The following is a 205,315-nucleotide window of genomic DNA, read 5'->3' on the forward strand; positions in this document are numbered from 1 at the left end:
TCCATTTCTGTAGTGCCTGCTGTAGTTTTAGACCATTAACCAAACATGAATTATTTGACAACTTACCAACAAATATTACAACAAACCCATAAAGGAGACATGGTGTACTGTATGATATCTCACAAGCCTTGAAAATAAATAACTTTTCACTTCCTGAAGCTCCTGTTCACTTTAGGTTTGTGATTACACTACAACTCCTCCCCCTCAATGAAAACATATCAAATTGATTAAAGGTATGTTTAATTTGCTGAAAAAACATCTAATTTATTACAATGTTTAAAAGTTGTTCTGAGTTTTCTTAGGTGACTCACAGTCACATTGTCATGCTTTTTAATCTAATCAAGAGCAGATGTCACCTGCAAGGGCTTAGAGTGGTAAAAATAGAACAGAAGCAACACTGTGGTCTCTGAAGGATGTGAAAGTGAAAAAAGTAAGTAAAGTGAAAGTAGTAAGTAAAGTAAAGTAATTGTGGAGCACATAAAACACCAGGCTATCCTCTAACTGCTTTGAATATTTCTCCTTTTTATACTGTGAATGTTTTAGATATTTAAGACGTTCATAAGGTCCTCCAACCATCTCTGCAGCCTCTGCTTGGTCTTCTCCAGAAAGGCACATTTGGAGTTGGTGCCCTCGATGCAGTGGCGGTTTTGGGAACGGGCGAACTGGGCAGCCGCTCAGGGCGGCATGAAAAGGGGGGCGGCAATTTCCCAAGTGCATCAAATTAAATCAACCCTCCCTCCCGCTATCCTTGAGTTTCAAACACACTACCAGCAGAGGGCGCCAACCGCGACACGTCATATGTCTGTGTTGTGGTTTGCGCCCTTGCCGAGGGCACCAAATGTGCTAGGACCGCCACCTCCTCGATGGTCTCCTCAGCTTCCTGGAGACGCTGAGCCAGCTTCTTCCTTTTGGGGACAAAATACAATTTAAGTACTCCATAAGTAATTTGACAGTGGACAACTTGGTCAAGTTTCTCCACACAAGAAATACAAAAAATAAGGAAACTTCCTATTCAATGGTCTTATTTGACTTCCTTCAGTACCCCTGTCTTTTGGATGGCATCAGTCTCATACTTGGTTTTACTTTATATTGGTTGGTCAAAATCTGTGACAGAAGAGAAAGTGTTACAAACTAAGTCAAAGAAAATGATCCCTTTGAGGAAAAATAAAATACCAGTCCGTCTGTCTGTCCGTTGGGTGATTAATAGGATATTACCATTTTAATTTAGTTTACATTGACCTCCTCTTCAACATGCCTCTTGAGATGTTTTGTTGTCACATACCTTAGATTTATTAAATACCTTGATATTGATGGAGAGGTCATCAATCTCCATCTGGTATTCACTCTTCTCTTTCTCCAGCTTCTGTTTGACGCACTGCATGTTGTCGATCTGCTCTCCCATCTCTGCCACACTGTCAGCCTGCTTCTTCCTCAGGGCTGAGGCTGTGGCAGGGTGGACTCCTCCAGGTCACATTGCTTCACTACTCTTCAGTAGAGCCTTGAGTAGTGGATAATTGTGGTTCTGGGCTCATGGTAAAATAAAGACACTGAGAAAACCTGTCAACTCCATCTCACTTCCTCTCTAGCATCTTAAAGTACTCCTTCCTCATCTTGTATCCAGTGGTAGAACTTTTTATTGCAGATCAAGGGATTGCATGTTCAAATCCCCGCAGTACATTGCTTTGGATAAACATTATCCCTCAAAAATATGAATCACATTCTACATGTAAACTAATTCATTGTATACTACAAATAACATGTGTAATAGTCCAGTACAAATTTTTCACCCCTTATTCACAAGCGAGCTCACCTCTTTTTAATATGGTCACAGAAGAAAGCATAAGATCGCTACCAAAAATAGATATGGCAATTCATGTTTTAGGTCTTACTTTATGATTGTTCATCATATAAATGAGCCAAGCTGCTACTGGAGCAGGCTCAATGTCAGTCATGAAGAAATAGATTGTATGTTTATTTAAGTTTATATTGTGCAGTAGACGTTTTGGGGGGTAAAACATTTAGTTGAAGGTATTTTGGGGGGTATTTGTGTATTGTACTCTGCACTGTAGGCTTCATCCTCCAAGGATGTAACATGCAAGACAAAGAAGACAGCATGGTTGTTTTTACAGTGCCTTCACTTATTCACCACCATTTAGTCATGACAAGTTTTACAAAAATGCTCTATGGCACACGCATACACACACACACTCATACTGATCACAAATGCTGTGTCATGAATACAGTCTGTCAGGAAAGCTCTCGTAGAACGTTGTCTCCCAGATGCTTGAGGTGAGAGGCTCGTCGAAAAAATTGCTGGCCCCCCACGGCCCCCCCATTGCGAGTCGCATATTGTCCGTCATCCTGATTTTCTTTTTTCATGAATGGAAAACGGATTTCAAATTCACTGTATCAACCTCAAAAATAATTAAAAAACACATTTTAGCCTATAGAAACTACTTACGAGTCTTACTTCTGGCTATACTCCACGCTTCTCCAATCTCCCATCCCAGATCTGCTCCCTGCTCCTCTACATCATGACTGACCCACTTCCAATAAAAACAGTGACAGTGTTGATTCCTAAGCACCATGGATCAGTTTGAATATTAGAAATTGGGCCTTGATTCCAGAATGTGCAGGGCTGGGAAGAGAGGGAGAGCTCTGTGGGCCCATGAGCCAGTCACCTCAAATCAATATAATGCACCTGTATTTTTAAGTATTACTTGGTCAGTTGTTAATGGGTTGGTACATTTTGGGTAATGTGCAAGCAACCATAAAGGTCAGAAATTATTACAAGGAATTAGCACTGAATAGCACTTTGTTGGGTTCCAGGTCTCCTGAAATCACCACTTCTTTTTTGACACCTGCATAATAGTCATTCTACTCAGATACTATACTGTAGATCTTTTAGATGACACAAGTGTATGTGGTCAAATTAGTAGTGGCTTAGATACTCTTAGAGTTAGTGGTTTACTCTATGATTTTCTGATACTCCATGTTAGCTTCTGTTTATAAATAGCCTACCCTGACCCTGACCATAAATAGATAGGAAGAAATAGAGAGGGGGGGGGAGAGAGAGAGAGAGAGAGAGAGAGAGACAGAGAGAGAGAGAGAGAGAGAGAGAGAGAGATATTCTTAGCTGTAGTGCCATCACATGGTAACATGTAGCCTACTGTAACAAGCATGGTTCTTACTGATTAAATGAAGAACTCAAAAGTAAAAAAATATACTGACTGCTAGACATCAAAGCTATTCAAATGATTCCATTGAATTATTCAACATTTAATTAAGGAAAAAATAATACACATGCTTTTATACAAAATGTATGGAGACAAAATTGTAAAATGTCATATCACTTTGAGTGAAATAAATTGCAAGTCAGAATAAAAATGTGTTATGTACGTATTTAAACAATCCCCCATTATTACATGACCTTTAGAATGTTATGTTCTGACATGTGAGCCTGTCTTTGGGCCAATGTACTACAGTTGTTTGAGATTACATTGCCAAAGTATAAGCAAGCATAGAGAACTTGGCACACATTTGGGGCACTGGGGGATTTGGAGTTTTTTGTGCACAACCATGGGGCTTCCTGTCACTGTGGGCGTCAATGCACAGTAGTACAACCCAGAATCTTTCACTTTTGCGGAGGAGATCTCCAGGTCTACACATCTTGATTCTGGATTACGTTTGATTATAAGTCGAGGATCTAGTCCTTCAGCTCTGACATCTGACCCACTGCTGTGGAGGATGAGCAGAAGGAACTGTGGAGCTGATCCAGGAATTTGATAATACCACTGGAGGGAAGTGGCAGATGAGTAATTACATGACAGGGTAATAGTATCACCCTCTTGACTATTTACCACTTCTCTGGTTGGTGAAATGGTCTGTCCTTTACTCCCACCTGCAAATAAAACATAATGATCACAATTATAATTATTAAATATAGTTTTACAAATGTTGGAGCCTTGTTGACATGATACATGAATGCTGTTAGGGATGAATGGAAACGATGCAATTACAAATTAAATCAAGGTTCTGTACTGAAGATCACTTACAAGCAAGTGCTAAAATCAAAAACACTGTTTGAATCAGCATGGTGGCAAACTTCTCTGATCAGTATACTAAATGTTTTAAGTACGAGAACACTTCTTTAGTCAAATACCTTCTTGTATTTGACATGTTGTAAGACCCACCCCTAAACACACACATGACAAAGGGAATTTATATGGTCAGAGCATGTAACCACCACCGTTCCTTTTAGATTATTTTCCGAGCATCCATAATTTTAAGTCATTTACTAAATTCTTACAAATCAGATGTACTTGTATACAGTTGTGAAAAGTGAACAGAGAAGTCTTCTTTTTTTTTATGTGACCAGAATTTAATCACGTTTAGACGCCATTGTCTTTGTCGCCATCTACTGAATGAATGTTGTTTATTCAGTGAAAACAATACACATTCATACTTGAATGATGGGTGTGCATAATAATAATAACAACAGTATATTGTTTGTTATAGTTAGTTTTTCAACAGTATACGATGAGATTAGATAAGATTGATCTGTAGAATGTATAATTTCACAGCCGTATAAAAAAATATGTTGGTTAGGGTGAGCCTTGTTTCCAAGCATATAAAGTTCTTAACCAGGTTGAGTTACAGTTTAGGCATACAAGAGTGGATAGAGCTAGCTGAATAATAATAAAAAGATACCTTTTCTGCTGTCACTTCATGCATCACATCACTCATGTACTGTATATCTTGTGTATATATGTTTATGTTAAACATGTCTAGGTCATCAGGTCATCTGGTCATTAGTCTGAGCCAACTACTGTACATATTCCCTTGAAAACAATTAAGCATCGATCCAACCAATAAGACCAAACCAACACAAGCAAAAACAAATATTCCCGCCTCAATGCTCCCCAGTCCCGAGTGGGCAAGTGAGGAAGGACGTAGGGTGACCAGGCGCTTTCTGCAGGACTGCACAGCATTTTGATCCCTTGTCCCACATCCCACATATTGAGACACGGGCATTCCTCTAACTGTGAGTGTTACTGTGAGTGAGACATGTGACGCCCCTCCCCCCTTACTATTTCAGGGTTTTTGTACAGTGTGTCTGGGCTTCCTGTCACTGTGGGCTGCAGGGCACAGTAGTACAGAGCAGAGTCTGTCACTTCAGCAGAGGAGATCTCAAGTTCAACAAGCTTCTGATCTTTCACATTGCGGATAGTCAGTCCTGGTACTGGGTTGGTTATGCTCCCTGCATAGTCTTGTATGATGAACTGTGGTGCTGATCCAGGATACTGGCGGTACCACAACAGACCGTTGGTGAGAGAACTGCTATATTTGCAGGACAGTTTAACACTAGTGCTCTTTTTAGCTGTCACTATGTCTCTGTCAGGTGTGATTGTATCTTCAACACTCAAACCTGTGAAAACAAGATATTCCAAAGAAGATTTTATTTAGTGTATGCCAGACCTTGTAAAAATGTTTTACTACTCATAATACAATTCAAGTATGACCTTAGTTTGTTCTTACCAAATAACATGCAAAATAGAAAAACATTAAAGATCAACATTATAGTGCAGATTGTAAGACTGGGTGTTTTGCTAAGTGTGATCTTCTTTCACAACATCAGCTCCTTGAAATGAATCAGTTTCCTTCGTCAGGGTCAGAATACTCCTACTTTTGACATTGTGTAATACACTGAAGACACCACTTGATGGCACTTTTGCCAAAGGTAAGGGGAAAAACAACACAAATTCACTTTCGGGTAAACTGAGGTTTTTGTACAGTGTGCCAGGGTTTCCTGTCACTGTGGGCTGCAAAGCACAGTAGTACAGAGCAGAGTCTGTAACTGTAACAGAGGAGATTTCCAGCTCGACACAGGTCTTCTCTGTGTTCAGTTTGGCAGAGAGGCGAGAGTCCAGAGGCTCAGCTCCTGTCCCAGTGGAGTGAAGGATGAGCAGGAGGAACTGGGGAGCTGATCCTGGATACTGCTTATACCATAGAAGACTGTAGGCTGAGGAGTAGTTGCAGGACAGAGTAACATGATGACCTTCTTCTCCATAGACCTCATGTTGGTTTGAATGGATTGTTTGTCCGTAACTGAAACCTGTACATTTGAAATTGAGAATAATGATTTGTTTTCATGCCAGTACTGTTAATTACCCAATAATGAATCTGTCCAGCAGGTTAAATAATAAATGCATGTTGGTATCATCTACCTTTAAAAGCTGAAAATAAAGCAAGTAACCAGAAGACAAACATGTTTAAAGTTAGTTATCCAACGAACAACAGTGGAATATGAATGTTTGAGATTTCAGAGAAGAATTTCCACCACCTCTTTTATTTTAAGCTCCTCCCAATTGACAGTTTGCTGTATGAATATTCATGAGGGACACTAACATTCTCTCTCAAATTCATCCTTGGGCTCCAGAGAGTCCCACTACACAAAATGTGTTTTACATTGTAATGTGGATGGAAAAAAGTCTACAGGTGTGACCACATTTCTCTGATAAACCCAGAATATTTCTCATTCGTCTGAGATATCAGATTGTGGTTTGAATGATAGGTTTCTCCTGTTCATGGATCAAAGGATCTGTGGTGAAATTTTTTTTGTACAGCCTCTTCTAGACTTTGTATCACTGTGTAGTAAAGAGCACAGTAGTAGAGAGCTGTGTCTGACAGAGTCACTTTTGTGATAGTAAGTTTAGTGTTTGTCCTGGATGTTGTGGATTGATAACGTTTATCAGGGATATGGTCAGAACTACTACCTCTGGCTCCTTTATACAGTATGAACTGAGGTGCCTGATTCAGATAGTGTCTGTACCAGTAAAGCAGAATATAACCACTGCTTGTTTCATAGGAGCAGCTCAGTGTGACAGATTTCCCCTCGGTGGAGGAGACCTCAGTCTTCTCAGGGGTCAGATGATCTCCACATATGAGTCCTGCAAAAGACAACATCATTATACAGTATGACATATGTATTATTCTTTTGTTGCCAGTAAACCAGCCTGTTCATTTGAATGTAGTGATGATCCCACAGCAAATGTTTACATCATGTTTACCTGTAGTAATTATTAGAATCAGAACTCTGAGAGAGGTCTCCATCTTCACAGAGACTGCTGCATGTGTCTTTCTCTCAGGCATTCCTCTAAGTGTTACTGTGAGTGAGACATGTGAGGCCCCTCCCCCCTTACTATGTCAGAGTTCTTGTACAGTGTGTCTGGGCTTCCTGTTACTGTGGGCCTCAGCGCACAGTAGTACAGAGCAGAGTCTAACGGCTGCAGATTTTGAATCCACAAAGTAGTTGATCGTGATCTTGTATTAAGAGTGCCATTATATTTTCCTTCAAAGGCATTGTTGCCAGATCCAATTGAGAATTTGCTCAGTATAAACTCAGGAATACCATTAGCTTTCTGTTGGTACCAGAATAAATATATGTTTGTAGTACTGGCATTATATTCACAACTCAAGGTTGCAAATTGTCCTTCGACAGCAATCAATTCTCTTGTAGACTGTCGCACATTGTCGGTTTGTCCTCTGCACTCTGTGAAAAAAGAAATGGACATATTTACAGAGTAAAAGGAAAATACAAAAAAAAGTTGGCAAAACTATTTGAAATACATTTTTTTCATACCAAAGAGAGTTGCTGCCAGGACAACAAAAATGTTTAGAGCAAGATTCATGGTTTTATTGTTCATGTGTGCTATACTCAGGGAAGGTCCTTTTTCACATTGTTAGCCACTTCTGCTTTCACTGAACTGAAGGACTATATTGAAGGAGGAGCTTGCTCAGAATTACAGGTCTCAAGTGATGCAAGACATTCCACAGATCAATGTTAAGCCCATGAATACAACATCTACTGGCATTGTCTGAAGAATGCAAAATCATTTGTATGACTGGTTTAGTAATGAAAAATAAATTATATTTGGGCTTTAGGGCACAGTAATAAAGAGCAGAGTCTGTCACTTCAGCAGAGGAGATCACAAGTTCCACAAGCTTCTGATCTTTCACATTGCGGATAGTCAGTCCTGGTACTGGGTTGGTTATGCTCCCTGCATAGTCTTGTATGATGAACTGTGGTGCTGATCCAGGATACTGGCGGTACCACAACAGACCGTTGGTGAGAGAACTGCTATATGTGCAGGAGAGTTTAACACTAGTGCTCTTCTCAGCTGTCACTATGTCTCTGTCAGGTGTGATTGTATCTTCAACACTCAAACCTGTTTAAACAACAACATATTCGAAAGTAAAGTTGATTTAGCATATGTCAGACCTTGTAAAGAATATTGTACTGCTCATAATACATCAAGTATGACCTTAATTTATTCTTACCAATAAACGTGCAAAATAGCAAAATATTAAAGATCAACATTATAGTGCAGATTGTAAGACAAGGTGTTTTGCTAAGAGTGATCTTCCCTCACAACACCGACTCCCTGAAATGAATCAGTTTCCTTTGTCAGGGTCAGAATACTCCTACTTTTGACATTGTGTAATACACTGAAGACACCACTTGATGGAACTATTGCCAAAGGTAAGGGGAAAAACATCACAAATTCACTTTAAGGTAAAGTGAGGTTTTTGTACAGTGTGTCTGGGTTTCCTGTCACTGTGGGCCTCAGCGCACAGTAGTACAGAGCAGAGTCTGTCACTTTAACAGAGGAGATTTCCAGCTCGACACAGGTCTTCTCTGTGTTCAGTTTGGCAGAGAGGCGAGAGTCCAGAGGCTCAGCTCCTCTCCCAGTGGAGTGAAGGATGAGCAGGAGGAACTGGGGAGCTGATCCTGGATACTGCTTATACCATAGAAGATCGCGGGCTGAGGAGTAGTTGCAGGACAGAGTAACATGATGACCTTCTTCTCCAGAGACCTCATGTTGGTTTGGCTGGATGGTTTGTCCGTTACTGAAACCTGTAAATATGAAATTGAGAATAATTTGTTTGTTCGTTTCATGTCAGTATTGTTCATTACCCAATAATGAATCTGTCCAGCAGGTTAAATAATAAATGCATGTTGTTAGCATCTACCTTTAAAAACTGAAAATAAAGGAATTAACCAGAAAGCAAACATGTTTAAAGTTAGTTAGCCAACAAACAACAGTGGAAGCTGAACGTTTGAGTTAATTTTAAGCTCCTCCCAATATACAGTTTGCTGTATGAATATTCATGAGGGACAAATTCATCCTTGGGATCCAGAGAGTCCCACTACACAAAATGTGTTTTACATTGTAATGTGTATGGAAAAAAGTCTACAGGTGTGACCACATTTCTCTGATAACCTCAGAATATTTGTCATTCGTCGGAGATATCAGATTGTGGTTTGAATGATAGGTTTCTCCTGTTCATGGATCAAAGGATCTGTGGTAAAAATGTTTTTGTACAGCCTCTTCTAGACTTTGTATCACTGTGTAGTCAAGAGCACAGTAGTAGAGAGCTGTGTCTGACAGAGTCACTTTTGTGATAGTAAGTTTAGTGTTTGTCCTGGATGTTGTGGATTGATAACGTTTATCAGGGATATGGTCAGAACTACTACCTCTGGCTCCTTTATACAGTATGAACTGAGGTGCCTGATTCAGATAGTGTCTGTACCAGTAAAGCCAAACATCATTCCTGCTTGTTTCATAAGAGCAGCTCAGTGTGACAGATTCTCCCTCAGTGGAGGTGACCTCAGTCTTCTCAGGGGTCAGATGATCTCCACAGATGAGTCCTGTGGATAGAAACAAAAGGAGTAGCTTCTATTCCTTTCATTCTAGTGAGACTAAGAATTCCACTACAAATGTTTACCTCTTGTTTACCTGTAGTGATTATTAGAATCAGAACTCTGAGGCAGGTCTGCATCTTCACACAAGCTGCTGCATGAGTCTCTCTTCTGTCAATCCTTCCTCTGTTACTGTGACTGGGGCACGTTACTGTACCATTAGACACCCCCCACCCCCTCCCCACCAACTGCTCCCACCCCCTCCCCATCAGCACACACCCCCTACACCCTCTCCACTTCTACCACAGATGTTTTAACTGCTATCTGCACCAGAGCTTTTCTTGAAAAGTTAATATTTTAAGATTTACAGTTTTGTTGCCCTAAGGTGGGTCAAGCTTGCAACTGTCTACATCATTGATATACTGTACATTCTTAACAGGGAATTGTTTTAGAATTATATAATTTCTATACATTCTATAATTGTTCATAAATTGTTTTAAATACTTAAATACTTATGATGACAGAAATACAATATCATGTACTGTATTAATTGTAATTATATTATATCGTTTTGGTAAGCTGTTTCTTTAATTTCATCCTGTTTCAATAATTGTGATGAAATGACTGAGCACTGTTATATTCAGTCATTGGCCAGGTTTCCCAGATTCGTTAAGAGCTTCTTAACGAATCTGGGAAACCTGGCCATTGTCTTGTCCTGTGTTGTGCAGCACAGCAGGTTTTTGTATAGGAACTGTGTCTCCTGTAGTCACTGTGGGCCTCAGAGCACAGTAGTAGACAGCAGAGTCAGACAGCTGCACACTCTGGATCCTCAAAGGAACTGATCTTTCATCAAAGTTAAGTTGAGCATCAAATCTTTCTTTTTTAAAAGCTTTGGAATTGTCTCCATCTGTGTACTTGTCCCGTCTTAACATGTATGTGGGAAAGTCCTTCACCCCCATCTTGTACCAGAATAGACTGGGATTTGAATCAGTTGTGTTAAATTTACAGACAAGTCTAACTGTCTCTCCCTCAGTAGCAGTCAGAACTCCTGTTGACTGGGTGACAGTGTCTTCACCTCTGCATTCTGGGAAAAGAGACCAAAAATGTATTATTTAGTCATTTTGAGCAGACGCTCTTATCCAGAGCATCTGACTTTCAATAGACAAAATATTTAAAGCATCATATTCAGAACATGTAGTACATTTAATCACAGTTACAGGTATAGTAGTGTCATACCAAAAGATAAAGTTAGAATCACTAGTAGGTTCCTCTGCCAGTGCTCCATGTCTTTACTGAGATGGGTGGGTGGAGAGAGAGCAAACTCTCTGGTGGAGACCTACATGTATCATAAGAAGATACATTCCTTCTCATCTCCTCCTCTTTCTGAGGTTTCTTCTGAATGGACATTAGCCGTGATTCTTTGCCCGGACCTAGCTCTTGCATTTTGCAGATTCAGAAATTCACTGTGAAGACTTATTTACGTTCAGAATTTATAAACTGTTCAAACCTTTGTTCTTTACTTGAATACATATTAATACTGACTGACCCTTATCAATTATCTTGTTGTGGATTGTGGTTCCTTTAGTTAGAAATCTGATGTTTGAATTTCTATTCCTGTGCAAAAAATAATTACTCAACTTTTAACCATGATTCTCCCCTTAATCTACTGTGACACTTCCCTTTCCACATGTGTTTCTGTAGAGGAGCTGCATAACATGCAGTCACTGTGGGCCTCAGAGCACAGTAGTACACAGCAGAGTCAGACAGCTGCACATTCCCGATCCTCAGAGGAACTGTTTTTCTATCAACGTTGAGATGAGCATAAAATCTTCCTTCAAATTCCTCAGCATTCTCCCCTTTACCAAATGTGAACCTTTTCAGCATATACTCAGGGTACTTCCTCTCTTCATGCTTGTACCAGAACAGATATGGACTTCTGTCAGTGGTTTCAAATGTACAGTTAAGGGTCATTGTCTCTCCCTCTATTGCAGTCTCATCTCCAGCCATCTGAGTAACTGTGTCTTCTCCTCTGCAGTCTAATAAAGCAAAACACAAAAGTGTCAGAACAAGAACATGAAAGAACAGAAAACATAGGATTGTTGGATATTTTAATGTAATGGCACACAGTTTAAATCGATAGTTAGTTTCATACCAAGACATAATATAAGAATCAATAGGTTCTCCAGCCAGTGTTTCATGTCTAGTGGGATGGGTGTGAATAGAAAGAGAGCAAAAGCACTCTTGTTTATGTATCTTAAAATGACAATTCTTCTGTCTCCTCTTCTGTTTAAGACTTAAATCTAGTGAAGCCTATGACTTTTTCTTTTCAGATTGAATGTGCTTTATTCTCTTAAGGGAGGGACTGATTTGGCATTGACGTGTTATTTGGTAGCTAGTACTGATTGAGGTGCCTGAGGACTTTACAGTGAAATGCTGCCCCCTACTAGGTTCTTCAGAGAAATTATATTATATTGTCACAAGAAGGCCTGTAATCAATTGTTCTATTCATGAGTATTCGTATTCTAGGCCAAGCAAAGATATTTTAGTTTTTTACTTTTCTATAGGATTTTAAAATCTGATGCGTTCCTGAGAAATGTCTGTTGATAACACATGGTATATTTGACTTCAATTTCATGGTCCTTCAGTTTTATTGTGCATTGAAGTCATAATGATACATGAGCACATATTCTATACTATTGACAATGAAGGAACTTAATCATGCATAGGAAGAACAAGAACTCCTGGCCATGTTGGAGACGTTCAGTGGGCAGGGCACCATAAAAACATGAAACTAAAGTAGTTACCCCATAACCTCCTGCAGTGCCATGTAGGTATATGTTTTTTGTACGGTGTGTCTGGGTTTACATTTAGTCATTTAGCAGACGCTCTTATCCAGAGCGACTTACAGTAAGTACAGGGACATTCCCCCCGAGGCAAGCAGGGTGAAGTGCCTTGCCCAAGGACACAACGTAATTTTGCACAGCCGGGAATCGAACCGGTAACCTTCAGATCACTAGCCTGAATCCCTAACCGCTCAGCCACCTGACTACCTGTCACTGTGGGCTGCAGGGCACAGTAGTACAACATCACAAATTCACTTTAAGGTACAACACAACAAATTCACTTTAAGGTAAAGTGAGGTTTTTGTACAGTGTGTCTGGGTTTCCTGTCACTGTGGGCCTCAGCGCACAGTAGTACAGAGCAGAGTCTGTAACTGTAACAGAGGAGATTTCCAGCTCAACACAGGTCTTCTCTGTGTTCAGTTTGGCAGAGAGGCGAGAGTCCAGAGGCTCAGCTCCTGTCCCAGTGGAGTGAAGGATGAGCAGGAGGAACTGGGGAGCTGATCCTGGATACTGCTTATACCATAGAAGACTCTGGGCTGAGGAGTAGTTGCAGGACAGAGTAACAAGGTGACCTTCTTCTCCAGAGACCTCATGTTGGTTTGGCTGGATTGTCTGTCCGTAACTGAAACCTGTACATTTGAAATTGAGAATAATTAGGTTTTTTTCATGCCAGTACTCTTAATTACCCAATAATGAATCAGTCCAGCAGGTTAATTAATAAATGCAGGTTGTTATCATCTACCTTTGACAGCTGAAAATAAAGCAATTAACCAGTAAACAAACATGTTCAAGTTAGTCAGATAACCAACAACAGTGGAAGCTGAACGTTTGAGTTTTCAGAGAAGAATTTCCACCACTGCTTTAATTTTAAGCTCCTCCCAATAAACAGTTTACTGTATGAATATTCATGAGGGACACTAACATTCTCTCTCAAATTCATCCTTGGGCTCCAGAGAGTCCCACTGCACAAAATGTGTTTTACATTGTAATGTAGATGGTAAAAAGTCTACAGGTGTGACCACATTTCTCTGATAACCCCAGAACGTGTCATTTTTCTGAGATATCAGATTGTGGTTTGAATGATAGGTTTCTCCTAGTCAGGGATCAAAGGATCTGTGTTGGAAATGTTTTTTACAGCCTCTTCTAGACTTTGTATCACTGTGTAGTCAAGAGCACAGTAGTAGAGAGCTGTGTCTGACAGAGTCACTTTTGTGATAGTAAGTTTAGTGTTTGTCCTGGATGTTGTGGACTGATAACGTTTATCAGGGATATGGTCAATCCCAATCCTATCTCTGGCTCCTTTATAAAGTATGAACTGAGGTGCCTGATTCAGATGGTGTCTGTACCAGTGAAGCCAAACATCACTCCTGCTTGTTTCATAGGAGCAGCTCAGTGTGACAGATTCTCCCTCGGCGGAGGTGACCTCAGTCTTCTCAGGGGTCAGATGATCTCCACATATGAGTCCTGCTAAAAACAACATCATTATACAGTATAGAAATATATGTTCTTCTGTTGTTGCCAGCAAACCAGCCAGTTCATTTGACTGTACTGATAGTGATGATCCCACAACAAATGTTTACATCATGTTTACCTGTAGTAATTAATAGAATCAGAACTCTGAGAGAGGTCTCCATCTTCACAGAGACTGCTGCATGTGTCTTTCCTCTCAGGCATTCCTCTAAGTGTTACTGTGAGTGAGATATGTGAGGCCCCTCCCCCCTTACTATGTCAGGGTTTTTGTACAGTGTGTCTGGGCTTCCTGTCACTGTGGGCTCCAGAGCACAGTAGTACAGAGCAGAGTCTGTCACTTTAGCAGAGGAGATCTCCAGGTGAACATGTTTCTTCTCTTTCTCATGTTTTACAGAGAATCCAGGTTTGTTGTTAATGTGATCACTGGTGAGGAACTGTGGAGCTGATCTGGGATTCTGGAGATACCAGAAAAGGCTGCGGGATGTGCCATTGTAGTTACAGGAGAGAGTGACTCTGTCTCCTTCCAAAGCCAGAACAACATCAGTGAATGGGGTGATCACTTCCCCAGAACATTCCCCTGAAATTAACATGCATGATGGAACAACTTTATTTTACAACACATATATATATGTAAGCATATTTACTTTCATTTGTATTCATAATGCATGTTAGGTTTTTATGAAGTTCAACATTACTTACAAGCAATTATAGAACTACTTACCTACAAGCACTGAGAAAAGTAATAGTGAATGAAAAATCATTATACTAATGAACAAAAAGATTCAAAGTTTCATCACAAGAGCTGAATGACAGAACAATACATTCAATACACTGAAATCTCTACTGAGCAGAATGTTATATAGTAAGCAGCGCTCTGCCATGTAGCTCCCTCTACAGTCAAGAGGAGGAGCCACATATCTAATCGACCTGTTGTTGGTTAGTGCCTGGTCTGGAATTCAATAGCAGAGGACTAATATCAATTAATTTATACTGAAAATTATAATTTATCGGCTAAGTAGTGGTAATGTGACTGCATCAATGTGTTGCAATCCTGCAATCTGACAAAATGGTAATGCACTGTATAATAAAAATATATAATTGCTGATAATTAATTTCTGAATTGAAATACAAAGACTTCTGGAAAAAAAGCCTGTCTTATCTGTCAAATGTGTGAAGAATTAAAAGTGTTTTATTCTATAGATCACATATGAATCACGTATTGTGCCTTGTGTTGAGATACTGGGGTTTTTGTACAGTGTGTCTGGGTTTCCTGTCACTGTGGGCTGCAAGGCACAGTAGTACAGAGCAGAGTCTGTCACTTCAGCTGACGAGATGCTCAGATCCACACGGTTCCTCTCCTTATTGAGATATACAGATAGACGAGGGTATGGAGGAGTGGCAGGAACTACAGTCTCCTTAGAGGATCCATAGGATGTTACGAGGAGGAGGAACAGGGGAGCTGATCTGGGATATTGACGATACCATAACAGACTGCCTGTACCATCCAATGAATAATTGCAAGAAAGCTTGCCACTGTCACCAAACATCACCCTCTCCTCAAGACTATCTGAATAAATTCCATTTTCAGCCGAGCCATTTCCTGCAACAAAAAGCAATCTGTAATAAAATACAATCCACATTCATTACATTGCTCTTTAAAGTCAAAGGTTGATTTAAATCCCTTTTTTATCCAGCAAATTACGAAATAATAGCAAATGCTAAACATGTACAACATTCTATTATAATGGTACTTCACTTACCTACAAACATAGCAATGACAAAAATGAAACAACTGAACATGATCAACGTTTGAGAAACAGAATGACAACAAACAAGACTAAACTCTACTGACATACTTTTAGACACTACAATATCTAGGGTTCATATAGGTCTAAGAAATCCTTCCTGAAACTAGCTCCTCCCCTCAGTGTTGCTTAACTTGTTTCTTTGTGGAGATAACTATGAGTAGAATAGTCACAAATGATGTATTAAAGAGTTTTTTTTAAATATGGTAATTAAGTGGCATCTACTGTAACGATGAAGGCAGGAATCTCTGTGTTTCTGTCTGTGTGTGTGTGTGTGTGTGTGTCTGTCTGTGGGATGAATATTTATAGAACAAGGCTATATAAGAAGTTCAGGTGTATTGCCCAGGACCCATGGATGTGCTGAGTCGAGTCAGAAGTTGTTTGGATGAGTGGTTAGCTTCAAATATGTGTAAATGTGTTCACCACCATGTAGAGCTGCCATTAGCAATGGATACATGGATTACTGCAATACTGTCTCCTTTCACGTGGCAGTATATGCTCTGAGACCAACTCGTCAAATCACAAAAGTATTTGAGTAAGTATCCTTTTTGTGGATAGAAACGAAAAGAGTAGCTTATAGCGCTAATTCTAGTGATACTAAGGACTCCAGGACACGTTTACATCTTGTTTACCTGTCGTAATGATCAGAATCAGAACTTGAGGCAGCTCCCCATCTTCACACATGCTGCTGAATGTGTCTATGTCCTGTCAAACCTTTCTCTGAGTGTTGCTGTGGGAGGTGGAAGTCACAGTAAATGTAACTAGCCCCACCCCAATATTGCTCTGTACACTAGAACTGTGGTTGGTCTGATTTTAAGCAGAGACCCACCCCACCAAAAAAGGATGTTATAGTTGAGACTTTGGGGGGTTTATTGGACAGAGACGTTAGATGTAGACAGGAAATGTAGGGGAGGGAAAAGGGAAGACATGCAGAAATGGCCTGAGCCAGAATTGAACGCAGGCTGCTGGATTAGGACCCCAGCCCAAACAATACACACCCTGCCCAGTGAGCCACCAGGATGCCCTATATATCCCTTTACCAATAGCATTTGGACATATGTTCTTTCTTGAATGCAATTAACACTTCTGAAGTCAATATAATGTTGGCAAAACGTTGATATCAGTCTACCAAAACCATCTTTCCAATTGTGAAAAAGCCCTTTTAGGATTCCTGTTTATGCAAAACATCACATCAAGGAAGTGTTCTGTTTACTACGTTGACATTGTTTCTAAGTTCGAAGAGGTTTTTGTACAGTGTGTCTGGGCTTCCTGCAACTGTGGGCTGCAGGGCACAGTAGTACAGAGCAGAGTCTGTCACTTTAGCAGAGGAGAGCTCCAGGTGAACATGTTTCTTTTCTCTCTCTCATGTTTTACAGAGAATCCAGGGTTGTTGTCCATGTGCTCCATGGTGAGGAACTGTGGAACTGATCTGGGATTCTGGAGATACCACTGGAGGTTATTAACTGTTCCAGAGTAGTTACAGGAGAGAGTGACTCTGTCTCCCTCCAAAGCCAGGACAACATCCGTGAATGGTGTAATCACATCCTCAGAATATGCTAAAAAGGGAGTTTGTTTAATATTTAAGGACGTTAAGTAAAATACCATTCATAGAACTGGTTTAGTTATGAAAAATAAAATATGTTCACACCAATGGCTTCAAATCTCCAAATGTGTAAATTGTTGTATTTTAAATGTAGGATACTCACCAAGGTGCCATTTACAGACCAGCCAGATTAAACACAAGAACATGATTTACTTCAAAGTTTGTAGGACTGACCAAAAAATGCTAGACGGTATCTCATCTGTCCAAAAGATTGTATTCAATGTGTTCTAGCTCCTCCTCTTCACAAAGAATTGCCAGCTGGTCTTGGTGATGTTGCATCTAAAAGCTCACTGAGGTAATGGCAAGTTTTTGTACAGTGTGTCTTGTTTTTTTGCCACTGTGGGCTTCAGGGCACATTAGTACAGAGCAGAGTCTGTCACTTCAGCAGAGGAGATCTCAAGTTCCACAAGCTTCTGATCTTTGACATTGCGGATAGTCAGTCCTGGTACTGGGTTGGTTATGCTCCCTGCATAGTCTTGTATGATGAACTGTGGTGCTGATCCAGGATACTGGCGGTACCACATCAGACCGTTGGTGAGAGAACTGCTATATTTGCAGGAGAGTTTAACACTAGTGCTCTTCTCAGCTGTCACTATGTCTCTGTCAGGTGTGATTGTATCTTCAACACTCAAACCTGTGAAAACAAGATATTCCAAAGAACATTTTATTTAGTGTATGCCAGACCTTGTAAAAATGTTTTACTACTCATAACACAATTCAAGTATGACCTTAGTTTGTTCTTACCAAATAACATGCAAAATAGAAAAACATTATAGATCAACATTATAGTGCAGATTGTAAGACTAGGTGTTTTGCAGTGTGATCTTCCTTCACAACATCAGCTCCTTGAAATGAATCAGTTTCCTTCGTCAGGGTCAGAATATACTTTTGACATTGTGTAATACACTGAAGACACCACTTGATGGCACTTTTGCCAAAGGTAAGGGGAAAAACAACACAAATTCACTTTCGGGTAAAGTGAGGTTTTTGTACAGTGTGTCTGGGTTTCCTGTCACTGTGGGCCTCAGCGCACAGTAGTACAGAGCAGAGTCTGTAACTGTAACAGAGGAGATTTCCAGCTCTACACAGGTCTTCTCTGTGTTCAGTTTGGCAGAGAGGCGAGAGTCCAGAGGCTCAGCTCCTGTCCCAGAGGGGTGAAGGATGAGCAGGAGGAACTGGGGAGCTGATCCTGGATACTGCTTATACCATAGAAGACTGTAGGCTGAGGAGTAGTTGCAGGACAGAGTAACATGATGACCTTCTTCTCCAGAGACCTCATGTTGGTTTGGATGGATTGTTTGTCCGTAACTGAAACCTATTTGAAATTGAGAATAATGATTTGTTTTCATGCCAGTACTGTTAATTACCCAATAATGAATCTGTCCAGCAGGTTAAATAATAAATGCATGTTGGTATCATCTACCTTTAAAAGCTGAAAATAAAGCAAGTAACCAGAAGACAAACATGTTTAAAGTTAGTTATCCAACAAACAACAGTGGAATATGAACGTTTGAGATTTCAGAGAAGAATTTCCACCACCTCTTTTATTTTAAGCTCCTCCCAATTGACAGTTTGCTGTATGAATATTCATGGAGGACACTAACGTTCTCCCTTCAAATTCATCCTTGGGATCCAGAGAGTCCCACTACAGAAAATGTGTTTTACATTGTAATGTGGATGGAAAAAAGTCTACAGGTGTGACCACATTTCTCTGATAACCCCAGAATATTTGTCATTCGTCTGAGATATCAGATTGTGGTTTGAATGATAGGTTTCTCCTGTTCAGGGATCAAAGGATCTGTGGTGAAAATGTTTTTGTACAGCCTCTTCTAGACTTTGTATCACTGTGTAGTCAAGAGAACAGTAGTAGAGAGCTGTGTCTGACAGAGTCACTTTTGTGATAGTAAGTTTAGTGTTTGTCCTGGATGTTGTGGACTGATAACGTTTATCAGGGCTATGGTCAGAACCACTGTATGCTCTGGCTCCTTTATACAGTATGAACTGAGGTGCCTGATTCAGATAGTGTCTGTACCAGTGAAGCCAAACATCATTCCTGCTTGTTTCATAGGAGCAGCTCAGTGTGACAGATTCTCCCTCGGCGGAGGTGACCTCTGTCTTCTCAGGGGTCAGATGATCTCCACATATGAGTCCTGCAAAAGGCAACATTATTATACAGTATAGAAATATGTATTCTTCTTTTGTTGCCTGTAAACCAGCCTGTTCATTTGAATGTAGTGATAGTGATGATCCCACAACAAATGTTTACATCATGTTTACCTGCAGTAATTATTAGAATCAGAACTCTGAGAGAGATCTCCATCTTCACAGAGACTGCTGCATGTGTCTTTCCTCTCAGGCATTCCTCTAAGTGTTACTGTGAGTGAGATATGTGAGGCCCCTCCCCCCTTACTATGTCAGGGTTTTTGTACAGTGTGTCTGGGCTTCCTGTCACTGTGGGCTCCAGAGCACAGTAGTACAGAGCAGAGTCTGTCACTTTCGCAGAGGAGATCTCCAGGTGAACATATTTCTTATCTCTCTCATGTTTTACAGAGAATCCAGGTTTATTGTCCATGTGCTCCATGGTGAAGAACTGTGGAGCTGATCTGGGATTCTGGAGATACCACTGGAGGCTAGTAGCTGCTCCGGAGTAGTTACAGGAGAGAATGACTCTTTCTCCTTCAAAAGCCAGCACTTCATCCGTGAATGGTGTGATCAGATCCTCAGAATATGCTAAAAAGGGAGTTTGTTTGTTTAATAATTAAGAACGTTAAGTAAAATACCATTCATGGATGTAAAATAAAATATGTTCACACCAATGGCTTAAAATCTCCAAATGTGTAATTTGTTGTATTTTAAATGTAGAATACTCACCAATGTGCCATTTAAAGACCAGCCAGATTAGACACAAGAACATGATTTACTTCGAAGTTTGTAGGACTGACCAATAAATGCTATACAGTATCTCATCTGTCAAAAAGATTGTATTCAACAGTGGAAGCTGAACGTTTGAGCTTTCAGAGAAGAATTTCAACACCTGCTATATTTCAAGCCCCTCCCATTAGACTGTTTGCATATAAACATTTATAAGGTGACACTCACATTCTCTCTCATATTCATCCTTGGGCCCTTTGAGTCTCACTACATACAATTATTTTTATATTACAATTTGGATGGTAAAAAGTGTTAACGTGTGACCTCATTTTTCCGATAACCCCAGAACATGCCATTTTTATGAGATATTAAATTGTGCTTTGAATGATAGCTTTCCCCTGGTTGGGGATCATAGTACAGTATATATCATAAAAATGTTTTTGTATAGTCTGTTAGATACTTGTGTCACTACATGTAGTCTTCAAGAGCGCAGTAGTTGAGTGCTGTATCTGACAGAGCCCCTTGTTTTATGATAAGTTTTTTGTTTTTCATGTGTTGTGGATATTGTGGATTGATAATGTTTACTAGGGATGTGGTCAGTACCACTCTTGGATCTGGCTCCTTTATACAGTATGAACTGATGTGCTTTGTTAAGATAGTGTCTGAACCAGAAAAGCAGAACATGAGTACTGCTTGTTTCAAAGCAGCAGCTCAGTGAGATGTGAGACAGATTCTCTGTCTACAAGAGGTCAGATGATCTCCACAGATGACTCCTGTGGATAGAAACAAAAGGAATAGCTTCTATTCCTTTCATTCTAGTAAGACTAAGAATTCCAAGAAAAATGTTTACCTTGTTTACCTCTTGTTTATTAGAATCAGAACTCCGAGGCAGGTCTCCATCTTCACACAAGCTGCTGCATGAGTCTCTCTCCTGTCAGTCCTTCCTCTGTTACTGTGACTGGAGTACGTTACTGTACCAGTAGACAAATGGTGCGTGAAATTCAGTTTGATTATTTTGTTTGTTTCTTTTATTTCATCATGTGTCATTAATTGTGATGAAATGACTGAGCACTGTTATACTCAGTCATTGTCTTGTCCTGTGTTGTGCAGCACAGAAGGGGTTTTGTACATGATCTGTCTCCTGTAGTCACTGTGGACCTCAGACCACAGTAGTAGATAGCAGAGTCAGACAGCTGCACACTCTGGATCCTCAAAGGAACTGATCTTTCATTAAGGTGAGCATCAAATCTTTCTTTTGGAAATGCTTTGAAATTGTCTCCATTTGAGTGCTTGTCCCGTCTTAACATATATCTCGGAAGGTCCTTCAACTCCATCTTGTACCAGAATAGATAGGGATTTGAACTAGTTGTGTCAAAATTACAGTCAAGTGTAACTGTCTCTCCCTCAGTAGCAGTCAGAACTCCTTTTGACTGGGTGACAGTGTCTTCACCTCTGCATTCTGGGAAAGAGACAAAAACAAAATGTATGAATTATTTCATCAGCCAAAACATTTAAGGCATTATGAGGATATATTATATGGTTAATTACAGTTACAGGTATAGTAGTGTCATACCAAAAGATAAAGTTAGAATCCCTAGTAGGTTCCTCTGCCAGTGCTCCATGTCTTTACTGAGATGGGTGGGTGGAGAGAGCGCAAACTCTCTGTTGGAGATACCTACCTCAAAACGCCTGGTCACCCTACGTCCTTCCTCACTTGCCCACTCGGGACTGGGGAGCAGCTGGAAATCTGTGTAGATCTGGAAATCTCCTCTGTTACAGTGACAGACTCTGCCCTGTACTACTGTGCGCTTTTGTAATTCATTGAGGTCACCACTTGATGGCTCTATCACCAAAGGAAAGGAGAAATGACAGATCACAAATTCACTTTCAGGTTTTTGTACAGTGTGTCTGGGCTTCCTGTCACTGTGGGCTGCAGGGCACAGTAGTACAGAGCAGAATCTGTCACTTTAGCAGAGGAGATCTCAAGTTCAACAAGCTTCTGATCTTTCACATTGCGGATAGTCAGTCCTGGTACTGGGTTGGTTATGCTCCCTGCATAGTCTTGTATGATGAACTGTGGTGCTGATCCAGGATACTTGCGGTACCACAACAGACCGTTGGTGAGAGAACTGCTATATTTGCAGGACAGTTTAACACTAGTGCTCTTTTTAGCTGTCACTATGTCTCTGTCAGGTGTGATTGTATCTTCAACACTCAAACCTGTGAAAACAAGATATTCCAAAGAAGATTTTATTTAGTGTATGCCAGACCTTGTAAAAATGTTTTACTACTCATAATACAATTCAAGTATGACCTTAGTTTGTTCTTACCAAATAACATGCAAAATAGAAAAACATTAAAGATCAACATTATAGTGCAGATTGTAAGACTGGGTGTTTTGCTAAGTGTGATCTTCCTTCACAACATCAGCTCCTTGAAATGAATCAGTTTCCTTCGTCAGGGTCAGAATACTCCTACTTTTGACATTGTGTAATACACTGAAGACACCACTTGATGGCACTTTTGCCAAAGGTAAGGGGAAAAACAACACAAATTCACTTTCGGGTAAACTGAGGTTTTTGTACAGTGTGCCAGGGTTTCCTGTCACTGTGGGCTGCAAAGCACAGTAGTACAGAGCAGAGTCTGTAACTGTAACAGAGGAGATTTCCAGCTCGACACAGGTCTTCTCTGTGTTCAGTTTGGCAGAGAGGCGAGAGTCCAGAGGCTCAGCTCCTGTCCCAGTGGAGTGAAGGATGAGCAGGAGGAACTGAGGAGCTGATCCTGGATACTGCTTATACCATAGAAGACTCTGGGCTGAGGAGTAGTTGCAGGACACAGTAACATGGTGACCTTCTTCTCCAGAGACCTCATGTTGGTTTGGCTGGATTGTCTGTCCGTAACTGAAACCTGTAAATGTGAATTTGTAGAAAATTATTTTTTTCACTATGGCTGTGTACTTATTATCCAAGAATGAATTTATTTGCAGATTGTATAATAAATACAGGATTTTGTCATCTACCTTTTAGATCTGAAAATAAAACAATTAACCAGATGACAAACATATTTAAAGTTAGTTATCTAATCAACAACAGTGGAAGCTGAACGTTTGAGTTTTCAGAGAAGAATTTCCACCACTGCTTTAATTTTAAGCTCCTCCCATTAGACTGTGTTTAAACACTTATGAGGTAACAGTCACATTCTATCAAATCACATTGTTTTAGCATAAGTTCAGTTTTTTTTCATGTGTTGTGAATATATAATATTGTGTATTGATAACGTTTACCAGGGATGTGGTCAGTACCACTCTTAGATTGGCTCTTTTATACAGTATGAACTGAGGTGCTTTGTTCAGATAGTGTCTGAACCAGAAAAGCAGAACATGAGTACTGCTTGTTTCAAAGCAGCAGCTCAGTGAGATGTGAGACCGATTCTCTGTCTACAAGAGGTCAGATGATCTCCACAGATGACTCCTGTGGATAGAAACAAAAGGATTGGCTTCTATTCCTTTCATTCTCGTGAGACTAAGAATTCTAGGACAAATGTTTACCTCGTTTACCTCTTGTTTATTAGAATCAGAACTGAGGCAGGTCTCCATCTTCACACAAGCTGCTGCATGAGTCTCTCTCCTGTCAGTCCTTCCTCTGTTACTGTGACTGGAGTACGTTACTGTACCAGTAGACAAATTCAGTTTGATTATTTTGTTTGTTTCTTTTATTTCATCATGTGTCATTAATTGTGATAAAATGACTGAGCACTGTTATACTCAGTCATTGTCTTGTCCTGTGTTGTGCAGCACAGAAGGGGTTTTGTACATGATCTGTATATCCTGTAGTCACTGTGGACCTCAGACCACAGTAGTAGATAGCAGAGTCAGACAGCTGCACACTCTGGATCCTCAAAGGAACTGATTTGCCACTGAAGTTGAGATTGGCATTGAATCTTTCAGTCCATGCACCAGAGTTGTCTGTTCCTCCATAACGGTCTTTTCTTAACATATATCTGGGAAAGTCCTTCACCTCCATCTTGTACCAGAATAGATAGGGATTTGAATTAGTTGTGTCAAAATTGCAGTCAAGTGTAACTTTCTCTCCCTCAGTAGCAGTCAGAATTCCTGTTGACTGGGTGACAGTGTCTTCACCTCTGCATTCTGGGAAAGAGACAAAAACTAAATTTATAGATTTTTTCATCAACCAAAACATTTAAGGCATTATGAGGATATATTATATGGTTAAGTACAGTTACATGTGTAGTAGTGTCATACCAAAAGATAAAGTTAGAATCACTAGTAGGTTCCTCTGCCAGTGCTCCATGTCTTTACTGAGATGGGTGGGTGGAGAGAGAGCAAACTCTCTGGTGGAGACCTACATGTATCATGAGAAGATACATTCCTTCTCATCTCCTCCTCTTTCTGAGGTTTCTTCTGTATGGACAATAAATCTTGTCGTACATTTTATAGCTGAAACTTTCCTGATTCACTCTGCAGCCTGGTCTACCACCAGAATACATACATTGTAGGCTAGTCTCCATTTTGACTTCATGTTGCCTTTCCAACAGTACAGATTGATTTATATTCCTTATTAAAAATTCAAAGTTACTGGTTCAAACAGATTAAACGATCCCACTGGAACACATTGTGACACACCCAGTAGGAGTCCACAAGTTTGTGTTTCTACTCAAGATGTAAAGAATTTGTTTTATTTTGTTTGTAGAAAACGTGTCAAAACACCCAAGCTACCCCCCAGTGTTCTTGTATGACGCAATATATCCTGAAGTCACTGTGGGCCTCAGAGCACAGTAGTACACAGCAGAGTCAGACAGCTGCACGCTCTGGATCTTCAGAGGAACGGTACTGACAGCAGAAGTCAGAGGGGCATCAAATCTCCCCTTGAAGTCCTCATCAGTGTGCCCTGGTCCTATCACATCTTTTTTCAAGACGTATTTTGGGTAGTCCTCTGTGTACTTAACATACCAGAAGAGTGATGGTGCTGATGCAGTTGTCTCATATTTACAGTCCAGAGTTACACTCTCTCCTTCATGAGCTGCCAGAAGTTTATTTGGCTGACGGACACTGTCTCCTGCTGATTTGGTCTCTGCAAGAAGAAAACATTTCTATAAAAATATGACTGTTGATAATTTATGGTTATAGGAATAATACTTAGCATATCATACCCAGGACATGTGATGCAAATACAGTCAAAGTGAACAGCCAGTTCTTCACAACCATTGTAAAAAGATAGCAAGATTGTAAACAAACGACTGTTCTCTCTGGTATGGTTAGAAAATCTTTGCTGCTTGTGGTAGCAGTCATATACAGGCACTTGGAAGGTCTTTCATTAAGAAGTTTCAAAGTAAAGGACGATATTATCTTGGTTATGGTGCCCTCTGGTGGTTCAAGGTTGTTACAAACGACGCATGTTTTTGAAATAACGTGTTTACAGTTTAAAAGGCTTTATATACAAGTTTAATCACAGAGATACAGTATCATTTAATATTACATGCACATCTATTAGATTGTTTTGGGTGAAATATTGCTAATTTATCATGACTATATACAGTATATTATATTCTTATATTCAGTCATCTTGTCATGTGTTGTGCAGCACAGCAGGTTTTTGTACAGGAACTGTATAACCTGTAGTCACTGTGGACCTCAGAGCACAGTAGTAGATAGCAGACTCAGACAGCTGCACACTCTGGATCCTCAAAGGAACCAAGAAGGAGACCAGAGTAGCATCAAATCTCTCCTTGAACTCAGGGTCATTGTTCCCAGACCCATGCCTTAACCTCATCAGTACAAACTTGGGGGAGCCAAGTTTGCTGCCTGTTTGTACCAGAAAAGGTTTGTACTTGGATCTGTGGTCTCAAATGTACAGTTGAGCATAGCTGCGTCTCCCTCAACAGCTGTCACAGGTCCTGTTGGCTGGGTCACACTGTCTCCTCTGATTCCTGAAAATGAACAGGATAAAACCTTAAGGTCAGACATAAATATTCAAGCAGAAGTTGGTCAAAATAAGGAAAAGGATGATGCTGTATCGTACCACATTGGAATGCAGTGAGAATCAGTCAAATGTTCACCCAAGCATGCATTCTGACGATGAGATTGTTAGGGTGGTACAGACACACACCTCTTGAAACCAGGACTTTAAAGTAAAGTGACGTCTGTAGCTTAAACTGAGACTTGCACAGTGACGTGCGGTCCCCCGTGTCATCATTAAATGTAGAAAACAAATATATAAATATGTGTCCACTTATCTGTGATAGAAATTTAATTATTGTATGATTCCAACGATTTTTATAGTCAATATAGCTGAATTTGTGTATTTTCCTGTTCAAATACGGGGGAAAGACGCGAAAGGAGCAGCAACGAGCCGAGCCTCCACAAACTGGGCTGAGCTGCTCATTTTTTTTGCTCAACTTGTGCAATTGCTCGTGCAATTGATCTCTCTGTATGTCACCAATGTAATGTTTGTACACACTTTTATCCTCACATTCCATACTCTAGGTCATGTATTTGACATATGTGTATAACATATTAGTCTTGCTCAAGACCGGATCTACCATATGGGCAACTGAGGAGTGGGGGGGGGGGACTTCTCGCAAAAAATGAAGTATTGTCTGTTGTGTGTGTCAGTTTGATGACTGGACAGGTAATGATTGGGAACAGGCCGCAATGCACTGTAGATGATAAAGATGGGTGGGCACTGGGCATAGAGCCGGTGCTTTAATTATATTGTACTGGTTCAAGATCAGTTTTTCTGAGAACAAGTTGAGATTCATTTATAATAAAGTATCTATTTCTGGGGGGCACTACCTCATCATTTGTTTAAGGAATTTTTTCAATTTTTTCAATACTTCTAACAAGTTTCCTAAACTCTTAACACACCAACACACCTACGACGCACAATTGGCAAAACAGTTAATGTCATGCTCAAAATCACACAATGTAAACTAAACGCAAACACCAATGGTCATAACACAAAAATACACAAAACATGACACCTTGTCTACCAAAACACTAACACACGTTCTCTTTCAACAGGAACATTTAGTGAATCATAGCACAATGTCATAAAAAACACTAACATTAGATGGAATTACAGAAACTGCATTATTTTATATATGCACAGGTCTCACAGTATATGGATTATAGATTGTGTTTGCAATGCAGTTTTTTTAAGCCTCTCTACATTTTTGTTTTGTTGGGGAAAGTACAGTAAATGCATGCATTTTGTTTCTTTTGCTGCAGAAATTCAGAGCAAAAAATGAATGACCCATCTTAGAGTAGATTTATAGAATGTAAGGTTACTGTATTGAAAAAAAGAAGACTGAAACATTGCTGCAGTAAAGGCTTCATTTGCAACAGGACATTACTGCAAGAAATATGCAATATAGCTGCCATTTACAGTATTACCCTAGCTCTGGCCCTTCTCTGAGTGCCACCTCACATTACAGTATAACTCCTCTCCCTCGCCCTTGTCCCACTCCTCTCCCTTGTCCTGGTACTTGTCTTCCTCTCCCTCGTGCAGACATTACTGTACTCTTACTTTCTTCGTGTTGCTCTATATTGTTATTTTTCGCACAAGATTAGCCCAAAGAGGTCCTCTTTACTGTATATACCATATGGTCATGCTATTGAAAGAACCTCAACACCTGAGTGTTTCCTAGTTGGGAATCAGCTGTGATTTACAGTATTTGCATAACTTCAACCAGCTGTTTCTCAGTAGCAATGGAATACAGTTGTTCTCGATTGCTTAAGCACGATTTTGATCGTTTTGTTTTGTTTTTCAAAACACCTCACACAATTAGCACAATGTAATGGCATTTTTTGATATAGTTACTAAGAATGTATTTTTAATAGACTGAGGTTGTGTTTAAACAAATGGATGTTGCAGTTGGTCTTAAGGTATTTATGGTATTGGTTTATGATGCCTGATTGAGAAGCTAGGGGCACAGAGGTTGGGGGATATTTGAGTTCTGTGGCCTAAAGGGAGATGGATAGATGGATTCAGTTGATCTAGCAGCCCTGACCTTTTGGCCAAGGAGATTGTGTCCTGTGTCCTGTTTGTGTTTCATTAAGGGTATCTTTACTGTCCTCATTTAGAGAAAGAGCCGTGACATCAAAAGACTTTGGTCACCTGGGGGGAAGAGACAGTTGGTCTAGAGACAAATGTGGATTCAACTGTATTGTTATTGTGATCTGCTGCTCTGACCCTTCCTGTAGACTTGTTTGAAGTGGCCCACACAAAGGACAGTTGACCATTTGACTGGTGAACCCCTGTGGTTTTACTATCTACTGGTTTGGGGAGAGAGGCCACAATAAAGAACCGTGGGAACTTGATATGAAGTCACTGTCACTGAGCAGTGCTGACCAATCACAGAGTTCAGAATAACCATTTGATCTAAAGTTTATATAAGGCAGGGTTTTGGGGTTGTTCTGTATCACTCTGGCGAACGACCTGTGGCTAGCACCTCCTTCGTTATGACTGATCACAAAGTACTTTGTTAAATCATGATCTGTATAAGCAAAATAAATTTATTATAACCGCCATCTCTTGACTATTCAAATCTGCACAGTGCCGCTGGAATTTCTTCCATATCACACAACCACTCACCCAATGAGCAAAACACCTCAGATCCTTTGCAAAATGAAACACGCTTGCAAAAACTATACACTAATTTAACAAAACCATATTTTGTTACCATATGAAACACACACGTTGCATATGACTTAATTCTGTTTGTACCAGCTACACACTGCTGTTGCAAACCTAAAACACTTTTAGCAATTCTACTTATCAGTGATTAGAGTAGTGTAAGTGAAGTACACAGAGAAAGTGCAAATATACAATCAATTCACCACTAAATTCAAGACTACACAAGACCGATGCTGCAGACTGACTTGTCTCCATATACCCAAATTTGTCAACATGGAGAATCACAACAAAACATGTCTCAGTTTTCATAACTGCATACTGTGTAAGCTATCGGACAAACATAACATTGTATCCAGTACCAAAAAAAAAAGATCTGAAAAAAACCGAAAATACAGTACAGAAAATGCTATACATCATCTCTCCGCCTAGCTGGATCTGGCCAGAGAATTTCATCGACATCACAGGCAATATCCTCATTGGCAAGGCAACGTGGGAAGAACCGTCTGGAATGTCAAATCCATCCTTGTACTGCCGCAGCGTCGATTTGGTCACAGGCCTCCTCCATGGCCTGAATGAGGGGTACCTGAGCCTGGGGCCGGAGATCGTACACCTTCCAACGCCATGCCGAGAAAAACTCTTCGATTGGGTTAAGAAACGGAGAGTATGGTGGAAGGTAAAGATTTGTGAACTGTGGATGGTGTTGAAACCAGTTCTGGACCAGAGCAGAGCGGTGGAATGACACATTGTCCCAGACGACAATGTATTGCATCTGGTGCATGTGGTTTACTGCAGTGATGATGTTTTGCAATCGGTCCAAAAATGTGAGGATGTGAGCTGTGTTATAAGGGCCCATATTGGCATGACGGAGGAGGACCCCATTCTGGGTGATGGCAGCACAAAGGGTGATGTTACCCCCACGTTGCCCTGGGACATTGATGATAGCCCTCTGGCCAATGATATTTCTGCCTCTCCTTCTAACTTTTGTGAGGTTGAACCCTGCCTCATATATATATATATATATATACATTCCTGAGGGATTGCCTCAGCATCCATCTGTAAAACTCTCTGAAATACAGTGAAAGACAAGATTGTGTAGTTCAACATAGATATAGTATACAGTACATTTACATGTAAAAAGGTATGCAACATTAGAATGCTAAAGTGAACAATCCATACCTCCACATACTCATGCCGCAGCCGTTTGACCCTCTCTGAGTTATGCTCAAAAGGCACTCGATAAATCTGTTTCATCATAACCTGATTTTTGGTCAGGATGCGTGCCAGTGTAGAAAGAGAGACCTGATTGACATCATGGAAAATGGCATGGTCGCCAATAATGTTGGCTTGGATTTCTCTGAGCCTTATTGCATTATTGGCCAGAACCATGTTAACGATCTCTCTTTCTTGCTCTTGATTGAATATGGGCGCCCTTCCTCCTTGTCGTGCTTGACCCTCAATCCTATGTAGAACAAAATACATGTAACCTACTGTAAAATGTCACAGGAAGGGGTATCAAAAGTGCTGATATGGTGCATACAATAAGCAGCTGTAAACAGATTATTTTGTACCTGTTTTCACGTCGAAAGGTCCTAATGACAGATGCCACTGTGAATCTGCTAAGATTTGGCTGAACTCGTAGTCCAGCCTCCCTCAGCGTCAACCCATGGTTTACTACATGGTCAACAAGTGTGGCGCGAATTTCATCAGACAAATTTGGTCCTCTTCTTTGAGCCTCTCCTGCTTCAGGTCTTCCTCTTCCTCTACCTCCACCTCGGCCTCTACCTCTACCTCTGGCACGGCCTCTGGCACGGCCTCTGCCTCTTCCTCCTTCTGCTTCTCCTCCTCCTCCGTGGATTTCCCCTCTCACCCTCACTCCTCTCCCTCTGATTCCTTCCATTTTGGTTGAAGATAGGTGAACTCACCTATTGCATTTTTATAGTGCCTAAACCTGATTGGTGTGTCTACAATTAAGCAATCATGTGTTTGCGCACCTGATGGCTGTATTTAACCAATTGCCACATAGGTATGGTAATTTGACTGTCAGTGCTTTGGAATTGCAAGGAAGTGACATCTTGATATACTTCTGTGTCTAATGCATACAAGTCTGTTTAGTGTTTTGCAAATCACTTGTGTGTATTGTTTCGCAAAAAGTGTGATGTTGACATGTGCTTATAGTGGTGCAAATCTGAGCCGTTGTTTTGCTCCTTGACTGAAGGTTTTGATAATTGTGTAATACTTTTGATTTTAGTGTTTATCCAATTGTAAAAAACTGTAAAATACAAGGTATATATTTGTGTTTCAATTCACAATATGAGCAGTTTAGGAAACTTGTTAAAAGTATTGACAAAATTGTCATAGCGATTGTAAAATACTGTAATAATAGCCTTCCTAATAGTCAGTCTAATCTTACAGTAATGAATTCTATGAAAGTAGAGCAAATCAGATAACGTGAGGGATAACGCAAGTATTATACACAATGATTTATTTAAGAAAATGTCATTATAATGAACAAATACCAGAGAAGTTATGGGTTGAGTTGAACAGTATACAGTAGGGCCTAGTCTATACTATAATGAGAGCGGAATACACAATGGCTTGTGGAGAGCACGTGGGGAGGGGGAAGGGAGAGAGAGATAGGCTTCTTTAGATGGACAGTCTATGGTAACTAATCCTCACGAAAGTTAGGTTAAATCATTTGTAAACTAAATCAAACAGGCAAATTAAATCACAACATGCCAATGTCACAAGTAAGACATGTAGCAAACGCTACACGACTTTTGTCGTTTGAAGAAGAAGTGTCAATAGTTCCGTTGTTGACGTCCAACGAATAGAGCAAGGGAATCTTTCATCAAAGTTCTGGGTGGTCCAGGGAATTTGCTTAATTTGAGGAATAGGTTAGGAATGACATGTTCACTCCAGTTTAACTCCTACGAAAAACCAAGGTTTGCTTGTGCGTCAGGGTTTTATAATCCAAGCGAAAGGGGGGTCCTTTTGAAGGTGAACTCAGTTACTCCGAATGGGCGTTTCCTTGAGATTCACGTATTGGTTTGAAATGATTGGTAACTTTTGAGTTCAGTATTTCAAATGTTCATGGATTGCTTATACTTCAAAATATAACAATTCAACATTCATAAATGGTTTTGTTAGTCTGATACAATTATTTGAATAATAAAATTGACTAACGTAACTCTTTCTGAAGGGAAGTTATAATCAAACATCAATTAAACAACATTCTAAGTAAATAAGCAAAGCACACATTAACAACTGTCATTGAAATAGTGTCCATGAATGATGTAGTCCTTGGGGAATGTTCTTATAAATCCAGGAAAAGTTCGTTTTGTCAGACTCCATTGTCTGAATACTGTAGGATCATGTTGGCCATGGGTTATCATGTTCATCATCATGGCCAAGCCTGAAGATAAAAAAAGGGGAAAAAAGAAATTCTCTTCTCAGAATCAGAATGGGATTTATTCGCCATGAAAGCTTGCACAGACAAGGAATTTGCTTTGGCAGGAAGGTGCATACAATAAACATATAGGGACCTAAAATTTAAATATGTGGACTATCTATACTAAGGGTACATAAACTAGCAGTACTAAGTGGGATTAGAGTTGAATTAAATATACAATAAAATAAAATAAAATATAAGTTGCCGTAAATTACAATGTAAAAATACAAAAATACAAATATTACAAAAACTACAAATGTACAAGATACAATGTTGTAATGTAGTGCAAAAAGCAGTGTGTTTTAAGCAGGAAGTCATTAGAGGGGGTAGGAGAGGGGGTGAATGGTACTGTGGTTTGTCTGTGGCTTTGCGTTACACTGGTGGCGGTGGTCTCCGTGACGATGAGTGAGGCGGGGGGCTTGGGCAGGGCTGAAGGTAGAAAGAGAGATGTTGAGGTGCAAAAATAAAAAAATACATGTGTGACATACACCTAAGAATAGAAACAACTGTTAAATCTGTGCTGTTCTAGCGCCTTTACGGAACAGAAAGATGTGTCAATCCTGAAAACTCCACTATGTCGTCTTGTGGTGACATAGGCAATAATCACAGAGCATTTTTTATCACATAGAAACTAATACTAAAAGTATATTGTCAAAGAACATTTTGCCACTATCATTTCAAATGACGATTAGGAATTGTCCAGAGTGAGCCATCATTGACAACAGAAGAAGATTTCAGAGCTGACTTCTATTCATAGAAACTGATGAAGAGCAACAAAAAGGAGAGGCAGTCTATTGTGTCTTTAAGTCTGTCTGCATAGCAGCAGTCCATATAAATGACTGTGACATTCTCAGTATTGATCGGCTAAGTGCGAAGTGGGATCAATACAGACAACGGCAGATAACAGAGGCTGGGCAGGCAGACAGCACACACACACTCAAACAGCACACACACTCAAACAGCACACACACACATACCAGTCCAGACATCTGGTTTGGATACACACTCACAGCCAGAATAATCTTGAGTGCTCCCAAAGCCTCTCATTTTCAGCCCCAATACCCACAATTAAATTCAGAAGGTCCCTCCTCTAGCTAAATACTTCACAATCAACATTTTGAAGCATGCTTCTGAGCAAGTTTCTGATAATGCTAGCGCAAGTACTGAAGAATGGTCTGCAAATTCAAATGGGCAGGGCACAAAATGATTAAAAAGAAAACAAAAAAACATCAAATAACCGAACAACAACCCACACACACACACACACAACTTTCAGACTTTGCGACCTCTTACCTTTGACTGTGACCTGTACGGTGGCCTCGATCATGCCCAGGGAGGATATGGCCACACAGGTGTAGTTGGCTGACTCTCGGATGTTGGTGACCTCCAACACGTTGAATGGCATGGGTATCTCCTCCTCCTCGGTCAGCTCCACCTGGCCCATCATCCACTTGACGTAGGGCATGGGGGAGCCCACCGCCACGCAGGTCAGGTTGACGCTCCCGCCCGGCATCACCTCACGGTTGGTGGGGGGGATCAAGAAGCGCGGGGGCACACGGCGGCGCACTGGGGGAAAAGGAGAGGTTTACAGGTACAGACTGAATGAATGAATTAACAAAGTACTTTGTGATCAGTCATAACGAAGGAGGTGCTAGCCACAGGTCGTTCGCCAGAGTGATACAGAACAACCCTAAAACCCTGCCTTATATAAACTTTAGATCAAATGATTCCTCTGAACTCTGTTGATTGGTCAGCACTGCTCAGTGACAGTTTGACTTCATATCAAGTTCCCACAGTTCTTTAATGTGGCCTCTCTCCCCAAACCAGTAGATAGTAAAACCACAGGAGTTCACCAGTCAAATGGTCAACTGTCCTTTGTGTGGGCAACTTCAAACAAGTATTTGATTAACCCCACCCAATGCAACAGGAAGGGTCAGAGCAGCTTTATCAGTTAAACTGCTCACAATAACAATACAGTTGAATACACATTGTCTCCAGACCAGCTGTCTCCTCCTCCCCAGGTGTCAAACTGCAAATGGCATCTCTACTAAATGGAGTTGATTCTTCTTAATCAACTTTAAACACATTCCTCATATATAAAACACACACATTATAACTGTATTCCAAAATTTCCACGACAGGGCCCTTGGGCATAGAGGGGCCCTCCGAGACCGAGATCATAGGAAGTTTTTTTTTTTGGTGAGGGGGCTCTATAGAAACAGTCTACACAAGGTTTGCTTGGCCCTCGAGCTTGATAATTAACCAATCAGAATAAAATAAAATGTATTTACAAAAAATGAAGTATTGTCTGTTGTATATCAGTTTGATGACTGGACAGGTAGACTAATTATTGTGAACAGGCGCAATGTACTGTAGTTGATAAAGATGGGTGGGCATAGAGCCTGTGCTTTACATCGTACTGATTCAAGATCAGTTTTTCTGAGAAAGAGTTGAGATTAAAACAGTGGAATTCATTTGTAACTGATCCCTTGTCAGATAAGTTGTATAGGCGAGTGGAACTGTGGTAAAAAACGTCAGTGTTCGCAGCCACAGCCATGTGAGCATGATGCGTGTGTCCAGCTCGGCCTCTGCCTCGAAGCTGGATGGCTGGGCAGGAAGTGGACACACGGGTACAGAGAGACACAGGGCCATAAACCAGGGTTGTTGCCAGAGAAAGGAAAGACATTGCATAACACTGTCCTTAACAATACCTTGATTTAGAGAGGGCTGGCAGTGCAGAACTCGAGAGAATAACAATCATATTTAAGCCAGTGCACAAACACACACACTCGCAGTGTGTTTCCCTCACCTCCCTCCTGGGTCTTGACTTGCAGCACGTCGGAGGGCGGCCCGTCCCCCACAGAGGTGAAGCCCAGGACGCGCAGGCTGTAGATGATGTCCGTGGTCAGGCTGGAGATGAGGGTGTGCCTGCTGTTTCCCGTGTTGTGCTTCTGCCAGGCGCTGAGCGGGGCGTCCATGTCCGAGGTGTAGTACACCCGGTAACCCCGGATCTGGCCGTTGGGCTCCTCAGGAGGCTCCCACAGCACCAGCATGGTGCTGGCGCTCAGCATGAGGGCCTGCACGGCCAGCGGCGGCGAGGAGGGGGCCTGCTCGCCCGTGCGAGTCTCCACGGGGTCACTGGGCGGCCCGCGGCCTATGTTGTTGTAGAAACAACTGTTAGGTCTGTGCTGTTCTAGAGCCTTTACGGAACAGAAAGATGTGTCAATCCTGAAAACTTCACTATGTCGTCTTGTGGTGACAGGCAATAATCACAGAGAATTTTTTAAATCACAGAGAAACTAATACTAAAACTATATTGTCAAATAACATTTTGCCACTATCATTTCAAATGACGATTAGGAATTGTCCAGACATACTGAGCCGTCATTGACCAGCCAGAATAATCTTGAGTGCTCCCAAAGCCTCTCATTTTCAGCCCCAATACCCACAATTCAATTCAGAAGGTCCCTCCTCTAGCTAAATACTTCACAATCCACATTTTGAAGCATGCTTCTGAGCAAGTTTCTGATAATGCTAGCGCAAGTACTGAAGAATGGTCTGCAAATTCAAATAGGCAGGGCACAAAATGACTAAAAAGAAAACAAAAAAACATCAAATAACCGAACAACAACCCACACACACACACACACAACTTTCAGACCTTGCAACCTCTTACCTTTGACTGTGACCTGTACGGTGGCCTCGATCATGCCCAGGGAGGATAAGGCCACACAGGTGTAATTGGCTGACTCTCGGATGTTGGTGACCTCCAACACATTGCGTCCCACGGGCATCTCCTCCTCCTCGGTCAGCTCCACCTGGCCCATCATCCACTTGACGTAGGGCATGGGGGAGCCCACCGCCACGCAGGTCAGGTTGACGCTCCCGCCCGGCATCACCTCACGGTTGGTGGGGGTGATGGAGAAGCGCGGGGGCACATAGCGGCGCACTGGGGGAAAAGGAGAGGTTTACAGGTACAGACTATGGGTCACGCTTTCACTTGCAAAAACACTAAAACAGTCAGGAGAATTCAGTTATGTGCTGGAAATGGGTATATATTCTCAAGCATAGGCAGCATGCATTGGGGAGATGGGAGACATAGAAATCAAGATGAATCAGCCAGGCTGAGTTGGGGGCTAAACGTTCACTGTGAACATTTCCTAACTCATGGACTAACTGAGTAATGTACACTAACTGAAGTGTACATTACCTACAGAAAACAATAATTTTGAGGGAAACAGGCCATGCCTTAATGTTCTTAATGCTCACAAACACTCTCAGGGTTTCAAAAGCTTAACAATACAAAGAGCTGCCCGTCAATGGGTCTGTGTATAAGAACACTTAATGTTGTGAATAATTCAGTGTATGCGGTTAGTTTGGAGAAAAGCTGGGGAACAAATTGACTAGAGGGCAGGTAATACTGCCGCAAACTGACACATGGGGGGGGGGGGGGGTCAAGTTTAGTTTAGGTGACACGTATGTTAGGTACATTATTTTAGCTGTTATGTATTCTCCTTTTGTGTATGTGTCTGTATCTGTTCATATGGGCCAGGTGCCTGATTTAAATAAATTAAATAAAAATAAAATAGCTATCGATTCATCGGCTCATCACCTCCAGACGCTACATGCTCCAGAAGTCCTAAACAACATGGAGGAAAAAAAACAAAACCCTTCACTACAGTCAAAACAGAAACCTCTGGCATGTTTTTACTGTCAGAGGCGGAAACAGTTTCCGTGCAGCTGTTTTCACAGAGGCATCACCTGTGGGAGCTGGCAGAGAGACAGGAGGGTGAGGTTAGCCTAGTTGATGAATCTGGTATAGAAGGAGTGTCAGGGTCAGGACCGGGTGGAGGTGACATTTACACATCAATGCTGAAATTCATACTGTCAAGATAATGAAGCAGAGAGTATACACAAAGACATTCGAACGTAGAGATTGGCAGGTGCGGAGTAGCGGGTGCCGGCGCTGTTCATGGCAACACACTCGTACTTCCCCTGGTCCATCTCCTCACTGTTCTCAATCTGCAGTGCGCCTGTGGAAGAGCGGTTCACCAGGTCAGCATAAGGGTCACAGGGTGGAGTCATCATGCAATATAAGCTAGCCATGTTGAATCCTACAGTAGAGGAGAAAGCCTGAAGCCAAATATTGATTTCCATTAAAAAGAGGTTGAAGTTTCCATCTTAACAATCTCAGCTAGACTTCCATTCCCTATGACAGGGTCAACGCTACATAGCCTGTATGCAAATCATGTTATGGCAATTTTAGTGGGACTGCATAACAGAGATTTTGATTATTTTTTTGCAACAGTGGCCTTTATATTACAGCCCCTAATTCCCACCTTATTTCTTAGTCAGGTAAGAGCAGAAGTTGGGAAAGGATGTTTGCCTCGTGGGGTTCACAATGTCTGGGTTCATTTCCAGCCCAGGGCCAAAAAGTCATGAAGAAGCTAATTTACAAGACAACCCCATTGACTGCCTGGTCTAGGTCCATTTACCCAGAAACTAACATCAGGGTTGGTGATCATTTGTTTGTGAAAGGGGAGACACAGCACACAGAGCATGGGCAAGAGGACGAGGACGAGGGGGGGGGTCAGGGCCAAGTGAACGGGAATGGCGCTGGTGAGGTGGAAGGAGACTGACGTTGACAGGAGATGATGTGAGGTGAAATTTATTTTTCAGCACACTTTATCATCCTTACCTCTAATTGGTGTACCCCATATGTGAAGGTAATTTGAACGCAAACAAGTTTGGAGAAAGTAGTTAGTAAGACAGTGAAAGGATAAGGAAAACGAATGATAGTATTAACAAATTTGATATACTGAAGTGTATGTAAGAATACTAAGGGGTAGTGAAGTGGTTAGAACGCTACTGTGTACACAATGTTAAATATAAGAGTTGTTTATTGAAGATGTTATGATGATATAAAGACAAGGGTCAGCATTACATTTAGGAAACTGATAGCTGGAACTGATAACTGATTTAGGAACTTAGAGCTGTGGGAACAAATAAACAAAGAAATGTTGTTCATTCTATTTGATGTCTTGAGTAGTGGAGGCTAAATGATGTGTTTCAGGGTTCTGGGTTGATGTGAGGTCATGTGCAGATTCTCGTCCAATATATCAATAAAATATTGAGAGACAAGAGATACTGACAAGAGGTAACTAAAATGGTTATCAAGACGTGGTTATCAGCGTAGGCAGTGATTCAAGTCCAGAGTTTGCAGACTCCAGTATAAAAATGTGGACAGCAAACTTGTTCCAGTGACCCACTTTGAACTCTCAGTTCTAACAGGCATTTTCTAGATGGACTCCCATCTTTAATCTTAAACCTTGGACTTGGAGTGAAGACTTACACACTGAACTGAGGACCTGATCACTCTGACTCATGCTTTTCCATATGATCCAGGGTCAGGCTTGAGCTGTTTATCTATCAAGCGCACCAGTGTCATGAACACATACTCATCCTTGCTCATGCAGCATAGTCTGGAATTACTCTGGGCTCAGTGCATGTTTAAGAAGACCTTAAGGCTCATTTGAAGTAAAGGCCACAGAGATGATTTGCTTTCTGCACTGTGGGGGGTCACAAATTGGATGTACTTTTTTAAGCAATTCCTTTCGACATGTGTTGTATGCAAATTTGATTGGGATTTTCTCAGAACCAATATGTTATAATTTATAATGTATATATATAATATACTACATATATTGTATATTTAGCAATGTATATAACACTATACCTGAGCGAAGCTGCTTGATGCGTCCATTGCTGCTGTTTATATCCACAGGCAGGAAGTCTTTGAACCAGGAGATCTCTGGGTCAGGGTTGCCACTGGCCGCACACAGCATGATGGCTGTACGAGTCTTCTCCACCACCTTCAGCTGGGGACCCACGTCTATGGTGGGGAAACCATGAGGGGTCTGGTTCTCTGGAAAACAGAAAGGAAGACATTCTTTTAATCCCCCCACAAATCAAGCATTGTTCCAAAATAGGTATGACACTGTTATACCAAGGTATACCAGGGTGGGATATGGTGAGAAGACCAGCAAAGTATTGAGAGACCTTGAAAAGTAACCAGTAAATTCGTTTTACTTTAATCTTTAATTTACATCTGAAAACCCAAATCCCCTTAAGATGTCTGGCTATTGTCCCAGTTTAAGGTACGATAGGCTGTGCTAAACAGACATGAGGTTTATAACATAACCCACCTCCAACTGCTGAGCTCCCCAGATGCATACTTAGGTTAGGTTCAAATTCAGCTATAAAATGATTGTCTAAACATTTTTAACAACCAACGACAAGTGTTGGAATTTTAAAGCTAAACAACCCCCAGAGTCAAATTAGTTCATGAAATGATCTGCAGAACGAAGAGGTATTCCATGAAGTAGTGCAAACATGAAGTAAGACGAGAGAGGGTCTTTAAAGGGGTGATTGATAGCAAAACCGATTTTACCTTGTCATAGTTGAATAACGACAGTTCGGTGGGTAAAATGAACATACAGTGAACCTCAAAGTCCATTGACACCACTTTCCTATGCAAATCTCAAAATGAAAAAATGTGTCTGTAAAACGCTAGCTTTTCAACAAAGCCACCGGACTGACGTCAGTCCGGGGACCGCCTTTTTTGGCTCTGGTCTGTGTCTTTGTCACGCCCCAAAATTTACATCCAGACCAGCCCACTCACTGGTGTTCTTGCCCAGTTCGAGGTAGATCTCCGATGCTAGTTTTTTTCAAGGATATTGAAAATGGACCACGGTCGTAAATGCTGTGTTCCAGGCTGTACAGGGAAGGCTAACACTCATAGGCTGTTTATCAATCCACGTTTTTTTCCGTTCTTGTGTTCTTGCGAACTCGTTTGACGTCATCTTTCATTGCCCAAGTACAGTTCCAATCCAAAGAACACGAGTCACCAAGAACGCCAAAAATACCCGGAAATGTTCCTGATCCGCCCTTTTTATCAAGGATGCATTGGATGGTGAAACTGAATATCAAATTCATGATCTGCAGTTTAAAATTGTCTAAAATTCCAAGAAAAAAACAAATGTTGGTTTAGCAGAAAGAAAACCTCAAAATGAGTAATCAAAACACAGTTCCCACAGCACCATAGCTTCAGTGAGTCCATGAATTTACAAATGGGCAGATCAGAGCCAGTGGGTAGGCTACATGGCATGTGGCTTTCAATGTTTTTTTTTTCTTTCTGTGTTTCTGGATTTAATTATTTTGAACAAAATTCACACTGTGCGATGCAATCTATATGGTGTTCTAAACACGACTGAACAGAGGGGTGCTGCTTTGTGGAGATCAAGATACGTAAAAGTCCTGGTATCCACCTTCAGATTCACCAGACGTTCTCAAGGTCTACTTCTTCTCATAGACACCTGTGCTGTCACATTTCCATTTCCTAGTTCCACTAGGAACTTTGTCTGTCGTGCTCCTGCTGTGTCACCCCTCACAGCCTCGCTCGCCTGCCACCCTGGGTAGGCAACCCTTTGTTCTTGTCTTTGTAATTTGACGAGAGGGAGAAAAAAAACGGTGGCGATATTAGCTGAGAGACTGAGAAAGAAAACCATTCAGATGATGTTTGTCAAGATATCCAAGCTTCTCTCATAAAAGCCCCTTACGTGTCTGATGGTAATCATCACTGAAATGCCTCCTCAGCCTAAACTCGTGTTAGGAAACAGTAGAGACCTGCCATAAATAATGAGTCACGAAGTGACTCCATTACCAAAATGTTTATCACCTAACAACTTAAAATGCACCTCGTTGAGTCGAGTCTGCGTTGAAGAAGGGGGCAGATATTCTGTGACATTGCCAATGTCAGGAATTCTCAGGGCTCGCCAATGTATATGGTTAAATGATCAAACACATCATGTATTTGCTTTGGGTCACGTTTAAAGAGAGCCTCAACAGCAACAGCTTGTGCTGGAGAGAGGGAGAGAGATGAAGGGGTAGAGGAAGAATAGGGAGGGGGGGAAGAGAGAGAGCTGATGCAGTGTGTGTTTGTGGGAGGGAACTGAAAGGAAGATAAGGAGAGCAGGGGAAACGCAGGGTAGGAGCTGAGAGACGGGGGCAGTCTCTCACCTTCTAGCACGGTGAGTTTGGCGCTGGTGTTGATCTCCCCGGCGCTATTGGTGGCGGTGCACTCGTAGATAGCCTCGTCCCGGTGGGTGCGCAGGGGCTGGATCCGCAGCACCGAGCCAGAGCTGTCATCGAAGTCGATCACCTGACGAAGATGGAACAGGAAACTGTGTATCTCTCTAGTCTAGACAATCTATCTGATAGTCCCAGTGCTGACCCTGCTTTCTCTGCCACACACACACACAAACACACACCTGTAGATGCACACTTACATACACACACACGGTCACTCTCTCTCCCACACACGGTCTCCCAGCAGTGTGCAGTGAGATCACGGACAGGGTGTGACATCACACCCGCTGTGAGTTCCTACATAGGCTAGCACAGTATAGGTGCAAGGACAGAGGAGAGAGATGAAGAGTAGGACGTTCATACAGACTCACGAAGACAACAATAAAACCCAAAACCTAGTTGAAGCAGACTATATAGAGGCATCCAGAGAGGACGATATTAAAGACAGGGAGGGCTGAGCAGCTACACTTAGAGGAAGCTGGATCGACATATGTGTGTCGGGGTGGAGAGAGCGTCTCTCTCTCTAAAGGTGAATTTGGCTGTGCATGGGGCTTCCTCTATGCCATTATATATATGTGTGTGTGTGTGTGTGTGCGTGTGTGCACGGCATGCGTGTGAGCCGGCAAGAGCTTGACTGTTGGCGCTCACATAGTCCTGGGCTACGGGTGCACACCTCAAAGCGCTGGGAGCTGACTTTCTTCCCCTTCTTCATCCAGGTGATCCTGGGCTTGGGTTCTCCCGTCGCCTGGCACACAAACGACGCCACGCTGCCCGAGATGCCCGTCTGGTCCTCAGGGGTTTTGACGAAACTCAGCGTGCCTGAGAGTGTCACAGGGAAAGAGAGGGTGGACATTAAAAGAGAGAAAGAAAGGATGTTAGCGCCATGGTCGCACACAGCTTACCATGTAAAAAGGGTTATCTAGGATATTGTTTACTCGATAACAAAGCCGACAGTAAAAGAGTTCTCGGTTATTGTTGCTGTGAACTCCTGCGGCGGGAAGGTGGAAGTAGCTCCCAATCTCTGTGTCTTCACCCTCAGCTTTATGTACACAAAGCTGGGATGAAGGCACTCCAAAAATAAGGGTGTTACAGGCTTTATTATGTTCTCAGAAGGAAGTAGACAATCAAAGACATGGACTATCCATCCTGTACAAAGCAAGGAGCACAAACAATTAATCTCACATCATTAACCTCTGACGACCCTTTACTCCCCTCCGCCATCCTGACACTGCTGCACCAGGAACATGAAAAGCTCTCTCTCTCTCTCTCTCAGCAGTATGTTTTAAGTCTAATTAGGCAGTAAATTGCACAGCATGAGTTGATTTCTTTTAAACGTCCAAACAAACAATTAATATGCAATGCGGCTACACTCCTTTAGCCTACGCTTCTTTTATGAGGCAGCTGACAAATGAAGTGACATTATCGGCTCTGTTGCTCTTAACTCAGATACAAAGTCCTAGTCCTCGTGTCTGGCTTTGGATTTTATAGTTCCAGAGTGGTACTTACTGTCTGCATGGGAGCAGACCACCATACAGCAGAGCAGAAGCAGCATGACTGGTGCTGCCCCTCTGTGCTGGAGGGGCACTGGCGGCTGGATGTTAGGCACCATGTTCCAGGTTGGCACAGCTCCCCCTCGGTCCCCACAAGAAGACACTTCCCACTCTTGGATGATCAAAAACTAACACCTGGAAGGAAACACAGAGAGAGCAGAGATGACAAAACATTCAGATTCAAAGTGTTGCTCATTTGCATGTATTCCAATGTGCATGACAACAGACAAGTATAAGAGCCTAGTGTAAAAACCAACAAACTAGCATCTGGAGAAGTGCCTATTATGAGGCACTTTTGCAAATAAAGAGCAGTGTAGTCTATATATCAACATGATCTCTCTAAAGACATGATAACCTTATCGTCTGCATGAGCAGTTCTTCAAGTATCAACAAATACGAAGTCTAACCAAAAGTATCAAGTCTAACCAAAAGCTCATTCAGCATTACAGCGGAAAGTGAAGTGAATGTATAACAATGAGGAAATACCAGGACTCAGACCACCCCCTCTAGCCCCCTCTAGCCCCCTCTAGCCCCCCTCTAACCCAGCCTCTTACAAAAGGCAAGGCAAGTTTATTTGTATAGCACATTTCAACAACAAGGCAATTCAAAGTGCTTCACATAAAACCATTAAAAGCATCAAAACATAATGCAAAAGAAAGCAGGATTTAAAAACAATTAAGAACATTCAATAAAACATTAAAAACTGTCCAAAAGCAAGAAATAGAATAAAAGTTGCAGTGCAGTTTAAGAAATAAAATGCAGGAGTGAGATGCAGAAATAGATTGATATCATTGAATCTGGTTCCATTAAAGGCAACAGCAAACAGTAAAGTGTTCTGTTCTATGGGTTTCTCCTTCTAAACTTTGGTAAGACCCCTATTCTCCTCCCCAGATGAACATAGATATGACGGCCCAGTGTTTGAGTTACTTCAGTTCTGAGTGTTCCCAGATGTTAACCCTTGGCAAATGAACTCTTCACTGTCCTAGGGAGCCAAGCACACATAACAGTCTTCTATAACGCTGACTCACCCTGGCCCTCCTTTCTCCTTCGAGAACATTCTATCTTCCTCTGGCACCATATCTGCTGTTGTCCTTTTCTCAACCTTCCAAAACCCCTGACTAGTTCAGGACATGTTTCTCTGCAAACCTAGGCCTATTTTCCTCACCACTGACTACAACCCATGCCTGCCACCCTGCCCAATAATCAGTAACCACGACAGGAGACTGGCAGACAGCTGCATGACCAAAAAAAGGAAATGAGAAAAGTTTAGAACAAAGTCTCGGCTGATTCTTGGAAAATACTTTGACATGAATCCTGCAAAAAGCTTTTGGCGAGAGTTCGATAGAAATTGAATTGGGAAGTTTGTTAACTTCGGTCCCTTCAAACCTGGTGTCTCAGAGCTTTGTGGGTGGTCAGTCAACTTTAGTCCAGTAAGTTAACTAAGTAGAGGTGTCAGGGATACAATAACTCTAGTATTCTGAAGAGAAAAACCTTGCTTTTCTTAAGCCAGGGAAGGTGTGTTATTTGGGAGGTAGTACTGATTGAGGTGCCTGAGGACTTTACTGTGAAATGCTGCCCCCTACCAGGTTCTTCAGAGAAAGATATTCTATTGTCATAAGAAGGCCTGCAGTCGATTGTTCTAGTCATGAGTATTCGTATTGTAACTGTATTGTAACTGTAATGTCTGAAATGTCTGTTGATGACACATGTATATTTTATCTCAATTTTATGGTCCTTCAGTTTTAGTGTGCATTTAAGTCATAATGCTACATGAGCACATATTCAATACTATTGACAATGAGAGAACACATACATGCATAGGAAGAACATGAACTCCTGGCCATGTTGGAGACGTTCAGTGGTCAGGGCACCATAAAAAACATGAAACTAAAGTAGTTACCCCATAACCTCCTGCAGTGCCATGTAGGTATATGGTTTTTGTATGGTGTGTCTGGGTTTCCTCTCACTGTGGGCTGCAGGGCACAGTAGTACAGAGCAGAGTCTAGCGGCTGCAGATTTTGAATCCACAAAGTAGTTGATCGTGATCTGGTATCCAGAGTGGCATTATATTTTCCTTCAAAAGCATTGTTGCCAGATGCAAAAGAGAATTTGCTCAGTATAAACTCAGGAATGCCATTAGCCTTCTGTTGTTACCAGAATAAATATAGATTTGAAGCACTGGCATTATATTCACAACTCAAGGTTGCAAATTGTCCTTCGACAGCGATCAATTCTCTTGTAGACTGTCCACATTTTCGGTTTGTCCTCTGCACTCTGTGAAAAAAGAAATGGACATATTTACAGAGTAAAAGGAAAATACAAAAAAAGTTGGCAAAACTATTTGAAATACATTTTTTTCATACCAAAGAGAGTTGCTGCCAGGACAACAAAAATGTTTAGAGCAAGATTCATGGTTTTATTGTTCATGTGTGCTATACTCAGGGAAGGTCCTTTTTCACATTGTTAGCCACTTCTGCTTTCACTGAACTGAAAGATTGAATTGAAGGAGGAGCTTGCTCAGAATTACAGGTCTCAAGTGAGGCAAGACATTCCATAGATCAATGTTAAGCCGATGAAGAAATCATCTACTGGCATTGTGTAAAAAATGCAAAAAAATTTGTATGACTGGTTTAGTAATGAAAAATACATTATACTTGGGCTTCAGGGCACAGTAGTACAGAGCAGAGTCTGTCACTTCAGCAGAGGAGATCTCAAGTTCCACAAGCTTCTGATCTTTGACATTGTGGATAGTCAGTCCTGGTACTGGGTTGGTTATGCTCCCTGTATAGTCTTGTATGATGAACTGTGGTGCTGATCCAGGATACTGGCAGTACCACAACAGACTGTTGGTGAGAGAACTGATATATGTGCAGGAGAGTTTAACACTGGTGCTCTTCTCAGCTGTCACTATGTCTCTGTCTGGTTTGATTGTATCTTCAACACTATATGTGACCTTAATTTGGTCTTACCTATAAACATGCAAAATAGAAGAGCATTAAATATCAACATTATAGTGCAGATTGTAAGACGGGGTGTTTTGCTAACAGTGATCTTCCTTCACAACATCAACTCCCTGAAATGAATCAGTTTCCTTCGTCAGGGTCAGAATACTCCTACTTTTGACATTGTGTAATACACTGAAGACACCACTTGATGGCACTTTTGCCAAAGGTAAGGGGAAAAACAACACAAATTCACTTTCGGGTAAAGTGAGGTTTTTGTACAGTGTGTCTGGGTTTCCTGTCACTGTGGGCCTCAGCGCACAGTAGTACAGAGCAGAGTCTGTAACTGTAACAGAGGAGATTTCCAGCTCGACACAGGTCTTCTCTGTGTTCAGTTTGGCAGAGAGGCGAGAGTCCAGAGGCTCAGCTCCTGTCCCAGTGGAGTGAAGGATGAGCAGGAGGAACTGGGGAGCTGATCCTGGATACTGCTTATACCATAGAAGACTCTGGGCTGAGGAGTAGTTGCAGGACAGAGTAACATGGTGACCTTCTTCTCCAGAAACCTCATGTTGGTTTGCCTGGATTGTCTGTCCGTAACTGAAACCTGTAAATTTGAAATTGAGAATAATGATTTGTTTTCATGCCAGTACTGTTAATTACCCAATAATGAATCTGTCCAGCAGGTTACATAATAAATGCATGTTGATATAATCTACCTTTAAGAGCTGAAAATAAAGCAATGAACCAGTATACAAACATGTTTAAAGTTAGTTAGCCAACAAACAATAGTGGAAGCTGAACGTTTGAGTTTTCAGAGAAGAATTTCCACCACTGCTTTTAATTTAAGCTCCTCCCAATAAACAGTTTGCTGTATGAATATTCATGAGGGACACTAACATTCTCTCTCAAATTCATCCTTGGGCTCCAGAGTCCCACTACACAAAATGTGTTTTACATTGTAATGTGGATGGTAAAAAGTCTACAGGTGTGACCACATTTCTCTGATAACCCCAGAATATTTCTCATTCGCCTGAGATATCAGATTGTGGTTTGAACGATAGGTTTTTCCTGTTCAGGGATCAAAGGATCCGTGGTGAAAATGTTTTTGTACAGCCTCTTCTAGACTTTGTGTCACTGTGTAGTCACTAAGAGCACAGTAGTAGAGAGCTGTGTCTGACAGAGTTACTTCTGTGATTATGAGTTCAGTTGTTGTCCTGGATGTTGTGGATTGATATTGTTGATCAGGGATATAGCCATAACCACTGTTATCTCTGGCTCCTTCATAAAGTATGAACTGAGGTGCCTGATTCAGATAGTGTCTGTACCAGTGAAGCCAAACATCATTCCTGCTTGTTTCATAGGAGCAGCTCAGTGTGACAGATTCTCCCTCGGCGGAGGTGACCTCTGTCTTCTCAGGGGTCAGATGATCTCCACATATGAGTCCTGCAAAAGGCAACATTATTATACAGTATAGAAATATGTATTCTTCTTTTGTTGCCTGTAAACCAGCCTGTTCATTTGAATGTAGTGATAGTGATGATCCCACAACAAATGTTTACATCATGTTTACCTGTAGTAATTATTAGAATCAGAACTCTGAGAGAGGTCTCCATCTTCACAGAGACTGCTGCATGTGTCTTTCCTCTCAGGCATTCCTCTAAGTGTTACTGTGAGTGAGATATGTGAGGCCCCTCCCCCCTTACTATGTCAGGGTTTTTGTACAGTGTGTCTGGGCTTCCTGTCACTGTGGGCTCCAGAGCACAGTAGTACAGAGCAGAGTCTGTCACTTTAGCAGAGGAGATCTCCAGGTGAACATGCTTCTTTTCACTCTCATGTTTTACAGAGAATCCAGGTTTATTGTTCATGTACTCCATGGTGAGGAACTGTGGAGCTGATCTGGGATTCTGAAGATACCACTGGAGGCTAGTAGCTGCTCCGGAGTAGTTACAGGAGAGAGTGACTCTTTCTCCTTCAAAAGCCAGCACAACATCGTTGAATGGTGTGATCAGATCCTCAGAATATGCTAAAAAGGGAGTTTGTTTGTTTAATAATTAAGGACGTTAAGTAAAATACCATTCATGGAACTGGTTTAGTTATGAAAAATAAAATATGTTCACACCAATGGCTTAAAATCTCCAAATTGGTAAATTGTTGTATTTTAAATGTAGGATACTCACCAACGTGCCATTTACAGACCAGACAGATTAAACACAAGAACATTATTTACTTCAAAGTTTGTAGGACTGACCAAAAAATGCTAGACAGTGTCTCATCTATCAAAAAGATTGTATTCAATGTGTTCTAGCTCCTCCTCTTCACAAAGAATTGTCAGCTGGTCTTGGTGATGTTGCATCTAAAAGCTCACTGAGGTAATGCCAAGTTTTAGTACAGTGTGTCTTGGTTTTCTGCCACTGTGGGCTTCAGGGCACAGTAGTACAGAGCAGAGTCTGTCACTGTAACAGAGGAGATTTCCAGCTCTACACAGGTCTTCTCTGTGTTCAGTTTGGCAGAGAGGCGAGAGTCCAGAGGCTCAGCTCCTGTCCCAGAGGGGTGAAGGATGAGCAGGAGGAACTGGGGAGCTGATCCTGGATACTGCTTATACCATAGAAGACTCTGGGCTGAGGAGTAGTTGCAGGACACAGTAACATGGTGACCTTCTTCTCCATAGACTTCATGTTGGTTTGGCTGGATTGTCTGTCCGTAACTGAAACCTGTAAATGTGAATTTGTAGAAAATTAGTTTTTTCACTATATCTGTGTACTTATTATCCAAGAATGAATTTATTTGCAGATTGTATAATAAATACAGGATTTTGTCATCTACCTTTTAGATCTGAAAATAAAACAATTAACCAGATGACAAACATATTTAAAGTTAGTTATCTAATCAACAACAGTGGAAGCTGAACGTTTGAGTTTTCAGAGAAGAATTTCCACCACTGCTTTAATTTTAAGCTCCTCCCATTAGACTGTGTTTAAACACTTATGAGGTAACAGTCACATTCTATCAAATCACATTGTTTTAGGATAAGTTCTGTTTTTTTTCATGTGTTGTGAATATATAATATTGTGTATTGATAATGTTTACCAGGGATGTAGTCAGTACCACTCTTAGATTGGCTCTTTTATACAGTATGAACTGAGGTGCATTGTTCAGATAGTGTCTGAACCAGAAAAGCAGAACATGATTACTGCTTGTTTCAAAGCAGCAGCTCAGTGAGATGTGAGACAGATTCTCTGTCTACAAGAGGTCAGATGATCTCCACAGATGACTCCTGTGGATAGAAACAAAAGGAGTAGCTTCTATTCCTTTCATTCTCGTGAGACTAAGAATTCTAGGACAAATGTTTACCTCGTTTAGCTCTTGTTTATTAGAATCAGAACTCTGAGGCAGGTCTCCATCTTCACACAAGCTGCTGCATGAGTCTCTCTTCTGTCATACCTTCCTCTGTTACTGTGACTGGGGCACGTTACTGTACCAGTAGACAAATGGTGCGTGAATCCAATTTGATTCTTTTGTTAGTTTCTTTGATTTCATCATGTGTCAATAATTGGGATGAAATGACTGAGCACTGTTATATTCAGTCATTGTCTTGTCCTGTGTTGTGCAGCACAGCAAGTTTTTGTACATGATCTGTATATCCTGTAGTCACTGTGGGCCTCAGAGCACAGTAGTAAACAGCAGAGTCAGACAGCTGCACACTCTGGATCCTCAAAGTAACTGATTTGCCACTGAAGTTGAGATTGGCATTGAATCTTTCAGTCCATGCACCAGAGTTGTCTGTTCCTCCATAACGGTCTTTTCTTAACATATATCTGGGAAAGTCCTTCACCTCCATCTTGTACCAGAATAGATAGGGATTTGAAGATGTAGTCTCAAATGTACAGTTAAGTGTAACTGTCTCTCCCTCAGTAGCAGTCAGAACTTCTGCTGACTGGGTGACAGTGTCTTCACCTCTGCATTCTGGGGAAGAGGTACAAATGAAAATGTTGATTGTGTCTTTCATAAGTTAAAACATTTAAAGCATCATGAGGATATAGTATTATGCTATTAATCACAGTTACATGTGTCGTAATGCCATACCAAAAGATAAAGTTAAAATCACTAGTAGGTTCCTCTGCCAGTGCTCCATGTCTTTACTGAGATGGGTGGGTGGAGAGAGAGCAAACTCTCTGGTGGAGACCTACATGTATCATGAGAAGATACATTCCTTCTCATCTCCTCCTCTTTCTGAGGTTTCTTCTGTATGGACAATAAATCTTGTTGTACATTTTATAGCTGAAACTTTCCTGATTCACTCTGCAGCCTGGTCTACCACCAGAATACATACATTGTAGGCTAGTCTCCATTTTGACTTCATGTTGCCTTTCCAACAGTACAGATTGAATTATATTCCTTATTAAAAAATCAAAGTTACTGGTTCAAACAGATTAAACGATCCCACTGGAACACATTGTGACACAACCAGTAGGAGTCCACAAGTTTGTGTTTCTACTCAAGATGTAAAGAATTTGTTTTATTTTGTTTGTAGAAAACGTGTCAAAACACCCCAGCTACCCCCCAGTGTTCTTGTATGACGCAATATATCCTGAAGTCACTGTGGGCCTCAGAACACAGTAGTACACAGCAGTCAGATAGCTGCACACTCTGGATCCTCAGAGGAACGGTACTGACAGCAGAAGTCAGATGGGCGTCAAATCTCCCCTTGAAGTCCTCATCAGTGTGCCTGGGTCCTATCACATCTTTTCGCAAGACGTGTTTTGGGTAGTCCTCAGTGTACTTAACATACCAGAAGAGTGATGGTGCTGATGCAGTTGTCTCATATTTGCAGTCCAGAGTTACACTTTCTCCTTCATGAGCTGCCAGAAGTTTATTTGGCTGACGGACACTGTCTCCTGCTGATTTGGTCTCTTCGAAGGTCTTCCATTAAGAAGTTTCAAAGTAAAGGACGATATTATCTTGGTTATGGTGCCCTCTGGTGGTTCAAGGTTGTTACAAACGACGCATGTTTTTGAAATAACGTGTTTACAGTTTAAAAGGCTTTATATACAAGTTTAATCACAGAGATACAGTATCATTTAATATTACATGCACATCTATTAGATTGTTTTGGTGGAAATGTTGCTATGATATCATGACTATATACAGTATATTATATTCTTATATTCAGTAATCTTGTCATGTGTTGTGCAGCACAGCAGGTTTTTGTACAGGAACTGTATAACGTTTAGTCACTGTGGGCCTCAGAGCACAGTAGTAGATAGCAGAATCAGACAGCTGCACACTCTGGATCCTCAAAGGAACCAAGGTGGAGACCAGAGTAGCATTAAATCTCTCCTTGAACTCAGGGTCATTGTTCCCAGACCCATGCCTTAACCTCATCAGTACAAACTTGGGGTAGCCAGTTGCTTCCTGTTTGTACCAGAAAAGGTTTGGACTTGGATCTGTGGTCTCAAATGTACAGTTGAGCATAGCTGCGTCTCCCTCAACAGCTGTCACAGGTCCTGTTGGCTGGGTCACACTGTCTCCTCTGATTCCTGAAAATGAACAGGATAAAACCTTAATGTCAGACATCAATATTCAAGCAGAAGTTGGTCAAAATAAGGAGAAGGATGATGCTGTATCGTACCACATTGGAATGCAGTGAGAATCAGTAAAACGTTCAGCCAAGCATGCATTCTGACGATTGTTAGGGTGGTACAGACACACACCTCTTGAAACCAGGACTTTAAAGTAAAGTGATGTCTGTAGCTTAAACTGAGCCTTGCATGAGGAGGAGCTTATGCTTTACAGCAGCAAACTATTATGTATGAATCACAGGACAGTTGGAGCATTTTAAAAGAACAACGTGTTATAGTGCTATTCCCTGTTTTTAATAATGGCTGCTTTTTATGTGTACAGTATGGAATATTGTGCTTTTCACACTCATAAATCCTATGACAACTCTCATCCACAGAGAGAACATTTATTTATTCAAACAAATAAGTTGTCTTTGATTAAATGTAATTCTGCAGAATTCTTTGTTACTCATCTTCCACATCTGAGCATACGTCTCAGACAGTCTTTCACCTAGAGCTTGTACCAGAAAGAAATCTGGATTTGAATCAGTCACATCATTTAACTGTGATTGCTGTTGAGTAAATAAGTAAATTGGGTAAACAACAAATCAAGCTACTTACTAAAAATGTTTCCCCTTGTTAAAACACTTCCGTGCCCCTGTGCTTATTGTAAAGCAGCTGTATATCCTGAAGTCACTGTGGGCCTCAGAGAACAGTAGTACACAGCAGAGTCAGATAGCTACACACTCTGGATCCTCAGAGGAACGGTACTGACAGCAGAAGTCAGATGGGCGTCAAATCTCCCCTTGAAGTCCTCATCAGTGTGCCTGGGTCCTATCACATGTTTTTGCAAGACGTGTTTTGGGTAGTCCTCAGTGTACTTAACATACCAGAAGAGTGATGGTGCAGATGCAGTTGTCTCATATTTACAGTCCAGAGTTACACTCTCTCCTTCATGAGCTGCCAGAAATGTATTTGGCTGACGGACACAGTCTCCTGCTGATTTGGTCTCTGCGAGATGAAAACATTTCTACAAAAATATTACTCTGTTGATAATTTATGGTTATAGGAATAATACTTAGTATATCATACCAAGGACAAGTGATGAAAATACAGTCAAAGGGAACTGCCAGTTCTTCACAACTATTGTAAAAAGATAGCAAGAGTATAAACAAACGACTGTTCTCTCTGGTATGGTTAGAAAATCTTTGCTTTGTTGCTTGTGGTAACAGTCCTTTACAGGCACTTCGAAGGTCTTCCATTAAGAAGTTTCAAAGTAAAGGACGATATTATCTTGGTTATGGTGCCCTCTGGTGGTTCAAGGTTGTTACAAACGACGCATGTTTCTCAAATAACGTGTTTACAGTTTAAAAGGCTTTATAAGTTTAATCACAGAGATACAGTATCATTTCATATTACATGCACATCTATAAGATTGTTTTGGGTGAAATATTGCTAATTTATCATGACTATATACAGTATATTATATTCTTATATTCAGTAATCTTGTCATGTGTTGTGCAGCACAGCAGGTTTTTGTACAGGAACTGTATAACATTTAGTCACTGTGGACTTCAGAGCACAGTAGTAGATAGCAGAATCAGACAGCTGCACACTCTGGATCCTCAAAGGAACCAAGGTGGAGACCAGAGTCAGAGTAGCATTAAATCTCTCCTTGAACTCAGGGTCATTGTTCCCAGACCCATGCCTTAACCTCATCAGTACAAACTTGGGGGAGCAAGTTGCGTCCTGTTTGTACCAGAAAAGGTATGGATTTGGATCTGTGGTCTCAAATGTACAGTTGAGCATAGCTGCGTCTCCCTCAACAGCTGTCACAGGTCCTGTTGGCTGGGTCACACTGTCTCCTCTGATTACTGAAAATGAAAATGATCAAACCTTAAGGTCAGACATCAATATTCAAGCAGAAGTTGGTCGAAATAAGGAGAAGGATGATGCTGTATCGTACCACATTGGAATGCAGTGAGAATCAGTAAAACGTTCAGCCAAGCATGCATTCTGACGATTGTTAGGGTGGTACAGACACACACCTCTTGAAACCAGGACTTTAAAGTAAAGTGATGTCTGTAGCTTAAACTGAGCCTTGCATGAGGAGGAGCTTATGCTTTACAGCAGCAAACTATTATGTATGAATCACAGGACAGTTGGAGCATTGTAAAAGAACAACGTGTTATAGTGCTATTCCCTGTTTTTAATTATGGCTGCTTTTTATTATATTTACATTTAGTCATTTAGCAGACGCTCTTATCCAGAGCGACTTACAGTAAGTACAGGGACATTCCCCCTGAGGCAAGTAGGGTGAAGTGCCTTGCCCAAGGACACAACGTCATTTGACACGGCCAGGAATCGAACTGGCAACTATAGATTACTAGCCCGATTCCCTAACCGCTCAGCCACCTGACAACCTGACTATTTATGTGTACAGTATGGAATATTGTGCTTTTAAAACTCATAAATCCTATGACAACTCTCATCCACAGAGAGAAAATGTATTTATTAAAACAAATAAGTTGTCTTTAATTAAATGTAATTCTGCAGAATTCTTTGTTACTCATCTTCCACATCTGAGCATATGTCTCAGTCAGTCTTTCACCTACAGCTTGTACCAGAAAGAAATCTGGATTTGAATCAGTCACATCATTTTACTTTGTCTGCTGTTGAGTAAATAAGTAAATTAGGTAAACAACAAATCAAGCTACTTACTAAAAATGTTTCCCCTTGTTAAAACACTTCCCATGCCCCTGTGCTTATTGTAAGGCAGCTGTATATCCTGTAGTTACTGTGGGCCTCAGAGCACAGTGGAACACAGCAGAGTCAGACAGCTGCACACTCTGGATCCTCAGAGGAACTGATTTGCCACTGAAATTGAGATCTGCATTGAACCTTTCAGTCCATGCACCAGAGTTGTCCTTTCCTCCATAACGATCTCTTCTTGACATGTATCTGGGATATTCCTTCACCCCCATCTTGTACCAGAATAGATCGGGATTTGAAGATGTAGTCTCAAATGTACAATCAAGTGTAACTGTCTCTCCCTCAGTAGCAGTCAGAACTTCTGCTGACTGGGTGACAGTGTCTTCACCTCTGCATTCTGGGGAAGAGGTACAAATGAAAATGTTGATTGTGTCTTTCATAAGTTAAAACATTTAAAGCATCATGAGGATATAGTATTATGCTATTAATCACAGTTACATGTGTAGTAATGCCATACCAAAAGATAAAGTTAGAATCACTAGTAGGTTCCTCTGCCAGTGCTCCATGTCTTTACTGAGATGGGTGGGTGGAGAGAGTGCAAACTCTCTGGTGGAGATCTACATGTATCATGAGAAGATACATTCCTTCTGATCTCCTCCTCTTTCTGGGTTTTCGTCAGTCTGGACATCAGCTCTGATTGCATTTTGCCATTTTAGTAAATCATTGATTATTTTGTGTTCTCTCCTCTTCACTAAAAGTGAACCTCTTCAGCATATACTCAGGGTTTTTCCTCTATTCATGCTTGTACCAGAACAGATATGGATTTCTGTCAGTGGTTTCAAATGTACAGTTAAGGGTCATTGTCTCTCCCTCTATAGTAGTCACATCTCCAGCCATCTCTCTCTTCTCTAAACCTGTCAGAACAGGAACATTTTTGAAAGAACAGAAAACATAGGATTGTTTGATATTTTAATGGCACACAATTGAAACTGATCGTTTCATAACAAGACATAAATATAGACATAATGCCTAAACAACATAAATATCAGTATGTTGTTTAGGCAATGTGTCATATGAAGGATGAGTGTGAAGAGAAAGAGAACGAATGCCCTCTTCAATGTATCATGAAATTCTTCTGTCACCTCCTGTGTCTGAGACTTAAAAGGTCTTCTTTTTCAAATCTTGTAAAGTCTTTGTATTTGAAATTACATTTCAAATAGACATTTGTTTTTTATTGGACAAATATTAATTTGTTGATTTTTTGTTAGTCAGTTGGTTGTTATTATTAGTGTCCTTTTAAAACCTTTCTCTCTCCTGTGTTTTTGTACAGGGATTGATTCTACTGTAGTTATAGTGTGCCTCAGAGCACAGAAGAATACAGCAAAATCAGTCAGCTGCAGGCTTTGAACCCCTAAAGGAACTGATCACAAAGCTGAATCCAAACTGGAAAATAATCTTTCCTTTTATTCAGGGATCCATACTTATCTCTCATGAGGACACACTAAGGAGAGTGTCTGGTCAGCTGGATGTACCAGAACAGGGCAGGATTGGAGCAGCTAGTGTTGTACTGGTAGTTCAGTGTAACCTGCCCTCCTTCGAGAGCAATTACTTGTCCTCACTGTTGATCAACCACCTCTTCACCTCTGCAATCTTAAAATATAGTATTACTATCCCATTGTTTGTCGTTGTTATTTTTGTGAAACTAAATAGTTCCCAAAAAAGGATGTATGTAGACTGCAAGCAGCTCAAATCAAAAAGGACCTATTCAGAGAAAGTCCTGAACAGAGACCCATCATAGCGATGTAGCATGCAGCCAGTAGAAAGAATGTGATCTTAAGCAAATCTGAAAGACATAATTTGGGGTTTCCCAAGGGAGGAGCTGAAGTCGTATTTACATGTGAAGAGTTGGACTAAATTGGTGGCTAGTTGTGTTAAGTGCTGGAGGAATTTACAGTGAAATGCTGCCCCTCCCAGGTTCTTCAGTATATTTGTTGGTTGTCACTGTAAAGCATGGAATTACAGGTTAATACATGTTTAATGTATTCACTAAGCAGACACGTTGATCCAAAGCGACGTACAGAGATGATTTGAACATGCAACGTCCTGATTTGTAGTCAAATGCTCTAACCCATTGCTCAACCTATCCCCTATACATTTTGATTAGTTTCCTATGGATTTATTCCTGAATATAAATGATTTTATGGTTGCTAATTTCCTGGCGCTTGCTGAAGGTGTGACCACATTAAACTTCAACTACAGCATTTCAGAGAGCATTATTCTACACAGGGGCGGCGGCAGATAATTTTTAATGCAGGTGCTGAGGGGATACTAGATCATATATATATATATAATATATAAATACTATTAATACATTTGCAATATTTATTGGGGTCCTATCGGGGTGCTTTGGTCTTTCTTGGGTGTGCTGAAGCACCTGCTAACCCCTCCCTAGCGCCGCCAATGATTCTACATGACACATAAATTGAGATTTAATAAAGGCGGTGGGCAGAATGCAGGGCAATAATGAGTGATGAACTTGGGGTGGCGGGCGAGATCGTAACATTACTGCGCAGTGTGCGGCGCACAGGGTACGTTTTAGAGACTCCTCACAACACTCGGCTCTCGGACAGGGAAAGATGGACTCCTTCAGTTCAGCGGCAAATGACGGAGTTTTTCCTCGGGATCGACCGTCGTCTATCAATTCTTTTGACCAAGGATCCACACAGTCAAGTTTAATGCGTGAAGGGCCACCAGCAACATTTAGTTTTCCATCCGTATCATCGTGCGTAAAGTACGGAGATCGTTTCAACTTGAGCGCCTCAGCTGCGGAGAGCAGCGGTGGGGAGCAGAGTCAGGACGACGATAGTGATGGCATTGGCAGGAGTGACATGGTACTATTTCCCGAGGAGAGACTTTTGCTATCTATGGGTAAATGTGAGACAGGTAAAAAACACAAAGAGCAGAAGGTCCTGAGGCTAAACATTAACGCGCGCGAGAGGAGAAGGATGCACGACCTGAACGACGCACTCGATGAATTACGGTCGGTAATCCCTTATGCTCACAGCCCATCAGTACGGAAGTTATCCAAAATTGCAACCTTGCTCCTTGCAAAGAACTACATCCTCATGCAATCGCAAGCACTGGATGAAATGAGAAGACTGGTTAGCTACCTTAACCAAGGACAAGGCGTTACTCATACCACTGCAAATACGGCTGGTGGCCCCGGGTTAGGTGTCTACGAGCAACAGACACAATACCCGTTCTCTGCTGGGATTCAAGACCCTTATCGTGACAAATGTGTTGTTTTCCCATCGAGACTCTTAAAAGAATTCAACAATAAACCTTGAAAAATGCATCCCTATCTTCATGCTTCATGTGCTTAACTGAGGTTGATGACAAAGCACAATTAAACAACATGGACTGAAATGTAATTTACAAATTCTTCTAGCTTACTATTGACTTCTACTATTTAGGTATCGAAATTATCCCAACTAATATTTTTATTACCAAGGACAATTTGGTAAAAAAATTATTTATATGTCTTGATGAAGCCAATGTATGTGAAATTAATTTTACTGTTGATACTGATAGAGGATTTATGTGTTTCGTGAGATACTGAACTATGTCTCTGAATTGATTGAAATAAATGTGAACAAATAACGCAAAACCTTGAATGTGGTCAAGAAATTAATTAAACAAGAAATATGAGAAAGATATTTACTTAATTTCTATGCATTTTATCTGACACTTTCTGTGAAAATAGAAACAATCTTGGTAAATTATATCAGCACCAGGTAGCCTACAGCAGCCCCAAGAAAGAATTAAGATGCTTTTTTTTGTGTCAAATGTAACTGACTGTAATTGTAATCAAACAGATAATTTCAAGTCAAAAGCGAAAGATTCAAATCCTATGGATGTAACACCCTTCTAATGGTTTATTTTGTTTTATTTCATAATTGTGAGTAGCGTTTGAAATTTGAAAGACATTTGAATATAAAACATTGAATGGTCGATTAAGGGTCAGGCAAAAATAAACATTAAAATAATAAATAAGTCATAAGGTATTAGGACCACAATATTGAAAACAATTAGCGAGAAAAGTATTTGAGAATCTGAGACATACATTTTAAGGATGTACAGCTTCAATAGCATGGAAGAGGTTATTTAAAAAAATTAACAATTAACAGAGACAAGAAAATTGGAACTATAACAACTGTTAATCATGAAGAATTGGGTTTCAAAGACAACAGTTCTTAACTGAATCCTCAATACAATGAAATGGAATGGAATGGAATACTGTACTATAAGACAACAGCATATACCTGTGCTATACATTATGGGTCCACTCTTTGGCCCACAATTACTCCTGTGATTTTCTCTGAATATAATACGGAAGATGTACGTCCAATCCACATGTCCCGCATAGGGCTCTGCCTTCTCTAGGTACCAATAGTCCATCATTCAATCAGGCTTGGCGAGGCCTGTAGCGAAACCTTACATCGGTGGCGGGAAGCAGAATCCCCAGACCTCCTCGGCTCGGGTCCAGGGTGACCCGCTTCTGACCCTCCACCACTTCCATGTCAAAGTAAAGCAGAAGGAGAGACAGGAACTGCTTTATCTCATTTATCGCAAAGTACCTTCCAGGACACTTGGTGGAACCAGAGCCGAATGGCATGCGGTAATACTTCAGCTTCTGGCCATCCTTGTAGAAGTCGGTCTTTTCTTTACCGTCCTCAACGTACCGGTCAAACTTGAAAACCTGTTTAGAGGGAAAGGGAAAATATAGAAAAGGGATGACCTTTTTACATTTATTTTAGTCCAAAAAGAACATGTTGCAATTGACAATAATGACCTGGTAAGAGAAGGCCTCTTGTGGGTACATTGTAATAATTAATATATACTGTATATAATAACAACATAATTTTTTTATAAAACAAATAAAATTGAGGACAGAACTAGACAAACATCAAATATGTACAACATAGGCTACAGAGAAACCAGACTATCATGCTAACAAACACATCACAACAACTATATTTAGAGAGACAAATATAAGAACCTTCTTTGGCTTATTTTTCTATTTTCTTACTTTCTTTTAGGTGTAGATATTATATTCCATACTACTGATCTTGAAGAGCTTACAGTATACAGACATCAATCCATGGCTAAGGACCCCATTTCTGTGGGTCTTTTACTATGGAAAAAGAAGTATGCTACAGAGTATACTTTCACAGTATATATTGGAGAATGTAGGAGTATGTATAGGAGAATATAGTAGTTATTTTACTTATACGGCAATAAATCTACACATCTTCATTTATGGTTTGTATTTGACCAATAGTAAGGTGAGCCCCTCTCAGAACCAGATTACATTAGCATGGACAGTGCGTGCTGACCTTCTGAAGGCCAGTGAGAGGATTCAATCACTCACAGACCATGATAATGTTCATTAATCTAACCCAGAGGAAGACACACGCTCACCTAAATATGCACACACACACACACACACACACACATACAGAAATACACCCATCCACACACCCACGCTTCCCCCCCCCCAACCACTACCACACACACACACACACACACACACACAGCAGGTGGTGTAGTTTAAGGGAGCTATGCCAAACAAATACTACAGACATTAGAGAGAAAGAAGCCGATGTTTGATACAGAGCCTACAGGCCCTCTAAAACACCCACAGATTTTGTGTGAGTATGTGTGTTTGAGTGTGTGTCCAGTCTAGTTTACCTCGGGGTCTTGGTAGATCTCTGGGTCCATATGCATGCTCTGAGGGTACAGGGCGATCACGTCTCCTTTCCTCACCGCTTCCGATCGCTCCCCTACTAGCCGTAAGCTGAAGTCCTCCTGGGCCACACGAATGTTCATGGAGGCCGAAGACAACCGCAGACTCTCGTTGATGGCGCTCTCTGTGAATGCAGTCCAATTCTGTGAGTTACCATTGAGGAGCATTGGGTTTGAACCATCCGTTCTGTGTTGACCTTGAGCAATTTAAGAACTAAAACTATAATACATGATCCGGACAGAATGATTTGGCTAACCAGAGTGTTTGGATATTTGTTCGGAATACTGTTCAAACCAGTTTCAAACCAGAATTGGATTATTCACGGCTGAATAATAAGGTATTTAAAAAAAGAATCTGCATTCTACTAGACAAATAAATGCAGCAACTTCGCTACTACTTCTATCGTCATTAATGCTACAACAAACGGATTCAGAAGAGACAGATCCCTGCCACATCACCCCTCAGGAGACAGAATTCCCTGCTGTTCGCGGCAGAGCCACATCGAGCTCACACCAGAGGCATTTTTTCCCCAGGCATGCTGACATGTCACCAGCGATGAGGCTGCAGTCAGCTCAGAGTGTGTGGCGTTGTGATCTAATGTGACACATGGGGAGCCTGTAACTGTGTATCTGTTTGGACTGGCTTTGTTACTGCGATCACAGACAGGGGTTTGTTGGTTGGAGTGGGGGGGGGGGTGATTTAATGCCACAGGGGAGTGCTACTGTGGTGTTCCTACCTGATTTTAGGACAGAATCATTTTGTTTTGGTTTAACATAATATAATACAAACACACAACAACAAATATAGACAAGGCAATCTTACCCAGATAGAGAAGACCGTCCAACTGGTCCTTGGTGAAAGTGATGTCTCTATTTTTCAGCTCCTCTATTCCAGAGAGCTTCAACACACTCTGGATTTCCTTAAATACCGCTGCAAGGGCTTCTTGGTGCATTACCAGGTAATACATGGCCCAAAAGGTTGCTGGGATTGTATTGCCCACTGAGGCCCATAGGATGGCAAAATGATGAGCTTGAAGAAGAAAAGGAGGAAGTATGGGTGGTGTACAGTTAAAGGTCTGTAGTGCATTCAAATAAAAAATGGTAGAATTAAAAAGTTGTTTTTGACAGGTGTTTTCACAACACAAAGCTAGAAAAAGAATAAAGCCTTTTCTCACAAATGCTTTTGAAAAAAATAATTATAATCCAAAGCCTTGACTAAATACAATGTCAGAAGCATTTACCTGCTTTATCTACATCTCCAAGACAATCATACTGCTCAAAGACCTCAGCTCTCTTTTTGATGAACTGTGATGTGTTGGACCAGCGTGACATCCTATGTGGCAGGAAGTAGTTGATCAGCTCTTCCCGTATAGACTTGGTCCAACCCAGGAGAGAGATGGGGATCTGGGCGATTAAGAGCGGGAACATGTTGTCGAACTTAACAAATTGTTCTCTGAGCGTGCTCATTCCGCTGTGTCGACAGGCGTATTCTGGCTGGCCGTACATGGTCATGAAAGTCGCCTCAAACATGACAGAACTGCAGAACTGGTACATGCTTTCAGTCCTCCAAGCACCACCCTGATCCCTATTCTCCTCCATCTCCCTCAGGTAGTCTTGCCGAAACACAAGCATGAGGTTACCCATCATGCTCTCTGTTAAGGAAGTCAGGTTGTCACCTTGCAGGAGGCGAAAGGATCTCTGGATCTGCTCATCCATGCCGGGGAATTTGCCACTTCTGACAGGAGGGTAGCCAAAAGTTACCGGGGCAACCTGGTCGGAAAACTCGTGGAAGTCCAGCTGTTTCCCATGTTTGATGACGTTGGGATACAGCAGTGGGTTCATGATAAATGTAATGTACTTTCCTTAAATGGGAAAAAGGATGTTAAATGGAAACAGATGTGATTATACAGTACAGTAATCAACATTGAGAGACATGCTTACTCATACCGCTGTTAGAAATGACAAAATTAACAATATTAAATAACAATATTAAATCCATTATCTTTATTCAATCATGTATGCAATAGTATTTCATCAAACACACAATGATACCAACCTGCAATCAATATAGTAAATATGTCTCCATGTTTTTCCTTATGTGCTGCAAGAAACATATGAGCATTTTTTCCAAACTCCACTGCCTTCCCCAGGTAGGGAATCCAGCCTGTTATAAGTGGGGGCTCATCATCTCGTCTGCAAAAGTGAAAATAAGCTTTTAAGATCAAATGAAAGAAGTAGAGCAGCATAAATCACAAAAACGAATGTTAAAGAAACTAAACTATTAGGACAATCCACTCAAATATCAAACACCTAAACAAACACCGAGACCTGTTTGAAATATCCATGAGAAGGCATGTCTGGGATCGATTCTGGTTGGACAGGTATCAGCTTTCCCTGTGGTGTGATTGACCACAACACAGCCAACCCAACCCTAACAAAGAGGTTCTTTGTATTATACAAACATTCCAATTCAAATGTTCTCAGCGTGTTGCTCTGTTCTTTGTGTTTGAGGACAACAACTTGTTTCATCAAAACATTTTTTATCTGCAGCTGACGCAATAAGAGCCACAGCACATATAACTGCCAAAAACGGGTATTCTCATACAGAATTGGAAAGTAGCAACCTATGCCAAACTGTGATTGATTACAGATGCTTCATGACACTGAAGGGAGTATCAGGAAGGTCCCACATACTGCTTAATACAAACATCCTCTCAGGTGCACAACAACACCACTTCTGAGAGTCTGCTAAGGATCAGAAAAACTTGTCTTGTTGTTTTGACTCTTTAGGTGTTCCTTCACTCAATAGCTCCACCACCAATAAAACAGCAATGCGCCAGAACTATAACCCTTGGTTCACAAAGAACTGGACTCACTCAAGGGCTCTTAATTGTAAAGCTAATAAGAGGGGTGTGATTTTGTGTTGGTGTATTGGTCCGAATAGAAATTGCAACCCTGTCAAAAAGTGATTAGAGATAACTATTAGCCGTTACCAGGCAAAATACCCAAAATTATATCCAATAAATGTGTATGTGTGGTCACATTACATGTATGATCTGTCAAAACTATAAGATAACTAAACCAACCAACAAGCTTTGACAAATACTCCAAGCTCAAGGATACAGAAATCCAGAAACCAAAACATTGGTTCTGTCCTTAGGCCACTGAATGTCGAGATCCAAGGGCTATTAATAACTGGATTGTTGACGGGTAGGGAGAAATCACCCATGCATTCTAATTGCCCTAAAGAGATACAGGGGCACTTTTGATCCTGTCAAGAGAACTTACCACTCACATACGATGGTCCTTCACCACACATTAGGAAATGTTTACTCCACATACAAACCCTATTATTCATTCTACTTTTTCATTTGCACTCTAAGGTTGAGCAGAGTCCTGGCACACCCTCCTGCTTTTGTGATGATTTTCTAGACGGCGATCAGAAAACATATTTCATTTTCACAAATGTCACAAATCGTATTTTTTCCTTTCATCACAAAATATCCATGATGTCATGGTTTACAATCTGAAGATAAAAGGGTTTCAATTAATTTACCATCCAGATATTAGGTGAATTGTGTTAACTGAACAGTAAACATAAACAGTGTCACATCCGGCAAATCCCACTAGAGTCTTTCAAAGTATATTTGCTATAGAGGCTTTGTCAGCATGCCAAAGATTGCAACACACACTCTGATGACAGTATCCTAACATCAATGAGGAAGGACAGAACCACCTCCCTCATTTTTGTGCTGCCGCATTACAATGGGACTTACAGTAAGAATATATGTTGCTGTCATTAATATAAGTATTTGTAATCTATTTTCAATATAAGAGTAAAGGTAATGGTGTGATAGTCATGGACTGAGGAAAGAGGAATTCTTCGGTAGTAGCTATAGGGCAGACTTGGGCAAAGTGCAACAACCTTTGCACATGTTCACTCTTGTTTTTATGTGCACCAAGGTATTTCTACAGAGGGTGAAAAACAGCGGGGTGGATACAACAGCAGTAACCAGACTCAGTAAGAGCTCCTTTGGGAAGTAGTCAGCCCATTTCCTCAGAAAAGGACAAAATGTCTTCAGGGGCTGTTGGAGTTTGACCTACTTCTCACAGCAAACGGTGGCTCCCATGAGTTCTTATCCAGTCAAACACTATAGTATATAGTGTTTCAACACTATAGTGTTGAAAACATTTAAGATATTTTCAAAATTGAAAACACTTTCAGATTGGCATTGCCTCTAACAACCAAACCAAACTGTGTTGTAAAAACAACATTCAACTGCATAAAAGCTGTAACGTAGCATAATAAATGATGTTGCAGCTACTAAAGTGTGTAAAAATGAACAATACAAAAAATAAAAAAGCTTAATTGTTTTAATCCTAATTGTACTCTCTGTCAGTCGGTCTAGTGCATGTGGCTGGAAAGGGTAATGCCAAAGAATATGGGTTATTAGGTCAGGTCAAACATCGTGTCAGACAACAAGCAACCAGTCTATCGCCCATCACTTGCCAACAGTTTTTGAGATCCTCCCTTGACAAACTTGTTGGCTATTTCACGATAAGTACGACAACTGCACGTAATTAAAATCAAGGACTATTTAGTGAGAGTTGTTCCTCGATCTGTATTAAAACAATTTAAAAACAAACTAATAGGCTAAACCTAGATGACACATAATATTCATCAACTACTTGCCTTTTCCTTCCAACAAGCCTGGAGAATAAACAAAGTGAGATTAAAACAAGAAAGACAAGAGCGAGCATTTCCACTTCGGATGGTCGGACGTCCCACTACAATCCTGTTGCCACCGACAAAATGCTTGCTCCACCACCGTAACAAATTGCGGGTACCGTCCTGGTCTCGAGATTTTTCTGTTTTCTTTTCTTTTCCATTCAAATTCTAAATTACATCCCATTCATGTGCGTGAATGACCCGACAACAGCTAAGGTGATGTTTGAAATGGCAAGCTATTACAGGAAGTTGGACCAAAAAACTATTGCTCAATAAGGTCCGAGATACGATGCCGAACTGTGGCGACATGCCACGGGAACAGTTTGCAGTAACTGTAAGGCAACGGTTAGTGTAAAGACTGAAAAACAGTTGACAGGGGGAATATGGCAATAGTTTGATGTTTAGTGATATAGCCTACTGACGTCCATTGATTGTAGGGTTGCCTACATAGCCTATTCATATACATTTACATTTAGTCATTTAGCAGACGCTCTTATCCAGAGCGTCTTACAGTAAGTACATGGACATTCCCCCGAGGCAAGTAGAGTGCCTTGCCCAAGGACACAACGCCATTTGACACCTTCTGATTACTAGCCCGATTCCCTATAACCGCTCAGCCACCTGACTCCCATATAGCTTATCATTAGATTAGAACTGTTTAATTAGGCCGCAAGTAGGCCTACGGGTGAAAGCAGCATAACTAAACAAACATAACTTCGCTTCACAGCAAGGTATTGCCAATCGTCACAATAAAAATTGTAAAGCCATCATCTTGTTCAGTGGCTCTGGTGCAGCTCAATGCGTTTAGGCTTACGTTTCGAGCTCCATTGCTTAATGCAGTCACCTGTTAGACCAAGCATAAAATCTGCTAAAATATGGCATTCCGTTAGTTTCTATGTAAAGTGTTCAGCGGCGCATTGTGGCACAAAAAAGGTCAACGTCATGTTGAACTTCCGGGTCGTATCTTGCGCAGTAGTGGCTAGACGTGCTCCTCCCTTCATCGTAGGGCTGTGTCGTCTTTGGTTTTGATCCGGACAGAACCCTACTGTTTGGTCTGGCTTTATATTTATCTCTCGTGAACCGCACATGAAAACAACTTCACACCCGCATCCTTGGGTAGTGAGCAATAAACCGTCTGATTTTCGACTTCATACAATGCCTACTTCTCAAGATAATTGTTCCACAGACAACCATGCTTCACACACATATTCCCACCTTTGCAGTTAAAAGATGTCAGATATAGAGAAAATGTACAAGCGACTATGCATGTGTCCTAGGTTAGGATTCCTAATCATAACCATGTGTCGACTAGTACAGTGCTTCTTTACTTTCATTTGTATTAGTTTCCAAGAACAGTCCATTCATGTGAAACGTGGCAAATAATTTGATTTGAACACATTTACAAATCTGGACGTATAGGACTAGATTGGTGATTTTAATATTTTCACTGCCTTGTAAATTGTTTGTCTAATGTGTGTACAATAAGGTAAAATGAATAAAGAGGAATGCAGGAATGCAAAACTCAATGAGTCAGTTCTTTGGCTTGCATGCGTTTTCTACGTGCAAGAAAAGTTTGATACTTGCATATGGCTCTATCAACACAACATCACAAATTCAAATTGGGATCATTTAAATGTTTTTCTGTGTTTTATATTTCACGTTGATCACACATCCTCCACATGAGAGTTATTGTTAATGCCAGGTGCCAGTTAGAGTTTAATGAAGGTGAATTTGGTATCCTCAGCCAGGCCACGAGCAGCAGCCCTCCCATCTGTCACCTTGATTGCCTGGCATGGTCGAGTCTCTGGGGTGTCCGCTGCCACTCAGACCGACCCCCCTTCCCCCCAGTCAGACCACATGCGTAGAGCCCAGATGGTGGGCACGCTGGCTTATCATAAGTCTTTATCTCCGAGCAGGAGGAGCACAACCATTAGGAGTACACAACCCATTCCCCTTAGGTGACTTAGCCTATCCACACACACACGCAGCAAGCTGTGCTTCTTCATACACACCAACACCGCCCATGCTGTCTGTCTCACACACACATACACACACGCACACACAGCAAGCTGTTGTTCCTTGTTCCCAGATACACAGGACTCGCAAAAGCTCCCCGCCAACTGCTTCTGCAAGGAAGATGATTCACACATGATCAACTATATTTGCATAAAGGCAGCATTAAGATATTCATATAAATATCATACCAGCTGCCCATTGGCCTAATTAAAGGACAGCTCTACGCAAAGTATTTGCAATATAAGTCACAGTGGAGTCTTAATTATTTGAGTTGACAAGTATTAAACCAAAAAAATTAACCTCTATTAATGATAATAAACAGAATTTGTACAAAATAACCTACAAGAAACAAAAAAGAGAAGCGCATCTTCTTGATGAGTATTTCATCATGGAATTTTACTTATAGTAAAATATATAGTAAATGACTCAAGGCCCCAAATGGCATTTGACATTTCTAAGATAATGGGGAATCATTGGTCATGGAGTCATGGTTGTATAATGTTGATCTGAACCTAGCCAGTGTCAAATAAGTTTGTCCGATTTTCCCCAGACAATTGTTTTTATAGTTCTCAAATTATAAAACCCTTGTCAGTGGTCGATAAAAAAAACGGAGCCAATGACTTGGCTTCAACTGGGCAGGCTTGCACGGTCTTGTGGCTGGGCACACATGCATGATGTAGTTGGGTATGGCCACACATGGAGAGCCCAGCTGGGTATGGGAGCCTGGCCATATGGGCTAGGACTTGTAGTCTTTCTTGTTTCTGACTGTAGGCACCCCGACAGATGAATGCAGGCATGGGTGACTTTCAAGTACCATTGTCCATCTGTATAACCAATATATATGAACATAGCCTGAAAGGTGACTCACTAGTTTGACTAGCAGTTATGTTCACAATTTTGAATATTAACTTAACAGGTCATCTTCAACCTCAGATTGTGTCAACTTCCTGCAGTTTACCCACAGCTTCCTGTCATGACCAATGAAAACGTTCTTATTGGTTAAAGCCATTTTCCATCTTCTTCCCCTAATTGGGATCAAACACTCAAATGTACAGTCTTAATGTACCTTCTATGATGAATTGAGAAATATGTATAATGAGAGACCCTATATATTACGAAACTAAGGAGCCATTTTGTTAATAGGGATAATTACCTCAGCTAATGACTTAAATTACTGAACATCTGGGTGGATGAAACAGCACAAGATCAGCACATTTTTCCTAGTTATTATGCTGTAGAATGTGCACTCTTCTCCTAAAACTCTTTGCTTTTTGTGGTCCCTTCTCTGCGTTTATGTAATAAAATTGTACTAACCCCAGCCTTCCATTGTTTACATTTAGTCATTTAGCAGACGCTCTTATCCAGAGCGACTTACAGTAAGTACAGGGACATTCCCCCCGAGGCATGTAGGGTGAAGTGCCTTGCCCAAGGACACAACGTCATTTGACATGGCCGGGAATCGAACTGGCAACCTTCAGATTACTAGCCCGATTCCCTAACCGCTCAGCCACCTGACTCCCCATTGTGTGTTACAAGCACTGACGTGTGACTATTCACTGTACGGTGAGTGCACTTGCCAATGGGGATGCAAGACCAAAACTCATTGAGGTCACTCCCTAGTCCTGCGGCACACTATCAAACGATTGGTGAGGAGTTTATAAGCATATTGGGTATCAACATTGTTTTTTCCACAAATAGCGAAACAATAGCACAATATCAGAAAAAGAAAGAGAAAAGAAATTCTGTAGTTCTAATTTGTAGTATTCAATCTAAGTTAATTGTGTCAATGCCAGCAGTGCTCATTCAAAAATATGGCAAGCACTTAACAGAATTGTATTCTATTAAGTGTGGCCGTAGCAACCCCGTGAGGCCTCCCTCACCCCCTACCTCGCCTGTCCCTAAAAACTCTGTGAGGTGGATTGTGTGTTGCTAAGATACAGCTTTCATGAGGAGCTGACTGCTGGTGTAATCAAATTGGGTAAATAATGTATCCAACTGGTTTGTAACGATGCTTTCTGTGAAGTTAATGTTTGGATCAACACTGCCACCTTCTGTCTTTTTTCCATGTACTGCATACAGTACATTCCAATGCATAGGAGTTTGTCTCATGGATATGTGCAAGCTTTGTGCCGTAGCAATTTAAGTGAAACCAAATTATATCAAGATTATATCACAGAATAATTATTTCCCTCAAAATAATAAATCATCAATTGTATGAGTATTGTATGCCTACATAACAATTGGACACATTCTGTCAATGTAACGCTGCTTCCACAAAGCTCTGGCTGTATGACCAGAAATAGCAGTGGTGGCCATTTTTATTGTTTCCACTGGATAGATGGGGTGGGCTGAATGGAGTGTGTCTATTGTTGTAAGATAAACAAAAAGCTGGAGCTGTAGGGATGATGACAGTTGATGGATTCCAACGTGAGCCTCCATTGATACTGCAGTAGTTGGATCCTTGAATTTGCATGAATTATTTTCCAACAAACTCAAACCTCAAGTTTCAAACCACAAGTTTCTCTCTATACACATATTAATGGGGTTGTTGTCTCTCTGTTTTACAAAACAGAAATTGAAAACAAATATCTCAATGCTGTTATTATAGAGCACAATACGAGCAGGTAACAAAACCTGAGTTCACAACAATGCAACTGCAGCAGCAAGTCCGTAAAAAAGCCCCCTTAGCCGGGTTTCACAATTGCCTAATCCTGATGATCTCCTTTCGAGGGCCCCATTGGTCTCATGTGTGGGAGGTCTGGACACATGCCAAGCCCGTAAGAACTGGACTGGAGAGAGAACGCATTCAGGAGGCAAGTTTACCACAAGGCCCTTTTGTAATGTCCAGAAGACCAGACTTTCTGTTACTGTCAACATTTTGGGGGATTTTAAGCAGAGCTGATCATATTGTGGATTCATGAGACGCCAGTGGCTTTGGTTGTTTTTTGCATCCATGTGTCTTAAAACATAATTTCATGCTTCTGTTCTTACACAGTGAGAACAGTCCACACTCTAAAAACTGGAATGTCAAAGCATTCTGCAAAGCATTTATAAAATCCAGTGTCATAGCTTAAACACATTTTTGTGAAGGTGAATGAACCCTCTACCATTTCCCGAATGTATTAAACACTTTAAAAATAAATCTGATATATTGCGATTTTAATATTCATTTAATTGTTTTATGCAACTCTTGGGAATAGTAATGACATAAGACAACACAGTATTCATATACACAATGGCCCATTTACATAGACAAGACTTAAGCATTCCTTGAGATGTGCACACTCACATACCTCGAGCTCCCACTGTTTAGAGATCAAGCTCAAAAGATCAAAATATAAATAAAACTAAATGTGCAATAATAATAATCAGGAAAGATATTTCATTTAGATGGGGTGGGATATTACAATACATGGTTACCTCAAAAGAATGTATGTAGTTCATGAATAAAAAGTACTGTATGTCAAGTAAGAAGTACACAAATATGTTTAGTAAATCAAAAATTTGAGGAAAGCAGATAGGTGCTAGTGCTAAGCTAGCATGATAATCATCTTGTTGCCAGGAATGGTTAGTGTAAGCTAGGACAGTCAGTAAGGATAAAGGGCACAGATCTGGGAAAACACACAAACTATTAGTTTTCCTCACTGACAGGCAATAACAACTTTGAGAAATACTCTTGGCAAAAATTGAACTTTCTTTAATGTGGCAGTACGAGAACTTTTTAAAGGATCAACTGATCTACAACCTGCCATGCAAAGATAGACTATGAGCTCAACAGCAAACACAATGGCAATTCACACGCTGTAACATGCATTGATGGCAAAATTGTCTAGGCATGATGTTGTATAGTTGAACCCCTGAATTGTTAATATAATACATTTACCACCCTACATCCTTAACAAAGAACGATAGTATTTAGTATTATATATGTGCAAAATACATTTCAATACAGATTTTTAAAGTTATGATCCAATTGAGAATAATTTTCAGTCAAGGTTAAGCTTAGTCTGTGTATCTGAAACGACACTTAGTGGTCAATAAACAAGATGAAAGAATCATCAAAGAAAACACTTGTACATACAGCTCACCCTCCTTCCTTAGGTTTCAACCTCTTACAGGCAAGACTTACAATTTGGAACACATATCCACGAGTTCCCCATCTTTGACTGGTAAGTACATTTCCAATCAGCATACATTTCCAACATATAATGTTTAACTAGAAATTGTTCCCCATGTTTTGGGGAAAAAAGCAATGTGTGAAAAATACCTATAGTATTACTTCTGCTGATTAATATAGAATAGAATTACACCCTTCAAAGAGTGCATTTGCAACCTAAATGTACCACTGAATATGACATCCTGATATTGTTCTTTGCTGTTTAATTTTTAACAACCCATCAACCAATGCAGTGTCATAAGACTGTGCAAAAAAGTATATGTTGCGATGCCACGTTAACTTAATGGGTATCTTTTTCATAAAACAATTAAGTGTAAACAATTTTCAATCCCCAGAAATAAGTCAAAGACATGAAAGAACTGCATTTGAGCAGTAGTTGATTAGAACTGTAAGGGTTGATCTATTGATGATATTGGTTGACTATAGTACATCAAGCTCACTCCAAAATATATGACACCACAGTTTTTGACCTAAGTCCTTCACCTTGGAACACTCCACAAGATGCAGGCTTGTGGGTCAAATGTCAGAACATAAGCAGCAGAAGGAGCCATAGAAGGGTTTTTAGGCCTATGTAAACACACTGAAACTAAAGGCACAGCTAACTGGATACATGATTGACTACTGCATGTTCTAGATAAAGAGTTAAGAGGGGAAAAAAGACCCTTGACCCAAACACACTAAAAGATCCTTTAAAAAAAATGGTAAACACTGTTTATAGCAAAATTTGGGCTCCAATAGATCCAGTCACAATATCCCGGTATAAGCTCCTCACAATAAGACATTTTGGTTTAAAGTAAGATAGACCTGTTGACCTGCTTGCATGTGTAGAAAGAAAACTTCTAGTTCACTCTTAGAAAAAACATATGTTTATGAAACGATCCATTTCAGAAGCCAGTCCTTTCCAACCATCAACGTTGTGGTGCAGAGAGGGAGTGCGTTCAATGAAAGTCTGTGGGGGGGTACGTACACGTGTCACCTACACTCGGTCAGATCATTTTTTGTCACACAAAACGCATTTGGCTGTCGAGCTCTCTGGTTGTGCCAGCTGTAAGACAGATTCTGTACAAGTGTCTCAGAAAGAAATATGACTTCCTCTGGCCTGGGAGGGTCACCAGTAGAAGGAGCGGGAGAGAAAGTTGGCTGCCGTGCCTAGCCAGCCCACGCCATCTTGCCCAGTACCCACCCGAGTCACTGCCTTGTCCGGGTCCTGGGATGGGCTCTCCTCCTCTGGGAGGTAGTCTGGAAGATCCTCATTATGCTCCACCTCCACAGAACCTTCCTCTGGGAATGGGATCAACACCTGGCAACAGATAACAATCAATCAGAATTCCAAGAACCATGCACATTTCCAGATCTACTAATATCTGGATGGTGGCACAACCAGTACTCTATGGAAGAGGAGGCAAAGACTAACATTCACTCAGTTAAATAAGGAGGAACATTCAGAAATAAAGCATACCAACCTCATCCCCACTCTCTCCTTTAACAACTCGTTGAGCTTTCATCACATTGGTCAAAGCAATGGCTGATGCTAGAGCCTATAGAAGTTAATCACAGTTTAGTTTAAAGTCACAAACTTTCACCATTTTCCCAGGCATTCAGAAAATATGTTATACTGTGTAGCTCAACAGCCATGTACTCTAGATTTTATTACATTGAATTCAGACTTTCCTACACAATGACAGCAAATGATATTCCTTCATGCAACGCAAAAATATTTGAAGCATGCCAAGTGACTCACCTCTGCCTTGAGGTCGGAGCGGATTCGGACAATGCACCTCTTCACAGCCATTTGAAAGGTGAAACTGATGACCCCACGAATCTTCAGCAAGGCCTCCTCACACAGACTCCTCCGGCTCTGAGGGAGTGATAATAGGTAGTTCTTGAATGGTAGAGAGCAATCAGTGTGGATACGGTTCAACCACACTTGTAAGACAAAAATTGAACATTTTGAACACTCTTAGCAGCTTTTTACAGTATTTTATGGAAAACAAAGACGTTTACCCTCTAAGCTTTCATCGGGGTCAGGTAACTTCAGATATTGAGACTTCCAAAATCTGTCTTTGACCTAATTATACATGCTTGCATTCTAAAATGTTTAGAAATCAAGCATCTTTTTGAAAAAAAAACAACTATCCTTAAAAAAAGGTACAAATGTTGATGTCGGGTTAGTGACACATTTGACACATTTTTCAAACAAACTCACAGAGTCATCCAGACCATCTATGTGCAGGACCACAGTTTTGGCCCGTTTGTTAGTGGAACCTAGGAAAAACTGGGCTTTGCGTCTGCAGGTGGCAGCCTCCTCTGCCTGCTCGGAGTCTGAACTGCTGGAGGCCTGCAAGAGCTCGTAGATCTCAGAGGCCAGCAGTTTGGTTTCTCCTGGGGTGGTGGTTCTGAAAGGGAAAATGGGGGATTTGGTTATCAAAAATAGGTCACACTCATGTAAAAGATTTTCATTACAGCATACTTCTGTGTATAACTAGTGATATTTGGAAGGGAGACCACAATACTAAAATTGTTGCAGGGAGTACATTGAGTAAGCCACTGACTTCTGCATGACGTTCTGTAGACTTAACATCATCCCCAGCTCGTCCTTCATTTTTTCCCTGTTGGCACGGCATTCGGCCAGGTAGCGCACGGCCTGACGGATTAGATCAGAAATGTTTATGTTCTCATAAAACACAAAACAAAGCAGAAGATAATCAGTGCATCTTAAGTAATATATTCTCTCATCTGTTCTGATCTAAAATAAAATCCAGCTGCAGAATACAACAAACCTCCACCTCAAAAGTTCAACATTAGTTCAAATGAGCATTCTCAGTCCAACAGCTAGTGTAGGCACTAAAATCAAGGTTTTGAACAGATGGAGTCAGATGGCTGAGCGGTTAGGAAATTGGGCTATTAATCAGAAGGTTGCCGGTTCGATTCCAGGCCGTGCGAAATGACGTTGTGTGCTTGGGCAAGGCACTTCTCCTTACTTGCCTCGGGGGAGCTCTTATCACTCTGGATAAGAGCGTCTGCTAAATGACTACATATAAATGTAGCAGACATTGAATGACGGCCTTACCAAAAGGGCAGAGTAGACAACTTGGGGGTTGGGGTGATCCAGAAAAAGTATAAGTCCTGGTAAGCAACCTTGGTCCTGAACGATGGCCCTTCTGTTCAGGGGATCCGCAGCGAGATCCCTAAGCTGGTTCACCACAGCCAAGGCATCTGGCTCCCCGCTCATGGTGCTTCTTCTTACTAGACACCCATGCAAGCCTGAAATGACGAGACACACTGTTATATGGGAGATCCGCCATACGAAGATAATATGTTGTTGTCTGCTTTGAACTAACGTTAGCTAGCTAGGTTAATGGAGCATTGCGTGTTGTAAGTCACGGTTTTGCCTGCCAGCTGGTGTCAGCAAAAGCCTGTAGCCGGCAGGGTACTGTATCCCTGAATGTATAGTTGAGATTTATAAAAATTGTTAGATAGCAAGCTAATAATTTGAAAGATTAAGTGCTAGTCAAGTGCATCTGTGTGACTTCTTAAGAAAGTGTTTATATCGTATTTGCAAGCATTTACTGTGCAGTGATAGCTGGTGTTAAAGCTAGTGTGGCTAGTGCTAGCTCTAGCTAAAAAGCCTACCTACCGTTAGCAAGCTAGGCTACCTGCCGTACAGAAAGAAGCACTCCCGTGTTGTTGCAACGTCCAGAATATGAAGAAAATCTTAGCCACGTAACAACATGTATGGAGGCATAAGCCTTTATTTTTCCTAATAAAATCAAAGTGACGATGCTTCACAAGCTAGCAAGCTAGCCTGACAGCTCTGGGTTGTCTCGGTTCTTCCTGGTCCACGAGAAGTAGCAACCCAGTAGTATGAATGTCTCTCATTGGATACAGCCTCACGTCTCTAACCATTCAGGGTGCGTTTTGCATGAGTTAAAGGCCGATGCGAGTTAAAGGCCGACGCCCTTCACAGTACAAAGCACTTTGCACAGAGATCGTCAACATACCATTTCTCCAAGATTCGTCCCAATAGGTTTGCTGGTACAGTATCCGGATTATGTTCAGACCAAGCACATGCATAGATAACCATATTTTGGAAACTAACTGGACTACACAATCAAAGGAATTTATCTTAAGCAGGTATTGATTATGAACTATACCTCTGGTATTCAAACAGACAATACTAAAGCAACTCATGTGACAACGTTTTATTCATGAAAATGTAACTGCAACTGGCATGTATCAAAATATAAATTTAGCAAGTCTTCCCCCTAAAAAACAATAGCTTGCCACGCAAGATCCTACCCCCCAAAATGAGTTACATCAAATTGGTAAACAGTTATATTAAAGAAATGTCCAGAAAATACAATACACATTTGCCATTATATGAAAAGCACCAGGGTTCGTTTTATATTATGAAAGTCCAAATAGACACAATAGTGTCTAGAATACAGAAACAACACCACAAATCAGATATGGAATGTTTGAGTTACTGTCCAATCTAGTAATGAAAAAAACGAACAGTTTTTTAAACTGAGGGCAAACAGTTGAACAATGCATTGAGAGACAACAGTCCTTTCATCAAAGAGAAAAAAAGGGTTTGGTCACTTAGTTTCGTGCATAGCTTAAAGGCATTTGTTGCAGTCATTATGTGTCTTTTATTTTGTGTCATTCTGAAATGGGCTCAATTCGCTCATATTACAACATTGTGGTATGTCATGTCCCAATAAAACAGTCTCCTCATAGCAAATAAGTTGTTGTATTTTTGGGACTTTAGTTTTTCCACCAAAGCACCCAAACCCCCGCAAAGAAAAAGAAAATCGTGGGCCCCATTCATACTGTTAAACTGAAAAACATTTTGGCCATCTGCTACTAATATGAAAAAGTGGTTTTTCAAGTGTTGAACGGCTGGTAAGGCCACATATGCCACCTTATCCCTCTTACGAAACAATATAATTTGTAGGCTTGGTTTAAATCACCAACTTCATACAACCCATCATTATAAAACAGATTTCATACCATATTCAATATAAACTTTGCTGTCACATTTCACAGTGCAAGGAGCATGGACTAATGGCAGTCCTTCAATGGCATTTGGTGTGTTGATCTGTGATCCAGATGTTTGTTCAGTAAGTACAAATATTTCAAGTGGTTATTACACTTACAGTATGTGCTTCTTTCTTTTGTTATTATTATTCTTTTTTAACAGAACCAATGTTTAATTTGTAAAATACAACACAAAAGTTGTGCTTGTAAACAGTTCAGAGGCAGCAGTTGATGTGGGCTTTTCACACAATGAGTCATATGATGAGGAAGATGGACACACTTTCATTAAGCTGCTCATATGCCTGTGTCACTAGGCTGTTATGACTTCAGCAACGACAATGTATTAACATTGTTATAAACACTCAAATGTTTCAAGGTAATCAGTAATTGTTTTATAATTTACATAACTTGTCAACTTGAATTTGAAGTGGAAGTTTTAAGACAAGTGGAATCACTTGTCTTAAAATGATTTACCCCGTTGACCTTTCTAATACTGTGTAATAATGAAATGCTAAAACAGTATTGCTACTAAGTTCATAACAGCACTACCACAGATACAGAGCACCCGTTAAGTGTTATCAGGAAGATTAATTCTCTAATGCAGCACCTCACATAGGCTTGTCTGAAAAAATGAACCTCTCTAAGCACAAGGCTTCTCTTACCATACTCTTCTCACACAAAGCACTAAAATATTTCTTAAGGAAATGGCACTTTAATCAGAAGATCTTTTTTTATTGTTTTGTATGAAAATATTCCCTTCCATTTATAAAAAGTGTGGCGTGTTAAATTAGTAATGCCAATACGGAGCTACAGAAAAAATAAATACATTATAAACTTAAAACAAAACAAAAATACAGCAGAAGCAACATGAGGTATCTACGTATTACTCCACGTTAAAGAAAAAATAAATTAAGTTAAATTAGGTGAAAAAATAAAGAATCAGTGGTATACCTAGAGGAAAGGGAGCGTGTTGGCTGAGGTGGACATGGTGGGTTGAGTAATGTTACAGTCTGAAATCGATTCCTCTGTGCCCATGTGCCTTCACACCTCCTTTGGCACTGCCGGGCACTTTTGGTGTGTCACAAGTCTTTGCTTACCTGAGGTAATACTTTGGAGTAACTGTCCTTAGGGGCAGGAGTGGGGCCAGGGGCTAGTTTATCAGAGGAGTCCTCTGGCGGGGACCCTTTCCAGCCTGCCTTGTTCAGGCTCAGGTGGTCCAACATGGTCTGGGAGAGGCGCGTGTCAGAGAAACGAGCCCACTCCCTGAACAGAGGCTCTACTACGTACGTGATGAAACCTGCATGAGAGGAAATGATCAGTTATTCTCAGGAACCTTCATTCCAGCTAAGTTAGTTTTAGCCATGTTTCATCTAGACTTTATTATACCCCTAAGGTCAGTCTTACCAATTTGTATGTTGGCCACTGAGTTGGATTGTCGATCACAGAGCGGGGTCACTTCAAGATTATGTTTCCTTTCGATATCTCCTGATGACAAGATAAATCAGGTAGGTGGTTCCCAGTTAAACAAATACACACAAACATTAATACGTAGACAATTTCAACATACAATGAAGAACACGTAGGTAGGTTGTGTTACCTTGGTGGAAGAACTCCTCTGTAACCTTTTCGCTCCACAGTTTACAGAGTTTCCATGGTCGGCAGGGGTTACAGATATCTGCACACTTCATGGCCATCTTTAGATTACATGGGTACACAAAATAAAGGGGGAAACAAATCTCTCTCTTCATATATTATGCTTCATATATAATGTACAGTATTACTTTCACACCGTTTCCACACTTTTTCACACCTTTTCACACCTTTTTCACACTGTAAGATTACAATTAAGGTAGTATTATCTTTCTTTATCCTCTCAAATATGTTATTCATCTGTTCTGTAGATAGGTTAGCTCACCTGGAGAATAAAGTGCCGGTACCATGGGTCTCCAAGACAGAGTTCTCCCTTGTCCAAATGTGTCCGGAACTCAGACAAATACTTATTCTGGCGGCTGATGTCTGTGGCCAGGATTATAGATCCAAGTCGCTGCTCCATGTTCATTCTACAAGACACCAGGAAAAAAACACATTAAATAGTTACTCAAGAAATAATACTGAGAGTCCTAGATTGCTGCATTAAACATCACTTAGGTAATACGACAACAATCCTTTAAGATAGAAAACAGATCAAAGAGTGTCAGAGATGTGTTAGGATGTGGTGGATGTGAATTGGCTTACCTGTCTTCCGCAGGGAGGTGGGAGAGCAGGGCCGACTCTCTGAGCAGTGCCACTGCCGACTTCCAGTGGTGGTTCTCCAGAACAGATGTGTTCTGTAATACCATAGAAAGAACCTCAAAAACTGTTTCACAAATAATGCTTTTGAATAGCTCCCAATTCTAAACGCTTACATGAATTGTTAAATACGTTAACATGTTCACATTGATTTGACTGACGTTCACCAAAGGAAGTTTGTGGGACCCTTACCTTGTACAGTGCAGCGAGGTAATGGTCTGTTTTAATAAGAAAAGGCTGGTTGACACCTGGATGGTCCAGATCATGGGTGGCAGCAGCCACTAAGCCCAACAGTATGTCACAAGAAGTGAGCGTCTTGGCAAGCTGTGCACACGCCCACAGACAGACATTGAAAAAGACATGCAATACACAGACAGAGTTGTCACAAAAGCATCCCTTAAGAACAGTATAAACGTTTGTACTATTATTTCTCATCTATAAGCCTAATAATTGTACTAATCAGATGAATTCTTAAAAAAAAAGAATCTCTCACCTTGGGCTCTTGTAGGTAACAGTACATTGCCTGAGTCACGTCAGCAGCATGGACTGCATTATGGTAGGGATTCTGTCTACGGTAATCCTCTTGGATCATGACTATGGACACAGTTACAACACAACAATGTTAAAATATGAATATTTTATTTTCAAAGATATATACACTGTGATAAGAACATTTGTCAAAAATAACAAATGTATTCCATTATTTAAAAATATATTACGGTGAGAAACTTATAAGGATGTGCTTTAAGGTGACCAGTATTTAAGACTTTTTTTACAGGATTTGTGTGATTCCACTACTTCAAAGTTACTTCATACCTAAAAATCGTCTCAGCTTAACCATGTCCAACTGGAAGAGCTCAATCAAGCCATACTGGTTAAATAAGTGAAATGTTAGGTTGACAAGGCTGTTCCCTGTAAGAAAAGAAACCACAAGATAAGCTTATATGTCTAACAGTAATACCAGTTTGCCAGCATAACAGACCAGGAATACATTATTTAACCATTGTAGAAGCTGACTCAAAGTTAAATTTATAATCACATGGCCACCTCACATCACCCCAAATTCCTTCTGCTGTACAATTCTAAACAGTTAGTTTGCCTGATATGTTGGTTTCTTTACTGCAGCTGAGCATATACTACACTAGCATCAAGCTGGGATGCTACACATTCTTAGTGAACAAGGTGTGCTAACCCACCTCTCTGTCATGTCATTGGTGCTGACCCACGTAAATGGTGCATCGGTATATAACTATAGGTGAATGAGGTGTGACTACTTTATTGGCATTACTAAAATGCATTTTTTCATTTTAAAAAAAAAATAAAGACAATACTGTGGGTTGTTGCTTATTAACAGACATGCGTTTACAATTTTCTAACAGCAGAGGGCAATAAAACATGCTTCCTAAACTCCTTACCATTTGTCAGTCTGTCAAACAAAAAAATATCAAAGTCCCAGGTCCCAACCTTATTTAACATACACTGAAAAACAAGAATTGACATTACTTTACAAAACAACAATGCAAGCCCATATACACAAACACAAGTGTAATTGTTAATTGAATGTTTTGCATAGGCTACACAGCAGTAGATGTCAATGTACAGCCCAACCACACACAAACCTTGGCTTGACCTAAGTAGTCATCATCAAGGATGGAAAGAGGGTTGAGGGCTGGGAGACCCCGGAAGAACCGTGAAGAATGGAGGTACCTCTGGAAGCTCTGTAACCTGCGGACTTTCCTGGCAGACACAGGCTCCGCAGAATCAGGTGGAGCTGTAGCAGATACAAAGTTCTATTACAGAAACATTCAAATCAAATCAGTGGCAGCTACAGTAACAAGCTGGTCAACTTAGCTAGCTAGCTCCTGCAGCTATCCCCACCACATATAACATTATTAATCTATCTTATTTAGTACATACTCATAGCCATTAAATGTATGGCTAATAACCAACCTTTTATATTATGTTCCATCAATCAAGTATATTGTGCAACTTTGCATGTAGCAACTGTTAGACTATGACTTGAAAACAGTAAAACAAAAAACAAAGCAAGTATTTTGACTGTTGGGCTTGCAGAGTTCTAGAATACTGAGATATTCAAATACTGTTCTATAGAAACAGAATTCTTATCAGTTCTGCAGAATGTGTCTGAATTTACCTACATTGTACAATATCTAGGCTACACTACAAACCTTCTTTCATTCAGGGTCCAAGCCAATTATAATGGGATCATTATAATGTGATCATCTTTTTTCAGCAAAGTACTGAAGCTCTGCAAAAGCCCCACAGTTTGAAAACCACTGAGCTATCTAACACAGAATAAATACATAATGATTATTAAATTACAACTCAGACCAACAAGAATACTGGTGGGATTGTTGGATGATTAACAGTACCTGGAAAACACACAACAGATGCATTTGTCATTACTGTGACTTTTTTTGCGAAGTGTAAGAACCGAGGTGATTGGAATGGCAGCTTTAATAACATCTGTACCATTAGAGGACCAACATAGAAGGTAAGCCTGCCATGTCCACCGAGCCAATCACTTCTGTGAGTGTTTGCAAGGTACGTATGTGTGTGTGTGTGTGTGTGTGTGTGTGTGTGTGTGTGTGTGTGTGTGTGTGTGTGTATGTATAAGCAAAGAAGGGAGCGTCTTTGTTAGTGTGTGTGTCTGTCGTGCAAAGACATGCTGCTGACACAGCACCCTGTTCCCCTGCCAGCTGGCAAACCACCATTCTGAGACCTGTATTGTCAAAGGCAGAATATAAAGCTTAAAATAGCCTCTTGCAGCAAAGCAACATTCTGGAAAACTCAAAAATTACAGTCAGACAAGGGAACACCAACACTGAGCTGCTGTAGTTTTAGTTCACAGTCCATATATTTCCTTAAAATGTCCCCTTTAATTCTTTAAGAATTTAATTTACTTATTTTAATCCTACATCTGAATTTAGATTATTACATACAATAAATGGGGCAAGAACTGCTGACCCTGTTTGTTGCCATTAGGGCATCTGTCCAAACCAATTACAAACGGAATATTGATTTGTGGAAAAGTCAGCACAGACATATCACTAGGACAACCAGTTGGACAGCTTCCTACCTAACAATTTGTTTAATTGATAGAGGGGCAAAACAATCTTTACTCATAGGCAAACATGTTGCTGGGAAATCATATTTGATGCTATACTGACTATTCTCATTTCACTTCAATTGAACAGAAACGTGTCTAAGATTTGGCTTATCTAGCTCCCAATATAAAGAAAGCTATATTATTCCTAAAACAGACATTAGCATCACAGCTATTGCTTACCATCTGTGTGTAAGGGTTAACCTATCTTTAGTATTTGGTTCCATATTTTGTTGGGGGATGTAAACAGCACATTTAAATTTAAAGTTTAAGTTTTAAAAGGGGAATACAAAAGTTGTGTTTGCATGGTTATCGCAATAAAAAAGTGTTAACCTTCATACTTACAGTGCAAAGTTCGGAAGTCGACATATGTGTTAGGATTAGAACCTCGTCTCTCTAGTTCGACAAACCCGGCCTGGCGACTGACTCTCACATCTCCTAGAGGCAATTGGGAAGAAGGGAAGAAAAGAAGAAAAAAATATCCTCAAGGTACTGGCAATAATAAGGGGTTTTATCCAGTGAGGCATTTGCGTAGAGAAGAGGGACACAGCTGGACAGGAAGCAGTGTGTATAGCAGTGCCAAGTGTCCATTAGTATTCACACACTGCTAGCTCTGATGACTAATGATAAAGAACCCTGGGCATTTCTGTTCAGACAAGATTAAATCACATTCATTGGTTACACTAGACAAGAGATTATATGCAGGATTGGGGTCAAGTATGTTTCAATGTAATAAATTAAGAATGTAAATAGTTGAAGTAGTTAAAATTAAAATGTAGTTTTACATTACATGTGTCTCTTTGGAAAATAATTTATTTAAATAATATACAAGAATATGCTTGCATTTTTATTTAAATTCACTTATGCTAAAAAAGAATGTTCCCCAACCCTGATTGTATCATGTAAACATCACAACGCTGATGGACTTAACAGAGGTACATGAAATGCACACTAAGGCATTGGTTCTAACGCATGGAGCCCAGCCCTGCAATGATGACCACAGTCCTGGCCATTAATAAATAATAGCATTAACAGGAGAAACAGGTACTGAAAGAAAACACATTTTTGACTATACTATTCAATATACTTATTATTATTATTATTGTAGATCTAGAGATTTTTACTCGTCAACAATCAAGTTACTCGACAGTCACCTGCAATCTTGAGAAGACACAACAATCGGTTAGTGTTAGGGTTACACTGGACAATTAATGCTACTTTAGACCACACAGGAAGATAGTCAAAAACCGAGTGTTACCCAGGTGAATGTCCCACGCACCTAGCATGCGGATGTAGAGAGCCGTCTGATCTTCACTGTCGTAGGAGATTGCCCCGCGTCTCTGAAAAGACACGATAACAGACATTGTCAGAACAAAATTGATTCTTAAACTTTGATCAAATTTTCTGAAATTAAACATGTCCAGATATATTTTGGATAGGGAGGATAACCAGACCCTGACAGCATATGAAAGTAAATGTAATGTATATGAGTAAAAGGTCAAAATAAGATTGCCATGAGTGGGGACAATAAAAACAGTTTACTATTTATAAAGTTCTTCTCTTCATGAATTGTGCTGTGATTCTGAGTTAACAAAAAGCTTGCTGCACACAAAAGAATATGCTGCAATAATTTGGACCATTCAGATACAAGAAAAGAATATCCTGTCCCGCCCAAGTCTCGGTGCATTCAGTGTGCCACTATGAACATTGTAATGCTTCATGCCCTACTTTAACCAGACAGTATCTTCTGTGTGTGTGTGTGTGTGTGTGTGTGTGTGTGTGTGTGTGTGTGTGTGTGTGTGTGTGTGTGTGTGTGTGTGAGAACCACACAGGACAGAGGAGTTAGAGAGAGCCCAGTCAGCGAACCTCATCTCTACTGCTCCCTCTCGGATATTAGTGGCTCTGCTCCAGAGATGCATTCAGATGGCTCGCTGGGGTGTCCCCAGATGGCATTACATTGAAACGGGTGACGTCAATACCCCTAACCAATTTGCATAATTGATATTCCCTCTTCCAGCCAAACCCTATCCACATAGGTCACGCTACTGAATACAAAGGTCATTAAACATTTATGTTCTTTGGTTTCACACCATCTTTTAGTGAAAGATATTGTCAACTTGACACAGACTCTCTTAATAATTATTTTTGCAATGTGTGGTCAGATTTCCAAACAGGATATTAGTCATCACCATCTGTAAGCATTACAAAAGGAAACAACATGCTAAACATAATGGAAATCACACATTACAAAACATACTGGTGTAGACTACGCAGGATATTTGGATGGCACAATCCTGTTCTATATATAAAATCTTGTTATTCTTGTGATATTCAAACTGAAAGGAGGATATCGTTGAGTGGATAACTAAAGTTGAATTTGGAATGAGGTTCAATAAGCAGATGTCTGCTTGTTATTCTGAGCAGTGTCAACATAGTATTGGCCATATAGTGTACAATATTTTTATAAAATGCAAACTTTTGATTTAATAGAGCCTGATGTTCTTTGTTTTTTTTCAGATGCGTATAGTATGGAATAATAAACAAGACAGTCTATGGAAATATTTACAACAGGTATCATTAATATAACCCTTAAAGCCCTGATGAGACTTGAGCTTTACCTCAAAGATTTGAGAACATCTCTGCTATTTACAGGATTGCACATACACAAGGCTTATGTGTCCTGACACATCCTTAATGCTTTGGACAGGATGACTTTCAACACATATTGGACACTTGGAATAGTAGCAAACGTGAATTTGTGTGATTTTGCTGGTCTTACAACAGTTTTTGTTATCCTTTCAAGTTCATGTTTTAAGATTAAATGAAAAAGAAAATGAAGAGCAGCTAGTAGTTCTTGAAAGGTTGTTTGTAAAACATTTGGTATATAAGTTGATTATCCAATTTAAATAACAGCAAAATGTCCAAATCACTTTCCCTTTATCTGAGAGTGCCCTTGGAAATAGTTCACAGATTTACTCGACTCTCAATACACATGTTGCACACTGACACAACTTAATCACACTAAACATGAGCTTGAAGACAGTGTTTTGAAAACCAACAAGGATTGTGTTTACACCAATCCATTTGTGTTTATAGCTAAGGAGATAAATTAGGTTCTTTGAGAGACAAGAACCGTTAGACAGCCAACCTTGCTGTGCCCATATGTGCTTCACACCAGTAACTGGCATCTCCCTCACATGGTGCCAACTATTCGGGCCACGACAGGCCCAGCGTGTGCGTCACTACCGTATTGCCTTGCTGCACTCGTGAAAACACTGTGGCGTCTGCCAAGCTGGGGAGAACATATGCCACCATCTTTCATGCCATGCGCTCATGCTCAGATGCTTGACATTACATTCTACGTACAGAAGTCAACATGTGCAACTGCTCCTTGCTTTCCTCGTTAAAAGAAAATCACTGCATTTCACAAAACCTCAGTTTACGTCATGTGCCCACGTCATTGACATACACGTAGTCAGACTTTTTCTAACTATTTCAAAATGTCAAAAACATAAAAGTCAGAACAGTTATTTGGGCGTAGACACAGTGGTTTAAATAATTAAAGTTAAACATGTGTAAGTATTTATTTTTTACTGATCAAATATCTCGGTGTCATTGTAACTTTGTAGTACAAAATAGTACTAGCAGGCGATATAGTAATAGTACAAAGTGATTTGTACGAACTTTACAACTCAATTTCTTTCACATTTACCAACAGTAGTTAAAAATGTTAGCTCTCTTGTAGAGTCCCAGGACTGTTATTCCTACTCTTCCCACAGTTCAGTTTGAGCTAATGAAGAGACACTACTGGGCTTGTGGGAAAACGTTGGCCCAGAGAGAGAGAGACGGTGAGATATCTAATTAACAGCAACAGGATTGGGTTTCGGCTAAACTGACCAGAGGGAAATCACTGAAAACACATGGAGTATTGAGGACCAGTCAAATGTCACCCCTCACTTCATTTTCCACTACAATGTACTAAAGACAATGGCGGCTCAATCATTTTAGACAAAGGGCTTGTGGGGTATTATTGAAATCAAAATGCATTCCCAAGACACTGAAATAGCAGGAGGCACTGTAACATTTTGGTCAAATAGTTAAATTCTCTTGTCCGAGGCTGTTCTGTTTTTAATACAATACCAATGTTCCAAAAATGTATTTATCAACTTGTGAATACGCTAGTCACTGACTAATTGACAAGCTATCGCATGTTAAACTAAACACGCACACACCTCTTTGTTATTACTGCTTTCAACAGATAGGCCCAGAAGTTAAATCTTGACTTAAGACATCTTTCTCAAAGTCTAACCAATTTAAAGCAGACCTTTTCCAAATTTAGCATATTATGTGAAAAGAACCTACCTTTTGGAAAATCCACCGGGTCAGAATCATAATCAAGGACCAGATTAGTACAATTCCCATTGGGCCTGGCCAAGGATTTTGAGTCCCTTTCCCCGCTTGTACATGCGTGTGAGTGTGTGTGTGTTTGTGTGTGTAGAGCTTGAACGTAGGGGTGCAGACCCTCGTGAATATCTGGAGACCGACAAAGGACAGCTCAAGGCCCGGGTAGGGGCAGTAAGCAGAGCCTTGGGCAGCAGCTGTCTTCGCTCCCGGCACTATCACCTGACTGCCCACTACGGGGACTAGGCTAACTACCAAATGGACTGACAAACTGACAGACTGACTGTATAAGGGGACAGGCGCCAGGCCACCCCCCCAGCTGCCTGCAGCAGCAAGCACTGGTGGTGCAAGCGGCGTCGCAATGTTGCGCTAGCTCCGTCCCCTCTCTCTCTCGCCTGAGCCACCAGTATCTGTGTAGCAACGGTCAAACACACCTCATAAACACTCGGACACAGACACTCGGGGGGAGGTTGGTGGTGGGGAGTGGAGGGGCACACATTACTGCACTTCAATGTCACGTTACTCATGTTGTAGCAGGTTCTTACACGTCAGAAAGGTCAGCTGTAGAAGTCTTGCCTCTTAAGCATGTCCTGTTATTCAGACTGGGCCATACCTGTAAAGTCACCCACAGCCTTGTATTACTTTGTCGACATCAGCCCTACAATTAAAAAGGCTGAATTGTACTGCCATTATTCTTCTATACATATTCTTTAAAGGTGATTAGAAGAACGACTCATCTATGATAATGTCTCACTTCAGAATAATTACACAATAAGGATAGCACTTTCATTGTAGTTTCTGAGTCGCTGTTGTTCAACCATACAATTAATATAATTTGAAAAAACGAATCTGTTAGCTACTTGACACATTTTTTAAACCAGTTAATGTACCATATAATAGAACTTAGTGAAAGCTGAACTAGAGGAGGGAACAGCGTGCATGGAGATGAAAGGGAAGGCTTCTCAAGAGAGATACTGTTGAAGAAGCAGCCCTGTCTGAGAAGTAGCCTTGAACAAACCCTCCACAGAAAAGTGAGGGGTTAGATATGCCCTTGCCTTGCAAAGGCCCACAGACTAAATTAGACCCCTCCACCCCCCACCATCCCCACGCTACGTCGACATCCCAGCTGATAAGTGTGGTAAACCGGATGCCAGAAATAGAGCCATCACAAGGCCAGTTATATGACTGCACAAAAGAGCATCAGGGCTGTGAAGACACACTCTTACACAGATTCAAAAAACTTTAAGAAATAAATTCATTATTTGCGTAACTTAATATTCGAGGGCCATGGTTTTAATACTAACTTATATTATTGTGCTGACCTCAATAGGCCTTTGTATGTTACCATCTTCGGAAATCTGTGGCATTGTTGGTACAGTCTGGCTGTGGCCTTCTTGGACTCGTACTTGAATCTGTAGTATAGGTTCAAATCTGATTTATGCTCAGGCTCAAAAACAGCCTGTTCAAGAAATCTTGTACAATGTAAACATAACAAAACACTGACAATTTCCAATCTTTAAATCAGTGGCTTTCATTTAAACTAGTGCAGTGCAGTGTGATGGAGCCATAAAATCCATGGCTCCATCACTTAGTGCAGAGCAACAGGGGAGCAAAATAATGTATTTTGTCACAAACCGCTTATCCAAACAGCTTCACACTAGAACCTGCATGACATTGGGTCCTCAGCAATACACCTGCCATATTTCAACTACATACAGTGCCCGGTTCTCAAGATAATCAAGCCACAGATAGACACACACAGATTCCTGCCTTTATGATGGCCATTCAAGCAGAAAATAGTTAAGACTGTGCCTTTAACCACAAAGCTTGGGAAACTGGTGTGGTCTGTCCAGCCAAGTTCCTGCAAAGACAGCTATGCAAACATTCCTTTCCAAATCTAACAGGACACTTGGGATGTTTTGCTTGGTCAGTCCCTTTACTTGGCTATCATGGACAAATGCACCATAGGGCAGGGATTTGACACAATTTCCCTGTGCAATAAATCACTGATTAGCTGACTAATAATGATTAATACAAAGTCACAATAACCAATGACCTCATCAAATGTTAAGTATGATAAAACAAGCCAACACCTCAATGATGATGGTGTTATGTCTCAAAGGTTAGCTGTGAGTCTTGTGCTAACAATTTACTTTGCAGCACAGAGCATGATGGGGGGGTAAACAACAGCTTGGCATGTGAAATCAGTGCATGTTGACTTCTTCAAAGAAAGAGACTGAGTCAACTCTCACTGATGCTGAAGTGTGGTATATGTGATGATCCAGCTCACTAACTCAAAATGTCACGTTTCTGAGAACACAAAAGTCTAAACCCTAGATAATAAAATAAAAGTACACACAAGGAACATTTAAACACACATGACAGTTGTATTTGTTTTTCCAGCTCAGTGTGATTGTGATGGTTGTGTAAGATTGAACGACCGTCACATGTTCCTTTGTTTATCGGTGCATCTTCTGTTATGGCAGCACTGTAAACACTGCGAGGGAAGCTATTGGCTCTTTCAAAGTATATTTTTCCAAACTTGACATACAGATAGAAAGTTAATGATAAACTGGTTCCTAGCACTAGAGTAGCCTGTTCATACAGTATGTGTTTATACTCAAGGTAAACTGAAGTGATGGCATTTTTTTACCTCAGAGTTGTAAGAAAAGCTTTCAAAAGTGGGATATGAAATATGTAAATAAGATTAGAATACTGTAACATATGACTCAGTCAAACTCTAATTTGGTACAAAAGTCAAATTTAGTACTTTGTCCTTCATTATGAGTCCTTTTTGGATACAAAACTAAATGAAAATATTAAACTTCATTACAGTAAATCTATGGATAAACGGCCTAGGCTTGTGCCAGCTTAAGTTGCAGCCATTTCTGGACTGGGACTGAAAAATGGCCCGGGACTTTGAAACGCAAACCGGCCCACGGCCGTGTATTATTATTATTATATGTATATATATATATATTTTTTGCATTATGCCGCGGCCGTTTGACCGGCCGTTAGGGAAATCTCCCGACTCTCCTGATGGCCAGTCCGACCCTGGTTGCAGCCTAAGGCCTTTATTTCGACGCCTGTAAAATGTATCTTTCCATGTAAAATATCATGCAAATCCCAACAGTGTGCAAACAAATGTGGCTCATATTCTGTATACAAATTCTGCAGCAATGACAGCTACATTTAACCAGATATCTAATCTAGCTATGCCGCGTATAATGTATACATATGTAGGCCTAACTTGTAGCGTTCCCTGAATTTGTGGCAAATCAGTGGATCCTGAAAACATGTTTTTTTTGTTTTTAAATGTATGGTGGTATTGAAACCAAAATCCACGTTTACTATGTTTTATCACATTTTAGGTCCCCAAACCTGAATTTAAGGCTACTTGTATTTCAGTAAATAATATGTCAAGTAAACATAGTAGCTGTTGTAGAAGATGAAACATGAATAATAAATAAACCCTAAAATTAGTTTTGTTTTAGACTTGTAGGCTAATTCCAACATTCTGAACGTAATTTGCCAGTTGGAAATTGGATAACCTTTACATCTGTTCTTAGAACTAGACAAAAGATGTGTATGAACATATAGTCTATAGACTTGTGCACATGTATGTAGATTATGTAGAATGACTTGTCTACACAGTATTAACAACCACATTCTACCCACATTTTCAGGGATCTCTACCTTCATTTAATATGGGCAAAGAACTCATTGTTGGACACAAGGCTGCACCCACAATGCATTGACTGTGAACAAATCAAACAATGTTGTGGTTTCATTGTAACCGACCAGGGGCATTGGCTTACCAGTCTCAACAGCTCCCTACATGCGTCACATTGACAGGCTGAGTGGCCCCTACGTCATTTGGCAATCCCATTTCATAAACTGACAGCATTCATTATTTTCCCACCATCACCATCCTTTACAATTTCATGATTATGGTATGCTATGTCATCTTCAGCTTCTAATGATGCTGTAGAAGGGTGAGAGGGTCTATCAAATATTACATATTAATTCATATATTTGCTCCAACACTTTGAAATAATGTTTTAAAGAAACAGTGCCTTCCTCAGCAAGAATTTTAGGATTAAAGTGATCTGAACAACTAACCATTGCCATTAATTGTTCAAATGAAAGATTCACTGGATACGTTTTATATTTTGAGACCAAAAAGATATTTTGTGAACTTCTAATGGAACTCCTAAGTTTACATAAGGTCAATTTAAGGTCATTTCCCTTCAAAAGATTGACACATGATTTTAAACCCATAAAGCAAACCATCCTGTAGGCTGACATCGCTTAGCAAATCACAGACCAGATCTACAGCAGGTCGTAACAGGCTACCTCACTCGTGTAGTTAACCCTCTCTGGTTCTTCTGCAGACAGCAGAAGCCTAACCAAGCTGAATAAGGACCACGCAGGACAGCCTGTGTGTCCACATAACGCATGCTGTCTCTAAATGCAGGTGGGACAAGGGCTAAAACTGTTTCAATGTGCTTCAGAAATTCAAAGCTCCACCGTGAATTGTAGCATTGCACAGAGAAAAGCAGCAAGAGTATCTGCACATTCCTAAGGGTGGGCTTTGTAGTAAATCCCACTTCAGCTTGTGGACTGAATGCTATGACCCTCAAATGGACCTATAGGCACTGCTAATAAAAACAATTAATGATGTAGATGAAATGTAAACAGAATAACAAGGTTTTATGAAGTCAGCCCATACCCATGTTAGCATTATCACATAGGCCAAGTCAGCAGTGGGGGTTAAGCATGAGGTGAGGCATCAAAATGATATCAGCTTCATAAAAATGGCAATAGCTCTCATTGGCACGTGGCTCAAGGTAAACATAGGTCTACAACAACTTACATTGTCTGAAACATACTTGTAATAAATCATAAATGCTATATTTTCTGGAACATATGTAAATAAAAGACTAAACAAAAAAAAAGAAAATATTCTGACCGATGTACAGTACTACAACCATATCCGTGCAGGCACCTTATGCTTTGTTTGGATAGTCAAAAGGAAACAAACCACATACTGTACAACCCATGGGGCTTGGTTGGCCCTTGAGGCTGTCAAACCTCCTGCCCAGCAACAAGGCAGGTTTTCACAACCCTGGACATCAAAATCAAGCCACAAAACATTGGCATTCTTACCAAATAGAGCATTTGTGTGACACACACTGCAGCAACCTAATTTCAATAAGGGGAAACATGCTGAGAAATATTTATATTGTTTTGATGTTGACTGATACAAGCAACTATGCTAGTTTACAAAGCTATCCAAAGGCTTTCACAATGTTTAACCAAAAGTTAGACATACGGTGTATCCCCAAACACCTCCAAATGACATGGATTGATAACAAAGGGGTCAAACACAGTCGCATAACTCTGTAGCCTGCATCAGGTCACTCGCTTAGGTATCTGCATGCGCTGTAACTCATATCCTGATTATAATCATACAGTTGATGACAGATCTGGGCTCAGGCTACAGCAAATGACACAGACCACCAAGATGTAGGCCACCACTTCTACATGGATGAGCCAGGACCTAGGACTGGTATATCAATGAATGATTGATGACATCATACCACAGAATCCTGGCTAAACTCAAGAGCATGTCATTTGCAAAGATGTATTGTGAACAATGATTATGCATATCAATTTCAAAATATGTTGATACAGGAAATAACTGCTCTATCTACAATACTTTATAACACACAAAGTACATAGTAGCCTACAGCACATAACATGACCTATATGTTTTCATTTCACATCACATTAGGCTATGACCAATGGGACAGTCAAGAGCACTTTGTGATAAGCTGTTTATGCATAGTCCAATCAGCTTTGTGGGACTCTTTATTACAGATAAGGATTTAAAATATCCTTACAATTAATTAAGTGTTCAAGTCAAGGTTAAATGGAAGGTAGATTGTGTGTATTTGCTACGCGCACCATGTTCATTATGGAATATACAAGTACTATAAAAGCATGCGAGTTCAGATATAGTTTCTGAACACCCAAACCTACTCAGAATGCCTGCTTTGTATTAATCTGTTTTGGTCTTCCAGACGGCTCTCTTACCTTTGACAGCGGTCTTGGAGAAGGTCCCCCAAAAAGAGATGAGCTGGAGCTGAAACTGATGGCTCCCCTTCGGCTGAGAACATGTTTAGGAACCGGCCTGTCTAGAGGCAAAACCGGTAACTGATAACATACTGCCATTGAACAACGTTCAACGCTGAGTCCAGCTGTAATGCTAAAGTAACATAAAATCAAACTGAAACGATGGAATGTGACACAACTACAAATGTGTCAATTCCACCCACGTCAGTCTCCCGATGGACTGATGCGTCAAATATTAGAACAGTAGTAATCTTCATATAGAAAGAGGTTGGTCTCTTTTCTGCTGCATCAAACTTGCACGAAACGAAGCAGCTCCTCCAATCTTTTGTTCCGTGAAGTCAGTATTTCATCCATTTGGGGTTTTCACCATTTGCCCCCTTTTGAACTCAAATCCGGGCTTGAAAGCGGAAAGGCCTCTCTCTGCTTGGTATCTCAGTAATAAATAGCTTCCTCATATTAAAAATCCTTGCTTTATGGAGACAGTAGCCGACCTCCGACAAAAGCAAACACAAACAAATGAAAACAATTCGGAGACACAAACAGGCTATCTGAGTAAAAATAGGCACATCAAAACAAAAGTATTGTTAAACTAAAAGTGAATTTGAAACCCTTTTGCTTGTATCAATTACAAGCCTTCTTGAAGCGTTAGAGGAGACAACAATATCAAAATGCATTCAGTCCGTCTGCCGACCCCTCATTGCTTGCATAAATTACCGTGGCGCTCACTCTCAGAGAAACAGAGCGGGTATTGTGAGGATTTTACATGACCATTAACTTGGAGACAACTATGCAAATATTTACTAAATAAACGAAAGTACAGCCCAAACGATCAAAAAGGCTACAACGGTCCCCGGAATTCTTGCATTTCCTTTCACTGCTCACCCCTGCCTCTTCCCCAAACCGCCTACCACCAGAGATGGAGCTGTTTACAATCTGATGCGTACTATCTGTAGCGTCCAATAGACTCGGATATGTGATGAGACAACGTGTATGATTGGTTAAAAACAAAGGGTATGTACAATACATAGATGTCTATTGGCTACATTGCAAAAAAAGTAATTGGGGCAGTTTTTTATGAACATCTGCATTGGTAAACCAATGAGTTTTGCTTTATTCAGTTTGAACTGAATGTAAATAAGTAAATAAAATAATTTAAACTTGTTTAGGCAGTCAAAATATTTACTTGAAACAGAGAAGGTATGAACAAAAGAAAGAAAGATTAAGATAATGCAGTTTATTGGCTTGGTATATCTTGCCCATTCAATACTATGAGTACTTCAATTAAAGCCTTACATACAGCATTTTGACTGAAGCACGTTTGGTCTTCAAGCCTATGTGTTCTAACTATCCATTAGTTGTTGGACGTCGTTACTAGGGGTCTAGTAAGACTTTTTAGAGAGATTTTCTCTAGCTTAATGCTAGAGGAAAATGAAGCAGCAGGACGGTAATGAACTGTAGGCTATCTGAATCAACAGCAGAGGGGGATGTGGATGCTTCTCTTTTCGAGCATTTCTCACATCACGCAATCATTGTGTGGATGAAGACATACATGCTGTCAGATAAAATATCATATCACTATTTATTTGCCCAGTGCTGTTGCTTTACCATGGATGATCAAACCTATGAAGAGATGGTCAAAAGGAAATCTATTCAATGAAATATTTCCCCCAAACTCCCCAATGATTTCCCCATACTTAATTTACTAAGGGGTAGTCCCACGGCAGACTTGTTTAAAACTGGAGCGACCCAAAGGGAACTTAATTCAAGGTAGCACAGTTTGCTTTGCACAATCATGTGTTTCTCAGGAGGTCATAATCCTTTGAACATCCCCAATTGTTTGCTCATCTTAGGGGAGTCTGAATAATAACTGTGTCATTGGAGTCAGCAGATTGACACACTGTAACCAGAATTAGCTTTTGTCCCCTTGAAAGACATTCATGTTTATGTTGGTTGTAACAATTTGTGAAGGAGATGTTAACATCAGATTTATCAAAGATGTCTTCAGATTTTTTTAAATGTAAAATAAACTGTTAACACTGTAGATGATTCATAAACACAATTTCTATAGTCTATTTTGGCATGGCTTTTTGTAGCAGATGTGTTTTTCATGATTTAAATGATCATGATCCCAAATGTACAGAATTCTTCAGCTACAATATCAAACTTCAGCCATCTGTATATGATCTGGAACAAAAGGGGTTTGTGTTCATTAAATTGTTTCTAAATTTCTCATCAATGTTATTAGTTTTTTTGTCTCTCTTTTTCTGTGATAAATGTAGATGACCCAGAAATATTCCTATGTGTTTGTCTCCCTGTGATGAAAATTGGTTATTACATACAATTTGTGACGGCACAATACAATAGCAGTTAACTGCTTGGAAGGATACTGAGTCATCTCTGTTTACAAGCTAGAGGGCACTATTTCCTGCTATAATACTGCACCTTCAACCTGAGATTAAACACAAACCAGCAGGATAAGGACAAGTCCTCCCTAATTACATTATTGCCTTTGTAAGACTGAAATGTATCATTTGAAGCAAAACAACAGATCTGACCAAGCATCTCTAGATCTAATACTCACTATATAGACAAAAGAATTGGGACACCAACACATTACACCTACAGGAGCTTTTATGACATCCCTATTCTAAATCCATAGGCAATAATATAATAAGGAGTTTATGACGATAATAATCCCTTTCTGTTTTAAGAAAAAATTATATGTTATAGTAATACAGTACTCAATAGAGCAAGATATATCCCTGTTGGTCGGTCTCTGTCTATAGTACTGTGACTTTAAACCACTTGTCTTGACTACCTAGGTGTGGTTATGAGTCCCATCTGTGATCTGTTTAGCCAGACTCCTCAGCAGTATGGTCATTGGTCACGCTTACCTCCGCCCTGCACAATACACCTAGCCAACCGTCTCAGCTGAAACTCGATCAAGCCTACAGACACGGCATGGATCATGGGCCTATTGGTGGCCTGTGAAACACAAGTCAACGGCTTCTTGAATCTTTCATTTCCTTTCAGCCTTAGGTCTACACCAACCAACAATAGCTGTCCTTACTGGTACCTATCTATCAACAAGATTTAACCAGGTTAAGGGCCTTGACTGAAGTTTGGATATACAGAAGAAAACAGAAGGAAGAGTGTTATAAGGTCCAGGTATCTATTTCGTTCCTACTTATTTCTTTAAACATTATGATTTGTCCTACTTTACCTCCTTAAGGAAAAAAATAAACTGGTTACTGGGTATATTTTCCATTGCTTGATTAGTGTATATGCTCAGTATGCTTTGTATAGACAATTGTTTTAGCCTAGTCTAATTTTCTAGATTAAGTGCACTGAACTTTGTATGAAATGTTCCATGTTGTGTTCACCAGCAGGTAATGGTTGTAGGATGTCTGAATCCAGGCAGCGCTCCCTGTCTACATCAGGCGAGTCTCTTTACCAATTAATGGGACTAGAGAAAGGTTGCACACATGATGACATAAAAAAGTCCTACAGGTGAGAACAACACATCTTTCTTTCTTTCTTTCATACATGTACTATATGGCCAAAAGTCGGTGATACCTGACCTTAAACCTGTAAAAAGCTTGATGGAACATCTCTTCTGTATTAACCTCAATTTGTGCAAGGGGACAGTATCAAGACATTTAACAATGGGGAAGGTTTTTCATGGTTTTAGGCTGGAGCCCTAAGTTGTTGTGGAAATACAAAAGCTAATACCAGCTTCTTTCAAACTCTGTGGCAACAATTTGGGGGGAGGCCCTTCGGCCCTTTTTTGGCTTGATAAAAAGAGGTCCATTCAGAAATGTTTTGTCAAGTTTGGTGTGGAACAACTTCCATGGCCTGCACAGAACATGATCAAACACATTTGGGATCAATTCTAACACCATCTGCAAACAAGGTCTAATCACCCAATATCAGGACCCGACCTCCCTAATGCTCTTGTAGTTGAATTGAAGCAGATCCTGCATTAATGTCCCAGTGTCTAGATCATAAGCCATCCCAGAAAAGTGAAGGCAGTTATAGGAATATAAAGTGGGAACAAACTCCATATTAATGCTCATGATTTTGGAATGAGAAGCTCAATAAGCAAGAGTCCGTATACTGAGCGGTGTCCACGTACTATTGACAATATAGTTTTTTCTTTTCTTTTAATCATTTATTATATAGGGTTGGTTTGTAGGATGGTTATTGTTATTTTAGTTGAGTCTTGCTCAGACTGATCCTTGTGAAAGCCTGCAGCATCTCGTGGGACTCTATTTTGAACTACCGATAATAATACATATTGTTACTATTTGTGTATTTGTATTGTAAAAATGTTTTCAATCCCTTTGTTACTTATCTACACAACTGCAAGAGATATTTTAGCTCATTAACTAAAAAAGTAAGTAGTTCAAGTACATAACGGTTTGTCTCACAAGGTCCCAAAGTGGTGGGTAGCTACAGTATGTGCAATAATGTATTGCATATACCTCACCAGTGGCAATAAAAGTTACAAATAAATACAACCAATATGCTTAATGTATTCTGTAAAACTATTATCCGTGAATGCACATAATTAATCGTTGTAATATAATATAAACATATTTGTGCTGACAATTGCCTGACACTAGATGGAGCAGTAGTTCTAAGGAAAACAAATGCCTAGACACATTGGACTGTCAATACACAAAACATAACTGTGCAGACAATTTTGTGACAAAGATGCCTCCAAAAGTTCTATAGTTCCTTTTCCATTTCACAAGAATTTACTAATCTCGAAACAAAACATATGCATTTACCACCATATACACTACTGAACTGTGCTATACTATAAGTTTGAGAAAATGTTCAAACTATTAATAAAACACTGTTAAAAATGTGCTTCATCAGAAAACTAGCCCTTAGATACCATCCGGATAAGAATCCTGATAACCCTGACACAGCGGAGAAGTTCAAGGAGCTGAACAGCGCTCACACCATCCTGTCAGATGTTACCAAGAGGAACATCTACGACAGTTATGGCTCTCTGGGACTTTACGTAGCTCAGCAGTTTGGGGAGGAGAATGTCAACACATACTTTATGCTCTCTACCTGGTGGGCCAAGGTGAGATCAAATCTAAACAATCAGATCAAAAGGTCACATGTGGTATAATCTGTACCGTGAAGGGCTTCACAGTGGGTATGAAATAATAACTAGTATCCTGATATAGAGGCTTGTATTGATCAAACAACATTTTGAGAAAAACAGGAACAATGTGTAAAGCAAGCGTTTATTTGTGTATCTGGGTGCATCTGTGTACAGCATGTGTGTGTGTTTGTTCTCATTTGTCTATCTACCCTGTACTGACCTATATACATCTGTCCTGCCAGAGTCTTTTTGCCCTGTGTGGCGTTATAACAGGGTTCTACTGCTGCTGCTGCCTGTGTTGCTGCTGTAACTGCTGCTGTGGGAGGCTCAAGCCCACGCCTCCTGGAGAGGGAGCAGATAGCTATGTCTCCCCCGAAGACCTGGAGGAAGAGATCCGCAATGACATGGATGGTAAGGGGTTGCAGGGTGCACACACCATACTCACACACACATCTACTGTACACAAACTATGAATGTGCATATAATAATAATAATAAGACCCACTTTTTTACATACAACACACATCTAACTATAATGTGTGAGAGTGTGTGTCTGTGGCTTGATTATCTCGAGAACTGGGCACTGTATGAAGTTGCATGTCGGCAGCTGTCCTGCCCAAAGACTTGCAGCGCCTTGTTGTTTGGATGAGCTGAAATGCATGCACACACAAACATACACACACAAGTGTTAACTCATATTGTACGATTTTTTAGATGGAGACACTCCAGTGGTACACCAGCCAACTAATGCTAGTGAGAAGACACAATTGATTGGGGACCGAAAATACCAAAGAGATTCCTATACCTGAGCTCAGAGCATCATGACATCAGCAAAGCATAATCCGTCAATGTACACTACATGACTGCTTAATTCCATAATAAGACATGAAATGACTAATGTAAATAACTTGTGTACTTTGTTTGCTTTTGTTCACAGTAATTTTGTTGAGCTATTTTTGTTCAATGGCTGCAGTTCATGTTTTAGTTTGTTAGTCTCCTGATTCAAGTCACTCTGAAAACCAATCATGTCACTAATCACACCTTAGTTTTCACGTAAATATTTATTCAAATGGATGATTTTGTCTGATTAGATCAACATAAAGTACAAATGTTTATATGGCTAGACTATGATAACGTTGCTTTCAATATGCTTGCTCAATTCAGCTCACATAAAAAATATGTTGCCCACCCTTGTTGTATATTTGGTTTGAAGTCAAATAAGCCTGTTGGATTAGAGAAAGAAAAAAAAACGTTTACATAAAATAAAGCAAAGGTGTGTAAATCTGCCCCTTACTTGTAATAGGCTTCTACAGAGATTATTTCAGATGATTGAAAGGTAGGCTAGCTCGGCCAGAGCCCGGACACGCAGATACACATGCTTGTGTTGTCTGATAGCTACCCCTTCCTGGTTAAGAGGACAACAGCTGGACCCCCTATTTGTTACACATTCATATATGGGCAAGTAAGCATGGCAACCCTTGACGTGGGAGTTTCTAAAAACAGCCATGACACTCAACTGGCGAGCGACGCGATCCGTGTGAACAAACTTGGAGGACAGCTCTCGCGAAGGCCCAGTGACAGCGCATTATTCCGGAGCAGGCCTTGTTCAACGATTAGTTTACCAGGACAGTTCTTAGGGAATAAAAAGCCAACCGTCTCTGTGCCTCGTGCACAGGGTGGTGTTTGTGGCTCTCGCACTGTGCAATGAGTATCTCTCTGGAGTATTCGCATTCCACAAAGCAAGACACCATGGACAGCTTGGAGAAACAACTTATCTGCCCTATCTGTTTGGAAATGTTTACCAAACCCGTGGTCATTCTACCTTGCCAACACAACCTCTGTCGAAAATGTGCCAATGATATTTTCCAGGTAGGCTTTAGGGCTTGTATTTTTCCTGTATCGAAATTAGTCGTCCTCTCATTTTTTACATGAACAGAAATATATGTTTGTTTTTAAATGTATTGCTGAGAAAACACAATGTTTATAGGCTATTCCTCAACATTTTCACTTTCCCATGAACAGTATCACACTCACAAATACAGTGTGTGGTGAAATTCCCTATCTGCCTTCCCCTAACACCATCACCTGTGTCTTGCATTCCAGGCCTCCAACCCTTATCTATCAACCAGAAGTGGCTCAACAGTGACTTCAGGAGGCCGTTTCCGCTGTCCATCCTGCAGACACGAGGTAGTGTTGGACCGTCATGGGGTCTATGGTCTACAGAGGAACCTCCTGGTGGAGAATATCATTGATATGTACAAACAGGAGTCCACAAGGTGAGACAGACAAATGGTCTATTTAAGACTGCAAGGACATCAGATCTGAATATAATAACGGCACAGTTTGTTAGTTAGACAGTTAGGCCTGATAAACCTGTCCACTGTACTACACTATACATACAATTACACATCTCAAGATAACATTGTACAAAATAACAATCGTTTTTTTCTTGGTTAAGACCCATAGACCAGTCATGGGTTTGAATCCATAGGTTCCCTGAGCAAGGCCTGGACTCTATTTTTATAAGTAGGCCAGTGAGGCAGCAGACAAGACAGGGTACTATTTATATTGCTGTCTAAGCCTGACTATGTTCATCTGACATCAACTTGTTATAGCCTGCTTTATAGATGGACATACCAAACAATTGGTTGCACAATTAGTTCGAATTGGAAAAATAAGATTGTGTTTTGATCAAATGTCAGCTCTTCTCATCTTCTTTGTTCAAATGACAGCATCTCATAATTTCACCAACTAACTAAAACTTTGCAAACTTTACCCAAACATTGTTTTGTTATTTTTTGTACTGGTTGGTTTCTACTGTTTATCGTCTGCCTAGCATTTGGCCTACTCTTGACACTTGAGTAATTATCATTTCAGTGTCCATACTGTAGATGGCAAGGAGCAATTTTTCACTTTGGCGTGTAGTCTGAATCTGAAAATCACTGCTTTTAGTGCCAAGCAAAACCCTTTTAGCCACCATGGTGTGGTAAACAATCAATCATGGTTTGATACAAGTGGACTATTTAAAACACTTAATTTCAAATGTTAGCAAATTCTTAGTTGCCAAATGAAATACTGGCAATGCAACAGGGCACATTTTCAATGAAAACACAAACAGACAGGCCGAGAGTCTGAAACATGGTAAACATCGACCAATGTTTGATAAAGCAGGTGTCCTTTTCATTGTTGAATGCACTTCATTTGAAAAAATACATAACATTAATAATCAGCAGATACATAGGAAGTACCTATAACACCTGTTTTGCCTCTCTCTCTTTCGCTTTAATAACATCATCTAAAAAAACTTTTCATTTTTACTTCTCTTTGTACATTAATCTTTGACCTAGTTTATATACATGCCTCAAAAATGTATACTTAACAAGACACACTCCTGTGATTTACTAGGCCTGAACCTCCAGCAGAGACTAAATGTGACCAGCCTATGTGTGAGGAGCACGAAGAAGAGAAGATCAACATATATTGTGTAACATGTGGAGTCCCCACCTGCTCTCTCTGCAAGGTTTTTGGAGCACACAAGGACTGTGAGGTTGCCCCGCTGAACAATGTATTCCAAAAGCAAAAGGTGGCCAAGTTTCATTTATACTTTTTTCTGCCTCTAAAAATCTCTGCTACACTTTGTTTAACATTCCATTGTGCCAATTTGGCCCATAACTAATCTTGGCACATCTTGGAAATGGCAAATGTTTGAATTGTAGTGTTGACTGTTGTCTTTGGTGATTTCAGGCAGAGTTGACGGACTGTATAGCTATGTTGGTGGGCAACAATGACAGAATCCAAGCCATCATCAGCCAGCTAGAGGAGACCAGTAGGACAGTTGATGTGAGTCCACTGAGTCACTGCTTCTTTCTGTTTCTGTTAACTAAATCTTAGTTAGCCATCTTCAAACATCACATCCATCATGTTATGCTTTTTCAGGAGAATGGCAGAAGACAGAAGTCAAAGGTGTGCGAGAAGTTTGACCACCTTTACACTATCCTAGAGGAGCGGAAAGGGGAGATGACCCTGAAGATCAACGCAGAGCAGCAGGAGAAAATGGACTACATTTGTGGTCTTAAACGGAAGTACACTGAGCACCTTGAGAGCATGGCCAAGATTGTGGAGACAGGCATTCAGACGATGGAGGAGTCGGAGATGGCCGTCTTCCTCCAGGTAATGAGATAATGGTGTACTTTCAAAGGAATCAGAGAGGAGGAGATCTCATCTGGAAGATGATAGTGCATAACTGGCCTCCTCATTAGTGAATTAAAGAATCAAGTTTAATTAAAAAATTTCACAAAAACATCATAATCCTGTGACAAATAATAACTTACATATTTGCTTTACAGACTGCTAAGCCTCTTCTTCAAAAGTGAGCATGACATTTTAATGTTATCATAAAACATTATGTAATCATAAAATACATGCTCTGCAAGTGTCAATATATCTATATAATTCCCCAATTTGGTTCACCAAATTTTTCTGTCAGGATTACTGAGGGCACAAACACCTCTCACTTGGACAAAGTAGAACGCGGCTATGAGAACATGGATCACTTCACGGCTAACTTTGACAGGGAGAGGAGAGCATTGCTCAGTGTAGACTTTATAAAAGGTAGGTTTCACAACCCTATTGTCATCTGTATTGTTGAATGTCTCCATTCTATTGCAAGCTATATTTTCCCCTATATTTTCCCCATAATTATTGTCAGTGACTCATTTTCAGAACTTTCCTGCATTCAAATGTTCTTTTTAAGGACAACAATTGAGATTTATATATACTCATAAACAATGTTTTAACCCTCAGGCCTTTTTCAAATCTCAAATTAATCACACATATGCACATTCAGTATGTTGAGGCAGGTGCTTTAGTCATAACATACACATACAGGTGAAGAGATGTTTGTTAAATAACGTGTTAGATTTTCCTATTCTACAGTATGACCTAACATTTAAATCTCCAGCTTGAGGATGCACACACTGTAAATTTATCCTTTTATGTTCTCAAGAGACTAATCTAACAATTAAACAGCATGCTCAAGTGAACCAGATTTGAAGTAAGTTTCTTTTAATCATTGTTATTAACTACTAATCAGATGATGAAGATGAAGATGGTGAGGGTGCAGAGAGAGGAGAGGATGCAGGAGAGGGGAGAGTGTTAACTGGTGTGACACACACTGAGACCTCCCATGCTGCAGGGGGAACTGGCATTCGCCCGCCCAGGCAGCAGCTGCAGCCGGCTGTACCAACCAAACAGAGCCCAGTCCAGCAAATGCCAGCCCAACCCCAGAGATTCACCGAACCTCCAGGCAACACACCTACCCAGGTCCCCCAACAACCCCCTTTATTGCCCCAGACCCTGCAATCAGACTCCCAAAGTCAGGTAAGAAGACATTAATTCATTGAGTAGTAAAACTCTTATTCAAGATAGCAGTTGGTAGGATCACCACAGTTTCCTTAATCAAATTCCTGTTGCAATAGTGTTGTTAATTGGTGGGTGTGGTCAAATGTTCACATTTCAATCTCAATATCAATCCCAAATAACCAACAAGCTTCACAAACGGTATGCATTTATTCATTTGTAAATCAACATAATCAGTGTAAAACTATGGCAAGGGAAAGTAGACAGTTATGAGTTGGTGCTCGGGATGGCGGCTGTGGTGTTTTTACCTCAGCAGGCGGCTGTAATGATGATACACCTGCCTGCTCCCTCATTGCCAGGGTACTACATGAGTAGAGTGTAAAGGGTAAGGGAAATAGACGCGGGTGGGATTGGCACTGTTTTCATAATTAGCAGCCACTCTGCTTCATGTCATCATCACTGGGTTTCATCTGCATGTGGAGTGCTAATGTGAATTAGTGTAGAGTTCAAGCCAACACATCGTCATCGGAATGAAGAAGCCACCTGGAGCTCTTGTGAGATGAAGAGTCTGGACTGTTTCACAGAGCATATTGTTAGAGATGCCCTTTGACTAAAAACCCTCTCAGTGTGGGTCTGTGTGGGTATGTGGGTTACCAGTGACATCAATTCATATACCCAGTGAGGAACAACTGAGGAAGGAATACTGGCCAGTGACACAGTAACACATTTAGTTAGATGAGCAAAAAGACACAGTAGGGACATAGCTACAGGGCATATAATAAAATATAAGATTGAACAGTCTGGAAGAAAAACAGCTTGCTGTTTTGTTTCTTCACAGGAAATGGTTATCTGCCTCATAGTTTTGGCTTTGCTTATTACATTGCATCAACTTTTGAATCTGTCTACCAATATAGCACTATAGGGTAGGATTTAATTTTTGGCATTTGTACAAGAATACTTTTTAATATAGTCAGAACTTTATTGACCTAGAATGAACAAAGCTTTGCTTTGAGCCATTGATGCCAAAGTCAATTTAATTTTACAATACAAAAATAATGTGTACCTTAGTAATTTTAGTATTATTTTTACAAATATAGATAAAATAAAAATAAACTGACTGTTTGTGTAATGGTAGAACAGAGTTAATGTTGAAGATGAATAATCTTCATTTACATTTTTACATTTACATTTATGCTTTTAGCAGACTTTATTCAAGGGAATAAAGTCAAGTGTTACATAACTGTATACAAATATGACGTACCTTTTATTCTGATTGGGTGTCCTAATGCAGGGCTATAGTTGGAGCAAATGTAGCAAGGTCATTCAAAAGTCTGAATTAATTGTTAATAAAATTGTATAGATCTGACTTGCTAAACCTGATTTAGGCTTAGATTGTTTTTAACTAGCTACTTTTATAGCTCTTTCATTTAATTCAAATGACACATTCCATAGCTTTTTAAAATAGCTAATCACAATGTTAATGCAAAAGTCCACTGTGGTATGAAACATTAGTAGGGGGTGGACTGTCATAGTGACACAGCACTGTTTATTTTTCTGTTTTCACAGATACACTCTGATATGGCAAGTCCACACAATGAAAGCCAGCCAAACACAGACGACAAAGATGGACCGCGTCATGTTTTCTCCTTTTCTTGGCTCAACACTCAAAAGTAGTTAATCATAGCTGACGACTTTAATATTGGGTTAACTAACATCCTTTATCCTGCCTTTGAAAACAAAGCTCATATAATTGATCTCTGACTGGATAAATATGTGTATGTGTAATATATAAACAATATACAGTATGCAGAGTATTGCTCCAGATGTGCGTAATGGTAGATTTGCACATGGGTTTATTTGGTGAAAAGTCTGATACACTCATTGATTTAGAATACACCGCAAACTATATTATGTAACTTTGAATTGTTTTATTACAAATATAAATATTAGACATTCTCTTGCACAACAAATATGGTTGCTCATACTGTATTTTATTATCAAACTTTAAAACAGATTGGGATTTTTAGAGAGATCTTGTCAGCTTGGACAAAAGAGATTGGTGATCTTGACAAATTATATGTTATGCTTGAACAGGCACATCAAATTGAAGTATGTCTTTGTACAGTATTACAGCAGTTTCACGGGACTATGTATGTTCTATTCATAACGTAATGTAATTACTATAGAGAAAAAAGCTTGAATTTATATTTGCTGTTATACAAATAAAGAAATAATAAATAAAAGTCAGAATTCAAGTAGAATGCAAACAAACAAACTACAAACAACTAATGGCACCGTATTATGCCCAAGATGTAAACTTGGGAAAATCATCCTTTTCACTTTCATTTTCCAAAGATGTCCATCATCCTTCTGTTACTATTTGCCTGCTGGGCAATTTGCTCCGCCCGAGCCATTTCTAAAACTTCTCGCAGAAGATGGAACGTCAGATCCAACGAAATAGGAGGCTCTTCAGACCGCTTTCCCTTTTCCTTTGAATCATCCACCTGGTTATCGTAGCTACTTACGAACCGATCGATACTATCAACTTTACCTTGAAGAAGTTGCTGAGTGAGTTGAAGTTGAAGAGCCCTGTTTACCATCTTTGAGGGTGCTCCGGCGAATGCTTTGGAATCGGAAGGCGATGCATTTTGGTTTGCCTTGTCAAGCCGCATGAAGTATTCCTCTCCTAATCGCAGGATAATGGGAAGAGATAGCTGTTGGAGCTCAGTTTCAAGAGTCTTCGATGGATGCACAGCTCCTCGAGTTTCAATGGCTCTACATTCATATCGTGGTTGGAAGGCACTAAGTAGAGCCACCGCGGAAATGAAGACATTAAACTTCATCTCAGGAAATTAGGAAGAATCTGAGGATAAAACATTTAATGATGTTATAATAGTGAGGATAAGTACTCAAGTATAGGACTGTAGGAGTCCTCAGGAAAGAGTTACATTTACTTCAGCTGATTATTTGTACTTTGCTTGAGTTGAAAGTTAAAATGTATAAGAATGCAATAAATGTATTTTTATAATGCATGTTTATAATGTGATGTAAAAAATAAAATAAATACATGTATGTTAGTGTAATTTATAAATGTACATGCATATAAAATATTGTCTAATCACCAATTAAATCCACAAAACAAACATACCTGAGGTTTTCTGAAGTAGTTAATACCACTTTGATGTTGCTTTTTGTTCCTGAAAAGGATGTCCTCTTACACTTCTCGCGTCTCACTCTTCGCTTCTCAATGAACCTGCAACTGTCCGTCTCCAAAAAAGCATCGCGAACAGACTTATATATCATAGACTTGAGGCCATGTCATCCTTTTCTGTGAGCTAAGAATCTGCGCAATCGCCAACGTATTGCAGGCAACACCTGAATGTGAATGGGAAACGTAGTTTCGTTGAACAGATGAGTCATAAAACAATTGGTATGGGTCACATCATGTTCAACTTAGCTGACGACGTACACTTTCTTTAATGGGAATAGCATAACTAAAAAGCTATGCTTTGAGCAAGCATTACTTTTTATATAGTTTTAGACATTAATTATCAAGGTATTGTGAATTGACACGGAGGTCTGTCTAACAATGGCCCAATGGTTTCCTCTCTAAAAGTGTGTGGCAATTATACTGTATGTCAGAGAATTCAGATCGGCAATACCGTTAACGACAAACGTCCTTGTGCACCTGCCTGCCAAAGAATTGAGGTAGGTGGTTGGTCAATACACTCAATGGTGTGAACCTCCAGCAGGACACATGACCTTTATAAGCAAATAATGGGATAAATGAATCACTGACATTTTACTGTTAAGTTGACTAAGTATCATTTTTGAAGATACAATACAATATAATATTAGCAATGCACAATAACCCATGGTTCTACATGAATGCTAGTAACAGTTAACAGAAATGCAGATAAGGTAATTTCCTCCATTAGTGGCTGAATTTATGTTAGATCATTTGTTGATTCATTGACTATTATTTCAATATAGGTGTTCACAGTTGCTGCTCTACTGGCGTAAGGTCAACTCAAAACCTTGAAATTGCATTACTGATGCCAGACAATGGTGGTGAATTTAAACAAGTTGCACAACGGACATCACCTATTCAAGACAGTTGAATACCATCATGGAAACGTACTGACGTAATGATAGCCTACCTTTCCTAAGGCTTATGATGAAGAAGAAAAATCTGAGCATTACCAACTTTTACAAATATTTTTAATTAGTTTGTATGGGAATAATTTAATACATTCTCATTACAGGCCCTACAGACAACTTCAAGACCTTACAAAGCGTTTCAGAATTATAAGCATTTGTATTCGACCAATATATACATAAATACATTGCAAGTAAAACATTGGGTCATGTGCCCCTTTAAGGCCCAAGTTGGCTGACATAATCAAATATTTTCCCTTTTAAAGGGAAACACAGCCAAGAGCTGGGTAATCACATATCAACAGGAATATAATTGAAAGCCATTGGGCCACCAACCAGTGTTGATTCATTTTTTGAACATTGAGGATTCAGACTGAATGTTGTGGATTCTAATGTAATTACAATTTTTTTCCATTATGTACTTGGAATTTCCAAGTGTCAAATGGTTTCAGAACTTAAAACATGGAAGTTGTAATGATGGCTGGAACAATGAAAGAAAAATCAATGGTTTGTGGCCTTTTCTTGCTAGGTTGTTGCCAGTCTAATCTCTGTCACACTTTGGCCTTTAGAGGTGAGTGAGTGATGATGACAAAATCCGAGCTCGATCTCATCGATGGGATTCATCCAAATTGTAAATGACCTCAAAAGCTCAAGTAACCCTAAGGTTTGAATGTGTTATAAACAAGACATTATATGGATGTCACATACACTGGATGAGTAAGGACTCCACTACTACACATACTTTATTTTCAATTTAAGTTTTAATGAGTAACAAATAATTTTCAACCAGAGACTCACAGCACAGCAACACACATTGATGAATTCCTTTGAAATGTGTTGTTCGGTCCAACGATAGGCATTATACTGTTTATCTTCCCATCAGCTTTAATTTGTTGTCATCAGTCATTAAATACAAGGAGCTTTGAGGACTGGGAAACTGACTTGGGGATTACGAGATACGTGTTACTCATTGGACAGTTCCATTGAACAGTTAATTTTCATGTATGTAATTAAAGTAAGTCTAGTCTATCCAGTGGGTTGTGAATGTTCTCTGGTTCATTTTATAATACAATTCTAGTGAAGACGTGGTGTGAATCAACAACACTATTTTATGGTTATTATTTTTTGTGTTCAGAGGTCAAACTAAGCAGCTTAATTAGGGATGGAGGTTCACAAAGCCCTCAAGGAAGAACTTATATTGACCTTTTGCCCAGTGCTGAATACTGATACATACCACAACACTCTGGATAATATCAATTTAAGAAACCACTGACCCAGGGATATTTACTTGCGTAACATCATGGAGAAAACATGTTACCTATCAATTCCTTGTTACTGCATGTTTCACATTTACATTCATTTAGTGGATGCTTTTATCCAAAGCGAAATACAAATAGATTTTTGTAGATTTGTCCAAAATTTTATGCTGTATTTTTTTGGCCTGTCCGTCTCACCCAATGAGGGGTAGTTGCATACTCTTTAAAAAGCTGTCCAGTGAAAAAAATGTTTTATGGCAATTTCTTTTTTAAAGGTGACAGTGTCAGGTTAAAATGTAGACATATATGTCGTCACTATGAGCTAGTGCCCTTTAGGAAAAACTTTAAGTGTGAAAATAGATAACAATGCAGCCTGGAGCTTTCCTGACAATTAAGGTCAGTGTTGAGACTGCTGCTCATTTGCTTGTTCTGATATCACTGTCTTGCACGGACGTGCACATAAACATTCACACACATACACAGTATATTCCCACAAACAACCATACCTAGGAGCCTGCACATACACACGCCCTGACAAGGAAGGTCACATTAGCTGGGTGTCTGATGGAGATGGAATGCTGATCAGGACCCTCCTTGTCATCATTCTGACTGTGGGTTAAGTCTATTCGAACAACCATCCCTTGCGTATATCTACGTAAGTCTCCTTTACAATAAGATGTACAAGAGATGGTTCAAATGCAAATCAGTAATCTAAGAGATTGCTCTGCAATTAAAAGAGCAATTTTCTATCCATTGCTCTATCCCTTTGTTAACTAGGATGTTCTTTCATAGAAGATAATTATGTTTGCCACAAAGTTATGTCCACTAATCAAAGTGAAAGCTTTTACAAATTATTTTTGTTGGAAGGCTTCTTAAAGTAGGGTCTAGTGGAGTCAAAGAATGGCCAAGGTGGAATCAATGCATCAGATTCCATCTCCTTCGGAATGACCTTCAAATCAAGCAGAGGTCTCCACTCCTTTTGAATTGTCGTTTGCTGCGGAATCCAATCTCGGAAAGAGCTCCTCCGGATTTTCCTGTTGACCTCACCATTTTGTAATTACAGCAATGACATTGGAAAATCTTGTCACATATCAGCTCATTGCAGGTTTCATGATAAGATCCTGGTTGCTATGAAGAATCATAAAAGCCTCCCATCAAAAGCCCTTCTACAAAGTAGACAAACCAATCCTGCAAAGAAAAATAAACTACTTTCTGAAAAAGTGTGTACATTTTTTCTGTCAACAGACATATTACTGAAAAGTCAATTTTGTGTAATGAGCTTGCAATTTACAAATAGATCAGCGACTTCATTAGCATGTACCATGATTCTGAATTGTAAACCAATACAGTTACTTTCTATTTACTCTATGTTATCAACAATGTAGTCGTCTTATGTATGTGGATCTCATTTTACAATAACCAAGGTTTGAAAAAGTAAAAAGTTTAATTGATGTCGTTCTCTGGGCTGTCCTGTAGGACTGGAACGTTGTGGTTTAATTGAATCCCAAGTCAATAGACTGTTGTTGAATGACTCAGAGGAGCCGCTGTGAGAGCTCCCTCACCTAATTGTTTCTTTTTAATGAGACTTATTTTTCAGAAGATTCACAGAATAATGTCATCAGGTCTTGAGACAAAAATACTCAAAAGCAGCCCTTAATAAGAGACGGACTTGCAATCTCAGTTTGTTTAATGTTACACCAATTACTAAGCAGTTGTTACAGAAGTCGGAAATGGAGTTGAGAGAATGTATCTTTGTATCTCTGAGAATACACCTTCATATGTTAAATAACACAGATCAATCAAATCAAATTCATGCACACTTATGCATGTACACACACACACACACAAATGTTTTCATTTCTACAACCAGAGAGATATCTTGAATTGCTACATAAGTCCTTAAAATTGTACTTGATAAAGCTACTTTGTTCAGCATGGTTTAGCAAGTCAAATACCTTTAAAAAAAAAAAGTATTCACCTAAGACCTACTAAGTGCTAATTATCATGTCTTAAGAGGAGTGCATTTCAGAAAATTTATAAAGAAAATGACTAAATAATTTTACTTTTACATGTTTTCTCCCACAGAAATCGACATCAACAAAGACCACTGTGGAATCTTGATTATATTCACAGCTGTAAATCCTTAAAAGAGGTCCCTGTCCTTCATTCCCATTTATTGTAGGCTATTTGATAACAACAATTTCATTTCATGGTGTCCTTCATCATTTTAAACAAAACATAAGCATTATGTAACTTGACATGTTTCTCTTAAGAGTAAATCAAGTCTATTTCAGAAGCTCTGAAATAGGCAGGCTTGATATGTCCTTTACACAGACAGTCCTTTCTGTCACAGCTACAATGGAGGGCATGGAACCAGGCAGTGTTGCTCAGTGGACAGCTCACCATGGGTTGGCTTGGTCACGACATGCAGCAAAAGAATAAATGCTCATAAGATCGTTGAATTAATGGGGTAAAGGACTAATGTCCTTTGCCTCTGAACTTTCCGGAATGTGAATAAAGACAAGGGTAGAAGCAAGTGAAACTTTAGTTTGTGTATCTACCTGAAGTGACCAACAGGCTATTCTTCCAACAGGTTTATGTACAAGACATACTGTATATTTTTTCAAATAGGTCAATGTATATAACAAGCTTACTTATATCACCTCCACCAATGAGAATATTATAAATACTGTATGACCTTACCGAGTCATTCTGATTCAATCACACGTGCCTTGACAGAGCACATTTCTTGCAACATGTCTTCTCTCGCCATGTAGTCTTCTCATTACAGGTTACAACTTTAACTGGGACATGTCATGAAGATCTGCTTCCGTGCAAAAGGCAATTTTACAACCGCGAAGCCTCTGTGAGATCCACGTTTCAGTCATTTGTGAATCACAATCTCCTGCTCATCCAAGGAGCCACGCTACCAGTCACAGGGTGTGACAATGGTCACATGCGGATGATGTTCCCACCTCGGAGCTACGTGTGACAGTTTGACCTTTTTGTGGAAAGTAACGAATGCCATCACCCTCTCTTCCTTCTTATTCAAGGAGAAAGAAATACTTTTGTTCTGTGTTCCTGTGGATCCAAATACACTAATAGTGTATATAGCATATAGTATATATGATAGGCCATTCGACTCATGCGTACTTGGCTGAATTTAAGATAATCTTATAAGATTACCTTAATATTAATGTACAAATGTAATGGAAATCACATTGATCAGATCTCTATAAAGACTTGTGTCAGGAACTAAACTTTATTGGAGATTGGAGCATTAAATTTACATTTATACCACTGCCTACAAATCAAGAAAGCCTTTAATGAGATACATACTGTGTTGAAGCGCCTGAGGGACTATACTGGTCATCATGCATGGCCTAAAGCATCTTTCACTTGCATACATAAAATCAATGTAAATACTGCTTCTCACACTTAAATTATGGTCATAGAGGTCATGGTTACTGATCCATCCATCTCTGACAGTACATTAGGCTTAGCACAAAATGCCAAAATGCACCACAAAACAATGGCCTACAAACAAGTGGTATTTTTTTAATAATACAATTAACATTAGTCATAGTCTCCAATACAATTACCTGAAATAATTTTAAAGCATTTTATAATGGCTAATATAGCCTACAGTTTATGAAGTAGAGAGAGAAAAAAACGTGAAGGTGACATTATTAGTAACGGTAATAGTTTAAAAAAAACTTTCCACACCTGTGCATAGGCGTAACTGAGGAAACCACTAGATCGTGATGAGACAGTCAAATAACACTAGGAGGACAATCGCTGTTTCAGAGAGCTGGAGTTGGCTGCACCACGCTGACACTGAAAGGGCACATCGAGAGTTGCTCTTTCTAAAGCTGGCTGGGAACAGGGAGTTTCTTTCGCTATGTAGCTCATCTGTCCCCTTCAATAGTCATCACACCTCAACAACGTTGTTCTTCAAGCTTCCCACCTGGCTAAACATCCACGACACAGCTGACAAACGCAGTGTAGCGGATGCACAAAGCGCGGGAACTAAACAGAAAGTGAGTTACTTGGCGAGAAACCAACCAACAAAAAAAAGCCAAGAACGAGGGTTCTCTTTTAAAGTTACGTTACATATCAAACATGACAACTGAAAAGCCGATGGTCGCACTGAAGTGCAGATAAATCGGATGAAATATTTTGGTCAGGGAATTCAATCATTATGATTTGCCTGACAGCTGGCAAATGAACCGTGTTCTGGAAACGGGAAGTTTTTCTGAAGGGAATAGTATAGGCCTGTCTAAAAATCCATGTTCTGGATCTCAATGGAATAGAAAGTAGAATACAGTTTAAGCCGCAACAAATGAAACATGTTCTTACTCTTACTTTAAAACAAAGTCAATGTAGCCTACACAGTGCATTAGCAAACATAAAGAGTTTCATGCCACATGTCATGACAAAAGCTCCTTCAGGACATATGCATTACCTCAAGCCATACAAATGTCTACATGTAGGATTGGCCAGTCAGTCACATCCTGTTGTTTTAACAATACAGTATTTATAAATTACTGAATCGCTGTCACTTTCCTTGAGGGACAGTTGGATAGTGTGTAGTCGTGTAGAAGATAGATGTTTAGGGTTCACAGTCCCATAATGCATCATGTTTCCATGACAATGTCAAAGCCTCTTCGACCTGACTGCATAACTACAGTGGCATGTCAGATAGTCGAGCACACTGATGGACAGACTTGCTTTGGTAAATCTTCAAGAAAAAAAAGATTTCTCAGTATGTTTGATTAGGCTGTAGATAAAACTCAATTTGCAATACATTGTTAATTGAATTCCAGGCCACAGCAAAAATGTATTACTTAGTTTATTGGACACGCGAAAACAAAAACACGGGCCTACAGTACGTGTGTTCAATTAACAATAAAACATGAAGGATATTTTTTCGCTTGGCTGTACAGTAGGCTAATCTATAACTCAATGCTGTTTCTAAGCAAATTGCCAAACAATTATTCTTTTCAGATAATTTGTAATTCTCGATGTTGCACTGAACAGCCTGCACCATGCCCACCAATGACAGTTTTTTTTTTTTACTGTTGGACTAACAACCGTCCGTCAGTGGGCTGGAGGTTTAAAAGGTTAGTGGAGGTAGTCCTATGTGCAAACTTTCCTATGATGACCCATGTCCTACTAATCTTTCACATTCTTTACGGTAGGAGGCGACCTTGTATAATTTGACAGTGTCTCGAACCGACTGTAAAACCCACAACACAAACATTTTGAGAAAGTTGACCACCATGGCAGGACGGAACAGGGTTGCTAATTTGCTCAGGCAACTCGAAAAAGCATCGTAAGTTAAACACAATAGCATATTCTAATTTAAAACTGTAAAATGCATTCGTAAAGTAAATACCTAATGAGGACTGACTCCATACGTTTTAACCGTGTTGTCCAAAAGTCTTCATCCACACGTGCGCAGTCAATTTTGTTTTTATTGGCACTGGCTACATAATAGCTGGAGACTAATGACTCGCTGTCTTATCTGTTACAGATGCAGATGCCCAGCGCATTCAAATACTTTGCATCAAGGTTGGAAACACATTAAGAACTTGAAATATTTAATTCAATCAAACAATCAAGCTGCAATTAAATGCTCTTGTTTCAGGCACAGAAGCTGCCACATGCACCGTAAGAAAAACTGACTATGCAGTTGAGGTAAATAATGATTTTAATTCAAATTAAGTAAAACAATTATATCCAAGCAACATGTACATATATATTGAGAAATTGTAATCATTTATGTTCTGATGCTATTGCACATTAATTTAAACAAGGAATGGCCTCCTTATTTTTTTGTTGACTTGACCTTGACTAATGTTAATTATTTGTATTTATTTGTTAAGATGGCCAGTTCAAACATCCGGTATGGAGAAGGTGTCACACAGGAAATTGGAATGGTGAATCATTTCTTGGTCAAGTCACAATGTAAAGTGTAAATGTTTAAATATTGTGTAATAAGAGTGTAGTTATTTAGTTATTGGAGAACTTTAAGGAACTCCATGTCACCTTTTAGGTACCACATTTTGTACCCCAAACTTGAATCATGCCTACATAGGGGCTAATGGTTTTGCCCTTGTTTTGGGGGAATTTCCTTTAACACAGGACCTTCAGAACATGGGAGCTCGTAAAGTCTGTCTGATGACAGACAAGAACCTGTCTCGTCTCCCTCCAGTCAAAGCTGTGCTGGAGTCACTGGCTAAGAATGGGATAAACTACAAAGTGTTTGACAGTGTGCGAGTGGAACCCACAGATTCCAGGTATTCTCTGCCTTCTGCCTGGAGTGGTCTATTAATGCAACACCTGAAATGAATTGTGTTGTATTTATATTAATTCTACACTTGTTATGTCCATAAACTGCTTAACTCATTTACTGTTATCCCTCTTTCTATAAAGACGGATGTTGATAATATATTGCTACATAAAATTCTTCATGTAGGTTAGTTAAAAAAAACTATATAAGTATGACTGCATTTAATGAGTTTGTGTCGGCTAACTGTTTACCCTTTCTGTGCAGCTTCAAGGAGGCCATCGCCTTTGCAAAGAATGAAGTGTTTGACGTTTATGTCGCTGTGGGTGGAGGCTCGGTGATTGACACCTGTAAGGCAGCCAATCTGTATGCCTGTCACCCGGAGGCGGATTTTCTTGACTTTGTTAACGTACCTATAGGGAAGGGAAAGCCGATTACACAATCTCTCAAGCCTCTGATTGCAGGTATTACTAAAAAGAGAATCTCTTTCAGCAGTATCAGATTCTTTGCTTTGGCCACAATTAAAGATTTACATCAATAGTTACAAAGTGACCCCTGTGAATTGAAACAAGTAGATCAGAACCTAGAGTAGTGTGTAGCCACTTTATATTCAAGATATTTGTGAATTCATAGGATTTTTTTATATATCATAATCCACTCACAAGTATGTTTATTTTTAAATTGATCATCTTTGTGTATGGTTGAAAGCAAACATTAAGGACATACACACTTGTATGCACACAAACAAAGATAGAATTCAATACATTGAATTGCAGATGTTTTGTAAGTTCCTGCATGGTTGTTCTGAGGATGTGTCATTGCACGTTTTCTATTCTCCAGTTCCCACAACAGCTGGAACTGGGAGTGAGACGACCGGTGTTGCTATCTTCGACTTTGAAAAACTGAAGGCAAAAACTGGTATGTTTTAAAGAGGAAGCTTCCGCACATTGTTAGCTATTTTTAAAGCTGTTAATTATTGCAGTGATTCAATATGGCGTTTTTTTGGGGGGGGTTTGTTTGCTTAGGCATTGCCAGCAGGGCTCTCAAACCGACTCTTGGAATTGTGGATCCACTGCACACTTTGCACATGCCAGAGAGGGTTGCAGCTAACAGTGGTTTTGATGTACTATGGTACAGTATATACTGTATACTGAATATTGAGCGTGAATAACATTCAGTTAAGCAAACCGCTGTATGGGATATTATTATTTAAAGCTGTTTCACCAGCCTTTCACAAGTGCATGTGCAATCATGGCCTCAACATACTTAGACCATATACACAATAATTTCCCTACACTTTGTACCCACTTTTATTTTATAGCATTGCACTTTGAACTTGTTGCTGTTTCACTTGATGTTTACTCTGTTTTACTCCTAAATTTTAGATTTAGTCATGTCTGCATATTCATTGTTTTATCTGATCTTGATATCTGGAATTGTATGATCTATACTTGACCACTACTAATGTTGTACGACCTCAAACATCAGAATTCCATGGAAAGCTCTCTCTGTCCCTACCTTGCCCTCTCTGTTTCGCTCTCTCTCTCTCTTGCTCTCTTTCTTGCTCGCTCTCTCTCACATATCCTACACAGCCATGCCCTGGAGTCCTATACAGCCCTTCCGTACAACATGCGTAGCCCCTGCCCTCCAAACCCCATCAACCGCCCCGCCTACCAGGGCAGCAACCCTATCAGTGATGTTTGGTCCAGACACGCCCTCAACGTGGTGGCCAAGTACATGAAAAGGTTTGAATTGAATCACGTTTGAATCATGCGTGTTGGAAGAGGGGAAACATCTAAAACATGCAGTGCAGGGGGTCCCTGAGGACCAGGGTTGAGAAAGACTGGCCTGAATTATAAACATTAGCCAGATTGTTGATCTTGCAGAGATATACAGTACTGTTCTTCACTATTTCTGTCCACACCCAATGGTCGATAGTTATGGTATGTCAATTAAGATACAGTTGAACAGGTATCTGTTCTTATGGATGAGGCCTTCAGCAAGTCTAGCTTTGGTTCTCAGCCTGACCGTGAGCCCAGCGGAGTGTACAAGAAGAAAATAATCACACTGTACATTAAATATTCATCTGTCGGGGACGATGAAATAGCTGTACACCTGCATTGCAAAATGTGATAGAATGGGGTCCTGTATCTTTGAGTCTGTGTTTGGCTCTGTCTGCCTCAGGTCAGTGTATGACCCTGAGGATGTGGAGGCTAGGTCTAACATGCATCTGGCAAGTGTATTTGCTGGGATTGGATTTGGTAATGCTGGAGTACACTTGTGGTAAGCCTACATGTCATTCTTCATATGTATGTATGTATATAAAATGGGCCCTTTTCCATATACCTTTTATCAGTTCTTAATGACTGGTTTATGGTCTAACTGGTTTGTCATTTTTCTTCTGTTGTTCAGCCACGGGATGTCTTATCCGATAGCTGGAAATGTGAAGACCCACAAGGCCAAAGGCTATAATGTGGACCATCCTATTGTGGTAATGCAATATATGGGTTTCCATTCACTAATTTAACAGAACCATCTTACCTATAGTATAATTCATTGTGAATTGCGTGTGTTTGTTTGTTATGCCGTGGTCCTCAAGCCTCATGGTCTGTCAGTGGTCCTAACCTCCCCAGCAGTCTTTACGTTCACGGCCAGCATGTGTCCAGAGCGCCACCTGGAGGTTGCAGAGATACTTGGTATTTACCATAATTTCATCATAAAAAGTGTTTACAGTAACATACTGGAGTGATTTTTCTTAAAATATTTTTGACTTACCTAGAAAGAAGATAAAATGGAGGGTCGGTATCATAGGTATACAGCATATTGAAAAGATGGTTTAATTATAATGCAAACAAAATTTAACAAGGCAGTTTACTTAAATCACTGTAGATGCTATGAGTTAAATGTCATCAAGTAAAGCCTTAATTTTCACTTTTTTTTGGTAAGCACATTCTTACACTATTATTCTTTCTTAAATATCCAGTCTTTGTCTTTTTAAGGGGCGGACGTGAGCAACGCTAAGAGAGACGATGCTGGCCTACTATTGGCCGACACCTTGCGGCAGTTCCTGTATGACCTCAACGTGGAAGACGGCTTGCACGCTGTGGGTTACACCAAAGATGATGTGCCAGGCCTTGTGAAAGGAACTTTGCCTCAGGTACACAAATACACGTTTAACATTATTGTTACAAATCACATCCTCAAATTATTACCTAGTGATTTCCTGAGTCAAGGATCTACTAGAGGATTCTTCAGGTAAATAAGTGTAGCCAAAATGTTGGTTTAGGGAATTCCGCTCATAGTCTGTTAATTGGACGGTTGAACGGTGACTTGCACTGTGACCTCACTGCATGAAGGTGCTGGTACCAAATCCCACTTGGGGCACCATCTGGTGCAACCCCAATATAGAATGGATGTATAGATGGCTCTTCTGTCCATGTCCCTGGCCCTCAGTCACTATGATATGGCTGATCACTGCGTGCCCTTAGATGAAGGACTGCAGGGTGGGAGAAAATCAGAGAGGGGATTTAATTGGTAGACACTTGAACTTGTGTTGGTGTCGCGTGATCAGTAAAATGTTTATTTTTGTACTTTTCAGTTCAGTAAAATTAATTATAAGCCTGTGATATCTTAACTGATCAAATGTCTACAAGACTTAATGATTATGTTTTGTGTCACTACGACTAAGTATTTGGACAGGAGAATATCTCAGATTAGTGTTCTCCTAAGGCTTTGCTTTTCCAGTGTGTCACTGTTGTTTATTGCAGGAGAGGGTGACCAAGCTGTCCCCAAGAGAACACACAGAGGAAGACCTGACTCATCTCTTTGAGGCCTCCATGAAGCTCTACTAAGAGTGCAACACACCTTCACACAAGTTTACACATTCTGACACACATACTGCACATGCATACATTCACACACCACGAAGTATAGTGTAAGAGATCCCTAATGTAATCTTTGAAATAAGTCAAACTTTATTAACAAAGTCAAACTTGTATCCATAAATATTGATAACGTTTATATCTTTCCCTTTTTTTATTATATGCATGGATCATTTTATATCAATATAATGTCAATAATCAGAAATTATATTACTGTAAGAGCCTATTTTGATTTGTTTACTCCAATCGCCTTTGTCAAGCTCCGCTGTGTGTCCTATAAGAATAGTTTGAACTGAAAGACAGGGTCTCTGGTCTTTCTCAGAAGTGTTGCGACTTTGTTTAATCTAGTTCCCAGATTACCTGGGATAGCTGTTATGTAAAGTGGACCTCAGCGCTAAGAATGTCTCTGATCTTACTGGTTTTAAGTGGTTTACCCCCATGAGAGCACGTTATGCCACAAGGCACAGACAAGTTGAAGAGAGATAAGTATGAGGTAGTGATGAGACTGAATATAATGTGCTTGTAATAAGTTCAGAGGATGTATTATGCATCATATGGATGCCACTGTTGAAAGTGCAACTGGGAGGTCATAATGTGATATGGTTAATGAGGTGTGCATAGGAATCCATGAATCTCCAATGATAATTCATTCATTTAGCTAATTCACTGACTCATCTAGTTGAGTCACTGTTTCACTGTTGATGTCAGTCCCAGGTATGCCTAAATTATTTTGCTACTTTGTACACCTTTGTACCTTCACATATCAGATCAAATGTATTTTGTAAACAATCAAAGCTGCTTAGGTCCAACTATTCTGCACGTGTACTGCTCTTCCACCTAAGAACAGGCAAGAGGAAAGGTTGTGTCAATTGTCCAATATTAAAGATGCACATACAAAACAATCACTGTTTTGTGTTGATAATGTTCATGAATAACTTTATGAATACTTAACAATGCTTGTGCTTTCTTACTGGCTGTTCTGTAGGAGTACTCGAAATTGCATTTCACCAACAGCACAGGGTGTTGACTGAAATAAGTCCAGGGGTGTTAGAATTGTTCAAAACCTAAATTGCGTATACATACATATGTGTGTGCCAGAGACAGACATTACACTGCCTGATGTGTATATTTTGTATTTACTGTTAGTTTGTGCATGTACTGCATTTCTGTGAGCATGCATAGTATATACCCCTGTGTACGTGTGTGCGCATGTGTACAGGGTTCTCATGCCTGGGTGCACCTTTTTGAGTGTATACATGTGTGTGTGCTTGATGGCCTGTGTGTTCCAGAGCAGTGCAGGATTAGTGGCAGTTGGTTATTTAAAGAGGAGAGTTTCAGCGTTCTCAGTAACAGTCTGTGAGACTGCAGCACACCAGAATGCAGCAGATCTATATGCAGAGTGATGAACACTTTGATGTTTTCACCACCGTCTTCTCCCCTCAAGGTGAGTAGAAGAAGACCTCCCCCAGTGTTTTATTTCCTTCACACATTACTTTGGCATGGTATTATATTGCATTTGTATATCTTTTAGACTTAAAATCGATGTAAGTCTAGGGCGGTATCCTGTCTGTTACTGGAAGGTCTTTGACTCTGTCTTGTCCAATCAGTTTGCAGAGCAAGAACCAGACAAAAGCATGGGGAACTGGAACTAGAGAAAGTAAGTTCAATGTTTTTAGTTTTGTTCTTACTTTAGCAGTCATGTAATACTACAGTTCTTTTACCCTCTAACAGTATTGGCTTAAGTGCAGATAGAATGGACCATTCCATGATCTGTAGTTGTAAATAACAAATGCTAATAGCAAAATATTAAATGAATGAATCATTTTGCACACACTTATCCAAAGCGACATACAGGGTTTTTTTATAAACCGGAAATCTCATGATGTGCAGTCAAATGCTCTACCACTGATCTTAACCAATACCACATTTCGAGAAGTCAAAAGGTATTTTTGTTTAATTTCCATGAATGTTTTGCTCATGAACAAAAGGTAAACCTCCACATTTCAAGGTAAACTCTTACATAGTCACATGGTCTCTCGATGAATGTTGTGACTGCACAGTAGGATGAGTCAGGGAAATGGGTAGCTGAGGGATAAGGTACTGTAGGTTTGAATTTGGCTAGCACAGGTGAGCCTTCCCCTCCGCAACTCTGCCTTATCTCAGCTCAAGGTTGCATGTTTATATCTTACTCAGAGACTATATTTAGTAGATTAAGGGTTGTCAGACTTAACTTTCCAATGACTTGACTCTTCTCTGTTGACTGCTCCTCTTGAACTGGTATGATTAACCTGGCATTATCTGAGCCTGACCTCAAGCAGATTCATCCTACAGTGACTTTTGTAGACAATCCTGAGTTGCTAAATTTAGACCAACATGCAAAAGTCAAATAGTCAAATTTTTTACTTGACTATGAGGTTGAACTGAGTGATATATTGAAAACTCATGAAAAGTTAAACTACTGTTTCTTTAGATTTCTTAAATCAAAACTTGTACCTTTCCCAAGTGCATTGCATTTTTGGGCAGTTAGTGAGTCTTTGGAAGTGCACCTTAGGACAGTAGTGAAATAGCATTAGGACACCCATCATTGCATGCTTGTAATCATGCATTAGTAGAAGTGAATGTGCACACACAGGGGTGAATGAATGGAGCGTTGGGACAAATGAAGGCTTATGTATTACAGTTCCTACAACTGTCCCTTATCCTTATTCAGGGCTAGTGTTTATCTTTTGGCAGCACTACACTTTGCCATCATCAGTACAGAGTGTACAAACCTAAATGCAATTTAAGACACGCTTAACCCCACATGTAAGCCTCTTAACTGGTCCCCAGTGATGCCATTCTAAATGAATGGGTAGGTTTGTCTCGATTTACAGTGTTCTGTGCTCAAACTCTCTGATGATGTTCCAGTGTACACTGTCTCAGCAGTCTCTTAACACTTCACTACTCACTATTCATAACTATGAAGTTCTTAAGAGAGGAAGGAGTAATTAAAATATCAGTGGAAATGTAACAAAGCATTTGGGAAAGACATCTTTTGTGTTTTTCTGCAGGTGGTTGCAGCCATCAACTACAGACCTCACGGGGATGATGAGCTTGAGCTCCATCATGGTGATGTCATCCAGGTTCTCTTCAGAGAAGACCAGTCCTGGTGGTTCGGTCGCCTGCCGAACGGCAACGAGGGCTACTTCCCTGCTACGTTTGTCTCCAAGTATAGTCCGGTAGGCTATGGGATACATAATCAGAGTCTCATAGTGGACGAGCGGTTCCATGTTTTAGAAAATGCACTGTTCTATGTAATGTACCTGAGAATGAAGCTGAATAGAACTTTACGCAGAACCAATTGCTAACTAATTGGTGTACTTGTAGTAGAAGACTGGAGAGACACATTGATAGGTGTAAGAAGGTGTTTCGTTTGTTTTCAGAAACCAGATGAAGCTGCTCCCAGCTATTTACGGAGAGGTTCAATGCCAGTTGTGTCTCCTAGCTCCCCCCGTGGCGGCAGAGGGTAAGTGCACCCATCCAAATGTCAATGTTCTCCACCTCTCACTTCCTCTCCTCCCAACCTACCTATGTTCTGTGTTTTCTCCGGTTAAAAGCTCATGAACTTAAATGAAGTCTTTCTTTTGTATTTATACTGAGAATGAGAGATGAACCAGTGTCAGCCAAACAATATGAATTTAGCAGATAATCACAGAGACTCTTTTTTGTTTTATTCTCTTACATGTTGTGGCTGTAGCACTCCCAAGCTCCCCAGGAGAGAAAGCCTGTTGCGGGCCCTGGGGCACACAGAGAGCTCAGGGGGCTCCACAGCCCGGGGCTCCACAGCCCAGGCCTCCCCCAGCCTGCTTCACCGTGTGCTGTCCAAGTCTCGGAGGAAGAGCTGTCCACATATACCTGCAGTCAGCGGCTCCATTAACAGAGCGTTTCAACAAGAATGAAGTCACTGTAGTATTAGTCGCCCAAGCCGTTATGGTTTACTGGGTTGCCGTAGTTGTCACCCCCTTATTTGGTTGTTCACCTTCACCCATTCATAGTCCACTTACATCACCCATTCATAGTCCACTTATAGGAGTTGATGCCACTATAATGCAATATCCAGAAGAGCAGTACTCATTCTTAATTTATGGATCCCATATTTGTCATTTAGATCTGAAAGTATTCTGTACTTATTTGCTTCATTATAAATATTATATATTCTATATATTTTTTTTTTACAATGTTGTGATGGTTGTACCTATTTTTATATAAAATGTATTAATGTATTAATTTTTTCACTTGTTGAATTGGAGTTTGTTCAGCTACAGTACAACACAAGATAAACAAAAATAGTTTCAGTATTTTATTCAAACTAACTGCAAGTTGGCAGTTCTAACCAAAAATGTAGATACAATGCAAATTGTTACCCCATTTATAAAAGCAAGAAACCAAGTGCATGTTTTTTATAGCATTTTCGTAGCACCTAGAATTTGAAGTCTAACAAAGAACAAATCACATTTCTGATTGTTAAAACTGATAAAAAGATAAAAATGAACTAATCAGATGGGAGTTACATACACAAAACACATTTGTGTATAAAATGTCCCTCTTGATATTTAGTGTTATGTAGTACCTATTTTAACAAAGGATGATAAACCTATCAATGTATTGTAATTGTATTGTAAAGGATTGTAATAGTACACAAACTACCTGTGACATTTATCAGCTTTTTATGTTTTAAGGTGATTAGAAATGCACATTTAAAACGCTATAGCTTTAAAAAAAAAAAAAACATCAGTCTACCTTACCTACCCAATAAAAATGAACTCTTTGAAAATAAGAGCTTTAACTTATATACATTACACTGCCAACATTGAGTAAAATTAAATAAGAAATGAAAATATTTCACATGCAGTTTTATATGTAACATGTTTTTTGTTTTTATCAGATTGTTTTTTAACAACCAATTTGGTACTCCTGCTGCCCTTTGCTTCACTATAGACACCCAGTGTGTACATGCTGTAAACTTTACAACCAAAAAGCTTGATTTACAAAAGGACCATTTTGTTATCCAATTATTTTTCTGGGTTTACTTTGAGTTGCCCAATTAAGGAGGAATTAGAATAGTTTCATTAACAAAAACATACTAATAAAGTTTTAAAAAACATTCAAATAAAAATTTCTGAATATAGTAAAACAATATATCAGCCTCAATCATGATTCTGAAGTTGATTCTTTAAGGTAAGTCAAAGTTGTTTGAAAGTCATACCTGAGACATCACATACCGTGGGATTTTAGATAGGCAGAAAACAGCATGAACATCCTCAAATATCTACATGTAATATTAAGCCATAATCCAGAGTTGGGCTCTAGGTAGCAGTGCATCAACACCAGACACATGCATTAGAACAATAATACCAACACCCCTCAATAACACCCAGATAGTTTCACGCTCGCTATGCTAGCAGTGAGGTATGTTTAACTCCAGATTATGGCTTTCAATAGCACATGAAAAATGTAAAAACATAAAACACCTTTGTGGAAGTAGTATCCAGGTGCAGTCTTGTACAAGGCTGATTTTTTCTTTAACATACAGAAAAAAAGGACTTTGTTAAGAGATTACCCCCTCTGCAGAAACAAATATGACTGCTCATTGTTAACGTAAACTAATAATTGCAACACTTTCTCCTTAATGGATTTTGTATTGAATTTTGATAACAAGAAGAACTTTAAAAACTTGCTGTTAAGACATTGCTAATTTGGAATGTGCTTGGTGTAAATCCATAGTATGGATAGATATAAGCTCCTGGCTGATGGCTCGTCAGAGTACCAGGGTCCTGTAGGCACAGCCAGGGGTATGGGAGTGGATGTACATCCTGGCCTGCTCTGTCATGGTCATCTGGTCATCAGTCTTACCAAACACCACTGTCTCCCACTCACTGCTGACCTACAGCAACAGGAAACACACATCAGTTGAGAACTAATTTGGCCATGATCTTCGATTTTTCTCGACCGAGTGTGTGCAAACCTTAATAAAAGGGATGTCCTCCCTCCCCCAGATATTTTTTAAGAACTCTGCCTACTAACCTCTGATTGGCTGAGTCCTCTGCACTCTGAGTCTGCCCCCCCCCCCCCCCCCCCCCAGTTACACACAATAACAACAAATTAACCATGCATGAAAGTGGTTAAATAATCCTAAATCCAACAAAATCAAATAACATATTCTCTGACCGGGTAGTGTGTTTGCTGAGAGTGCTTGAGGGGGGCAGGACTATCATTAGGGCCCTCCCTCCTGAGGGCAACAGTGAAGGCCTGACAGGGCTCCTGTCTCTCCACTACAGGGGAGAACGCCAGCTGTTCACAGCCCAACATGGAGCCTCCCAGTGGGGCACCGTTTAGTAAGCTCTCCCCATGAATCTGGAGGAAGAAGTCAGAAAAAAGTAATGGCAGAATTTCTCTCCCCTGGCCTTTTCATCTTACCCCTTTTTAATGAAAGATGGTTCAAGGAATATAAAAACCCCATAAGAATTTACTCCCATAACGTTTTGCACCAATTTAAAAAACACATTTAATCAAAAATGCATTTCCCTCCCACTTCAAGGTGTACCTGTATGTTGCTGAAGTGTTCTTTGGTTAAGAGATGAGCACTGGGGTTCTCCTTATTCCAGGGCTCCAGAGTCAGGGCTTTTACTGCTCTTTTGTTAGACGCATAGTCCTGAGTGTACAGAAGACAGAGAGTGTAGGAGATACAGTCTAAGGACTATAAATACATTTGGATGATTTAATAAAGCTATTTCCATATCGGTCAAGGATAGAACAAAGCAAATAATCCTTTTTTTTAAGGACAGTGAAAAAAAGTTGCTTGTAGAAAAGTCAGTTCTGTTTTAGAAGGCAGTATAGTGTTAATGTTAGAAACACGTGCACACTGCCGCTCTTACTTCCTTTGGGATGATGTTATTTTAGGCGTTTAGGGTGATGTTATTTTATAACATGTGGTACATTTAGTAGTTTACTCTGTGAACATACTGACAGTGGAGGTTTATGTGGATACCTCATATTTCCAGGTGTTGAGGTCTTCAGTCTGGGAGTCTTCATAAAGTTGTATGTCCATCCCTAACTCATCTTTCAATATCTCTTTCATATCCTCTTCCAGATATGCAAATGACTGGGGCTGAATTTTACATACCACAGATATACAGTAACCAATTATAGCAAAACACACCCTGTACTCAACCTTTCAACTCATGTTTTACAATGCAGGCTTTGGGCTTCTATTGGTTTCCAGGAAGGTGACATTTCTGATCATCCAGGTGTCCTGAACGTACCATCATTTTCAAAGGGCCCTCTGTATTATTTTGCATGGTCATGGAATTCTTGAAGGGTGTCGGAGTCTGTGGTCTGGGGAGCATGATGGCTTTCCGTACCTTGGGAGTCCTAAATCTCAACAGAAAAAAAGGGAAGCCTGCATATCAACTCGATGGAACAGCCTCCTATGACTGGCCTTGACAGTTCCTTACACGTACACAAGGCAAACTTCACTTCACTATCTTAGTGGACTGGAATGATAGTTTAAATTCTGACCCAAAAGAAAACAGAACAGCCCAAGCCAAAACTAAACAACCTCCCAAATGCTGACAAAAACCATGTGGTGTACGGCCAGCATAATCCTTACTCAGTGCTCTCATGCTGGTGTTTAGAGGTTGCATTGTTCTGGAGTGGTGTTGTGGCGCTGTCACGATTGTGACCACACACAGGCGTCGAGGTAAGTGCTGGATAGTCCAGACTCAGATTGTCCCCTTCACACACATTGAAAAACTGGAGTGGGACAAGAAATAGATGACAATACATGTGTTACACACCTGCCTAAAATACAAGTAGGTCATTAAAGAGCAGACAAGAGGAACACATAATTTGGATGGGGAACACGTGTAATAACCCATGGCGCTAAACCACAAATATAATTACATAGCAGTACTTACGTCACTATGGTTTTGTTAAGTTGCCTTTCTGTCTGGTTACATAGATATAAGGGTGACTACATTTATAAATGTGGAATGAGATATTTTCTGGGATTAATAAAAAAAAAAAAGAAACAAATGGAATCTTGCCTGGGAGGGGGAGAAGGGCAGCACTTTGACGGGGGGGCTCTTGGGTGAGAGGGCACTGTTGTCCAAAAAGGAGGTGCTGTCACACTCGCTGATGAGGGACTGCTCCCCCCACCTCTCCACTCTCCTTTCCCTCGCCCTTGGGATGAAAGGGGCTGTAGGCGGTGATACAGGCATCCCTTCCAGGTAGTTTCTGCTCGGGTCTGACACGGCGGAATCTTCATCAAAATGGTAGCTAGCGTCCTCTTCCTCTTTGTCCTCCGCACTTAAAGGTGTGGTTTCCTGTTTCTGGGGCGAGGTCATTTCATTCAAACTCAAGCTGGCCACCTCACTCCAAGCCACTGGGTCCTGCAAGAAGATACAGCAGTAAGACATGGACGGCTAGCATCTCCAACATGGACACATCAAAGCCCCCCTGACCGAGAGTAAGAGACTCTGACTGAGAGATAAGATTCAAGCCCAATTACAGAAATGTGCTCAAATATGATGCTTTGCCAAGTATAGCATTGCAAGGTTCCTGGCTTTCCTTTGTGAAGACTCCCCAGGCTCAACAAGATTTATGAAAAAAGAACTACAAACCAAATCAATAAGATCCAGTGTCTCGGCAAACTCCGGGATGGTCTGGAGGGAGGAGAGCACGGTGCTGGCTTCCACAAACAGGTACCTGGCCGGTGAGCTGTGGGTGCAAACGGAGGAGGAGGGGCAGTGATGGTGGTGGCCTTCCATACTGTGGAGGTGGAGATGGTACGGGGGGTGGAGGTTCTCCATGCTCTGGTCCCCCATGCTGCCCAGGGCGCTGTTGGTCATGCCGTCGTCTGTCACACTGCTGCTGGGCCAGCTAGAACAGCCATCCGTGTGCTACGATGGAGCATACGGAGAACAAGGTCGATTAGGATTGACCGAGCATTGGAAGAATTCTTCCCGCGAGAGTTAAAGGCTGATAAGAGTTCAAGTTCCTGCAATGTACTAATTCATCATTGGTGAGAGGTGTGGTTAGTGTCTTGAATGTGTGACTGTCAAGCCAAGAGTTCAGAAAGAGGATACACTCACCTGGACAAAGACAGAGGACTCTGGGATATTGTCCACATACTGGGCGTCCAACAAGCCAAGAGAGTAGCCAGACATCTACATATGGATGTTTGTGAGCGGTTTTTCTTTGGTTGACAAGTACAATTCCCTAGACGTATAATCTATCAATAGATTAAGATCACTATAAATCGAACATCAATCAATCACCTTGGAGGGGATAGTCATAATGTAGTGGCCTTGGACCTGCAGGTGGTCCAAAGAGGAGCTGCAGATCTTGGGTCTTCTCTTGATGGGGGGCTTGGTGCTCTTACAGGCATGAGTGGGAGGCAGGTCCTGGAGGTAGCCCTCATGCTCCACCTTCCTCCGCATGGTGGAGTTCCAGTGGTTCTTTATGGAGTTGTCTGTTCTATAGTGAAAGTGAAATGGAATTAGATTTGGATTTTACAGAATTTAAGTAAATGTAAATGTTATCTAATGTGACCCATGTCTCCAAGGTTGCATGATATTTAACTTAAAATGTCCTCAAAACAACCTTTGACTATTAGTCATTACCGGCCAGGCAGGAGTTTGGAGATCTCTGCCCAGCGATTGCCTAATCGTTTGTGGGCTTCGTAGATGACCCTGTCTTCCTCATGTGTCCAGGAGGACTTCTTTACATCAGGGTTGAGGTGGTTGTGCCAGCGCTCACGACATTGCTTGCCGATTCTTCCATGTAAGTGTTTGGCAATGATGGACCAACGTTTAGGACCATACCTATGAACTAAATGAATAACCTACGGTACAGATTAGGTAGAGATGAGCTAGAGATAAGGGGTTAAGCAACACACTGTCATTCCCTGTTTCCAAATTTGAATACTGTGAAGCGCACTGCCCACAGTATTCATCCCTTCCTCTTTATATCAGGGGACAAGAATACTGTAAGTCTCTGTATAGCTCTGTTACTTAGTGTGACAAGAGGGGAAGATGATAGGACACATTAAAGTGAAAGGTTTGGACACCACCAAATCATAAAGGTCATAAATGGTCTTCACCCTCTCATCCTCCTCCTTTGTCCATGGCCCTTTTACCAGCTCAGGGTTAAGCACCTTTTGCCATCGATGTTGACATTGCACATCTGTTCTTTTCTAACAGGATAGAGAGAGATGCATTGATACATTTATGGAAGTTATTGTGTATTGAGTTATGATTGTTTAGTAGATCCCATTAACACAACACAATGGGTACAAGATGACTGAGACATAAGTCACCTAACAGCTTACCTTGAAATGGTTGGCTATAAATATCCAATCATCTGCACCGTATTGCTCAACCAACCTTTTCAACTTCTCGTCCTTGGAAATCAAAATGGAGAACTGGTCCAAAAAAAAATTCTGACACTTCTGAGATAACACCACAAATGTATCACTATATGCATTTTGATGTTTTTTTCCATGGCACTTTGGAATTCATCACTATCAGTTACCTCATCCCTGGACCACTTAATCTTCTGTAATGACTTTCTGGGACATTTCAGCTCCATGCATTCATAGCCTGAACACTTTGTATGATCCTCCACAACATGACTATGAAAGAACCAAAAGGTATGAACCCAATTTAGCTATATAAATTTAGATAGAAACACATTAAGTTGGACAAAATGCAGCATTGTATAGCAAATCATTGTCTACGTTTTTTTAAAACCACATTTAGTTCATTCACAAGTAACCCCACCTTTTTTAAGAGGATGTCTGTTGCCTGGCAACATTGCTGTGAGCACATGTGAGTTAGTGCAACAATGCATTTGGGGCTCCTTAACAATGTGGCTGACAACTACTGTAGCCTCAGTAGCTGGGCTGGCTACTAAAAAAAAAAATCCAAGGAATATATAATACATCGAGAGACACTTAAGTAATAAACTTACCAAATCCTTCGAGTTCTTGTACTGGCCATGGTATCAGATGTAAACCACTTCTTACATATAAACTACGTTTCAACAAGAAGCACAGAAATGTGCCTCATTAACAAATTGTTACAGTTTAAACTACGGTAACTAACTATCACCGATTTAGCAATGAAAATCAGTTTTAGTGTAAATATTTTCCATATTTACATTTTACAAGACATTCAAGGTTGAAAATCCAAACGCAAGTTACTAGCTTGTGTGGCTAGCATATTTTGCTAGCTAGTTGGCTATCTGTGAATACATTATAAAATGGCATACCACCGTGTTCCTGAAGTATAATGTTTGATCAAAGTGTATAATTATGTATATGACATAATCTTGTGACATATTGAGAGCCAGCAAGTCAGTCAGTAACTTACTGTCTGTCATATTCCTGCTGTAAGAGTTGACAGCAGCGTTAGACCGTGACAGGTCAGAGAGTTTGTGCATCCCGCCGATTCACGCGCCCACCGCTACAAAAACCAGGTGTCCACGTGGACAGGTTCTCATTGTTCAGCGACAGTCTAGTCCAGCAAGTCAATTTGTGCAAAGCACGTGTGTGTGTGTGTGTGTGTGTGTGTGTGTGTGTGAGTGTGTGTGTGTGTGCACACTAGTCTTTACAAGCAGTTGCTTTGTCCCCATGTTGACCTCTATGCATTGCAGTGTATGTTCTTTTCTATGGCAAACTGCCATGGCATAGGCCAAGCCTATGCTCATCAAACATGTGGTAAAGAATTGGTGCAAGAGTTGTTGAGACAGAAGGTAAAAAATATTCCTTTTACATTTTAAATAAAGTGAAATCCAAATTGATGTAATACTTTGAAAATACACAAAGGTGGCCTAATACTTTACAACAAGTCTTGAAAGAGGAAAAAAATAAGAGACAAAAGTAAAATAAAAAGGACATCTATGCATCCATTAAAGACCAAAAATTAAAATAATTTCAAATTCTAATGCTGTATCAATTTATAAATGCAGCATTTAATTCTAATGACGCTGTTACAGAACCGGAAGTAGTAGTCACTACATCAGGGATTTTTCTTACTTATCCCATCCCTCCACTAGATGACGTAACTTGCGTTGTCAAACAAAAGCAAAAGAAAAGTGTATATCCTTTTTTCGTGAACATGACATTTGTCTATGTGTACACAGTTACAGCAATATTACCTGAAATATTTGTTGAATATTTTTTATTGATTTGTAGCATTAACAGATTCGTGCACTTTGTAAGAGTCCTCTGTCATTGGTTTTGAACACGTGACATTGTTGTCGTGAGCCTTTCTACTTATGGCCCATGTGGTCTCTTATCTTCCTGACAACCTCTTATCTTACAGACATTTTGTTGAAGGTATCCAACTCATAATGAGTTACAAAAGGTATGTTAATCTACTTTAGTACACCAAAGACATGCCATTAAAGACCTGATGCAGAGACCAAACGTCTCACAGAGATGCTGTTTAACATCCTTAACTAATTGGGTACCAACAGTCTGGAGCAGCTTGCATAATAAACAAGAAACTGTTTCCCTGGCAAAGTGTGTGACTCCTTGCTTTCTTACATGCATGCATTTAAGTACTTTTTACTACTTTTTTGGATGCACAATGAAAGGTTATACCTCTGTGTACCATTGGACCATGTAATAATCTAAAATGATGACGCAATATCAAAATTCAAGCTCATCACCACTCAATTTTACTCATGTGACCACAAATGGGCTTATACTCTAAATGGAGGTTGAACATGACAACATCCCCTGTATCGGGACAGTGGGCCACAGTGGGCCCTGAGGACCAGGGTTGAAGACCTCTGCTCTAGCGTGCTATCATGGAAACAACCCAAATACACCAGAAACCACATGATAACCTACAACGGGATGCCTTTTGTATTTTAACAGGCTTTACGAATTTGCACCCTCAGAATGAGTGCTTACAAGCCATATACAAATTAGCCTACATCTAAGCAGTATATAAAATATGCTGTATGAGCGGACCTGACCGATTAAATAACTACATTAAATGAACTGATTACCATCTGTGAGAAAGCGGTCAGCCCCTACGCCTGCTGTGCTAAACTGCAAATCATCAGGATCAAGGGGTGTCATGTAGGCTATCCCTTTTCTATCTAAAAGCGATCCCTACAAGGTTATGAAATGAATGCCATCTTGGCTCAACAGCGCTGTAACATTAGGGCTTTAGGGCTCAGCGGGGCTTACCATTTGGTCGGTTTGAGCCAAGATGTCTCTACTGCAACTAGAGTAACCTTTCCCACCTTGGGGGAGGGAACCTCAACTACAGTGGGCAATACTTTCCGACTTCAACTGTTTTGAGTCTGGCTGTTGTGGTTTACACGCGGGCACTCGAATCTAAAATAGAATTCAAAGGCGATTGTACCAGTGAGATTAGGTATGACGGATACAAACGGAAGGGTTTCGTGGGACTGTGCGTAAAGATGAGGATTCCTCCAGTGAGTATAATTAACGCTTTGAAATTGTTTCTCCCCCCCCCCACCCGTTTCATTTCTTAGATCGGTCTTCAGTTAGCAACACTACACAATAGTTGTACGGGCGCACAGTTGTTTGTTATGGTCTGGTCAGTCATTTAGTTTAGAATGCATGTGTGTGGAACATTCCATGTAGAGCTATATTTTACATGTTGTTAGCATCAACGCGGCAGGTTGTTTCATGTTGTTGAGACATTACATTACTTTATAATTTAAGATAGCTGTAAGATTCATTCGGGAAGCGTTACCGAAGAATATCAACACAAGCTTTGGTGAAAATAAGAAGTACAGTAGCCATAGCCATTATATCCCAACAGATGACGACTGGCCATGTTGCCAGTGCAGTGCAGCAAGTAGCTGCTGCTGCTTGGCGTTCGACCACACAACATTGCTGGTGTTAGCTATATTGTAGCCACTGTACAAAGTGTACTACGCGTTGAATGTTCTCTTCTCTGTGACAGTGTGTATAGCTAACATTTGTATTATTGTTACAGGTTTTTACTCATCATTCAACATACGAATAACTGATTCAAATTATAAAACCAGCATAAGGCCTCCTGAGTGGATTTTGTATTGGCTTAGCTATACTGTAGCTAACATAAATTACCGCAGCGAAGAACCTGATAAATCGAAGTTTGTGGTTCCAATTACAAAACTAATTAGGTAGGCCTAATAGTGTTATGCATTTTTTCAATGTAGAAGAAAAACAAAGATATACTATGTTAGTGTCACTTTACTGATCTCGTTATGGCCTGGTCCAACCCAGTAACCCAGCAACGCCGTTCACAGCTGACTGCAACAATATTTTAAGCAGGAGGAAAATCAATAAGGAAAGCCAAGAAAAACTTGTCAATCTGTGGAACCTTTGACACACTTGTAAAGTTTTGTAATATAAGCAGCTAATTCAGTTTATTGCTCAATAATCGTATAGTTTAGGCTGCTTTGTAGGAACTTCTGATGTTCACCAATACTTTTTTTTTTTTTGCTTTACTTTGCTTGCTTGTCGTGACAGGATTGACCTACAGCAATATGAACAGACTAAACCGGGGGAACAGACTATTAGCCCATAGCTTGGAACTAGACGTCTAAATTGTAGGTAGACTTCTAAGATCTAGGTTACCGTACGCTTTCACAAAGTATTACAAAGTCTCCAATGACAGAAGCCCAGCAGCCTGTTCCTGCCGGTTTTTGTCTCTTGGTGTTTAAATGTAGATCAAAGCATGGGGGAAAAGGGAATCTCGTAATAGCTGTTGACATTTGCTATAAAGCGAAATGCCTGAGAGCCACTTTCGTTGACAGATAGGCGGACACTTTTTGTACCTTCTCCTACCGTAAAATCTCAGCAGATTAGTTCTTTTTGACGTTTTTTAAATCCTAGTTATCACGTTGAATGAAGCTAGTAGGCCTAGCCTCTGTCCGTATGGGGATTCCACTGATTGGAATTTTAGTTTTTTAGAAATGTAAGCTGTGTTATGTGGCTAGTTAATGGCAAGTTATATGTTAGAGTTAGACCATTCTTAAAGAGGGGAAGTAATCATTTTAGGCTTCCTGTGACCACCCCACAATGGCTTGGCTAAGCAGATATATGGGAGCAATAGAGTAACAACAGGAAATGAGGCATGTAAGGACAGGGGACTTAATAAACTTTCAAATTGTATTATTCCTGCTTTTTTTGTGAGCTCCAGAATGCTCTTGTCATTTAATTCTAATCCCAGCCTGTCCAATAAAGCCTGGATAACAATGGTAGAATATTATGTTACCATAATGGACCACTAGTATAGATAAATTAGCTATTTTAGGCATGAAAGGACATGGATTTCCACTTATAGGGGAGTTTGTGGTTCAGATTTCTTGGTCATATTTTTAGTTAACAAGCTTAATTAAATGAGGTTTGTACACTTGCATGAAAGTCCTGAATTTCTAGTTTGTTTTTTTGTCAGATTGCATGTGAATGTCAGCTCATCTGCCCTGTTTTGTGGTAGGCAGATTGTACAGCAATTACTGATAAACTCATTAGCTTGAGGAGTAGGGTTAGAGATTCAGGTTGTTAGGAATAGAAAGGCAGTAGCCTGTGTGACCACCCTGACTTATCTAAGGCCCTGTACAACTATACCAGCAGACTGCCCTATGGCTGCTCTCTATTTCACGGACACGCTCCTGCACACAAAAAATTATTGTTTAAAACATCAAACCAAGTTTACAGTATAGGTCTAAAAATACAACTCCTTCACTTACTTTGACTAAATATGCATTATTCAGGGCCTCTGCAGGGTAATTAAATCTTAATCAGGGACAGCTCTTGTCCTCATGGAGAAGTGTGTGTCTGTGTGAGTTCTCAAGCATTCACACAGTCTGCTACTAGGACTCGTGAGAGGTTTGAGTCGCTCTCTCAGTCAGATTTAATAGTAAAATTGCCAGAAGTTGAATGGGTTCTTTCCTGGATGTCCCAGGATTCCTTTTCATGTGCAGTAATTAGGTCAGACTTTTTTCACCTGGGTTAACCATTTTGTCTGAAAGGGTCAGTTTGACAATAGTGTTGATGAAATTAGCCTTATCCTCTTTTTTCTTGTACTGCTGAGGAATTCTTGCAATGCCTGCTTTGTTTCCGAGGGCCATTCAGATACAACAGTAGAAGCAGATGTTGAAACTATTTGGTTGTATCAATCTCAAACTGATTTAAAACAGTGAATCCATGTGATAGATTGGTGAGATCCTTGTGTAACGACCCCTTGTTCGTGTCTTGCTTGTCTGTGAAGTTAACTGGAGATGTCACTTTGCTTTGGAAGCTGCGTTTTTTTAAATTTTTATCCAGTGCTCCGTGACAATGTCATAGCCTGCACCATCTTGACCATGTTGCCCTACGGTGGGATGTACAGCGAGCACATCATTATGACTCGAGCTTTGTGTGCTGCTGTATTATTCATGTGCCTGGCCAATTTAGTGAAGGGTGCCTTTACAAAGGGAGTGTTCCAGTTTTTAGACATGGGTGTTTGGTTCTCCTAAAGGGAGTATCCCTCTTCAGCCCTGTGCATGGTGTGGATAGAACAGTGTGGTCCTCCTCATGCTCTACTCCTCCTGTGTCTTCGCCGCTTTGTGCTGACAGCATGTGGAAGGCTGCATCTTAAACGGAGTGGAAAATGTGTTGACTCTGCTCTTGCCCATCCCCTTCGTGCTGCGGAATATGTGATGCCACCAACGTAATCCGCGTTCGCTGTCGTCCTCACGGGTGTGACCCTCAAGTTCACCCAAGCCATTTTCATTGTGAAGCATCTCTTGGAGGCAGTGGATAGGAGAAGTCTGATTTACAGTACACCCACTTAACAGTGGTTAAGTGTTCATCTCTAAAACATACCTGCACAGTCTTCCATCACGGATGGCTCTAGCTCACACGAGTTCAGACCAATACTAGACTACCAGAGACGGTACATAATCAGGCAGATCTTGATGGGTCCCATACTGATTGCAAGGTTCCTGCTGCAGGTATGGGCGCTGGGCGCGTGCCAGACTGGATGAAGTGAGGTCTGAGAGAGAAGCGTGCTGAGAGCAATACTACCTGGGACTGTCAAAGGAGGACCTCGGAGCAGGTGAGAACGTCCCATTAGCCAGGGAGCCGAGCACACACACCAAAATAGACAGCCACAAGTCTAGTTTCTACTTTCTGTACAGTACTATTTAATACGACTGTATAATGATTCCTAATGTCCCACCCAGGTTCACACAGCGCTCGGCAGGGTGGAGCTTCCTGACTCATGGAGAATTACTTCCAGGCAGAGGCCTTCAACCTGGACAAGGTGCTGGATGATTTTGAGCAGAACGAAGGTGCGAGAACACAGACGGCGTCAGACAGAACGTTGACCTCACTCACGTCACATGCCTAATCGATGTGACGAAAATAACATGGGTGAAGGTTGTGATGTGGGGATTGAAGGATCGCGGAAGTTCAAGGACAGCGTGAAGCTGGTGCTCTAGCTGGTGGTGTATAATGACAGACCCAGCAGTGGCCAGAGCGGGTTATGGATTCATTGGATTCGCTTTTTCCCTTGGGGCGAGGGGAAACTATGTAATTGGTGGCATTTTCACATGAGAGAGAGCTTAAAATGTTTTTGTGTGGATATGAGACATTGTGGTAGGGGTGTGTCTCATGACAGAGTTTCTAGGTGGATGGAGTGTAAGTACACTCACACTCACACATACACACACACACACACTAACAAACAATTTGGTGTGCCTGCCTCATTGAGAGTTCTGTATGTGATCTGACTCTGAGTGATTATCGGCGTGTCCTTTGCCAGAGATCCAACGTTGTAGATTACGTGTGTGTGCACATGGAAGGAGGGAGGGCTAGAAAACACGGTGGAGCGTGTGCTTAAACAGCTTAGTGTGAATTCCAATGAGGGAGAACAAGGGTGTGAGCATGAGGCTCTCTGTACTTGTTTGGGTGGACTGGGTGTTACACTGGCCGAGCCTTGATTGTGTGTGTGTGTGCGCGCGCGTGCATGTGCTTGTGTTTGTATGTGTCATGGAGGCTAATGGTAAGGACATGCCCTCCCACATTCTGAAGCATTCATGTGTCAGGTTGACTGATGGATCCCAAGGGGCGGAGACAAGTATTGGCCCAGTTTCAGATGCTAATTACCTAATCCACCCCAACCTCATTTCTCAATTCATCCACTCCTCCCTTGTAACTCACCCACCAGAGGCTGTTATCTATTTCCTCTCCTTTGCTATTTGATTCCTAAGCCCCTGGGTTGTCGGGTATCTCATATCTTCCATCCTGTGTTATTGGATTAAATTCTGATGTACTGATGAATCACCTCTCATCTTTCTTTTTTCTTTCTTTCTTCTCCACAGATGAGACGGACACTCCCACGCTCTCTGACGCCAAGTGGACCCAGATTCTGGCCCCGCCGGCTCACCTCCTTTCTCTGAACCCCGCCGTGGCCCACTCCGACCTGAGCCCCCAGGAGAGCCCACTCCCCTTCAAGACCCTTTCTGACGCCCCCTCCAGCGGCTCTCCGGGGGCTGACCCCAAGCGCCTCCCCGGGCCTGACCCTCCGTCCTGGGGGGAGGAGCGGCCGGCCGACGTCCACAGCCCCCCTCTCCGTCAGCCCAATATTGGCAAGCTGGTGGGTGCAGACGACCACTCACCGCCGCCTGTGTCTACCCATAGCACCCTGGAGAACGGCTGCCCCGCCAGTCCCGCCAGCCACAACCTCAACGGGTTCGGAGAAGAGCCGCCGGACTGCGGCAGCCCCCCTCCTCCCCCTCTTGACCTCCACCAGCCTGCTGCCTCAGACCTGCGGCCTCATGCCCCAGAAAAGGAGAGGGGAGCCCCCATGGGAGGAGGAGTGGCCTCCCGTCACACACATTTCACCTTTGGGGAAGGACAGGAGGGGGAGAGGCTGGTGACAAAAGAGGACCGACCTTTAGAGCCGGAGGGCACAGGGAGACCCATCCCAAAGTGTGCCGAAGAAGAAGAGGCCTCGGCGGCTGGAATGGAGGAAACCGGCGAAGACGAACAAATAGCCGACGATGAACGCCATAGAGGAAGTGTTGAAAACGGAGGAAGGGTGAGTTGGAGCGGCGGAGAGGACGAAGAGTGCATCCTCTCCTGTCAGAGGGAAAGGCTGAGGGTGGAGAAGGTAAAGGACGCAGGTGGCGTGGTGGAAGACGCCACCCCGGGCCCGCAGGGGGCTGTCCCTAACGGAAGTGCCACGCGGAGACAGGAGGAACGTGAGGGTGGCGGTGGGGACAGGGAGGAAGGCGAAGAAGAGGGACCCTCACTGAGCCCTCTGCCCTCCAAAGAGGACTCTGTTACGGAGGAGAAGGAGATGGAGGAGAGTAAACAGGAGAGCAGTGAGGGAGGAGGAGGAGGAAGAGGGGGGGCTGGAAAACTCAACAACAGCCGTGTCCAGCCAGTCAGTGTGCCCTATGGAGGAGCGCGGCCCAAACAGCCAGTCACCCTCAAGCTCCAGATCCCCCGCCCCCTGTCAGGCCAGGTGCAGAACCAGCTCTGTCCTGCCCCGGCCAGCAAAAACAAGAACCTGGAGAACCAGAGTCGGACTGGCGCAGCCACGGACCCAACCCTCGACGGAGGAGAGCCGGACACGGCGGGAATGAATGGAGAGTCGGCGGAGTCTCCCTCAGACCTACTCATGTCCACGGGGAGTCCTGATAACGACCTGCAGGCTGGCCAACAGGGGGCGCTGTCCAAGAAGGCCGTCAGCTCTCTGGGAGAGGTAGCACCTGTGTGGGTGCCTGACTCCCAGGCTCCCGTCTGCATGAAGTGTGAGGTCAAGTTCACCTTCACCAAGAGGAGGCACCACTGCAGAGCCTGCGGCAAGGTCAGGGTGTCTCTCTGATGCGGCGTGTGTGTGCGTGTGTATGTGTGTTCCGTAGCAGCGATGTATAAATAGTTCCAGCAATATAATTTCCATAAAAATGTGCATGAATTCACTGTACAGGGGATTCGGCTATTGCTGGGCCGTGGATGGAAATACTTGGGATCCAGTATGTGGATATTGCAGGTAGCTGAATAGCTTGTTACCGCAGGGTCTTGGCTTCTATAGTGTGTGAGGCGAGATGTGGTCGCTGACACTGCACTGAGTAATAGCTGGGCTGCAGTGTGAACACTGATTAATTTCCCAAGGCGGTAAACAAACAGACATGCCCGCTACTGGAGCTGGGAAGAGCTGACACAGCAGTAACGTTGACACAACACTGGCCAAAGAATAGACACACAAAAGAGCGTCCGAAAACAATGGCGAGGGTACAAAGTTCGACCTGATGAGGTTGAGATGATGTAAGGATGAGGACCATCTTACCGTCTGCTCTAAACCAGTCATGGTGATCCTAGACGCATGCAGGGAGCAAAAATGGATGCGTAATTGCTGAACTGGAGGGTGTGTGTGTGTGTGTGTGTTGACGTGTGTCTCTCCACACGCAGGTGTTCTGTGCGGCGTGCTGCGGCCTCAAGTGCAGGCTGACGTACATGGACGGGAAGGAGGCCCGGGTGTGTGTCACCTGCCACTCTGCCTTGATGAGCGGTGAGTAGGGCGTCTGTCACGGTGCTGCTCATTCATCACTGTTCTAACCTTGTGGTTGGAGGGGATGACTGCCCCGGCCCTTCAGTACCGCCCGGAGAACTAGCCCACTTCCCAACCCACTAGCTGAGACTACAGTCATTCTTTGTTTACTGCGGAAAAAAATCCCTGTAATGTGAAATGATCCTTCATCTCCCCCTGCCCCCCCCCCCCCCCTATCATGCCCCCCCCCCCTCCCTCTCAGCTCATTCATGGGATAACATGGCATGTGGCAGCAACCAGAGCCCCAACCCCAACAACCCAGCAGAGTACTGCTCCACCATCTCCCCTCTGCAGCAGGCCCAGGCCTCAGGGGCGCTCTCCTCCCCTCCACCCACCGTCATGGTGCCCGTGGGCGTCCTCAAGCAGCCCGCCTCCGAGGGTAACGCCTGCTCCATAAACATCGCTCACGTCGTCACGTGCTTTGTCCTTGCCGATTCTCGATTGCCATCTAGGATCTTTGGCATCGTTGTCTGTGTGTGTGTGTGTGTCCCCGCGCATTTCATCCATCATTAAGGCCTAGCAATCACGCTTGCTTGACTCCGAAACACTGGGGCTGGGTGTCCAGAAACACGTTCGACGTGTGTTTGTGTTCTGTTTTGCAGGGTCTCTTCCGCGGGAGCAGAGGAGGGTGTGGTTTGCTGACGGGATCCTCCCCAACGGGGAGACCGCAGAGTCCCCCATGCCTCCAGCTACCAGTCCGGCACCCTCTCAACCTCGAGCAGTCTCCCAGCTTTCCAGCAAATCTTCAGGCTTGGATTCCTCAGCGGTATGTTGGGCCAGCTGGAACCAAGAATGACAAAGCAGCCTGTACATTCTTGAATATAATACCTCACATGTCATGACCAGCAAGGGATTTAAAAGGAGCCATCTCTAGTTGGTTCTAACCATAACGAAAGCCCTGGACTTACATCCTGAATCATGTGCATTTGTTCCCATAAGCAGCAGCACGGTCTAATGAGTTTAAAGATGACTAAACACAAAATGTAGTTAAGTTGGTTATGTGGGGCATGTGCTCACTGAACTCAGCTGCTGTCTGGATGACTCATGTCTCGTCAGTATAATGGCGTCCTTATTTTAGCTTTTTGTCTGGGGTAACTTCTTCTTAGTCACCCTCTGGTGGTTCCTCCCAGTTTCCCGCACATGCCCCTGGTTGCGATGCCGTTCTGTGATGACAAACCCAGGAAGTCACTCTTCAGAGATCGACGCTTTGACAACCGATATGCGGTGCATTCTCGATTAAATGCGTTTAGCATGGAATCGCCTAGACAAGGGTTCAGTTCACCAGCATGCTGTTCCCCTGGAAGAGAGGACCAGCACGGCACCTGTCACCTGTCTCTAACCCCCCCCTGTTGGTCGGCAGGCAGCCCAGGCCCCTGCGGCCCCAGTGGGCAGCTCTGTGGGCAGCTCCCTCAGCCTGATCCCAGAGGACGGCCTTCCTCCCATCCTAATCTCCACCGGAGTCAAAGGAGGTACGGGAGGCCACATCACAGGTGCCTGCACTCATCCTCACCATTACAGCTGCCCCACGCACTGCACTGCTTCGTGTCTGTGTGTGTCTGTGTGTAACTTTGTCCATCTGCTTTTTAGTCTCAGCTTCTTTGTCATTCAGTCATGCGGGGGGGGTTGGGGGGGGGGGTGTTGGAGGAGGGGGGGGGGGCTTGAAAAGGGCCGCTTTCGTTGGTTGGAATAGCTGTGGTGTCTGCCTGTGTTTGTTAACTTTGTCCATGTCTGCTCAGACTACGCGGTGGAGGAGAGGCCCTCTGAGATGGTGCTGATGCAGCAGCTGGAGGAGGGGGGGGGCCCGGACCCTCTGGTGTTCGTGCTCAACGCCAACCTCCTGGCCATGGTCAAGCTGGTCAACTGTGAGTGTCCCCGCTACAGTAGGCCCGTTTTCGTTGTGTCGTCTAAATGCATTGTGTATATAGTTGGCATGGGCTGGTGCTTGATGTTATTGCCAAGTGGAAGCAGTATAGGCTTGTGAAGTGATGTTGCTTGAGTCAGACGTACTTTCTCTTTCTGACTCGACAGATTGCTTATCTGGCCTCTTCTCCCGCTTCCTTTTTCCCCACGTAGATGTAAACAGGAAGTGTTGGTATGTGACGACCAAGGGGATGCATGCGGTGGGGCAGGCAGAGGTGGTGGTTCTGCTCCAGTGTCTGCCTGACGAGAAGACCATCCCCAAGGACATCTTCAGCCACTTTGTACAGCTCTACCAAGAAGCTCTCGCTGGTAAGACCGCTATGCCCTCCTCACAGCTGGGCTCAGACACGCAGCTCTACGAGGAGGCTCTCACTTGTATGACCAATAGATCCTCCTCGCAACTAGACTCAGACACGCAGCTCCGCCGGGAGGCCCATTAAGATGAAAATAGGCCGCTCCGTCTGGAGGCCCTCGTGGGGGAAATTAGTCGTTCAGTCTCGAGGTCCGCAGGTGAAATCTATCCATGTCAACCCAGCCTGCCCAGTTTAAATGAAGGTAACCCTGAAATGTTTTCATGCAGGGAACCACATTCCAGCCCCACTTTCAGGTCCTCGGAGAGAACAGATGCATCTCTTTCCTGGAAGCCCTCCTTGTTAGAAATCAGGCCACTGCAGGGTTGTGGCTCAACCTCCTCCAGAAAGAATCGTCCAAACATTAGCGTCCTGCTGTCAGGTTGTCTCCCTACAGGCTTGGAATCCCACCACCGCTTTCTCTGTCATGCCCCCGTGTGCTTCATCCACAAACGCTTCTTATTGGCTGACGTTGACGGCTCGCTCCCCCAGGCTACATAGTTATATATTCATAGCACACTGTGGCAAAATCGGTCCGCTGGAAGCCAAGCATATTGTCTGTGTCTTCTCTGGTTTAGTCCCTGTCAGTCAGTGTCGGGATTGTAGAAGTGCTCGCTTTAGCATAGTTCTCTCCTGCCCGTTCTAGCTACACATGTGGTTGTGTTATGTGGTATCTAAAGTGCAATGTTCCGCTCTCTCTGTAAAAAGAAAAACATATCAAATTGAGTGCGTAACAGTAGTTGAAGTTCAAGTTGAACTTTATTGTTGTGTATTAAAAATACGATGACATACTTGTACTCTCTCTGCCCTAACACAAGGGACACGTCCCTGAAAAACAACAACAGCAACCATTTTTCCACCCTACGTAGACTGAGTGGATATTATAAACACATTATATAGTACGTGATAATAACATTACACAACAATGTGAAGTGCAAATGTGTGTGTCAGATGCTGGTCAAGGCTGGATACGTTTCAGACTTGGTAAATTAGCTCATGAGAACTGGACATCTCGGTGTACAAAGATAATCTTTTACGATATTATATATAATATACTATGATAATATAATAACCAGTGTACATCCCAGCCTGTCAGATGAGTCCCTACAAAGGATGAACTGTCGACTCAGTCTCTCCTCCCTCCCATCTTCCCCTCTCTTCCCCCTCCCCTCCATCCCCCTCAACACGTCTCCCCCCCAGGCAACGTGCTGAGCCACCTGAGTCACTCGTTCTTCCCTCAGAGCTTCCTGGGCAGCAAGGAGCACGGGGGCTTCCTCTACATCAGCCCCTCCTTCCAGTCTCTGCAGGACCTGCTGTTGCCCAACCCGCCCTACCTCTTTGGCATCCTGGTGCAGAAGTGGGAGACCCCCTGGGCCAAGGTGTTCCCCATCCGCCTCATGCTGCGGCTGGGGGCCGAGTACCGATGTGAGTACGCGGGCTCTCGCCGTTTGTCGCCATGGTTAGGATTGGTTTTGAAGACAATGAATGGAACAAATGAAACCAGTTCTATGTAAATTTGGTGTCGAAGTCAGAAAGCCGGTCAATCGGCGGGGAGGTGACTTGACATTTTGAAACGCCTCACTTTTTAAAAAGAAATTCTGCAAGCAGAAGTTGAGAGGGATTGTAGAGGATTTTCCAGAAGAGGCAGTTATTGAGTAAATCCTCTCAGAGTCAGGCCTGCCAGAGCAGCAAGGAAGCTGGTTCAGTTAAGCCTCACATACTTACAGCCCCATCTGGGAGGACAGAGTGTACTAAAGAATCCACTTGTGCTGAGTCTCTAAAACAGCCTCTGGGCACAGGCAGAATATGAATCTGTGTCTCACCTTTTGCTCTGATGAGTTAGTGCGTCTAGGAATGCTGGTGAATCAAGTCAACTTTGAGGTCTAATGAATATGACCGCTGAGTATTAAATGGAGGTCTATGAAGGACTATGTGTCATTAGACAATGTAGTGCTGTCTTGATGAGGTTTAAGGGTAATACACTGGTTAGTTAGTGAAGTTGGTGGGAACGCATTTCTGATGTGCTTTTGTAAAATTTCAAAGCTGCTTTCAGAGATAATGAGAAAATGGCAGTTTAAATGGCTTTGCTTTGAGGCATATGCAAGTGAAAAGACATCTTCTTATGCCTGTACTTGTGGATCAGGAGCTTTCTTCTCCACTGTAGGCAGTTTCAGCTCACTTTGATGTCTGTGTGAAGACTTGACTGGCTATGCTGGGGTGAATGTGGGCTGTGAGTCACTGTCACTCTAACTTAATAACAACTGGATGTTGTGCTTTGCAGTCTATCCTTGTCCACTGTTCAGTGTACGATTCAGAAAACCCCTGTTTGGAGAAACTGGTCACACCATCATGAACCTGCTTGCAGTAAGACTGTTTGTCTACTTTCCTTGTTACTGTAATTAATACAAATGTAAAATTGCATTTCCGATGGTTAACTTGTCAGAGGGGTTCTTTTAGTGAAGACCATTTTGTATCCTCTAACCACAGTCCTGTTCTCTATCTCCAGGACTTCCGTAACTACCAGTACACGTTGCCTGTGGTGAAGGGTCTAGTGGTGGACATGGAGGTGAGGAAGACCTGCATCAGAATCCCCAGCAACCGCTACAATGAGGTGAGGGTCTCCACCTCACTACTACACCACACGCAGGATGTACAGTAGGTCTGACCTGAGGAACCTGTAGCTGTTGGACTTGGGGTGTGGTTGTCATGGCATCAGTGCCATTTGTATCATGTCCAGCCACTTTGCATAAAGTGATACACAGAGTGTGATTGTGATAGAGAGGCTTTGCTGGTTGCTGTGCTTGGCCACAGACTTACTGACAGATGGGTTCTCAGCGATACGAAGTATGGGCCATTTGACAACAGCTTGCTTAACACAGCATGTGGTTGAAATGCTCCAGATTTTCTTTTTATTTCTGCCATGTAAATGACAGCTTTGAAGGAAAATGGGTTGAATTGTCAAAGGTACTGAGAAGTTGAATATTTCCATTAAGGATTTAAGAGGCTCCATTTGATATAATATTGGGCTTTAATCATTTGTTTTGTTGCCATAATATCCTATTGTAAAATAAATGTAAAATGTTATTGGCAGGCCACTATAACCCATTTTCCCAACTATGTCATGAATTATACAATGATATTGTATGTCTCCTCCAGCTAATGAAGGCCATGAACAAGTCCAATGAGCATGTGCTGGCTATGGGGGCGTGCTTCAACCACCGCGCTGACTCCCACCTGGTGTGCGTGCAGAATGACGATGGCAACTATCAGACACAGGCCATCAGTATTCATCACCAGCCCCGCAAAGGTAAACTTGAGACACACACACACACACATGACTTGGACCATACCCTGTGGCTTGAATCTTCCTTATTTCTTTCCAGTTACTGGCGCCTGCTTCTTTGTCTTCAGTGGTGCTTTGAAAGCTTCATCTGGATACCTGGCCAAGACCAGCATTGTAGAAGGTGACAACCACCGTGTTCAATCATGGCTCTTCCATCCATGTAGCTGTACCAAACATCAACAGTATCGACATCTGATCTAATGGATGCAAATATTTCCTTAAAATGCCACATCCTCTTAAAACAGATGAAGTGTTTTGTCCTAGCAAACGGCAGAGAACTGTGTTCTCAAAATATGCGAGAAGGTGAAGGACCATGTCTCTGCTCTGCAGATGGGGTGATGGTGCAGATCACGGCAGAAACCATGGACTCACTACGGCAAGCGCTGAGGGACATGAAGGACTTCACCATCACATGTGGCAAGACCGACCAGGAGGAGAACCAGGAGCATGTTCACATCCAGTGGACAGAGGATGACCACAACATCAACAAGGGGTGAGGGACGTTTTTGGAGCACTGTCTCATGTGTGTCCTTCTCTCTAGTCACCTAATGTGAATGACCCTTTTGTTCTGTGAACTTTGAATCGAAAACTCCACTCACATCCTGGTTTTAGAGTCATCAGCCCAATCGATGGGAAGTCTATGGAGTCCATCACCAGCGTCAAGATCTTCCATGGCTCGGAGTTCAAGGCCAACGGCAAGGTCATCCGCTGGACAGAGGTGTGTCCCCCTTACCACCAGGAGGGTGATGTGGTCACACACACACACGTCTACCTACTTCCCTCACCCTGATAACTGTGGTTCCCTGCAGGTGTTCTTCCTCCAGAGTGAAGACCAACGCAACGGTCTGAGTGATCCGGCCGACCACAGCCGGCTGACGGAGAACGTGGCCCGGGCGTTCTGCATGGCGCTGTGCCCACACCTCAAACTGCTGAAGGAGGATGGCATGGCCAAGCTGGGCCTGCGGGTCACCCTGGACTCCGACCAGGTGAGGGGTCAAGGCAGACTAAGGCCATTGAAAGGCTCAGATAACTGGATCGGTGAGGTGTACGTAGTGGTTCTATGGGTCAGGCATAATGTGAATCAAGTGCATTGTAGCCTTTTGTATTCATCACGGTCTATAGAGTAGATACTAAAGGATTAAATACTACATTTTAGTTGACATAATAAATAAATAAAAATTGCCATTCACTAGAGTTCATGACATAAAAGTGTATCAAGGATGGAGGTTTCACAGTAGAGGTTGGTGTGCTTGGTTCAGGTGGGCTACCTGGTGGGCAGTAACGGCCAGCCCCTGCTGCCTCAGTACCTGAGCGACCTGGACGGCTCCCTCATCCCCGTCATCCACGGAGGCGCCTGTCAGCTCAGCGAAGGCCCCGTCGTCATGGAGCTCATCTTCTACATCCTGGAGATCATCTCGTAGGGGCAGGCATCCCTCCCCTGCCCCCTCAACAGGCTTCATAAGACTTCTGTCGTCTGCCTCGCCTCCTCGCTGTTCTTTCTGTCCTACCGTCCCTCACCCCGTTCGGTCATCAACCCCCGTCCGTCCGTCCACACGTTTGTGATTCAAAGAGCCCGAAAGCTGTGCTGTGCGCTGGGGTGACGCGTTCCTCCACTCCATGTATGCACCATATCTATTCTGCTGCTGGACCCAGGGTACCTGGAGGAACTCTTAGCAGGACCACAGATCCATCCACCCTCCTCCTACTCATCCCCAATGAGGTGCTGTCTAGACCGACCTCCCCCCTTCCCCTCCACCTAAGGCCCATCCATTCCTCTCCAGTTACACTGTGGTAGCCAGAGGTCCTTCTGGGTGAAAGCAGAAGTACTGCACCCTGGGTAATGTCTCCTCAGGCCTCTTTGTAGCATGGATTCCCTATCGACTTCCAGGGAGAGGCATGTAAGGCCAGCATTGGGCCTAATGGGGGTTTTCCTCTGGCAGGGACCTAACATGTTTGCCTAGTAAGGAATTAGGGAACGAGCCATGGAGATAAAGGTCGAGAATGCCTCCGCTTGGTGATGCCGTTTGTTTGCACTCTGGTGCACAGTGCCTGCAACAGATAGTCTCCTATGGGAAGCAGAAATATCTTCTCTAAGCTTTATCGAATAATCACCAGATGCTTTATTCCATGACATGGATAAGAGGTTTTGTTTTGTAAATAAGTATGATTTTCTAGACAGCACTGTTGCTCAATTATATCCCCACTTCTGTAGCTTAGGATTTATGTTTTAATGAAGTGCTGTGTAAAACAACTCCTCTGAACAATATTCTGTGAATTCAACAAAACAGCAGACTGTTGAATTCCACAAGTTCAAGCACCCTTATGGCAAGGGTTGTGTAAAAAAAATAAAAAAAAAATAGGTTTTGATGCTTTACTTACAAATATATATATATATATAAAAGGAAGAATGGACCTATAGGATGACAAAGGTATTTTCAACACCATTCATAAGCCCCAGCCCAGATCCTCTCTCGATGACAAAAACAGAGGAAGCTGTCTTGCAAGGACTACCCCAAGAAGAACTATTCACACCAACATGCTTCTCCCTCGACTTCCACTGCCCTGGAAGCATCCGATCCCTGGTTTTGTATGGTGTGCACAGACGTGTGGGACGTAACGGCGCTTTTAAAATGGTCAAACTGACAGATTTGACAAACATTATTGAACTGACAAAAGAAAAGGAAAAGAACTGTAAAAAATGCAGAAGCAGTGCACTGGATTCTAAGCCATTTACAGGAGAATAAAACAAAAACCACCTGACAGACTGGAGTAGGGGGCAGCCACAGTGCCTGAAGCGATCAGAAGTTTAACTACAGATATAAATTGAGACCCTTGTTCAGAAAAAGTAAGTCCTGATTTAACTTGTAAGTGTCTACAATGTGTTTAGATATAGCTACTAAAATATAATTTCAACCCCTGGCTCAAAGATCTTTCAGGGCCCCTCCCTTTGAAAAGACAAGAATGTATTTCTCCTGTTGCTGAAAAAAGCAGTATTTCTGCGTTATTTTTTTGTGTTTGTTTTCACTGATTTGTGGATTCTTGTTGCTAATTGGCAAATAAGCAGAAACCATGTATGGGACATATATTTAACACATCTTACATTTGTGAAACGTTTAATATCTCCCATCTTCAAGTTAATTCATAAAACTGAATTCAAAGGTTACAAATCAGTGCGTATTCTATAATATGTATTATGACCATTCTGGTTGTGTCCGGCATTTTAAACTCAACAATACTTTATACTGTATCATTACACCAGACAGCCAGTACACCCACATAATTGGGTGCACCAAGACAAAAAGACAATCATCATGTAAAAAATCTGCATAAGACCCAATGCATTGAGGATGTATTTTGGTATCGCCTTTAATTGCTGTATAGAGTAGCTATCATGAAAGGCATTTATCAAACATTTCAGCGTTATGACTGGCAGTGTTGAAGACCTGGGTTTTAAGGAAATAGATGACTGGTAATAGAAATATCTAATCTTCTCCAGTTCTCTTTGCCTGAGTTGTGTTTTACATGTCATATATACGTGTCTCCTCTACTGCCCTCTATGTAAGTCAGTGGAAATTTATGATATGGTGACAATATGGCTATAAACCTGTGACTTCAAGATGAGAAATCTCAATTATTATTTTTCCTCTGGGTAAATTTCCTAAAGGTCAAATGTGGTTTTCCATAAATTATTTTGGTAAGTGTGCAATACCCTATATCCAAAAGGTGCAATTGTTTTCTTGCTAGTAGCTTTTGATTCAATGATTAAGGACATTTCCAGAACTCTGAACACTGCATGCTTATAGAAACAAATATGTGCGATTATGGAGAGCTAAATTATCTCACTATTTTGTGTTCTGTGGATCCATTCAATCAAATATCCATTCATATAATCCTGAAAGTTGAATTTCAAGTAAATAGTTTTTATTTTACATCAACATCAATGAAGAAATTATATGAATGAAAAGCCAAAAACCCTGTACATCTTTTCTTTATTGTACACTACAAATGTCAATAAAATCAGTCAAAAACTGTAGTATATGTATAATAAAACTTATAGAAAATTCTGCTTTTTTGCTGCTGTCATGTTAACAGGTGATGATAGAGGCAGCATGAAGCTATCTGCAGAATAGACTATGGTAGAAAGTTTATTCAGGCTAAAAGAAAAAAGTACCCATTGCCATTAGTTGAGAGAAGAAATCCAGACACGTAAAGAGGCAAACTGAAAGAAAAGATAACCCATTTACTGTCTCTAATGGTCTCATTCTACTGAGTAGCCTGAATAACAATGCTACAATAACATTCTTGAATACCCACACAGACTTTTAGGCAAAATTCTTATGGAAGAAACATGGTAAGTCACATACTTTCAAACAGAGGGGTAGAAAGATAACTTAACTGATGTCTGAACAGCCAAAGAAGCAAAACAAGGGAAATGTTAAGACCACACTTATAATACAGTATCATGAGTTAATAACTTTCTGATGAAGAGGTATATCAGTAAAGAAAATGTAATTACTTGGCTCAGACATTTTGATAAATATTATGGCTTATGAACTTTTGATTTCCAAATCTGAATTTGCACAAACAAACAAATAAATTCTCAAGATATGGTTAGAGATATACTATAATTCCAATCATACCAATCATATACTCCTGATTCCATATACTCCTATGATTCCAATTTATACAACTTGTTGCTGTATAGTGCATAAACCCATTAGTTTGTTCAAAGAAAAATGAGGCACAACCAAAAGATAAATTTTTTAAATGTGCAGTTTAGTAACATGTCATGAGTCCATCTGGAGTACAACATTGAGCACAAACATCTGTTTAATCCAAAGTGCCAAGCGCCACATAAGTACAAATTCAGCTACTATATTACCTTTTAAGTTGTGTTAGTGAGTGGCTTGTTTAAGTAAACAAACAATACTACACATCTGTAAAGGTACCAGCTCTTGCCTGAGCACCTGCCATTTCGGTGTTTGAAAGCACTGTGGATATGCTCCTGGAGGAAAGCAATACCAGTCCTAGGAACAACATTGAAAAGAAGAATCTCACATCCTAGTTTGGCAGCTTAAGACATTTCAAATATGGAGGATCTTACAGCAACAGTGATTACTTTGGTATTAGTGCATAGATGCCATTATATATAAACTATGGTCAGCAGTATCAGGTTGGGGGGGGCTTTGTGTATTTCAGTGTGCAAACATTTTCAAAGTAAAAGACCTCTGTTGGTCTGTGTGAAGAAGCCAGAAACAGGAAGATTCAACATGCTAGCCTGACATCAGACCATCACTTTCATTACTCTCTTCCTCTTGTACTCCTTTCAGAAAGAAGAAAGTGCTCTTCATCTGTAAGAGAAGGTGATTATTTAAAGTACTTTCATTATTGGGCCTTCATGAAAATAATGCTGAAGAAAACAACCAAAACGCACCCAGTTAGAGATTCCGTCCCAGTTGCAGCAGTATCACTTAAAGAAGAACCTGGTTGACAGTTAAAAACACAAAAAAACAGGCAAGACAAATCACATGTCTGAAGTAACATAATCACAGCCTGTACATTCATAACATGGGTTCTACAAGTGCGACAAGTTCCTCTAATACTCAATACTCCACACAATCCTCAAAACACTAGGACAGCTACATTACAGTGGAGTGATTGTTTGGGCTATGCTTACCTGAGACTGGTCTAGGACTAGCCAGCGTTCTGTGGTGGTCTGAAGGTCCTGTCCACTCAGAGGCTCCCTCAGACGGACCCGTACCTCCACACGACCCCCTGTGGACTTACGACCGTCCATTACCTATGAAGAGCACATACATGACTTACTGTACGTACCCATCACTTAGATACTGTAAATCAAATCAAAATGTATTTGTATAGCCCTTTTTGCAAGCAATATCACAGAGGGCTTCACATACGCCCATAGAACTGCCCCTCAACCAACCAAAACCCTCAAGGAAAACAAGGAAAATATCACAGAAAAGCTCACTAGAGGAGAGTACTGTAGAACTCACTGACACCGTCAGTAGACATCTGACACTTACAATAAACATATCTCACTAAAATCCAGCCTTTTCAAGCCCACTGCAGCACTGTCTGCCAGCCCACGTCCAGCAGGCAGGCTCTCACCTCTACAATCTCCCTGATTTCACTCTGCGTCTCCAGCTTCTCCAGCTTCACCTGGGCCGTCCCAACAGGCTTGTCGCTGCGCAGGAAGCCCCTGTCACATGACACAGGACGGCAACATCAACCTCCTCACATGACACAGGACAGGGCGACATCAACCTCCTCACATGACACAGGACAGGGCGACATCAACCTCCTCACATGACACAGGACAGGGCGACATCAACCTCCTCACATGACACAGGACAGGGCGACATCAACCTCCTCACATGACACAGGACAGGGCGACATCAACCTCCTCACATGACACAGGACGGGGCGACATCAACCTCCATGACCGAGAGGCCTGTTTCCCTAGTGCAAGGTGCCACCGCAGGTCTCTAGTTGGGGCGATAAGGCGCTGGACTCACCCTTTGTGCAGCACCTCCAGTTTGAGCCCTTTGGACTGCAGAACTCTCCGGAAGCCTCTGTGGTTGCGGTTGATGTTTAACGTGAAGCTCTGGTTGTACTCTGTGTCAGATAGACAAACCCTCATTACAGGGGTGGTTTATGCACACACACTATGTGAGGCTCAAGACTTATCTCATCGCGTCTGGTCCTTTTACATACCTGGTGAGTTAGTGTTCTTGATGACAGCCGTTTTGTGTTTCTGGGGTTGCTCCTGGGAGGGCCACAAGACAACACAGACATGAGTTCACGTGTAGGTGAATAACAGCCCACTGGAACCTGTAATTGTTTTCTACATTGTCTTCAACAGCTTCAGTCTACTCACCGTGCTAGGGTATGGAAAGTCAAACTTGATAAAGGCATCCAGGTCATTTGTTTGTATACCTGAGGAGAATGAGCAGAGAGGTTAGTGTGGATCCGTGTGTTAGACGCCTAGTCCTTGGTGTCGAATGTGTGCAGGCGTGAGTGTTACCTGCGGGAGCAGGTAGATTCATCGCCCCGACGATGACCACCACCATCTCAGTGCTGCTCAGATCTGGGAAAATCCTGGAGGAGACAAAGAGGTTGTATGACCAGGTCCATCAACAGAGGTGGGGGGATGTATGACCAGGTCCATCAACAGAGGTGGGGGGATGTATGACCAGGTCCATCAACAGAGGTGGGGGGATGCATGACCAGGTCCATCAACAGAGGTGGGGGGATTAGAACAACGAAGGTTCTTTGTGCTTATGTGCTGGTGATTGTTTGAGTGTTTCTGTGTGGGTTCCTAGTTCCATTTGAATGTCAGTGAGCTGTGAAGATGCCTACCGGACAGTGTGGTATGTCCTCTCTTCAAAATGATGTTTGGGAGGATCCAGGCTTTTGGACTGAGACAACTTCAGAATCTCCAGATTCTTTTTACAGCTGTCAGCCATCTTCTCGAATCTAAAACAAAACACACGTTGCACATCGCTAAAACGCCCCAACACACCCTTACTGAACAGTGTACGCATGGGTTAGTTCTTGCAGTCCATGGATATTCACGAATGTGCATAGGAAGCTTACTTGGTAGTCTCCGTGATGTTACCCAGGTGGGTGAACTGCTTGGAGTAAGTCATGCATTTCTAAACAGGGGGAAACAGGGAGACAGCAGTAAGTCATCTGATGGTAAATGTGTGACGTTAGTGCTCTGGTTGGAATCATAAATAAGTTGGTGGCTTTAGTCAAGTCTCATGAGGAACAGTGAGGTACATGGTTAGAAGAGGCATCAGTTCAATAGGATAGAGATCATCCCTGGCACCTCATACTGCTCCTTCAAGATCTTAGCCAGTTGAGTGTAGACCTCCTCGGCCTTCTCCGAGATTTGGACGTCACTGTGGTGCACCAGGATGAAGTCCTCGTCTTCGTCACCAGGGGGCGATGGCACCTACAACACACCAGGGGGAGGGGGGGCTAAATGCACATATACATCAACATAAATGGATCTGACATGACTGGATTGCCTACATGGAGAGTCCAGGCACGCTCATGTGGTCATGGAGGCTGACCTTGCTGATGTCCACAGTCTTGCCACTGCGAGTTGCCTCGATCATGGGCTCAAAGCCCTTGGCAGTGCGCAGTAGCTGCCTGGCCTGATCCATGTCGTTCTTCTGTTTGGCCTGCAGGGCCGCCTTCATGTACTGCTTCCTGCGGCCCTCCAGGAAGTCCAGCTGCTGAACCGCTACAGGGAGAAGGGTGGGGGGGGGGGGGGGTCGTCCATCAAAAAGATAGACAACCCCCCCCTCTGTGATTTGCAGTTTGTGGAGATGAGTGCTGTCAAGGTCATCTTTTGTACTGACCAGTGGGAGAGAGGCCATCCAGCTTGGATGTTCTCTCTGGGGAGGGGGGTGGGGTCCTCCTGGGGCCTTGTGCAGTGGGGGGCACGGCCAACATAGGCTTCTTTGGCTTGTCTGGAACAGCAGTCTGTACAGATGGAGTGTGGACACACGTTTGTAACTTTGGTTTCCATCGTTTATAACTCACCAGTCGATCAGTGGCTAACCACTGGGTGGTGGTCTCGTGGAAGCAGCCTACCTCCTCTGGTTCTTTCTCCGCCCCATCATCTCCCTCTTCCTCCCCCATTTCAGCGGCTTCTGTGGATGCCAGCTTATTGGCAGCCTCTAGCACAGCAGCAAATCCCTGCTCAGGTTCTGCCCCCTTCTGGCCAGGGATGGGAGGAAAGCCTGTCGGGTGGAGATCACAGCATTCTCCTTGTCAGAATTCTGACATCACACTCCTCCACCTTTGCTTCCCCAAAACACCGGCTGCGACAGTGTCAATACAGGAAGTGAATCACATCGGGTCTGACCTGGGGGGACTGGAAGCTCCTCAAAGTTCACGGCTTTTCCTGCTTTGTGGGCTCTTATGGCACTCTGGTATTGCTGTAGGGTAGTAGGCAGGTAGAGATCATAACGAGCTCAACACTTCCCAGTAGTAAGAGAGTATTATCATAAGCAGATTGAGTAAGGTTTCACCTTGGCGATGCGGTCGTGCATGCGGGCCTTCCGCTCGTCCCCGCTGGCCCTGGCCTGGGCGCAGGCTTCCTGGTACCTGGCCATCCTCTGCTCCAGAGCCTCCAGGACATCCCTGGGCTGGGTGGGGCTGGAGACGGCTGGATAGGAGATGATAGAAGGATATTAGAGATACAGATTACCTATGAATGGTCCTAAGTTTAGGCAGAGAGAACTAACATTTCGGAGGGGCAGCTGGAGAGACACTATAATGTTGTTGAGACCTGTTGGTGTTGAAGCAGGCGGGGTGGAATTAGCGGTTGGCCCAGGGGAGGGTTGCTTCACTGGGACAGGTGCTGTGGGGCTCCTCCCGTCTGCCGGGGAGGGAGGCAGGCCGCTCAGGTCGACACCGTGGCCCTTCTCCAGGGCTTCGATCACCGCATCAAACCTCTGAAAGAGGAAGGAAAACAATCTGATCATAATGCCTGTCATTGTTTTCCTCCTGCATGCTTTGCATGCTTCCGATCGCTCAGGCAGCTGAGAAACAGACGGGGCTCTAGAGAGCCGAGAGGGACATCAGGTTAAGGAGACGATCAGCCCCCTCAAGGGACATTCCACTGCCGACCATGAACTACTTCCAGACAGCAAGAATGTCTCCTTCAGTTTTAGGCTATAACCCAGTTTTCATGTATCCTAGATTTATAGCGACCCTTTACTTAACTGAAGAACTACAAAAGAGAAATGTGATCTGATAAGCTACAATGGTTCTCCTTGTTATTCATTCAGTGTTGGATGAGAAAGTCAATTCTAAACAACATCCATGGATTTACAACCATAATTAACCGCAGAAGCAATGACTTAAATCATCACCGAAAAGGAAAATCATTATTCCTCATCTTTAATATGGTGTAAAGGTAGTTGTATAATTTACCTTGCCGGTCCTTATGTACAGCTTGGCTTGCTCCATGTCCCCTTGCTGCTTTGCTCTTAAAGCAGCCATCCTATACTCTCTCTGACGTTCCAAAAGCATTTCCTTGGTTGTGTCTCCAACTATATGTGCACACATAACCAGGAAACACACAAACAACCACAGTGAATGCCTGCATTCATGACAAAACCAGACTGAGTGCACACTTTATGACCCGAGAGACAGCAGTCAAATCTGTCACCACTCTATGTATGATTGCTTTAACAGATAGATAATAAGCACTAACTAACCAATACATTTAAAAATGAAAGGCATGATTAACATCGGTTTATGAATAGTATAATGGAAGTATTGCCCAGACTTGATGATTTTGTACATTAAAACAGACAGTTTGACTGACCGGGGGAGTGGGCCTGACCAGTGTTCTCCTTTGAGGTGGGCTGGCTGCCCACAGTAAGCAGGGTGGTGTTGGACAACAGCTTCTCCTCACTGCTGGGTTCAACCTCGGGTGAAACAGATGGCGTCTCAACACCAGCCTCTGGCGCCACCTGTTGCTCTGGAGGTGTGGACTCGGGGTCTGCTGTGACCAGAGCTGAGGGCCGTGGAGGGACAGGGGGTCTTGAGGGTGCACCTGGGGCACTGCAGGCTACAGGTGGAGGGATTTCTGCCTCGTCAACCTTTCCCCCTTTTTTAACTGAGGCCAGCATGGACTCCAGGCTCTGCACAGACATGTTCACGGTCAGGAGGAGGAAGACGGATGTAACTCAGGAAAAGAAAGAAATGCTGCTCACCTTCAAGCCCCTGTCGTATCTCCTAGCTTTAGACGACTCCCCTGAGGCCTTGGCGTTGCTTATGGCAGTCTTATACATGGCCACTCTTTCCTCCAGGGTGTGTTGGAGACTTCCCGGGGTTGAAGGGACCCCTGATGTTTGCACCTGCAGCACACGCACAGTCGAATGCTTTAAGGAGCTTACGCACAACATCTCTCAAAGCAAAACCATACATCAAAGACACTTGGTGACTCAGTATTTCCATATTCTGTCGCATGGCATCCTATGAACAATGATATACATTCACTCACTGAAGCATCGCGGTTGCTACTGCAAAACTGAGCCGGAGATGTACCTGCAGTGGTGATTCTGGTGTTTCAGCAGAGGCAGTAGAGGTTGGGGTAACAGCATCTTCAACTTCCTCCGCACCCACAACATCCTGTAGCTCAGCCTGGTAAGAAAAGCACAAGAAAAAAAACTGGTACATGTACCTGCCCCAAACAGCATTCAGAAGAAAAACATCAGAGGATCATTATACGCTTCCGAAATTACCAGTAAATCTTCATCATCCTCCAGATCTTCATCATCCTCATCGTCATAGTCTTTCATACACTCATCTGCCATTCTCGCTATGTCCTCCATTGGTAGGGGAGCTAATACATTGGTCACAAAATACACAAAATGTTAGCAACATCTAATTTGATACTACCAGGATTTATAGGCCCAAATAGGTCCTAGCTCTGTTTTGTACTTACTCTTAGCCTTCTGTTTTGACTTGTCACCACCAGTGGTTCTTGTCCCTGTGATGGCAGCTAATTCAGCCTCCAGGTCATGGTCATCCATGTTTTGATCCATACCAATCATGTCCTCTGGGTTGAAGTCTAAAAATAAACCCATCTGTAACAAGGTAAAAATAAGAATGATTGACGTGGAATTGTAAATATATGTTCCTGTAATAGAGACAACTACTCTAGACTAGTTGTCACGTGAATGTGTGTGCCATGAATGATGACAAATTAGTTCACCTGTTTTGCTGCAGCAGCACCTGACCCCTTAGGCACCGGTGGCCGTTTCTTTTTACCAAACATATTCAGCTACTTGTTTAACCCTCAAGCCAAGACAGGACGAATTTCCACTCGTCCCTAAATACTCCTGAGAAAAAAACAATCTGAGAACACAGGGGTACAAAGTTGTCGCAGTTGTAAATCATGTGACATGCTCATCAGGTGCCCGGGCTACACACCACCGCCCCGAACTTACCAGCTACAGTAGCTTGATAACGAAAGCTTTAGCTACCGACCGTGTAACTTATACTAAGATGCACTACATTATAATTACCTAGCAACCTTGCTATGAAGTCGGTCCTGAACTGTTTCTTAACTGTTTCGACTGTGCCATTGCTATTCCATTAATGCTAGTGTCCTGGTGATTGATAGTCTGACGTTGTTGACAGATTGAGACAGTCTAGCTAGCTAGCATGGCTACTGTAGCTAGCTAGTTCGGTATTTGTCAAAACATTGGCATAACATAAGTATCCAGATAGCCAACTACGTTATCCATCTTAAAGGTAATTCTATATAAAACTATGAATCTAGTATCAACCTAGAGAGCTACTTACCCAGTCATTCACCTTATTTTGCTGAAACTATCCAGTTATTCCGCTACTCAGGAGAGAGATGGTACAACCGGCAGGTATGGCATGGGTCTGGCGTCAGCACTGTTTGGATAGTCCTGCGTTCCTGCTGACTGTCACTAGATGGCAATATGCATGCGAATGCGAGCAGGAGTTTTTTTTCCACTTTTACACACAGTAAAAGTGGAATATTCCACTTTTACTGTGTGTCTGATAGACATTAGAATATAGAATAAGGGCTAAAAAGGGTCACTAAAGGTGTGTTGTAATGATTGCTGCCTGGGTGTTGAAGGCTGTTGCAAGGACTGCTGCACTTGTTGTCCAACACCTTCCTTACTGTGGACAGCCAGCCCACTTCAGAGGAGAACACTGGTCAGCCCTATTACTCACCCTGTCTGTTATGAAATCATCCAGGGTGGGCAATATTTAACTATTCACAAACATATACTAATTAAACCTGTCTTTTTTTAAATTCATAGCTTAGTTAGTGCTTATTAACTGTTAAAGGATAGCCTAGCTGAAGTTGGCCATTATGTTCAGCCCATAACGACTCTCCGAATACCCACATGAACTACTAGGCTTACATTAATTAACTCACTTAACACAGTAGGCTAGGCCTACTCAACTCTAGGCTATAGGCTTCAAATGCGCTATAACCGACGTAATTGGACAAAAACACGACAGGACAAAGCTTTAGCCAACATACGTTTTTTTTATGGCATATTTGTTGAATCTGAAATCTTGAAAACATACAATGAAAGCTTTTTTAACGTTTTCAGAAGGGTCAGATTTACAACATTGGCCTATGTAAAAACAATAAACCGCTAATAGTGCATAAGTGCTCATTTCTAATTGTTAAAAGAATTTCACCTGAGTTTCTGACCCAAGCTGTAAATTAAATGTCTGTATAAAAACTTAAAACCGAGAACTTAGAGTAACAGACTTGAATGGAAGGTAAAACATATCAGATTCAGTTAAGTGTTGCACACTAGAGGTCTCTGTTGTTGCTGCTGAGCAGCTTGGGGTAGGAGGTTCCAATAGAGCGACCATGTCGATACACTACAATCTCTAGAACGTACTCGTCCACCTTTACCACTGCAGTGGTCATTTTCTCAGTGGACTTGAGGAAAATGATGGTGAAGAGAGCCACCTCAAACTCGGGACTGACCCCGATGAAGGAGCCACCTATGGGCTTCACAAGCCCCTTCCAGCTGAACTGCAGGTTGAGGACGTGGTCATCTTCATCAGGCTGCAGGACAAGTCAAAGAGTTTTTTACCTGTGTACTGTAACGTGGCATGCAAAGCTAGAGAAGTAATTTTAGCTAAACACACAACTGATAAGAGGTCTTCTTACACTGTCTTTGTTGGCCCTGGCCTTGTAGCCTTTATAGTCCACATGGCCATGCTTCTCCTGCAGGTAGAACTGGATCCAGTTGTGTAAACCCATAATCTCCTTGCCGTGTTTGGTCTCACCAACAAACACATGCTCAAACCCACAGGAATCTTCACTGAAAATATTCACATATTGGTAAACAGGTTCGAGGATACTAATTGGAGGACATAGACAACGAACAATAGTGAAAAGAATCTATTCAGACTCACCCTCCACTCCTGTCCCTATGGTACAGATGGAACCATATGTCATAGAGCTGCCTCTTGAACTGCTTCTGGTCTGAGGGAGACTGTCCCTTACTGACCAGGTACTTGTGAGCACACTGAAATGCCAAATTGAAAGACTATAATCATGGGAATACACAACTGCACTAGAACTGCTTCCCTTCTGCCAAATACCAGAATATTTACATTTCAGACATATTTAAAAATGCCATGCCAACTTGCAGATAAATACACTTTAAGGAGAATGTCATTGTAAATGTAGCTAATGTTGTTAAATAGAGAAAGTTGGATGATATACCTTCATGACCTCCGTCTCCAGTATGGCATCTAGAAAGACATGGTTCTCTTTCAGCTCCTCAGAGGTAACCGTCTCTGACACACCTGTGGACATCTCATAGTTGTCCAGCAGGTTGACGAAATCTGTAAAAGTGAAAAAGGTACGCTACATTTAAATATACAGAACAAAATGGATCACAAAAACCATCAGACCCTTGCCTTCTACTTACGGGCATACGTCTCGATACTTTTGAGCTTGTCTAGGTTGACATGGTTGAAAAGAGGAGCCCTTGCTCTGTCAACAGCATAGTTACTGCCTTGGGCCACATAACCTGCCTTGCCCTGAATAAACATAAGATACAAATAAACACTTTGTAACCAGAATGTAGTTTAAATGTAAAATTGAATTTCTAATCTATGCTGGACCAGGCAGCTTGTATTCATCTTAATTTGAACTGTAATATTAAAACCCTGACCTGCAGATTTATTTTGTAGTCAGTCCCAGGCTTTAGGCGGTTGGAGTCCAAATTCCACAGCTGGTTGAATATCTGAGAAAGCTCCTGGTTCACACCTTGACTGTAGAGATCCACAGTTGTCAGATGAACAGCTGTCAGTTAGTGTTAGTAGTACTAATAATTACAATCTTTTACATTGTAATTATTTTAGATAGATTAATTATTAGGATCATTGCAACAACAAAACAAAAATAATTTATAGCAATTCTAATAAATATAAAATAATCATTTGTTCTGGTTCAAAACAAATGCAGGGAGGCTTCTTGCTTTAGCCTGCAGAATTTATTGAAACTTGATGGTTTCTGCTATATGAAGCAGGATTTTCAAACTAGTAGGAAGTGGGCCTCAGCAGGGAGTGGCCTAAAAGCCACACCTGTATCTAGTTACTATTGTTTGTTAAATTACAAAAGGTTCATCCACGATCCTAACGATGGATCTAGAAATCTTTACCTGGGGTGGCAGGAAGTAACCTAGATGTAGGGTAGCATGGACTACAATTTATATAAATATGTTATCATAGGCAGACTGGGGTGGCAAGTCTTTTTAGCTGGGTTGGCAGCTGCCACCTCTTGCCACCCATTGGATCCAGCAGTCAGACTCCTACAAAACCTCTTCTTCCACTTCATGACTCTGGTGGATCATTTAATTAACCCCCCAAAAGACAAATGTACCGTTTTTATTCTTTATCAGTAATACTGTGAGACCCTGGAGCTCACACTTAAGATGGCTAAGATTATTGTGTAAGTGGATAACAAAAGCAGAAGTCCATATGAAAGGAAATGTATCAAAATAGATCAGGATCTATGGTTCCAATAAACAGACAGCTTTACGCTGAAATGTGCAAGACTTTACTGGAGTTGTTCCGTTGTCTAATCTCTAATGGAACGCACTGATAGCTTCCAGACTTGCGTTCCTATCCCAAGAGCAACTTAAAAAACTGCGCAACAGCTGCATTTAAAACCTAATTGCCTACAGGCAAACCTACACATATTTTGCGGAGAATGCGTTAAAAGTAGTGATCTAAAACTGAATGATTAACCCTACAGAACAGAAGAAATAGACGGACAAATTTAAGGACATTAGTATGTTGATTAAAGCCTATAGCAGTCAACAGCAAACATTTTCGTAGGCTACGCTTGTGATTTTGATACGACCTTGTTGACACGCCTTATTTGTTAATTCTTTGTTCGGTATCAACTTTGTCAACAAGTAAAATTCGAAAATATTAACAATGATTGACTTTGCACATTTGTTTGAAATTCTTCGAAAGTAGCCTAGTCATACATGAGCCCTAGATGGATATTGTTTCTAAACATTCTTACCTTCGTGCCATTCAAACTCCTTGAAAGACAGTTTTATCCTCACACCCCGTTAATGAAAACAAATGTGCGTATATACAGTTATCATCTTACGTGCCAGTCAAAAGGCAGCATAGAATTTGTCCAATTATATTGTCTTATAAAAGCTGACGCTCTGAGGAAAGGCGGTTCCTTCTTACACAGAATTTTCCAATGCGTGGACTTCACAGAAAAAGGGATGGATACCTGCTGCGTCTTGCCCAACACACAAACAGTCTTTTATACCAGCATAAAGCACTATTGTTGTGGTCTATTCCACTTTTGCAACCGCATGAACAACTTCTTCTTTTTTTTTTACTCAAAAAACGTTACTTTTGTAAGAATCAATAATTAGTTCACAATCAATTACTTAACATTATCACTAAAGCAAAATATTATACTTTAATTATTATTAAGTCAACCATTTCAAAGTGAAAACCAAAATAAAAACTCGAATTCAAGTTATTCATTCATTTAGTTAGAGGCATTTGCTGTTGGCTTTTATTCTGATATTCTGCAAAAGTCACCGGAAGTCAACTACACGCTTTTCATCCACGCTGAGAACGTGCTTTCTGTCGGACTTGAGACGTTGCTTCGTCTTATATTATTAAACGAAGTAGGGTGTTAAAAAATAAATAATAATAAGCAGATTGTTGAAGACATTTAGTTGGATAGGCATAATACACAAGGGGAACTAACAAGCGACCGTTCCATTGTGTGGGCACCATGGCACCTGTAGTGGAACTAATAGCTGGAAGTTATGAGCAGATAGCTTTTGGTTTTCGTGTTTGCGTTGGAGAGCAGGTATGGAGCAAGTTTTACGCATACCATTATATTAGCTAGTCGGAATAGGGATGTTTAATAGTTCATAATAGCCATAATTATGTTCAGTCGTATTTGTCGTATGCACTAGAAATATAGCCTTAAAAGGGACTGATATGCTCTCCATTTCCAGGAGTGGACTGCCACGGCAGACTTCACACACCACAATCACACGGCATCATTGTGTGCTGTTGCAACCAGTGAGAGATTCATCGCCACTGGAAGCAAAGATGAAACTATCCAGCTGTACGACATGAAAAAGAGAATTGAACATGGTGCTCTGTTGCATCATGATGGTACGTTTTGGAGCTGCTAATCACAGTTTTTAATGCCTCTACAGTCTCATAAATATCATTGTTAGAGAAGCACTTATGAGCACTTACGGTTTCCCTTGAACCTTGCAGGTACTGTCTCATGTCTAGAGTTCTATGGCACGTCTCACTTGCTGAGTGGTGGTGAAGATGGTCTCTTGTGCGTGTGGAGCACTAAGAAGTGGGAGTGTCTGAAATCTATCAAAGCTCACAAGTAAGGTGGAAAGGGACATCAACAGCTTACTAAAGACTGCAAAAAGACATGGCAATAGTCTTTTTGCCATAATAATGAGGACTCTCCACATTACTTCTGAAAGACATGTCGGACAAACGAATGTAATGTAGCCTTCTTTTACATTTACATTTAGCAGACGCTCTTATCCAGAGCGACTTACAGTAAGTACAGGGACATTCCCCCGAGGCAAGTAGGGTGAAGTGCCTTGCCCAAGGACACAATGTAATTTTTCACGGCCAGGAATCGAACCAGCAACCTTCTGATTACTAGCCCAATTCCCTAACTGCTCAGCCACCTGACTCCACTTTTGTTTTGCTTTTTATCTTAGGGGTCATGTAACATCACTGTCCGTCCATCCCTCAGGGAAACTTGCACTTTCAGTCGGGACGGACAAGACACTGAGGTAAACTTGCTATGTTGTTCTCGGGAAACCTTTTTATTCTGTTACATTTACATTTATTCATTTAGCAGACGCTTTTATCTAAAGCGACTTCCAAGAGAGAGCTTTACAAAGTGCATAGGTCACTGATCATAACAACAAGATAGCCACAAAAACATTGCGAGTAGCCAAAACATGAAGCACACATTGTGAACAACCAAAGTAAGTGCCAAAGGGAAGAACCATAAGAGCATGTAGTTAAACAAGTTACAATTAAACAACATGAACCGCTATAAGTACAAGTGTACCTGTGGAAAAAACAAGCAACAATAATAAAAACAATATATCACAGCGAGTACAAAAATTTAAAATCAGTTACCACTAACCACAAGAGCAACAAGTCTCTAAGCAAGAGTCATTGTGATCCTTGAGGATCACACCTTCCGTTACCCTCCTACTTCGCCATGAATTAACATTGACTGTCATACCTTTTTTATAGAACATGGAATCTTATTGATGGGCGATCAGCTTTCATCAAAAATATAAAACAGAGTAAGTTTTCCAATTTTGTCAACATAATGAAGGTATAAATACTGAGTGCAGAAAAAAGATGACGATGATGTGTGTAAGTTAACTTTGTTCATTGTCCTCAGATGCCCACATTGTTAAATGGTCTCCTGATGGGGATAAATATGCGGTGGTGGTGAATGACAAAGTAGATATCTACAACCTGGAGACAGCCACACTTACTTGTACCATGACAAATCCCAAGAGGATCTCATCCATCAAGTTTCTGTCAGTGAGTTCACTTCTCAAATCATACATTTACATTTAGTCATTTAGCAGACGCTCTTATCCAGAGCGACTTACAGTAAGTACAGGGACATTCTCCCCGAGTCAAGTAGGGTGAAGTGCCTTGCCCAAGGACACAACGTCATTTTGGCACAGCCAGGAATCGAACCAATAACCTTCTGATTAATAGCCCGACTCCCTAACCGCTCAGCCATCTGACCCCCTAAATCAAAGCACATTCTGTGGTTATTTAATCACAACTTGCTAGTTGGTGTAGCTATGGGTTTTTAAGATACTCTAAGGTCCTGTTGTCAAAGTGACAATTAGCGGTAAGTAATATCAGTTATTATCTAAATGATCAACCAAAATGGTCAGAATAGAAACAACTTGGATGTTCATTTTTGCAAGTGTTGCATTTTTGCACCACAACAACACATCACTGCATTGTTATCAACAAAAAGTATCTGATTTGCTTTGTGTTCATCCTTTTAAGTCTGTGAATGTCTGTCTGCTTTTTTAGAACACCATTGTGGCCATAGCAGGAGATGATGAGACAGTCAGGTTATGTGATGTGGAAACACAACAGTGGGTGTGTGAGTTCAAGGCTCACGAAACCAGGTATGATTTCCTGATTTCAGCTCATTAGAACTCTAGAGTAGAAAATCTTACCAGGTTCCTTATATTTAAACATTGATGAACAACACGCGTGGAGTCTAGATGAAGAAAGGCTTACTCTCTTTTCTCAGGGTGAAAGCAGTTGATAGTTTCACAATGGAGGACTACATAGTTCTGGTCACGGCATCCAATGATGGGTTCATCAAAATGTGGAAACTTCAACTAAAAGAGGCATGTATCTTCCCTGATAACATTTCATACTGTTGTGTCCTTTGCTCGTCAAAGACCACTGCTGAACAGAATTGTTCATGACGTTAGTCCTTACACAATTGATACTTACACTATTTTGTCTCTCAGGAGATAGAGACTCCAGTTTTTCTTGGGAAGGTGAACACGACAGCTAGACTGACTTGTCTTGCTGTCTGGAAACCCTCCTGCGTACAGGACGTAAAAGAGTCGGGTGAAGAGGCAACAACATCTCATGGTAATACTATACCCAATTCATTTTTCATGCTCAGATGTGGTTTTATATAATTTACTGTACATACATAGAATTTATTTATTATTAAAAAGGTAATCATACACATTCTTCACCGTTCCTTACCCTATTCTTTTTGTCACCTTTAGGGGCTGCCAATGATGCTTTAGAGCTTTTAAAGACAAAGAAAGTGAGGATCCAAACAGAAGTAGTAGTCATAGAGGAGAGTAAACCCAAAAAGAAGAAATTTGATGGGGGGAAAAAGAAACGTAAACTGGATACCGAATAAAAAATATATATTTCCAAGTCAGGTCTTATTTTCGACTGTTTTTTTGTGAATGCCACCAGGGGGGGATATTTCTGCAATTAAATGGCTTATTTGTATAACTTTTATTTTGAAATGATAGACGACACCAGGAAATTGAAGAAATGACTGAACCCACTACAACACTTCCTTGAACCACATTGGATAGCTGACTGGTTTCGACAGTTTGCATCTGTTAACTTTGGTGAAGTTACAGTACAAGATTATATTTGTAAATTAAAACTAGTCAGACAATGGCTATTGACTGGATAGGTTTCTGCTATGCAGCCTTTGTATCATCTGGTGGAATAATAGGTTATGTTAAAGCAGGTATGGAATAGATCAACACATGAATGAACAGTCATAAGTATTTACAGTATTATCCACAAACATCTTTATTGTATTCCCACCACAGGGAGTGTCGCTTCCCTAGTGGCAGGCCTTGTTTTTGGAGTTTTGGCTGGCATTGGTGCATACCTCATCTCGCAAGATTCCAAAAATGTGTGGGTTTTACTAGGTGGGAATGGTTACTTAATTTACTTTATCACAACATTTGTTTAAATAACACTATATGCTACTATTTCAGTATTTCTTTGTGAAATAGGTACCTCTGGATCACTGTCAGTTGTAATGGGGATGAGATTTCTAAACTCCTGGAAGTTCATGCCAGCTGGTTTGATGGCAGGGACAAGGTAACTTGACTGCTCACTACAATCGTAAAACATGAAAGACAGGTTGCAGCCTCTGTATTTCTCTAAGCTATGAAGTGGCAAACAAAATCAATCTGATCAAAATGAACCTACTGATGAACCAGTCAAAAACAGGTCAACCTACTAATATGCACTTTTCTATTTAGTGTACTGATGGTGGGGAAGATTGCTATGGGAATTGTCAAGGGACCACATCAATCATGATCTTGGGCAGATCCTTTTGACAAGTTATTTGTGGATGGGTCAGTATGTCAAGCATTTGACACAGTCCTGTGTATGATGCAGATTTTCTTGTGGAATGGGATGTCCCTTCAGTATCTTCCAGAAATAAAAGTGGATAACTTATTCATTGGCTTTCTTAGTAAAATGTTTATTTGGGTCTGAACTGGAGTCACTTATCTAAAAATAATTGTACATAAAGGGAATATTGAAATGATACATAACTTGTGAAATGCTAGACAACAGTTGACACATGACAGATACAGGTGCAGGCTAAAGACAAAGTCGTTCTTTGCTGACAGCATCAAATAGTAGGCTATTTTTTCATTGTAGTTTCAAACCTTTAACATAGTAGCTGTGCTACCGATAGCCCCCATACTTGGCTGTCCAATCAACTCGCCCATGGACTGGCTGGATCTGATTACTTCTCGCACCAGTGTTTCCAGTTGATTCTGGTATTTGAGGCTTTGCAGACTTGCTCTTCCATCCTTCATACTCTGTAGGATCAAAAGTGACGTGTCAGAATGGCATCGCAGACTTGCAATGTACATAGTCTTTAGAAAATTAAGCGTTTTCTATTCAACTCAATCACATCCTTTTTCTTGGATGATTTGACTTGTGTCAATTATAACATCAACTGCAGATGACAGATCAACAGACAGGTGTAAGAGAAGGAAAAATCAGGTCATGATATTACAATTAGAGGAAACGTGCAAATCCAAGTGGAAGTGGCAATTCAGGCTTGCTGGAGTATTTAAGATTCATACTGCAAAAACCCTAGCCTTCCAATACATTGTAGGCAGACAAGTTCTGGAGTTTCAATAACTTCTGTAGTGCTTCAGATCATGTAGGCCTATCCTTAAATACGTTACTCACTTGCAGAGGTACATGAAAATCGTGCCAGTAATGGTGTAATACCATGTCTAGCTGCTCCTACCCCCTTTTGAAATGATGGAATGTAACTCCCTGCTGGGATGTTGGTGGCCCGCATATAGTCTGAAAAGACAGTTTGAAAGTCTGAAACATCAACATTAAGGCAACATTTCTTGTCACTCCTGTGACTTCTAGCTCTAGTTTTACAGAGTGATCAATAACCTTTGGGTGAATCCAGTTCCTCAAGTTTATTTTCTATTAAAGGCCATTTATCTGTTCTACATATTAGGAACCCTCTTCTCTGCCCCCACAGCACAAAGACAGTAAGAGAAGCAAAGTGAGTCGTAGAAAAGTTTAGGCAACACCAGAGTGATTAAAGGGGATATGAAATTAGACAAGAAGGTTAGTTGGAATGCTGTACAGAAGAGCCAGGAAGGTTTATGATGGTGACCCACGGGTTAGAAAGACAAGTTCAAGTCATGAATGAATCTATCTGAGAGAATCTGATCTTGAGACCCATCTCCATTCTCAGGCTTGGATAGACATTTGATCTAAGGCTAGTGGCTTTAATACTCTCCTGATCTCATGAATAAGGAATGGAGGAGAAGCAATATGTGCTTTTTGTATGATGGGGCTACATATAATGAATAATACACAGTCTTTCTTGTGTGTTGTTACCGCCTGTCATACTGTATGTATGACAACATTCAGGACCTACTGCAATAATACAAATGCTATTACCTTTAGGAAAAGGCAACCCTGTTCCATCTTGCCTGGAAGACTGTCCCCACACATATTTTCTTGGAGCGTGGGTACCCACCAAAGTACTACTTTTTGGGTTCACTCCTGAAACAGAAAGATAACTCTGAACACATGTTTCAGCAAGCGTGGCCAAACATTTAACATGGAACAAATAAATCAATCTTCAAGCATCCATAGTTGCTTTCATAGGATGTACATTTCTCAGAGATACTAACTAAACAATTAAAAATGACATCTAAAAAGAGTTCTAGATGTGGAATAAAAGGAGGTCACACAAAGATGCCCCTCTGCCAACTAATTCTTTATTCAGTGTTTTGTCAGGTTCACAAAACACTCAGACCAGAAGCACCCTGGCGGGATGATTCTTCAAGTGTCTCCAGGGTTTGGCTACAGTCTTACCAGGTAGGTATCTGGACTGTCGAAGGTAATGCTGTTTCACTGAGGGGGCCTTGGTGTCTGCTCTGTTCAATCCACTGTTGCTGGGTAGTTTCATAACTGTCTCGTATTTATTGAGGGACTTTTGGTCTGTTAACCTAGGTGAAACAGATCAATTCATTTCTAGTGATGTCTATAAACATGTTTTAAGGTTTTTGTACTCTAGCGAGCACTGTCCTGGACGTTATGGATATAATCATGATATCTCAAGGAATGAATGTCCTACCGATAGTTGGACTCATCCATAAGCTTGTCCCTCAGAGTCTCAATGCTGGGTCGTTTGGAGAAAGGGGCGCCTGGATCGTCAACGTCATCGCAACTCTCGGACAATCGGACTGACGTTTGACCCCAGCGCCTGCGGCCACTTCTTACCGCAGGCATGCCGTTCTCCGACCCTGCATGCGCTGCTTTCTGAATCAAATAAGAGTTGGAATGATAGTAGTAACCACTTTCTTAACTCGCTCGCTTTATGTTCTGAAATCTTCCCTCTAAACTGAGAGTAGATTCTGCTCAACCACTCACCTGCTGTGTGCTCTTAACCAGGTTGAATGGTGCTGGCTGGTCCTGTTTGAGTGTGTCAGTCTCAGGGCTACCACGGCTCATGTTCTGCTGTGGCAGGGGGATCCGCTGTAGGGGCTGGTGGTGACCTTTTTGCTGACTCTGGAGCAGACTCAGGTCAGAGGTGCACTGCGGGTCGTCCTTACAGAGGGAGAGGGGCTTGGGCTCTGTAGCTGTCTGGGCAGCCCTGGCCTGGGCCTTCCGCTGCTCCAGGTACTGAGGAGGAGGGCCAAGAGCCTGGCCTACTTGGAAGTAAGGATATCGTAGAGCCTGGGGAATGTCATTACAGATTAAAAAACTTGTCTTCAACAAATCACTGGATCTCAGAGTAAATATCAATGTGTGAGAGAGTATATCAGACTATAGAAGTGGTTCAGTCATGACTCATGGGTTGCAGTTCATTGGTCAGTTCAAATTCCATGTAGGCTTGAGAGAGGAGGTGATGCACTCCTGTACCTGGACAGCTGTAGGCCTCTTCTGGGGGTCCCATTTCAGCATGTCCTTCATCAGGGCCTGGGCATCATGGCTGGCATTGGGGATCAGAGCACTCAGGCTGGTTGGAACACACTGGGGGAAGCGGAAGTTCTTTGAAGCAGCCAAGTTGGATCCCTCGGGCCAGTCCGACTGTCCAGTAGTGGAAAAAATATCATCATAGGTTAAATATATCAGTTGTTAAGGCTTTTGACTAAGTTGGGAACAATAGCAAAAGCTATTGTTCAGGTTCAAAGAACAACAGGGCTTTTTAAGTGTGTTTCTCGGCGGCCGTGGTTTTTCCACGCAAATGCCCACCTTCTTCAGTGTCCCTAGCACTTGACAGATCTTGAAGATTTCATCCACTTCGCTGTTGCCGGGGAACAGTGGCCTGAGTGTGTAGAGCTCAGCCATGATGCAGCCGACGGCCCATATGTCAATAGGAGAGCTGTAGGAGCTGGACTTAAGCAACACCTCAGGAGCTCTGTACCTAGGAAGCCACATCACCCGAGACTCAGAGACCCAAACAAGTCAAAACGTACAGACTTGACTGGGATGGTGGGATTTACCAGGCTGCTGTGTTAGCAGTCATTTGATCCAATCACTGCCTTAACATACATGAACACACATGCTACCTCCACTTAGAGCTATGCCGTATTTATGGTATATGGTTTCCTGAAACATTTCTTACCATCTTGTGGACACATAGTCTGTGTAGGGTGGCTGGGAACGGATCTCTCTGGCTAACCCAAAGTCAGCTATCTTAACCAGTTCTGGGCCCATGCACAGCAAGTTTTCTGGTTTCATATCCCGGTGGAAATAACCTTGGGAACAGAAACGATTCAAGTTAACTAGAATCGATCTTGATTGTTTACAGTCTACAGCAGAGTAGCAGTTCGGCGAGTTCCTTTTCAGTTTTCAATGTCAATTTGAGCGACCGAAAGGATTCAAACCCGGACAAACACACCCTGCAGTGACAGGAGAAAGATGGAGAAGGACGAGGCTCTTACCATGCTTATGCACAAATGCTAAGCCAGACAGAACTTGGAAGGAGAAAAAGGGAAGAGGATAGATAACAGAAATCAATGAAGAGGAAACATACACTGCTCTCACAGGGAGGGAGTGATACCATTGGCCAAGACCTGAACACAGAACTTGTTTCAATTGAAAGGCTAGACACCTACGGTCCATTTAACTTCTTGAATATTATAACATCCTGACATAATCCCAGGCAATTCAGTGTGTATTTAGGCTTGGTATCACTTTCACCTTTTCATCTCAAAGAAGCCTAAGATAAAGTGAGTCATCTTAGGTCTTTTGGAAGGATTATGGGTTCTTGTCAAATCTCTTGTCAAGTGACCGATGTTCGTACTTTATACAAGTCAGAGCGTGTAGTTTAACAAGATAGATTGCTTGATTGGATATTAATGTTTCAGATTATGTTATATTCTATTAAAGCCCATGATGGAGTAAACTCAGGTTTTTCTTGCAGCTTCAATGAGGAGTTTGAGCTAAGACACCTACCATGTTTATGAATAAAGGACAGTCCATGTAAAATCTGAAATATCATGTTTCTGATGACTGACTCAGGGAACAACTTGGTTCTGTAAAATGAAGATGGACAGATGATGACTCAATCTGACACAAAATTACTCCTCGTAGACAAGAAAAGGTAACCTCAAAATCACCTTCAAAAATGTATATGTTATTTCTCCATCTCATTTTGACAAAAATGAAAATAGGATGAAATGAAGATGCCTTACCTGTTCCTCATGAGTTGATGGAGATTTTCTTTCATATACTCAAAAACAAAGTAGAGGTAGTCATTCTCTCTGATAACCTCCTTCAGTGTGACTACATTAGCGTGACTCAGCTTCTTCAGAGACTGCTCACATGACATAAACACATTTGTTACGTTACGTTTTGGGCTAAAGAGTACAGTATTCACTAACTGAACTGGCAAAAAATGTGGACAAACTTCATTTCCTCTAAGGAAGTTTCCCACCAAAAGTGCATTACCAAAAGGAAATGAAGGAACTCCATAATTGAAGTTGTAACTCAAGCTGAAGTAAAGTTTTTTATTTTGTGAGAGTATACATTTTAATAATCCTTACCTTAACCTCTCTCAATTTCATACACTCATCCCAAGAATAAAACTTCCTTTTCATTCTAGGGGAAAATGCACACACACATTGCAAAACATTAAATAACATGCTTAATTGTCGTTTTCCATGACTGGTGGTGCATGCCTATAAATGCAGTAGCTATATTTTGTCTGTGTTGAAAGGCTTTCCATATGCCTTTCCCACACTCCAGAGGCAACACAATACTGTGTACTTTCACTCCTTTCACTGTTGTCACAGGTATCACCTTGCGCTATAACCTTACATTTACAAACAGTGCTAGCAGAGCCTCTGTGAAACATTCATTATTCACTCACTCCTAAGACGGCAATCGTTCGAAAATAATGAAAATCTATGAACAAGCGGTCTAGACTCCAGATAGAAACACACAAACAGAAACTCTCACCTTTTGATGGCCACCAGCTCCCCAGACTCCTTGCTCTTGCCCATGAGCACGCTGCCAAAAGTGCCATCCCCCAGCTGTCTCAGTGTGGTGTAGCGGTTCATCTCCCACACTGGGACTACACACTTCTTTCCCTTCTGTGGGCAGCCTTTGACAGTCCCACACAGTCCAACAGAGTCAGTCATCATTATTAGCAACAGGGCAACATCCACTCCCTCAAGAGAATACAGCTGAAGCTCAATGTTGGGTCACAAGCACAGTGAGGCTACCGTTTTCCATCTACTCTAGGAACACACAGAAATACTAACATGAAACATCTATTACTTTGACCTCTTTTAAGATGTGACTTGAGGTTGAGCAGAATGCGTAACTGCCTAACAAGAGCTGCTCTGGCCTACCTTTGATCTCACAAGAGAAAATCACACTGTGGCTCAGTTTAACCTACACTTCATAGGGTGGAGACTCGGGACTACCTAGATGGCATCAACTCAGAGAAGTGTCCAGAAATGGGTTCACAGATGGGACTTTGACCTGGAAGCTGAGTGCCTGTTACTAGTGTGCATTATCAGTGTAAGACACAAGTTGTGTTAGATACGTGAAACAACAAAACAGATACCCCACAGTTTCTATAAAGCAAAATTAAATACGACTCACAGGAGTGCAATATTTCTAGCTAATTAATAACTTTATGTCTGGATCCGAAAATAATTATTTGAACCAATACAATAGGCTAGTTAATTACAGTACAGCTAAAATACTGTACATGTGGTTACAGTAGAAGTAAAAATCAACAAACAGTGGAATATAACTACATCAAAACGTTTGTCGCTGGATACAATACCTAGATATACTGCTTTCCACTAACTTTAGGTACAACAGCCTACCAAGACTACTAGACATACTATAGACTATTGTAGCTAACGATGTTACAGTACAGTCCTGTAGCTACATCAAAACTCTCAAACTGTACAGTACAGTACTGTACTAGTAATGTAGGTGACAGTACTGTACAGTAGAAGCTAGAGTACTGTGGCTAGCTAAACAGATTACGTTGTCTATTCAGAACAAGAAAAAAGCATATCCGCTCACCATTAAAACCATGTATCCCTTCGTAAATCCGTCGACAGATACATAGTCAATACAGCTGTTATCAATAATGTATTGTAGAGTACTAGCAGCACTACAGTACCAAGATATAGCTAGTTATTCTTCCGTCGTCAGCAGGGGCATCCTTTCTCCATGGCAACCGAGAACCAAAGCGTTGTGCTTGGCTTGGGTGCTAGCTAGTCTAGCATACTTGTTGTGAAGATGAAGGCCAAAAAAGACTAATGCTTTATCGTATAGAAAACATCTACATTTAAAGCACGCTCTTATTCAATTATCCGGCTTTTGTTATTTTTGTTTCAATGTTAAAAGTAAGTGCCAGTTAAGGTTCACTTTGCCATTTGTGATGCCTGAGCGCCACCTACTGGTAAATTAGATTACTACTGTAGTAGGAGGAGTATACTGATTGGATTGTATCAGGACCCATTTTAGGTGAGACAAGTTAAAGGCCTACATAAAAAGCTTGCTGCTTACAAAGGATTTCCCAACTGGCTGGAATAGGCCCAAAAGCCCCAACAATAGGTCTGGTAATCAAACCTTTGGGAATTAATTAGCTAGGATAGAAAAATGTGCCTCTGTCCATGGCAGATAGGACAGCATAACGCCTAATTATTAACTGAGTTGTAGCCTAGTCCACCACACACAGCAAGCCCACAAGCCTATAGGTGAGAAGTTAAAACATTGTGGCATATTTTACTTGATTACTGCGGAGACAATGGTTTGAAAATTGAATGACACAAGTGACTTTTACCGCACAATAACTTGCACCTGAAATTCTTAATTCCTATTAAATTCTCAATAATCACTCATTGGCACACTGTTACATAATTCGTAACAAGGCAGCCTACTTTGTCCAAGACTACGGTTTGAAAGTGCCAAACATTGTTTACAGCACACCTTAGTTACGTTTCGAAGCAGAAAGCATGCACACGATGCACTATAGTTGCCTATAATGTTTGTGTGAATGTGGGCATGCTAGGGCACTTTGAAACATGCAGATATGAAATGTGTGGAATGAGAATCATGACCAGCATTCTCGAAATGGCCATACTGTAGTAATATGACCTGCAATACATTCCTTCTAAATACTGTGCAGATATATTTTCTGCTTACAATACAGTCTTCGGAAGCGTTTTTAACGGTTGTGCTTTTGGTTTAGTTACGGTAAGGTGGACCCGCAGTCCACTAGGATCAGGTGATGCACTAAATACAGAGCGTAGGCTGACCGGTGAAAATGCAAAATGACATATAGCAAATGTCGGAGCATAATTCATTCACATTTTCGGATCAAATTTGAATTTAAATCTCATCATTGGAGCTCCAATGTAATGATGGCGCGCTAAGATTGGTGCGTATATGCGGATTTTAATCTTTTAATTTATGAAAAAATATATACAGATATTGGCTACAACATGGGGCTGTGCTACAGCTTGCGTCCCCGGCTCTTCGGGGACCCGAGTGGCTCTATTTCCAATACCTCGGACTCGGATCAGCCTCCCGAACCCCCTGTACCTTCACGCGCCGGGGGACCTCGTCAAGAGGGCACAGGGGGATGCGGCGAGACATCATCGCTCCGCGGCGGTAGCCAAGTACGCCATGGGGATTCGGCCAAGCTCCCAGCCGGGGAGCTCCGCCGTGGAGACACGGTCACAGACGGAGTGCTGATACAGAACGGGGGTGGCGGCAAGGGGACAGGGAAGGATCGTGGTCGACGCTTACCATTGTTGCAGAAGACCAGCACTCAGAAGCAGAAAAACTGGGATAAATTGTTGGTGGAGGAGAAGGAGGCCGAGAAGGAGGCAAAGAAAGTCAGTAAGAATATTGACAGAACGCTAAAGGAGCTCAAACGGGAGTATAAACAGACTCATCGGCTGCTACTGCTCGGTAGGTTATTGTTGCCTATATTTTGAACTTTTAAGAAATGTAAACTGCTTAAGGGTTCTGTGTTTCAAGCTTTTACATTTGTGGATATTTTAGCGTGGAACCTTGTCTTTAAGGGAAATACGCTACACTGAGTGTGTGGCCTTTAAAATGCGTGGCCTCTATATATTCACAGATGTCCCTCACGGTGTGTAGCCTATTAAATACCAAAGAGGTTGACTGGTTTTTCAGAATAGGCTACTGTACCTCCTTGACGTGCACACACCCTATACATAGGCCTAGCATGGTCAATGCCGAATGAGAAAGATGGCTGTGTAGGCTAGCGTTCCCTTTTACGAACAAATGTTTTTCTAAATGTTGGTATTTATACACACACACACACACACACACACACACACACACACACACACACACACACACACACACACACACACACACACACACGCATGCACGCTGCACACACACACTCCCAAGCACAAACTGAACTGGGCGTATCTGAGTTTCTGCTAAACTGTGTATTTTCAGAATAGATGGATACATGGACACAAATTGACACACTGTGGGCTTATTGTAGGGCTTGCCACTACTCAATTGATGATTAAAGTGCACTGTAAAATGTGTATTACAGTGGTTGTGGGAAAGATTACTTCAGTTTGCTCATCACTGTTCATATGATGAATTTTGAGATTTGATTCAGAGGGTTTAAATATGATCACTTAACAATTACTTGTTTTCCTGGAGGTTTCACAAAACTTGTGTGGTTTGAGGCTCTAAGTCAGTTTTATAATGAATATCCTGGCAGGATATTCAGGCTATGACAGGCTGCCCCATCCACACATATCCTCCACATCTACAGAGATTTTATGTTATTACAGTTAAAAAGGCAATATAAAAAGAACACACATGGAGACAACTGTAGGCTACCATATAAACTGCTTTAAGTAGCCAATACTGAACTGACTTCCTTGTCATACCCTTGGTTGGTCATTTATTTTATAAACACTGTAAAACATCCTGTTACATGGTAGGCTGGTTATTTTTTAGCTACATGTGTACTGACAACCTTCTCTTAAATTTGTCAGTACAATGAGGAGAATATGTTAATCAGCGCCTATTGCCTAATTACAGAGAAACATGTAAATTCTCGAAATTGCATTTCCTCCTACTGATCTGAGATGACTAATGTTTGTTGCATGTTACTTGGTACATTATGTGTAGATTATTATCAGACATCATAGTTAGTTTGTGGCAGGCACTATAGTCATGATGATTTTTTGCCATTATCTGTTCATCTGGGACCACAGTAACAGCGACTTTAGGTTTATTTGAGAGGCTGCTGGGGGACTTTATACCCTCCAGTTCTTCCTTAAGACTCTAGTTGCATGCCAGTGGACTGTGGTGTGTGTTCCTCTGAAAGTAGACACCTTCCAAATAGTGTTACATTTCAGGCCAACGTATGGTAGCTAATCTGGGTCACTTTATTTGTTTACAGCCAATGCTTTATTGAAATACTATTTCAGTATTAATACTACAATCTAAATCACAATCTTACTGGGGCTCAAATGATTAAATCCAGAATGTTTATTATGATTTTTTTTATTTACATTACAATACTTCATAACAAAACTAGGTCACTTTCTACTTGAATTAATTTATAGGGGATTCTCCTTCTGTCGTTGTTTATGTTAACAGTGAAAATCACTTTACACTGGAACATTTCATTGCACTCTGTTTTGGTCCCAAGCCAAAAATAAAAAACGAATTTCTTTGAAAGGAAGCAGTCACATTGTTAGGCCTCATGGATCAAACTTCAAAGAAAAGGACTCATTGGTAGCATAGCATCTGATATTAGTTGCTTACATATAATGTCTATTATGTCTAACTCAACACACCTAACAATAGCAGACTATATAATGTATTAAATATATAGCATACTTCACAAGCCTCTAAAGATGCAGTATCTAATAATACTATATTGGGAAACATTTTTGATGTTCTAAATTACCACAATCCCATCAGAATATTTCAAATCAAACAAGGGGCTTACAGATGTATCCATTGACATACACACTGGGATCCACAGCGCTTCCTTAGTCCTCCCCTTTAAATGCTGGAATGTCTCACTGTAGAGGCAGGTGAACTTTGCTTCTTTTTAAATGGGTTATATCATTTACCATAGATGAACTTTGTTACCTTCTGCACTGACTTTCCAGTTGCTAGAACAATCAACAGAAGTTATTGGTGCTTATGCTGAATGAATACATGTATTATATTCTGTTCTTATTCCATTTAAATAATATTAGGTTTAGGCATAGAAGAAAAATGATTGTGTGATCAAATATGTGTTGTTTGAATGTATGACCTAATTAAGTTACACAGGCAAATTGTGTGATATGACCTGAAAATCAGGTAGGCCTATACCTAAACATAAAATGTTTCAGCCCATTTAAGTCACATATGCTTCTTGTTGCCACTAGGGGATGATATGGGCTAGTTGCTTGTTTTGACCTTGCATGCTAAGGTGGGAATCCTGGTTAAAATACCTTGCGCCAGTTTGTATCTGCATACAGGATGATATGGTTCCATACTCCACACTAACATTTTACTATATTAAATAGGTTATTAAGCACCATACTAGCCGCAGTTTCTTGAATGCTGTTTTCTATAAAGAGGCATTAGGTTAGGCTATATTAATACATGTTGAATTGTTAGAAAACCGTTCGACAGGGATCTAAGACCATGTTCCTTAGACTACAAGTCAAAAAAGGGTTTTCTAGACAGGCTATCATTAGACAGGCAATTGTTGATTGGCAATGTAGGCTATATTCCTAATTATAAAACGTTATTGTAAAAAGTTTCTGTAACGTTGCAGCAGCCAAATATCCTAAATTCTCAATGGCAACAAAGTGGTTCTACCAATTTGTTCAATAAACTAACGCCTAATTTGACCACTAGACCCACTTTTAATTAATCGGGTGTCTCCCATCTCCCTTCTTATGTCTCTCTCATGAATAACCTATGGCCTTACTACTGGGCTATACTGTCAGTTGCGCGCCAGTGTGGAGAATTACCGCGGCGCCGTGAACCCGCTTTCCCACGGGTGCTCGCGAAAATGTCTTGACAGGGAGCTATCTTGCTCACGCGCACAATAGAAAACAGAATTCAATAGGGAGTCATCAAATGACAAAACCGTGGCCGCGTGAGTTTCGGATGCAAATACAAATATAGGTTAGTTTGAAATGCACTTTTAGACGTTGTAGAAATCGTTTGTTTTATCTGCCTACTTTATATTAAAAAATAGTTTTGCTTATTTTTAGTAGATTTTTGAAAGGGATAGTTTAGAGTAGGCTAAGCATATGCCTGACAGACAATTAGCCAGTGTTGTATGTTCCGTTTGAAAACAAGATTTGACAACCTAAACCCGAGGTCAGGGCCACCTAGTTGACTCCCATCGACAACAGAAACCCAACCCTCCAACTCTGTAGTTTCCTACCAGCGTAGTTTTGGCCTGGCTTGTGAAGTTTTTGAGGACATATGTAGGCCTTATTTAATTACCCTTCTACCACTGTCATACCAGCCATAAAATGATAGCCTATCTGAACGGACTGTAGGTGTGAGTGTTACATTGTATCGAAGGTTTTTCCGTGGTTCAGGGTTACTTCCTGGTGCCACAGAGAGAGGCAGTGCTGAGTTAAAGAGACAGAAATACTGATAGAAATTTAGATAGAAAAATACAGAGAGAAGAGGGGAGGAACGGGAGACAGGAACAGTTGACTGGTTTCCAGAAATTGAAACCCTCTTTCTCTTTATAGGGTTTTGCCTCAATTATTTTTACGATCGCTTTTGGTTTGTAAATCAAGAATTAATTTGGATGACTCGGATGCCGAAGGTCCGGTTGGTTGCGGCTGAAACGGAATTGTAACGGGGAACATATTCCTCCCTCCGACGGAGAAGCGTCGCACAGATTTTCTTTAGCCCCATTGCTTTTTCATTATATCATCTTAGGTAGCCTATTATTTCATATTTTCGATTGACGAGGTAGGGTAACGGAAGATGGGTTGTTTGGGCAACAGCAAGACTGAAGATCAACGCATCGACGAAAAAGCACAACGAGAGGCAAATAAAAAGATAGAAAAACAATTGCAAAAAGAAAGACAAGCATATAAAGCAACACACAGGCTGTTACTATTGGGTAAGGTTTATATATGGTTTACCGATGACTATTTAAATATCCTTTCGTTTACCCGAACACGTAGCCTAGCCTATTTGACAGCTCTCGCAATATGTCATGGGGGTGGATATTGATGGAAGCGAAGCCTACAGACTACAATTAGCTACGTTTCAAAGATGTTCTATTCATTTTTTGATAACCCCAAAGCCTTTAACGCAGTTATTGGTACAATCTAACAATTTTGTTCATATGGTTAATTTCGAAGGTGCCGGAGAGTCCGGAAAAAGCACCATTGTGAAGCAGATGAGGATTCTACACGTCAACGGTTTCAACGCAGAGTGAGTGTTATTGATGGCCTACATATTTCATAGCATGTATATATGTATATATTGCCTATTTTTATTATTTGTGTTTATGCTTTTGGTCTCTCTTTCAATGAGTGAGACTGTCGATGCGAGAATATCGGCTGAATGGATTTGCCTTAGGCACTGCAGCGCCTGTTGGGCCCAGTGTCCAACGAAAGGCTATACTATTAGCTCTGCCTCATATATATTCCCAGTTATAAGACACGAAATTCTTCAGTAGCCTATGAAACATGGGATCAAATTATGTTTTTGTTGACACATTGTTATTTAGTTCCATAACATGGTGGACTACTTTGTATTTGTGATAGGCTACATGTAGGCCTATGTTCTGTTACAAGTCCATGAGATTGATGTTAATAGTGACCTATTTTTTAACAGGCCTACATGTTACAAGTGCCTACAGTTTTATGAATATCTATAATCACAGTAGTAAAGCTGATTTCTTATCTATATTTTAGATTCTGTTTTCATTTCATTCATTGACTGTGTACTTATTTTTCCTGTAGAGAAAAGAAACAGAAAATCCAAGACATTCGGAAAAACGTGAAGGATGCCATAGTGGTGAGTGGAATAAAGTCTGTTACCTGAACACACATCACATTTCCATTATTAGACAGTCTTATGGTATGATTTACTCAGTATTTATTGCACCTAAAGCATTTTTTCTACTTCTCCTTTCTAGACTATAGTGTCTGCAATGAGCACTTTAATACCCCCAGTCCCACTAGCCAACCCAGAGGACCAGTTCAGAATTGACTACATCAAAAGCATAGCTCCTCTCTCAGACTTTGACTACACACAGGTAAGATGCCCAGTTAAGGGTGCATGTGTGAAAGAGAGGGGGGGAGAATAAAAGAGAATGGATACGATATGTTCATGTCCTGAGACTGGTGGTTAATTGCGTTAACAAATTTTTGCAGTTTCTTAAGATTCAAATTGAAAACAAGATGCACATTATATATGATGTTATTTTAAATGGAAGTATTGGCCAATAAGATAAACAGTTGGGATGCCTTAGTTTTGTTCTCACTGACTAAAGCAGACATTTTAATTTGATGTGGAGGGACATGGGATTAATTTCAGTTAAGATCAGTTATCTGATAAGGTTTGATTGCATGGTTGGAGTACAGATGTTTTACATAATTTAGAAAATCTTGGTTCCTGGTTTTAGATTGAACTGTGTGCAATGTGAACTGTAAATTACAAATTAAAGTGCAGAACAAAAAATATTTAGAAAGGTTTTAGAATGTTTGTATTAGTGCTTGTGTCTTGCTGTATGCATTAGCCTTATTGGTTATAGTTACTAACTAAAGCTATGCTAAACTCCCCACATTCAACCATACTATAACTTGATATGTCATAGCCAGTAGTGATGTCTCCTTACTTTGTGGTGTGACTTGTTCCTGCTCTAGGTGTGTGAGGACACATGACAGGCATATATAGCCGCATTAAAAGCATTAGGCATGTAGGACAAGGCTGCCAATGAGTAAAGGGACAGGGCAGGACAGGGCCACTCTGTGCTGCCTGCCCTGGGATTGTCTGTGGGATCCACTGGGCCATGGGGAGAGATGCTGTTCAGTTCCCAGGCCTGGGCTGGACAAGGGGAACAACATGGCTCTGTTTGGTGTGTCTGTGTTTGTCATCAGTCTCTTCTCTTATGTCGTCAGTGTCACCACTACATTGTCACTTCGTGCCACCGAGTTTGATATGGAATACAGTGCCACCTCAGAGCCATTTTATCTGACGTTGCCTCTGTTTACCACATATTAGGATTGCTAATTTAGATTAAGATAGAATCTCAAGAAAATATTTTTTAAATCAAGCATTTGAATCTTTTTAAACCTTTGTCTGGTGAAATATGTTACTGACCTAAATGGATATATTGGTCATTGTTTAGTATTTTATTTTTTAAATATTTTATTTTTTCAGTTTTAATCTCATCACACAAAAAATACTAATTATCCCAAACAGATATGGGAATAACCCTTGTCTCAAGTAATCTTGAAGGAAATAGAATGTACTTTACCTTTGTGTAACTTGAGCAAACAATGATAAATCAACAGAGAGCTCTAGAGACAATATTGAACCGTTGGTAATTTTGAATTGTTTAGGGGTTATATTGTAGGCCTTTTTGTTCTTTACATGTTTATGTAAATGTTCACTTCATGTCTGGAGAATGAAGTTTGAATATTCGTTTTAGTTAACTTTATTGTTTTCAGGTTTCCTAATGCCAACTTTTTGAGGAAGTAGATCCTAACTAGTGACCAGTTTACCGGCTCTGATCACAGCAACCATTGGCACTCACCTGTTGAAGCAGTTACTATAGTTTCGTTTTTTTTCCGACCTGGAAATGTTGGAGCCTTTCTTTGGAGAGTATTAAGTTTATCAACGAAACATTGCTTTTTATATAAAGCGTTTCTTACGTAAACATTTTAGATGGGAATAGTGCATGGAAAATGACGGGCTAATATGAACGGTTGTCTATGCAAAATGGAAACAAATATGGGCCAGAGCGCCATAGCCTCCTCCCAGCGTCCGTCAACTCAAGTGGAGCAAATTCAAATGAGCTCCTGCTCCTGTTCGACAGGGTACAGCTCTCTCTCTCACTGCCATGTTCAGTCAAAGATGAAGCCTTCCAATTTGATACTTATAGTAACAGGTGACAATGACGGATCAGTGACCTATATTAGGCTCAAATATAACCCGACAAAAGCTATAGGATAGGCCCAACTCCTGTGTTAGACTGAGCAAATTTATCTTATTTGTTTTAGATATGAATAGCAATCAGTTTGTTGCGTCGCTTTCAAAGATAAGAACTGTGGATTATTTACCCCTATTGAACCCCACCCGTCGTCGAACGCATGCATTTTTATGCTGTGTTCCTGAGGAAGTGTTTGCTTGAGGCGTCAGTGAGCCTTTGTGAATCAAAAGTCATTCAGTAATTTGGATGTCAATGTGTAGATTGACCCATAATTATGTATTTCTTTTGAAGTCACACAAACTATTCTGCTTTGTCCTGGTTCTGTTTTTTAGCCTCCAAGAAACACACTACCTTAACTTTCCCCGGTAATCTGATTCAACTTTTTTTTTGTTTTCTGGTCAAATTTTAGATCTGACAGAGAACTTGTTATTCTATAATTGATTGTTTGATACTTGTGCTGTTTAGTGGGTCAAAGGGAGACAGGAAGAGATGTTCTGTTTGTGAGTAGATGTTATGAAAGAAGGAATCTTGGAACAGTCACTCCCTCTCTTTCTCCCTTTTAGCTAAATTTGTCTGTACTCTTTAACTGAAGTAACACATGAAAGTCAGGTCTCTGTGCTGGGTGCCTGTTACCTAATACAGATCTTTTCCAATCTAATAAAAGTAGTGATGATGGCTATCATGGGTTGAGCAGTTGAGCTTGCTGCCTCGGCATGAAGGGAGTGAAGGTTGCTGGCCATTGATGTATGTTTTCTCCAAGGGGAGAATAGAGGTCAACCAAACTTCTACAGTTGGATTTCAAGCAGTGCAGATTATGATTCAAATTGGTTGCTTTTTATTATCGTTTGTTTTTGTTGTACGGAAATGGTGTGTCAGGTTATTCAATATGACTAGAGCAGGTTTTCCTTGTTTACAGATATTTATAGGAATGCTGGAATAATTCAAACTTTTACTGATGAACTTGGCAGAGTTCTCTAGTATCTCGTGATTAGTGATGGATGATGAGTGGAAGGATTATGACTGGAGCAGTAAAGAGTTAAAAGCTTGTTAAAAACTCCCCCCCTGGTTTCTCTCTGTTATCAGTTCCTCTGTAGGGCACTACAGCACACACTGCATTTATTCAAACGCCCAGTGTCACACGCTTCTGTGGAAAAGAGCCCTGAGGACCATGCTCTGCTTCTTTTTTTCTCCTCATCAAGTCCCAACATTTGCTCGCATTTTCAAGCCCTTCCTTGTTTATTTGACTGTAGTACCAGAGAGATGAAGACCTGGCCTATAGAAGCCTGGTTGTCTGATATGCCTGTGCCTGTACATTAGAAAGAGTTGTGGGTGTAAAGTGCACCTGAGGCAGTTCTTTACATGCAATTATGCACCTTAGAAAAGTTGTCAAGCCAAAAGAAACCAAAACTGTAACCAGTAAAAATCATTTTCATCTTGTTGCACGTTGCAACCCATGTTTAACAGTGATATTCGGTAGCCTTGCATTTATCTGTGAGCCTGTACTGAAACCCATAGATGTTTAAATGGCTCAATATAGATGTCTGAATTCCTCAGTGAGGAATTAATCTCTGCATCTATAAGTGGGAATCTTAGAGAGCATGTGATCACTTATCAGAATCTTCTCCCTGGTCTCTGCGTCTCCCACCCAGACTGTAGTCAGAGTGCAGCGCGAGTGCGGAGTGCAGAGGGTCATGTGGTGGTTTTAGGCCAGAGGAGGAGTCCATCTGAAAGGCATGTGCATAGGCTAGGAGGCTAGGAGGCGAGGGTGAATATAAGAGCAATAATCTTTGTTTCAGGCATGAGAGTCCTGGGAAATGTCTCATAAAGTCATTGATAAGATGAGCCTCTACATAATGCAGCCCATTGTTTGGGGGCAGGAAGTCAGCTGAAGAACTGAGCCTATGTATAGTAATATATGATGTTTATAGTATTCTGTGTGCACTCTCTGCAGTAGACCTTATGCTTATGTTTGTATTTAGGGAATGTCACGAATTGTTGAAAGAAATGGGATTGAGTGGGAATGTTATATGGAGAGAAAATTGTTGTGATTGTCACTGTCATGTGTGTGACTCCTAATTGTGGAGGAACTGATGCTGAGCCTGTTGTGAACATGCATAAAAAATGTTTTGTTAGTAATATTTATTAGTTTATCTAGTATTTGCAAAACAGATGCAGGACTAAGAATCACATCAGTACTACAGAAAATACTCATATTTACATTTAGTCATTTAGCAGACGCTCTTATCCAGAGCGACTTACAGTAAGTACAGGGACATTACCCCCGAGGCAAGCAGGGTGAAGTGCCTTGCCCAAGGACACAACTTAATTTTGCACGGCCCGGAATCGAACCGGAAACCTTCAGATTACTAGCCCGCTTCCCTACCCGCTCAGCCATCTGACTCATCTGATATTTAATATTAATTTTGACAAATAATATTTTAATTTTTTTGCTTTTATTTAATTATGGTATATTAGTCTAACTAATGCCAAGACTATGGACTATTTGGAACACCGGAAGTCTAGTAGTTTGGGTGGAGGTTTGCACGTCATTCATAGAACACCATATTTTAAGCCGTTTTACCTCCATGACCTCGAAGTTTTTTAAGGCAATATATGAATGCATATCAACACATGTATTGTATTGGTCTTTATACAGGAAGTGGAGCTAGTATGTCTTAGTGGAAAAGAATATTGGACTCTGAGAGAGAGTTGGTGTTGACAGAGTGCTAACTTAGAGGGGTTTAAGAGCTGCAGCAGGCCGTCATTCCTCTGAGGAATCTGTGGTCTGGCTGAGGAGAAGTACAGGTTAACGCTGCTGAATGCTAAATGTTAGCACTCAAAGGGGTCCATCTGTAACATAGACATAGAATGATATGTAATTTATGCGTTGTTATTAATGGCTTTTCAAAGTCTGTAGGGGGCCACAGTGTGGCGTAGGCCTAGGGGAACATAGAGATTTAGTAAGGTTATAAGTGAGACGCATACAGCTCTTGGGACAGCCCCATTGTTGACCACCTGTAGCTTGAACGCTCGCAAATCAGGCAGAAATAAATCTACGATCATTTTTTATCTCCATCAGTGTGTGTGTGTGCGCATGCTTGTGAGTGTTGCGCACGTGTGTGTTGTGAAGAACGATACAACAGGCCGTTAACACTGCTTACCTTGTCTCTCCCCCCGTCAGGAGTTCTTTGACCATGCGAAGAAGCTCTGGGACGACGAAGGAGTCAAGGCGTGCTTCGAGAGGTCCAACGAGTATCAGCTCATCGACTGTGCACAATAGTGAGTTCCCCCTCATGACCTAAATGTTGCCATTAAGATATGGATTTCAAACACCGAACAAAGGAAAGCTACCCTTGCCATCGCCTGGAATATTGCCAGCAGTAATGTATTGTGGGCAAATTGGGGAGATGGCTTTGCATTGCAGCCGTGGGGTTGATTTGGTTAGTTAGTGTACCTGAACAGTTTTTTCCAGGTCGGACTTGAATGTCTTCTGTGAATAATGTTTGGCCCTGAAGGTTTCCCTGTATGTACTAAAAGCCTACCAATGGTGTACATATGTCTGAAAAATTGAGTTTACATAGGGTGTGGTACACTGTTGTTGTGTCCTTAGGAAACTGCAGAACAGGCAAAACCTTAGTACAACTAATGTACTGGCCATGTTTTTCATGTCCAGTACAAGTTATGGGAGTTTCTCAGTGATTGTGCCTACAGTGCCATGAAGATTGTTTGCAATGCTGCCCAAATGTAAAGACGTTACTAAGTTTGTAAAGTGGGGCAGGCATTATGATCTCTGACTTATTTCAAATTCTTTCAAAGCGGAACTGTTGTTTTTAGAGTGACATGTCGGCTAGTCTTGCATTGGTGATAGAAGTTTCCTTTACAACGTCATTGTTCTCCAAGCTAACACAACTCACCTGTAAAGAAACTCAAGATGTCAACTGCCTCCCTTACACTCCTAGGCCCCGGGCTGTTTAAATGGTCTGAACAGTATCTGTCATGTAGTTCACTATACACGCCATAGTGTAAACTCATTTATTTCTTCGACCTAATCTATCATAGCATTACTATGCCATAACACGTTCATATTCAGGTTATTGCTTTAGTTATTAAGATCTTAGTGAGCATAATAACACGATTAAGTGCAACGTCTATGAAAGCAAGTGTTAGTTGTCAAAATCGAATTTATGAATGCTGTCTGGCCTCTTAGGCGCCATCTCATGCTATGTTAGTGATCACCAAATGGTCTTATTGCTCTATACAGTAGTTAATGACATCACTATATTCCAGCATGTGATCCAGACTACGAACCCCTCTGGCCTGTAAAAGGAAGTTTGAATATGCAAACTGAGGAACTGTTGGCACTGCCCCCTCCTGCTTCCTCTCCAACTGGATGGACATGTACAGTAGAACTGATCAACACCCACCTACGGTGTGCCACTCTGGGGCAGAGGCTGCAAACCTTGTTTTGACTGAAGACAATCCAGCTGTGTCTGCACTTGCCCGTGTGCTTCTAAATATGCCCATCTGCTTTGATATGCATTTGACAAGGAGGAAGGATTCCCTGTTGCCCTCCACAAGACCAGTTCTGATAGAGGGGGTGGATCAGGTGATGGGTGAAGCCACGTGAAATTGTAAGGTGGAGCTGATACTGTGGGTGTGGGATGGGAGGGCTGAGTGTGGGTTTGTGTGTGTGTGTGCGTGTGCGTGTGTGTGTTAAGACAATTTTTTTTTGCATTGACTTGGCGTGTCTTTCTGTCGATGGGCTTGTGTGATGCCTGGAACCTTCCAGACGGCATGCCCTCTCCCTCACTTCCTCTCCAAGCCATAAACTCCATGTGACCTCGCAGGGGAAATGTCTGAAGATACCATGTCCTACATGGCACCAAGCCTCGGTGTGTGTAAAGGCCTCTGAACCTCAGTGTATGTCAGGGCTACTATTTCAAGCACAGTCGCGCGACTTTTCACCGTTTTTGATGCAGACACTTCATACCTCGTTTTTCACTTGAGTTCCTCGCGAGCGTTCGGATGTTATTCTCCTCTATCCCACCTCGTCTTGGTTTTCTTACCATGTCACCAACATCAGCCAACAATTGCTTGCTGACTTTCAGCTTCTCCAACTTGGTAGACACTGTGACCCCCGAGAACCAGTGGAGTCCATTCGATGTCTCCTTTTCAAGTGAAGCAGACTGTGAGTGCGTCCACGGGTCCACGTTGAGCTAGCTGGGATACAGGTGCTGATTAGTGAGGAGGATCTGCTTGGCAGGCACCAACATGATGTTGAAGTAAGATTAATGGCATAAAAAAAAGGCTAAGTCTCTAAATGGCTGATTTCTATTATTATTATTATTATGATTTCACTAAATGGTGCTTTGGACATAACTTGAGAATTCACTAATTATTTCTCACCTTATTGCAACAATTCTGTTGGATTTAATTGTCCTTTACTGTCCTTCACAGCCCTTGCCAGTCAATGTAGTTTATAGGCAGACATGTTTTTTTTCTTCCAACTGGGCTAACAATGAACGGCCCATTGGACAAAGGGACTGGAAATACGTATAGGCAGATTGCGAGCAGTTGTTATGCCAAAGAGCATGTCCGTATCGATGCTTTGGAATCCAGTCACCGATCAATGCGGACTCTGCATTGCACATTTCTACGTTTTAAGAGCACAGATATGTGTCTGCGTGTTGATTGATTATGAGCTGTTTTCAGCCATGGTAGGCCGGTTCCATTGTAAAGCATTCATGTCAACTCCAAAAATCAAATGCTTTATATGCACAAAAACAGTCTTTGCTCACAGGACCCTTTTTCCTTTGTAACAAATGTTAGTTACACTCCTCAACCCAACATGATACAATCCATATAATGAGTTATTTTGAACTGTAGACTGTGATTGTCGCTCTGTGTTAAATGGTGGCTGGTTTGTTATGGAGCTCAGTGTTCAGCTGCTCAGTGTTGGGCTTATGGCTGTGAAGCAAGGCTAGGGCAGAGTCAGAGACTCACCCAGACCCACCTGGGGCTCGGGCCATGGGTCTGTAAGGCTTGGGGTGATGATAGGTGTTTAGAAATGGAGGTAGGGCAGGGGGAGAGAACTGATGCTTGGGCGCAGTTTAGAACTGAGGCTGGGTTTGGGACTGAGATGAAAGATCCTGGAATGGGATTAGGGCTCGAAGCAGGCTAGGGATGGTGCTGGGACGGGCCCAGAGCTGGGGATAGGGAGAGGATGTGGGTAAGTGTTGATGAGTATCGACTAGGATGAGGGCTCAGGCTCATGCTGGGGCTAGGGCTGGGAATGAGCCCAGGCTAGGGTTAGGTCTGGGGCCAGGGCTGGGGAAATAGGCTTGGCTCTAGCCATGGTAAGGGATGGGACTGGGGTGTTGTGGTGGTCACGGGACTCTGTCACCAGCCTAGGGGCCACTGACACAGTCATCTGGGACAGTAACGCAGAAAGAATGGCCGCCATTGTCACTGAGTCCCGGCCCCTGAAGGGCCTAGAGAAACAGAGGGGCTACGCTTCACAAACACTGGCTCTCCTCAATAAGGACCCTCTTCTGTTCATGGAAGAGCCTGAGAGAGGGATATTTATACACTGGCTGCATGTCACTGTTGCTTTTTCCTGTCTCGATTTAGTTTCATTATGTGTTCATATGTTGGCATTCTTTTTTGCCTCGACTGTGCTTTAGGTCAGAAGATGATGGAATTGGTCTGGGAGGGATTTGAGACTGGATGCAGGGGTAATTTAGTGCACAGAAAGTTTGTCTGCCATTTCATTCTATCATCTGAAGATGATCAGTATTTGAAGGTTAGTTTGGAAGCCAACAGTATAGGAGAAGTCCATTGTTTTATACAGGTGTTTAAAGACTTTTTACCCCAGATAAAATTATGTTAAAGACTTTTTTGTTTCATCCAGATTAACAAAAAGCTTTGTGTCACTTGCGGAAATCAGATGACCTGCCATCAGCTGACTGTGAAATATTCAAAGGAGGCACTATGAAAGTGTGTGTGTGTGTGTGCGCGCATGCGCATCATCTCCTCCAAATGAGTAAGGAGTGGCTCCCTTGTCGTAAGCTCTGTTCATGTGGATGCTCATTATGGTGGGAGTCCGTCCATCAGGGACAACAAACCTCGTCCTTAAGATGGTCTGAACCCCCAGTGGGGCCGTGCGCTCCCCTGGTCTTTCACTATGGGCCCGGCCGATACAGAGGAGGTTTTGGACCACGCTTAGATCCCTATACTAGACTCTTATGAAAGAGTGTGTGAAAGGTTTGTTTTAGGAAAATACCTGTGCGTCATTTGGCACAATGTGTCTGATTCAGTCAATGGGGTGACAGACTATGTCTGCTTATTGGGGCCACGGTTGGAGCCCTCCACTTGGGTCAGGAGGACAGATGTGATTCCATCTATAGATTTAAACATTGTCTAATACAGACTAGTGCATTCTGTTTTTTTCTGATCTTGATAGACAAGGATTATCAAAAATGACAGTCCTATAAAAAACAGGGATTTGGTCAACCATGTGCTGGGCCTGCCTGAACTTGTCTACCAGTACTTTTTCTATCCACATTAATAGTTTGATTCTGGAAAGCTATTTCAAGTTTGAAGATACATTCTTCGACATAGTTTACAAGCTATGAATAAAATCATTAACAGCTGGTTGTTAACTCTGTGTTAAACATGTTGGGTTTTAAAATCTGTAAGTATTAATAGTGGCTAATGGCTAGCAATGTCACGATTACATTTATGTTTAGATTTTATTCACAGAGACATTCGTAGCGTACGGCCATGACAAAATGGACCAAATCTTATCCACGATCACACTTACACACCAAAATGGCTCCTTGTAAAATTCAGACATTCAGCATTTTTCCACTAGAATTTAGATTCTTTGAACAGATAAATAGCCTGAATCTTCTATTCAGTTTCTGTTGTTCAGGATTAAGCACCAGCATATAGTAACAGTGATTTATAATTTTCGCAAAGTTCGACTTTTGAGATTCCCCTTCCCCTACTGTATTCCACACTCTTCTAGGGTCTTGATTAGAAGGTGACATGTTTTATGCTTTTACTGTAGTATTGCTGTGTTCTTATCTACAAACTTTATGCTTATTGCTGAACTACAACCTCAGCAGTGTCAGATGAAATGTGACTCCTTCTAGGTCATACAAAATAGTGTGTAAAGGTGACACTGTGTATGGCTGGAGCATAACATTATAAAGAATTGCATTTCAGGATTTGAAAAATGCATCCATTTTAAAGACCCAACTGACACACAGAATGGGGAATAAGGATGGCGAATGGTGGATATCTGCAAGCCTGTAAAAGTGTGCAGACTGACATACACACGCATGCACAAAATCACATGCACACACACACTCAAACACCCACTGCCCTGGAATATGAAGGGATAGACTGCTGGAGGACAGTAGTGGCGCTGCAGGTTCCCGGCTCAGAGATTGTGGGATGGTCGTCCGTAGCTAACCCCCCTCCACGGAGGCCCCCCCCTCCTCCCCTCCCCTCTCTGCCTTCCCCCCCACCCCCCTTAGAGCTTATGTAAACTAGCTGTGGAGCCAGGGCAAGCTGAGGCTATTTTTAGCAGCAGCACTGCAGAGCAGAAACTGGCGGAGGGTCACGTGTGCACAGCCGAATCAAAGGGAGTATCCCGGCAATGCGCTGTAAACAAAGGAAGGTCAGTAGCAGAAGGTGAGACACAGAACGCCTCTGTGTGTGTTTTGTGCGTGTATATGTGTGTGTGAGCATTGCCAGTCCTTACCTGCACTGTAATGTGCTGACACAAAGCACATCTATTAGCATAGACTCATGTCTATAATATGGATACATTAATGTGCTCTCTCTCTCTCTCTCTCTCTCTCTCTCTCTCTCTCTCTCTCTCTCTCTCTCTCTCTCTCTCTCTCTCTCTCTCTCTCTCTCTCTCTCTCTCTCTCTCTCTCTCTCTCTCTCTCTCTCTTTCATTGATCTTTAGACACCAGAGAAGACAGCCCATAGTTACTCACGGTCACGCGTAAACCAACCTATCAGAGAGCAGCAGATTTCGGCACTCAAAATCCATCAAACGCACATGACCGTTTGTGTCAGCATCAACATCAGCTAGTTACACATCACATAGGATTTTAAGCCGCCCATGTCCATGTGAATTTGGCTGACAGTCGTTCAGGTTTAGCTCATGGTCTGGTCTGGGTTAGGTTAGACTAGCCACCACCACCACCCAGCAGCAGCAGCCCCACCCAGACCACTTATCCCTCTGCCCCACCTCTACTGGTCAAACAGGACTCAACTTTCACCCCCTGTGGAATGTGGTCAAAGGGGGCACACAGGCTATTTATGGTAACCTTTATATTTTGTCCTAAAAGTGGTATGTTTACCAAGATGGTTTGAGCTGTAGGCTTTTTCAGTGTATGAGATACATGAGTTAGCCAGCTAACTCATGTAAACTATAATGTGTTACACAACCTGGTGTTTAACACTGCATGGAGCGCACCTTACCACAACCAAGAACAAGTAGTCCCTAAATGTGCTCTGGTGCAAGATATTGGTGACCTATGCCATTTTATTCCTCTTTTTTCTACTGAGCAGAACATTTTAAATGTATCTTATAAAACTACCCAGCTCTAGATTGTTTTCCACTCTTAAAACTATTGTTGCTTCTATTTATGATTGCCTCATCAACATGAAGATAAGGACAGAGCTAAAGTCCAAATGTCCAAAAGGAAGCAAGGATGGATGGGATTTTGCAATGGAGGCTTATCATATTTATTGTCATACATTTCTAGACATAGATTTCTTATGAACACATTTCTATACTCCTATCAACCAATGACAGTTTAATCCAATATGACTTAAGAGTGCTTGCTAGTAGTGCAAGTGAGTTTTCAGGAAACATCTGTTACCACTGTCATTGACACTTTTAAGTGTGATGGTAGATTATCACTCCATAACAAAAATGCGTAAATACAATACTACAATGGGACCTCTGACATTTGTGCATTTTTCTCATCAATGTACTCTCACAAGAATTCTATTGAGCATTTCGATTTGTAAAATCTTCAACCCCATTTCACCATTTCTTTTTGCATTGCAGTCAGGCTCAAAAGTATTGTCCTCAAGTCTTGCTTTATTTATGTTTTTACATGCATTCTCTCCACTAATTGTATCTCCCTCCCTCTCTTTCTCCCTCTCTTTCTCCCTCTCTCTCTCTCTCTCTCTCTCTCTCTCTCTCTCTCTCTGTCTGTCTGTCTGTCTGTCTGTCTCACACGCATGCACACACACACACTGAGGGGGCCGCAGAGATGCTGGAGTCTTTCTCTCTCCGTGCTCGGAGACAGAGAGATGTGCTGTGCTGTGTGAATGTATGTGAGTCTGGGAATGGAAGGATACAAGTATGGCCTGGCTTAGGAAGAGAGAAACGAAAGGAGTGGTATCGACCGACCGGGGTTACCATGGGAACCCAGCTGCTAAAAGCAGGCAGGGTCAGTGGAAGAGAGCCGTCTGTAACGGGGGAAAAAGGGATGCCATCTGGAGGAGGGAACAGGAACTACACAAACAGTGTTAAGCGCAGATTCAGGCCTCTTCCTCAGTAGGGACTTTTCAACAGCTGGGTGATGGGAATGCTGATTACTCACCTGTCTTCTGATAACTGGGCTACCTGGTCCTGATAACCTGGAAATCGGGATTCTTTAGATGACCAAGGATTCAGTAACTCAATAACACTGGAAAGAGAGAACCAAGCTGTATTGAGGTTTTTATTTTAAGGCACTAGATGCTATTTATAGTTGATTATTGAGACATATGTGCTGTCAACTTTAATTTCAGTTTGGAGAGCTGGGTTAAGGGGTTATGTCATTCCCAAGTACAGTAGACTCCCAGTCTGACATGGACTTTTGGTTATTGACTTCTTATTAGGGAAATTAGGAAAAGCTCATTTTCACTGGGTCAATAGCTTAGCTGACACCAGAACAATCTATCTAGCTTTGAGGTTGTAACCTCATAAGAATTCAAAATAAAATGCTGTTAAATGCACCTGAATTCCGTCTGTGTTTCACGTTTTGTGTTTTTCCAACTTTTATATCAACTTGTAATGCTGCGTTAATGATTTGTCCATTAGCGTTGGCTATCTTGTGTTATTTAAGTGTGAGGAGTGTTAATAAGCATACAGTATTTCCTGGAGACCAGATAATGACAGGATGGAGTCAAATCTGAGACCTCAGGTTCTGAAGACATGGATATTTTCGGAAAGGGATGTAAATGTTCTCCCTAGACATTTAGCAAGGACATGTTACAGGACAATGTATCTGAATAATTCCATTCAACACATTTCAAAACGGGGTCTTGATGCGGCTCTGGAAACTGTATTCACACAGCTGAAATAAAGCAGGTACTTCTGTTTCCACAGTTTTGGGTTTGACTGTCAGGAGTGTATGTAGGAAGCGCCCACGGAGCTGTTGATGGATTAGTCTCGTTTCAGACCCATCTCTAAAACTGTACAGTGTTTTTGTCTGGACGGAGGAGTTCAAGCCCAGCTCAGATCTCGCCAAACTCTGACTCCGACAAAGACTTGAGTTGTTCAGGTATCGTTGTGCTGCCGGTAGCAGTGCCTTGAGGTTGTCCTGCCTACTCCATACGTGGTACCAGGCTTTATGGAAATAACAAACAAGAGGAAAAGGCTACAGCCGCTGGGGTCAATGTCTGACATCAAAGAATGTTTGTATAAGTAAACTATAGTTATTGTACTAAACATACTGGACTCCCAATACCAGAGGTAAAAAATAAAAATGTTTTCACAGTAAGCTCACGGGAAGGAGAGTATAAAATGATTGTCATTTATTACCTATGGGCGATTATGTTGATGAGCATTTTGGTGGCAAGTCCACACTGTACCAGGGAGCAGCCCCTGCTTTGTGTTTGAAATGGTTCTCTTTCTGCTGTGAGTTGCAGGCTGGAGTGAAGCGCTGGGCTGGACCATTATGCTAGGCCGAGCCGGTCAAAATATGGAAACTATTGATCCTCCTCTCTCCACTGCTAATTAAAGATGGTCTACTATTTGTAAAAAGTCAACCCAATTATCAAATGAGCACATGAGGCTGGATCCACTGTCATTGACATGAAGGTTGTCTGTCTGTGGAGGCCTTTCTCCGTAAAGCTCAACATGCACACCACTTTAGTTATGCTGTGTTTATTCTATGATTCCCCAGCTGGTATTTATCAATAAATGCATGTCGGGCACTGTATATCATAATAATAATAATAAAATAAAAAAAGTAAAGGTTATTCCCAAAGCTGAGCTTCAGAAGTGGAAGAGCGGTTATGTCGGCGTCATATTGGTGGGCCCAAAAACGTTTGATTATCTCCAGCTCAAATCTCCTGTGTTCCTCAGGCCTTTGTCACTTAGCCTGTCATCTGTTTTTTGTCTGTTTGTTTTTGGCCTCTCTGTTTGTTTGTGTGTTTGTCTGGTGCTCCGTAACTTCGAGAACATGACCTCATCAGGCACAGCACCCAAAACTGCTCTGTAGCACAGAGTTCTGGTTCCTTTTTTTCCTTCTCGTTGGTCTCTAGTGGAGCCCCTGTGGAGCTGGGTGACCCATGTCCCCAAGCCCAATACTGAGCGCTTTACTGTCCCCCCTCTTCTCCCTCCCTCCCTCCCTTCCTCCTCTTCTACCCCTCTCTTCCCTTATCCTCTACCCCTCGCTCTCCCTCACCCCCCCCCCCTCCCATTGTGCTCTGAGTGCTCGATGGGCCACGCCACATGTGACCCACACCACGTGGGGCTGCAGTGCAGGAGTACCAGGCTGCCCTGGAGGCCCTGCGGCCTCAACTGGCCCTCGTCAGACACACAGAGAGAGGCTGAGAGATCTTGCCGAGCACACTCCGAAAAAGAAACCAGACCGGACTAAGCACACACAGAGAGGGACCAGGTGACATGCTCTAAGAAATAGAGGCAGGGAGAGAGACACAGAGAAATGGACAGAGACCACACTGGCCCTAAAACATAGAAAGATACATATTTTTTCCTTTAAACCATCTCACAGGGATAAAGCCCGAAATACACTGGCCCAAAAGCACCATGTGAATGACATAATTTTCTTAATCCATTTGCTCTCATAGAGTTGAACCAAGACAGATCGACTTGTCTGCTTCAGAAATAGTTGGACCTCAAATTAGGTAAATGTATTTAGTGTACTCACAGAGAGCAACTTCAAACTGTTCTGACCTTTTTTTATAAGGCATTGTCTGAAAGGACACATGAAAATCGATGTTATATTTTTTGTCTTTTTCTGGATCAGCTTGTTGTGACTGAAGTAAAAGCCTATATTTGGCTCCCCCAGTGTTTTACCAATAGCACTTGTCACATGGCAGTCACAGAACCCTCGGTAATTATAACCTATGTTTCTGCAAGCAAGACAGACTAAAAATACCCCACATTGTTGCATTGACGGGACACAAGCTGTGTGTGTGTGTATGACTGTGTGTGTGTGTCTGTCTGCGTGTGTGTGCGCGTGCACATGTGGCTCTCGGCTGGTATGGGGAAAAAAACAAACCCTCGATGCACAGTGTTTTGTACTGTGGTGCTGAGGAACCCACAGGGTGTACAAGTTCACACAGCACTAACATGATTAGTGTGTTTGGGTTCTTTTTGAGGTGTGGCCGTCGCGAACGGGAGACGAGGAGACACTTGGAGAGACAGTCAGACTGCTCCTGAGGGTCGCTACTGCGCTCTCAGAGGAAGCACGCTGGTGTTTTCGGGCTGTCATGTTCTAAGTCAGGTCACTAGTGACTGTGGGAGGACGTAATGTGGGTTCCGCAGGTCAGACAGTTACACTTCCTTATCTGATCGTCTGCTCTCATCCCCCTGTGATACTGTAAGTGTTGCTGAAACCAGCGATGGTTCACAAGTGGACTAGCCGTGACTTGGTTTAATAGCCCAGTTAGACTATTGACAGTGTGTGTGTGTGTCTCATCCACATAGAGGTTGTTATTGTGAGTCCAAAAGGACTCCTTCTGGCGTGTGTCTACGTATGCTGGTGGGAGTGTGTCTTCAGACAGGCCTGGGTCTGATGCTGGCTCGTGTTCTTGGTTGTGGGAGTGTGTTTCCGGCCAGGCCTAGGCCTGGTGTGGTGTGTGTGTGTGTGTGGTGAAACTGTGCTGCTCTGGCTGCTGAACAGCCATGCTGCTGCCTGCACCCTGCACATGCTCCCTCAGCACCGGATCAGGCAGCAACAGTCAGCCATGGCGTCTAACCTCCACAATAACCACCTTATGTAATCATTCCAACAAGAGACGGACCAAAATAGCTCTGGCTGAGCAGTCCTGCCCTCTAGTGTCCGCACGATGTATTGCCGTTTGCACCCAAATACCTCCCGCTTAAAATCCGACATGGCACCAGGCCTGTGGACAGTAGGTCCAGAGTCGCTACCGCTGATGTGAGTGCTTCCTGTTATGCATCAGTCTCTTGTGTCTCTGAAATCTCGCTGGTAGCGAAGCCAATGATAATGCAATGCTATATATATATATATGTGTATATATGTATTCTATGTTCAATTGTATCATTCCAAAACTTGATGTTGGGTCTTATAATGTTTCCATCCTGAGGACATCAGATATATGTAGGCAGCTTAGTCAGCTCAGTCTGATGGAGTGATTGTTATTAGTATGAGGTCATACGCAGGTCATCCACTCTCACGTCGAAAAAATCAGCTCATTCTGTGTGTGTGTGTGTCATTGCAGTTTCCTGGACAGAATTGACTCCGTAAGACAGAGCGATTACACACCTACGGACCAGGTAATGCACCGTGTAGACGGATTTGTAAAGAGCTTTTGAGTCTGCTAAAGATATCCTTCGTTTCCTTGGCGTCTTGCACGACCCAACAACCTGCTCTTCCTTTCAGGACCTGCTACGCTGCCGAGTGTTAACTTCAGGGATTTTTGAGACGAGATTCCAAGTAGACAAAGTGAACTTTCAGTGAGTGTCTCTCTCTTTCTCTCTCTCTTATGTCTGCACATTGGCGAATCACATGATGATGGCACACCCTTAGACTGACTCGTTGCTGCTTGAACACCGCCTTTTCCCTTCAGTTGCTTTTTATAACAGACACTGTATCTCCAGTGATTATAATGACGTGATTATTTGTACAATGATGGTGATTGCTATCGCTACCATAACAATCTGAGTTAATTCAGTGCGACTACATGCATGTTACATAAAAAGCAGACACTCAATAGTCGAAGGCATATGATCAAACATTAGGACCATGTCTTCAGACCTAATAAAAAGATTCAAGTAGGTTGAATGATCATTGTCACTTCCAACCCTATGGCTTTAGAGCCCACTTCCCTGACTGTCCACATGAGGGGGATGTTGTTGTAGTCGGTGTGTCATAACGTGTTTGTGTGACCTAATATTCCATCTTCACATCTTCCACAGTATGTTCGACGTAGGAGGCCAGAGAGACGAAAGGAGAAAATGGATCCAGTGCTTTAACGGTGAGATGGGTGGACACACTCAGGCACACACACACACACACTTTGTTTGCTTCAGGGCCACCGTTGTGAAACCTAAAAGCACCCGTTTCCTACTAAATGTTTTGCTGTGTGCCACACCGATTGGCCCTCCAAGGAAGCAGGGTGTCTGAACACGTTTCTCTTGTTGACTTGTAGATGTCACTGCTATCATCTTTGTGGTTGCGAGCAGCAGCTACAACATGGTCATAAGGGAAGACAACAACACTAACAGGCTACGGGAAGCCTTGGATCTCTTCCGCAGTATTTGGAATAACAGGTGCGTCAATGTCTTTTGTTTTTTTTTGTGCAGTTTTCTGCTATTACTGTCAGACAAAACCTAATGTTTCAGTGGCCTCACAATATTGTTTTCTTCTTTCTTTTCTTGTGTTTGTCCTCCAGATGGTTACGCACTATATCAGTCATCCTATTCCTGAACAAGCAGGACATGCTGGCTGAGAAAGTATTAGCTGGAAAATCCAAAATTGAAGACTACTTCCCTGAATATGCTCGCTACACCATACCAAATGAAGGTCTGTCAGAATCCCTGTCACAGTCATACCGAGTTAGTCAGAACACACTGAAGGCACTGTAATCTTGACTCTAGAACTATGTGCACTCAAAGGAAGTGCACGGCGGGGCCATGGTGGCACTTAGCGTCGTGGCTTACTTAGTTCTCAGGTGTCAGCCCTGGGTATTGTGTCAAGGCTCTCCGACTAGTGTTTATCAGACAGTTGAAACTGGTTTCCTTCTTGTTTTCATCAGCAACTCCTGAACCTGGTGAAGACCCTAAAGTGACGAGAGCTAAGTTTTTCATCCGAGATGAGTTCCTTGTAAGTATTTGAGGGGGGACCAAGACACAAAAAGCCTTATGATGCTATAAATGTTTGCTGTGTGGATGACCCTGGTGTAGCCGACATCCATAATCCTAATCTCTCTCTGTTCTTCCTCTCCTTCTCCTCCTCCCTCCAGCGGATCAGCACTGCGAGCGGTGACGGCAGACATTACTGCTACCCCCACTTCACCTGCGCCGTGGACACGGAGAACATCCGGCGGGTGTTCAACGACTGTCGGGACATCATCCAGAGGATGCACCTGCGGCAGTACGAACTCTTGTGATGGGACAGCCTCCATCGGCCTTCTGTGTTTTCTCAACCGTTCTGCATCCTCGACCCCAAAAAACCCAACCCAACCCAAGCCCCACCTGTCGGGGCAGATAAAGTACTACTGAAGTGTGTCAAAAATCCTCTTCCTCCTTTTTAAATTGTTTTTAGACTGATTCATCCCCATTTCACAGATGTAAGGAAGGTTGGGGAACAAAGTTGTGCGTGCCGCTTTTTATCCTTCCTTGTTTTTCTTCAAATGCCTTGATTTTTTGTCATTCCACTAAGCCTCGGGCTACCTCCTTATTTTTCCTTAAGACCTATTTTTTGGCTATGTCATTGGACCTGGACTGGCTGAGTGGGTGTGGGAGGATGTGAGAAGCACCCACAGGACCTCAGTGTAGAGGCAGTGTGTGTCTGTGTGAGAGCGCGTGTCTGAGTGAGTATGGGCCCGTGTGTATGTTTCTACAAGTGTGTGTGTGTGTGTGTGTGTTTGTGTGTGGACATGTCAACTGCCAGTCGGAGCTGGCATCACCCCCGGACCTTTACCCTCTCCATCATAGTGGTCGCTCTGCATCTCCTCTCAACTTGAAAGACGGCTCGTTCAGAGAGAGAGAGAAAAAGAGAGAGAGTGTGAGAGAGAGTGTGAGAGAGAGACAGAGAGAGGAAAAGAGGGGGAGTAGACGATGAAGAGATAATGCACTTTGCATCAGGTTACTTTTTCGGAGGAAGTATACACACAATGTAGCATCACAATATTTATTACTCTTTCACAAATGTTAGTGTTGCCGAGTTGCAGGCGGGCTGAGGGAGACATCCCGCCTTTCCTCCGAGACGTGAGGAAGGAGGGGGGTGAGGTGGGGGTGGTGGGGGTGTTGGAAACGACAAAACGAAGGAATGAAGGAACAGGACAGAGCTCTGTGCACCTTAGTCCTACCGCTGCTCTCAGCCCAGGTGTCCTAGAAGGAGAGTCCACCACACTCACTCGGACCTGTCTGTTCACAGAACCATCCTTTTAGCTTAGAGATCTTATTGGGGGGTGGGAGGGGGGGGAACATGTATCGTTGGGGTTTTTGTTACCTTGTACAGACTGTGCAAGGTTGATTTATCCTGTACAGACTGTAAAATGTAATATTATTTTGTACAACTTTATTGAAAGAAAAACAAATCTACTTGTAGATCTTTGTGCCTTGATTATGGCTGTACCTGTAAATGAGCTCAGATGTAAGTATGGTTTTGACTGCGCTGTACAGCTTGATGTCAAACTCTATCAGCAGTAGAAGACTGCGCGTAGGGACTTTCTCTGTAGAGTTTAGTTTTTTCTGGTTTATAAAAAAGGAAATGCTGTTTAGTAAAAAAAATAAAAATAAAAAATATATTAAAAAAATAGGGAAAAATCCTAAAAACCTGTATACATTATGCAAATTAACCACTTACCTGCAGTGAAGACCAGATGTTGCAGCGCCATGCCTTTTCGTTTTTCCTCCTTTTGTTTTGAATTTCACAGCTTTAAGAACATTGGAAATCCATTGAAAGTGTCCAAATTGCAACCTGGTGTTGTTTTAATAGGAACCAACTTTTTTCGATATGAAGTATGTCTGAAGTCTGTAAATGTGTGCGCATGTGTACATAAAACAAACATAGACTCACAGACACATTGTGTGTGTATGCGAGTGAGTGTACGTTGTGTGTAATCTTTTATAAATGTATGTACATGTAAATTTATAGGTCTATATAAATATATATGTACAATTATACATGTTTAATTATGTGTGTGCCTAGGTGTATACATACCTATGTATGTGTACGGTAAATATGTATACATACACACATAGGAAAGCATGATTAGAATGGAGATGAATAAATGAGAGCGTGCAATATTAGTAACTCTTTGGTCTTTTGGAGCCATACCCAATGGCACAGGCACTATGAATGTGTGAACAGCGCCCAACAAGACAAGCTCTTCTCCTTGTACAAACAGCATCAGCCTTTTCTTCTACAGTACACGTCTATCCTGAAAAGAGTGTGAACTGACTGGAGGTGTGAACCCTTGTTTGGCCTAGGAGGATGATTAAATGACATTTTTATTTTCTTTAAATAAAGAGGCACATTAGAGGACTTTGCGTTATTTCCATGTCGGTGTTGACCTGTGTGTGTATTTTCCTTCGTAAGGTTTTGATTGTATTTTTTTTCATCAAATCTCATTTGTATTAAGTAGGATGAAATATGAATAGTTTTGCACAGAGTAGACCTGTGTGTCTTACTGCCATATAATAATACTCCAATCTGGGCTCATTTAGCTTTATTTTATACTGTACATCAGAAATAATTTACTGTATAATAGTGGTGATTGGGGAGACAAATTTGGCACATAAAATCATCAGAAATACAAATTTGGCACATAAAATCATCAGAAATACAAATTTGGCACATAAAATCATCAGAAATATAAAGTTAAGAATGTGACTGTTCATACTTGTGCTTGTATCGGGAAACAGCATAAGTAGACATCAGGGACGTGAGAATCTGGACCATAAATACATCACTGAAAATGTCCGTGAGGGAGAGACGGCAGTCAAGTACACGGTCATCAGTCTAGATCAACGCATATTCACTTAAAAACAAGATATGTACAAACTCTGCTTGGCTCTTGTTGCAGTGGAACAACACATATCCCTCCATCGAAGGAGCGAAACAAGTCCACTAGGAGGACAACATCCATGGCCCTCCAGAGGGTGAAGTTGCCCTTAGGCACTGGTCAAAGATCAGCATATCCGTCTGTAGATAATCCTGTCCTCGTCACATCAGGACAGCCAACCTGACCTGAGACCAGTGACTGGGGGCGACATCACCCTACTCCTCTCGTCAGAGGGACTTGTGCTTCCCCAGAAGACACAGGCACTGAAGCAGGCCCTTCAGCCACAGACAGTGAGCCAGGAGAAGCAACAGCAGCCCTGCACCAGCTGAACAGTACAGGACAATGACCGTGCTCTCCTCAGGCAGGAAACACTTAGATAGAGCAAAGCTGCCTGCTGAGAATGACCCCTGAGAGAAAGAGAGAAAGAGAAATAGTTAATCAGCTGAAAACGGCAACCACAGGAAGTGGATGGTCCGATCAGTGAGTAAGTTAGTCACCAGAATGAAGCTGGGGTTGTTGCGGTTCCTCCAGCTGAAGGAGGGCACACTGATCTCGGGGTACTTGTTGTCATGGAGAACTTCACATCCACTGTGAGTGTGACCACTCAAGACCAGACGGGGCTTGAACCACTGCAGCAACTAGGAAAAGAAAGGATCCAATGTAGTTAAACAAAGCTTTTCACACTATTTTTGATCCATGTGGTATGGACCGTTGGCCTCCTGCAGTTCCATGCTAAATGATCGTTGTTTCGCATCATACCAGGCCTCAGCTGCCACCTCACACACCTCCTAGGCTTGTGTACAAGCAATATAACAGGTGTAAGCACACGCAAAGAAAGGTTCGATCATGGAGGGACTCCATCACATGCACCTACCCTCTGGGAGGCTTCCTTAGACAACACATCATACTTCTCTCTGAACAGCAGATGGCGCTCTTCCGGAGGAGCGGCATCGACGCCTCGGCAGCTGGCGTCACTCACGCGGTACAGGGGGTAATGCTGTGGGGAGGGGGGGTTCCACACGTGTTCACGCTCGAGCCTCTGAAAGTCTCGCTGCTAAAGTGTATTGTGTGCATTTACCTGCATGACGATGGGCGGGGTAGGAGGATAGCTCTGTGAGTCCCTGCAGTACTCCTTTAATATGCTGGACTGAGTGTACTGTCGAAAAGGGTCGATCCATCAGGTTGGTATATTTTACAATGCTTAATTCATCAACAGGAATGCCATTTCATGAATCTCTATTTAAGCCTTGGGTCCAGGCATCCACATACTGTACATGGAGAGTACATTGTGACGCGGATTCAATCCGGATTCCTGTCAGAGCCAGAGTGTAGAGAGGGGTTGATCTAACCTGGAGAGAGCAGTTGAGGTCTTTAGACAGACGGAGTAGCTCCTTCTCTACAGCCTGGCATATGGGGCACCCATCGCCATGCAAGGCCACGCTATTCACCAACAAGAAGCTGGGGAAGCAGAGAAAACCACAGATGACTGTGTAACCGCGTTGAATAGGTAAAACTCGCTCAGTATAAAGAAAGAAATATCGCTGATTCGCGCCATTGAAGAGCTAGCTTTTGGTTAGGTAAGGGTGGCTGGTTAAAGCGGTGTTTGTAGAGATGGTCGTCCCATTCGCAAGTCAGGAGACCCGGGTTTGCACCCAAGTATGGGCAGATCGGGAGGAAGCTCTACTGACGAGAGCAACGACAATGGCTTTTCACAACTAAACAGCCCATCCTTGAGAATGACAGCCCATCCTTGAGAATGACAATGTCAAATGCCAGCCCTATCATCTATACTAAAAACGATCATGGTCCTTTTATTGTGAGAATGAAGAGAATGTTAGACACGTCAAGGGTACAACGTGTTAAAGTGTCCACACTGGGTTTCACGTTACTCACTTGACTCCTTTCTGGGTGATGATCCTGGTAGAGGTGGCATTGAAAACCTTCTCAAAGCGCTGTAACTTAAACCAGTCCATCCTGTTCAGGGGAAATGAAACAACAACCAGTCATTCGACATGGAATGGTTGTGCAGTATGTGCTCCTGTGTATCTGTTGCACTGTTTCCCAGTAAACACATTTGAAATCAATCAGTTGCCAGTTATCACCCGTGACAAAGGAGTTTGTCAAAAGTGTTTGTATTAGAAATCAATTCAATGAATAATTGACTTGACAGCAGTATCATGTACAGACTGAAATGAAAGACTTGTGCGATCAAGACAAAGGAGTCCCAGCTTACTCATAGTGGAAGCCTATATCATGGTTTCCAACCAGAACTATTAGTTCTGTTTCACTGGGGTGCCTGAACATTCGCTGGAATCGCCGTACATCATCCTCCCAGTCCTGGCGGGTGAATGTGAGACATAGACGCGTTACTTATTTCATATTCAACATAATCTGATCTATAGAGCAACTGTGGGCACATGCCTTAGGTGAGCTCCACTTTCCCTCATCGAAAATATCCCCCAGTATGAACACGACCTCTGGTCTCAGCAACCACAGCGCAGTCTGGAAAGACCTCTCCATTTGCCATTCCCTGTGTGGTACGGACACATGTCAGGTCACCCATCATGTTAACACATTGTGTTATTGTTGACAACTGAGCAATTCTGCTTTATCAACATCAGCTGCCTCGGAAGTCTAAGTCATTTACGGATCTAAAGACATCCATAAGCAAAACGTAGTCACATACATACATATTCAAACGTGTTTATTACCTTCGCAATTTATCAAACCAGTGTCCTCCGATAGCTCCAAGGAGATGAGTGTCTGAAAGCACCATTGCGCGTAGAGTTGAAGCCGCTGGCTGTCCGTCTCCTCCGCGAACATTGTCTATCTTCGGCCAAGAACACTTCAATATGGCTGGGAAATATATGAGGTATTCACAGAAGAGAAAAACACTTGAAACCACTCCAAACAAAACAATTACAGCGGTCCATTTGGCGCTAAACCCCGGCATATCTGTATTGTTTGTCTCTTTGCATGCCCTGTACTGGCGCACTGATGGAGCGATTCATTTCCCCTTTCACCAGAATGTCAGCATGACATTTATTGCATTGCATTGTTCAGAATTGCATAGAATAATTTGTTATCGATATAAACTAATCCAAAATTATTTTCTTCGAACTGATGACAGCATGGGCCTGTGAACTTGATTTCGCAATAGGTCTCTAACATTCACGGATTCGCAGAGTGGGTGGGGGTGGGGTGTCGGTGGGGGTGCTCTCTCTCTCTGTCACCACTTCCGGAGAGAGGAAAGAACTAAATGGTGACACTGTCATAGAAAACATCTGTCATTTGACGTCTACACAATTTACGGTGATGTACAATAGCAGACCCGGCAAATGCGCTATAACAGAAGAATATGAATTGGATAGATAATGGACACTGATGTCACAGAAAATACTTACATAACTTAGTTCACTTCACAGCCGGAGAAACAAGGCTAAAACATTTAGTTTATCCATTTTAAATGGCAGGTGCAAACAGTGTTGACTAAAACAGTAGGATATTGTAGACTACACCAGTGTCGATTTTAGACCCTTTTTAGGGGTTTCATCTCAGCACCCCTAAAAATAATAATAATAAACAATATTGTTTATTATTATTTGATGCTGGTAGTTCATGAAGAAAGGGACATCCTAATTTTTTTCATTCATTCAATATTTTGCATAATAATACATACATGTATTAATTGTTATCCAGTGAAATTAGGGATTTATATTAGCAAGGGGGTTTAGCACTTTTGCAAGGCACCGTATTCATGTCACATTCTCATTGGGAGCTGAGCACCCCTAAAGGTCTGATCCTAGAATCGCCCCTGGACTACACATTACAGGTGTTGTGCCATCTGATGCACGGCTCTCTGGAGAGGCACCCCCTCCGCAGGAGTGCGCGCGAACCACTCGGAATCAAAAAGTGAAGCAGGAAATATACCCCAGCTATGATTACCAAAGGAAATGTGTTTTGTTTAGCAGGTTCAAAGTATTTCACATAGCTCTTCATACTAATGTATAGGTTGTCGTGGCCCAAAACTGTATGAGACTACCATTACTGAACTAGTTGTTTATTCTGAAGTGAACTAGCATTGACCTAAAGAACATGACACAGTACATAACAAGATCTTAGTTACCTAAGACGAACTGATCAAAGGTTAGACCAAGACAGGCCATAACTGACCAGATACACCCAGATACTTAGAAGATGGAAAGTAACACCTGACGTGTAATCAACCAGGGACAATGACTGAACAAGTTAGTTGGACTCTCGGACTTGGAGAACACTCCCTGCCCTAAAACTATGAATAAATATGCCTTTTTTAACCCTTGTGCTGCCTTCGGGTCACATGACCCAAAGGTTTATAACGAACCATCGTTGTGTTTACCCAATTTTACCCAATACAAAAACAAATAAAAATAATTTTCTTTTAACCTTTGCAATGTGGGGGGTTAACAGAAAATGCTTCACTTTGTTTTTGTATGACGTAAATTTGTCGCAATACGACGGTGGGTCACAATGACTGATGGGTCAGAATGACCCGAAGATAACACAAGGGTTAATATAGGAAATATTACTCTTATTGTTTAAGTCAATGAAATAAATGAAAAAATAAAACATAATAATCCCCCACCTACCATGTACTATTCTGTTTTCAGACTTGTCCAACCTATATATACACATGTATTGATATTAAATGTATGCTATTAAATGTACATAATGCTGGGGTAGAAGGGAAGAAACGTATGCGGGGGGACAGCATTTCATGGCAGGCCTCGTTTTCCATTTGATGTAAATGCAATGCACCCCCTGCTAACTCTGACTAGGAAAGTGTAACATGGCTGAAATTTACTCTGGTTACACATACTAGTCCCCTTAGTGTACAGTAAGAATCATTTGATGCTGGGATATACAGAACAGACATT

At 41.5% G+C, this 205,315-nt stretch overlaps 21 protein-coding genes, 2 long non-coding RNA genes and 5 gene segments (V, D, J or C); 11 read left to right on the top strand and 17 right to left on the bottom strand.

Moving 5' to 3' along the window:
* Window positions 1–7,792: 7,792 nt before the first annotated feature.
* LOC134036098 (uncharacterized) lies at window positions 7,793–12,138 on the top strand. The gene is made up of 3 exons (XR_009932387.1): window positions 7,793–8,128; window positions 8,472–8,542; window positions 10,432–12,138. It is a non-coding gene; the product is annotated as an uncharacterized LOC134036098 (long non-coding RNA).
* A 3,056-nt stretch (window positions 12,139–15,194) lies between these two features.
* LOC134036555 (uncharacterized) lies at window positions 15,195–17,668 on the bottom strand. Its single transcript, XM_062481551.1, has 4 exons — window positions 17,528–17,668; window positions 17,140–17,377; window positions 15,777–15,871; window positions 15,195–15,616 (listed from the first exon to the last, which is right to left on the bottom strand). Exons 1-4 carry the CDS (start codon window positions 17,568–17,570, stop codon window positions 15,195–15,197), a joined length of 798 nt encoding a protein of 265 aa, XP_062337535.1. The 5' UTR covers window positions 17,571–17,668.
* A 2,077-nt stretch (window positions 17,669–19,745) lies between these two features.
* On the bottom strand, window positions 19,746–20,422 carry LOC134036094 (T cell receptor alpha variable 22-like). The segment is given in 2 exon segments: window positions 19,746–20,154; window positions 20,296–20,422. Coding segments are annotated over 2 exon segments (402 nt in total).
* A 354-nt stretch (window positions 20,423–20,776) lies between these two features.
* Window positions 20,777–21,928, bottom strand: LOC134036557 (T cell receptor alpha variable 38-2/delta variable 8-like). The segment is given in 3 exon segments: window positions 20,777–21,034; window positions 21,447–21,754; window positions 21,869–21,928. Coding segments are annotated over 3 exon segments (615 nt in total).
* Window positions 21,929–31,420: 9,492 nt separating this feature from the next.
* On the bottom strand, window positions 31,421–43,226 carry LOC134036091 (receptor-type tyrosine-protein phosphatase F-like). Of its 2 annotated transcripts, none has more exons than XM_062480845.1 (10): window positions 43,051–43,226; window positions 42,218–42,363; window positions 41,476–41,617; window positions 39,134–39,322; window positions 37,311–37,430; window positions 36,074–36,346; window positions 35,207–35,551; window positions 33,691–33,963; window positions 32,774–32,826; window positions 31,421–32,361 (listed from the first exon to the last, which is right to left on the bottom strand). In XM_062480845.1, the coding sequence occupies exons 1-10, from the start codon at window positions 43,151–43,153 to the stop codon at window positions 32,350–32,352; spliced, it is 1,656 nt and encodes a 551-aa protein (XP_062336829.1). In that variant the 5' UTR covers window positions 43,154–43,226; the 3' UTR covers window positions 31,421–32,349. The 2 variants fall into 2 exon arrangements, with proteins under 2 accessions (XP_062336829.1, XP_062336828.1); XM_062480844.1 differs by having other exon boundaries at window positions 32,747–32,826.
* A 2,058-nt stretch (window positions 43,227–45,284) lies between these two features.
* On the bottom strand, window positions 45,285–46,668 carry LOC134036558 (uncharacterized; the record flags this gene model as incomplete). Its single annotated transcript, XM_062481556.1, has 4 exons — window positions 45,285–45,368; window positions 45,458–45,469; window positions 45,742–45,937; window positions 46,319–46,668. Coding segments are annotated over 4 exons (642 nt in total), but the record flags the coding sequence as incomplete, so codon positions are not given.
* Window positions 46,669–47,677: 1,009 nt separating this feature from the next.
* On the bottom strand, window positions 47,678–48,331 carry LOC134036096 (T cell receptor alpha variable 22-like). The segment is given in 2 exon segments: window positions 47,678–48,059; window positions 48,214–48,331. Coding segments are annotated over 2 exon segments (402 nt in total).
* A 6-nt stretch (window positions 48,332–48,337) lies between these two features.
* LOC134036097 (T cell receptor alpha variable 9-1-like) lies at window positions 48,338–48,967 on the bottom strand. The segment is given in 2 exon segments: window positions 48,338–48,747; window positions 48,860–48,967. Coding segments are annotated over 2 exon segments (372 nt in total).
* On the top strand, window positions 48,552–49,983 carry LOC134036099 (uncharacterized). The gene is made up of 3 exons (XR_009932388.1): window positions 48,552–48,685; window positions 49,411–49,527; window positions 49,647–49,983. It is a non-coding gene; the product is annotated as an uncharacterized LOC134036099 (long non-coding RNA).
* Window positions 49,984–51,214: 1,231 nt separating this feature from the next.
* Window positions 51,215–51,831, bottom strand: LOC134036559 (T cell receptor alpha variable 9-1-like). The segment is given in 2 exon segments: window positions 51,215–51,573; window positions 51,666–51,831. Coding segments are annotated over 2 exon segments (408 nt in total).
* Window positions 51,832–56,619: 4,788 nt separating this feature from the next.
* LOC134036093 (class E basic helix-loop-helix protein 22-like) lies at window positions 56,620–58,323 on the top strand. The gene has a single exon (XM_062480848.1). The coding sequence runs from the start codon at window positions 56,943–56,945 to the stop codon at window positions 57,651–57,653; it is 711 nt and encodes a 236-aa protein (XP_062336832.1). The 5' UTR covers window positions 56,620–56,942; the 3' UTR covers window positions 57,654–58,323.
* A 158-nt stretch (window positions 58,324–58,481) lies between these two features.
* On the bottom strand, window positions 58,482–65,101 carry LOC134036092 (cytochrome P450 7B1). Of its 2 annotated transcripts, none has more exons than XM_062480846.1 (6): window positions 64,805–65,101; window positions 62,168–62,304; window positions 61,353–61,973; window positions 60,935–61,141; window positions 60,058–60,236; window positions 58,482–59,065 (listed from the first exon to the last, which is right to left on the bottom strand). In XM_062480846.1, the coding sequence occupies exons 1-6, from the start codon at window positions 64,870–64,872 to the stop codon at window positions 58,772–58,774; spliced, it is 1,506 nt and encodes a 501-aa protein (XP_062336830.1). In that variant the 5' UTR covers window positions 64,873–65,101; the 3' UTR covers window positions 58,482–58,771. The 2 variants fall into 2 exon arrangements, with proteins under 2 accessions (XP_062336830.1, XP_062336831.1); XM_062480847.1 differs by having other exon boundaries at window positions 62,440–65,101.
* A 6,620-nt stretch (window positions 65,102–71,721) lies between these two features.
* On the bottom strand, window positions 71,722–74,910 carry LOC134035936 (armadillo repeat-containing protein 1-like). Of its 2 annotated transcripts, none has more exons than XM_062480505.1 (7): window positions 74,690–74,910; window positions 74,104–74,297; window positions 73,586–73,677; window positions 73,240–73,429; window positions 72,775–72,891; window positions 72,497–72,571; window positions 71,722–72,333 (listed from the first exon to the last, which is right to left on the bottom strand). In XM_062480505.1, exons 2-7 carry the CDS (start codon window positions 74,263–74,265, stop codon window positions 72,142–72,144), a joined length of 828 nt encoding a protein of 275 aa, XP_062336489.1. In that variant the 5' UTR covers window positions 74,266–74,297; window positions 74,690–74,910; the 3' UTR covers window positions 71,722–72,141. The 2 variants fall into 2 exon arrangements, with proteins under 2 accessions (XP_062336489.1, XP_062336488.1); XM_062480504.1 differs by having other exon boundaries at window positions 74,671–74,900.
* A 310-nt stretch (window positions 74,911–75,220) lies between these two features.
* Window positions 75,221–92,939, bottom strand: LOC134035935 (high affinity cAMP-specific 3',5'-cyclic phosphodiesterase 7A-like). 4 transcript variants are annotated; one of them, XM_062480501.1, is made up of 13 exons: window positions 91,990–92,939; window positions 82,769–82,829; window positions 81,835–81,924; window positions 79,982–80,133; window positions 79,778–79,841; window positions 79,179–79,274; window positions 78,856–78,956; window positions 78,555–78,686; window positions 78,309–78,400; window positions 77,989–78,133; window positions 77,671–77,767; window positions 77,478–77,558; window positions 75,221–77,370 (listed from the first exon to the last, which is right to left on the bottom strand). In XM_062480501.1, the coding sequence occupies exons 1-13, from the start codon at window positions 92,125–92,127 to the stop codon at window positions 77,153–77,155; spliced, it is 1,467 nt and encodes a 488-aa protein (XP_062336485.1). In that variant the 5' UTR covers window positions 92,128–92,939; the 3' UTR covers window positions 75,221–77,152. The 4 variants fall into 4 exon arrangements, with proteins under 4 accessions (XP_062336485.1, XP_062336484.1, XP_062336487.1 ...); XM_062480500.1 differs by having other exon boundaries at window positions 82,748–82,829; XM_062480503.1 differs by lacking the exon at window positions 91,990–92,939 and adding an exon at window positions 85,852–86,125.
* Window positions 92,940–95,431: 2,492 nt separating this feature from the next.
* Window positions 95,432–98,182, top strand: LOC134036578 (dnaJ homolog subfamily C member 5-like). Its single transcript, XM_062481577.1, has 4 exons — window positions 95,432–95,538; window positions 96,913–97,126; window positions 97,393–97,561; window positions 97,864–98,182. The coding sequence occupies exons 1-4, from the start codon at window positions 95,432–95,434 to the stop codon at window positions 97,956–97,958; spliced, it is 585 nt and encodes a 194-aa protein (XP_062337561.1). The 3' UTR covers window positions 97,959–98,182.
* A 496-nt stretch (window positions 98,183–98,678) lies between these two features.
* Window positions 98,679–104,729, top strand: trim55a (tripartite motif containing 55a). 2 transcript variants are annotated; one of them, XM_062481517.1, is made up of 9 exons: window positions 98,679–99,018; window positions 99,253–99,425; window positions 100,555–100,732; window positions 100,894–100,989; window positions 101,086–101,319; window positions 101,496–101,518; window positions 101,636–101,760; window positions 102,242–102,528; window positions 104,074–104,729. In XM_062481517.1, exons 1-9 carry the CDS (start codon window positions 98,854–98,856, stop codon window positions 104,179–104,181), a joined length of 1,389 nt encoding a protein of 462 aa, XP_062337501.1. In that variant the 5' UTR covers window positions 98,679–98,853; the 3' UTR covers window positions 104,182–104,729. The 2 variants fall into 2 exon arrangements, with proteins under 2 accessions (XP_062337501.1, XP_062337502.1); XM_062481518.1 differs by having other exon boundaries at window positions 102,344–102,528.
* Window positions 104,730–104,849: 120 nt separating this feature from the next.
* Window positions 104,850–105,799, bottom strand: LOC134036531 (corticoliberin-like). Its single transcript, XM_062481519.1, has 2 exons — window positions 105,656–105,799; window positions 104,850–105,370 (listed from the first exon to the last, which is right to left on the bottom strand). The coding sequence occupies exon 2, from the start codon at window positions 105,348–105,350 to the stop codon at window positions 104,850–104,852; it is 501 nt and encodes a 166-aa protein (XP_062337503.1). The 5' UTR covers window positions 105,351–105,370; window positions 105,656–105,799.
* A 7,328-nt stretch (window positions 105,800–113,127) lies between these two features.
* adhfe1 (alcohol dehydrogenase iron containing 1) lies at window positions 113,128–118,996 on the top strand. Of its 2 annotated transcripts, XM_062481708.1 has the most exons (14): window positions 113,128–113,256; window positions 113,458–113,495; window positions 113,572–113,621; window positions 113,810–113,863; window positions 114,069–114,223; window positions 114,481–114,677; window positions 115,054–115,131; window positions 115,239–115,344; window positions 115,806–115,958; window positions 116,398–116,496; window positions 116,626–116,704; window positions 116,813–116,909; window positions 117,213–117,370; window positions 117,981–118,996. In XM_062481708.1, the coding sequence occupies exons 1-14, from the start codon at window positions 113,204–113,206 to the stop codon at window positions 118,062–118,064; spliced, it is 1,401 nt and encodes a 466-aa protein (XP_062337692.1). In that variant the 5' UTR covers window positions 113,128–113,203; the 3' UTR covers window positions 118,065–118,996. The 2 variants fall into 2 exon arrangements, with proteins under 2 accessions (XP_062337692.1, XP_062337693.1); XM_062481709.1 differs by lacking the exons at window positions 113,128–113,256; window positions 113,458–113,495 and having other exon boundaries at window positions 113,570–113,621; window positions 113,810–113,891.
* A 139-nt stretch (window positions 118,997–119,135) lies between these two features.
* Window positions 119,136–122,254, top strand: si:dkey-97a13.12 (nostrin). Its single transcript, XM_062481710.1, has 4 exons — window positions 119,136–119,538; window positions 119,702–119,751; window positions 121,145–121,599; window positions 121,831–122,254. The coding sequence occupies exons 1-3, from the start codon at window positions 119,472–119,474 to the stop codon at window positions 121,439–121,441; spliced, it is 414 nt and encodes a 137-aa protein (XP_062337694.1). The 5' UTR covers window positions 119,136–119,471; the 3' UTR covers window positions 121,442–121,599; window positions 121,831–122,254.
* Window positions 122,255–122,313: 59 nt separating this feature from the next.
* On the bottom strand, window positions 122,314–129,635 carry LOC134036561 (myb-related protein A-like). Its single transcript, XM_062481558.1, has 16 exons — window positions 129,506–129,635; window positions 129,105–129,166; window positions 128,667–128,766; window positions 128,464–128,535; window positions 128,236–128,328; window positions 127,757–127,977; window positions 127,412–127,610; window positions 127,226–127,300; window positions 126,755–127,033; window positions 126,179–126,523; window positions 125,743–125,885; window positions 125,396–125,510; window positions 125,122–125,241; window positions 124,678–124,785; window positions 124,302–124,487; window positions 122,314–124,017 (listed from the first exon to the last, which is right to left on the bottom strand). Exons 2-16 carry the CDS (start codon window positions 129,131–129,133, stop codon window positions 123,892–123,894), a joined length of 2,211 nt encoding a protein of 736 aa, XP_062337542.1. The 5' UTR covers window positions 129,134–129,166; window positions 129,506–129,635; the 3' UTR covers window positions 122,314–123,891.
* Window positions 129,636–131,339: 1,704 nt separating this feature from the next.
* zfyve9a (zinc finger, FYVE domain containing 9a) lies at window positions 131,340–146,730 on the top strand. 4 transcript variants are annotated; one of them, XM_062482182.1, is made up of 19 exons: window positions 131,340–131,588; window positions 135,105–135,208; window positions 135,336–135,443; window positions 136,476–137,968; window positions 138,571–138,670; window positions 138,912–139,088; window positions 139,312–139,475; window positions 140,070–140,199; window positions 140,446–140,571; window positions 140,783–140,938; window positions 142,180–142,404; window positions 143,261–143,343; window positions 143,486–143,590; window positions 144,136–144,286; window positions 144,363–144,443; window positions 144,653–144,815; window positions 144,935–145,040; window positions 145,132–145,308; window positions 145,582–146,730. In XM_062482182.1, the coding sequence occupies exons 3-19, from the start codon at window positions 135,374–135,376 to the stop codon at window positions 145,741–145,743; spliced, it is 3,669 nt and encodes a 1,222-aa protein (XP_062338166.1). In that variant the 5' UTR covers window positions 131,340–131,588; window positions 135,105–135,208; window positions 135,336–135,373; the 3' UTR covers window positions 145,744–146,730. The 4 variants fall into 4 exon arrangements, with proteins under 4 accessions (XP_062338166.1, XP_062338167.1, XP_062338169.1 ...); XM_062482183.1 differs by having other exon boundaries at window positions 140,070–140,178; XM_062482185.1 differs by lacking the exon at window positions 138,912–139,088 and having other exon boundaries at window positions 140,070–140,178.
* Window positions 146,731–148,294: 1,564 nt separating this feature from the next.
* On the bottom strand, window positions 148,295–156,821 carry cc2d1b (coiled-coil and C2 domain containing 1B). Of its 3 annotated transcripts, none has more exons than XM_062482186.1 (25): window positions 156,680–156,821; window positions 156,087–156,213; window positions 155,817–155,958; window positions 155,614–155,714; window positions 155,417–155,512; window positions 155,083–155,226; window positions 154,692–155,010; window positions 154,295–154,413; window positions 153,648–153,813; window positions 153,388–153,524; window positions 153,222–153,294; window positions 152,948–153,096; window positions 152,713–152,836; window positions 152,422–152,594; window positions 152,175–152,300; window positions 151,940–151,998; window positions 151,703–151,819; window positions 151,368–151,441; window positions 151,221–151,279; window positions 151,058–151,109; window positions 150,859–150,958; window positions 150,452–150,542; window positions 150,000–150,122; window positions 149,757–149,805; window positions 148,295–149,673 (listed from the first exon to the last, which is right to left on the bottom strand). In XM_062482186.1, exons 2-24 carry the CDS (start codon window positions 156,147–156,149, stop codon window positions 149,794–149,796), a joined length of 2,619 nt encoding a protein of 872 aa, XP_062338170.1. In that variant the 5' UTR covers window positions 156,150–156,213; window positions 156,680–156,821; the 3' UTR covers window positions 148,295–149,673; window positions 149,757–149,793. The 3 variants fall into 3 exon arrangements, with proteins under 3 accessions (XP_062338170.1, XP_062338172.1, XP_062338173.1); XM_062482188.1 differs by having other exon boundaries at window positions 148,295–149,677; window positions 149,755–149,805; XM_062482189.1 differs by having other exon boundaries at window positions 156,692–156,781.
* A 565-nt stretch (window positions 156,822–157,386) lies between these two features.
* On the bottom strand, window positions 157,387–160,644 carry LOC134036318 (uridylate-specific endoribonuclease C-like). Its single transcript, XM_062481211.1, has 7 exons — window positions 160,425–160,644; window positions 159,064–159,163; window positions 158,818–158,929; window positions 158,610–158,731; window positions 158,297–158,409; window positions 158,049–158,202; window positions 157,387–157,943 (listed from the first exon to the last, which is right to left on the bottom strand). Exons 1-7 carry the CDS (start codon window positions 160,433–160,435, stop codon window positions 157,683–157,685), a joined length of 873 nt encoding a protein of 290 aa, XP_062337195.1. The 5' UTR covers window positions 160,436–160,644; the 3' UTR covers window positions 157,387–157,682.
* A 310-nt stretch (window positions 160,645–160,954) lies between these two features.
* pak1ip1 (PAK1 interacting protein 1) lies at window positions 160,955–164,377 on the top strand. Its single transcript, XM_062481209.1, has 10 exons — window positions 160,955–161,243; window positions 161,395–161,557; window positions 161,666–161,786; window positions 162,136–162,210; window positions 162,686–162,738; window positions 162,840–162,985; window positions 163,499–163,596; window positions 163,725–163,824; window positions 163,951–164,077; window positions 164,221–164,377. Exons 1-10 carry the CDS (start codon window positions 161,166–161,168, stop codon window positions 164,358–164,360), a joined length of 1,101 nt encoding a protein of 366 aa, XP_062337193.1. The 5' UTR covers window positions 160,955–161,165; the 3' UTR covers window positions 164,361–164,377.
* Window positions 164,378–164,455: 78 nt separating this feature from the next.
* Window positions 164,456–165,470, top strand: LOC134036319 (transmembrane protein 14C-like). The gene is made up of 4 exons (XM_062481212.1): window positions 164,456–164,705; window positions 164,791–164,892; window positions 164,980–165,067; window positions 165,232–165,470. The coding sequence occupies exons 1-4, from the start codon at window positions 164,630–164,632 to the stop codon at window positions 165,287–165,289; spliced, it is 324 nt and encodes a 107-aa protein (XP_062337196.1). The 5' UTR covers window positions 164,456–164,629; the 3' UTR covers window positions 165,290–165,470.
* On the bottom strand, window positions 165,443–172,122 carry LOC134036315 (serine/threonine-protein kinase MAK-like). Of its 4 annotated transcripts, none has more exons than XM_062481206.1 (14): window positions 172,019–172,122; window positions 170,933–171,077; window positions 170,518–170,572; window positions 170,167–170,288; window positions 169,928–170,007; window positions 169,095–169,227; window positions 168,722–168,893; window positions 168,389–168,556; window positions 167,897–168,202; window positions 167,601–167,785; window positions 167,339–167,472; window positions 166,919–167,023; window positions 166,223–166,300; window positions 165,443–165,801 (listed from the first exon to the last, which is right to left on the bottom strand). In XM_062481206.1, the coding sequence occupies exons 2-14, from the start codon at window positions 171,031–171,033 to the stop codon at window positions 165,665–165,667; spliced, it is 1,776 nt and encodes a 591-aa protein (XP_062337190.1). In that variant the 5' UTR covers window positions 171,034–171,077; window positions 172,019–172,122; the 3' UTR covers window positions 165,443–165,664. The 4 variants fall into 4 exon arrangements, with proteins under 4 accessions (XP_062337190.1, XP_062337189.1, XP_062337191.1 ...); XM_062481205.1 differs by having other exon boundaries at window positions 166,181–166,300; XM_062481207.1 differs by lacking the exon at window positions 166,223–166,300.
* Window positions 172,123–173,241: 1,119 nt separating this feature from the next.
* Window positions 173,242–199,876, top strand: LOC134036053 (guanine nucleotide-binding protein G(olf) subunit alpha). Of its 2 annotated transcripts, none has more exons than XM_062480783.1 (12): window positions 173,242–173,917; window positions 178,351–178,423; window positions 178,957–179,011; window positions 179,133–179,252; window positions 184,333–184,430; window positions 195,888–195,942; window positions 196,049–196,122; window positions 196,585–196,643; window positions 196,818–196,938; window positions 197,061–197,191; window positions 197,424–197,491; window positions 197,631–199,876. In XM_062480783.1, the coding sequence occupies exons 1-12, from the start codon at window positions 173,446–173,448 to the stop codon at window positions 197,775–197,777; spliced, it is 1,473 nt and encodes a 490-aa protein (XP_062336767.1). In that variant the 5' UTR covers window positions 173,242–173,445; the 3' UTR covers window positions 197,778–199,876. The 2 variants fall into 2 exon arrangements, with proteins under 2 accessions (XP_062336767.1, XP_062336768.1); XM_062480784.1 differs by lacking the exon at window positions 173,242–173,917 and adding an exon at window positions 177,367–178,106.
* Window positions 199,877–200,048: 172 nt separating this feature from the next.
* On the bottom strand, window positions 200,049–203,621 carry LOC134036054 (metallophosphoesterase 1-like). The gene is made up of 9 exons (XM_062480785.1): window positions 203,111–203,621; window positions 202,821–202,929; window positions 202,633–202,736; window positions 202,293–202,373; window positions 201,749–201,857; window positions 201,478–201,555; window positions 201,274–201,396; window positions 200,897–201,037; window positions 200,049–200,806 (listed from the first exon to the last, which is right to left on the bottom strand). The coding sequence occupies exons 1-9, from the start codon at window positions 203,350–203,352 to the stop codon at window positions 200,627–200,629; spliced, it is 1,167 nt and encodes a 388-aa protein (XP_062336769.1). The 5' UTR covers window positions 203,353–203,621; the 3' UTR covers window positions 200,049–200,626.
* Window positions 203,622–205,315: the final 1,694 nt, after the last annotated feature.

The sequence above is a fragment of the Osmerus eperlanus genome, chromosome 16, assembly GCF_963692335.1.
Source record: "Osmerus eperlanus chromosome 16, fOsmEpe2.1, whole genome shotgun sequence".
Lineage (NCBI taxonomy): Eukaryota > Metazoa > Chordata > Actinopteri > Osmeriformes > Osmeridae > Osmerus > Osmerus eperlanus.

Bases quoted from the DNA above. Each gene is read 5' to 3' on its own strand.
- zfyve9a (XM_062482182.1), top strand. From the start codon at position 135,374: ATGGAGAATTACTTCCAGGCAGAGGCCTTCAACCTGGACAAGGTGCTG. The intron at 140,939-142,179 runs GTAAGACCGCTA...TCTCCCCCCCAG, and splicing joins CTACCAAGAAGCTCTCGCTG to GCAACGTGCTGAGCCACCTG. The intron at 143,344-143,485 runs GTAAGACTGTTT...CTCTATCTCCAG, and splicing joins CCATCATGAACCTGCTTGCA to GACTTCCGTAACTACCAGTA.
- LOC134036054 (XM_062480785.1), bottom strand. From the start codon at position 203,352: ATGCCGGGGTTTAGCGCCAAATGGACCGCTGTAATTGTTTTGTTTGGA. The intron at 202,737-202,820 runs GCATGTGCCCAC...TTCACCCGCCAG, and splicing joins GAAAGTGGAGCTCACCTAAG to GACTGGGAGGATGATGTACG. The intron at 200,807-200,896 runs GTGACTAACTTA...TCTTTCTCTCAG, and splicing joins ACAACCCCAGCTTCATTCTG to GGGTCATTCTCAGCAGGCAG.
- LOC134035936 (XM_062480505.1), bottom strand. From the start codon at position 74,265: ATGAGCGGGGAGCCAGATGCCTTGGCTGTGGTGAACCAGCTTAGGGAT. The intron at 72,572-72,774 runs GTGAGTCACTTG...TAACTTCTATAG, and splicing joins GCTCCGACCTCAAGGCAGAG to GCTCTAGCATCAGCCATTGC. The intron at 72,334-72,496 runs GTTGGTATGCTT...ATCTGTTGCCAG, and splicing joins AAGGAGAGAGTGGGGATGAG to GTGTTGATCCCATTCCCAGA.
- LOC134036555 (XM_062481551.1), bottom strand. From the start codon at position 17,570: ATGTTCTTGTGTTTAATCTGGCTGGTCTGTAAATGGCACCTTG. The intron at 17,378-17,527 runs GTGAGTATCCTA...CTCCCTTTTTAG, and splicing joins GGTCTGTAAATGGCACCTTG to CATATTCTGAGGATGTGATT. The intron at 15,872-17,139 runs GTGACAGACTCT...AGTGTCTAAAAG, and splicing joins TGGAGCTCTCCTCTGCTAAA to TATGTCAGTAGAGTTTAGTC.
- LOC134036053 (XM_062480783.1), top strand. From the start codon at position 173,446: ATGGGGCTGTGCTACAGCTTGCGTCCCCGGCTCTTCGGGGACCCGAGT. The intron at 184,431-195,887 runs GTGAGTTCCCCC...GTGTCATTGCAG, and splicing joins CTCATCGACTGTGCACAATA to TTTCCTGGACAGAATTGACT. The intron at 195,943-196,048 runs GTAATGCACCGT...TCTTCCTTTCAG, and splicing joins ATTACACACCTACGGACCAG to GACCTGCTACGCTGCCGAGT.
- LOC134036561 (XM_062481558.1), bottom strand. From the start codon at position 129,133: ATGGCCAGTACAAGAACTCGAAGGATTTG. The intron at 126,524-126,754 runs GTTTGTAGTTCT...ATCTTCTTGCAG, and splicing joins CACTGGATCTTATTGATTTG to GACCCAGTGGCTTGGAGTGA. The intron at 124,786-125,121 runs GTATCCACATAA...CTGTACACTCAG, and splicing joins TCAACACCTGGAAATATGAG to GACTATGCGTCTAACAAAAG.
- si:dkey-97a13.12 (XM_062481710.1), top strand. From the start codon at position 119,472: ATGCAGCAGATCTATATGCAGAGTGATGAACACTTTGATGTTTTCACC. The intron at 119,539-119,701 runs GTGAGTAGAAGA...TTGTCCAATCAG, and splicing joins CACCGTCTTCTCCCCTCAAG to TTTGCAGAGCAAGAACCAGA. The intron at 119,752-121,144 runs GTAAGTTCAATG...GTTTTTCTGCAG, and splicing joins GGGAACTGGAACTAGAGAAA to GTGGTTGCAGCCATCAACTA.
- cc2d1b (XM_062482186.1), bottom strand. From the start codon at position 156,149: ATGTTTGGTAAAAAGAAACGGCCACCGGTGCCTAAGGGGTCAGGTGCT. The intron at 155,513-155,613 runs GTAATTTCGGAA...TTTTCTTACCAG, and splicing joins AGGATGATGAAGATTTACTG to GCTGAGCTACAGGATGTTGT. The intron at 151,280-151,367 runs GTAACACTCACG...CATTCTCCTCAG, and splicing joins GAATCTACCTGCTCCCGCAG to GTATACAAACAAATGACCTG.
- trim55a (XM_062481517.1), top strand. From the start codon at position 98,854: ATGAGTATCTCTCTGGAGTATTCGCATTCCACAAAGCAAGACACCATG. The intron at 100,990-101,085 runs GTGAGTCCACTG...ATGCTTTTTCAG, and splicing joins AGACCAGTAGGACAGTTGAT to GAGAATGGCAGAAGACAGAA. The intron at 101,761-102,241 runs GTAGGTTTCACA...ACTACTAATCAG, and splicing joins CAGTGTAGACTTTATAAAAG to ATGATGAAGATGAAGATGGT.
- LOC134036319 (XM_062481212.1), top strand. From the start codon at position 164,630: ATGGCTATTGACTGGATAGGTTTCTGCTATGCAGCCTTTGTATCATCT. The intron at 164,893-164,979 runs GTGGGAATGGTT...TTTGTGAAATAG, and splicing joins AAATGTGTGGGTTTTACTAG to GTACCTCTGGATCACTGTCA. The intron at 165,068-165,231 runs GTAACTTGACTG...TTTTCTATTTAG, and splicing joins GGTTTGATGGCAGGGACAAG to TGTACTGATGGTGGGGAAGA.
- LOC134036093 (XM_062480848.1), top strand. From the start codon at position 56,943: ATGGACTCCTTCAGTTCAGCGGCAAATGACGGAGTTTTTCCTCGGGAT.
- LOC134036091 (XM_062480844.1), bottom strand. From the start codon at position 43,153: ATGGTGCCTAACATCCAGCCGCCAGTGCCCCTCCAGCACAGAGGGGCA. The intron at 39,323-41,475 runs GTGAGAGACTGC...TCTGTTTTCCAG, and splicing joins CAAACTCACCGTGCTAGAAG to AGAACCAGACCCCTCATGGT. The intron at 32,827-33,690 runs GTAAGAGGTCGC...TTCTACCTTCAG, and splicing joins CGTACAGGTCACAGTCAAAG to CCCTGCCCAAGCCCCCCGCC.
- adhfe1 (XM_062481708.1), top strand. From the start codon at position 113,204: ATGGCAGGACGGAACAGGGTTGCTAATTTGCTCAGGCAACTCGAAAAA. The intron at 115,959-116,397 runs GTTTGAATTGAA...TGTCTGCCTCAG, and splicing joins GTGGCCAAGTACATGAAAAG to GTCAGTGTATGACCCTGAGG. The intron at 116,910-117,212 runs GTATTTACCATA...TGTCTTTTTAAG, and splicing joins GGAGGTTGCAGAGATACTTG to GGGCGGACGTGAGCAACGCT.
- LOC134036578 (XM_062481577.1), top strand. From the start codon at position 95,432: ATGTCTGAATCCAGGCAGCGCTCCCTGTCTACATCAGGCGAGTCTCTT. The intron at 95,539-96,912 runs GTGAGAACAACA...GTGCTTCATCAG, and splicing joins GACATAAAAAAGTCCTACAG to AAAACTAGCCCTTAGATACC. The intron at 97,127-97,392 runs GTGAGATCAAAT...CTGTCCTGCCAG, and splicing joins TCTCTACCTGGTGGGCCAAG to AGTCTTTTTGCCCTGTGTGG.
- pak1ip1 (XM_062481209.1), top strand. From the start codon at position 161,166: ATGGCACCTGTAGTGGAACTAATAGCTGGAAGTTATGAGCAGATAGCT. The intron at 161,244-161,394 runs GTATGGAGCAAG...CTCCATTTCCAG, and splicing joins GTGTTTGCGTTGGAGAGCAG to GAGTGGACTGCCACGGCAGA. The intron at 162,986-163,498 runs GTGAGTTCACTT...CTGCTTTTTTAG, and splicing joins CATCCATCAAGTTTCTGTCA to AACACCATTGTGGCCATAGC.
- LOC134036318 (XM_062481211.1), bottom strand. The intron at 158,203-158,296 runs GTGAGTCTGAAT...GAATATTTTCAG, and splicing joins CATAGGGACAGGAGTGGAGG to TGAAGATTCCTGTGGGTTTG. The intron at 157,944-158,048 runs GTAAGAAGACCT...CTTGTCCTGCAG, and splicing joins CCAGGGCCAACAAAGACAGT to CCTGATGAAGATGACCACGT.
- LOC134036531 (XM_062481519.1), bottom strand. From the start codon at position 105,350: ATGAAGTTTAATGTCTTCATTTCCGCGGTGGCTCTACTTAGTGCCTTC.
- LOC134036092 (XM_062480846.1), bottom strand. From the start codon at position 64,872: ATGCTCGCTCTTGTCTTTCTTGTTTTAATCTCACTTTGTTTATTCTCC. The intron at 61,974-62,167 runs GTTGGTATCATT...TTCCCATTTAAG, and splicing joins ATTTACTATATTGATTGCAG to GAAAGTACATTACATTTATC. The intron at 61,142-61,352 runs GTAAATGCTTCT...TTCTTCTTCAAG, and splicing joins TGGAGATGTAGATAAAGCAG to CTCATCATTTTGCCATCCTA.
- LOC134036315 (XM_062481205.1), bottom strand. From the start codon at position 171,033: ATGAACCGCTACACCACACTGAGACAGCTGGGGGATGGCACTTTTGGC. The intron at 170,289-170,517 runs GTAAGGATTATT...TCATGTGAGCAG, and splicing joins TGAAATTGAGAGAGGTTAAG to TCTCTGAAGAAGCTGAGTCA. The intron at 167,786-167,896 runs GTGAGTGGTTGA...TATTTGATTCAG, and splicing joins TGGTTAAGAGCACACAGCAG to AAAGCAGCGCATGCAGGGTC.
- LOC134035935 (XM_062480500.1), bottom strand. From the start codon at position 92,127: ATGGCAGTATGTTATCAGTTACCGGTTTTGCCTCTAGACAGGCCGGTT. The intron at 81,925-82,747 runs GTAACACTCGGT...TGCCTCTAGGAG, and splicing joins TGCGTGGGACATTCACCTGG to ATGTGAGAGTCAGTCGCCAG. The intron at 79,842-79,981 runs GTTTGTGTGTGG...CTTGTTTTTCAG, and splicing joins ACTACTTAGGTCAAGCCAAG to TGTATGTTAAATAAGGTTGG.